Consider the following 288,358-nt stretch of genomic DNA (forward strand, 5'->3'; position numbering starts at 1 on the left):
TTATCATCGAAAAAAAAGTCTGATATTCTCTGGTATCTCTTATAAAATGAAAACAGTATCCACTTACACTACAACTGGTTTATTCTTGCACAATTAAGACTGACAATTGCTCAATGAACTTTAAAATGGTCGAATTTTACTTTGCGATGCATTTGTCAGGATCCATTTATGTTCCGGTCTCTTCACCATTGCCATTTGCTTGTGACGCGGATGTGTCTTACAAATGATGTAGCCTCTGCTTTGGCGAACAACGTAGAAACAGTCCTTGCAACGACGCTTGAGTAGACCCTTTACTTTGAAGCCACAAGACAGCTGCAGAAGCGGTGAAGTGGACTGAAGGATTGCAACACTTTGTGGATTGGTGAGAGGTGAAGCCAATGTTGTTGGTGCAATACTATGATTGACTGATCTCATGATACAGTGAAATGATCGTTGAATGTTTGCCGAAGAATAGGTCGGTAATTTTGTAGCTATTGTTGTTAAGATCGGAGTGAAACTCTGCATGAGTTGACGTGTTGGAAACCACATTTTCTGTAAAGGCATTGAAATGGGGAAATAGTTTAGCGACGACAGAAATGTTTGAGATGTTAAAAAAAATAATTGCAATTGAAGTTCGACAGTTTTGAGCACATGACAACAATGAAAACGAACTACAGGAAACGTAAATAAAGGGCAGACAATTTCTCTTTCGGATCCTAGAAATGTAATCATATTCTGTCTATTCCCAGTCACTTTTTCGTAAGATACGAGTTGAAGTCGATTTTAAAGTTCTTAAATTTTAGAACGTTATTCCGTAGAATGTACAGTACAAGTTATATACCTATAATATCGTGTCACTCCACAGATTTTGTTGATTTAAATTATTAGGCTGATTTGTATCCTTTTTGGCATTTACAGTCGTCTCGGTATAACCTCACTCTTTCATACGGTCTACTTTTGACATAAAATATTCGAGGTGAATAAAAAATAGTCCAGTCAACTTGAACTTATATAAAACTGCTTCTTAGGCTGAAACGATAAGACAAGAGGAAGCATAATTTTCTTTTGTTACACTGGTTGTTACTAGGGGTTCGCATTATAGTTCATACAGCAATTTCGAGAACTTTTGACATATCTCCCATATAAAAGTCTATTTGTCAAAATTTGTGTGTCAGCCGTCGTGAGTGTCTTAACCTGTCCTTTCAGAACCTTGAAGCAAACAAGGCTGAAAATTTTGGGAGGTCACGCAGATAGGGAGGTCACGCAGATACAGATACGCGGGTGACACACCACACTTGATAATAAAATGACGGATTTCATTTAAAAATTTTCCTACTGTCATGATTGTCATCGCCGTGATGATGTGGTGAATTTTTTTTTGTATGTAAAATCATCAGACGTGGTGTGGTCCCGCGTATCTAATAAAATGGCGGTCTGCGTGACCAATGAAAGTATAAACCAGGTATGGTCTATTCATACAAACCGAAGGACATAGCGATTTCACATAAAAAAAACTCACTTCTTATGAGACGCTCCATACAAAGTTTGACATTTCACCATACCTTGTGTTGACGTTCATTGTGCGTGACCTCCCTAAAGTTTACAGCCTTGGAAGGAAATGGCGATTTCATATAAAAAACTCTGCTTTTAATGATTTTTATTGAGAGGTGAGTTTGTTTATGTGGAACAGCTATTTCCTCCACTCCATACAAATTTTGATATTAGACCATACCTATGAGTATACTTTCACTGAATAAATGTATTTAGGTTGCTACAAAGAGAGTATTGGTTTGTTCCAAAACTATATGAAACGTCAACTTTCTGTTAAATACGTAGAGACATAACCTCATCAATAATTATATGTAGATCGATCTCTATAGGTTTGTTCCAAGTAACTGTAAACGCGAACTTTGACAACCCAAACAACGACAATTTCATCCACAGCAACGTCGCTTACGTGATATTTCATACAAATCGAGCAACGTCGCCTACGTGATTTACACAGAGATACATATTATTGGGGTTATGGTTCTATGGATGAAATTTGACAATTCATATGGCCTTGGAACAAACCTATAGGTCTGTTCCAAGACCATACGAATTGTCAAATTACTGTCAATTTACTGTATGAAAACCGATCTCTGTGGATGAAATCGTGTTCGGTCGGCTAGTCAAAATTCATGTGTACATGTACAGTTACAGTTACTGCAGTTACTTGGAACAAAATTATGGATGAAATCCTGTTCGTTCGGCTAGTGAAAATTCAGCACAAATTTGCTTTTGTAAATCTCTTCAATTCTGCATGTGGTACTGGACTAATGTGAAATCTACCAAAATCACCGGAGACTGGTAGGGGGTGACATTTGTATTTTGGTAAACTATAAATGATAATATTGCCGCATAAATGTGTATTTTTATAAAAACATCGTCAGTTTATCGTTAGTTTATTTCATATTTTTGATTGTAGATGGTGAGTATTTGACAACAAGAACTAAATTTTAAACTAAGTTAAATGTGGCGTGTAGGCAGTGATTGCTTTACCATAAATACCATAAATTTTGATTCCGATACAATCTAAGATGTAAAAAAGCTTTGTCAATTGGTTTACGCAGACTATCAGCCTTTTGTTAACGGCAAGTGTTGTAATCTGTTAGTTCTTTTGTTCAGAATGTTTGGATAAATCGAAGATTTTGCTATATAACTGAATCGCTACATTTATTATTGTTATAACAGATGACTAGTTACCAGTTTTTAACAGGTTGTTTTTTTCAGGATTACGAAAATGACTGAATTGTCCGATTATTATCTGGAGCGGTTGGGTTCACACAATCCAGCCGCTGTATCAATCCCTTTGAGAGTTGGCGCTAATACAATTGGTCGCCTTCCAACAAATAACATTGTTTTGAGCTCAAAATATGCCTCCCGGAGACATTGCACGATATATGTGATTGATACAAATAAACTTACGGCGAAGAATGATGCGGTAAGAATTTGACCATTTAATTAACTCGAATGCATTTGAATCTATGAACGAATTGCAGTCAACAAACGGAATCTTTGTCAATGGCATGCAGAGAACAGATCGGGACGTCGAAATATGTTTGAATGTGAATGACATCGTGGGAATCGGATGTGATACATCGAAAGACGAGATCGTCGATACAGAATGTTTCATTTTCAAAATCAAACGAAACGAAGTCGAAATCAAAATGGATGAGATCATTACGTTGGATGACTCAGACGAGGAGGAGGAATACAAAATCCTAGAGGAATACTCACAAATGAACTTATCGGAAATGAAGCAAGAGTACATGGAATGTGAAGACCTGGTGGAAGAAATGAATTTGAGTAAAAATGACCCAGACGTTGAATTCGTTCCAATCGAAAATCCAGCCATTGCAGGGGATAATTTTGGAGAAATTGATGCCGATGATGTGTTCGAAGAAATTATTGCAAATTCGAATAAAAGTTGTGCTGAAAAAACGGAGATGATAAAAAGTGTTGTTCCCAATGTGAGCTCCTTTCTGATGAAGGACTGTGCAGTCGCTGAAAATGACAGGCCCGGTGTAAGTTCTATTCTGAAGAAGGAATGTGCTGTGGATGAACGTGATAAATTGCCATCAAAGCGAATAAAAGAAACCAAAGAGAAAAAGAAATCGAAAACTCGAGATAAAAGAGAATCGTCGGAAAGAAGAAAGGAACGGCGAGCAGTTAAAAAATCTCCAAAAGCAGCGTCTGAGCATCACAGAGACGGAATCAAGGTTGAAAGATCTCCGTCTCCACGGATCAAAGAACTTACTGTCACGATTCCGTTAACCCGTGTATCAAGTCCTAATAACAACATTCGTGAATCTTCATCAGCACGGGAAAAGGGGTCAAAAGACGGTTCAAATAAGCGGATAGACGCACGCCACTCGACTGTCGATCGTCGAAAATCATCATCCACTTCATCAGCTCAGAAAGAGTGCCGAAACGATTCCAAACGACGGACTTCACATTCGAGAAGTCGAAATTCATCCGCGTCATCCATTTCACCAGCTCAGGAAGATTGCCGAAACGATTCCAAACGACGGACTAAACATTCGAGAACTCGAAATTCATCCGCGTCATCCACTTCACCAGCTCAGGAAGAGTGCCGAAACGATTCCAAAAGACATTCAAACTCGAGAAATCAAAATTCATCCGTGTCATCCACATCGCCGGTTCAAAAAGTGTGTCAAAACGAATCCACGAAGACGCCGGAAGCTACACCTTCAAGAGTCTTGAAACGTCGGCACACATATGTTCCTACATCCATTTCATCAGCTGAGAAAAGGAGCCGAAACGATTCCAAGACACTGCCTGAGGCTACACATTCGAGAAGTCGAAATTCACACGTTCCGCCATCCGCATCTCCGCCTGAAAAGGTATGTCAAAACGATTCCACGAAGCCGCCGGAATCAACATATTCGAGAATCATGCAACGTCGGAAGACATTCGTTCCATCGTCAACTTTATCCAGCGGTTCAATCAAACGACAAGTGGAAGTAATTGACGCTCCACGTATGATGAAACGTCGAAAGAGTATATCTGCAATGCCTGAGATGAAGATTCCCCCATTGAAAGCACTGAATGCGGATGCCAAATGGTTGTCGAAAAATGTGCAACACAAAAACCAACGAAGAAGTTTGGAGGAGAAAAACGAAATCAAATCGAAACTTGCTGCCCTAGTTCCCAAAGATAAAGCGCCTGAGGCGAAAGTCGTTCGAACGAACACAAAGATACCGGTTAAGAACACCCATAGAACGCGCAGTGATCAATTGACTGATACAATTGTAAAGACTATCGCCGTAACACACAAACCCAAACTGAATGGCACCAATCTTCCCTCCGAAACGTTGAAACAGTTACGCACAACCGAACATGAAATTGCCAACGAAGAGCCGAATAAAATTCAACTGAGACGGCCATCTTTTGTTCAGAAGGATACAATTATAAAGACGATCGCCGTAACACACAAACCCAAACTGAATGGCACCACGCTTCCCACCGAAACGTGTAAACGCACAATCGAACATGAAATTGTCAACGAACAGCCAAATCAAATTCAATTGAGACGACCATCGTTTGTTCAGAAGGAAGTGGTAAAATCTACAGAAGTGAAACCAAATGGTGACGGATCCAGTGACCATCCCATTGCCGATCGGACTGCTAATACATCAGAGACTGCAACCACAACGGCAACGTCTCCCGTTGTGAAATCAATTTTGAAAAAATCAAATTCAATTCAAAAGCGACGAGCTACTGTAACATTTGCTGAGGAATCGCGTAACAAAATCAAAATTATTACTAACGTCGCACCAGCTGCACCAGTTGCACCGGCCGTTCGAAGTGAGGAAGATAATGTTGATGATGTTATCCACAACATTATGGCGTTGGGAATGTCGGCGTTGAAACAGTCCTCCAGTGCGCTAATAAATGGCAAAAACTTTTCGTACAAAACTGTAGCTCATGAGTACAGTTCACTTGGCCATCTGCAAAAGTAAGTTTTAACAACTGGCAGATTCAAATGTTGTGCTGCATTTCTGTTGGTAGATTCTGATTCTGATTTTAACGTATTTCAGTGTCTTCATACCGCTCATGAAAGCCGAACTGTGGAAGGAGATCGAGGACGGCTACGCTCACTCAAAGAACACAACAGCAACTAATGTTCAAATGAACTATTGTTCGCGGGACGAAAATTATCCGAACCGGTTTAAGTGCCACTGTGAAGGTGAGTATTTTTTGGCAACCGATGACACAGTGATATGCTAACTGCAAGAACATTTCCAGCCCAATCGCCAGCAGCAATTCAAAACGGGGCATTGGTATTGATGTTAGGTGTTCATTCCGGTAAAGAATTCCTCGGATATATTACCAACCGACAGATGACAAGTAAGTTTGTCGTCGTTTTCTTGAGACGAAAATAGAAATTAATTCTGTTCATTTTGTCATCCAGACAAAGTTTGTTACTTTCAATTCGTAACCTCCTGCTACATTGAAACAAACGCCAGTTCGGGGACACCACTAAAATTAAAGCAAATTATGTACGTCCGGCCAAATTTGAAAGTGTTTGAGGCGTTATTCAAACTGAAGAATTCTCCACTGCTCCAGCATGTATTGCATCCGAGACAAAATTGTATCAGCCCGCAAAAGCAACATTTTCAGTACAAGGGATATGTTAGTTCGGAACAAGTGACACCCACTTACCACCGAAAGTCTAATCAAATTATTCGCTTCACAGAACAGCCTTAATCAGGATCAAATGATTACACTGAGTTCGATCTATCGCAAGTGTATCGCAGGGAATCCATTCATTTCCCTTATCGAGGGACCACCAGGAACAGGTATGCGCAACGAATAAAATTGAAAATCGTCAGGAAAGCGAAAATTTAATATTCGAACTCGGTCGATTAGGCAAGACAAGACTGATCACCAATTTTGTTCTGCAACTCTTGTATGGAAAGGAGATCACACAACCCCTGAAAATTCTCGTCTGTGCTCCAAGCAATGCGGCTGTCGATATACTAACAAAAAACCTGATGGAAGCTCGGAAAAACTATGTGATCGAAAGTAAATTCTTGCTGTGATCCAGTGATCTTGTGGGATCTGTACTAACCCGATTGAAATAAATCAAATTTCATTCACAGAAGGCCAAAAGAAAATGAAACTCGTGCGTTTCGGTGTTTTGGAGAAGATGGACGTGTCGGTGAGAGGTGTGTCAATTCAGGGTTTAACGAATCAAAACGAGAAGACGAAATTGATCGAGCAGAGCAAATTGATGGAGTGTAAAAAGAAGGTAATTTTAAAGGGGATTCAGCTCTCGGAAAAATTAGGACTGGCTAACAGGTTCAGTTTAATGGTTTTCCAATTAATTTTTCATTTGTAGAAAGAAGCTGATCTGGCCGTATGCACAGCGAAGCATGAAAGAGAGAAGATTAGTGCCATACGAAAGGAAATCGGTGTGATCGAGGTAAAAATGCAGAATGTCACGTACGACGAAAAGTGTTTACTCGAAGGAGCCAATGTCATCTGCACTACACTAAATAGTTGTTGTGCATTGTCCAGGTATGGTAGTCGATTTTGAATTCGTTTTTGAGCAGTTCGTTTTTCAGTTGGAAAATCTCTTTCAGTAAAATCTCAACGATCGATGTTTGCATTATAGACGAAGCTACGCAGTGCAATGAGCCGTAAGTGTACCATATGTTGCTCTATCTGTGTCGATTGCTAATTCCAAATATTTTGTCCAGTACCTCACTCATACCGTTGCAATTTGGGGTAAAATCTTTGATTCTTGTTGGTGATACTAAGCAATTACCCTCAACTGTGTTGTCCGAAATCGCCAAACAATACAATTATGACCAGTCGCTGTTCCAACGATTGCAGAAATCATTTGAATCGGAAAACAAATTCGAAAATCCGATCTTACAATTGGCCACTCAATATCGCATGCATCCAGACATCTTACACTGGCCCAACCAATACTTCTACAAAAATCAGCTGACGTCGGCCGATCAAACCGATAAATTTCCGTTGAAACTGAAACCGTACACCGTTTTCAATTTAAATTATGTCCAGTCGCTGCACACCGGACAAAAGCACATTTCGAATGTGGACGAAGCGAAATTCGTGCGCAATTTGTTGGACTTCCTGCTGACCAAGGCTGATCCGAAAACGTATACGTACGGAATTATTTCGGCGTATTCTCAACAGAAGAACGATCTGGCGAAAGTGTTGAGGTTTGTGCCGGCTTGTTTTTGGCAAATTTCGGAAGATTAAAATGTTTTCGTTTTGTAGCTCAACGCATCCGTACGTTACGGTGAATACAATCGATTCATGCCAAGGACAAGAACGTGATATTGTGATTATTTCCATTGCCCGAACCCGTGGAATTGGTTTTTTGGCGATTCGACAGCGACTTAATGTGGCCTTAACTCGTGCGAAGAAAATGTTGATTTTGTGCGGTAATTTCAATTCGTTGCAGGTCGGTCGATATCAGACTTCGGGATCTTTTTTTGTAGGTTTTTCATGTATTTCTTCTCTCTCCAAATTTTAGAGTCATCCAATGTGGACCAGCCTGCTGGATGATGCACGGAATCGTAAACTGTACATTCATTTACCACCGACAATAGAAGACAGCTCATTGTGTTCCTACTTTCAAAATACACTAATTACCTGATTATTATTATTTTCGTATAATACTCGCATTCACAGTTTTGTCGAATGGGTGAATACTTATTTTTTAGTTTAATGATGCTTATGTTTTGCAAACATAGTTACCATGTTGCTAAAAGATTTGATTAAAGCGTCATTGCGCTGACATTTGTTTTTCATCTGTACCGGCAGCAGGGGTCGTAGTTGTCCTTATTTCCTTATTTGTCCTACTTTTTCAAATTTGCCCTTATTTTGTCCTTATTTCCTTATTGTCCTGATTTTGCATCGTGTTTCGAACTTTTACCCAACAGAAATTCCAGTTTCTCAGTGTGTAATTTAAAAATAGCGAAATTATTAGAATTAGGTAACAATTTTGTATTATAAAAGGCTTTTCTCGTCATTTGATCACTATTAAGAGAATCACTATCAACTACAGAAGTTTATCAGTTCTTCCGTATAAATAAATAAGGAGTTTCGTAAACCAATTGAGTGGGTAGTACCCATCAAGACAAAATGTGAAAAATGAAATGAAAAACTGATAAGCAAAGTTCAATAAGAAGCATTAAAATTATCTGGGGTTTGTGTAATATTCCGCTAGCCCGTTCTTGGCTAGTTTATAATTGATACTAAAAAACAACATGAAGTTAACCTGCTGGGAAGAAATTCCATAGGAAATGTAAAAAGAATAGTTTTCCTTAACAAAATCCTGAGTAAATCCACTGCAACCAACATTATTAATTCGTAATATTACGTCAAAATATTGTAGCGTCAAGTTCCTCTTAGTGTCATTTAGCGGTTCGAGGGTTGTTTCTAAATTTTCTCTGCTCGGCCGAGCCTTTAAAGATCCGCGAGGTATAGCCGCAAGTTCTTAGCAGATGGAAGTAAGAAGAAATATTGAGGGTCCGAATTTAGTCGGGAAAAACTACAGTAAGTCATATTTTAAAACAGAATCAATATTTTTTGGAAAGCAGACACGCCAACTTCGAAAGGTAACTGTATTGAATGTTCCCAACCAGAAATCAAATACTAACAAAGTTTCTTTATTCGAATCTGAAAAATATTGATGTTACTAATATTTTGAACGAACGTATGATAGTAAAAATTTCGCCTCCGGCGTATTTCGCCTAATAAAAATTAAATTAGCAAAATAACGTTCCGCATATATAGTAATCTAGCACATATGACACTTTCAAATCTTTACAGTTCAAGTTTAAAAAAGAAATGTAATAAATTCACTTCCCCTAATTTTACGAAAGCCTTTGTAGACCTTCCTTTCTTGGGGTCACACACGCTGGACTCCACTGTCTTTTCTCTTAGAGTACCACTGATTCACCTCGTGACCAACGGTGCTACTTTAAAGCTCTTCAAGACATCAAAATTAGTGTTTTAAAAAGATCCTGCCACTGTGCGACTGTGTAGATAGAGTAGAGCAGTATCTATAGATTTAAACCATTTAAACAGTATGTAAAAGCGTTTTTCAAACAATAAGATTCTGCACTGCACTCAACGAGAAAACGAAAATCGGCGTGTCTGTTGGAATATCAACAAAATGTACCAATTAAAATCGCATCAATTGAAAATTTTCTTACTACCAAATTCGTCCTTATATGTCCTTACTTTCTCAATGAATTTTGTCCTTATGTCCTTATAAGGATCACTCAATTTTGGCTACGACCCCTGCGGCAGCGATGACAAAAATGAAGCGATGATGTCTGTTGAAACCAATGAAGTAAAAAATTCCGCATCTAACGCCAGACAATACTTTAAACAAATGACGTAGCAGAGTCGATGATTAATATCAACTAACTCCAAAACAGGCCCCAACATAAAATAAGAGATCTACTCGACGCAGTGTTCAGATAATAAGAGGCTTTTTGACTGTTAAAAAAATCTGTTCTTGGAGTGCGTTGCTAATATCAATTAAGAATTAAGTTCGATTTTAACAACTGAAGAGTCAATTCGCCAAGACTTCTAACACGTCTAGATTCCAGCTGACGGTGATACAGACGAGCTTGTACACAATTTGATGTTAATGTCTGTCACAGCCCAACAAATAAAATTTCGCTACAAATAAAAAGTTTTTCCACGAAATTTTCAGAATTGAACAACGATTCATTTGAACCATAGCTCGTTTGGATCACCGTCAGTTTGAATCCCAACTGTTCGAAGTATTGGCAAATTAAATCTTCGAGTCCGACTACTTTTGAGTACTACGCAGCTGGTAAAATGATTTTTAGGGTACCATGAACTCGAAAAGGTGCTACTGCTCCGGAAAAACCATCTCAAGTATTGAAATGAATGTGTTAGATGGAGATAAGGCCAACACACACTAGCATCTAGTGTCAGTTGGGAATATGATATTTCTATTGTTAAAACCGGTTTTAACCGATTTTAGCTGATTTAAACAATAGAAATATCGTATTACCGATGACACTAGATGCTAGTGTGTGTTGGCCTTTAAGCTCACCTCTCCGATGATACCCCAACCTTTCTAATGAAATGCGTCCGATTTCGGTCTGCTGTTATTCAGAAGAATCCCTCCATACGTTTACCCAGTTTAGGTAAAAAATCTGATTCAAAAATTGAATGTTGCATTGATAGCAGTTGTTTTGCATTTTTGGAAACAGACACGGCTGTCCTCAACGAAGATAAAGTTTTTCGAAAATGTACCCACAAAATGACTTTAGATCTGAGTTCTGGGACCTAAATAGAGATCTAAACCACTTTACTTAGTCTTCACCAAGATCCTTCCCCATAGTCGAATTCGAAGAAAACGACTTTCTCCATACATTTTCCCGATTATTCTGAAAACGACGAAAAAAAGTTGCTTAATGACGTTTTTAAATATTTTTATTGATAAAGACCGTTATTCTGAGCAAAAAATTGTTCTACGGCAAGTCTGTAAAATTTTTCGCTTTTTTTATAATGTTAGCTTAGGGACCGGATTAACTGGTACATTTGTCAGACAAAGATTGTAGCGTAGTGGTAGGACGCGAGCGAGAAAATTTTTATATTTCCCGATTCAGTTTATGAACGCACATTGTCTCCATTAGTTATTCGAGATTTTGATGACTAGGCTGCGATGACAACGTCTAGGCTACGTGGCGATTGTTGAGGTAGAAAGGAACATTTCCATTAATTCACTAACTTCTCTTGCCAGGTTCTCGCAACTTCTAGATTACGTTGATTGCATGTGTAAAGCATTTCTTTGAGTTTGGGCAGTGGACATTACAATAATCGTAAAGTTGTTGTAACGGGAAAGTTGTATGAATTACGTAATAAAACCAACTTCTGTACGATTCCCACCCTCCTCATCTGCATCCATAGATATTTTTTGTTCGTCAACACGAAAACAAAAAGTTTTAGGTTTCGTACAACATTTTATTAACATTAACTCAAACATTTCAAATAATTTTCTTACTCTCACATCTGATCATCTGTTTTTGGGGTTGCAATGAATGATTACCCGTTTTATGTTAGATGGTAAATTTGCAATGATTTTATAATTTCATGAAAATAATCGGATACTTTAAATACAAATAACTAAATTAATTAAATAAAAAAAAGAAGAAAAATGAACAGATTTCGAACACAGGCCCCAAAAAATCGTATATTGATAACTCTACGCTCTAACCCACTCGGCCATAGGAGCTACAACGTCAAAGTCCAGACGATTGTTATACAACACATTTGTATGACCTTACAAGTCAAACATGTGTACATAAGGTACATAATGAAAGGATCTATTGAGTGACGCAATAGAATTCCCAAATACGTACAGTGCGAGTGTGAAGTTGATCATTGCTCGCACATGCAAAATTACGCCGTAACAATGACTCATCAATACAATCAAACTGATTATATTAGGTTACAGGGCCATCTACATCACTTTGCACACGTTTATGCACAAGTCGTTCAGGCCATTGTTTCTCCAGAGTAATTTAATGTGACATGAATAAAATCAGAGATCTTCGTAAGCAAGTTTGGTGTAGGCGGCTAGCGCATGGCGTTTGTAATTATTATTTTGTCGTACGAGCACAGGTTCGAAATCGAGTAACATTTTTTTCTATTTTTTTTTTTAATTTGAAACAATTTAATTAAATGTAAAATATTCGCAATAATTTATCATTAACCTGTAACCATATCTATCGCAATTTAATGTAACCCAACTTCAAATGAGATAGTTTTCAAATGTAAAAGTTTTAAAATTTGTCAAGCACCTCTCTCTTTGGCGCACTGGCAAACTGCTTGCCTCATGCGCAGAGGTACCAAGGTTCGAATCTCATCTGCGGCATCAGATGAGACTTGAGCGCTGGGGAAATTGTCGAGGGCTTTGTGGTGGGTAACGTTAAATAATGCTGTACGATTGTACACAAGGGGTTCTTAGTTGGGTTCTACAAATTGCGAAAAATGCTGCTGTGTACGCACAATAATTTACACAAACAGTCTCACTTGTTATCGTGCACATTAGATTAAGTCGAAGATGTCGTAAGTTTCAATTTGATACTATCTGTCCTCTCTTCTTCTCATTTCATCTAATAGAATAACAAATCTGAGCGCAATTTCGAATCCACCGGAACGCGTAGACAATTTTTTGTATTTTTTCCATTTTTTATTTATTTCTGGGAGTTGCGGGAAATGTTAACTACTATCTAAAGGCAAGAATGTATTCGTAGCTTGCAACAAATTCGATCAAATTAACTTTTATTTTGTTTACTTTAATATTTTACCCAGAACATTTATTCAACAAATCTAGCATTAACAACAATAGAACATTGAAAAAATTCCTCGTTGATTGATTTTTTATTCTTCAAAAATCTGATCTCAGGAACCATGAAAATATGAGTGAACATAAACTAGAGTCACAATGAATCTCGTTTTTCGACATACAAACAAAATAAGAATAAAAATTTAGTTTTCATAATTGCTGCTTAAAAAAATCATTTTATTCGAACGAATAAGTCGCCGTTGGTAAACGATCAATAAAATTTCAAATTTCACTAAAAATGCAGAAAGAAAGCTTTTTATAAAAGTGTTCAAAAATTCTGTGCCAATTACATCAGTGTAGACGTTCATATCGACTTGTCACTAAACACTCTCCTCTTTGAACGCACTCAAAACATGTTCGTTTAATATGGCATACAATGTAAATCACATGTACATCACATGTACATCAAATGTACATCAAATGTACATCTCCTGTGAATCAAATGTGACGACAAAAAATGTTTGATTAGCACGTACAGCAAATCTACGCAATATTTTGACACATCTACACCACATTTAAATAGTTTAAGGAACATAGAATCAGGTTGCAATTGAGTTTTGACAAAAATAATTTTTAATTTAGGTGAATGTGAGCATGCAAAATGGCCAAATTTGCCTGATATGACACATTTGCCCATATGTGATCCGCACATTTGGCCTTATAATAACACAATGTATTCAATTTTATTGCACATATCGGTGCATTTGGGTCCAAAGTATTAGGATGTGACAAAAGTTTGATGAAATTCATCGCTAATTGTGCAAATGTGACGATTAAACGAAATGTGATGTACATTTAATTCACATTTGAATGCCGAATGTGAAACAAATGCGGAATACATGTGAAACACATGCGAAACACATGTGAAGTGAATGTGTTTGTGAGAGCGTTTGGAGGATTCGTGTACAAATCTTACAAAAATACAACACTTTTGTTTGAAAGGATAGACTATTCGAATTTGAAATTATTTTTTGACGAACGAACAATGATTGCGCAGATAAGTAACTAAATGGAATTTTTATTTATTGGTTTTGAATTTATTCTTGCAACGTTCGAAAGAAACAGATTACTTTTTGAAAATTATTTACGAAATGCATTTTTTAATTGAATCACTTCTCGTAATGTCTAAAAGTCAGATTCAAATCGAATTTTTTCAAAATTCATGTTTGCTCATTACGGATCATGGGTCATCGTCATGGTAAACAGGAGAAAGAATTTAGAGTATTCTTCCAAGTATTTGATTAAAATTAGCGAAATATCACGAAATTTGAAGTGGACGTTGTAAAAGTACATAATAGAATCAGGTAAATTTTATCCTATTCGGGCTCGCACGAATATATCATTCTTGTTTTTAGTTGAGTTTTAACATTTCCCGCAACTCCCTGAAACGAAACACAAGTTACAGACATTGTAGTGCAAACAAACATTGATAAAAAAAAATTTGGACCTTTCAAGGACATCTAGGGTAAGAAACTAAGATAAACAAAACTTGGAGCGAACTAAAGAAATTCAAGAACAATTTCATAGCATATCGGTTGGCAAAACAGATTTAAATATTGATTTGCAGACAGCCGTTTGGTTAAAGAATATTCAAATGAAAAAGAAACAAAATTGAATGTAGTTGTAGACCGTGTTCCCGAATGCACACAAGTTCGAGTGGATACTCAAATTCAATTTTCGTTTGGTGTCAGGTCTGAAAATTGTACTTTCGACAAATCGATTATTGAATGTTTACAAACTCAACAGTGCTTCGAATACATTACAGGGAATTTTCTCCACAAAATCGAATGAAAAAAAAAGAAAAAAAATCATCTTCCGTTTACCTATTGAGAGTGCAACTGGTCTGTTATTAACTCGGAATTATATCTTTTCCAAGCGAACTGTGGCGGTGTTCTTTTGTCGCCAGTAGTATTCTGAAAAATCAAAAATTCTCATCTCCGTTATCCATTTACCTGTTATTGAAAACAATGTCGATATAATAACTGATAAACTTTCTACGCTTTCTGAACTCTCTACATTATATAGCAAGATATACATATGGGGGCGATAGAACATGAAGTAGAATTCGTATCAAATTCAAACGAAAGAAATAAAAAAATTGGATTGACTTGTACAATAAACTGCAAAGTAATGATTCTCTGGAACAATTTCAATTCATTTTCCTTCAGTCTATCAATTGATATTGAATATTGTGTTTCACGATAATCACATTCAAATGTCGTACCAGTACACACAAAAAATCAGAGAAGTTTTTTCCCGAAAATTTTCACCTCGTCTTTGGTTAGTTACATGCGAGAGGTCTTACTTCATCAATGGTTGAAATTTGTGGTATTGTGAAGTTTCTATTTTCTCAATTTTCAATCTAAACTCTATTCTATGTGATTATGAATTATTTCGTAGTTTCATATTTCTTTCATCTGAACGATGTACAACTGAATGGGATATGTTAACCAATGACAATATATATCGCAGAGAGGCAGAAATTCACTTCATTTCACTACGACTACATTCTATTACTCTTACCGATTTAGTGAAGAATTCAATCTAATGGTTGGCTAAATGAAGCCAGCCATCAGAGGTTGCTTTCCAGCCAGCAAAATACGTTCGAATTGTTTCGCTGCCAATAACACTCTGAAAATTCAATGATTTCCAGCACCCTTATTCAAACAATTTCTCCCTACTCTCTAAAAATGAAATAATCTGCGCAGGTATCGTATATAAAAGACTCTTTTTACCTGAGGGTAGACATTTTACCTGAGTGATGTTCAATTTTTTTTTTTTTTGGAAAAATGGACATATTATCTGGGCACACGGAAATATTTTTTTTTATGATGTTAGCTGTGCACAATTTTACGAGACAACTGAATATTACGTTCAACATATATGTACATTTTACATACTGACCACACTAAGCGCAGCTAATATGCACATCGTATTGCTATGTTAACAATTGTACTTGCCCCGAATTTGTAAAGTACATTTTTCGTGGTAGTTCTGTCAATTGAGCCATACTATGTACAATAATATAGAAGGGAATGAATTTTTTTGGGTGTAAAGTACCTCTATGTGGACTCTGTAGTCGTTGATTGCCGTTAAATGGAGTTTAGCTAAATCTTCTTTTCGAGAAACTACTTTTCTATTGCTGAATTCCTTGGAAATCCACAGAAAAATGTACGGTCGTTGAACATGCATACGATCAATGTGTCTGCATTCTCCGAAACACCAAAATGCTCTTTTTGGTGTTCAAATTATACTTATATGATGTTTCGTACGATACGTGCTCTATTGCAATTGAAAATCTTAGACAGAAATGGTGTCTTCGTGAAGTGTTTTACTAGCAGTGCTATGTAAGATTTCTGACCCATGGATTAGATAAGTCGAATTTCACTTATTACTGGATGTCCAGAAAATTAATGGTGTGACTTATGACCGTTCTTATCTGGTTCAGTATAGGACCATATTGTTATAGTACTCCATAGGACTAGGAAAAAACGAGTGAAACTGTTAACCTGTCACAGACGGCAGTTTTACTATTTGATCTATTACTTCTTCTCTAAGATTTTAAGAGATTGATTTCGGAAATCTTTTACTTCATTTGTTTTGAACATGATTTTCGCTATATAAAACCTCATTGGTCAGAGCTTGTCGTTTATTATTGCAGTCGTGGTCGATAACAGATGACAGGCTAACCATGAAGAGCTCTCACTCGACATACGTATCGCCAATCGCAAACCAAACAATTGTCATTTTCGTGAAAATTTATTTCGAATAACAAAGAAATTTATTCAATAAAAAAAAGCAAAACGAAAAATGCAACGATCCCATTAAATTGTGAAGTTTTTGTTAAATCATAGAAAACGTTCGATAAATTGAACCCAAGGAATGAATGAATTGTTAAAGAAAATTCTTGGCCTTTTTATAAATTTGCCGAGTTCTTCAAATTCAATTTCTCGGCCAATTTAGCACCGAATTCGGTGCTCACTTGCGCGAAATTTTTCACAGCACGTTCCTGGATAAATGGCGAAGCGTTCTTCATGTGCCCAGCAATGTTATCGATTAAGCGTTGTCGAGCGGCCGAGTCGAGTACTTTGTTGTAGAAAATAGCTGGCTGGGTGAAGTTGTCTTCGTTGGTCTGAAAAGAAATGGGATATGAACAGTTAGACAATTCATATTTCAGGAAACAGGCGAAAGAAGTTACAGAAAGTTAAGACGAAAAAGTTGTTTTACCTGATAACGATGAACATCTCCGCTAACTTTGAATGGTGGCACCAATCTTCTAACTCGTTCATCTTCAGTTGGTCCACTGAATGAGTTGGGGAAGTAGTTGGGAGCTAAAATTTAACAGATTCAATGCCAGTTTCACAGGATCGTCACAATAAATCCTTACCTCCGCCTTGATTGTCAGTGAAATTCATTGGACCGTCACGTTGATAGTTCTTTGCTTGTACACGGTAAGGACAATTGACCGGCAATTGAAGATGATTAGCGCCCAGACGATGACGGTGGGTATCAGCATAAGAAAACAAACGTCCCTGCAACATCTTATCCGGTGATGGTTCAATGCCAGGCACAAGGTTCGATGGTGCAAATGCGATTTGTTCTACTTCGGCGAAATAATTGTTTGGATTGCGGTCCAAAACAAGTTTGCCGTATTTAATCAAGGGGTACTGGGATTGTGGCCAGATTTTTGTCAAATCGAATGGATTGAATTCGAACTTCTCGGCTTGCTCGAAAGTCATAATTTGAACGTATGCCGTCCAGCTGGGGAAATTACCCTTGGCAATAGCGTTGTACAAGTCCCGGATGCTGTAATCTGGATCAGAACCAGCTAATTCGTCGGCTTTCGAAGCGTCCAAGTTCTTAATCTTTTGATCCGTTTTGAAATGGAATTTACAGTAGACCGGCTCGCCATTATCGTTGATCAATTTAAAGGTATGAGAACCGTAACCGTTCATGAAACGATATCCGTCAGGAGTACCACGATCACCGAACAGGAACATAACCTGATGTGTTGTTTCCGGTCGCAATGAAATGAAATCCCAGAACATATCGGCGTCTTTCAAGTGAGTTGCTGGATTACGTTTTTGGGTATGAATGAAACTTGGGAACAAAATTGGATCGCGAATGAAGAAAATCGGCGTATTGTTGCCCACACAATCCCAGATACCATCGTCGGTGTAGAACTTGATGGCGAATCCACGAGGATCACGAGCGGTATCAGCTGAGCCACTTTCACCACCAACAGTCGAGAAACGAATTGCAATTGGGGTTTTCTGATCAACGTACAAAGAATCAGTGATTTTTAGTCAGACACAATGAATGCGTTACAGCTTACCTTTCCGACTGATTCGAACACTTTCGCGGCGGAATATTTCTTAATTTCGGAGCTTGTCACTTCGAAATAGCCGAAAGCACCAGCACCTTTGGCATGGACAACACGTTCCGGTATGCGTTCACGATCGAAATGGGCTAATTCATCGATATAGTTGACATCTTGAAGTAGCATTGGTCCACGTTCACCAACAGTCAAAGATGTATCACGAATGCCGATTGGAGCACCAGTACCAGTCGTCACTGGGCCAGCCGGAGCCTAAGAAAAAAACAAAAAGTATTACGTTAGAAAGAGCTGAACATTTGTTATCGGTAACCATAATTATGACAAAAATAAGAGGTGAGAATGAGCTTAAGCCTGAAGTCTCTTAGAATGATATCAATTATCAATTTTGCTTGTTCTTGTTCTGTTATGAAGAAAAAGGACCTTCAAAGATGAGTCCATGATAAGTAGGGAATGCAATCCCGGTACCAATCCCGGTACCAGTACCGGAAAATCCCAGTCCCGAATCCCGGTATTGATTAAAAAATCCCGAGATTAGTACCGAAATTTAAAATCCAGTTTTCACTGACAAAAAAGTTTCGAAAAACTCACCTGTTGGAGGTAACTTTGTCTACAGGTAATCTACATTATCTGCCGCAGCTGTATTTTTTGCATGGGGCGCTACAGTTGTGGCAGCTATTGTATATTACCTGGAGACAAAGTTACCTGCAACAGGTGAGTTCGAATCTTTTTTGTCAGTGTTTTTTTTATAAAATTTTGAAATCGATCAACTTGTATGATTCAAACTACTATAATGGCAATATAAGATAAACATTGAAACATAGGATTAATTAACGTTTTTCTCTTATGTCGTATTATTTGCAAACACAGAAAAAGACGTTTTTAAAACTACGATGGCTAGCAACGTATTTCAAGCATGCATGATCATAGTGGTCGGCTGCAGAAAGTACTCTATTTTACATGGAAATATTTTTATAGTGTTCTACGTTTGAATAATACACTGTCCAGTTTCAGTACTCTATTTAGAGTATCATCCATGCTTGAAGTGTTTAAAATCTTTCTGGTGAGTGTCTGCTGCTCATCAAACCAACAAGCGTTGAATCTGAACGTGCATTTCCGGCTTGCCGTTACTTGCGTAGTAAAATATATTGTGGATTTAGGCGATATTTCACAAAACTGCCACTAATTGACGCTGTCGGAAAGTCGGTCTTCTGTCACTTCACACGATTTATATTTTCAAAGGCAGCGTGCTTGAAAATTTACATTACCTAACAAATCAATTAATTTTTAAATCACAAAGCACAAAAATTTGCGATTGTGACGACAACAAGTCCCACAACTTATACGTTCAAGATTGAACGATGATACGTTAAGTGCATTGTGAGCATTTTTCCAAAGAGAAAATTGAATTTACAATGTGACATCTACGCTGTTGCAAACATAAGTTAAAGTTACCCGGCCTTCACACAGCGACGTAAGTATCGAATTTCTTTTGTCGTAGTGTCAAATTTGATATTTAGAACAAAATAAATTCGATACATGTTTCACTGTGAGTAAGCACACTTAACTGTACCATTAAAAAACTTAAAAAAATGAGAATAAAATGAAAATAATTTCTTTTACTGATAATTAATCCATATCTTTTCAGTACCGGAAATCCCGGTACTGGTACCGGTACTGAGTTTCTCAATCCCGAATCCCGGGATTCAAAAATCGGTACGGGATTGCATTCCCTAATGATAAGCCAGCATCACTATTTATTCATATTTATTAGCACATCGGAAAGTTTCGGTCCAAAACTTATTCAGTTTTCTACACAGTTTTCTAAAACACTTTGGGTAGCTTACTTGAAGAATTACAACATCTTGGTCAATATCGAACTCTAGGCGATACTGAAAACTAAATAAGGAACAGATGTAATCGATACGCTAATTGAATAACATTGTTAATTAGGATAGGACTAAACAGGACTAATTAACAAATTTATCAAGGATTTATGCGTATAATTTGCATAAGTTTATTCGACCTACTATCAACAATTCACATGCAGAAATGCAATAGTTTGCCCATAACGTAACATACTTTTGTTTTCACACAGAGAAATATTAAAATAGAAATCAATAAAATAGCGTGGCAGTCAATGGTTGGGGTTTCCATTAAAAACATTTTTTGTTGCCAAGGTCATTATACCAACAACACTGAGGATAAATGATTAATGACTGTGAAAAAAAAAACACATAAAAAAAACTTATTTAATAAGCAATGGCATAACTAATTGGCAAATGAATAAGTTTTATTCACATTTTCGTCTCGTACAAAATATCGAAACTTGTGGATCTAACATAAATTCCGGAATATTTGAATTTGAGGGTTAACGATGGCATAAAAATGGAGCTGATAAAAATAATCGCATTCGTTTTGTGTGTTAATCGATACTTATAATATAGACCCTTCATATTATAAGTATCGATTAACAAACAATTACACCTTCGACTATCATACATTTTGTTCAGGATAACTACTAGAACTATGTCTAGACTGCAGAAAATAGCACGACACGACGCCAGTATAAACGATCGAAAAATGTATGTTAAAACGAATGAAGTACAAGATTTTGTAGAACAAACAGTTCAAGCAAAGGTTTGATGTTTATAATTGCAATACGCTAGCCGTTTGTAAAATAACGAAAAATTGATCATGACTTTATCAGACACTGAAATCAATCAATAATCGCGTTCCAGTCGGATTAACCGAATAGATTAAACATCAATTCATCCATTACATTCGATAAATTTTTTATAATTTCGATAACAATTCTGTGCCTCAGTGCATGTGAATTGTTTCACAATATCAGTAAAGGCTTATTTTCGTTGGCTTATACTTCCATATAGCTAAAAAGCTAAAGCTTACGTGACATATCGGCATATCAATCATTTCTGTGGCTAGCTAGTTTTTTTCTTCTAGTAATCCCTCTAATAAAACCCTAAAAATAAATAGTTCTTAGACTTGACAAATCAATGACCATCATATCCATACGCTCTCATATATCATTCCACCGCGACCACACAACGATGGTGTTAGTATATCTTACTTCTTTCATGAAGATAAGTAACTTTCTTATACAAACTCAACATCACCTTGCGTGACCTTAAAATTATTTTTGCCGGTTGAATTTTTTAACAACAAAACAAACTTATGCAATCAAAATGACAACACAAAAATTGTGTGTGTATTTTGATACTCGCTCATGTCTACGAAGATTTTATTTGCGTGGAATAATTCCAAATTCAATCGTGCAAAAAGAAGATAAATAAATTAAGGTATGATGCAAGAGAGAAAAAAAAATGTGGAGCCTAGGTAGATACTTCCATAATGGAAGCTTCTAGAGGACGAGTCAATTTCATAATTTTACTTATCGTTTACTGATAACATTTATCAATGTATCTTTATGAACTGCTATTTATTTTAAAGGTGAAATGAACTTATCACACGGCGATTAAAGTATTGCAATGTCTAGGTCTAAATGACTGGGAGTGTACTAGTATATTATCGCCCAGAAATGATCGAGTTTCAAATCACAAGAGAATGTCTAAAAAGGAATAACAACAATGTAATGATTGAGACACATTGTTCAAATCGTAGGCTAGGCAGATTATTGAATTATTGTTTTATTTATTAGAAATTTTATTTGTTAGTTTTCAAAGCAATGAGATCAGCCAAAAATTTATTCAGTGAATTTGCAACATAAATTGAACATCTGAATAGATGTCCACACCAGCAAAACCATAAAGTCTGTGTGAGGTCGGCGCAGAGATAAGCGATTGTTTATTTAGAGTCAGTACAACGTTTGTGCAAACTACTGGTTGGAATTGAATCTACATGAAGAGTAACAAAATGCTGACTTCGTGTAAAGTCTTTTGAAAATAGCGGGTCGTTTGCCCAATCTTAATTTAACTAAGAAAAATAGGCAAAATAAACACGCATTCTATATTAGCCGCACCATCGTCGGATTTTACTTCAGTTCGGTTTCACACCTTGTGCTCGAATTGTCAATTGTTCATACCGAGGAATAAAAGTCCAAAGTTTTGTGTGACAATGAGTAACTATCCCTACGGCAACATGCGCGATGAGAACAACAACATCGATAGCGATATTCAAAACGCTCGATTACTTGCAATTCAAGAAGAAGCGAGACGAAAAGTCAAAAAAATCAATGAAGACCGTAAAAATTTCAGGGAAACCATGGAATACATCAATAAACGCAGGGATCAAATAAGAGACACAATCAGCCACAATAAGAAAAAGTGATGAAACTTGGTTACAGCTGGCAATGATTTCGATCCAATTGAAAGAGTATTAAAGTGAAGTGATGAGATAAACGTATTCATTAGTTGAGTTAAGCCAGCTGAATAAAGTTACTCGATCGAAAAGATACTTTCAGAGTTTTAAATGATAAATCAGACCCAAAAGTTACAAATATTCGTACAAAAATTCGTCTGAATCACGTCTTCATTCATGTGTTTTCAACACATGTCGTTAAAGTATTATAATGCGAGCATCACATAGAAAATCAAAATCAATTTTCACTTAGTCCAATCGTTCGGCAAAGGTTTATAATTAGATTACTTTTATCGTTTTTAAACAATAGTTTATCGACAATAAAGTGCAATAAAGGTGAAATGAACTCATCACACGGCGATTGAAGTATTGCAATGTCTAGGTCAATATGACTTCTGAAAATTAACAAACTTTGAACTGGCGAGAACAAGTGAGATTGGTGACATGCATACACAAAGGACGTCCGCACTTCAGTGATGCAATACACGTTAAAATTGTTCATAACTTTATAAGTATGCATTTCTGAAGTGTGAAATGTGTGACCGACCCCTTCCCCAAATACATCCTCTAAATGGGCGGTAGAGAATAAACCAAACTTCCCAAAAGGCATATTTTTTGAGTTTTGAGCTCTTAGGGTTAGGGTCTAAACGAAGCCGGTGTAGATCATAAATGCGTAACGTTCTATCGTTTCATATTTAATGCACTTCTGACTCTTTAGCATTATTCTATTATTCAGCAGCAATTCCTAATATGATCTGGCTGCTTTTTTGGGAAATTGAGGTTTTTTCATGAAATTGCTTGAAAAAGGAATTCGAAAAAAAATTGGAAATCAAATATATTTAAGATATTGCAAAACCTGTCAGCTTTACTCGCATATTTTATCGTTTCAGCCAATCATTAATCAAAGCAAGACCCACACAAATTAAGAAAAAGGTAAAAGTGTATCTCTACGTAAAACGACTTTACTCGAATCAATCATAATTTTCTTGCATAGCAATTAATTCTCTTCTTCGTTGAATAGCTGCAATCAAAAAGGTGTTAAGTGAAGTGAAAGCAACGAAGAGTGCAAAATGTAACACTTATAAAATTGTCATTACCAGCCATTGAACAGTATTCAATCGGTGTCTTATCTATGTTTCTTATCGCTTGCTTATCGTATAGTCAGCACATTATCACAAAGTCTTTTATCATTCACAGTCGTCGGCTTAAAGACATTGCTAAGACCAAAAAAGGAGGAGTAATAAAATGATCGAAGCTCGGCATTTGTTATAGACAACGTTCAGATTAAGCCCCTATTATCGTATACACAGCAATAGTTGTTAGTTAACCAAGGGGAGAAATTAGGAAATTTCACCAAGAGCGAAAGTTTGTGACCAAGGTGAAGCGAGGGCCGCAATTTGCGCAAGCCTATTTTCATGCTTGCGTTTTGCGAAAATCCGCATCTTTGTCCACTTTGAAAAAAATAAAATAAATAGCGTGTTTAGGTATTCAGCAGCTTTAGGTGAGAAAATGATCATTTTCTCACCCAATATGGCTGGACCCATCATTTTAGAGGAGAAAATGGTAATTTTCTCACTTACAAGGCGCAACAAACGACAACAAAACGCCATTTTCACAACTCTTCATAGTGGAAAAAATAAAGATTATCGCATCGCATCGCTAGCATGAAAAATGTATTGCTATTTTTTAAAGGAGAGGAACAGGCTTTCGAATAGACCTTGACTTAATTTGGTAACATTGATTCTAAAATTAAGTAGCGATGAATCTACAACTGCTATTTTGATGCGTGTGTGAAAAATCAAACAAATCCTTATTTATTGTATGGTAAAATTGAGTTTAAATCAATAAAATTTATTGATAATATCACATTCACGATATGTTTCATTTTAAAACAGCTATAATTGCCTGCCCCTATTCCGATCTATGAATAAGTTATTGCGCAGGACTTGTGAATGGTTCGCTTGTAGAAAGCTGATAACATTTTTAGTATTCATTATATGGATCACCTTTTTGCTCTTTTATACTGTACAAAATTTTGATTGTGTGAAAACGAACAACAAAGTTGTGTATTCCATGCTTGCTTGGGCTATAATCATACAAAGTAAACAAAATTGTTGTTTTTTAGCAACCAATAAATAACGCAATTAAATTGTAATTGTTTAGGATGTGTAGTTGTGCTTGAATGGAACATTGCCGTTCGTTCCAACCAAGCAAATTATTTTTTTTCGCCTTTTTATGTCACACGTGAATCCGGATTATTTTTATACAGAATGCAATGATCCGTGAACGATCTGCATGCATTTCAATTGCATTAAAATACAAATCATATAGAAACAAAAACGTAGAAGCCACAATAGCACGACTGTGTGCGGCTCGTTGTCGCAAAAAAGGAAAAATAAAACTTTCTCCTCGTCTCGCAAAACAAAACAATTCCCACTTGAAATTTTAACCTGTTACATACGGCAAGCATATGACCAGTATCATTATCGGGTTTATTACTTCCATCGATCAAAGTATTTTTAATCGGTTGATTTCAAATCTTGTACTTCAATTTTTTTAACATGCATTTTACTATAATAAAAGACTATATTACCCAGAGCTTGTCATTATTTTTGTCGTCGTTATCGATAACAGATGAATAGCCGTATGTGACAGGCTAATGAATGAGTTTGGATTTAACTGCTCATAAAAACAATTTCATAAGAGAAAAACAGAGATGTCGAATCATGTGGTTATAGCTTTTACGTTTTCCTTCTTTGCTTTTTTACGGAGCTTTTTACGGATATTAAAACTAAAGATCGGAACAGATCACTTTTATCTGATCTGAATCTGAAAAAAGACAATCTGAAATTTTCAGATTCAGTTCAGATTGATTTCAATTTGATCTGATCTGATCTGAAAATTTCAGATTGTCTTTTTTCAGATTCAGATCAGATCAGATTTTTTTTCAGATTGATTTCAGATTTGATCATTAAAACGTGTTCTGAGTTAATTTTACTGATTGAATATCACCGGATGCTGAGTTAAGAAATTCGAAGTAACTTTATTTCTTGACTGTACACTTTATTTGTATTTCGCAATGTTTAGACAAAAAGTTATAAAATGTTCCTAGCTAAATAAAAGCGAATTCAGGAGTATGATTTTAAGGGAATTTCCTGAATTATTTTCGTCAATCTACATGGGCTCTCTCAGTTCTCACGAAATGTTTCGACTGATAATTGTTTGTGAGTTCATAAGAAAACTTTTTTGTTCTAGTACTTCATAATTTTAACGGTAAAATATTTCGCAAAAATAAGTTTTATCCATACATTTTCAAAGAGCGCTAGAAAATAAAAAAAAAATTGTTGCGCACCGTTTGGTTTTTATTTTTCATCGACGAGGAAACATTATTTTAAAAAATTGTTCCACGGTATGCCTCAAAACATTTTTTTTGGTCGTTAGTATCAAACACCAAATTGCTTAAAAAATGGTATCGGATAATCTGGCACACGAAGCAATCTCACAATCTCGCACACGCTAATTTAATGCTATAAATGTTTGTTAGCTCTGTCATCAGTCATCAGTTAATTATCCCTTTTACGAAATTTAAGTGAATTAAAATTGTGTGCCAGTTCACCTTTTACGCAGTTGAAAATTGCGTTTTTTTTGCACCGTGTGCCAAATTACCCCACGCCTAAAAAATGTGCACTAAGTCAGGAATATAAAAAAAAACCAAAAAGTTTTAAGGCATACAGTGCAACAAGTTTTTGATTAGAACATTAGTTCCTCGTCATTTTCATTTTCTGACGCTCCTTGAAAATGTATGGAGGAAACTTATGTTTGTCCAGTATTTTAAAAATTTGCCGTTAAATTTATGAAGTGAAAGAACAAAATCATTTTCTTATGAACTCACAAACAATATCCGTCGAAACATTTCGTGTGCATCAACTTTTTATTTAAATCTCATTCAAGCTCACCGTGTGAGCACACATGTCGTACGGACGAGAATCATCATATGAGTTAACTTTTTAAATAATAGTGATTTTAGAGGGATTTGGTTTGAAATAATTGTAATACTCGTAGTTAGCGGAAGTGGGAAAATAAATATAATTCTTAATGCAAACCCGACTAGGAATTTCAATAATATTTTGTGATATTAGTGTCTTGTTTCGATGAAGTTTTTGAGGATTTTTATTTGTAGAAAAAGTATCAACACAATTCAGATGGCTTTCAGTTATCTGAAAAAAAGTTTCAGATTTCAGATCACTCCGATTCAGATCGAACCTGATCTGAAATTTTCAGATTAGTGATTTTCAGATTCAGATCAGATTTGATCTGAAAATTTTCAGATCAATCTGAAAATAATTCAGATCAATCTGATCTGTTCCGAGCTCTAATTAAAACATATCGACTGACTTCGAAGTCAGGTCAACAGTCTAATATTTTCATTTTTTTTTGGATATCGGTGAGATCATATTAACAGGACGTCCACTTTGGACACTTCTGTTATATGTATGTGTTATATGTATTGGAAAAATGCGTATTTAAAAAATTTCCAATTTTTGTGTGGGTACTTTGCACTTTTAGGACGCTCACATACTCATAGACCTATGTCGGTATCACTTCAAAATCTTAATACTTTCATACATAATAATTGGACCTAATTCACTGACAATGTTTGAATCAATTCATTATAGAAGCAATAGACTGTTATCGTCACCACCGCAAAAATCAGCGATGACACTGCCTTCGAGAAGGTCTTTTGAGTTACGAAATTTAAAAATCAAAATCATTTCTTAGGAAATTAAATTTTCTCGAAAGTTTATGTGGTGAAGGCACATTTCTGCCGTGTGTCAGCCTCTGGGCGTAATTATTGCCCAGAAATGATCGAATCACCCTTTTCACTCCCTGTTTAAAAAAAGAAAATCACAAAAGAATGTCTAAAAGTAGAAGAAATGACGCAGGTACACGTTAGAAACATCTGATATAGCTAGAGGTGATACCTTTACCTTTGGCTCTAAATACAGGGTGATCGTTTCGTAATAAACAGTTACGTAATAAACTATGTGGTCATCAAATCGTAAGCTAGGCAGCTGGTCGAATTATCGTTTTATTTATTGGAAATTTTATTTGTTAGTTTTCAAAATAATGAGATCAGCCAAAATTTGCAACATAAATTGAACGATACCTACATCAGCAAAACCATGAAGTCTGTGTGAGGTCGACGCAGAGATAAGCGGTTGTTTTTACTGGTTGGGATTGAATCTACATGAAGAGTAACAAAACGCTGACTTGGTGTTAAGTCTTTTGTAAATAGCGGGTCGTTTACCCAATCTCCATTTAGCTAAGAAAAATAAACACGCGCTCTATATTAGCCACACCATCATCGGATTTTACTTCAGTTTAGTTTCACATCTTGTGTTCGAATTGTCAATTGTTCATACCGAGGAATAAAAGTCCAAAGTTTTGTGTGAAAATGAATAATAATAATAATAATAATCATCACAACAACCCGCCCAAAGATTCCAATCTCGAGAAGCTTAAGTATCTCATGGAGGAGCAAAAAAAATTAACTGAACAGTCCAGAAATCTAGGGGCTCGATTAAAAGACCAATCTGAACAAGTGATGAAACTTCGTGACAGCTGGCAGCGATTTCGAACCAATTAATAAAGTTACTCGATCGAAAAGATATTTTAAGAGTTTTAAAGCAAACCCAAAAGCTACAAATATTCGCACAAAAATTCAACCGAATTACGGCTTCATTCATGTGTTTTCAACGCATGTCGTTAAAGTAATAAAATACGAGTCTCATAACTATAGAAAATCAAAATCTATTTTCACTCAGTCCAATCGTTCGGCAAAGGTTTATAATTAAATTACTTTTATCATTTTAAACAATAATTTATCGACAATAAAGTGCAGATTCATTTACATTGTTATCATGTTTTCAACACAACATTGATGTTCGTTCGATTTTCTTCGTCGGCATTGTACGTGACTGATAAAAACAACAGCATAGTAAACTAATTCCTCCCTACTTAACTCACAGATAACAAGCAGAATGTGTTTTTTTTTAGATAAGTAGACCTAGAGTACATTCGATTCGTTTTATTTTGAGGTTTTTCTTATATGTAGAGATTACGCAGTACGAGCTCATTTTTCTAAAAAAAACTTTACTTCTGTAGGAATTGTAGATTAGGAGAGAAATCAGTGTTGAACGACATGCAAAACACAGTGGACATTTGTTATCGTATTTAATGAATGAACGTATATCCCGCCTGGTGAGATGTTGTGAAGTGTTAGAAATGAGTGAATCTCTCCACACTATACCACCACTTTCCTTCATATATTTTTTTAAAAGATTCATTGATTAATCCGCTGATAAAAATGTAGATTTGCATTTTATGACAAGTATACGCCAATTGATAAAGTGCAAATAAAAACTCGACTTTATCAAATCGACTGTTGTTTGCACGTACATATATCTTATCTTAGTGCTTATATAAGAAAGTTCGAGTAATGTCCAACAAACTCCATTCAAATTCCATTTTTAGATTAAACTTTCAATGAAGGTTACTAGGTCTTTAAACTCGATTTATTTTCAATAAAATTAGAATCAATTTCCATCGGAATAATTAAAAACTAAATGCAATGCAAATGATTGAATTGTAAAAGTAAAGAAAAACGATGAGCTACAGTAGGTATAATGGCAATTAAAACACTGCATCGTTAATTAAAACTACTGTTAATCAAACTGCGTACTTGTGCATATCGAAAGTTTAAAATTCCAAGTCGAGGTTTGAATCGAGAATTTTCTGTTATGCATTTTTACGTTCACCGGCTACCGGTTTTTAAAGCACCTTTAAGATTGCACACGATTTTTCAGCAGAGAACGTAAATAACAAAAAAATAAAAACTGTTCCAGAAACCGGTTGAACGATGAAAATTTATATTACTCGGCAGCTGTGTAGTACATGAGACAGTGAATCAGCAAATTGATAATTTTTATAAGATTTCCAATCGAAATACTTAATAGGTGGCTAACTTCTTCTATTCGTGAGACAATGTACATGCTTAGGCCAATTTTCGTATAAGCAGAAGTCATATTACAAAGAAAGACATTTTTTGCTCAAAACAACAATTAAGAAAAACAAAACAGGTCTTTAAGATCGTATCAACAAATTCTTGTACCACCTACCTTAAGCCCTGCCTTGTACTGGTTAAGATAGTCTTCTGCTGGTCCACGATTTGCTGACATTTTTGATGCCGAGCTTTTTGCAATAAGACACAAAGTGAAACGAAAAAGTTAACAACAAGAAAACTGCACAGAGCACTTCGTATTTGGCACGCTACGTTCTTTATCTTCTAAACTTGACTTGTTGTTGCTCGCTGGACGAACTGCACTGGAAAAATTTGATAAAAACAGACTGACACGACTTTTATATACACACTCAATAGCAACTAAACTGACACTTAGGTGAGTTGCGCTCTGATATTTTTGCACACGTATTCGTCTTCGTTTGTTTAGATGGAAGTCTGGTAGATTCCTTCGCTAATTTCTCATTTGTAATATATCATAACAAAGTCACTGGTATTTATCGAAATTATTAACGCGACCACACTCTCGAAACACACCGCCCACATCAAAAATTTATTATTGCCATTAAGAACAAAACAAGACAAAACTTGAGTGCTCGCACAGCCTAACACCATGAATAGAAATGAACGAAATGAAGAAGTTCTGCGACAGAGTCATCTATTTATAAAAAATTAAAATCTTTCTTGAGAATTTCAGTAAAAAGAAAATTTAAAAAAATTGAAGATTTGAAATCATACGATTTTATATAGTTGCGACATCGGCGGATATATCAAATAAGAGTCAATTCGCCAAAACTTCACTATGGCTCAAATGAATCGTCGTTCAATTCTGATAATATCGTGGAAAAACTTTTTCCCGAAAAATTTTTGTTGAATCAAATTTTGTTCCAAATTGAATCAAAATTCCAAAATTTTACCTCATCAATTTTTTGAAAATAGTAAATCGAGCTCAAAGTTGTTTTTCTGATTAGTTCCTATCTCACCCATTCACATATGTTTTGAAAAATTGCATTTCTCAATATATGTGGATATAGTACCTGGATGCAATGTATCGAGAAATGCCAATTTTTATAATTCACGTATTTTGTTTAGACAGAATTGATAAAATAGGAAGATACTTTATCGTGCAGATCAGAAAAACAATTTTGAGTTCGATTTACTATTTTCAAAAAATTGATGAGGTAAAATTTTGAAATTTTGGTTCATTTTGGCAGTTTGGCCTCTACAAAAAAGATCTATGACTCATCTTCTGGCTGTATCACGTTAGTTTTACTGACTATTATCTCGTAAAACTATAATTAATAAAATTCGCTCGAAAAAACGTTATTTGGGGAACTTTAAAGTTCGAAGAGTTTCCAAAATTTGATGGGTTGAGATACATTGTGAAAAATCAACTCCATTTCTATCTGGGACGGTGAGTGTGGTCGAGTGGGGTGTCAATGGATGGATAGGGCGAGAAGTAAGCTACAAAACTCCGGGTTAGAGCTTAATGCTGCAACTAACTTTCCCAAACGCCCAGAGCCCTTCAAAAATTTTGGTTTTTTCGAGGTTTTCCACTTGTTGTGGCGGCTGGGTGGATCGAACTTCGGCGTTTGTTGGTCAATAATATCCAGCTCATCGACCTTCATAAACGTACACAATTTGACATTATTCACATCTCGCATGTTGGAGTAATTGATAAAAAACGATTTTCGCGACCACTTCGGAGAAAATTTTTCTAAGGGCCATGATAAGTTGTTCCACGATATTATCAGAATTGAACGACGATTCATTTGAGCCATAGCTCGTTTGGATCGCCGTCGGCTTGAATCTTGATTCCATATAAGCTGTTCGAAGTTTTGGCGAATTGACTCATAAGAATTGGATCATGTAAAGATTTGGCTAAGACATTCAAAACAAATGTGAAATTGATGAGACCGCGTAAACTTTCAAAAAGTTTTCCGAAATTTACCACTTTTTCTGACATTTAGTCAAACCAAAATTGAGCCAACTTCACAACAGTTTCTCGTAAAAGTCAACTTGAAAATATATTAGAAATACAAATTGATAAAATTGTGATATATAAAGGAAATATTGGAAAAATCGAACTCTGAAAGGTTAATTTTACACAATTCAAACAATGAATTCAATCGTGGATCCACTGGAAGCCAATGGCAGACTGAAATCAGCCACAATCTATCGAAACAGTGAATACAATTACATTTACGTTTGTTATCACTGCGAGTGTTCATTTACAAACATTCTGGACACATTGACCCATGTCGAAAGCCATTTCGATGCGAAATTCGAGGCTAAAGTGAACATGACCCATGACAATTTGAGATTCACTGATAGTCGAAGCGAATGCATTACGGACAACAAAACGGAAACTGTCCCGATGACGGAGAACGTGAATGGAGTAATGTTTAGTGATTGCAATGATCCGGGTAATTTGGGCTACGAATTTACAATCGTTGAACAAAAGTACCAGCACCACAAGCAAAATGAGGATCATGCTCATTTCAGTGAAACCACCAATGAAGTACTTTTAATCCAATGTGAACACTGTGACCAGAAATTCTACTCCTCACCACTGTTGATCATTCATATGATACAACATCACTCTAACATGACATCATTGACATGCCCACAATGTTTCGAAAGCTGGACGGACGAAAGCGAATTTTCTAGCCACCTTCAGCAGCACATCGACGTCAGTGATACAACCTACGAGAGATTGATAGAGAAGATGAAATCGAAAGCGGAAGTAACGGTTAAAATCGAAATTGAGCAATGTCCACGGAAATACAAGAAAAAATGTCTCAAAAGATGTGACATTTGTTCATCAACGTTTGCCACCAAAGAGCAGATAATTGCGCACATGAGACAACAACATATCAAACAGCCGGATGTAAAGAAAATGTCTCTCGATTGTGAAAAATGCAATCGGAAAATCGAAGGAAAATTCGCGTTCTACGCACACCAATACGGTCATTTGATCAACGACACCCAGATGAATGATGACATCCTGCAGATAAATCTAAAAAAATACCTTAACGCCAGTGTCTTCTGTGATGAAACGAATCCCGATGAGCCGAAGTACGGCTGTAGTATCTGTAACCAAATATCCGTTAAGAAACGATTCGGTGCTTTGCGTCACATTATGCAGCAACACATCTACTTAATGAAGGCCAACAAACAGAAACGATTCGCGTGCGAATATTGCGGCCGAAAATTTGCGCTGTCCAACAACTTGAAGGTCCATGAAAGGACACACACCGGCTCGAGACCGTTTAAATGCTTGGTATGCAACAAATCGTTCACCCACTCCAGCTACATGCGATATCATGAAAAAATTCACACAGGACTCCAGGACTTCCAATGTTCCATATGCGGTCGCACGTTCAGAACGAACAACAAATTGAACTTTCACATTAAGTGCCACGCTAATATTATGAAGAAATGCCCGATTTGTGATAAGGAATTGAAGGCGCATCGTTTGAGCCTACACATTCGAAATGTACATGAAAACGAGCACCGACCATATAAGTGCGAAATTTGTACTCAGGCGTTCAAAACTGCTAAAACATTAAGAACCCATTCATATCGGCATAGTGACGAGAAAAAATTCGAATGTCGACACCACTGTAAGGAGAAGTTTACATCGTCTTCAAGTCGACGTGCACATGAACGGTCGAAACATGAGGCTCACTAAACGTTTACGATTTCGAAATGTAACTGCAATTCAGTTGGTTCATTAAATGATCTTTTTCTGTTATACCAAAATTTCGTCTTTTGTCCTCCTCCTCCTGTTTAGCCTGCTGATATCCACTGCTGGATGTAGGCCTCCCCTCTTTTCCTACAATCTGAACGAACCTCCTATCTACTTCCCACAAATATTTTCAAAAATTAAAATTCCTTTTCTCCCTGTCTCACTGTTCAACTATATTCAGAAATTTAATTGATTGGGAACATCTGTTACTTCAGATACTAATTGTTCATGGAAGAACATTATCGCAGTAAAAGTTTACGTCTTAAGGTAAGAATGAGTGAGATTTAAGTTGTATTTGAAGTGGACACAGAGACTTATCCTACTTTTCGCCTTTCTTGGAGCTTAACATTGTTATTGGCAGTCACTTCTTATTTCTTTCGATTACCCGACTCCTTGTTTCCGATTAATTCCAGGACTATTATTCCCTCTTAGAAGTACAGAAGTTTCAGCATTCTTTCGGGTGGGAGCAGAAGCATCTTCTATAGAATGACAACGCATCGCTCATTTGTGTCAACATGAACAATAACTTTATTACTAAATGATCTCCACATGTTTTACTCATTCCGTTTACCGGTCTCTTTCGTATCGCCATCGTTGATCTTCATATGAAAATCGATGGGCTTGTCATAGCCCATCATTTTAACGTAATGGCTGGGATCAGTGAACAGTTCGACATCAACGAAAAGTGGCCTATTTTTGGCAAAAAACGTTGTAAACATTCCAGCTACCTCAGGCACTCGAACATCCTTGATTTGAAACTTGGTCTGAGAAAGTAAATAAATCAAAGAATTTAGTGTTGAGTCGAATGAACTATCCGGCATTGTATGGCATACCTCTTTTCGTGTCAGAAACAGAGTCAATGTCGTCGCGGTGTATTCCTCTTTTGATGGATCATAGTTGATTTCTGTCACATACTTTTTGGTGATGAAATGCAAAACGAGTGGCGTTACAAATGTGAAGAAGCCCACGAAGCTACAAACTAGAATCACAATTGATGTTCCGCCGAGCTCCGACGATCTCTCAATTAACATTGGCTGGGCAGCCAGACCAACAATGCTTGTAGTCAGTGAGAACACTTTTACGGCTCGGATTTTCGGCGTTAATGTGCCAAAATAAATCTGATTTGTACCTTCCGGCTGAGCAGATGATGTTGAATTCTGTCGCCAAATATAGTTTTGGAAAACTGGAGAGCTGGTGATGGGATTTTGCCGTTGAAATAGTGTTGTCATAAAACGCTGATCCGGTTTAATTCCTTTCGAGGCGGACAAATGCAAATGTCTTAAACTTCTCAACACAAACATTATGCTTAGAATATTTGATCCTGAGTGATTATTTATAAGAAATTAAATTAAATGACACAACCAAACTACACTTCATTCACCAATTTGCCGTAGCCTGTCAAAAAGTTCACCGCAACCAACAATCAGAATTGTAGAAGATTTAGCTGTGATGTGGTAAGAATTATTCACCATATTTCAAAAAAAAAAATCTAGTGTCGTGCGAGGTGGCATATTCTTTGAATCATGTTTAATGCTTCGAATTTCCTTAAGGCCAGTTCATACTCGCATACATTTTTGCGATATATGCGACCATGAACTGGCCTTAAGTTGATGTTTTGCTGGATTGATCGTATTTTTCTCTGAATACATTGAAAGTATTACTATCCCATTTTCTATGCCTGTAGCACAAAACGTTAAATCACCTTCAAAATAAGGATAAGGACATAATCTCACCCAAAGTCAGTCGCTCTAAAAATGTAAATCTCCGACCTGTTATCCAAAAGCCTGTTTTATCTAAGATGAGCTGACCAAATAAACCTCAGCTACAACCAGACCAGTGACGACGTGTTGGGAAGACCAAGGCTGTAAACTTTGGGGAGGTCACGCAGATACAGATACGCGGGTTACACACCACACTTGATGATATCCAAAGTATATAAACAGTGTTTATATACTTTGATGATATCATGGCGGATTTCATACAAAAATTCACCTACTGTGATGATTGTCATCGCTGTGACGATGTGGTGAATTTTTTTTTGTATGTAAAAATCATCAGACGTGGTGTGTTCCCGCGTATCTAATAAAATGGCGGTCTGCGTGACCTCCCCAAAGTTTACAGCCTTGGAGACATCCTCGTGGTCGTGAAAGTGTAAAGTCTGTCGACTTTAACCCTAACCAAATTCTTGACGCAATTTGCTTGTGTTTCAACTGGTCCACTGATACAATCTTACTGTCTTATACGGTTTTATCTCGAGCGCGTATGACTATAAAAATCTATTAAACTCGTATAAGACAGTGTTGCAGCATCCATATCGTCCTCGATGATGATCAGGCCTTTCACACCTCCTTATTTCCTTATTTTTATAAAAACCTACTTGTTCCTCCTTATTTTATTAAAAAATTCTTATTTTCCTTATTTTTCGCAAATTTCATCAACGGAAATCAAAATTAAGAAAAAAAAATCGTTGCGCGGCAAAACTAACAATTTTAATTATTTAACACATAGAACTCTAATGAAAAGGTGGTGTCGTAGCTCATGAGCTACAACATGACCGGTTTAACATATATTTTTGTGGTTCCAAGCCGCCTCTCGGCTCGAGAGTCCCGAGTAGAACTATTTGATTTAACATGAAAAATCACCCTTAACATTCTCTCAGACATGCGTCCTTATTACAAACAATTCAAGGTTTTAACCTGAGAACGGAACTCGGAGACATTTTTGAATAGCTTCTCAAACTTATTTTCATTTTATTTATTGTCGAGGAAGGATTTAATTTATTTATTTTTAAGTTGATATATAAATTCAGCATTTACTGTTACTTCAAATAATAGTTATTTACGCAACCGAGTAATAAACGCTACTTTAAGCACTAGTTGTATAGATTCAAGGACATAGGCCGAGTGTAACAACACACATAGCGTGCCAGAAAAGCATTTATAACCAGGTTACGTCCATACAACGAAAGTTTCACTGAGAAAAACTGGCAGTTACTTGTAAAGTAGTACATCAAACATTTGTGTATGTTGTATACTCATCATCTTCTTGTAAAGTGTGTTGACTTAAAATATAATCGAAATATTCACGAAGCTCCCTAAATGCTGGTCGCAAAGCTGGATCCACTTGCCAGCACCTAGTCATCACTGAATATCTGAAAATTTTCAAGAGTAAACGTTACATTCTTTTCAATTACAAAGACTATATTTTCTAACAAGGATTTTAGTGCCTTTTTTTACTAGTTTGCTAGCTTCTGGTCGGTAAATGCAATTTTTTTAAGTACATTTACCGACCAGAAGCACATAGAGCACTGTACGTACGAGGTTCAAAATTTTTAAAGTCCCCACTCGCCAAAATAAAAATTTTGAACCTCGGACGTAATGTACTATTACTTGCTTATGTAATGTAAACACGTCATTACTACCCACCATGGCAGCTGTTTTATTATATAGATCTAACAAGACACAAACACGTAAACGTACAATCTTGTGTATTGACTAGTGAGACTTCAGGCTTTCGACTGTGGCTCGGGCTAGAAAAAACTACGCACTTGTCAAAACAACTAAACAACAGACTTACACAAAGCAAGCAAACAAGAAATTTTTACCCTCACCCTTTGTACAAGCCAACTCTCGCCATTTACAGTAGAATATACTATGAGACTATTTAAAGTTTAAATGTTAATTACATGTCTTTAGTACAATATGTGGGCTGCTCTAATCTCATCCCGTTCTGCAGTTGCTGTACGAAGTCGTTTGACCAAACATGTGATGGATATGGAGTGGTTGATAGTGAAAAAAATTCCCAAATTGTGACTCCATAACTCCAAACATCAGACTTGGTGCTAAATTGCATGTCCAACAAGCTTTCGACTGGAAGCCATTTATACGGTAAAAGTTGTTCTTCAATCTTGACATATGTTTTAGAATTGTACAGCTGTCTGCTCAGACCGAAATCAGCAATTTTAACGGTCTTGTCATGGGTCAATAGGACATTTCTAGCAGCCAAATCCCCTTTTTTGAATGAGACAATAAACTAATGCATATAACCATAGTCACACTCAATCTAGGGTCTACTATTCTCACCATGAACAACTTTTTTCAATGCCAAATATTCCATTCCTCTGGCAGTTTGTGCCGACCATTTGACGAGATCTAAAGTTGTGATAGCGTTGTTAACACCAGCTAAAGAATATCCATCATTGATCACATATTTGCTTTGAACAATTTGACCCTTTCTGATGAAGTTAAAGAACAGGCCACGATTGACCTTTAAATAATTCTGTAGACACCCATATAGGCAAAACTCCACGATGATGTAAACCTGTCTGTCCTGAATGTTTGAAGTGCATGCACCAATTAAATTTACAATATTCTCATGCTGCCCAACATGAGTCAATATTTTAAGTTCCATCAGTAAAGCTTTGAAAAATCCTACGCCTTGATTTTTCGAAATGGTTTTCACTGCCACTGTCTGAACCTCTAGATCTGACTCGGATTTCAGTGTTGTCTTTAGGACAGTTCCAAATTGTCCTTCTCCAATTAACATAGATGAATCTACAGGGATTGTTTAATTATGAGCTGAATTGTTAATCAAAAGCGTACAGGTCTTGGAAGAAAAGTGGCTAGACCGACCGTATGTCGATGCATATCGTATATCGTACCCATATTTAGTCTGTCCAAGGAAATCTCAAAATTCACTTTGTAAGGTTTATGTTCATAGGTCTCTCCTTCCACTTGAGCTTCAGCAACATTAATGTCAGTCCTCTTGCAGTGCTCATGGCCCTTCAAAAATTCTTGAACCTCATCATCACTCAAACGACCCAACAACCCATTGAAATCGCTGCAAGTCTTAAGTTCTCTAACAAACTCAAATACAACCCATAGGTAGTACAATTTGTAGGCACTGAAAAACGAGTACGCAATCAAAATGAGTTCATTGATGAAAGTTATGTAGAATGTGTGCACGATAAACAAAATGAACCATGCCAAATACGTTGTTGCAGATACGATCAGTTGAATTTGACATAACTTAACATTTCTCTGCATTAAATAGAAAAAATAAACTTACCGATAGCGTTACGAATCAAAGTTCGGACAAATACCAAATCGAACTTACTTTGCTAGCCGCCTTGTAAAGTAAAACAGAGAGGCCGATATTTGTACCAAAGTAAAAGTATCTAAATGTCCAAAGAATCGGACGAACACTCGTGAAGTTAACATGGTCAAATTGAGGCAGAACGAAAACGATTCCAAAAGTGTGAATGGACATCATGTAAATGTTCATAATCACATCACAAATCGATATTGCTTTCACCGAACCCTGAAGAAAAAATCCGAGACAAGGTGACAGGAACTTCCGATTGGGTAAAAATCCCCTAGATCTTTGAAACACAAAACAACTTTTCGCTTTCTTCAAAACCGATGACATTTTCTTTGAACACCGAAATAAGAATTGGTTGCGTTTGCAAATTAATAACAACACAGAATGAGAACGTATGCTCAATTACAATTATAAAAAGAAAGGGCAAACGTTAGTGCGAATGATATCGAATTATTTGCGAAAGATTAAAAAGGTGACGTCCATTAATTACGTTGCATTATAAGTGTGAAGGTGAAGCAAGAGATGCAAATTTGTGTTAGGTGCGAAACGATAGTTGCAAAGAGTGAATTCCAAATAAATATTTCAATAACATCCATGGGTTAACTTCTTATGTGGCATTAAAGTTTGTCTTCCTATTTGTGAGTGACTACAATCAACACAAATCGTAATACCATCAGAACTGTCCTGAGTTTCTGCAGAACACATCCTCCCTCTAATGAATGAATATGCAATTTTTTTCAATAATAACTTATTATCATTGCAATAAATCCCTGTGGGTGGAATACAATGTATTGATATTGGCTATATCAGTTTTGTCAACAACTGGTAGTCAATGGAGTTAAGTGTAGTTATGCATTTGTAGATAGCACCACCAAAGCTACCTTAATCCCACTCATAATGATTTGTTTTGTTAATTTTCGCTTTAAACCAAAAGTAATAGTTAGATTAACGATTAAAATTAGGAAAAGCACGGCAGAGCAAAATAAACCAGGCAGGAGCGGTTCATTTTCGAAACGTCAAATAAGGGACCTAAATACACTGGATGAAAATGAACTCAAATGAATAGGGCTACTAGATTATTCGGGTCCCTAGTCAAATCAGCGCTCCTGCGTGGTTATCTTTACTCTGTCGTGGGAAAAGTGTTAGGGAAAGATGTCGTTATCAGTGGATGGACTATTGATTGAAGCCATCAGTTAGGTATAAGTGGAGGGGTGAAAAAAGGTCATCCATCTTTACAAAAGAAACGCAAAAGCTCATTTACTATGATTTGATCAGCCTACGGACGTTTTCCATGTTAGTGCTAGGAGCAGTGCTATGGTAGAAGTTTATATTAGATTGTGCACATCTGTCCAAATAGTAGATTATGTACCTCTTTCCAAAATATTTATTTTGACGATTTGGATTGCTGTAACTTCCAAATTGTCAAAATAAACATTATGGAAAGGGGTGCATAATCTACCTAATAGGTGCATATGCTTATGCTATTTTTCGGCCGAGAACAGATAATATCGAGATAAACAGTTTTTAACTAGAGCGATAAACGCAAGATTATCTTTCTAGGCAGATTAAAAAAAAATCTGTCTGAGTAAATATTCGGAAATCAAATCAAATTCTTCGCTAATCTGTTTGATAAGTAAATTGAATTGCATATGGGTCACTGGATCATAGTCGGGTGCGTGTTGTCCAAAGAAGTCGTTTCGCTCATATTGAATGTGAAAAGCGATTTTATGGTTGATTATCGTAGATGGATCAGTAACTCGAATCGCGATGTTGCCAAGCTGAGATCGGGTCTGGTTTGGTCTAGGGAGCCGACGTTGCCTAACACTTCTTTTCGCTGTATGAAATTTTGATTTTTGAACGAAAAAAAATTTTGCCGAAAAAAAATCGCCATGCCATGGTTCAAATTTTCGATGAAAACTGAAACTATTTACCACTGCTGCGGAACATCCAAAAACTTTTTCATCGTTAAAAGTTTGGAAACTGAACGTGCAACGATAATAGCGAAGAAAAAAAAACTTTTTTGAATCAATTTTAAAAATTACTTAACTTTCACCTCGTTTTTAAAATATCATTTTTAAGAAAATTCGGAAAAAACTGCGGGAAAATCGGAAAATTCGTGAATTTTTTTTGCACTAAAAAAACTTTGAACCCTCAGCTTCCGTTTGAGACCAATATCACCTGCGTAGCTTCGATTCCCGCTACACAGAAATTCATCAAAGTTACCTCTGCATCGAAAACTTCAACCGGATGAAGATGGCGCTAGAGGTCACTTTTTCAAAGTCTCCTAATCATTTTGGAATCCCCAAATGCATATGGTAAAAAATTCACGCTTTTATACCAAAATGTACCAAAATGCAGCTAGTGAGCCCTACTATGTGTGCTTAAATGGATTTGCATTCAGTGTCTACATATTTATGTACTGTGGATGCTTATGCTTACGTAACGATGCATTTGGGTAGTAAAGGCCGCAGTTATGGAAGACCAGTAGAAAAAAATAAAAGCTTTTCACATAGGAGGGGATAATATTATGAGTCCTGTTATTCACTTATAGATAGTATAAGAAAGATTCACCACGCTCCGCTTAATCCTTAAAAAAGGTCAATGAAAAAGGTTCTGAAAGAACAGTTTAAAACAGCCACGAAGCCCAGGTGAAACTGAAATTGATAAACGCACAAACAAATTGTGTGTGAAATCAACTTGAAAGATTTTTTTAGGAAAATTCGGATTTTTTTTGTTAAGTCACCATATTCATTTAAACTTCGTAGTAGCAGCTGACACAATTTGTGTGTCACCGTCACCGTCTTCCTGATCAACTCAATGTAGAGTTGTCTTAACCTGTTCTTTCAGAACCTTGATTATGTTAATGAATGACCTCAATGACCTCCGTTATCTAAAACTTCTTTATAAAATTTAATTTTAAGTAAAATAAACCAGGCAGGAGCGGTTCATTTTCGAAATGTCAAATAAGGGACCTAATACACTGTACTGAAATGAACTCAAATGAACACTAACACTGACATAAATTGAAAAATTTTATTCGCAAAAAATATAGGGCTATTAGATTATTCAGGTCCCTAGTCAAATCAGCGCTCCTGCCTGGTTAACTTTACTCTGTCGTGCTCCGCTCCATACAAATTTTGACATAAGACCATACCAAAAGAGTATATTTTCATTGGTTAAAACACCTTCTCCATAGATTTCAAAGATAATGTTTCGTGTACTAAAAATGTACATATTTATTATATCAACGAACTTCAAGCAAAAGTGCTATTATTACAGCTGCCAAATATAGTACTATTTTCTATGAAAAAAATGCCCGAATTTTTTTACAGTGCCAAAATTTTTCGATACACTGTCCAGTTTCAGTACCCTATTTAAAGTACAACTTACGCTTGAAGTGCGTTGATTATATGAAAACATCTGTTGAACCGTTTGTTGAGTGTCTTAATCTGCTATGTTTCAGAACCAAGGAAAAAATCTACGAAAATTAACGTTTGTTTGTTACATATTTTTGTCCCAAAAGTCCCAACACTTCTTCGCAGTGATCTATTACATTCCATTTTGCCAAAAAATATGCATGTGTGTGTGGCGATGATGAACCGATGGAACTGTCATTTTAGCGATCAGTATGTGTGCCTTTATGGGTCGGAATAGTTTATAGTTGTTGCGCAAAAAGATGGAAAAGTTTTGTTTTTCTACAAATAAAAGGAATCCAAAGTAAAGACAAAATAGTGTAAATTAAAAAGAAATTTTGGTTTGTACATCGTAAGTAAATTACATCAGTGCATTTCAGCTTTATTTAGTATTGTTTAGGATATATAAACATTCAGAAAATAATTCTGATTAAATATTCAGTGTCAACTCTGTGATGTCAAATCGGGCTGATTATATGCTCTGTGTGAATATTTATTTGTCCTACAAGTCTTATATTACACAACGTCGATGTGATTACTGCATCGAAAGGTAGAATATTGTCATTAATTATGAATGTGGTTTTCGATTGAATTGCAACGACAACTGTAAATTAATGACGAGGTCTTCGAATAAGTATTGAGGTTATGTTTAGTTTTAGAACATTTCTGAATTTGTGAGTAATTTTTCCTTGAATGCAGTGAATCCAGTGCAAAGGAATTAAACTTAAACTCCAATCGATAACGATTCACATCAAAGCACTTATCAATTTCATTCACCTTTTTTGTTCGTTCTTTTTTTTTGACAACAAAAGACCAAGGTATCTCCAATTTCGGTAATCTTTTATCAATGGACATCACTAACAAAGTATATTCGCCTTTGCCATGTACTTTGCCCTTATGAACGATTTCTGATTTCAATCCAACGTATGTGTTCATCAATTAAAAACACTTCGGTTTTTCGATGTGACAACACAGAACATTAACTGATAACGTTGTGCTCGGCTGATAGGATAAGCCGTTTAAGTTGTCGGTTTAAATTTAGCAGAACAGAAAGTATTACTATCGCGTAATGTGGAAAGTCACTGTCTTTTTGTATCTCGATCGGTTGAAATAAAGTTGGTGAGATAGAGCCGTCCGTATATATATGTACGTTTCTGTGTGAAAATTCATACATTCACTGAATGATTGATAAAGTCGTTGTTAATAGTAAACGTTCAACGACAGTCAGCATCGCATGTTTCAGTAGTTAAACGATTCTCGGCTGATCGAAGTGTTTTTTTTTTTATTATTTAAAGACAAAAGCTATTTATTTTTGTAACGTAATGAAACGAACGACCGTCTACTATATACACTAGAAGACTGCAATCTGTTCAAACATATACATTCCACGACATAAATGTAGGTATATATGTTCTAGTGCACAAACAGTTCAATTTTAATTAACAGTTTGATTACTAACGTTCGTTCATTCGGTGCTAAATTACTACAATTTGCAATGTTGTGATTTTTTCCATCATTTGCGTTTCTGTGCTATACTTTTGTATGTATCCGTTCATCGCCCTGATAAATCGAAAATTAAAATAATTCGTGAAAGAACTTACCGTAGCGATAGTGTTAGATTATGTAATGATGAAGTTCATCTGATAAGAAAGTAGACTGTTCTGAATAATTGCTCAGCTACAATTTGAGGTCGTCAATAATGTAGATGTGTCATAGTCTCGACTTCATTGTTGAGTTCGATATTTCTTGAATCAGTTCCGATCAGTCAGAGTCGCGTGGTCACGAATATATAAAACTTAATTGGCTGTCTCGCTAGACTGTAACTGTATTGATAGTCTTCTATTTTCACAGATTTAACTCTACAACTACCATGGTCTCGAATATAAAAGAATCGAAATTTGTGCATTTATGCTTCGCTATTTCATTTTTCACATCCGGACTGATTATAAATGCCATTCAATGCATATTATACTATGGACTGAAACCATTCAATAAAAGGCTCTACCGATCAATAGGATATTATTTGTGCTATTCCTTCTACAGCCGTAAGTATTATCTCGTTAATGAGTGAGTGCGACTGACGTCTCTACAAATTTCAAATTTCCTTCTTCCACAGAAATAGTTTTCATCGCCGACTGGTGGTCCAGTTCAAAGTTGTATATTTACATCGACGATGAAATCATGCAGAAATACGTCGGAAAAGAGCACGTTCTGTTAATGATGAATCATTCCTATGAAATTGATTGGCTAATCGGTTGGATGTTCTGTGAGAAGTCCGGAGTGCTTGGAAACTGCAAAGCTTATGCCAAGAAGGTTATTCAATATATTCCGGCTGTGGGATGGTCGTGGAAATTTGCTGAATTTGTTTTTCTGGAACGATCGTACGACAAAGACAAGGAAATTATTGGTCGCCAAATCAATGAGATATTTGACTATCCCGATCCGGTGTGGGTAAGTTCTGTTTTTCTTTTCATTTGTCATCTTGCACAGTGTCAGAGTGAACCAATTATTTAAAACCCCAACTTAAGCAATTTTATCTCATTCAATTTCTTGGATTTCTCTCAGTCAACTGAACTCTAAAAATAGGAATTCGATTGAGTTGATTAGGATAGAAATAGAAAATCGTGACTTTTTGATGACTTTACCATCCTGTCACCAGTTATACCATTCGATATTTCGAGTAATAATACATTCGAATCATTTTAGAAACTAGTTGAAACGATGACCTTGACCATAATAGGATATCGTGTCCATAATGTTGTTCGTATTTAAGTCTATTTCCATATCAATTACCAACAATATCATTGAAATGATTTTCCAACACATACGAACTGAATGCTGTGTGTGTAATACACACTTTGTATCACATTTCAATACCTCAATCTTTTGCTAATTGTATAACACAGATCGACAAGTACTTCGGGTCAAAGTCAGATATCGAAATGAATAGAGTGTTATGATTAGAGAGAAGGAAAGTATAACTTCCAAGGCTAGTTATAATTAACTGGTCTTCGCAGTGTATACTCGCATGAGTCGGCGGACTCACACTGGTCTTTGCTCAAATGTCTTCTTGAATGTCACTATCAAACGTGCAGCATTTATTGCAATACAGTCACTGTATTACAGTGTTAAAAGAGCAAAAAACAGGATGAAAAACCAGTTAATTTAACTGAGCTCGGTGGGTGATATGTCAAAATTTCTACTCTCTTTTAACACTTTTAACACAGGACCAGTTATGACGCATTCAAGTTTATCCATCTTGCTGGAAGAAATTTTTCAGCGTAAAATCGAAGTTTCTCAATTACAAAGAGAACTTTGTTTAGCTAAAATATAATTTCACTGATGAACAACACACTCCTTGAAATAAGTGTACTTAGAAAAGGGTGGGTCACCTCAGGTGTCGCCTCTTCATGTTATACATTGTGCTAGAATTGGGTGTATCAAAAACACGAAACTTCGAAAATTGTCCTGTAGCCATAAAAACCATAACGTTTTTACAGGCAAAAACTTCACATATTACTGCTGATAATGCCATCGATAATTTAAAAGATTGTCTTGCTATCGAATCACATTCATTAGTCATGTTTTTCCAATTGATAATGGCGAAAGTCCAGATAAGTTTTGAGAGTCAAAATTGCAAACCTCCGAGGGGTGTGTCACTTCTTGGACTAAATCACTAAAAGTGTTGAAAAAACTAAATCCTATGGGATTAGAGGGACTGAATTCGAGGAGTGCTTTCAACGTTTCCAGCAATGAAAGTATAAACCAGGTATGGTCTATTCATACAAACCGGAGGACATAGCGATTTCATATAAACAAACTCACCTCTCATGGGAGGTGAGTTTCTTTATATGAAATCGCTTTGTCCTCCGCTTCATACAAAGTTTGACATTCGACCATACCTTGTGTTGACGTTCATTGGTTTCCAGTGCTTTACAACACAGATTCAAAAATTCAAAAACAAATTTCACTTTCAGCTACTTTTAAATGCCGAAGGTACTCGATTCACCCAAAGCAAGCATGAAGCATCCATCAAATTCGCCAGAGACCGTGGCATGCCCGAATTGAAACATCATCTCATACCACGATCGAAAGGATTCACGGCCAGCCTGCCGTATTTGAAAAACAAATGCCCCGGTTTGTATGACATCCAATTGGCATTCAAGGCCGACGATAAATATGAACCGACCGTTGCTAATTTATTGCACGGACGTCCGGTGAATGGTTACATGCATGTTCGTCGCATCGACATGAAAACGATACCGGACGGTGAAGAGGAAGCGTCCGAATGGCTACAGAATCTGTTCAGAGAAAAGGATGAGCTACAGGAGAGTTTCCACAAGCATGGTGACTTCTTTACGGGCAGTCGATTCAAGAAAGTTGAACCGGTGTTGCAGAAGCCCAGTTTAGCTACACTTTTAAATACAGTCATTTGGAGCATAGTCACACTAACGCCAATGTTATATTACTTGGTACGATTACTATTTAGCGGTGAATTGCTGTACTTTAGCATTGGTGTGGCAATTATTACCATTTGTAAGTTAATTTGGATGGATTTAAAATTCTCTCTGATCGTTGTTCAATCCAATTTAATTTCCGTTTTCAGTTTATCTACTTATGTCAAAAACGATTGGTATGTCAAAGATTGCCAAAGGATCGTCGTATGGTGCTGTACAAAATGGAAAATCAAAGTCCGAATAAACGAGCTTATTGTAAACGAACAAATTTATGAAAAACAAAGAAACTAATACACAACAACATCTACAAAAAAACAACTACAAAGAAATGAAAATGAAATGAAATACTCCTTCCTCACCCACAACATACGACCACTCGATATTTACCTCAAAAAAAATACAATTTTATTGTAACCAATATGTCGACATAGCACAAAGAAAAACTTTTAGTTTCGAAGGTTTCTATTTTTTGAAGAAAAAGAAAGCAACAAAAAAAACAAACAAAAAACAAGAAGAAGAAGAAGAACTTTGATTTTTAAAAGTAAGTTGAAAAATTTCTATAAAAAAATATGAAAAGAAAATGAAGAAGAAAAACTCTAACTCTGTTTAGCGATATATCTAAATAATTCCGGTGTGTGTAATGTATGTGTAGTAGTCGAAAGCATTTTTTCCCTTTCCTTTTCTTTATTTTTCGTTGTATTTCTATCGTTTAACCAGAGCTTCCCGTGCACCAGTTTTCTCAAGCAAAAATGTACACCAAAAAATCTATATAAATGTAAACTTTACGCGCAAAACGTAGCCGGTAAGTTAATTGAACTAAGTTACAATTTACTAAAGACAACAAAAAAAAATCGTTTCCGTCATTGATGGGCTAAACAGAAACGCCTCTTAGACGATAAGTTTTTGTTATAAAATTTTCTCTTTTTTTCTATCGTTTCCTTAGTTAAATTGAATTATGGAATTTGTTAAATTTAATAAAAATTGGATTCACATCAGGCGATATTGTTTATTTATTGATAACGCAGTGTATAGTTGCTAGACTGGAAGAAATCTGGCGCCGACTGGCTGAAACCACCACTCCTGCCTGGTTTATTTTACTCTGCTGTGCGTCTAATTTTCAAGTTTTACGTCAACTTATCGCAACTTATGTAGATTGATGACAGGGTTGTTTTAATGGACAAATGAACCGGATAAATAATTGAATATCTCCTGATGTACGGCTAACCAAAATGATATCATGGCTTCATGGTCTCGGCCAAAAATATATCTCTCAGCTCTTTGATCTTTATACAATGTCGTACACCGACCAAAGTAAAACATAGAGCGGAACTGAGCGAATTCTCTCTTTTAATCGATCTACAGTGGCATATATGTGTTTCTTCCTATATTTCATCGCTTCAAATGAAATCACTTAGCCATGTTTGACTCAGGCCCTGAAGAGAATCCTAACTGGATATGCATAGAAACGAAAATGAGAAACGACTTATTAAATAACCATTTGAAGAATGCCATTGATAGAAAAAGTTTATTCGAATAATTACTTGCAACGGGTAAGAAGAATATTTCAGACACATCATGAACAGATTCACCATATTAAGGTTGATAGCATAAATTTTGCAAACATCCGTGACTCTGACATATGCGAAGTGCTTTTTAACGTTACAATTGCGTAACGGACTATTTTCAACATTAGCACTATCCCACAGGAGCTGAAGTTGAGATGAAAGAAAATGAAGAGAACAAGAAGATGCATTTTTCTCATAAATACGAAGGCAGTGAACTCCCTAACCGTTTCTTGATTTTGATTTATTTCCTTTAACAGTCACTCTGTTACCATTCTTTCCATTCAAAGACAATAACTTCAGTATTTCATTTCAAATGCCTTCAAGTTTATATCACCAAAGATTTCATTCTACTTTTCTCTATATGCCTGTGGGTAACACTCAGTCATATCCTGTAGTACGGAGAAAATGGACCTACATTCAAACTTTGAATATTTTCAAAGTTCGGCGGGTTAGATAATTTGCTGTGGTGGTTAGTACAGTACTGTAAAGGTGTCGCCACTGTCGGTATTCAGCTAACAATATATCTGCGGAATGAATAGTTCATTATGCTGAAGCACCGGTTACATTCATGTAGAAATTATACACACAATACACACTGTACTAATAGACAAATTATGCCTCAGACCAAGAACAACCATTTTTGTCATTAAATGTACATACTTATGCGCCGAATGGACTATGTAGTAGACAATTTTGTACTGTATTTCTTCGTAATCGGCGCACATTAGACAAACTTGTCAAAAAACTTTTCGCTCAGTATGCAAAAATCAGCATGAAAATACAAACATCCGACCGATTCTGTTTGTATTCTCATTTGAAACTCGCTAATGAATCAATTCCAAATTATTCCGATCGACGAAACAATGCCCGACGATGGAAAATATTTATCTACGCTACGAGTCACATGATCCAAACTTTCCGATTCGTGATTGGTTCAATCGGTATTCAGACAGTGTATGTGGCAATGCAGTGTGTACGACAGCAAATATTTTTATAAATATGCTGGTGGCACGGGCATATGAGATGTACGTTCATTTTTATTTGTTGAAACTGATGACAGTCTGATTATTCATAGCACCATATAAATAACACATACAAGGAAAAGAAGTATTCAAGTAAAAATGCAAAGACTAGAGTCAAAAGAAAACTTTTCGAGAATGGTTCTTGAACTCTAAAATGTGATGATTTTTACCGTAAAACGAAAAGGTATTTAACTTGCAACGAAAAGTCTTTATCAAATTCAAATCCAAAGTCGAAAAATTATGTGAAATTGTGTGGTACGTGGTAATGTTATATAGAAATGAAGGAATCCTAGAGAGTTGGACGATAATATTTTTTTTTTTTTGTTACGAAATTAGAGTGTGTGTGATGATAAAGTGAAAAAAAAAGTTGGTTTACGAAATGGGAAGGAGAGCCACGACATAATATGATGTCTCGTTGGCACTTTCAACTTCCTCAAAATGTTGCAGTCATTTCTCAAATTTCTATCAACATTCTTATTATTCGCCTTTCCATTTACGGTTGCGTTTTTTTTGTTCTATGTTTTTCACATCAGATACGTAATATGCTCAACCATTGTTCACACAGGCTTAACAGACTGTTGAATTTCACCATATAAATCGAATGAGCTGATGTTGGAACTTCTTTTCTTATATTTTGATTTGTTTTGTTCTTCTGTTGAATTTTTTTTTTTTTGTTCGCATAATTTGCTCCGTCCTATCTTTTCGTATTTTATACATATACAGATCCGGACACAAATTCCTAAAACATGTAAAAAAGCGAGTCCTTGACATTAAATTTAACTTGATGATTCAAATGAGCGATCCGTGGTGTATTTTATGTGATGTCATAATACACACTGGCTTATAATAATGATAGTGCGATTATACTAAAGGCAGATGAAGCACGCGAGGGCAATAAACTATGTTTTTATTTCCTTGTTTCGTTTTTGTTTTAAACTCGCTCCGCATTGTTCTAATGTAAAACCTGTGCGACTATGACTTAATGACGAATTATTAGTGTGTAAAAATCACATTTTCTTTCCGATTAAAAAGCCATAATAAAATTGACGATGATGACTAAATAACATTGGTGAGCTGGCGAATTTTTTTTTCTCCTCTTTGGGATTTTTTTCTATTTCGTTTATTTTCCGTATGATCCAGTGGGGGTTGGAAATTTATTTGCAATTTATTATATGCAAGAGACAATGGATATATGAACTTTTTATTAGAAAATGAAATCAGCTAATAGCAAAACGACCTACACAAGATTATTATGGTTGTGTTTTTCTCAATTTGTTCATTTCATATTGACTTCATGTATGTATGGAACGTTCGCTGCTCGAAAACGATGGATGGGAAAGATGGATGAGTCATGGTATTTTATAAAAAAATATTGTGCATAACTTGTCCAGACATGATTTCATAAAAAAAGCTTTGTCCTTTACTCTGCGTGAATGATTTAGATATATTATACGTGTGTGTTGTCTATAATGATGCAAAAGAAAATTTTGTTACGTTTCGACTGCGATATAAACACCACCTGTGCCGTGCATGTCTCCGTAAATTGAATTTAAAAATTGTAAAATATTCTGGAGTGTAATTGAACTTATAGTTAAAGTGAGATCAGGAATCACTGTCTCACAGTTGATTTTTGTTTAAACCAAATAAAAGTCTCGGTCAGAGCTATATTGAAGTGATGACGAAACAAGTGAATGGAATAAATTCAATTATAACTCCTCGAACGTTTCAAATCATTTTCGTTGATGCAATGAAAATCTTTTTCAGAATGCCGATTCAGGCGCCCAATTGGACAGAATATCTGTCTTGTCCAGTTTGCTGCCATGAGTTTGCAGCAAATCTACGTCCTCCTATAAGTTTGGGATGTGGTCATACCATATGTCGAACATGTTTAGCCACGTTACATAGAAAGCAATGTCCATTCGATCAAGTAAGTAACAAACCAAAAAAAGAAATAATTTTTTTTAACAACAAACTACGTCCCTTAGCAACGAACACCATTTGAGCATGCCACTTGCGTTACCATTTTTTTCCCTCACTCACTAGCTTGTGTGCAGTTTAATGTACGACAGGTTAATGTCGTCAATATAATCAATGTCATCGATAACAATTTTATGATCCCCCTATCAAGTATATTGCTAGTGTTTCGATTAGTTAGTGTCGAGTGTTATCATGAAAGAAACCCTCAATAGAATTAGATTTGTCAATCAGAAAATGTACAAACAAAGAGAAGATGAAGTCATAATCATTGGGGCGAAAAAGTGATTCAACATCACTTCCAGTATTTAAAACTGATGACCCTTTCGTACTAAATTCGATTTCGTTTCAATTTATCAACTCGACTTTTGTCAATCGTCTCTTTAGAGTTGTTTCTGTTTATAAATTCACAGAACATAAGGGATGTCCTCCATTACTTATCATATTCAGTTTAGCCTCTTGTTCTTTACCAATGAAAGTGGACAAAAAGTGCTTCAAAGTTCCGTTGCTTATTCATATCCAACCGTCCAACGAACTCCAGTCTAATCACCTAATCACTACTCTTATTGCAGACTTTAATAACAACCGATTTGGACAATTTACCCGTCAACTACGCTCTACTGCAGTTGGTTAGTAATCCATCACCAACCGCCAAACATCATCATGATCATGAAAATTCGTCGCCTAGTGTCCAGAAACTCAATCCAAGTGATCTGACCTGTTACAATGTGGCCAAAGAATGCATCGAACAACTGGCTCTGTATTTAAAGCCATTCACCAATGGCAATTTGGCCAGTGTGCTGTCACGACCAATGCAACGTAAGTTGGTTACATTGGTCAATTGTCAACTGGTTGAAGATGAGGGCCGATCACGAGCATTGCGAGCTGCTCGGTCATTGGGCGAACGCACCGTTACTGAACTCATACTACAACATCAAAATCCTCAACAATTGAGTGCCAATCTATGGGCGGCAGTTCGAGCCAGAGGTTGTCAATTTTTGGGGCCAGCCATGCAGGAAGAAGTACTTAAATTGGTTTTATTAGCATTGGAAGATGGATCGGCTTTGTCTCGAAAGGTACTCGTTATGTTCGTTGTGCAGCGTTTGGAACCGCACTTTCCACAAGCGTCTAAGACAAGTATTGGTCATGTTGTTCAATTGTTGTACAGAGCCAGCTGTTTCAAGGTTTCAAAACGCGAGGGAGATTCTTCATTGATGCAACTAAAAGAGGAATTTCGAACCTACGAAGCACTTCGAAGAGAGCATGATGCACAAATAGTACAAATTGCGACTGAAGCTGGCCTTCGAATTGCGCCCGATCAATGGTCAGCTTTGCTGTATGGTGATACTGGACACAAATCCCACATGCAAAGTATTATCGACAAACTGCAGACCCCACAATCGTTTGCTCAATCTGTGCAAGAGTTAGTTATAGCACTGCAGCGCACTGGAGATCCAGCTAATTTGGATGGGCTTCGATCAAACTTGAAACATTTAGCAAATATCGATCCCAGTACCGAAGGCTCTGTTCCAACGTGGGAAGAAGTAGCCGTCAGTTTAGACGCTGTGAAGGAAGTTGTGGTCGGTCTCGTTGAATTTGTACAACATCATGGAAACCGCAAATTACAAGAGACGTGTCATTCAAACCATAATGCCAAATATAAAATTAGCATGTGCCGCGACTTAGTAATGCGATCCACTTGTCCGCGGGGAACGAATTGTACGTTCGCTCATTCCAAGGAAGAATTGGAAAAATATCAAGCAAAAAGTCGAAAGATCAATTCAAGAACACCGACCGTACCTGGCAAAGATGCCGTCATGGACTATATGAGCGAACACAATTTAAGCAACGCTTCCAGTTCGTTTACCGATGAGTCTTCACCACGGAGATTTTCCAAGACCCAACTACCTCCCGCATTAATACAACCACAATTTATAGACAAACATAATGGTCCGATGCAGCCCTCGCAAATATCGAATGCAAACTTACATGTTCCATCGATGGCTCATCGTCTACAGTTCGATATGTACAGTGGCGGTCCCATCAACTATCCACCACCGACAGCACCAACTTCGATGCAGAACGGTGCAATTAATCGTGGCATGAATATACGAAGTCCTCGGCCAGTACCAACACAAAACATCCAGACGCTTACGTCTCAACCGCCACCACCACCGCAACAATATCAACATAGTCAAGCGCCAATGTATTCTCCGATGCAAATGAACAACTATCCACCGCCAGACGTCTTTAATACCTCATATCCCCCACCTAGTGCACATCCGTTGCATTATCAACATGTGTCGCCAGTGACGGTTCCTACTGATTTTAACAATAGCGGCACATATTCACTAAATCCTCGCCAAGCTGACATGCAACAGAGAAATACGTTGTGGGATCAGAAACAACATCAGCACCAACAGCAGCAGCAACAACAACAGCAGCAGCAGCAACGTCTTATGGTTCCAATGCCACCACAACAACAGAGTCAGATGAAACCTTCAATTTCGACGAGCAATTACCATCCTAATGCCATAAATATGAACAATCCGTCTGCATCGGAAGCTATACGAAACTTGCATTCACTCGAGCTGCGTCGCCAAGAAATTTTAAAGCAACTCGAAAATATGCAAAAGCCCGCAATAACATCCATCAATGGAAATAATGTTTACAAACCAATGACGAGTAATAACAACAACAACAATAAAGACGATCTTTTGTCAAACTATTGGCCAACGGTTTCAACGACTGCTTCTTTGCCATCAACGGCAACAGCAATAGGCAACAATTTTAATGTGGACCAATCGGCAGCGAATCGAAACACTTATGACCGATCAATTTCCATACTAACTGAGGACGATGTAACGATTCCATTCGATTCCATGCAAACAACCAGCAATATCTACGGACCAATTTCAAGAATGCCAAAAATTAACAATTCTTCCTCATATCCAGAAGCTACAAACTCGTTGTTTGGCGAATCGTCTCGTTCACCCATATCACCGCAGTCGAGCACACCATCGACCACACATTGGTTACAGCAATTGCACCAACAAAAGCCGATCGCATCCCGTGAATTAAATTCATTTCTCACATCGGGAGGAGCATCCGTTTCGTCGCCCATCGGCTGCAGTAACGGCGTGAATACGTCGTACGGCAATGACTATTCAAAATTCGGGCCAGATGCGCTCTATTATGCAGAGTCGTCTGGCGATTTGAAGATTAACGATCTGGCGATTGAACGTATGGCAAAGTCGGTGGGTGGAAACAGTTTCAAATTTCCTGGCGACAAAGCAATGAACAATGAAAATCATAATCAACTGACCATGGAATTGAAATTGATTGAAAAGACGTTGCTGGAAAATGGAAACGAAGACAAGGTGAGTTTATTTTGAATGATTTAGCGAGTTTTCCAACTACTAAAAAAAAATTGTTACAAATCTGAACGAACAATAATCCGTGTGACACAAAGACATGTCCCTTCTTCAGTGTTTATCATTCCACTGGCTCTGATTTTTCAGTCAATTTTATTTCCACGTCTCAGACCAGCTCAGGAACTATTTCTTTTAAAAATTGAGGTTTCGGATTTTGATAAATAGATTTTGTTCGTCCGGTTTTTCGACCATATATACAAGAGAACGCTCTAATTTGTACCGAAACTTTGGAATGATTTCCCAAACGGACATTGCCTTGACTAACACAATTTTCTTTTCTCTCTCTCTCGCTTGCAACAGGTCAATCAATCATCTCCAAATCTTATTGCCTCATCAATATGGAACAATAACGATATGAAAACACCGGTTACAACCACCACCACCACCAACAACAATCTACCGAAAGCAAACGCTGCTCAACGGTATTGGAGCGATCAAAAAGACAACCGAAAAGACATTACCGCCGAAGACAATGAGGTACTTGTGAAAGATATGCGCGAATTAGAGCTTCGCCTCGAGGAGCAACTTGAAGAGCAAGAAGATCCTTTCGGTCTCATGTAAGACTGATTAATATTTATTGTTCCTCCTGCTGAAGAAAAAAATGAGAAATGAATTAGATGAAAAAAATGATGTGCTACGGACAAAGAAGATGAAGAAGAAGAAGGGATTACAATGAAAATGTTCGTAGAGTCAACATCAAAAAATATAATACCGAAACTTTTAGGTAATTTATTTAATATAATTTTCTATATTGCTTACGTGGGACTAGAGTAATTATTGATTCAATTTAGTGAAGAAGATGAAGAAGAAGTTTAAACAGAAGATGAAGAAGTAGAAACAATTTAGTTTTCTAATGTAATGATATTTTTTTCCAACGAAAAGAAGAAGCGAAAAAAAGTGAGGAAGAACTTATTATCGTTGCCATGATTCAGATTTTGCTACATTTTGGCTAGCAATTTAACTGTGTGGTTTCATGGTTTGATAGTGAAAGGGAAAAACAAGAATAACCAACACAAAAATGTTTAACTTTTGTGTCTTAACCAACTCTATATATTATATACACAAACATATATTATGTTCTAATACGTTTTAAGTGGAAAAATGATGAAGATAGAAGGAAAGAAGACGAAAAACAATTGAGTAGAAACAAAACCTATATTTTTTTTGTTGCTTTTGTTAAAAGGGGGGGTTGACAACAACAACTATATTGTTACGTTTGGTGATAAAATAGTCAAAAAATAATATGGATAGTTTTATATTCTATTAATTTTTATTGCGTGTATTGTTAAAGTTTTTTTTTTTATTAATTATTATTTTATCGATATACCGTTTTTTGTGTATGTTTGTAAAAGATACGGCGAAAAGACGATATTTTCTATATTATTTTTTTTTATTGTGTCTTTAGTTAAATTGTTAGAGCTGACTATTGTGCTTCACAGCACAGTCTTTTTAGACAATACGAAAATAACAATTTTTTTGTTCGTTTTTTTTAGAGAGAGAAAAAGATACCATGTATCAAAATATTATCCTGCTCTTGTTTCGGCACAAAGTTTTGTTTACGATTTATGATTTTAAGTTAATTTTTAACGCTTTTTTTGATGTACTTTTGAATTTTTCCAAATCGTTGCAATAGAAATCAAACTATTTAATTGTGTCGGATTAACATTTTAACTAAAAAAAAACATATTGTATTGTTGAAGACGTTCAATAAGGTTAAACAAAGATGAATTACCACTCATTATCACGTGTCGCTAAGAATAAAATGTTTTCCTCCTCATCAATTTCCATGTTGTCAATTATTTCTGAAAATTGATCAGCTCTGTTTCGTCTGTGATCATTAAGAATTTCCATAAAAATTGTAAGAAACACTGTCGTAGCGTTAAGCTAATATGATACCACATCTCTTGGGTTACTAGCACGAAAGTAGATTATTGCAAGCTGGATTAACTTTGTGCATTCGGTCAAGAATCGATCTATCCATTTCCACTAAGCTGACGATCGTGCTAGTTACTCAACAGCTGTGCTGCTGTCAAGGCGATTGATATAGAGTTACTGAATGTCGAGACCATTCAACGTCCGACTTCCTAATTTTTACACATAATTCCAAATATAAATCGCTTATTAACCTGAGTAAGAAATTACTGAGTATTGGGTTTCTGTAATCTTTTCGGTAAAATTTTTCAACTGATTTCACTTAAGTCCATGGATACCACTGAGTGAACTGGAAATTCGAGCAGGTCGTTGTTCGAACTATCGAGAAATGTAACTTTCCTGAAAGGTATCAGTGGTAAATGTGCTAAAGATATCCGTTGTAAATGGTATAATGACAGTGCAACTTTTGACTGGTTGTCCCTTTTCGTTTTTTATTAGTCTGTGTCAGCAATTCCTATTAAAATGTGGGATATTAGTCTCGTGTTGAATTTTCTAGCAGTTTTAAACCTGCGAATGATAAGAAATCGGTCCGTAAAATCTCAAGAAGACAGAGACATCGAGTATTTTGGTTTCTTATTAAGTTATCGCTAAAACTTTGTAAAATTACAAAGGTCACAAAGTCTCTGAAACAATCTATCGACACCAAGTTAACCTTTTAACGTCTCCCAGCAATAAATATTGGAACAAAACGAGTGAACGAGCATGCAACAAGAACTACACCATTTTAATTTAACTGCTAGATTGCTTCATTTTAAAAACGCAATTTAATTGATACTGTGGTATTATTGATTACATTTTTAATTTAAATATTATTTTTTTAGTTGACTTAAACGATTGTTTGTAACTTATTTTACAATTAAATTAAATTATGTAGTCGAATTCAGTTATACAATATGCTGTGTGTAAAGTCCTTGGATTTTTATTTTTTATTTTATAAAAACAAAAGAGAATTTTTGCTTTTATTATTTAATTAGTTGATTGATGGCAAAAGATTAATTGGGCTGTAAAAAATCACAGTATGCCCTCGACAAAAACAAACAAACCAATATTATTTCAAATTTATTACCGTTTTAAAGTTAAATCAATTTTATAAATCAACCAAAAAAAATCACTCAAAAGTATGTGCATCTGTGTCTTCATCCGATGCAACGTTTTACACGAAGTTCTTGCGTGATCTTTTTTATTTACCGTTACCACTCCCACATTTCTACTAAACATTCTTCAATGTACTATTCGATTGAAAAATATTTGTGCAACCATGTGATTTTGTGTTTTTTCTCGTCACTAGATTTGAAGTTTAATAACCGGATCCCTTACTTTAGTTTACTTTTCGTCACTAGTGGTGACAAGTTGTTTACTTTTCGTAACTAGTGACGAAAAGTATAGCCACCATTGAACTAGTGAAAAAAGACCCTTCATTCGTCACCCAAATGCGGCATGAGAAATTCACTTTTCTCAGTGCCGTTGCAGAAATGCTGTTGTATAGACACGTGATGTACGTGTGAAAATACCTAACACACATCGTTCGCCTAATGTTTTCTTTAGCATGGCTTGTTATTGGGATTTTTTGGAGTTTTTTAGAATAAAATCCTAATAACAAGCCATGCGAAAAACCATTCGGTCTGTGACCCGTTTTATTGCATTCTTGTGCAACTCTTCTTACAACATTTCTTGCAATAAACGCAGCGCAAGTTTTAATTTTATTCTACATAATGAAACATCTTTTCAATAAAATCACGTCATATTGAGTGTGAAAAATTGTCCGCCCATGGTGCTCCTGACTTTCATTCAAAGTAATAATATCCTTTTTCAAATGCGACTTGACTAGAAAACAAGTCCCCGGGTAACATTATCCTCAAATTTTAAATAGAGACTCATTTCAAAAAAGAAACAATTGAATGTATCGTAGTAGAAGGATGCGTTCAATTTACTTGAACTTTGGAAGGACACAGATTTGCGTCACACTTTCGAGGTGTTTTTTTTAAATAATTAATTTCAATAGAGAACAAAAACTTAACTTAATTTTTTTGTTTAAAATATTGCGAGGGTATTGAAGTGGTGCAGTTTTATTTTTAAACCCAATGGGTTCAGAGAAAAAGAAATTTTTTTAAATTAAATAAAAATGAGAAATATAAAAGTATAGTTATATTTAATTATATTAAAACAAAAGTATGAATTTAAATTTAAAAAAAAAAACAAGATGATGAAAATGATAAAATATTGAAAAGTTAACATTAAAATAAAATAATAAAAAAAAAACAGAGAAACAAGAAAATATGTATGACTAAAGTAAAAAAATTATATATTTATTAATATTTGAACAAAAACACAAAGGATGAGAGATAAAAAAGAAGTTAAAGTTAAAATAAAAAGAAAAGATAAATTGAATCAAGTATAAATAGCAAATGCTTCAAGTGTATTTAAACAAAAAACCCTATATAAAATAAATAAATATCACAACTTTAAATAAAAAAAAATAAATGAAAATAAACAAAAAAAATTGATTTAAAAAAAATTTAAATTAAAAAAATCTAATTAATGACAAAAAAAATAACAATATATATTCTATAATCTATATATTTAATATATATTGAGTAGAACATTTATATACACAACAAACGATTTAAAACAAAAAATTTAGAAAAAAAATGAATTTGACCGCCTTTATTACAATTTATAATTGCAAATTTTCTTTTGCCCGAAATTCGAGTATATGTTTGTTGAATGGAATGTTTTCTTTTCTTTAATTAAATCAAAAAAAATTATTTGTTTTAAAAAATATTTTTTTGTGTTTTTATTTTTTGTATGATTTTGATGGAAGTAGCGAGTTTACGACTCAGCTTATATCAACACGATTAAAGCTCGGATCAGGTCGCATTTGGTCACGGGCCTGACACTATTCATGCTATTCCTCATTTTTTAAATGCTTCTATTCACAGAGTGTCCAGCCCGTGCATTAGATTAGATTAGATTAGATTAGATGGGAGGGTGTAAGCCCAGCACCTAAGCCTCAGATGGGCCTGTTGTGCTATTGTACAAGTCTCTTGATCATATGGACTGTGATTTTACATCATATCTCTCCCGACTTAGATTGTTCACAAATCGACCGTGTGTTAACGTCCCATACGTTGTGAATTCTCCAAGCCGTGGGTGGTATGCGAATACCACAACCATCACTAATTGACCTGTACATTTTCCCAAAGATGGCGCTATCAACATTGTCATGTTGTAGCTCTTTCTACTATTGACATTATGTCGATATGGTTTCTTTTATGGAGAAAGCGAATGTTGGGTTTTTTGATATTTCCGACTTTGTTACGGTCACGGCTATTAGTTTTAGGTAATAGCAAGTGTCTAATCACCATAGGCCATGAGTTGCCTCTTCGTATAAATCGCCATGCCACCATGTGACTGAACTCGTTCTGGCGTTGCAGGTTGTAGCGTTTGAATGATTCGTATTTCGTCATATCCCTTGACATCCATACAACGTATCAATCAATAGATCTGTTAAACCTCGCGGTCATTTTGGAGTACAAGATAGTTTCTGTATCTTGGGATTGTACCACAGCAAATTTGTAAAAATTTGCTATGTGGTTTTGGGGTGTCAAATGAGAACCCGAGGCGTTTGTACCTTACCTGCACTAAAATTGACTGCCAGATGCCATACGGCAATGTGTCATTTTCGTACATTAATCGAGCACGTAATTTAGCATTAGCTTCTGGTAGAGTCGATTGTTAATCCGTACACCGACGCCACGAAGCACATGTTAAATAACAAAGGAAATAACACAATTGTTGATATCGCACAATGAGGCGAGAACAACTTTATTGATCAAAGAGAAAATGACCTACGAGAACAACACTTTGACTTCGTTAATAAAACCTTTAAAATAATTTCACCATTTAACCATTACAGCAAAATAAAAACACCAAAGCCGTAAAAGTTGGCACAGAAATTAGACAAAATCGAAAATGAATTCACACACAGCCACACAAAAGAAACACTTTTAGAGAGCAACGCATAAACACGTCCGTTCTCTGTGACTGTGACTGTGCTACGTGCATTAGGTCTGACCTTAAATGATAAAACTTGGTTTTGAGCTGAAAACTAGAAATAATCTGAACGTGAAACGTCGGATAAAATTGTCGAATTGCAGAATCTAAGCTAAACCTGAACCTGAATTCTTCAAACCTAAGTTCATATATGTCAGGTTACGGGTTCCATTTTACGTCGATCTCATCCTGATTCAAGCACGAAAAGGTTTCGGTTCTTTCAGTCAATAAAAAGGACGTGACGAGAGAGTTTGGTTCAGTACTTGAGTACTTGAGTTCAGTACTCAGAATTTGAAATTATAATATTTAGCGCTTGTTATTCTGAAATGTCCGAACCATTTAATTTGAATGGATAAAAGTCCAGAATTGTCAAAGGAGAAGTCAAAGTATTCTGTTGTTGCTTTTTTTAAAACCACAAAATTCAAGCATATGTGGTACTCTAAATAATAGAGTGCTGAAGCTGGACTGCATCACACAAATGTTGACACTGTAAAAAATGTCACCACAATTACTAATTCTTGCAGTGCTTGTTTTTTTTTTGTCGAAAAGCCGAGGTCCAGTTCGGTACAATGTTTACCAGGGAAAATAGGCTTTATTTCTACATGAGATGTTTCCTGTGAAATTAATTATCAAAGAACATCTGAACTAGTTCCCAAATTTTCCGGTTTTTTTCCATATTTTCCCATAATACTTTTTATAAATTCTTTTTTGATAAATTCTAGTAAAATACGGGAAAATTGAAGAAAATATGTCAAAAATTTGTCTTAATAGAATCTGCATTTGTCTGCACATTTCAGCTTGAATGGTTCGAGTGTTTTCTTTTCCTCAAAAAAAAATCTTCTTTTGTTTTGTAAATTAATTTTTTACTATTATATCGTCGACCTGGTATAAAATACTGAATTGAGAAAACCAATGAACAAAATAGTGCTGATTTAAAGGAAAGGCTGAAAACTGGTGATTATTGCATTGGTACGAGAAGAAAGAAAGCCAATGAAGCCGAAGTGTAAATCTGTCTATTCATTTGACTAAATTTAAGGCCTACAAATTTTCAATAAGTAAAAAAGAAAAGAAAAACTTTTATGGTTCAATTCACCGCTGAGCTACATTTTTAAACAATAACCCGTTTTTTGATGAATATAATGTGGCTTATGAATTACAATTTGACATCACGTTATTCTTACCCTATTTTCAGGAGATGTTAAAAATGATTGTTATTATTGAATTCATCAATTGCCAATGCACAGATGGTCTGCGTGAAATTTTAAACTTTTACTTTTTAATTTGATCATGGGATTTTTTCTTATTAATTCTTAATAAAAGGAAACAAATTTTGATAGGAAAAAGTAAAAGTTTTGTAAATGAAACAGTTAAGAAAATGAAAAAAAAATTAACAAAAGTGGCAAAAATTCAACCAACAAAATTTAATTATTATTGTTAACACACAAAAAATCAATAAATAAAAAGGATGCAAATGAATAACATTCAATAAAAAGAAAAAGTTTTATTATTAAAAAAATGGAAACAACAAATAAAATTTTTGTTCAACTTGTGATGTGGAATTTAGAGTTAACATGTCTCCAGTTTCATGGAGTCTACATTAAAATATATATATACATATTTATGAACACATATATTGAAAAATATATATAAAAATGATGGAAAGGAGAAGAAGAAAAAAGCCGAAAAAAATAATAAAAGGAAAAGAAAATAAAATCTTAAAAATAAAAAAATATATAAAATGAGTTAACATTTTTAGAGTTTCTCTGGCTGTTTGTACCATTATACATGTAAATTAAATTTAAAAAAATAAAGCAAACGAAAAGTTGATGAGTAAAAAGAAAACTATAATCAGTTACAAAACGCTACAATATTCAATAATGGCAAATTTAAATCTTTAATGAAAATCTAAAATTATTCAACTAAATTAAAACAAAACATCATAACTTAAAATGCGTTGCGCATACCTACTGTACTTCGATAAATATAACCATCCATAATTTCATTATCAATCTATTATCACATTCGGGGTGTAAAGGATCATGCCAAGACACTGGAATGAGTATTTCAGATATAGTCCACACGCAATAATTTACTAACATTATTTAATGTTGACGTGTTTGTTCCCATTAAATTTGATCGAGACTGATAATACGTTCAAAAGTACTACTATCAAATTCTAACGGCTCTACTTTCAATACTCTCTAAATACAAAGAAGTCACGGAAGCAAGTAAAAGTCCCTCGATCGATTAAACACATATTTTATTGTGAAATCGAAGACAAGGTTAATCGTACACTTAGGGACTGTCCACAAATGGCGTTAGGAGAAGGGGTGAAATGGCGTTAGTAGAAGGGGTGTAAATGGCGTTAGAAGAAGGGGGTTTAAGAAAACGTGACAGTACTAACAAATTTGGGTCAATTTTGACTCTTGGTCCGTAACGCAAATTTTGTACATTCTGTCATTTGTAAATGACCCCTTATCTGCGATTTTTACGTTTCCTAACGACATGTTGCCTCATCAAAGTTAAGCTTTTACAGCACTGTTGTCTGTCACAATTGATACTCACTATATTCAACTAAATTATTATGGCAAATTTTGTACATGAAATAAATAATTTTGGTGTGCCGATCTAGCAACAGCTGATTTTGTATCTGCTGCGGTCTATTTCATTGTTAGTTCGACAGCTGATGCAAAACCAGATCGGCACACCGGAGTTATTTATTTTCTGTACTCACATTACAACTGAAAGGATAGTGTCATAGGTGCTTTCTAGCATTTTACAGGAGAGGTTACTCACAACATGTTTGAATTAGTGTCACTCTAGCAGTGGATGTTATGTGAATGTTATGAATCTGTTACGAAAATGTGCTATTCCAGCAAGGTCGGCATCCATTTGAATTAGTTCATCTGGTAGATTTTCCGTTCATTTCATGTTTCAGTATAAATAATATTTGGATGCAAGTCACTAGAACAAAAATGAATAACTAGCCTCTGTCTTTAATATAATAAAATTAGCATAAGTCCTTCAACCATAACCCCGTTGTCTAACTTCAAATAATTTTTCCAAGTGCTTTAAAAATATTTATATATTTACGACTGTCACAATAGTTAAAAGAAAATTGTAATGAAAAGATACGAAGAAAAATAAATAAACTAAAAAATAAAAACTAAAATCACAATTATGCTTTAGATGGTGTAATTGCATTAGAAAAATGTCAAAGTTTAATCTAAAAACTTTTAAAATATAAAAGACAATCAATACAAAAATGGAATGAAATGTTAACAAAGAAAAACACAAAAACAAATTTTAAAAAAGCTGAAGCATCCAAATATTATTCATTTAACAAGGTGAACAATATTACGTTTAGATTCTGTCGAATTTAATTCCTCTGTTTATCCAGATATGGTACTATTGTCAAAACAAATGAGTGCAATAAATAATTGGTTCTACGTTCATCTGTGATTGTTCACTATTGTTAACTGAAGAATGGTGACAATAATATAGAAGATTAGTGTTACAATCCAGAAAGTTAATCTTCTATCAATTTTGTGAACACTTCCGCAAACGTATCTTGACGAAATTTTCTATCTGTAAAATCGAAAAGATCAAAGTTTTTATCGGACGGCTTAGCCTGACCACATTGGCATTTATTTGAATGATGAATAAGACAATAATAGTAATTGATGATCTGTGGCACGTACTCACTTAGTGACATATTTTGAGTCGTTCTGCTAAAAAAGACTCAAACAAAAATAGACTCATTGTCGTCTGTTAAACGTTCAAAATTCTATCCTAACATTCTGACTAAATTAGGACAATTTCGGAAAGTTTTCAGCGAGATATTAGGTATTTTCACTAGTGTCTAATGAGTGTAGCGGAAGTGATATTTGGAAAAGCATTGAATTATAAAATGGGCTTGGATGGATGGATGATCAATTTATTTTTAAATTGTACGCTTATTAAAAGAACAACTTTTTGGGCACTCGAAGTGAATCTCAATAGGGATAATAAGCTGTTCTGTCTGAATAAACAGTTGGAATTAAGTTCGGCACGGTTTAATTGGATCAAAGAACTTTAATTTAAGAAAACATTGAAAGTTACAAGTTGAGTAAAATGTTTCTATTCAAAAAAGATCATTTCACGAGGATAATGGTAGGTAAATGCGCAACTCTTTCACATATTTTAGTCTAAATAATACTTCAAAAAAAAGACATAAAAACACAAATTAAATTAAAGATAAAAAAAATGTTTAAATTCCAATGTATAAAATAAATAAATGTTAGAATCATTGCAATATTAGCGGTATAGTCTTTAAATGCAAAATCGTGTATTTTTGGTAAAACTAAAACTAATTAAAAAAACAAAACAAAAACAAAGATATTTAAATGTTTAGACTATAAACAACATAATAATATTGTAGAGTATAGAGTGTCACTTTTCTCAGTTCGTTTTTATCAATTATGATTTGTAACTCCAAAAAAAAAAAAAAAAAACGAAAAATTAAAATTTTAAAAATTGAAACATTTTTTGATGCTTTCCGCGTATTTTACATATTTTTCTAAAGGACTATAACAATGTACCTTCATTTCAGCAGTTGTTTGTAGAGTTATGATTGTTGAACATGTTTGAGAAAAAGTTTAAAAATTATTTATTTTCTGGACGAAAGCAAAACGTTTATTAATACTATTTGGAACACACATGTAACTTTTTAATTATGTAATATATGACTTATAAAATGATTACATTAATCGCAATGTGTATTTGGTGGAAGTATATAATAAAATATACGTACAAAAACAATAAAAAAAACATGTCGACCTTTCAATATACACAGCACACCATCTTCCCTGATTCTAATAATAAATTTAATTTAATTTATCATTGGCTAAGAGAATTTACACCTCAAGTGAGTCACTTGTCCACTCGGAAGTTATTTATAGTTGCAAGTCCTCAAGTGTTACAACAGATTTTTCAAATGGTGGCAGCGAAAAATGGAAATAGAACCGCACGACCACAAAAATTCATTTATTTCCGAGAAATTATTTCATTGGCCTCCAATGTTCAGCCTGGAATACTTCAGGAGACAAATTCTAAGAAGTATGTGAAAATAGCAATGGTCTTGTTAACGATAAAATTTTACAGTTACTGTAAGTGGTCAATCTACCTGTCTATGTCGATTTTTTTGAATTTTTTTAGAATAAATAGAAAATTGATCTCTATTTACCCTATGAATTCCTTGAAAATATTTGGATCGGAAGATGTAGCAGAGTCCTTAAGCGTATTCGTTTCTTACCTAAAAAGATTCTCCGCCTGATATACTTCTCCACTATCCATTGCCATTTGATGTATAATGTTGGAGTGTGGGTTTCTGCCAAAAAGTCATTAATTGAGCGGCTTCTAGCCTTGCACAAGAGAGCACTAAAAGCCACCTAACGATTGTCATTGAGATACCCGATCAAGCGTCTTTTTTGTGAGCAATTCCCTAATTTATTAACGGTAGAAGCCTAAGATTTCATCAAACTATGGCAAACGATGCCTGCTTTATTCTGGTCCGACGTTGGTTGATTCCGCCAACGATCAGAAATTGTCTTACCTTTAATCGAGACCTTTAATCAATTTTGTCGAATAAATCGAATAAAAGAGCTAGTCTCATTTCTATCTGTTTATTGAATTTAATATGGAGATTTAAGCTTGCTCTACCACTACCTCATGGTATTTTTTAACTTGCTAGCTGTCTATGTTATCCAATTCGCTTGTACTAATTTTATCAATTTAACCGTGAAATGAAAATGAAAGAGTTAAGAAACCACTTTCAAGAAAATTTAAAGAAGAAAGTCTTTCATCTCGTATTTGTTTCAAATTTTGGAAGTAAAAAACTAGGATTTTGATACATTTGTCTCACTTGAACTTTCTAGCCCTTCACAAGGACTCCTATCGTGTTTTAATAAAGGCCCAAAATTGAAGTCGATATAATTCAGGTGTTATTGACCTCGGAAAATATTTCTTCTTTTTAAGTTTCGGTCCTCAGTGAAAGACAAGTTCGAATCTTACTTCACTCCATTTCGATATTCATTAAACTCCACAGCATCCACATATCTTGAATACGCTTCACGCTTCCTTTCATTACCAACCAGTAAAAGAAAATTTATGATAGGGTATATTAATGGCAGTGTCATTACTATTGGAGAATCAAAGTAACACGAACAATAGTAGAGCAACTTAGTAATCTCGCATGTACTTTTAAAAAAATCCAAATTTCATATTCAATGATAAACTCTTCTTTCTTAAGTCCATATCAAATTGTTTCCAACCTTTAACAGGGCTCAGATTTCGGGGATTGTGGGATATTGGGCTAAAATGATGTTTTTCTGGGCAGGAAGGTTAAAATAGACGGTCCATATTTTTTACAATTTTAAGAAATAGTTTAGGCACGGAGAGCGAGGAACAGTAAAGAAGATACATACGATAATTCTCATGATGACGTCCCGACCAGCATGATCACAGTCCGCAAATATTTTTAGATTGCCGTGGGTGACTAAAAATTGCAAGCAAACCTCTTTTTTCCCTGGTGAAAATTCAATGTCAAATTTTGGAGTGTCGATTTGTCTAAATGAAACGCTACTTTGAATGTTATTTTAAATAAGATTTTTCCTCTTTATTTTAACTCTTCCATAAATACCTAAATAAATATTATTAAAGGTTTTTCTGTTTTTCAGCTTTCAACTGGTTTCTTTATATACAATTTTTTGTTTTTGTTTTAAATATGAATTTTCTAAATTTTTATTAATTATTTCCTTCTCTTTTTCATCTTCATTTTTAGTCGATATCTTTTTTTAATAGTTTTGTTCAGCAAATATTATATGAACAAAAGAAAAAGTGGAAATGATTTTTTAAAAAAAAGTTTAAATTTTCTCTAAGGCCATAAAATACACACACTTTTCATAATTTTTTTTTTTCATTTTTATTTTATTTTTATTGTTCATCTATATAAATGAATAAAGTTTGTGTTTCGAAATGTTCTCAATTTTTTATGTTTAATTTTGTTTTCATTTTACTTTCTTTTTTCTTATTCGAGATTAATACATTAGTTTCATATCTCTCTATCGTATAATATAGTCTATATAAATATTGAATTATCAGTTTGAGAGGATAAATTGGTTATTACGTGCTCTTCGTTTTTTTATTTTTATTTTTTTCTTCTTTTATTTGTTTTAGTATTGTAATTACAATAATTATAATTACAGCTAAAAATTCTGTTGTTTTTTCATAACATGTTGTAGAACAGTGGACAGATGAACAGTTGGCTAACATTACATTCAATTTACACTTTCTCTATATATTCATACAATAACTAGGAGTTGTTCATCGATAATATTAATTTTATTCACTAATTGCCATGTTACAATACGCTAGAGGCTACAAAATTGTATCTGATCTTTATCAAGTCAACTAATTTAGATTACGGTTAGAACAGACCAGTGGCTAACATTGATCTATTTTGACTCTAAAAAGATCTACCATAGGAAAAGATAAAATTAAAATAAGTATCAGGGTCGATTGGAGAAAACTCAATTTTCAAGATTTCCTAATTTGTCATACACCTTTATATTAGATCAATTTATCAGAAAGAGAAAAACTGGAAAATTCTTAAAGTATTTCGATAGGAGTAGGATAAATATTTTCAGAATTGGCAATTTAAAATAATCAATCAAAAACACTCAAAATAGTAAGAGTGACGCAGGTCCCTGTGCATACTTACAAAACATGTGATATCGCTGTAGATGACGCATTCTGCGCTATTACGCAAAAATTGTAAAAGCAAAAATTTGACCGAAAAAATTGTACCAATTTTTTTTAACCAGATTTAAGGTCAAGGACAAGGTATCAGATTTAATAAAACTGTGCACTTTCTCGTAAATGTCAAATCAAGCACTTCAAGGCCTAAAAGATGCAAGTAAATGTGCTTTGAACTCGGTGAAATTTGTTAAAAATTGGCAACGTTGTTTTTCTAGGTATATCTTGCATTTTAGGACGAATTGTTAGATGTTTTAGATGTTTTAGAACCGGCAAGGTTATTACGGTATAATCAATAAATCTGCTACTTCTTATGTTTAAAGTCTCATTTGATTTACCATTAATTTTACTGTAGAAGACGTCATTAGCAGTTTGATAAATGTATGCCTGTACTACTTTCGAACTAAAAATACTTTCCAGTGATTTTTTTTTTTGGTTTACAAATGATGATTCTACAACAATTATGAAAGAACAACACAACTAATATATCCGTTGGTAATCTACTATAATATGTTTATCAGATCGAGCAAACCCTACAATTGTCAATCATAGTTTTTGAATTAATTTTAATTTTTCATTTTAATTTTTCTGATAAAAAAATCTTATTTGAATAATTCCTAATAATATTTTTAATTCTGTCGCAAGAGTAATTTCATTTAATTTTATTTACAATTTTTTTAAATTTAAATTTTTTGTGTAAACTTTTAAGATTTTCTTAGAAATTTTCATTTTATTTTTCATTTCTCTTTTGTTTCAAAACTTAACGAATTTATTTACAATTTTTCATTTAATTTAATGTTTCTCTCTTTTTTTAAGTAAAGCGTTCACAGTATACCAAAGCTTTATTCGACATGCTCGACATGTTGATATTATTATTATTATTTTTGATATAATTATAAATGTCTCGTGTCGACCGTCAATAAAAATTTAAATTGAACAAAGTTCGTAAAATAATCAAATTTTTCTATTTAAACAAAAATTATCAACAATGACAACGTAATGGCGCACCTCACTACATCGAACTAATGACATTAAAAATTAAAAACAAAAATTATGACACGCACAACGGGAAATGTACAGTGGAAAGAAGTTGTAAAAATAATGGAAAAAAAAACAAACATCACGAAGTTGGTTGGTTGATTTAGTGATATGAATCGCAAATTGATTTATTGAATTTTCGAACGAGTTCAGTTTTAAGGGTGGTGGTTGTAATTACTTAAGTGATTTTGTTTGGTAACTAATTTTTATTGATTGAAACAAATAATTTTCGAGCTTCTACAGCATCTACTGATTGGAAGAGAAAATCGTACCATGATTCTGAGTTTAAATCTGAGGAATATTGCAATCTCTGTTGAGCCGAGTTTACAGATCAAAATGTGCAAAATCTTACACCAAGTTCGTGCTACCTACTTGATATTTATAGAGGACAACATTACTAAAGGGTAATCACTACCATATCTTTAGAACTACTCAACCGATTTTCATAAACTTTTTTCGCCTAGAATTATTTGTAATTTGAGTTGAGACCCATATTGAGACCATCCGACCTACAGTTCGGAATATAGAGTGGAAAACCCAAAAAAATGGACAAATGTTAAGGACATACCATCGCCGCAACTTGAGTTATATCAATGTTTTCTTAGTAGATCATAAATGGAGAAAAATCATGAGGTAGGTCCATAGCAATCACCATGACGATATTTTTTCAAAAACAATAAAAAGCGGGACGACATTAAATAAAATGTTTCGCTGATGATTTCGACTCATGAAACATTCTAAAATATTTTTTATTTCGCTGCACCCTCCAGCACAGTAGTGGTAGTTATTGACAGTAGTTTTTTTTTAACCATAACTTTCAAACTTTGAGTCGGATATAGCTTATATGGAGCTCAAAAAATCAGAAATAATTATTTCAGTGAAAAAAAGTAATGAAAATCGGTGGAGTAGTTTGAGAGCTAATAGCCATAATGGTAGTTACGACCTTCAGTAATTTTGCCCCCGATGTTACTTATTACTACAGGCAAGAGTTTTATTGCAAGTTGTCCCTTCTTAGATGCTACTAGTTAAAAAAGTTTCGTCATCTTACGATGCATCCGCATAGTCTCGGAGTCTCGCATCATTTGAGATTTGCATCACTGAGATGTAAGCTTTTGATTCTCTCTTTTCTAAGGTGATCGGTAATGACACTGAAATGTGAATCACAGAATGTTCTAATGACGAGTTGAACGTTAGACACGCCGAAAATGTTGTTGCGATTTTTTAAATCAATAATTTACTGAAATTGATCATTGAAACTGCCATATTATTGGTATATACAAAGAATGGATTCCACTGTGGAATTTATGTTTATTGGATACTGCCCAAAGTGTAGTAATTGTTCTCTTTTTTCTCTAACCCCCTCAGTAGATCGCTCTATATAACAGCAATTTTTAATTTAATACGACAAAACCCCTACTTTTCTAAATTTTCTTTTTATTTTGAATAAGAAAATTTCAGCTAAGGCGACTAGAATAATTGAAGAAAACGATTTTGTTTGAACGAAAATGAAATAAAATTCCATTTCTATCTTCGACTAAATGAAATATCAAGTGAAAATTGTCCTAAAATTAAATATGATTTTGATTTTACAGAGTCATCGTTCATACACATTGTTAAGCTAGTCAGTCAATAATTAATATAAATGAAACAATAAAATTGTTTTGATGAGCATCATTTTGTTGCTAATTAGAAAATTTATTAAATTTTATTTTTCAATTTAACTTTTTACTTGAAAATAATTTTTGGTTTTCATTCATTTACGACTTAGGAAATATATAGTCGAATCAATACAGGATTTTCATTTTTAAATTTTGTTTAAATATTACGTTGATCTACGGGCTAAAGTATTGATTTCAATGTAAACAGGATGCAACGAGAACCGCAAAACTCAAAATATTTGAATGTCGAGTTTTTCTTCACTGTTGGTTCCATCGGTCACTTTTACAAAGAAGTTAATGAAATTTGAAAGATTTCCAAAATCTGCCTGCCCTGACAAATGAATTACCGCCATGAGAATAGTCGAAAAGTACCAAAAGAAAAGAAAATTTGTGGAACATTTGTTGATCTGAGGCATACCGTCACTAAATTCACAAAAACTGGAATTTTCAACTTTTGAATCTCAATGAATTTTATATGCTTGCAGACATAGAAACACGAGAAGAACTGAAAATGAAGGCTTGCACAGGAATAAATTGAGATTGAAAGCATTAACCAAAAACGCAAATTTGATGGTTCAGAGCTTTCCGGATAATTGTTTTTATTGGCTTACAGCGCAAACCCTCTTTTGAAGTCTACAAAAATTGTCAAAATAATTGAATGAGATTTTTTTGTCGGAATAGCTCAGTTGTCTTTATTGATTACCAAATATTTCGACCATACCGATAAGGTATAAGTTAATGTACGTGTAAGTTTGTGAGAACATTTGTTCTAGAATGTTATTTGGTTTTCAGATCAAACCACTGACGATGACGATGAACCGTGGTCGAAATATTTGGTAATCCGACAAAAAAAAACTCATTTATTTAGCAAGGCTCAAAAACGACGTAAATTTATCAAAATAATTGATTCATGGCTGGTGCAACAATTTAAATTCATCTTCCCCCAGAGTAGTTTGCGGTTGTGTCGAGTGAAAATTACCTCGAAAAACGATGTATACTTTGTCTTTGTGACATTGTATGGAGCAGAGAGTCAAGCTGAGCCAATAACTTTTACTTTATGTGTATAGTGGCATGGGCTCTGCGTGAAGACTTTCTGGAGCGTTTTCACCCTCGGGTTGTATATAGTGTTAAAAGAGAATGTCAAAAAGGGTGTTCACCCATCGAGCTCAGTTAAATTAACTGGTTTGTTCGTAGTTAACTGGAATTTTACATACGATTTTTGACGTATCACCCATCGAAACCAGTTAAGCAACTGGTCATTTTTCTCTCTTTTACGCTCTTTTAAGACTGTATAAGCTAGACATCAAATTTTGTTAAACAGATTTATTGGTGGTGCCGATTTAACCTGTCACACACGTCATGCATATGACCAGTATTATTATCGGGTCTATTACTTCCATTGATCCAAGTATTTTCAGTCGGTTGATTTAAAATCTTGTACTTCATACCATACTACCCAGAGCTTGTCATTATTTTTATCGTCGTTATCGATAACAGATGAATGTGACAGGTTAAGGATAATCACTCAGGATTTGTCGTGAAAATATTTTTTTTTTATGTTTTGACCGGTCTGAATAGATTTAGGGAATTGGCGATAAGTTCGTAATTTTATTTTTTTTGTTATGGTGTGGTGGGGTATACAGTCCGTTCGTTACATCCTGTTTGAATTAGAGTGACTTTAGAAAGTAAAATTTGTTTTGTTTGAAAAAAATATGTACAATATTTCTATTTGAGTAGATGTTTGTGGATTTCAAACATTACAACATTCGTTCCAAATGTTCAAACGAATTCGTTTTTCTTTTTACATAATTTGATCCCAAAACACGTTCATTTGATAAAATGTTGGCAAATAAAACAGCTAATAATCCAAATAATATTTTCCTTTTTTACAATTTTTTTTTTCTTTAATATTTCCGATAATTTCAATTTTCACTTATTGAACTACCTGTCACCTGTCACCGTTTTACATTTTACCATTATTAATGGTACAAAAATACTTATCACTCCCTTAAATTGTCTCATCAATTTTCCATTCTCCAGCATCAACATTTTAGCGTAATTTTAGTCGAGACTCAATGTTCACACACCCACACAAATTTATTACCGTTGTTGGTATGATCGATACGAATTCATTTGGTTTCACTAAATCCACTTATTTTTACCGACTGCTGAACGGAGCCTACGGCCCCACATTAGGTTATATCATACTATCGTACCTTGTAGATGCTGTGGCGATGGTGCTTGTTGCGGTCGCTGTTCGTCAGACGATGGTATTTGAATCGAAGACATGCTGTCCATTGAACTTAAGCCCAAATTTGAACCACCGAAACCTGACGGAATTATTCCGCTACTCATGCAGGGTACACCCAACACCGGCAACGGTTCTTCCGGAGGTGTTACCTGTAGATTAAACTTAAAATCAAATGAATATTCGGGTGTGTTTGTGCAGTTTATTTACCTCCAGTCCGATGCTGCCATTCAATGCAATTTTTATTGGATTCGAATGATTGCTGGCCTGCATCAGTGTGGTGAAATGACTGATGCCAATTTCTTCGAGAGACGATTTTCGTCGTCCCGAAACGCCGACATTCGGCAAACCTTGCCTCAACGAATTTGATCGTCGGAGCAAGATATCGTTGTCAATCTAAAATGTAAAAAAGAAAAAATTGCTAACATCTGTGATCGGTTGATAAAATGGATTTGCTTAACCCTTAATGAATTGCTGCGTCCTCTGGTTTGTCCAACAAGCGTAGGGCTATCGGGTAAGGAAAGAGAATTGGATTTAGTGGTAACTAATGGTGCACGTGGCGTTCCATACCCAGATACTCCTTGCAACGAATTTAACTGAAAACCGGATCCACGACGTGATCCAGCTGCACCAGCAGCTGCCATATTCAAATTCGAACAGAACGATATGTTTGATTTACGTCGTGAATTATGTCGCTCGAATGTTTTTTGTGCTGAAAATGGTGATGGACGAACAAGGTATCTGTGCGAAAGTGTGCAAAATGTTGAGGATGAGTTGGAAGTATATATATAATTCTGTATGATCAAATCGGAATTAAGACTCACATAATATCACCTTCTTCCAACTTTAAATCACAACTGGGATTTATGATCACGTAAGACAAACTGTTACGTTTCTCACTAACGTCATCATAGTCTACGCCCGGCAAATTCAGAGATTCCATACGACTACGAACTAGATTAGCTATTTCGGCTCGTTCGATTTGTTGAGCATGATTATCACGAGCCTCGTCTGTCATATTGATTGAATACTACAAAAGATAGTGGAGATACGACAGTTAGAAACGGTGGATGAGCATTTTTCTTGGTAAAATTCGAGAACTGAAATTATTGCATTTGAATCAATGAAAATTTGTTAGCACCTCGTGAGGTTCGATAAGGTTTTGGCAATTTGAAATTTTAATTAATGATTTGAAATTCGATAAATATGGACAGACAATCAATGTATCAACCAGACTAGATAATCATTTGAAGAATTTTTTAGAAATTTGAATGATTTTCATTTCATCAAATGCCTTCCAATTTAAAGTCAATTGAAGAGCTTTCTTCATCGAAATGAAGGGAATGAAGCTTCCCATGTTTGTCTACTTCAACAAAAATTTAGTTTAAATTGTCTGTCGGCTTCATTTTCTAGTATATAATGGTTACGGTTATATGTCTAATATTGGTACTATCTACGGAACTAAATCAGAAAAATGCATTTTCAATAAACGGTAACATTTCAACATGAACTCTCAATTCAATAATCGCTATGGTGTCTCTTTTACATCATATCAGGGCCTCTAGAAATTGTTTTGCTAAATTTCTGAAAAAAATTTCATTGAATTTTTTAGTTTCTAGCAACACCAGTCTCCAGTCATGTACTATTAATCGGACACTGGTTGTGTCCGATTACTGATACGTGCCTGGAGACTGTTGTGCTTCCCCTAGATCTAATCTCAAATTTCTCGACAAAAAAAATCAGAAAAGATCGAGGAAACTTCAAAGAAATGTAGAAAAATTCAAGAAATTAACGAAAATAATTTCTTCAAAATATGCCCCGCTTTGATAGAGTCTAGTGTATATTATGTTCAATGGACTAATATCTAATTCATAATGTTATTCCAAAATGCAGCTGAACTAAGATCATTATTATGTTCAATTTTACAGATTAATCTAATAAAATAACAAAATCATTCAGAGCTATAGATATACCAACATTATACGTTACTTACCGGCGGAAATGAACAAAACTTTTGTATGAATATTGTGTGGTGTTTTTGAATATAAGTTAATCGAATGGATGAATCAATGTCAAACTAAAACATTTATGTTATTCACAAGAACTACGAATAAGTTTTCCACAAAATTTATTATATCGTTTTACAAGAACGACAGAATTGTCGGAAAAGTCCAACGAATTTTCTTTTTACCGTAGTTGTTGCAGTAGAGGTACATTAAGATATAGTAAGGAATTAGGTTCTTTTTTTTTGTACTAACCAATTTATACCAAACCTTTCAAATTTTTGATTAAAAAAAAATCAAAAAAAAATATCAAGAAGACTTACTGATGATCCTCTTCTCTCAGTACAGCTACCTAAACAAGTTGTTGATTTTGAATGTCCAGGCGGTCTATATGTGACACCGCGTAGACCGCCTTCACTTGATGCCTGTTTGCCTGACGCAGGTTGGCCAGATTCCTCATCGTACTAATTTTTGGTATTTTTGATAGCATGCGTCAAGCGGTTTAAAAAAAATGAATAAAAAAATTTCAAATCATTTTGTGGTATCGAATTAGGTGAATTTTGTTTTCTTTCTTTTAAATTGCTTGATTGTTCATTTTAGTTCAATATTTTTTTTGGTTTTTTGAAGACATTTAAACATAATTATTTACATTCGAATAGATAAAATTTTGAAAAATAAAAATAAAAGAATTCATGCTGTCAAGTCAGACCAAAAAGAGTGTTCGTTACAACATTTAGATCTTAGTTAAACGAGGGTTTCTTTTACCGTATCTAAAGTGCAACACAAGGACAATGAACAAGTTTTGACTTTTTATTGCTAAAACAGTGAAATTGGTCCCTGATATTCAATCGAAGCTCTTGTCCCGTTCCTCTCGCTTAAAAGTTTTTTTTTAATTAATTTTTCGTTAGATTAAATTAGACTTTGAAACCGAATCTGTTAGATAAAAAATGGTAAGCTAACAAATACATCTGACACAAGAGCCCGACCAATTTTTGTGACCATACCTTGACGACATTTTGGTGATACTTTCTATAGTTTGAATGTCAAAGCAATTGCGTACAATCGATACTCTAACTGAAAGATTTTGTGCTGATCACTTAAATGTGTTCGGTACAAGCGAAAACCAGCACTTTAAACATATATGTTCCATTGAAGTGGAGAAGCAGTCAATATATTACAAGTGTGCTTCCGGGGAAATTCACTTTACACTTTGTAGAAGTGCTGAAGCAATGACTGTACAGTGCTTCGGGGAAAAATCAGTTTGTGCATATCCCATTTCAAAATTATGCAAAATTTCCACCAGACAGAATTCTTTAGATGGTCAATATTAATGGACGTGTCACTGACATTATTAACGAGCCAAGGAACTGTGTCATTAATCGTGAAATTTGGCACAATTTTCAATTCGAAGGAGTGGATAGATGTTGAATGTAATTCTTTTCCGAAAATCAGTTTCCTTAAGAAAAATGTTTCGTTGCAAAACCTAAGGTAAAACACGCCACAAACGAATGAGGAAAAGCTTTCAGGCTACAACAATTTGCATTCATCTAAAATTAGGTAACGTTTTTTAGTTAGGCTACAGCAGCACTGCCATTTAACAACACACTTATCAGCAAGCTTTTACAAGTGCATGCGTTATTTCAATGAACATATCCTCACACACACATGCAAAGCACAGAAAACTTTCATTTGAATTTTGTGCAATTTTAGAATTTACAGTTTTCTTTTAGAAACGGTAGGTGCATGAAACGAGAACCTAATATGCACACCACATAGCCAATTCTTCAACTTATTTTTTTTTCTTTTCTTTACTACCATCAAACTAACCAGATTTATTGCTAATGGAACCAATAACATTGTCGACATTTATTACACAAATATTCGTAATGCTAATTTTCGTTATTTTAAATTTGTCACATTTAGTTACACAACAATTTGTTTTGGCTTCGTTTTGAAACACATAATTGATTTGACTCACTGCGTGCGTGTGCGACGACCAAGAGGGCCCAAATTTTATTTTTATTTTTTTTTTAAATTTGCTTTTCATCAAATATAGGAATGATACCTCACCATACGTTCATTCTGTATTGTTCTTATTAATAATTGTTCAACAAATCCATAATTGTAAAGTTACTCTTGTTTGAATTGCAAGGTGCATTTACAAAGCAATTTAAATTTTAAACTAAAACATGAGTGAACTAAATTAAGATCATGGGGGGATGACTTTAATCATAAAGCTGAGTGAATTACATAAAAACAAAAATAATTTACAAAAAGTTAATGTTCAACAAAACGGATATAACCTAAACGTGTTTGCGTTGGGACTCTTGCACATTTACACACCCCGACTGGAGTTTAACTTAAATGGTGTTTGCTATGGGAAGTTGCTCTCGCGTACCGATTCCCTTGTCAACAATAAGTTTTTTTTTTTAAATAAATTACAAACAAGTTAAAACAAGTCAAAAACTTGTACCGAAACCCCCGTCGAAAACGGGTACATAATTTTCAAGGAAAATATTTCAATATTTGAGCGGAACGACAAACGTCTACATCCCTTCGGTTCTAATGTAAATTGTGGATTTAGAAACAAATGTTTCTGGAACTTTGACCCGCATTCCGGTAATTTGGCATATTAAGTATTATGTACATCAAAGTGGCAACCTTCCACGGTGATTACCCAATGTGATACAACAAACACAGAGGCAGTGGCTATAATTTAGTGAAACTTTTGCAGGTGGCTATGTAATCTGTTGTGGTAAATGTGGTCGATATGCCTGTCGTATGTGAAATGTTAAATACAGTGCGCCAGATTCATTTTACATTTTATAGAATTTAAGATCCGACAATTATGTGAGTACGTCGGTCTATACATCTGAATATGATGATTATTCAAATAGATTGATTCCAAGGCGGGCAGCCCATAAGTTATTCCGGAGAATTCGATTGGATTAAGGGAAAACATAGTTTTGTAATAACGTCCCATTGACTCACAAAGTGTCTAGTGTCTAGATGTTGATATGGTTTCTCGTTTACTAGTCACTCTGTCAAGTGATCTATAACTCAAAATAGCAAAATATATGATGAAAATATTGAAGTGATAGATATCCTATCAAACACTATGAAGTATCAAACTAAACTAAAGAAGTAATAGATTTAAGGCTAACTTTGGTACCAAAAAGTGTATTATACTGCTCTGTCAAAGACTTTGACTCAAAGTCAGGAGTTTTAGGTGTATGTATCAGTTTCCAACGCAATAGTTTGTAAATGGCTTTGATATCCTCCCATGTCATCCTGAAACCTGGTTGAGCTGAACCCGATTTGATAAATTTTGATATGGCCTGAAATAACCTTAGACCTGAAATATAGGCTTTAGGTTGACCTGAAAATTTCTAAAAATTTCAGGTGACCTGGCAGGCTTCTCTTTGATTTATGTGTTCCTACACAGCGCTGCTCTTCCTGGCAATTGTTTGATCGATATTCTAGACTCTGAACTTGCGTCGACCAATTATTATTATGGTTATTGTAAGCTGAACATTCATTTTTTTGGGAGGACTGAATGTTTAATGAACATCGGAATTTCCAATATACAGCTTCTAACGATTCTGGCTTTATTTGGTCAATCAAAGCTAGAAGCTGACCTAGTATATAACACAAGAGGATGACAATAGTTGCCATTGAAATTTAAACTGGTGATTTGAGTCCCTGACTGTTGCTTTGGAGGATCATAAGAACCAGTTCTAGTCCTTAGAAATCAGAAATATTTAGAGCTACAAAAAACTGTTCAGTTCAATGATGTTTTTACAGTGCAAGATGATACAAGATGATTAGAGAAAATAAAATGAAAGGCGAACCACATACCAAAATGTTGGAATTGTTAATTTTGAACCAATGAAAGGAAAACGAATAAACTGACCAAAAAAAGAAGATTTAATCGAACAGAACGGAAAAGGAAACGTAAAATGCAATAATGTTTACTGCTCTTTTCTTTTTAGTATTTTAATAATAGAAATGGAAGAATAAAATTGAATTGCTAAAAATATACGCAAAGTATAAGCTTGAAGTAAAATCAAGTGAAAAAGTTTCGTTGTTTTGTTAATTTTGATGGAATAAAAAGTTTTGTGGATATTTCGTGACACAGCTTTCAATTACTGTGAATTTTTTTTGTTTTGTTTTGCTTGATTTTTGTAATTTGAACTCACCGATGGTCGCAATCGCACACAATGCCTGCCAAACGCTGAAAATGGTCCCCATCTATCAACAGGCGAATTACTCACATGTGATGCATCTGCACTCGATGTGTCCTGTGTACGATAAATGCCAATCGGTACTTCACACGTTGTTGAACACAATTTTTGATATAGACGACCATACGTTCGGATCCACATGTCGTCCTTAGTAATTTTCATCTGCAATCGAAACAACAGCAGTTGGTTAGCTGATCGAACTGTTATCAATCGATGGCACTTGATATACCGAAGTCAAAAATCCACTTCCTGGCGCCTGATCGATTCCTAACAATAGTCTTACGAATGTTATCACATAATCTTTGACAAAGGCCTGATATAGTAGTGTATCCAACATTGATGCACTGAAAACACAACCAGCGGCAAATGGAAGTCGAAACATATAGGATATGTGTGATCCTCGTTCTTTCTCTCTCTGTGGATGAAACCATTTTCGAGTAAATCATTTACCGTACGCCGCCATCAAACCCTTGAATTACCTTCTCCATTTTCGATAAATGCAGGGCGTATTTATCATGTGCACGGAATTGTGTAAATCTCATATTTGAGCTCTGCGACAGCTCAGTTATGCTTTTAATACTGGGGAAAAATCTAAACGGAAAGCAGAGTTGTAAACTCACATACCGGGACTGGTCAAAAAGCTTCAATTACTTGAACATCGTCTGCACCGCAACAATGGTATTACAGTCCGATAAGCTATCTTCTTCGGCTGAATTTGATAATTCTTTATTTACAACGACAACGTTTTCGGCTAACGTAATTCCTGCTCGCAACAAATCGTCCAAACAATCGATCGAGCCTAACATCCAATAGACTAGCGGGAAAAATGAAATTGCATCTAAGAAGGCTACATCCGGTCGTCGTTCGAGTAATAAAATGATTGGATTTAGCGATGTCTTCGATTTAAAATGAGCGCGAAGTGGAATGATAAAATTGTAGATTCCATTTGATGCATAGTCGGCCGCCAGAATTATCGTCTTATTCTGCCATTGATATTCCTTTGCATTTCGATAGCTACAGTGCTCGCATACCTGTAATTAATTGGGCGTTGGTGTTAGTGGTCCATTCATAGCATGCAAAATAAATAGAATATTTGACGAAAGTGCTCAGCACGTTGTCATAGAAATACCACAACGTATAGCAGCACCACTTTAGCAATTAATAAGTTTTACGCAAATGCTTTTTGTGCCCTGACGAATTTTGTATCAATGAATCCTTATTAAATATTCAATCCACGATTTGAATGGAACACATTTCCGTTTTAATTTCTTAATCATATTTTAGATTACTCCACTCGTTGTTGTTTCCCGCATACCTATACAATACAGTCTTTCCATAGAACAATTAAAAACCGAGGTCAGATTTAAAATCATTTGAATTTAATATTTCTCTAGATGCAAATAAGGATCAATACATCCAGCGGTATGTTGCGCTATATATAGTACTATAGCGGCTAAAAAGGTCTATTATTTCAGTAAATTATATTAATTTGAGAGGGTTTGCGAAAATATGATATTTGTCATAAAACATTTAACATCTTAGACTTAAGGGGTGGTGGTGGACGTCGATACAAATGTAACACACGATATTGAAGGCAAACGTTTCCATTTACGTTTTAAACTTTACCAAAAGCTTTTGTTCCGTAATTTTAGATAATGTGCCCTAAGTTACGCTTGATTTTGTGTACTTCTGACGCTACAACCTTTCTCCTAGGTAAATATTCAACTCACCTGAGCCAATTGCAGACAGCACAGTGGTTTCTTTTCTTTCAACAAATAGCATAACGTCGGACTGACGCCGATGAACGGAGACACTGGCGGAAATCCTTTGATGATTCTGTTGTGGAAAAGGTAACAAACTTAATTAAGGCAATTGCGTTCGCCGAAGACCGCACCGAACTGAGTTCGTGTACAACAATTAAACGACTTTCTTCTTTCATCATTTCCGCTACAACATCAATCTAAAACCTACAAAGTCTTCTAAGTACTAAGATGTGCATCTAACGATCACTAAGTGTTTTCAGGTGCATTAATTTGTTTGAGGGACTAAACTAATATTATTTTTCGTAACGATTACTTTCTACAAAGAAAACGCAAAGTTGTCAACGGAAACCATTAAAAAAAGATTTTTTTCTTCTTAGTATAAATAACAAAGCGTCACCAAGACCAAACTTCTTCATAACTTTCCATAATTTTCTGATGGTTACACAAAAACACTTACCGAGAACAATCAGCATGCCATGCAGGAGGTGAACACTCAGGTGAATCATCAGTTGTTGTACTATATGGATTTGTTTCCGCGGATGAGCTCATAACGAGCGAATAAGTTCTTAATTGGGAAAAGTTACCGGTGAAGTAGCTAGAGGGTACAGGATAGACAAAAATTCACACGAACACAAAACATTTAACAAAAAATAAAAAGTGTGATGGGGGGAAGGGTTTAGAGTTTGATTGGAGTTGAACTGAGTGAAATTGAAACCATAAATAATATGCGATACAGTTGTGATCACTATAATCATACTCAATCAATTATGATCGTCTTATATAGAAGCTCAGAAACGGTGATAAGGCATTAGCATTTAGTAGGTTAAGCAGTAAAGAGTGGTGAGTGTATTTAGTCATTTAACGTTTCTCTAGATAAATTATAACAATTCACTGGAGAACTGGTGAAGTTGAGAAATATTCTGAAGCTACGCTCTCCAAGAAGTACTTACCTTGAACATATAAGGTCAAAATGTTTCGGTATATTACAGGTCCGCAAAGACCTGGCTTTAGGCTATACACTTTGACGAATGTCGACTGAAAGCCTTTTTAGAAACGGCTAATCATCGATAGCAACAACAAATAAGCGATGAGCTTTGGTTAATGTGCTCTTCTATCATAGAATGCACGTAAAAACGAATGAAGTAAAAGCCTTGTATTAAGCATTAGGGGATAGAAGTACTAGATTTAATGATTATACGGCGATACGCTAGACGTTTCTGAAAGGTTAAATGAAAGTAGAGGTTCTGTTTAGTTTGAGAGCAATTAAATAAACCTTTAATGTTGCATCTGTGCAGTCTGTAGTGTGGTGTATAGAACTTTAAGAATCTACACTTAAAGAAGAGAAGTAAATGACTTTCACAATGCAGTTTTGACCTATTATTTTGGGGTGGTATTTGATGAGGCTGGTCATATATTTGACACCTCAAAAAGTCATGTTTTTGGAGAGGAGGAGGAGTCATCAATGATTTTACACCTTTATGGCAACACTGAACTGTGGATGTCACCTAATACAGAATTAAAAATCTGTCTTGCAAAAACTGCTTTATTGCGCAACAGTAGAAAACTTGATAAAGTAATCAACAGTTTGCTCTCAGAGTCTATTTTAAGGAACTAAATTCTAAAATTTCAAAACAACAAAAACAACTGGAAACTTCATAAAACCAACCGATTCGATAAGCTGTGCTTGGAGCGAATATTACAGACATCGTTTCAAAAACTTAAGAATTTAATTTCCTTAAAATAGACACTCGCACCCTGTCACAATACGCACATTATAACGATCCCCAAAAATCCTTGCATATGTTTAGAGAGGAAGCGTATCGTTTCAATGGCAAAAAATAAACATAATTTTCAAGTAAGCATTCAGTTGTGTGAAAGTTGAAATTCCAGATATAAACAAATGGCATGTACGATAACAACACAAAGATCAAAAGAAAAGTTTCCCTTAAATCGTTTGAGCTTCCGAGATCTTTAAGGTTTAAGGAAACTCAATGTTTTCACGTTAAATTACAATCAAACCCATTTCTCTTATAACAAAGCCAGACACGATTCATCATTTACATATCGCCATATATGCACCACAATACATAATACAAAACACAGAGAGTTTAACCTTCTCATCTCGATTCTATTTTAGGCAAACGAAAACTTCTATTCTCGTACAATCAATTTATCATTGTTTGGATATTTGTAAAAAAAAGGACGCAGACACACATCAAAAATGGGTCAATACGAAATTTGATTAAAGCTTCATTTTAGGTTTGATAATTTGAGCTTTATATTACGATGTTCGACGTAATTGTTTTGGTTTTCATTGAGTGGGTATGATTATACTACATTATATGGTACTAATGGTGGTTTAAGTTAAACATTAATGCTCATCAAAGGTATGATAACTCATTAATATAGTTTTATTGCTTTTCTATTATTCAGTTCAACAATTTTTTTTTATTAATATTGTATCTGATGCATGGTGGTGTTGCTACAACTAATATTATGTACAGTACAATATTATTGGACGTGTCATTATAACTCTAATGTGTTTCGCTATGACAAATGACAAAGTTTTTATTGTTTGTATAACATCGACAACGAGAACATAAAAATGTTTTTGAAATAAAGAAAATTTTCATATTTTTTTACAAAGCCAATCGAAAGTGTAATGAGCTGATGATTTCGCGGACATTTATGAGAAGGGAATCAGTTATTTCATAAAATAAGCAAGTAGGTACGAATCTGATCAGTTGATTCAGTAGAAAAACTAATTGGAAAGGACATGAGCAAGTCAAAGCTTAATTGAGTATTAGAAACATTAGAGTTTGCGTAAAAGTCCCAAGGCTTTTGCTTGTAAGTTCTACCTGATTTTATATTTCAAAATGATAATTTAAACAAAGTAAGGACTTTTCGATAACAGTTTTTAAATGAATCTCAAATGCTGATGTGTTCCCTTCAGCTGGTCTCTTTTGTTTGTTGTTGTAGTTATTGATTCTTCGTTGCATTATGTATTATGCATTATGTTGGATTATGCCTTCGGCTTGGACAGTGGTGCGTACATTATTTTATCTGCCGAGTATCGACATAGACAGCTTTGCCTAATATGTCAATAATCTACTATTATCGTTGAGTTCTTGTCACATTCACGTTGTGCGTGAGGATAGTTGAACACAACGAACTAGATGCGATAAATATTTTTTTTTGACTAATGAGAGAGATAAGCACAACAGGCCCACTGGGCACTGGCGGATTGCCCCGCACATTAATACTAATGAGTGAGTGAAAAAACTAAACTGACAAGGATGCATTAGTGTCCATACAAATTACCAATTTTGTTCCACTCTTCCCTGAATTGTTTCACAAAGAACAGGGGAGAAAACCTAATTTTCAAAATTTTCATCGAAATATGTCGATAATTCTAATGTTTCAAATTCTTTGCAACGAAATATGCAACCTTTAATTTTGGGATCACATTTGGCTGTGATGGAGATTAACTGAAGAAAAACACCTGACTGTATTGACTGTACTTCGAAGCGTAATCGAGATTTCAGCTGTTTGTTTGGAACTTAAAGTATAATAAATTTGCGATTAAACTTACAATTCGGTTGATCTGTTCAAACATTTTTGTTTGATGAGTAGCCCAAGAAGGAAAAGTTTACTGAATGGAATCAATTCACATTACGCAAAAAGTAAAATAGAAAAGTTGTTGCAATTCCAAGACAAAATTTGCTTCAAGACTTGAAATTTCAGTCAGAAATATTTTTTTTTAATAAATAACTTATCTGGAGAATAAATTCGTTGCAAGGATAGAGATATATAGCTCATATCTTTCTAAACAATTTACATGAGTTAAATGTGCAATTTACACTATTCAAATATAAGCATTCAAGTTTTATGTGACTTTCATGATATTTACTCATAAAATGAAAAGATAAAAATGTGAAAGAGATTGAAATAGAGGAATTAAAGACGAGATCACAAATAAACTTACGCAATTTTTTCCGACGGTGATCGCCATGGCACATCGTCATCCAATTCATCTTCACTCTCATCACCCTCCTCGCCATCTTCATTGCCCGATATGCTAAACGATGACGACGTGAACATATCCGGAACGGGTAGAATTGACGGTCGTCGACTCCCTAAAAAAGAAACGTTCAAATTGCTGAATTTGAAATCGAAGCCATTGTACCTCTTCGTTGATTTAGAATGTCGGGACTCAAGAGATTTGGATTGTTATTTGATGGTAATTCTAAATGATTTCCTGTTGAATGAGATGTTATTGTTGCAGCTGGTGTGGCAGCGTTTGTTGTTTCAGTGGTGTCTTTTAAATTTTGTTTCGATTCGCTGGTGGTTATTGAATGCAAAGCGTCGGTGGCTGTGTTGGAAGATAGAATAAATTATTTGTGCGGGAAATCGAATACAATTCCTTGTAAATTACAGTCAATATGTTCTGAACGATTAAGTCTATTATTGTATACGAAGCTACGAGTGTGTTAAAGAAAGTGCAGATTTGGTTTTTTTTATTGATTTTGTGAAAGAGCTCTATAAATCGTCAAACTCTATAAAATATGCAAACCCTGGAATAATTTGAGTTAAGTGTAAGAGATGAAGAAAAATAAGGTGTCGATTTGCCAATTTTAATGAATGTTCAATCTATTATCATCTCCTATCGGTGAAGGCTAAAAAATTAAAGAGCTGGGGCTAACAGCGTCTTATATAGGAAAATGAATGTCTTACCACTACCACGCGCGTGTGTGTACCTATTTCATTCGTATAAAGACTTAAAAACAAATTTGTTTGTATGAGTGGCTGAGTGGGCCAGCTGAAAAACATATGAAGGAAATTCATGTCCTAATTTCGCTGACGTCGACTGCAACTTCTATTAAGAATAATTAATTCGGACTAACAATGTGCATTCGTTTGTTGAGATTGAATTTTTAAAAAATTAGGAAAATTTGTATGCGCTTATGATGGGTGATGGGTATGCAGTTCATTAACAGGCAGGCTCGCCCACATTTGAAGCTACATAGTTTTTTCTTCTTATTATCCAAGGATTAACACTTTCATTGATAGAATACGTAAACGAATTATAAGCAAAGTCACACACGCCTGAGAAGAAAAATGATTTGAGACTAAGTATTTAAACTTTCAATTTACTAGGAGATCATGAAAGTTTTTAAAGTGAAATATTTATATGCTTTGTCGTCTGAAAAGGTTTTGTTTAATTATTGCCACGACAGAGTAAATCCAGTCAGGATGTCAAATAAAAAAAGACAGCACACCGTCAACGGGTGGCATTACCCGACATTACCAACAAACAATTACATATAACACAAAGAGACGTTGTCGGTACTAAATCCAAGACATTAGGTTGCCAATTCAAGCAGATGTTTTTATTGTGGACAACAACCTGATAAAATGAATTATTTATGTTGCAGTTGAGTTTCGAACCCACAACTGGCAGTTCAATAATTCAATGTGAAGTCTCGACTTTGACACTGCGCCAGAACACTGACATAATTGATTTAATTTCACTTCGCAAAATATAAGGCTATTAGATAATTCAGGTCCCTAGTCAAATCAAGTGCACCTGCCTGTATGTACTATGTCGTGTTCATGTTTATTGTGGCAGTTTGTGGTGGAACAAGTTTTAGACTAGACATACGACGATTTTGGCTTTACTTTCAGTTGTTAAAAAATGATGAAGATTAATTTAAAAAAATTAGAAAAATTTCGTAAAACAATTTTTTTGCTTCATACAATGCAAATGTGAAGGCGAAGAATGTCGTCTAATCTAATTTCTACACTGGCCACAATATAACGTTTATCATTACTTAACATAAGCAACGAAATTTCGATCATCTCGATTTGCTTTTGCCGTCTCAAAACTCACACATTTTTAGCATTTTAGCATAGGCAGTGCCTAGTAGGTATGCAATGTATGAATGATGATGCAGAATGAATGAGATAAAAACGCCATAAATTAATTTAATTGATGAAAGTTATTTTGTGGCCACTATTAAGCTACGCAGCTAGATTGTCTTATTACAATATGCAGTAAGCAGTTTCCTATTTCAAAAATTGTTTTTCGTGTGTCGCCTTTTTTTCGTGCAATAATATTGATTGCACGATGGTCAAACGCTTTACACTTGAATTTCCAAAGCATTTCTTCATTTCATGCCAATATGTTTCACTGCTTGATGTGCATGTGAGTTCACAATAAAAACACGATCCCAAGCTTTAATTATTCATTAAATTATTATAAAAAAATGAAGTCAACATAATAATGTTAATTGAAAGTCTAATGCGAACATGTTCAACTTAATTCGTATAACGGTGTTGTGTCACCCACAGTAGCGCTAAAAAACGCAATTTTCATGGTGTTCTCGGAATTGTTATAGAGTTTCGACGAAATGTATAAATTTCCAGAACTTTTGTTTTGTACTTACAGTCAGAGGCAGTGAAATTTCAGCATGAATTTGTTTTAGCTGTTTTTCAACTGAACCACACATACAATAAAAGCCGTTGATACTAGTCTATACGGTTAAAGCTGCAACACGCAGTTTTAATTGTTTGTGTGGATCAACTGAAAAGCAGCTGCGGCAAATTCATGCTGAAATTCCACTTCCTCTAACTGTAGCTTCATGACCTTCGGTACGCTATAAAACGTAAATCACCCATTCCAAATTGACTAGGCATTAGTCACCAATAACCCCACTAATTATAATTGCTATATTTCCATTTTATCAATTAATAATACAGCAAATGGTAAGGTAATCAACGTATCATCAAAATCAGCTCAAAATATATGATTAGAAAAGTTATTCGTACACTGATCAACAAGAGCCGAACAAAATCTGGTCTGACTATACTTATCAGTTAGCAGCCAGAAGGTTCGTTTTTCAGACATTAATATTGTTTATGACAACTTTGAACTTCCGCACATTACTTTTTATTGTAATCGCTGTCTGATTACCTGGAATAATTCCATTTCTTATGTAAGTGAACACTGCATACAGACACGCACACATAAAAGCAATTAAAGGTGATTGTGGTTTTCAACACGGCTAATTAATATTTCCATTTAAATAAAAAAAGTTCGTAATGTTGATTAGTTAATAATTCGTTTTGTTGGCTAACTTAGTATTTTATACTATAGTCAATTGGAAATAAAGAAAATTGTTGTTGGACATCGTTAGGCACAGGTGAAATAACTTAATTGATATGCTTGTACGAAATAATGTGTAGCTTACAGTTCAGTTTCGGGTCGAAATTTGTTTCTACCTTCTACGAAGCACAACTATAAACCAATTGATTTGGTTGTGAATAGTAATTTGATCAATTGGCAATAGATATTTATCCACCAAGTGGCATATGAAAATATTTTCTCGCAACAGATGTCGATTGCCAACCTCCGAGGCGAGGACAAGATTATTCCAGAAAAACAGAGTTAACTCACGAATCGAATCGAGTGTAGAAAAGAGCCTAAGAATATTGCTTCATTTGTTTGAACATTCGTTTTAATATATAAGACCAAATATTAGCCGTAAGTCATCGATTTTTTTTGTCGTTGCTGTCGATAACAAGTTATAAGCCACTTTTGAAGCGGTGTGATTTTCTTGACACGAACGTTATCGTCATGTCTCACAGTGGTACATACCGAAAAAAACGGCGTGCGAAAAATCAACCGATTATCGTGACACTGAAAGCCACAGAAATTACGTTTCGTCTAACACTAGTCATGCTAGGCATGTTAGTGCTTAAAAATCTGATTGACAAATGGAAACGTTTTTCGTATTTTTGAAATATTTTTTGACTTTGGGCCAGTGCCGTGACGTGAGGGGTATCGAACATCTTTGTACTTTATCTTATACTCTCATCTACTCCTACACAACAAAAGTATCACGAAAATCGGTTGATTTCTCCCGGAGATTCTTCTCACGCCGTTTTTTCGGATTTTTGAAACCCTGTGTCATTTTTTTTGAATATTTCGCGTAGTTCCTGCTAATTTTACGTTTGATATAGGGTGGTGAATTGAATACTGTAGAGTTACTTCCGATGCAAGACATCCCTTTGGCACTTTTAGCAAAATATAGCTTTTACTTTACTAGTGAAGTAGTAGGGTGAAAACCCTTTAGTAATGGGCCTTTACCTCCCTCGTAAAGTAATATAGGATAATTTAACAGTCTTGATACCTCGCATCAAGATGAGTAGAAGTGTCCGAGGGATTCAACGAGATATCTTATCACTTCACATTTATAGAGTTAGTTGTAAAATTAGTACGTACAAAGAAATTGAGTACTTATGATCTTTTCCTAGTGCTGATTTGAAACACCTGCTTAAAAACGACTCACACATGCCACACATTTTAGCAAATAAAATCGATAACTTTTTTCGCTCTTTCGTTCGAAATAGCTCGACTCGATAATACAAAATTAATTTAATTTTTTAGGCCAACTACATTTACGTAAGAAAAGAATTTTTAAGAAATTCATTTTGCAGCGATTCGTACCAGAGCCAAGACTACAATTTGTATTTGATCAGATTGACACAAAAAATGCGAGTTCTTTTTTCATTGTGCAGATAATTAAGACGCGTGTATTTATTTCTCATTTATATTTTTGTGTATGTTTTAGTTCTCAAAAAACACATACCAATCGATTTTACCAGTTAATGCAATACATTTTTGGTATAAAGAGACCAAACAAATTTGGAACGCCGCTCACTATCAGTTCGATTTGATCGATTAAAGTGACACTGAATGAGGTTGTCACTTTAATCGATCAGATCAAACTGGCAATGAGCTTCATCAAAATTTATTTGATATTTTTTTTACCAAAAATTCATTGCATTAACCGGCATTAACTGGAAAATCTTTTTTTTTTGCTTTATTGGTTTTTGTGACCTTGCACGGTCATACATACAGTGAAGTTCTTTGTTGTCTTCGGTCTTTCGCTACTTGCTGCTACCATCCAAAGGAGCATCCAAAGGTGCATTCATAAACGTATTTTAAAGGTATCTAACAATTCTGTTATTTTCAGCTTTGTGTTTGATTTACTCCACGTCATGTCAGTGTGTCCTGGTACACAGTTTAATAATAACACTTGCAGGCAAAAAAGATCGATTGAATTTGTGAAATCCATTTTTTGCAATTATTTGTCAGATTTCATTTAAAAAAAAACTCTTACAAGAGCAAAGTGTGACGTAAGTCCTAGTATTATAGTAGATTGTGGATTTAAGCACTATTTCACCGAAATCTCAATGATTGACGCTGTCGGCAAGTCGGTCACTTCCGTCACTGCACCGAACAATATTCATGGACAATGTAATAACGATAACAACTTCCACAATTTGTTTCTGTTCCATTTTTTATCCATTTTTAAGATTTTTAATTTTCCTCGCTTAAATAACAGACTTTTAAGCACAGCTTATCTTTGAGAAAAGCTTGCTTGATTTTCTCGATAAAGCAAAATAAAATGAAATTCAATAAGGAAGGGACGGATCGATTTTATTCGTGATTTTTTGTCACATATCAGCAGAAACACGAGAAATGAGAAACTCGTATATCGGGCATTCACAAAATATTGTCTCATTTAAAAGATTTTACAAAAAGAAAATCTATAGTGCTATTTTCCCACTCAATTTCACACTCAAATCACATCCTCATTTGATGTGAGGCTCAAAAATGATGACCCAGTAGAAAGAAAATGTCGGCGGTAATCTTAAAAATTACGTTTTACAGGAAACGCTTTAGCTTAAATGTGTGTATGTTTCCGGTGAAATAAATTAGTTTGAAACCATCCACTTTTGAGGATCTTTACGATAACACATTTAGTAAGAGGGGTGTCACATTCCTTATTGTCAAAAACCAGATTCGATCATTTTATTTTGCTTTTACCTTATTTTCGATTTTCTCGAGTTTACTTGATGCTTCCGAATTTCGGGAATTTTTCTTGGTTTTTTTGCTCGAAAAATATTACCAGCCAGTGGTGCGATTCTAACTTTTGGATTTTTTGTAGCAAAAAAATATTCTCTCTGTCAAACAAGACAAAAGTGAATTCAAACTTGACATTCAATTAGGTCCCCAATTAATTTAATGGAACCAAATATTTATTTTCTTCTGATTTAAAATTGCGAATGATTCTTCATCAAGCACAACGAAACCTTTTCTGCCTTTTTTGTTGATTAAATTTTTTTTTTGTATTTACCTGAAACTCGATATAAAGATTTCGGGGTTTTCTTTCCGTTGCGAACTTATTTTTTTTTTCTTGTATTCCTCAAAATATGATTGGAAAATTAATTGCAAATTTGGAAAATCTATGCGCTTTTTCTCGATATTTAAATCGTAACTTTCGGTTTAAAAAAAAATCAAAGTTACGCAAAACAAACATCAACGAATGGAACATGTAAATATGTAAATCGGTAAACTTTTGCCATCAAATAGACATAAAAGGGAAACCGGTAAAGGAATATATTCTTTGAAGTGAAACGTTTGAATCGTTTACCATCCCATCAGGACCAAAAAAAAAGGAATTCTCTGTTTTACATTTTCGATAAACATGTTAAAATTTAACTCAATTTGATAAATTTACCGCATTAAGTGTTATTTGCAAAGCAAAAGGTTTTAACGTTCATTTGTTACAAGGTTATTGGATTTAGCTAGCTCTGTACATATACCTACACGTAAACGTTTCTTTTTTTTTTGTTGATAAACAAAACATTGTAATGCATCCTAACCAGATCCAAAGCTTCGGCTAATAATCCTCTTTTGGGGAGGTAACGATAATCCGAAAAAGGTTTCCTACTGCTTTGACAGATTTGGGCACTTAAATAATCAATTCGACTGATCGTATTGTTTGAAATGCTTTTTTATGAAGTCTAGACCTGTTTGTGTGTCTATTTTTTTCTATCGCGATGAAGGAATAATGTCGTACATTAACCGGTAAATTGTTTTTGTCTTCGTTTGAATTTAGAGAAATGTTTCGATTTAGCAATTTTGACTTTGTGGATTAGACATTGTCTTTTTTAACACATTTATGAATTGTTGGTGGTTGTAGGTAGCCTATCTGGTAACTATAAAATGAATAGCACTCTCCTTATTATCAAGCGTAACGTCGCGCAATGAATTATTTATTGAGAATTATTTCCGCAGTGTACCAGAAAAATGTTTTCTAAATTTTTATTTTTTGAATGTTGTATTGCTTCGGTGGTGTTCCGAACATTGAAATAATTTTTTATGCATGAAGATTGCAAGTTACTTGACAATGAAATTGAAATTTGGAAATAAAATTTTTTGTTTTACGCGCCCTGACGAGATTTGGACCCCAGACCTCTTGCGTATGAAGCAAGCGTTCTACGTATCAAACCACAGGACTGAACAAAATTTTTTTCTAAACTTTCGAGTACTTTCTCTTTGACGATACTGTTCAAACCTATCCGGTAGAAAAAACAACCTTACTCTCCTCAACTGGCCAAGTTATCGCCTTTCCTTTTTCAATGCGAAAATTGGAAAACGATATCCACCACACACACAGAGAGAGAGAGAGGAGAGAAAGAAAAAAAAAACTTGAAATGGGTATGACATGACATTTGGAGTAAAGAAAGAATTTGATGGCAATTCCATGTGTTGTTTTAAATGTCAATTTGTTACTATCTTGTCGGATATTATTTGTAAATTGTAAGTACACATGTTCGTATATAATTGAAATGTCGTGAAAAATAAAGATGTAAAGATGTTAAACGACGTGAAGCCGATAAAAATGTGTATGGAGCATATAGCCTTTGCGTGATAGGTCAGAAGACTTTTCTTTAAAAGGATAATTTAACCGTTTGTGGCTTACATGGTGCATAGGTAAACAAGCTCTTACAGAACCGCGTTCTCCATCATCACAGTGCAACTTAACGATATCATTTTTACAGCCTCTGAATTACATATTTTGGGAGATAGAGGTCCCGTGAGCCATAAAGGATATGGTTGATTTCTATGGAAACACGTTTTAAGAATTCTTTTAGCACCTACAAGGAGATCATGCGGTTCATATCTCCATAAGAAAATTTATGACTTTCCTTGCCTAAACCTTTTATTGAATCGATATAAATGACAAATTTTCATGTTTTTTAAACGATTTAACAAAAAACTTTGCAGCTTTTAGGTGTTTCAAGTTGAAATTGTTAGGTGTACTTCAGTTCACTTAGCTAAGAAACGATATTCAACTGAGGCGACAATCTGTTGCACAGATGTTACTTCATATTTAAATATCGGCTTTAAAAAAAAAATTCTGTTTCAAATCAAACATTTTCTACCTCTATACCAGAGGCTATTTTTGAGATTTTTTTTTTGAATTTTCTCGATTTTCTTGAAATTTTCTCGATTTTCTTGAATTTTCGTGAATTTTTTTCTCGAATAAATCGCGAAAATTCAAGAAAGTATTTTCTCAAAAATAGGCCCTGCCCTACACATAATTTAGCAGAAAATGATTAAGCTGAACAAACAGAAAATATTTTTTGGAAATGAAAAAAAAAATAGGCAAACGAGAAACGACTCGTGTAAGAGCACTGCTAGAAAATTTAATTTTGTCATAATAATGCACGGCGTACGTTACGAACACATCACTCGTGTTTCATAAAAGATTTCTCACTTAAACTCAATGAAGTAATTTAATTTGAAAATTGCAAATTCCATTAGTGCAAGTTCACCCGTGATCCGACACCTTCTTCGCAGAAATCTAATAAAGCGACTGCATACTACGCAGACAACACATGCATATTGCACCAATGTTTAGATATTATTCAGTTTCACATACTTCAAAAATACGATAATGCTAAAACGACATGCATACTGTGCAACAAAAACATCATCCATATCAATGACGTAAAGCTTTTATACAAATTTCATTGATGATGGTCACATAATATGCCTGATATGGAAAATGATACAGTGACTAAGGTCACTGTTACAATTGACGCGAAAATATTACTCACCAATGAATGTAACGATTCATTCAGTAATGACTTATTATGCACTTTGTGTGAGTGTAAGAACGGATGACCTAAAGCTCTCTTTAAGCGTTTCATCTATTTCCATTCTCGCATGCGTTTTTTTCATTGCTAAATGATCGTCAATCGTATAGTAAAAAGTAAGGAAAAATGTATATAATAAATGCTCGTCACATGCAGCATAGATCAGGTAAAACAAAAATAGGATAGAAAATCTAAGAGTGGTTACACTCACGCACAGCCAGTGCTGTAAAATGACTGTCATTTTGTTGTTTCTTCAATGGGGAAGTCGGTAGTGATCCTAAACTTGGACTATGGGGTACACGAACACAAACAGTTGGCACTGGTGCCATATTTTGAGGATTCATAGACTTAATGTTGTTATTGCTGGTCGAAACTAAATTAGTTGTTGGAATTAATAATATTTAATGAAAAAGAAAAGTTTTTTTTTGGTAAGAAATAAAAAGAAATCTTTTTGCTATCAAAGAGAATTTTGTTGTCTTTTTCTATTTCATAAATAAATTTGGATTTGGGATAACAACGAATGTTTGGAATTTAGCAAGAAATTTAACATTTATTAAATGTTCGGTATAAAATCACGCCTTAATTGTATATTATCATTATGTACCTATCTACAGTACCGGTGTCATGCAGGAATATTTTTATAATTAAAAGAAAATAAAGTCGCTGACGAGAGACCAAAATGTTGTACATGGTAAGGGTAAATCATGCAACTATAATTTATGTATTAAAAAAATGGAACTCACTCAATTTATTATTTTCTTTTTTAATTTCGAAACTTTTTCAAACTTACTAATTGAAAAAGTCTGTCGATTTTATCTATTTTTAACCAATTTTATCGAACTACGTGGTAGTGGTGCATTTGAACATGACCACTATAATAATGAGATATCGAATAATGTTATTTTTGTCAACTGTTTAACTCTTGTCCTACACCTCTATTTGTACACGCAGAAAGAATTGGTTGTGATTTATATTTTCACCAACACAGGTGTGAAAATAAACATTTTCTCACCTTAGCTGAACTTCGGATTAACCTCAGGGAAAAGAGGAGGTGATTTCATGGTAAATTGTGGCCCTCGCTACGCTCGGGTCACGAACAACACCATCGAAAATGAAATTTCAATTTATGTCCCTTCGTTACAAAATAGCTATTTATTTAGGAATCGTTATATGCATAAAGTATATCACGCGTAGAGGGTCGAATTTATTATATAGCTATGTCACGCCGATACGCATCCATCAGCTCATCCAAAGAATTTTCGGGTACTAAAGTCATAGAATTTTACTCACTGCTTCCACGGAAAATGAGTCATTACTTCATTGACATGAACGTTAAAACTTATTTCTCGGGGGCTTGGTGAATACAACTTACGTAACAGTTTGAAACTTTGTAAAATTCGTGTATGATTGCATCCCTCGAGCATCACTTGGCAAAATAAAAAGTACCGCACAAAGAAATAATCTACTATTATTTTGTTACGTCCTGGGTACAGACTTCTGCAACGAGACTGTGATAGAGGTGGAAGGGCTGTTACTTATGCATGACTTAAACTTTACGAATGGACACAAAAAGGAAGATGTAAAATTGTGAGAAAATAGATTTTAATTTCACTGGAAAGGAAAGTTAAAAATACACCGAAAGAATGAGGGCTTAGAACATTCTCAAAAAATGAATTTCTAAGAAGACATTTTAATGCAAAAATTACATCGAATATTTAGTGACTAAGATTGAACTCAACTATGACGGTCACAGTTCGAAAGCCATTGAGATCTGCTTCTGTCATTAAGACCAACAATTTCTTTAGCTTGAATTGAAACCTAAACGCTAAATAGAAATTCGTGACAGCCTTTTGAAGAAATATGTGAAAATCAACGAAATATCATATATGAATTCCTCTTTAAACAGCGATTAAATTCAAAGTAGTTAGAAACGATAATTGGCATACGCCAAGCTTTAAGAAAATATCAACTGTAGTTCAATAAAAAATCATCCCTCAGCAAGAATTCCATATAGAATCCTTTCGGTCACGTTGTAGAGTGTGCGAGTGTTAGTTGGCAGCATACATTAGGGAGATTTCGATTTTAACTTATCATTATAAATTGATGTAAGACTTCGAATTAATAAGTAACTTCTCCAAACCAAGAACAGTGCAGTCAAAAAGTTGCTGAGCAATAGAACAATAGATGTACGAACAATTGAGTTAATTTCGATTGTTCGCATGTTCGGCTACTTTATGAAGAGTTCACTTATAATTTCCAATTTTTACATCAACTCATAAGTGAAAATCGCAATCTCCCTATTATTCCCTTTTTTCAAATACTCATTTCGTCTAGATGTAGATTGTAGAACCATACCACTTGCGATGAGTCGAAAGGATGTTGTAAAATTACTTACAAAGACGGTTAAATACAACGTTGAAATTTCAGTTGTGATTTCAGCGGAATTATGCTTGACAGAAAAATTAAAATTGTTGTAAAAAAAACAGTGGAAAACTGCGCTTCAAAGTCCTTCAAATCGATGTAAAAAAATGGAAGAGAAAAATGTCTGCAAGCGATACCTATCACCTTAGAAAAACATAAGAAAACTGAAAGTCAAATGGGTGTAAAGTCCATGTTATAGTTAAAACCGAGGATGATAAAAAGAAAATAATGTTGTACTATGTCGGAAACACAAAAGCTTTTTTTTACTTTCACATGTACAGAAGAAATTTTACGACAACTAAGTTTGCATGAAAGAAAATGAATTGTCTAGAATGTAATGAGCAAATTGCAAAATGAAATGCTGTGCTTCCATAAATGAGAAAATGATAAAATATTTTGCATCCTCTACAACACAGTTAATACAATGGCCCATTAATAGAGTCGACTTCGACTGGTTTCAGGCGGTTTTATATTATTCCCGCCAAATTCACATACATTATAAAGAACATTGCTAAGGAAGAAGAAGAAAGAAAGAAAAATGATAAAACAAAACACAAAATGTATACATCGAATAAAGCACACAACAGAGCACGACAAACATCTTAACGTAATAATAAACACGAAATGAATTGTCTAAATAAAATATCAGAAGCGTTTCTCAGGCGTTTTGTCTTTTGCGTAGTAAAATATAAACCAACCAAAAGCGCGTGATATACACATCTTCTATATAGAATAATGATAAGTACTCTTTATTAAGAGCGTGGTTCTACACCAATTTCGTGGTCTTAATAAAATGTAAAAGGCTTTGTTAATGACTTTGATTGAGCCTATGCCTATTTTAAACATTAAACTTTTATGTATATAGAGCCAAGTACATGAATAAAACGTAAATAAAGTGATTTAAAACAGATATATGTATGCCAAAATCAATTATGAAATACAAACGATTGTAATTTTGATTGAGAATTAACAAAGTTAATCAAATTGACGCTAGAGATTTATGTAAATTTCAATGTATATACACACACAACACTCACCCTCTTTCGGTGGATCCGATGTGGTTGGAGTTTGATTTTGATTTACAACGAAAGCCGAATTCTCTTCTTTTGTTATGCTCATGTAGTAGCAGGTATCATCCTTTTTCATTATATGTCGGGGACCGGGATTTAGCAGTATGGTTTCTTCGTAGAATTCGGGTAATTCTGCTGGTCGAACGCCCACCAATGCAACGCCATACCTAAGTGGAAATGGTAATTTTTGCGATAAGAATTTTTGTGATATGTGATCGCCCAAAACCATTACAGTGGAGGGTGACGCAAGTCCAGTTATCTACTTTCAAAAGAACTGATGTCGGTGTAGGTGACGCTTACAGATTCAAAACGCAAAAAGATATGCGTCACAAATGGCAGCTCATGAGGAAAGCACGCGAAAGTTTAATCAACAAAAATTTTACCCGAAAAACTTTAGAAAAAAAATATTTAAAAAAATTGTGTCATAAGTGGCAGGCGTTGAGGAAGGAAAATTTTGAAAATTGTGAAATATATTGCTTTAAAGAATGAAATTGAAACGGAAGAAAGCCGAATCATCTGTCACTTTTTGACACAATTTTTTATAATTTTCTTTCTAAAATTTTTCGAGTAAAATTTTTGTTGATTAAACTTTCGCGGACTTTTCTCATCAGCTGCCATTTGTGAAGCATATCTTTTTGCGTGTCGAATCTGTAAGCGTCACCTACACCGATATCAGATCTTTTGTAAGTGGATAACAGGACTTGCGTCACACCTCCACTGTAAGTGGTTTTGTAAGTTGTGATTTTTTAGAATTTGGTCGCGGATAATAGTCAATCATATTGTAACGAAAATATTATTCTTACAAATCTGTATAACTTTCTCTTTGATCTGAACCTTCCAGCTTTCATTTGACGAAAGTCGAAAATTTGACGAAATTCAAAAATTTGACGAAAGTCGAAAATTTGCCGAAAGTCGAAAATTTGACGAAATTCAAAAATTTGACAAAAAATCGAAAATTTGACGAAAATCATAAATTTGATGAAAATCAAAAAGTTGATGAAAATCGAAAAATTGACGAAAATCGAAAATCTTACGAAAATCGAAAATTTGTCGAAATTCAAAAATTTAACGCACTTAAAACGCTCATAGCTTCAAAATAAGCGACTCTTTAGCCTAACTTAGGGAAACCATGAAACACGCATAGACTAGAATCTAAAACTCTATAAATTTGTCTTTTAAACGAGGTTTCTATTCAGTTATGGCTGACATAGCTCGCCTTAGGCCTTTTATTCCATGCACTTTTGGCACAATTTCCGAGATAAAACTTTTAAATTAGTATAATATGAACGCATCAGTAAATCTGTATTTATTTAAGGAAAAAGTGGAAAAAAACCATGAGAATCAGTTAAGTCTGGTCGAACCCATTGTACATACTTTATTGATACATCGATAATATCCAATTCACCAACTCTGGGCGGAATAAAATTCGAAATGTTAAATACTTCGTACCAGTCCAGAAAATTTTATTGTTGACTTTTCATGTGTACCCTGTACCCAGGTTGTTGTTTATCAATTGCTAGCGATTTTTAGAACTCCCTAAGTCCCTTATACAAGATGCTGAACAAACATTATGGTTTTGGTAATTATGAGAATTAGAACCGTCAACAATAACAAATGGCTGATATCTTGTACGTCGGTTTATAAATCTACATCAACATGAAAAAAGGATTTCAAGATAAAATTCCCTTCATTCGAATCGCTAAAACTTTCTCCGCTTTGCTTCACAATGTGAATCAATGGTACACGGCCATGTTACACATTATATTTTGATGAAAATAAGTCTGAATAACCCAAGACATCTATCCCCAAAAACATGACATTAATATAAAATGAACCAATCGATTCCGATATTTCCATACAAAAATCCGTAATGAAACATTGAAAAACAACCTCGAACGTAACTTACTTTCTATGCGAGTGAAAACTTGCGTATGTAAAACTTTTGCCTTCGTATTCTCCAAAGAATCGACTGTCGCCCAAAATTATGTGATAGATTTCGTTGCCGGAACATTTTCCGTAGAGACGATGCCATTCTTCAGGCGATTGTTGGCCTTCCCTATATCACAAAATGAAACAAATATTCAGGTTGATGTTTCGACAATGGTTGGGATTGAATTCAGTGCGGTAAAAACGAGGGTCTACATGAATAAACCAGCAGCTGTATGATACTCACTGTCCCCGTGATGTGTGCAAAATCAATGTGACTAACGTACTGGCACCGGGACACGTACAATTGTTCGCCAACAACGCATACTTAAACTCATCTTCACAAACGACGTGCTCAGCAAACTTTACGTGCAATTTATGTTCAGGCCTAGGAATAATCAAAATGTCATTTTAATTGACTGTTGATCGAACGACCGCAGTGACAAACCTAAAAATTTGTACATATTGTGGCACATTCGGAGCGAAATCCTTTACCGCCCATGATCTTAATATTGTATGTTCATCAGCAGCCGTTTTATCCGCATAATTTCTTGCTGCCAAAATGAAGCACGCCTCGGCTTCATTCATTCTAGCCCTAGCTAAATCACCATCTTTAAGGCATGATCCCTGGTGGTAAATTCAATTTTGCTAAATTTATGCGATTCATTAAAAAAATATCTAAACACTCACCTGAATGTAAATAACTCGTTGCGCCCAAATTGGAACTTGAAGGATCATTCGCATTGTTGTATCTAGTTCCATAGGACTTAACAACACAACATAAAAATCCTGTAACAATGGATGTGCATAGAATTCATTTAAGAAGTCCATTATTGTATCTGCGTGCAGTGTTGTTGAACAGACAACTACGTGTTTTTCGCTTTGAGCACGATGCGATGAATAACTACCGCCCAGCTTTTGTCGTTCCATCCATGTAAAGGCTAATTGTTCAAACTAAAAAAAAAAAGTGTTTAGAACTTCAGAAACAGGGTGTGATGCTCATATATATAATTTAAATAATTTAATTTCAGGTTTCTCGGAAACCTGAAAATTTCACTATCGGGAAATTCATTCATTTGCACATAAGGGCGGACCACATGTGTGTACAATAATGTTTCAAATTAAATTCAGTGACAATTCAGCTTGAATCAGAATTAATACTATACCCCAATTGGCGACATTTTCTGTTTCTGTTAATTATAACCTAAGTTAATTATCGTCACCAGTAGTACATGTCTGTTAACAGACAGTCTGTTGGTAAGTATACCTTTCACATTTATTAAATATTAAGTGATTCAATTACTCATCATGACGCCACGGTAGTAAGGCGCCGTGACGCTAGTCCTGACACCCTAAAAAATGTGTAAACAATTTCCGTAGGGCAAAGGCACTTTTTGACTTCCTTTTTGTATTTCAAGTATTTTGTGACATAAAAAAACTCATGAGTTTCAGGATATCCAGGACTAATGGACTTTCCTTAGTTTTCCAGAAATTTTCATGGATTTTCTTAGGATGTTTTTGGTTAAAAGAAAATTTTTTGGTCCCGCCGTGCCCTCGTGGAATGTCAAAAGAATACCCTAATTAATGACGTTTTTATCTTTAAACTTGATTGGTTTTCCTAATTTATCAATTTACAGTTATCCTAAATGAAAACATCCGGCTCCTAAGCTTTCTTCAGGTTCAAAAAAATGTCTTCCTAAACGATTCCACCATTTCTTAATTACATATTGAATGTCGGTATTTTCTCGTCTTAACCCCCCGTATATCGATTGAAATTAAAATTGAAACGAACGTCGCAATCCCCAGTATTGTATATCTTACACAATCTCAGTGATGTATGCGGATAACCAAGAATCAATATTCGTTCAAAATGTTATCTTTTCAGTTGAAGAAAATGACGATATAATTGAGTTTGAGTTCATTTACTCGATATTCTTCGAACGTTGCATGTGGTAAATGTAGCACCATCACAGCTATATACACAAATGTAGACACGGAATACACGCTAGGAGTTAAACCACATTTTTTCGTAGAATCATGACATCCATCATTTCTTTGGATTTACTGAGAGTGTCGGTACTTTAGAAAATCTTAAGCAAAACAAGTCTTATTGTGATATGCATGAATTTCCACTCTTGTTACCCTAAACAAATTCAAAATGTTCGCATCCATATTATACCCCATACGAGTGGTATAGTCTATCAATATTCGCTTGAAATATATATAAATAACTCAATAGCAATTCAATTTACCTGTGTCGGCAGAACGATCAGAGCCACACAAATCATGATGACCATGTATAGTTGAGATGGCCAAATATCGGGCACAAAATCACCATAACCGACTGTTGAGAACGTAACAACAACATAATAGGTACTTTGGAATAAGTTCAAGTGTCTGTGTCCAGCTCTTTGAAAATGTTGTATGCCACAAACACTGTGAAATGATATTTTTTTTAGTTGGCGAATAATGGGTGACATTTTCAAAGGTAAATTGTGTTATCAAAGCAGTTTCATATATGAAATGATATGGTTAAAATTAGGTTATATTGTGGTGATTTGATTTAAAGTAAACGTGGAAATGTATATTATACATGTGGAAGTGTGTTTAGAGCATGTGGGAGACTGATAGCCTCTTATAAAGGAATGACATTTTAATTGAATATTCCGGTTCAACGAAATTTCATATTATACGGCAAACTTTAATACATTTCGTTGTGTGCACAGCCATTCTAATTTCATTGTGTCCATTTTCTTTACCACCTGCTGATTTATGTCTATGTTACGATGTAACATTGTTTTGTTTTCATACGTATATCTACTAATAGACAACACGTCACACGAACGCACGAGTGCACCACCTTATAAATACTTGACACAAAAACAACAAGAAAACCAGACTGCGGAAAACCTTTTTTTAATTTTTTCTGCAAAACTTTGATAAATGGTTCTAATCAAGGAATAGGATTCAGAATTAAGTTACACAATTTCCTGATATTTGCTGAAAACTATATACCATCGAAATGACAAAAAAATAATTAAAAAGGTTTTTTTGAAAGCGGTACAGGGAGAGAAAAGTGTAATTCGATATGTTTTAGGAGTTCGAGTTGTTGTGGTTTGTAAATGATCCCATACAAAGTTTGTTGAACAAATAAAAATGTAGATTTCATTCTTGTTTCGAACGAGTGCCTAACCAAAATTTAGAACATAAAAATCTAGATTTTCATTTGTTCAATGAATTTCTTGTAAAATCTGTTACAAACAAGAACAACTTCCAAATTAGAAGAAAATGTAGAATTGCACTTTTTTTCCTGTAAAACATGAGGCTCAGTTCTGGAAATTATGATTGATGAGAAAAGTAAATTTGTGGGACCATTCAGGAAAACTGGGTCGATCTTAGTGCTTAATGTATGTATGAGTTATTTTCATGTCTACGAATAAAAAATCAACTTTTGTGTAAAGTTTGTTGATTCAAGGCGAAGTCTGGCTCGAAAAACACACGAAAACGTGACATTCGACCTGAGTTATATAATGGATTGCACGTGGTGACGTCATAGAAATAAGTCCTTGAACTGCAAAAAGGACGAATTTTATATAGTACATTACATACTGGCTTGGAGATTTTTTTTGACAAGTGTGGTGTAGTGTTGACTGAAGTCGAAATAAATCTTTAAACCATTACCGGCGAAGCGGGTACATCGAGTAATATTTCTATAATTTTGCAATTAGGACTTTCGCCACATTACAATTTTTATTAATTTCTTTGTCTTTCGACCGTAGTCAAAATACGTAACCCAAGTACGGATGAGAAGTGAAACCGTACGGATGAGAAGTGAAACCGTAGTTGTAGAATTCGATAAAAAAGAATCTGATTGAAATAAGTAGAACCTTTTTCGTTCACAAAATCAATTACCATTTCTGACCTGTTTCGCGGACTAAAAAACAAACAAAAAAAAATCTTCGAAAAACTCTGTGTTTGCTTTTGTGGCTCATCTCCTGTTATTTGTCTATCGGAACAATTTCAACGTTCGAAATGCTTAAAACTAATACTGTCAACCATTCTTATACATACCTGGTAAAGACAAGACACAGCAGCGTCGCTGATAAAATAGTCAACTGTTGCGACAATGCTGATTGAGACTTTTGCATCGCTCTGTGCAAATCATTCTGTCAATGAAGAAAATGTTTTCTCTAAATTAAATCAAATATTTAACAAGGCTTCAACTTCATCTTCCGCAAGAAGTTTTTTTTCTGAATTGAGGTCAATACGCGTGGAAGTAATTATTTTTTCTTCGTTTATTAAGAAAAAAGTAACGAAGAAAGGGCAAAGAAAAGTTCTACTTAACTTAGAAAATAATAATTTAATGGAACAAAAGCACTTACAAACATATTTTCCAACGATCGTTTCGCTAGCCAACAATTTAAAAATACGGGAATAAATAAATTTCTCATTGGAGGCCATAGTATCTGAATGAAATGAATAAAAAAAAATTAAAATTTGTTTAAATTGGAATATTAAATTTGAATTACTGTCAATGCAAACGGTATTGTCGTCACCAATTCTAGTATAAAATGAAATGATAGGATTTGCTGCCAAATATTTCCCTGAAAATATTAAAATCTGAGTGCTTACGGAAAGATTTAAATAAATTGTGTTAGACTAAGCTACTAACTACAAAGGCAGTGACGCATGTGAGTTGCAATTATTTACAATTTAACAATTCACAAATTACAAAATACGCGACAAGTATGTATGGAAATTTTTTGAAAATATAATGTTTTTATGTAGCGTATGTTTCTGTGTGACACATCCTTCCCCAAAATTGCTGGGGAGAGGGTCTCCTATTTAAAAAAATCATTGAAGTGATTAATGTGTTTCGATGGTATACTAAAAATGATTATTATAAACAAGAACAGATTATCATGTCGATGATGTCTGCAGTTTGAAAACGATAAGTGTTCTTTCAAAATGTAAAAAAATGAAGACGAGTTATTTTGATGAAGAGATCAAATGGTTGTCTATTCTTGAACTTGAAGTGACATGATAGCTTTAAAATAAACGAAATGACGGCTCCCAACGCATAACAGCAGTAACGGCGAGTCATCTGTTATTGACAGTGAAGATGAAAGTATGATCAATGATCTCTGGCTGATGTTCACTTATATTATATAGCTAAATATATGTTACAACTAATGAAGTAAAAGATTTTGTGTTTAACATTTTCATATCGCGAAGTAACAGATTTTTTGTTTGTGACGTGATATATTTGAACACTATTTAAAAATTCAATAAATTTTAGTCATCAGATCTACAACTCAAAACTAACCAATTAATCCATCGAATTGGTATTACAATTTAAAGTTTAGTGATTTGAAGTGCTTACAAATATATATAGAATTTCAACTACTTAACAATGACTTAATCGGGTTTCACGTATATTTACATACTTATGCACGGTATAGTGCACTTTACATCACTGTTTGTGACAGGGAAAATACACTTACCGTTCACAAACATGTATAATGTGTTACGTCACTGCTTGTAAATGCTTGTTTAGGCACGTGTGATTACTCCACTCACCTTCGGCTCGTTCCGCAAACCTGACACTAGCCTAAACAAATATTTACAAACAGTGACGTAACATACTAAAAAATATGATTGTTAGTTAGACGAGGACCGTTAGTTCGTTCCAAAGGGAAATGAAAATAAAACGTACCAATGACGTACCAATAGTGATATTTTATCGACCTAAAGTGCCCCTTTCATCACAAAATTCATATTTTCATCAAATTCTCCAACATTTTTCAATCTGAATTTTTGAACAAGGTTTTCATTGTTATTAAGATATATGACCGGGAAGCATATATTTGTTCCACAAAAGTGAGGCGTTATGCGGTTCGCATTTTAACAATTTATTTTTAGTCTTAAGATTTTCTGTCATTTACGAATTCTTCGATTCAATGACTGCGAATCTCCGCATTTTTCGGTATACAAAATGACACACGAGTGTATAACATAATGTACGTATACTTCAGCACTAAAGCTGTTAATTTTTCATTTTAACTACATCAGTATACGTCGAGGAATTCTTCTCCGGGCATAAATTTATGCTTCTGAAATTTATTTATTTTGCGCGCGTGACTGGTGCACAGGGAAATAATTTTGTTTTTGTTAAACTAATACATTTTGCGTATATAACTGCCAGTACAAATATTAGGGAAAAAAAAGAAACATTTCACGTTTATTCCGTCTGTTCCGTCTCATGTACGCTGCTGATAAAAAACGTCTATACCACGGAACCATGATGCATGTTTGCAATAGGTAACAATCGAGAATGTGCTGCTTTGTGCGTCACATCTTGTCGGAATGTCAATACGTGGAATCAAGACGACACATCCCTATCAGGGTTTTTTGCATGCAGAATCGGTTGATTTTTCTATACAATCAGAGCTTCGGAACATTGTACTGTTGTACTATAATATAATTGATAAAAGGTTATCCGACTTTATTGCAGCACGTACTACACACCGCGTGACAGCAAAACATTGATCGCGCCACAAAAATAAAAGTTATAACCTCGGTTATAACAAACCTCAAACGGTTTTCCAAATCTATGATTCCATCGACGGGAAACACTATTGTTGTCTCGCTGTATAATGTACGTATACATGTAGCAGTAAGGTCGGTTACCTGTTTTAATAATTAATTAGGCTGCACAATGCTCGACCATTGATGTTTTTTATTTTTATTTTTTAATTGAGCACCTGAGGCCATTAATATTGTATTGGACTGGTATAATTTCTCCAATAATGTCGATGATACCTCTTTTGATTCAAATGGAATATTCCAATCGCTACACCTATTCTGACTAGCATAATTGTCACCAAAACCGCAACTACAGTAACGAAAATGTCCAGCACTAAAGCTAGAAATACAATGACGAGTTGCTGACAAAGTCGAGGGGTTAATATCTTCAAAATAATTCCAAGAGTGATTTGCCACTCGGACGAAGTTTCAAAACAATAAAATTAATTTCTGCTCAGATTGATTATATAGCTCGATTGAGAGATGATGTTTTTCTTTTCATAATTTCTTTTCGTTTACTAAACAACATGAAACAAAACAAAATTTGGCAGGTCAATCATAAATATATTGTCGATGAGGAGCAACAAATGTTATTTCTATTCACCTCAACACTCAACATTCGCATGCCACTTACAGCTCGTGAATATGTTTATTATATCGAAATGCTGTGTCTTAATATACACGATGACCCTGACCAAATAATTTATTAATTTATGGTGAAAGCTTTGCACAAAGCTCCCACGAGGACACATTATGGTGATATAATCTGTAAATATTGGTAATTCGTTCCATATTGACTTAGACTTCGGACAGCTCTATATTCTGTGGATGTGACTATATATAAAATACATTGTTCATCCACCCATCCGTACAATGAAACATATTTATTTGTCCCCAGTCAGATATTAACGCTCAGAAGCTTATTTGCTGATAATAGTATATATTGCCGTGAACGGGAACATATGGTTATGGACTTTTGTAATGTGTAAATTGAGATTCCGTGAATGTTTTACCAAATTTTACATACGAACAACTGTATCTTTGCCTAATCTAAACACGAACGTTAAATAATCAATTATTTGTTTTCTACACATTTTCGGTGAACTGGATGTGTGTCAACATGTTGGCAAAATATTTTATTTCCGAGTATTTATCAAGCTTAAACTTTGTGTTTTTGTTGGATATGACTTTCGCTATCCAATATTGTACAACAGTGTAATGTATCGTTGTCAGGCGACGATATTGGCAAATCTTCAACCAATTAGCTGTGTGTGGGTTGTAAATGTATTGGTACTAGAGTTGAAGCTGTGAAGTTTTACTTAATCTTGTTACTTCGCGTTCGCACAAAAGCTTTTAAACTAAAATATGTGTGTGTAATCTTTGACGATATCGAAATGGACCTCTTTTTCGTACTAGAGCAGTGAAGAATTTTTATTTCATTCCATTTTCAAAAAAAAAATCAATGAAAAAAGCTGATCATCTGTGACTGACAATGACGAGCAAAATAAACGACAGGCAGAGGTTAGTTGTCTCTTATTATATCGAACCGTAATGTTAAATCTAATGAAGTAAAAGATTTTGAAACAAACAGTAAACAAAAGAAGTAAATGAATTTATGATATTCTGAGCTTGACGTTTGTCGAAGCTTAAAATTGCACTAGCAACATAATCTATTCATTGAATAGGTAATTGAACAATACTGAACACCCGCATTTTGCGAAACATGTTTGATAATACGAAATTCTGAAACCACAGAAACTTGAACAGGTTAGATTTTCCATCGAATGAACAACCATTTCTCTGATAACTCCTTCGAACTACATCTTTCGTATGCATTCCAATTTACTGGTTTGAAATGCACTTGTTTACCATTTGTAAGTATATTTATGTATCCAGTTATTCTGGTCCACAGTGGCGTGGCTTTTAAGCGTAATTAAGTTAAAAGTTGGAATTTCCACACAGAAGAGCTAATTTATGAGTGTTTCTGCGCATGGCCTATTTTTAGGAAACATTTTCACATTTTGCAAAATACAACTTCTTAAATAATTCCAACGAAATACTTCTTGCTTGGATTGATATGATTAAAAAGTTAGATTCTGTAAAACTAGCAAAAGAGTTGGCAGGATTCGAAAACTTTCAAAAAATTGATTATCCAAAAAATAAATGCCTTGGCTCTATGTGTTCACTAAATGAAAATGTTAAACAAGAGATACAAAGTTATTTGGATATCAGCCTAATTTACCTAAACTCACTGTTGTGTAAATTGTGTAATATTTCTGGACGACAAAGCAAAGTTATTCAATTTGTAAATTTGATTAAAGTTAGTTTATATGTTTTAACATCGTCTACATTCTATACACATTCATCAAATTATATTAAAATGTTATCAAATAAACAATAAAACTACGAACGTAATACGAACAAAGAAAAGCCAGCATTTTCTATTTAATTTCCGGTTATTAGATTTAAAATTGATTACCTTGTATCCGAGATATGTTAACAGAAGTGCTTCTGTCAGTGATATAAGTGCTAAGACTAACTGTACAGCCCACAATTCAACCGGTCGATTTACCCACAATATCGCATCCCAATTGATGATTGGATTTTCTTGAAATTCTTCTTCCGTTAGCGTGGCTGATTCGAAGAATTCCGTTTTATTTCCTACTGTACAACCGAAACTGAAAAAAAGGAAAATACATTAAGTAGCACAAAGTGTTTATATCTAATTTTACAATGCCACAGAACGAGCTTTTGACCATGACATGGACATGTATGCGTATGATATAGCCGTAGGTACGCTTTTTTAAATAGTTCGAATTGAGGTTCAAAAAGAAAATCGGTCAGACTGACCTAATTATTCGTAATAGATATGGTCGTTTATATCAATCCGAATATACTATAATTTTCCCGAAAATACCCTCTTTATTGTCTGAAATATCATCATTTCATAAGACAGCTGAGACGAGAGGAGAAATAGCACTGTTTCCAACCGAAACTTTATGAAAATAAGTTTCTGTATCTGCTGTATTACCATCCTGATATAAAAGCAGATTGTATTCAAATTGACATTTTATTCTTGGAACGGTACTAATGGGACATTGTACTTAAAAACATGTTGCATGCATACCGATTCTATATCTAGCGTGAACATGAAATTCCATTTCAGACAACCTCACTTTTTCTTCCCTTTTTCCATCTTTTAAATTATTTTGTGAACCGACTGGGAATTCTCTTATTAGGAAGTCGAAATAAAATTTTCAAATATTTGAATATTTAATCGAAAATAATATACAGGCTGGGGACTTGGTCACTGGGTGAATATATAGATTAAATTTAGTCGTTCAGCTGTTGGTCAGAAATATTTATTGAAAGTTACGAAAAGTGTGTGCGCTTTAATTAAAATTGAAACCACTCCAGTAAATGCTTTTAGTCTTTGTGGTTTTTATTTTCTATCTAATTAACATAAAAGGAAACGAACGAATGGTTCATGTCAAGCCAATTAATATTAAAAACGAATTCAAAAGCAGTTTTCGTACAATTGACTAAATACGCCTGTGGCGGTAATAATAGACAAATTCCCACAAAAAATGGATCGCAACCCACAGAAAAAGTCCGTATACAGTGAAGGAGGAACAAACAATTATACGTATACGCACCGAAAAGAATTGAATTTCGGTATACGGACTAGGACTATACATTAATACAGCAATGTTTTCACACCCGTCGGAATATAAATAATGTTTTCAAATTTGTTAATTATATTGCCAAATCACTTACCAAGTCGCAAATGTTGGATCTAGGTCAGCTATCACACGAAATATGTATAGAAAACAGGTTAACAGCTTAAAAAATAAATTTGCTATTCGTATTCGTAGGCCTGAAATTAAATTAGAAAGAGAAAATAAAATTATGCCGTTGATTACCGTGTAATGTGAATGTGTTCACACAGAAGAAAAAAAAAACTCCACAAAATTTAAGCTTAAATTTTATTAAATGTTTCGGGGCGATGCTTCAATTAAAAATCACAAGATAAATGTTTGCAAATGGCAATGTACTTGAAGGTGTAGCGTCAACGATTTTATTTAAATAATTTGCTTCATTAAGAGCGAATTTAATAAACGCTTTCGAGTACGGACGCTGTGTGCGTACAAAACACTGTTGTTATACATAAGTTTTTCAATGTTCACACCTTTCTACGTTTCCGAATGAAATTCATTAAATTACTACTCACAACATCGTTGTATGTTCATTAGACCCCATTTTTGGAAAATATAATCTCTTAAATTTCCTTAAATATTTTAAGTTTAAGGCAACAGAAATCTAAGGAAATTGAAGAAATTATTTACAAGAAATAGTTTCCGTTGTACAGTGAACGACATCTCAAATGTCTCACTGTCAAATTTTTCTGAGAATTTTATTGTGTCATTGAAAATTCACAATGACATTCTCTGAAAAAAATGACAGTGAGACATTTGAGATGTCGTTCACTGTATGAAACTGTATTGATTGCTATCATTATGTACGGGTAAATCGTGCTCGAAGTCTAAAATTCTTGTAAAATATCGCCAAAAACCGAATCGCTAAAAATATTTTCCTTTACAAAGTGAGATGTTCCTCATACGAAATGCGACAGGAAGTCGAAGGAAGATTTACATAAAAAAGTGTTTCATCTACTTATAGAACCCTTTTCCGCAAGAAAGTTGGTAAATGAAAATTTTTTGACGATACTTCACGGCTTTAGATCAAGAATGTCTAAGGAGGTGGTTGAGAGGTACGTCTATTGTTACGAAATAGAGAGTCGACAAATGTACACAATCTATCGCGTCGACATGTTGAAAGTTGTTATCGAATGACACTAAATACAGAGTTCGTTGTCTCGGTTCAATCATTCTTTCCAGGATTCATAAATCTTTAAGAGTAGACACTATCTCTTGGAAATAAAAAAAAATCCTCGGAAAATTACAGCCAGAGGCTGTGAAATTTCAACATGAATTTGCTTCAGCTGTTTTTGAGCTGATCCCCACATATAATCAAAACTATTTACACTAATTTATACGGTTGAGGATGCTACCTACACGCACACCCTTGGTAGTGGTAAAACCGTATAAAGACGTATAAACAGTTTTGATTATTAGTGTGGATCAGCTGAAAAACACCTGAAGCAAATTCATGCTGAAATTTTACTGCCTCTAACAGTTCTGTAAAAATGAAAATTTCTTAAAGAAAATCCTCCGAAAATTTACGATTATCCCTCGTCGTCACTTAACTTTCCAATTTTTTTTTTCACGAAATATCTGGTTGTAGTGATTTGAGAAATTTTGTGGAGCTGTGTATCAGGAAAGATTGCTACATTTCAAAGAGAAAAATTGAACCTCTGAGCCCTGTCATTTGGCAATCACACGATTCTCCTCAAATTTAATTTTAACATCGGAATCTACCAGAACGAACAACGGCAAAGATTCACCCACCTAAATATTTCAATAGGCAGATCTACATTGGAATACTAAAATGATATTTTCATCAATATTTATTTTTGAATTTGAAATATACTTATAAAAAAAAATCCATTTGCTGTTTCATCCTAATGCAAACAACCAGAACATATACCCACAGCTATGTCGATTCGAATTCGAGAGGAGAATGTCACATACATTTGGTTACGATTTCCAAAAATATAACTAATGCTAATACACTTGAGTCTTTATCGGTTTGGAAAACAATTCGTTCTGGGAAGGTATATGAATATATAACCGAACAAATTGTTGTTGTCTGCGTTTTTCAACGTTTTTGTAATTTTTTTTGTTAAATGTGAAAATTATTCCAATGATCTTCAATATTTGTTTTTGAAAATGATATATAAATTCTTGGTATAGCAAATGCTTATCCATTCAGGTCATATTCCAGGTCATAGCTACTGAAATTTGTTTTAAAAAAAATGTTTTTGTCGTTTATATTGAAATGTTGAAATTGAAGAACTAAAAATTGAGGACTTGATATCGAACTGTATACTATCACTGCATGCGACAGTTTGTTTTCATAATAGCTGTTCGGGAATTAGCCTTTCAGAGCGGGTAATCATCTGCTATCATAGACAACGGCAAGAATGGGGATCTAGAGACTAATTTAGTAAAGAGAATAATACAACTAAAGAAGTAAAAGATTTTGTATCAAACACTAGGCGATACTTTAAACAAAAGAAGTAGATTTATAAATCATATACCGATTTACGAAAGAAATATGCAATGACCAATGATAAGTGTGCTTTTATATTGAAAAATAAGAGCTAAAACAAACGAAATACAAGATTTAAGATTTTGTATCAAATATATTCATACTTTGAACAACAGAAGTAAGAGATTGAATGGATGTATCGTAATATATTTGCCATTCCTAGCTTACGGAAGAAGGTATTCCATTAATCGGTTTTATTATAGTCGATAAAAAGCAAAATTGCAGGTAAAATTTGAATTTCGTTTCTTCCTTCCGATGTAATATGACTTTTATTTCATTGTGTATAATTGCCTATAGCGTCATTTCGTCTTCCTGGAATCGCAATTATGACGGCTTTTTAGACAAATTTAGTATTCGTCCCTGTTGCGATATTCAAATGAAAACGAAATAATACGCTGTGTAACGTGGCACACTTTAAATAAACAAGAACCTAAGAAATATTTTCAGTGCACGAAATTCGTCACCGAGAAAATATTGAAGAACTTCAACATTGTTGAATCAACAGTCGATTTCATTTTTTAGTGCTCAAACAAGTATAATCCGGAAATTGGTAGCTTCGAGTAACTTTAAGCTCGTAAGGGTCGCCTAATTTTTTCTCTTTTATTGCAAAACATACATTCGTTGTGTTCGTAAAAAAAATTGTTTGAAGAAACACTTTTAACTGTGAAAATGTGCGAAAATATTCATAATCTCATATATTATTCACGCTGTGTATACTGTGTATGCATAAAAGTCCATTAAAAAAAATTCAATTTCAACATCAAATGAATATTTCATAAAAACAACAAGTTAGCTGCTGCTAAAGAAAATTTCACTTACTTGATCTCTGATTTTTTATAAAATATAGTTGCAGTCTTTCCTTAAATGTATTTTCATTTACATAATACTCCACTCGGACTCTGAAACATAGACAAAGAAAAACAATGTACATTAATTAAAAATGATATAATTTGTTCACACGAGTGCAAGTTAATTAATCTGGGGAATATTTGCATAAGACTATAAGGTAAAACCGTATACAGTACATGTGCGGAATGTGTACGGAATTCTCTCAATTTTTATTTTATTTTCCACCAAATGCTTCGGAGAACTATTTTATTGTACATTCGACTTTATTATATCTGCTTCTATACGAGAGTAGAAAAGAGGCACCCTTAAAATAGTCATACCACTTGTTATACAGGAAATGTTCAAGTGGATAATAAATAAATAACCGCAAACAACCGCTACTTATGTAAACGGTTTAAATTTGCATACAGAATTGCTTGGAAAATATTGTGAAAATGTCTTTGTGAGTCGATGGTGAATATTGGTACAAAAATTTATTCGAAATAGATATAAACAAGTCGCTGATGTGGTGCGGAGACAGATATAAAAATATCCGTGTTCTGTGTTATCCTCAGGTTTAAATTTTCATTTTTATTTTGAATAATTTTATTCATTCGTTCGTGAATTTATTTACTGTTTGCTCGACTGTTTGTTGCACATACCATAATTAAATTAATTATCAACATTTCTCTTACAGAAGCAAGATGAACTAAAATGCCAGCAGTTTGTAGGGAAACAATTTTTTTTTAATTTCTCTGAGGATTTGATCTCAGCACATTTTTATCTCAATTCATAGCAATTTTTGTTTGTTAAGCTAAAAATAGTATATGTCATCATAAGTACCCCAATATCCGGGCGAAGCACAAGCGAAAACACTCTCACGTATACAGAAACAGTTTTTACTCGAAAGAAGTGAGGTAAAGTTAACTTTATTTAACGCGACGAAACTTTATCTCAAATTCGTGAGTACAAAATTATGGAAATGGCGTCTTGTGCTCGGCTTCGCCTCGCACCCGCATCGACAAATTTCAGACAATAAATACCATTTCCAACATTTTGTTCCATTGGTAAGTAATGCACTACGGATTTCAGCTCATAATTCAGCCAGTTTATTTTTTTTTTTATTTTATTTTTTTTTTTTATTTTATTCGTTTATTGACCAAACTAACAGGCCTAAGCCCAATAACAAGCCAGTCACTTATCAATATAATAACAAGATTCAATACAGTATCTTAGAATTACAATCGTAAAAAAAAAATTAGAACTAAGATAAAAACTAAAAAGTGTATCAGAACATCATCAAAACGGAATCAAGCAGTACAGTCTTCACCAATCAAACGTTTCCTTTATTGCCTTCTTAAACGCCGACATTCCCGACCCAAGCACATCTAAATCTTTAAACAGTTGCATGTGATTACGTTGAATACGATTTATCGGGGAGTTTAGTTGAATATTCGTGACCATGTGTGGAAGATAAAAAGTCGGGTTTTGTCTGGTACTTCTTGACGGTTGATAATAATTGATTTGATTGCTAAGTGACGAATCAACATGATTATGCACCAGTTTGAACAACATCATTTCATCCAGTTCCAGACGACGAGTTTCTAACGAATGCAGTTTCATATGTTTTAAGCGTTCATGATATGGCGGTCTCGGGTGAGCAATTCCAAATTTAAAATAGAACATCCGGGTGAATTTACGTTGAACTCGCTCCAATTGATCACTGGCGTTCTCGTAAAATGGATTCCAGACCGTAGAACAGTACTCCAAACGACTTCTAACCAGGGACGTATACAACAGCTTCATACTACTTTGACTCGAGAAATACCGACCACATCGAAATATGAAACCAAGCATCTGATATGACTTACGAGTGATGAAATCAACATGTTCTTTGAATGATAATTTGTCATCCATAATCACTCCAAGGTCTTTTTTTTTCGACACCCTTTTCAACGCTTCGTCTCCAATTGCGTAGTGGAACATCACCTATTTCTACTATGCGTAGTCGACATGATCGCACATTTTTTAACGTTCAGCACCATCTTGTTCGCCTCGCACCATTCAACGACCTTCATTAAGTCTTCCTGTAGTAAGTCACAGTCATAAGTTGATTTAATCTCTCTAAATAGCTTCAAATCGTCCGCAAAACCGGAACATGACGAAAGCGACGATAGCAGGTCGTTAATAAAAACAACGAATAACAATGGACCAAGAATAGATCCTTGCGGGACTCCAGAAGAAGGTACAATGCTATCAGACTTTGCGCCACCTATGACAACATATTGGGTCCTGTTGCATAAGTAACTCGAAAACCATCTTACCATATTCGCAGACACTCCAAATGAACTGAGCTTGGTCAAAAGAATTTTATGGTCTACTTTGTCAAAGGCCTTAGCAAAGTCCGTATAAATCGTGTCTACCTGACCGCCACCCACTATGGCATCGGCTACCAACGAAACATATTCCATGAGATTGGTTTGCGACGATCTCTTTTCAACAAAGCCGTGCTGGGTGACGTGAATGTTCAACTTCACACTATCAAAAAGCTTATTGAAAACGAGCCTCTCAAATATCTTTGACATCGCGCAAATAATGCTAACCGGTCTGTAGTTTTCAACGTCACTCTTTCCACCATCTTTATATATCGGCGAGACAAAACTAACCTTCCACTTTGTCGGAAATTTCATCTCAGACAGCGACTTATTGAATAAAATACACAATGGTAGACTTAGAGACATTGACAATTGCATGAAAAACATCATTGGAATATCGTCCGGACTCGCGACCTTATTTTTGTCGAAACCTTTCAGCGCTGCCTCTACTTGAGGCGGAGTAAGGTCCGCAGCCATCATCAAATCACCAGATGATGACAGGTCTTGAGAAGCAAACGGATCATAGACCACTTCAGACGGAGCCTCCACAGTAGGATTATACACGGAGTTAAAATACTTAGCAAAAAGATTGCACACCGACAACCTGTCCGAGGCTAACTCATCACCACATTTCATAGCACTTGGTAATGAGTTCGTCTTTCTCAGCGACTTAGTGAAAGCAAAAAAGCACTTAGTGTTAGATTCCATCTTCATCTCACAGTCCTTCACATAAACATCAAAGCACTCCTTCATTCCTGCCTTGACCGCTTTTCTCATCTCCGAGAAACTCTCCTTTAATCGCATCTTCACAGCCGGCGACTTCTCCTTCTTCATCATCAGCCTCAAAGACTCTTTCCTTCTTATCAGAGCGATCAGTTCATGGGAAAAATATATCGGATATTCTCTGGTGGAGAAGAACACCTTTGGAATCTCATCAATGAACGGTCTCAGAATTTCATAAAACTTATCAACAGCACGATCAACGTCCAGATTGGACAACTCATCAGACCAGTTCACCTTCAATAGTTCCTCATTCAGATGAGCATAATCCGCTCTGAAAAAGTTAGTCTTCGGTGGTCTATTTTCCGACAGGTACTTGAAACGAGACAGATCTAACTCAACATAAAGTGGGGGATGATGAGCGTCAATCGGGACTAAAGAGTCGTTTGAAAAACAGATACTCACACGTTCAGCTTGAACATTAGACATGAACAAATCTAGCGTTCTATTATTCACATTCTTAACACCATTAAACTGGTTTAAATTACATAACGAAAGAGTATCCAACAACTCGCCGGCAATATTGCCAACACTTTCCACTGCTGTGCACTTACCCACAGTCACATTACATTCCCATGTCACACTGTTTCCCAGGTTGTAATCGCCAGCCAACACAAAGTTGTCGTTAGTACCAGATGACATGATATTATCCACAATTTTAACGAAATGTTCATTATAGACATCGAACGTACTACGAAGCTCAATGTACTTTATGTTAAAGTAAGTCTTAGCACCGTCAACATGGTCAATCGAGACCCAAACATCTTTCTCCAACTCAAATTCCAAAACACGTTTCGAGAATAGGTGCTTCTTGACTGCTATTAAGCATCCACCACCATCATCTTTGCCTATCGCAGCATTGTCTCTGTCTTTTCTATACACTATATACCTGTCATCAAATAATTCAGACGAAAAGATATCTGGACGAAGCCACGTCTCACATAACAGGATGACATCATAAGAACAGAGCAACAGTTTCGTGCGGAAAGCTTTCGTTTTCATCTTCAAACCACGCACATTCTGGTAATAGACCTTCAGCTTACTATTCATGTCGGAAAACTTCAAAAGTTACCAGATCACGCAGCTACCAATACGGTGAATAACAAATGATAATAATCAAATAAAATCATTAACAAAAAGACTTGAACCAATCACCAAATTCGACCGCAAATAAGATTCACTGATTTAATTATCGAAATACGGTTTTACGTTCGGTCTTAAGTTGAAATCAGTTTCTCTTCGCGGGACTACTATTTGGATAATTTATTTTCAAAAGGAATTACCAAAAGGAAAAAGCACTTATATCAGCCTGAAAGTACACTGACTTAAGCTGATTACAAGCAAGAAACGAAAATCAAAGTTCGGTCTTACGTTTATATAAAATGAAAAAATAAAAACTCAAATTTCAAATAACAAAAGAAAAGTAATGTATTCAAAAAATCTACGTCCAAAATCTCTCTTTACCACTCAATTTATCAATACGAATGGGAAACTCGACTCAATGATAAGAAGGAGCGAGGAAAGAAAATTATATTTATATAAAAAGAAAGAAAATAAAGAAAGATCGATACTAAATCTCAATCGATAAATAAAGAAATTTATCTGTCTAGAACGATAATCTCGAGCTTATCCCTCTAGGGAGTTTTTGTTTATCTCGATATATCTGTTCTCGACAGATAAAATATGATATGCACCTATTGCCAGACTGTTATTTTGACGTATAGGCATTATGGCCCACGCCTTCGGCTATGGCAATAATGTCCTACGCGTCAAAATACCAATCGTGGCAACAGGTGCATAATATATATAAAAGAAAATTAAAAATTAAAAAAATCAAAAAAAAAAAAAAAATCATCAAAGAAAAGGAAGAGAGAAAAAAAAGAGAGAAAAAGAAAACAAAAGAAATTAGAAAACTTAGAAAAAATAGAAGAAAAAAACAGTAAATTTAAAGTAAATTAATTAAATTAAAGGAAATTAATTAACTGAAATCAAAGTAATAAATCAAAACAACTCAAATAAATTTTCCACTGCATCCGTACTTGTGTCACAAAAATTTGTCTATTTTTTCGCTCTCTGCACACTACTCGGAGAAACATGGTCCTCCTCAAAATCATCTTGCCTGTTCCTCTTTTTCGCATTCGTCACCTTCGAATCATCACCGGCCCGACTGCTTGAAATCAGCGAGTTGAGTTCGTTCACATTACGATAGGTAAATTCTTTTCCACCTTCTTCAAAACGCAAACGACAACCGTCTCTATTCAACCACACCGAATGGACTTTTCTCTCTTTGATGGCTTTACGGCCTACAGCTAACAAATGCCCGAAGAACGGAGTGACGTGGTTATTCACAAAAACCATATGATCAGTTTCGGAGCTTCCTACAACATCGGAGAGCCTCACGACCTTATTTGCCTTCAACCTTAGAATATGATGCTTTACCGAAAAGTCATTCAGCTTGACAATAAATATGTCCGTAGGCGAGCCGCTTTTCATCACCCGATAGCAGCCAAAAATGTCCGTACGCAGTAGGTCTCGTCCAATAATTGAACATATTTTCATTGTCAATGCTATTAGATTCTCATTCGCCAACGGCGGTACGCCTATAATGCTCAGATTTTTCGATATGGTGCTCTGTTTCATCAGCTCACTGTCGTGACGGTTTTTTTCCATAGCTGCTTCAATCTTTCTAACTTTGGATGACAGCGCACTCAACGATGACGAATTAGAAGATACTCGATTTTCCATTACATTAAACTTTTCCGCAATGGCTTGACTGTGGCATTGAAGATCACTCTTCGTGCATAACGATGACTGAGAATCACGTATCTCCTTAAGTAGCGACATCATTTCGTCCTTCGCCAATTGAACACTAGGCACAGCTGATGTAACATTGTTCGATGAGGAACTATCGTTGTCAGATAAAAGTTGATCTTTTTCAGCATCCAGACCGATCACCAGGACGTCAGCATCGTGGGAGTGCACTGACGACATACTCGTTACTGGTTTGTTCAGATTTATCCGGCCACCAAAAGGATTGAAACGTTGATTCTTTTTTTCCTTATTCACACGAGTCGACCTGGCCGAAGACATTTCACAAAATTGACGTCAGCAAAATTGAAAATGACAGTCTGAACAAAAGAGAAATAAATTCGGACCGACATCGATAAAGTAGACAAATTTACGACAACAAAGACGGAGCAGTGAAAAATTTAACGAAATTTAGTTAATCCGATGCATACTTTCACTAACCTCGAGCACTAAAATGATGACGGAAAACCTTCACAGATTATAGCATACACCACTCGAGAATAAAAAGCACTTATATTCTTAAAAAATACAAAAATACTTCAGACCGAAACGAGTATTGACCGTGTTGCCAGTGTTGCCAGTCTCCTCTAACAAATACAATTCATTGAACAAATAGCTCCCCAATCAATTCCTATTACAGTTTACTTATGAATTACTGATGGCATGAAAAGTGCCTGCACTGTAGAAAGACCATTTGCTCACGTTTAGCGTTAACTATTGTTGGAATAACATAGTAAAGAGCTAACATGATTATCACACAACTTTCTTTTTTATTGAAAACATTGATTACATTAAACTACAAAGTCAAATAATGTTTCGTGAATTTCGAAACTTCATAGAGCTAGAAATTCCTAAATTATATAAAAAAAACCTTAAAAATCGATTGATATCAGTGTTGGAAGAAAGCGTTGCTCATTCGAAGACAATGTGTAAGAGAATGTGTACTTAGTACTTACACTAAAAATCAATTTGTGTTGAATTTTTAAAATTCATCACATTGTGTATACGTAATGTATCTTAATATCATTTTTTATATTTATATTTACGATGCTGAGTAATTGCATTTTAAACCTTTTAAGTGCAAATTATTTATCATGACAGCAAGCATGTATATGTGTGAGTAAAAAGTGTAAAAAGCTTCTGAAAGACTGGAAGTAATAAAAAAGTAGTACATTAAACAGAAAATAAACTTACACTTCGTACGAAAACAATGCCATGCAATGTGGCTTTAAATAAGAAAACGTTTAACGTTACACAGCAAACGTAAAAACTTAATTTGACTCGGAAAGAGATGCATGTAAAATTCGTGGAAAACTGGCGTGATTTGAAAATTTTCTTTATGTTTCGTTGAATTCGTCCATATATATGAAGTATTTAACGGTGGGTTTACGGTTATAAATATGGGCGTATACGTCGTTCTTTATAGGATTTTTACTGTAATCATTTCAGAGTCAGAGTAAGATCGGATAGAAGTTTTATTGACTAAGAAATTTACGACGAAACATATTTTATGTCTTCAGATTACTTGATAGCAGAGCTGTAAAATATATATTTTCAGAATTGAGACATCCTCCTGTCATGCATTCTTGAAATGTATTTAAAACCAACGACATCGGGGAAATAAACAAAGGTCAGAATTTATGTGTGGTATTTTCGAAATAAATTTCGTTGAATTCCCTTGGAAATAGGCGAAGCAAATACGAAAAAATAGAGAGGAAAACGGCCATTGCATACTGATTAAAAGATACGACTTTTAATCTGCAGTGGTATGAATAAATAAATTTTTTTTTAGTTGATTAAACACCTTTTTTTCACATTCGACATTTATTCATTCAAAAACAATGCATTAGGGGATTTTCCGGCTATATTTAGCGCGTTTGTGACTGACTGAAAATGCTATAATATAAACATAGAAAGATAATTCGCTTTGATGTGTTCAATTCACTGAATGGATAAAACGTACACGGCACTTTATTTATATTTTTGTTTTTCATACATTGTGTTCGTTTCACACAAACAAACAAAAATTTGTCATTCGAACGTTTCATATTTTATTTACCCCTCTTTTAAATTCCAAAGAACAAAATAGCGCAAAACAAATGGAAAATTGAATAGAAAATCCACACAAAAGGGATTATTGAATAAACATTTTACACCTAAATCGATATCGTACGCCTTTTCCGTATAAAATTCTTGCTTGAACGTTAAGTTGACTCTTTCAAACTCTGTCAAGAAATCAGATTTTCTATTATAGTGAATCCACAAAAGCATCTCATCTTTGTGGCAGTTGTGGGTAAATAATGTTTGAACACTCAGTCGATCTAGGTACTCTATTCATTAATGTTTTATTCGTCTTTGAGTTAAAAATAAGAATCAAACTCACCGGAATGAACATTTCCATCGAAAGCGAATAAATTATCGAATCTACGTTGTGACATCATTTCTCGATATCTCGGTTCGATTCCGTTAAAATGCAAGAATATATTTGATGTGTCAGAGAAACGTTAACATTTTGATGGTATGATAACAGTTTGACGTGGATTCCACGTTCATTTGAATATTATTATATTTCCAAAAGCTTGGATTCAGTCTTAAGTGTCCATTCAAGTATGTTATCCTTTCGATATTTTGATTCGATTTTCGATACGAAAATTTCGCTTATTCATCAGAAAAGAAAAATGTTACCACATAATCAAAACAACATTTATCATGTAAATTCGATCTTAAAAAAACGTATAATTCTCTTTATCTCATTTTTCCGATTTCTGTAAATTGTGACGCTCGGGTACTTTTTGGATTTGCATATTTTCAATATAAATACAAAAAAAAGATTCTCACTAAATAATTTGATTCGTCGGAACGAATATCCAAGAGAACATGAATAATGAATTACGATTACATTTCTTATTCAAGAGAAGTTTAAAAGAGTTTTGGAAAATGAACTCCTTAATCTTTGCAACAGTATTACCCTTATAGTTTTCAATTCAATAAATCTATTTTCATAAAACTTTCAGGAGGGAAAATAACAGCGAAAGAATTTCGTTTTTTTTTACAAAATCGAGTTAAATCACATTAAATGAAAAAACTTTCAAACGAAAACAATGAAATTCATTTAAAACTTATCACAAATATTGTCTGGGTAATGTTGTTGAATGCCGTGCAGTCATTTATAAATAATACAAATAAAATCATAATTGAAATGGTAAATTCACACACTGCACAAAACTGTAATCCGTTTTTATTGTTACTGCCATGCAGTTAGACGAAATTTCAGAAGCAAAGTTCTATATTTGTTCATTGTTAGCAGGAAATTTGTAAAAATATTTTTAATTGAGAATAACAGTGCCGTTACGATATGATCGTCATTCGGATGGTGGTTCAGGGCAATAGAAATGAAAGCACTGTTATACGTTTATTTATTATCTGTCGTTGCAATTATGATGAATCCAGAGGTTTTCCTGGGAAACTTCTTAGTGCTCAAGATGAAGTTTGTGTAGTTCTGACCAGTGTGAGGAATTGAAGTTTGAGTGAAGGTAGTTAAAATAGTTATTTATGCAACACATGTTACATATACAATGTTTTATGCAATACCAAAGGGCGAGAAATCAATGGTGTTTTTAAATTTGTTGCAAAAATATTAAGATCTTAACCGTTTTTGACTATTGATTTCTCGATTACTACAAGTAAGGACTCATCAGATGGCTTTCTATTTGGGCCAAATAATCGGTATAAAGTTAATAAAAATTGGCATCAAATGGAAAGACATATTCGAGAAGGAATAACGTCAAAATTGGCCATTTTGAACGCTTTCCAGAATTGTTTCCATCTTCCACAAGATCTCCCATCACGTTTTGTGGTAGATAGAAACTTTATTAATATAACGGTAATTATGTGAGATTATCGTCCATCGTCCATGTCCATCGTTTCCCGCAGCTCATTATGTTAATCTAGCACTTCAATTTCCCAAACGAAATTCTTCTTTTCTAAACTTTAAAGAGTGTGTATCAACGAAGTGTAATGATGCCTCTTTTAACATGCTTAAATGACTGTTCATGGTTCATAGTTGCTTAATTCAACAAAAGGATTACATCTCATAAATCAACCTTTACTACAGTCTATATAGTAAAAGTGCCTCCTTGAGGTGTTGCTTTTACTTTCAATTTTCAAATCTCAGAGTTAAAACACTTTCATAAGCTTCATGCAAAAAAGTTCACAAACTTTATTTCAAGCAGTTCAGTACGTAGATACGGCTCTGTAAGAAAACTGGCACGAGTAATATTTATATTTGTAACGAAGGTGAAGTGTCTGTAACAGTAACCGCTTTGCATTGTGGTTATTTTGTTATTTTAATTGTACCATTTTCACTGTTAATCCTCCAAATTAATTGATTTAAATTTTGTTTTAGGTGTCCTGTCTAACATTTACTTAAACCAAACTCTCGGACAAAATTGTTCAACCAGACAAACGAATTACCGTAATTTATTAAACAATTACCATATCTGCACGATCAGACGAACGTAAATAAAACATCAATAAATTCACATATTCAGTGAAGGAAAAAATCCCTAACCATTAGTTTCAACGATGTTGTTCAAACTCAAACCCATAAAACAAACCGATACGATCAGGACAAAACGATAAAAGTAAAACTGTTCTCGTATATAAAACACATGCGTATAATCGCATCAAAACCATCGCGGCTCATAAAAAACTTATTCTCTTTTTTCCAAAATAATTTGTAATTCGGTTTCATTTTCGTCTATTTGCAGACGGTTGATGGCCTTATATGAACTTAACACTTAAATGGTGGTACTTGTTATTCTTCAAACATTAGCACATTTCGTTTATGTATAAGCGACAATAATCCATCGTTTTCATTTCAAGTTGGGTTCATATAGACGACTTCAATTAGTAAAATTTATTCGTTCGATGTCGAAGATAAAATTTTAGATAAAATTATCTGTTATTGTATCGCATTGGAATCGTAATTCAAATGAGATAATTTGATTTTGGGTAGATAAACTTTCCATAAAGCTTCAAATTCTCAATGAAAAATCCATTGAAATTGTGAAAAGAAAAGTGGTGGAAAATGGTGTTTTCCATAGTGCACAACAATGACCTTCGTCAATTGTTGGTTGTGCCGGCAAACAAAGAAAAGCGCAAATCTGTTAAATAAGTTGATAAAGTCCTTCAAATATCCTTCAGCGAAATGCTTTCAAGTTATTTGTCGCTTGAAGTGTCTGCAGTCTTAAGCTTAAGCAGAGAATTTATCTTTGATGATATCGTTGCACCGTTCAAAGGGATAAAAAAAAATTGTACAAATTGATTTTATTTTCAATTGTCAGAACCGTATAAGACATAAACGAAAGGTATCTAATAAATTCTACTTATTATCACGTTGACGTTAAGTTCAAAATCCCTATTCTTGACCAATACGTGGTTGGCATGAGTCTTATATCTCAATACAGTGTTCAAAGATATGACGCATTCTACTGTTACCATAACATTCTAATTCATCGTTGATTCGTATAAACAGGGAGAGATAAAGGCCAGAAGTAATTTACTCGTCTTCCCGATGTAGACACAAGCTAAATGGTCGAGTTCTAGTGTGAATTTTGTTAATCCGAGGCGAAGCCGAAGCAATAGAAACAAGAAAACGTGACTCGTTTTCTGAGTTATTTAATGGATTTTTCTTGGCTGGTGTTAAAATATCGCGATGTTGTCGCATATTTCCAACAAAAAACTTATGCTGAAAGGTTTTTTTTAGCGAATTCCATTCCATTCTCTTACTCTTTGGTACAAAACGAAAATACTGCCGTTAAAGAGCTCATCCGAAAACTTGTTTCCCGAAGAATTTCAGGCTTCTGCGTCTGCATGATTCAGAATCCACAATCAAGATTACAACCAGCACCAACTGCAAAGACGAGAAAGCTCTAAAAAAAACAAGGGAGGTAATGAGGCCTTTCTCTCACTAGAGATAACTCTTTACCTCGCTCGTAAAGTAAAATAGCATACTGCACACGGAAAGTAATTTGATAGATCGTATTATGATGAGTAAAAGGATCTCAGGCTGAAACCCTCGGATACTATTACTCACCTGGATACGATCTATCAAATTTTTTCCCTGGTAATCTACTATACTGTCTATACGAGAAGCGTTCAGCCTACAAATCTCTCTGTAAACTTCATTTCATTGCATCATATAGGTGGTCAAAATCGAACAAAATATAATTAAAGCAAAAAGTTGATGACAGTAATAGTGCTATAAATGGATTATATTAATGAATTTACGAAGTTTCGATGCTCATTATGTCATTCCATTTCTTAGAACATATAGAAATCTTACGCTAAGAAAGCCAATTTACAAAGATTTTATCAATACGTTCGTTAATTCGCTAGAAAAGCCACCACCATATGTGTTTAATTAAGTATTGAATTGATTATAGGTCTTCATTGCCTTTATCTTTTTGTTTGAAAAGAAAAGGAAAAACGCAAACAGAACCTTGAATATTCTCCCTGTATCAAATCATTAGGATCAGATAGTAGTTTAGCTGTTGATGCTGCTTTTTTCTGAAATATATTCAATCGGTTATCATACGGGATGTGGAGATTATACGATGTTTGTCGGAATTTGCATAGATTGCATTTTTTTTCTTTAATTTGGTTACGATTAGAGTGCTTTTTGTGTCATGGAAATGGGATACGTATCGACAGTACGGGAGTAAAAATGAAATGTTCATTTTAACTCTAGCGCTGAAATGAAGTGTAAAAGCTGCATTGATGCATGATCCCCAAGCATTTTCTTTTATGACTAAACTCAACAATTTTTGGAAGGAATCGAAAATATGGAAATGCAGTATTGCCGCTTGACTGATTTAAAATATTTCAAAAGTTCAATTCTAATTCTGAGAAAATTCAGAAATATTTATGCAACCACAAATACATTCGTGAATACATGAACAGAAACCGAATGAAAACCAAAATACCATGAACGATAAGAGTTTCTCAGCAAACACACAACTTTGCACAACAATGAAGAAGCAGTAAATAGGAACTGAATAAATTTGTCAATGATTTATAACGTTCCATGGGAACAGTCGAGATTTCAAAACGTTTCCAATTCACAGGAATGATACCCAGATGGCGTTGCTCTGGACGCAGCAACGACATCTATAGATGTTGGTTACATGTTCTAATTGTACCGCGATATTGCGTATATCACTTCATTTAAATGGAAATTTCTTTGTTTCAAATTTATTTATCAATCTTTCATGAATTGATTTGAAAGGTAGTTTTCAAACTTTTAAAATTTATCTTTTCAACCCTTGTAGCTGAAGCGCCTGAGTTTCTATTTACCTTCCGCGGATGATCCATCTGTTATCGATAAATCGACAAAAATGAACAATGATCTCTGGTTTAAATCGCCTTAAATAATAAGATAAATGTTAAAACAAATGAAGTAAAAGATTTTGCATCAGTTTGTCGAAAACACTTAGATAGATAGATTCCTCTCAAATCATAACAATTCAACCTGCGACATTTTGAACTAATCGAGTTTCATTTGGGATTTGGAACGATTTGGGATTTCTTGATCTAGTTGTCGAGAACAAATATCGAGCTCACAGTTCTCGAAAAATAAAAATCTTCATACAAGACGACGTCTGTGAACCATTAGACAGACCACTGAAAAACTTAATTTAGAAACAAAATTTTTAATTTTTAGACTTAGACGTATCTCACAAACTGAGTACTTTAAAATTACTTCGGTTGATGAAAGCACTATTTAAAAATTCGTCTGTTTTCTCGAGAACATCAGAAATGATAACGGTGGCGGTGTGTTAATTTTGATTGAGTTAAAAATAGAATCAAAGGAAACCATTGTCATCAAATGTTGTAACCTAAAAGCTTAATGGAAAACGAAATGAATTAACTTCAAGATGTCCTTTCATTCATTAGCAACATCCTACACACCAAATCAATTAATTTTAAAATGTCTTAATAGCAAGCCGAACAAAGGCAATTTAATATCTAAGAAATGCATTTCCTCTTCAGTGAAAATGATACGAAAATATTGTTAGAAACAAAATCGATACTTTCTCGAACGAACAATATTTCTTTAACAAATATAACCGGTAACGCGTCCAATCATTAACAATGCCACAAGTGAAATTGAAAAGTTGAAAGTTTTGTAAACGTACAATTTAAAATTGAAATTGTTTTATGCCAGAAGTGGTTCGGTTATTATGTTTTCTGTGTTGCAAAGGGAAGAATATTTTGAGCAGTCTCGTTTTGCTATGTAAATGGATTCGTTTATGCTTCGTTAAGGGACAAGTTTAACTTTGATTACTTCGAAATTAATTCAATTACGAGTTTTACATTTGAAGAACATGGAAGAGGAACTGCACGCGAAATGGAGTTGTTAGATTGGTAGAAGCAGATAAATTTGTCACTGGCACAGATATCGAATATTTATTTCCATGTAGACCCGATTTTATTGGATTTTTTTTTTTTGGAAGAATAATGTTCAATGATTGAAATTGTTTTTTTTTATTCGAATGTGACGAAACACTAATGCTTGAGCTCTGGTTTGTTTTCAATAATTAATTGGAAAAATGATGCGCCGATGATTTGACATTATGAATATTGAAAGTTAATGCAGATTGTTGGGTAGCATATAAAAGCCGTTCTAATAGCTTTATACCTCCTACAAAGAAATTTACATGTTTGCGGCTTGCGGCAGTTGAGGAAATGATAAATAGAATTGAAGGCAGAATGTTCGAACTGGTTACATTGGTTAAGCTGTGGTATTTAGGATCGAAAAGAATTAAAATGTGTCCAATGGGATGTGCAAAGCGCAAAAGAACTTAATGCAAGGAAATAAATGGTTGAATAAATCATTGTTTGCCATTGGTAACAGAATGTAGCAGAATGTAACAGTAATGCCTCCCGAGTTTAATTTTCCCCTGTATTGTAGTTTGAGTGTCAGATAAATAACAACGCGAAAATTTGGAAGATTGTCATCCCCAAAAATAGTCGCTGATGGAAGCAGTGCCTACGAAATATCATACCAAAAAGTATTTCAGACATCATCAATGAAGATAACATATTTGAGGTTGTGAACTTGATTACTCGAACTTAACATCAGTCAGGATTAGTCATCTGCTATAGTCAAAGACTACCAAAATAAACGACGATTTCTGGGTCGATTTCTGGGTGTGCTTGTCTTATAGTAAAATGTATGTCAAAACAAATGAAGTAATAGACTTTGCTTCAAACACTAGAAACTATTTATAACAAAAGATGTAACAGATTCATTGATTTCGACATTGATCTTCTAATTATGTGAGGAAGGGTTTTTTTATGTAAAAAATGCAATTGTTTTTAGTGCATGACCATCTAATTGCTGCGATTGTTAGAACAAAAAGTCGTTAATAAATAAAATTTCTCGTAGAAATTGCAATCAAAAGCGATGACTGCCCGTTATTTTAAATAATTGTAGAAATGACAATATTTTGTATAAAGTTGTCATTTTTGTCAACCCTAAGATTATGTTTTAGTAGTAGACTTGTAAATGAAGAGTAAATGCTGTCACTGTCACAGTGGGCGGATAATTGTTGTCACACTACTTTTTAAAGTTGCTTCCTACCCGCTGTACCAATATAAAATAATTCTTGTTCATATCGGTTCGACCACTCTTAATAAAACCAATGAAAATTCACAATTTTTAACCACAAAAAATAGTACCTCGGGATTTTGTCATATGAATCCCACGACGTCAAACAATTGTACGATGAGTAGCGACTCGTACTTGCCATATTACAAAGTAAATTGTCCATTGGACTGCAGTTGCTTTTGTTTTCGACGTACCTTCCGTATCCAATGTAAAAACTTTTCCATTATTCCTAACGTTACAAAATGGAACCGTAAATTTTGTGTCGCCGATGTTGCACCGATACGGGATACGGTAAAAAGTTCCGAAATGTCCAGAAAATGAACTCGATCTTATTTCAAACTTTCGTTTTTTTTCCTCTCTTTAACAATTTAAAATCATATTTCTGTTTCGCTTAAAAACTATATCGACTGTATGTACACCAAAAAAAATGTTTGAATAACTCATTTCGTATGCTATTCGCGAATAATATAGCCGGAAAAGGGTCCCGCTATTGTTGAAGCCTGAATAAACATAAGTAAATGCCCATGACCATAATAATAAAAGTGGAAAGTGTGTTATTCCCTTCTTTCGGTTTATGTTGATTGCCTCTTATTTTTTATACGAAATTGATAACATTGTCACAAGGAAAAAACTTTTAAAACTTTTATTGATACAATATTGTTCTTATTTTTTATGACCAAGTCCCTTTCTTTATTATTTGCGAAAGTCTTTGCACAACGGATTTATATTTGCGAATAATGTTCGCAGTAAATTGATGGCTTCAATGCCATTTACAAGATATGCTGAAAATCTGGTAAAAATCAACTTTACCAAAGCAATTGTCATTGTGGGCAGGGATTGTAGGGATATACATTAAAATTAATAGAAAAAAGCTCGTTAATGCTTGTAATGCTACTGCTAAGATGATACATAAAAGGGAAAAAATTAAAAAGTTGTACGCACATTTTCCATAAATATAGGAAGTTTTGAGTCCTGTACAAAGTACAGGGGGATATTAGATTTATTCTGACGTATGTGACATTGTGAAATCACATTTCGGAATGAGGAGAAAGAGTTTGAAGTTGTTATGCCAAATTATTAAAAACGTTGATCGTTCGACAATTCAATAACTTGAGTAAACAGAAGGGTTCATGTGTCCTTGAAGTTTCCCATATTTGCATTAATTTTACGTGAAATGGCAATGTAAATGGCGCTTCGCTGGGTCCAAATTTTTATTTTGACGAATAGGAATGTGAGAAAAATTCAGAGAAAATTTAGGAAAATGCTGATTTGTTTGAAAATTTCTGAAAAATGTGTGAAAATTGAGAAAATGTGGGAAAAAGTTTTCACAAAGTTGTTGATGGTAAACAGTACTGAAACATGGCCAAGGTCCGAAAAAGCGTCTACTTGTGGTTGAAAAAATTTATAGAAATAGTCGAGGGAAGATATTTGTAAATTTCGTTGACAAGGGATTTGCAAAAAGACATTCTTTTGAGGATTTTCTTTCCCATTTTTGGTGGATTTCCTTTGATTTTAGGGATTTTCTTAGATTTCCAAGGATTTTCTTTAGTTTTCTGAGGATTTGCAGGTGAAATAATTCTCAATTACTACAGTCTCGGAATTATAAGAAGTAACAATTACAATCCAATCGACGCTATTCATTCCACATGCATTACCAACGTTACGACATTTACGTATGTATATGTATTACACAGTGTAAATCTCATGTGGAATGAAGAACGTCGATTGGATTGTAATTGTTGAACATGTAACTTCTTATAATTCTCCCACTGTAAGCTGTTGTAATTTTCTAGTTTTCAAAGGATTTTCTTTTGACTGACAAAGTTTTTTCTATGTCTTAATATTTACCGCTCAGAATTTTTTATCGATTTTCTTTTTGAGTGTCGAGGATTTTTTTGGATTTCCAAAAAATGGTTTTCTGAAGATTTTCGTCGATTTTGAGGATTTTCTGATGAAAAGGTTTTTCAGTTAATAGTGTAATAAACTACCGATATTTGTAAGTAAAGTCAAACTGAAGGCGTATTTTGTCAAAATTACATCGTTATCAGTAGACTGTCTGGTCTAAATATAATTTTCATAAGAATCTAGATATCTTCGCGAGGGTCTTTGCGTAGCCAGTCTGTTTTCATTATCGATGTTTCATCAGACATGGTTCGTATATTGAGAGATAATACTTTTAATACTTCGAGTAAAGTATAGTAACATAATAATAACGTCTCATCTCGTATATATATATTGAATAAAAAAAAATCTAAGAAGAATGAAAATAAGCTGGAAACGTCTTAATCGAATACAAAGTATAATAAAACACGCAGGTTGAGCGAAAGAAAAGTTGGAAATCTCGTTATATTAGGTTCTAATAGAAATCATTTATTATCTATCGGTTTTCGCTGGAAAGCATTCGTATTTGTTGCACCATTATAAGCAGCGTAAGTAATTCAGCCACTTACTATTTTGAGCAATTTTATTATTATTTCCAAACTTATTCGATTTGAACCAGAGGTAGACTATGAATTGAGAAAGTAATTACTCCTCTTTCAGCAATGTTGCAATCGAGAAAATTAAATGAAAAAAAGTAGATGAAGTATACTGAACGAAACGTCGATTCAAAAAAGATAATCTCGTGAAACATCGTTTGTATACCTTTGTTACTTCAATTTATTGTAAAATTTTTTCCATCAAATTGAAAATGCTAAACAACTGACAAAGGAAAACTGAGTTTTCAATTATTATATGTCTCGATGGGTTCGTAGCGTGGTTCGGCGAGAAAAATTTAATTTCTTAAGTGCCATTTTTATTGGAAATTGACAATCTTCCAGTTAAACAAAAACAAAACTTATCCGAGTGGAAAAAACTCATTTTTAGTTTTTGTTTTTCTTTATTCCGTGTAACTTTAGACGTATATTCCGTACGAACAACAAACAAATCAAAACACATTTTTTCTCCAACCCATGACGAAAAGAAAACCACCCACCATAAACGAAATAAAATTCAATTTTCCGGATATTCGGAAAAAAACCGTTTTGTATTTTTAACGTGCGTATGTTAGTTAAAAGTTTCCAGAAATCGTACCTCACAGTGAGTTACAACAAACCGATAAACGTCTTCATTCACCATCGGTCACTTTTCCGTCGCAATTCACATCTTTTTATTGCATCTTCGAAAAGATTACGATAAAAATTGTGTTCCATTTTATCGCCAAATTCGTAAATACAATCGACATTCGAATTTGCCCTTTGAGAGTATCAAATCAGAAGAATGGCCAGCAGTTTATACAAGAGAACGTTGATGGGAAAATGTGTATAATGCTGAAGTTTATTACACTGGAACGTACAATATATATAAATGAGAAATTGCTATGATTTTACAGCATCAACTCAAGATATAACCAACGGTACCCAGTCACACGTAATAAAGATTGCTGTTCATTTTAGAAAATATTAACATTGTTTCACATTTAAGTTTAACGTTAAGTTTTTTTTTACTAAAGAAAAAAGGTTTCGAGTATTTTTGTCAACTACTCGACTGGAAACCTTAGGTAATACTAAAAAAAAGATCACCGTAGAGTACGACATACTCGACGCTCGACACTATTTTTTCGTACTTTTATTATTATATTTGAAGCCATGGAGTTATATATATGAAGTAGCACAAGATGTGTCTATTAGGGACGTACATTCACTTAAAGTGAGAAAATTTACTGAAGCGAATGATAAAACGAACCACACAAAAAAAATTATGGTTGAAATGGGAAAACAATAAAGAAAGATTATCAAATTAAGTTACGTGAGTAATTTTGGTGACAAAGAAAACATACACGGACAAATAGCCGTAGAATACATGAAACAGAGTGTGTTGTTGGGTTGAATAAATTTCACCTTTAGCCTTATCAAGTAATTGTTTGTTACGAAAAGGGATTTGTTCAACATATTCTCGACTAAAATGCATTCACTGAAACGAGAAAAACATCTTGAAGATAATTTGAACAGCTTAATGAAATTTCCATCTATTAGCTACAATTTATGTCGATATAGACAGGACGCCATTCCCTCCAGTCCGATTCCCGTTCTACATTTCTGAATGTTATTATTCCATTCTAATCGTTACCGGATTTATTCAGCGTAAACGAAAACACGTTCCACGCTAGGCTAATTTGGTCCGTAATCAATAAATTTGTTCAAACCATAATATCATCGTGTCATTCGGTTATGAAGTTCGAGACAGATAACAAAAAATAACACATGACCGACAATGCTAATTAATTACGAATGACTAAGCCCGCTCCACTCATCGTGTATGCAGTAGCAAAACAACCTTAAATTTGGTCAAAGGAATTGATTTTTTTTTGTGGTTGCACTACATGGTCTAGTCTATGAAGGTCAGTTGGGGACGTGAGAAGAAAACAGCAGTAATTTAACATCTCATTGCGTTCAAATTGGATTCAATTTGTAAAGACACACACACACTTCAAAACATAAGCGTTGTCTGGACGTTCTTTCGTGGGGTCATATGGTATTTAGTACGTGAGAGTGTTTCAATAGAAAAAAGATTTGAACCTTCTGTGACCGGTTGATAGAACGTTCACAAAAAAGAGAGGTGATTAACAATTGTGTGACAAGACTCACCTATCACCTATGGATAGTTATTATGAACATCAGGGTTTTGACGTGAAACATCTTTCGAACGGTTTCTTTTCAGGAATTTGATAATCATCCTATTTTACACAATTTAGGTAGACTTCTCAATCTCATTCTCATTATTATGACATAACTGAAATGCGACTTTCATTGAAAAAGCGACCTAAATGGATTCGTTATGCTAATTAATGTCTTCAGTATTTATTGAATCTTAATTACTATGCAACGGCAAAAAAAAAGTTATGATACGCTGATGAATGATTGAAATATAAATAACTTTGTCAAAATTAATGTTCGTAAAGTTCCACAAGGAAATTGTTTTCAACAGGGGCTGACGAGCTTTTGTCAATTTTGACAAGACTAATGTATAGACGGGAAATTTCTTTTCGTCTTTTATTACGTTTTTTTTTAAATTAATTGCTGGAAACTTTGAGCAATCCTTCAAGGGAGTCAATGTTACTTCGGTTAATTTAGATATATAATATATATATATATATATATATAAAAACCGCGTACGAGTTAGTCAATTGAATTAAATTCTGTGGGTTTTCCTTTGGGGCATTTTTAAATGATTTCAAAAATAAAAAACGACAACCCACGAAGTATACAAAAAAATTATTTGTCTGTGGAAAGGAATTTTATTTTTGCGGTAAATTATTCCAGCGACCTTTTTTGTTGGGATTTTTTTTTATTATTTCACACAACCAAGCGGAATGTTCAAATTTAAATAAAACAAACAAAAATATCGGTTAAAATTTCGGTTGAGCTTTTAATCTGTCAATACAAATTACGAAATTAATTTTAATTCGTTGATTGGTTTTTATTCAACTTGCTTTAACCTACTTATTTCACCTCAATGTTTCGAATGTAAAAATTTGTATTTAATATTACTGGGTTTGACTCATCAACAATTATTGCTTCTCGACACAGCGTAGGCATAAATTATGTTTATTAAAAACAGCAATAATTTTACCCATTTAATGACTTAAGCCCCTCCCTTGTTTTCAAAAAAAAAGTGAAAAAATAAAACGAACTTGAATAAGTGCACACATATCTTTCCGTTGACTCAAGAAACACCATCTCGTACGTTTTTTTTTCTTCAAATTTTCTTTTCTTTTTCATTTTATGATCCTTTTTAATGGGCAATCAAAATAAACCCTACGGGGAAGACACCAACATTACTTAGGCACGAAATTTGTGTAACTTGTGACACATAACAAGTGTCGACAATTTCCGCCTTTTTAAACAAGAATTAGAGCAGTTCCATTAAATTTAGAAAAAAAGGGCAATGCCAGTTAGATATATTCTAATTCGTTCCACTTCGTAAAATACGACTTTATTGATTTGATATACTTTTCCAAATGGGTCGAATTAATAATTCACTAACATGATATAGGTAATAGGTAAGTTAATAAGATGGATACAAAAAAAAATTACGACGAAACTTTATTTCATTGTGATTACATTTATACGAAATCACTCTCGGAATTCGGTTGTTTCATACACCTTCGGTTATTATTATAATCGAATATAAACACATGAATTGTTCGATACATTTTTCTTTTCGTTCTATTAATGTTGCACAAAAAAAGCACAGCATACACAATATTTCACAGCGAACAAAACCAGCAAAAACATAAACCTAACCGGCAATCATAGATTTCAAAAAAATAATGTTCTAACGGCAAATTTGTTTCTATTGTTCAAATTCTCTCGACATAGCAACGGTCTAAAACAGACTAAATCACCCTTGAAAGTGTTTTAACGTAAAAGTTCCCTTTTGTATGAATTGAGAACGCTATATTAGATCGGTGTATATATTTTCCAAACTGACGAAGAGCGAGAGTGCTCGTGTTTTTCATTTCCATCACGTGTATTATTGTGTATAACGTGGTAGCGCGCACATTTACCATTTTATTCATTAAAGGAGCTTTTTATGGAGAGAAAAGCTTACACAGAATTTAATATCGATGTAGCTTTTACACCGAATATATTTTTTTCTTCTTTTCGTTACTTATTATAAAGTTAGAAATATTAAATCCACAAAAAAGAAAGACTTAAATGCGATTTTGCGGATAAGTTACGATTTACGATGACTTAACCGCTTAAGCATTCTACGAATAAATTGCATCCTCTTCTCTTATTAAATATATTTTCTAAAATATAATACGTTACGTTCAACGTGTATTATATATATATTACGAGCAATACCTGTACAGAACAGACGTTCGCATGACATCTGATGATGCTCTTCCAACATCAAGAACACAGAAACAGTTGTATATAGAGCATTTAGAACATGCCAGATAAATGAAACAATAATGCTGTGGGCTTCCGACACTGACACGAAATTCACAATTTTAATAACCTGGAAAATCACTCAGACTTGATGAATTTTTGATGGGAACCGGATTAGCAAAGTTTAATGTAAATTAAATTCATGAAACCAAAGTTGTTTGTTCTCTCTTCCTGTAAATCCAAGGTCAACTGTTGAAAGTCGGTCCGTAGAAATGTTTCGCCACCTTTTTCGTTGCAAAACAGTTCGTAGTGACTTCTGTGTAGTCATATAAGACTAACGAGAACGAATAGTGTTAGAACGTTGCTGATGTCTTTCCAGTGTATTCATTGTCTTTTAATTAAATCACAACCGAATAACCGGATTTAAGGAAAATCGAGAACGGTAACTGCATGGTAAATCACAATTAGAAGAGTTTAACAAAAATACATTTAACGGAGCAAGAGAAGAGAATCACAAACGGCAATTATTTAGTATAAGAATGAAATCAATTACATTCTTTCTGCTTGCTTTTCGAATTTTTGCTGTGGAAAATAAAATCATGTCAATATCCTTGATTATTACAAGAGCAGTTGTTGTCCTTATTCATTTATTTACTTGATCGAATTATTTGACTTTAATAAAAAGAAATTTATGAATAAACTGATGAATTAACAATGTCTAGAGGGACCATAAAAGTACGAATCAGGAGTTGGTGTGACATTTTGTAGCTGGATTTACGAGTAGTCCCAAGGTAGTGGAAGTGAAGGTATTTAAGGTCTCATAAATAAAAGGATTTTACTTCTTAGGATCAGTGGGTTTTATATAATATAATTCGGAGGCAGCTCGTACAATTTGAGTCGAGACCGATATTCAAAGCAGAAGTTACCTGGAAGCGGCGACTCAGTGGCGTAATGGTTAGCACGTCTGATTTCCAATATTCGATTGAGTTATCAGTGTCGGTGGTTCGAGCCTCAACCAGGCCAGAAAAAAAGTCGGTTGTCAGATGTGTACACAAATACACATCTGGTTGAATCGATTCATAAAAAAAATCTGGTATGATTGTGTGGTTGCTAGGAATTTCGCGCCGCGTCATTCACAATAATTGATAAAATGACACATTTTGTATAAGGAAAATGTCACTTTGTGGGTTATTGTGAATGACACGGCGCGAAATTCCTCAACACCGATTGTGTGTGTAGAGCTGTCACACTGCTTACCAGTCAAGACATTGTTGGGAGCTGCCGGTATTCTACTACTACTGCGCTTGAGTGGGCTTAGCAATGGTACTAAGGCACAATATTCAAAAATCCTTCATAGTTTACAATACTTAGAAGGCGTGTTTCGGAATTCACGTTAAGCATGTGGTCTCTAGTGTTAGGTCATTACAATACCATATAAAAGTACCTTCACTATCTATAGCAGTAAATCGTAGCCGAATATGTCACTCAAAAATGTGTCCTTCCGGCTGAAGAATAACCATACGCTATTAATATTATTATTATTATTACCTGGAAGCAGCAGAACAATGATGCGAAGCCAAACTGTCAGAAAATTAATTGGAATTTTGACTCAATTCCAATTAATTTCCTAGCATGTACAAGAGTGAGCATTCGAAGTTCTCGAACTAAATTTGTTCATGCGCAGCACTTGCAGATTCGAATTGGGTTAAAGGTTCAAAGGTAGTGGTGAAATGATATGCAAAAATTATATTCCATTTCGCTTATGATTCGCCAGAGATGCACATGCGAAAAGATACGACCTACTATGGCCTGATGAAATGTGGTATTTTGAAATTTACACTGTCGAAACCAAGACATCGAAAGATGCAAAAAAAACATTCCACAGATCGAAACAGGAGTTACGCCATTCCCACCCAACATTTTTGCTTTGGTGAAGTATATTTCCAAAGGAAAAGAAACGACCACGCAGCTGTAACTCATACTCTCTCTAAAAAAGATTCATCACAAGTTGCAGATAGTTTCTCAAATAATTTCTATTGCTGTTCCTCTAAATGTAATTGAAATGTTATATGTCGCAAGACATATGAGATGTACCATACGTTAAATGAAAGTTGAAATTGAAAACAAATGCAATTCAACTGTTTAGTTTTCTCAGTCTTAAATCAAGTTGAAATGATATATAGCATCGAAGCTGGAAAATCAACTTCCATAAATGTCGACTCCAATGAAGACTATTATAGAGATTACCTTTCAAATTCACAGTGTATATTTTCGGCGAATGATATTTCATTGTCTAACATTATTGTATATGAATTTTCGTTACAAACTAGGCCATGTAGCACATGTGGCTTAATTAAATAACTAATGCATGCATTTCAATCGAATGAACATCTTTTGTTGTACTAGGTTTGATTGAATCACTTAATTTCGGTCATTACCAGAAGTCTATAATCGCTTCGCATACATTCATTACCATATTATTCGATATGGGATTAACAATGAACTGTGAACGGGGTTACTTCAATGTGTTTAGATCAATGTTATGAGCATGGCTTGAATGACATCGGAAATTTTTTTTTATTTTACATGAACAGAGATAATATTCGTGGATATGGCATAGGATATCATGGGAATTTGAAAATATGTTTTTCAGAATATGTGCATTGTTTGGAACAATAGCACGGAATATGTGTGTGTTAAAATGTATCTCTATTATATTCACGCGTAAATGGAAAACGAGAAAAAGCTTTTAATGTGTGGTTGAAGAAACACAAACAAAACAAGCTTTATATTTGGGCATGTTAAACGCCACATATAGTGTGTTGTGTATTGTAGCTGTTGTTCCAATCGATACAATTCACATGAAATTGATGCCATTTGAATATTCAACAAATTCTAAACAATTTGACTTTGTCGTTAAATATGTACATTTTAACAACAAAGTGTGTACAACTTCCTCTTTTTTCCATCAAGCAAGGGATGTGGCACAGTATTTTATGCGACTCTGTAAGTAAAAAGGTTGAATTCAATTTTCGAATGCTTTTATTTTTACCTGATGCGATATGAAGATGAACATAAGCTGATATATACCTACTCAATAGGAATATTTTATATATTTTCATTTTTTTTTCAATTATTATACGAAAAGCGAAATAGGGAAGTACAGATGCGATGATATTGTGAAAACATAATTGAATTTTTATATTTAATTTAATATTTATTTTACTGGTTCGGTTGAGCAATTTGAATGGAAGAGTTTTGATTCATAGATATCATAAAATACGGTACCAAATTGTACAAAGAGAGATATTTCATGTTCATTTACGTTCATTCCCCATATTTTCTATTCTATTATCTATCGACTCGGCTCACAGAAGTAATTCCATGAGAAGTTTTGTATGGTATCTATACCGAAACAATTATATTTTACACCTTTCTTATTCGACGTATTTCGATGTCTATAAGGTAAGATATCTAATTTATCTAATTTCAATGCATTTGGAACAGTGGGTCTGATATTATATGATATTCGCAATGTACCGAAATACACCGTTGCCCAGAAAATGTTGCGCATGAGATTAACTTTAGACTTGTAAAACACGTCAGGGATTTGCACGAGGGGGTAAAAACTAAAAAAAAACCCAAGAAAAGCAAAAGAAGTATAAAAAATCAGAAGAAAAAGTTACCCCCTTGGATTGATATAAATGGTTTTCACATGCTACACGAGTCGAAAACCGTAATTTTCACGTTTCAAGCACTACTATCGACGCCCTCAGCATGTAAAATCCATTACATAACCTGGGATAAAAATGAAAAAACTCGTTTTCGTGTGCTTGTTAACAAAACTCTATTGAAAGTTTCCCATTTTATGACAATGCGAAAAGAGCTGAAAACAATAGTAGATCCCAGGGCGGCAAGTGATTTTTTTTTAAAGAAAATAGTAACAAAGTGATCAATTTCGCCAAATATAGTTGGAATTTAACTATAAATTGATTAGAAAAGTGACCGAATAGTGAAAAAAACCAACTCTAAATCGTCAATTTGAAGCACATAGTTTCACTTTCTAGTAAGAAAAAGAAACGTAAACTTTAGCCCTTGTTGGAAACGTGAGGGAGGATTAAAAATCTTGAAAAAGGAACACGAAATTCATGTATGATTTAATAATTGATCATAATAATTAATCATTGATTTATTGATTACTTAGAGACAAAGCCATGACAAAGTGTTATTACGTAACGTCGGTATTTTTACTCATGAATACTCCTGGAAACTGTTACTGGCGTAAAACGAGTGTTTGGGGGATGTGGCAAGTAAAGATTCTTTTCCTCTTTCTTTTTTGAACATGATTCCTCGCACGATTGCTTTTTAAATTGTGATTCTTAGTAGGGAACATCATTTTACACTTTGATGTTGCTCATCCTATGGGCATTTGAAATCCGTAGAGATTTTTTTTTGGTAGAATATAAGCTTGCGATGGCAAATATTATTCTAGGACTGTATTCTAGGACGAGTTGAAAAAATCCTGCAAATACTTCTGCAAAGGTTTTATTCTGCACGCACTCTAGAGGTCGCCATTATACTTATAAGTCATTCGAACAATAAAATATTGAAAAAATGTTAAGATGTGGTTTTGGTGGGACGTCAAGTTTCGCCAAGGTCCGATTTTCCAGGTTGTTTGAATCGAAAAAATCTTTTCTATGAGCCTAATTAGTTCCAAAGAGTGATTTCAAAAAATAAGACGAAATTACGAGAATTATTGAACTCTGGGGAAGAATTGAGTAAAATAAATGTTTTGTTAACTTTACAGCAAAGACAGTCGTTGCACTCACACGTACGTATAGACGAAATGTGAAGAAATTCGATATACGAATGGAACGAATAGAACGAATGAAGAATTGAAGAGTATTGTTCCACAATTCTAAATAAATTTAAATATTTAAAAGGCGTACGGGTCTATTAGAACTCCATTACACGGCTCTTTTTGGAAATTATTTCCATAAAATTCTTCAAAATTCATAATAAAATCTTAAAAATCCTTCAAATGAATTTTACGGAATTAAATTACCAAAAATAGGTCCTGCTCCATTAAAATTGCTGTAACGAATTTAATGGCAAGTTGCACTTTAATGTCGCTAAAAATAAATCAACACATGCGATTTTCACTTATCGTTATAACTTGACGTAAGGAAGGAAAGTCAACCTAAAATTTCCAATTTTTTCGTCGACTTAAACTAACTTTAAGTGAAAATCGCATTCTCCCTATTAATCAGAAACTTATAGAAAATTTATAGGAACTAAAACTGTATCAGGCGAAACGTTTGACTGATGGTAAGCCAACTACTGAAATAATTTCATGTCATACTAATTTTACGAAAATATTATCATCATTGAAGCTTCCATCAGTGGAAGATGTCGCATCATGTAAAGCGACTTTAACATCTTTAAAAAAAATAGAAGAAAATTTCACAATGATAATCATGCGGATTGCAACCACGTAAAAAATTCTAAGACCAAAGTTTTTGAATTATTAAACTTCATATTACAAAAATTGTAGTCATTTCTTGCACAACAATGTTTATGTACATAAACAACTTTGAAAGAACCGAATTGGTTTACTTTCAATATATATTTGAATATCAAATCCTTTATGTTACAGTTTAAAATCAACTTTTATGGGGAAAATATCTCGAAAGTTTTTCACTTACATGACATGCAAGTGTGTACGAGTGTAAGATATGAACTATGAACTGAACATTGTTCTGGTTATATTAAATATCATCAATCTAAAATAAAACAATCCGCTGCCACTATAAAATATATTTGTGGAGTTCGGAGCGAATAACAACGTAACAGATGCCCATCTTACTATTTGTTCGATCCGTTCACGAGTTTAATATTTACTCAAAAACTTTATTTGATTTGAATTGATTTTTAATTAAAATCAGTATAAACTAGAGTGATTCTTGCTTGTACCCTTTATACCCTCATGAAATACGTCGATATATGGGCGCGGAATCAGAGAGGTCTTCCATTGACTATATAACATCGTTTCAACATACTTATGTTGTTTACGAAACTCGTCGCTACAGTGATAACACACTTCAATGTGCAATCTATCATGTATGGAGGACATATGAAAAGTAACTTACGAGCAACATGAGATTCACATTTTTAAAAAATTACATGGAAAATACATCACATACAATCATACTCAAAAAATGTTTTTCTGTCCTTCTGATCCTCGATAAAATGTCTGTATTAACCTGTATCATGTAGCCATGGTAATACATAGCACAAAAATGTTTTAGTCTGACCGCATTGCATTTTTTTATTTAATAAAATCACAAAATCACACTGTGCATCACCACCAGTAAAACTGTTCCACCTAGTTACACCTGAAAAAGAAATGGAATTTTCAAAATCGAAATACCTCGGTATTTGGAGTGCAATTTCATCCAAACTATCCGATGGGCTCATCGGTGTCCTTTCGAATAGCCGTGATGGTGCTAAAGTCAAATGACCAGTTGAATCGCTAACGCATCGAAACACCTTGCCACCGCGTCGTTGTCGTTGACGTTCGGCTGACTTTTTTCGCTTATTTTCTTGTTCACGTTGCAAGTTGTGCAGTCGAAAGAAGAACATGGACATTCTGTATGATGTTTCGTACATTTTATATGGTTATAGTTAACTATCAGATGATTCTTCTAATGCAAACAATAACAACAAATCGACATATTTACTGTGAAACACTGAACACCCTTACAATAAAACAAGCAGAAAGCAAACCAGAAACAAAAATGAAAGAAACAATAAAACATTGTTCAAATGTACGTACGTGATTCATGCGGTGATTCATGTAATATTTACGATTGTGAGGAAGTGTCTTTTAGTTGTCGTGTGTAAAAATCCTCATTGTAAACTCATAACACATTCAATTCAATGTCATCTCGTTATAAAACAAAGAAATAAAAATAGCAAATCTATGCGAGGAAGTAAGTTAAATGTGTTGATACCGGAATGAAAACCATCCAACTATATTGTGTTTGTAGTAATCACAATATTAGAAAGTTGGTGTTTATAAATAAACGGCAAAAGCTTTTAGTTTTTCCTTTTTATGTTACAAAAGCGTCGTATAACTGTTATATGCCTTAGTTTGAGCGATGTGCTGTGAATGGTTTGTGTTGTGTGCTTGAGTTAATTTCAGAATTTTCGTTTGAGATGAGATTAAAGTTAAATTTAAAACAAATATTTTTTGTTGGAAAGAGAAACTGAAAAAGTCTCTTCAGTTGCATTTGTTTGCGGAAACCATACCACTTTCCTTTTCAGAAAATGCAACGATGGAAGGTTTTTTTTTAGATTCGTACAGTTCAGAATTGTATTTTATCATTGAAATACCGTATGTTTACTTTAAACACTAGAACTACTTCTATGACAAAGACAAATACTTTGATGCTATGAAGATTTATAGTGCATTAAAAACAATCTCATTAGCTGATACTAAAAGATTGAAATAGGCCTGCCTCTAATACGGGTACAGTTTGAAAGTTGTATCAGTTTTTATGACTTTGTAACTTCTATGAATACCGTCGTCAAAAATAAAAGTCGTAAAAAAAATCCGTTTCAGGAACTGAAATAATCTGAAAGTCTGTACTACTTCAAACCGTGGTCTTATGAGAGGGAGGACGGACATTTGGGGTTTAGGAAAATGACAGGATTCAGTCCATTGCAAGATAATGCGTTAATAACAAAAATAATTCTTAAAGAATCCAGAGAAAATAGTGAAAAGTTCCACTTAGACCAATTATGCTGCGTTTTCCATTGTTATCGATATTCAGCACAACAATTAAAAACGCAGCATAATTGTCGATCTCATCAACTCAAAATTGCTCGTGTGATTTCGGCCTTAAGTCTCAGTTCATTAGACATCAACTTGGTGTCCATTTTATTTTTAATATTATCTGTAGAATTCTACCACATCGTAATTCTATTCAAATCGAAAATGAATCGTCTCCATCGACTTGAAAGTTCAAATTGATCCAAATAAATTTCCTAATGATTGACGTGGCATTGTTTTATCTATATATACCGCCATGTAAACAAGAGACTCAACATTACATGAAATAATTCTCAACCATAGTTGCTTTTGAAAAGCACCCATCCAAAATGATTGTTGTGCTGCCACCTAACCGCCACTAGTTGCATCAGATAGAAACTACCTCTGGTATACAATTCACCATAAAATTCGTCAAGTTCGGAAAAGCGTTTGGGGTATTTCCATCGCCAAGCTTAAACAGTATAGCATGTATTATGCGTTACAATTCGGTTCGCTTTGTGAAACATCAAAGCTGATAGAAAATGTTAAAAATAGAATTTGATGTGTCGAATCGATATACGCGTTCAAAGCGTTTCGAAAATACGATTTGCTGAAAGAAAATGCGTTTTTAACATTGATTGGCAACATAAATACAATTGCTATATTACTGCCTCATGATTTTATACGCGGAATATGGAGATGACAACCGAAAATTGGAAATAAATTCATTCGTAACAGGAAATATTGATGCCTAATGGAAATGGATCTAGCATATTGTGAATATACAATCTGATTACTTATTCAAAAATAGACAAATAACAAATAATGTAAATTGGATTTTCGTAATATATCGAGGGGCACTTAAATGAAGATAATATATGTCAATTACCATAATTTTCGGGACTAACCGGCCGTAAATGTTTTTTTAAACTGTTTGAATAGCCATAGAGTAGATTATAGGTGACATTCAAAATGTGCTACCGTTATTTCTCTTGTTTTTCAGATTTCATACCCCATACCCCATATGTCCGTTTTCTTCCCTACATCCATTATGACACACTTTTACTACTCTTACCTCTGTTCTTAAAATAGTATATTTCGTACCTCGGACTAAAAGTCTTTTTTAGCGTATGAGAGGACTTTTAGTCCGTGGTACGAATAATATTTTTCATATCCGACTTTTCGGGTCCTAGTTGAAAAAGGACCTTTTTGCGCTTAAGACTGAAATTCGACGGATTTCGACACGCAAACTATGATCGAAAAGTTTGATTTTTCTGTACTTCTCAGAGAGATGTATTTGCGTCCAAGAAAGTACTTTCTCGGCCGAAAATGGATTTTCATTAGTTATTTACGTATCGATTAAGGAGGCCGTCACTTTCGGCCCGTGGACTTACATTTTTTTCTTTCGTCCCGCAGTAGGAAGCATATAATAGTTATTTTCATGTGTCGGGGTCGAAAATGAGGGAGTTTCGAGATTTTTCTCGGGTTTTCGACCCCTTACATGAAAATTTTTTTGAGTATCTGTTTTGGACGTTTGATTTTAGGCACTTTCACAACTCGCGAAATTGCCTAAAATCAAACGTCCAAAACAGATACACAAATAACTATTTTATGCCAAATACTGCGAAAGTTTGTATTTTCGGTCCTCAAATGGTGACCGAAAGTAAAAAAATTCAGGCCTTGGGCCGAAAGTAAATGTCACTGTCATCATTTTACTTTCGCCCCGTGGGCTTGCGTATTTGCGGGCCGAAAGTAAATGTCACTGTCATCATTTTACTTTCGGTCCTCATATGTCTCGAAAACACATGTTCACTTGATTGAAAGTACGCATTGAGTGTAGTGTTGTGTTGACGATAGCCAAATGTTTTGTGAGCAAGTGAATGTATGTTTACAGTAATTTCATTTGTTAAATTGTTTTTATTTTTATGCCAGGGGGCTGCCGCCCCCTGGACCCCCGCGCTTTTCGGCATTTTGGTGTTTCTACAGCAAATTTTGTTGATAACTCAACAGTTTAATTAAAATTATGTTTTGTTTCGGACCGAAAATACAAATCTTCCGCAGTATTTGGCATAAAAAATAGTATGCATCACTCGGGGCAAAAGTAAAAAAATTCAAATCGTGTGATTGCCGCCCTTGCCTGCGGCGCGGGCTGCAAACTTCACACGTTTGAATTTTTTTACTTTCGCCCGTGTTATGCAAAATACTATTGTGTATCTGTTTTGGACGATTGTTTTTAGGCAATTTCTCACTTCGTTCGGGCTACAACTCGCGATATTGCCTAAAAACAATCGTCGAAAACAGATACACAAATAACTATTTCCGGCCGCCGATCAAGTGTGCATGCTTTGTTGTTGAAATAACTCGTAGAGTGATTTATTTATTAATGTTGTTGTAGTCTCGTCTCATTTCCGTTACAAAAATCGTCGTTGACTGAAAAATTCAACTTTTCATCACTCGTAACAAAATGTACTATTTTGTGATCATAGCACAGTTTACATTCACATTTGATTTGAACGTTCAGGTTAACTAGATCTAAAGATCTTAGTAGCAAATGGGTAAGCAAATTCATAATATTCAGATCTTTTTATGATTATCGAATAAGAAAATATCTGAATATATCAGAACGAATACAGAGCTTCTAAAGAATACCTCCAGTAACCCTCTTTAATGAACGGAATGGTGTAGTGGTTATACACTGACCATCCACGAAAATGAAACAGGTTTGATTCTCGTGTCAGGCAGTTTTTCTAGCACATTTAGCGCATTGGTAACGTCCTAAAGTTCACTCAAGTTTCATAATTTGTGTAATTGTGATGTAGCTGCAACGATATAAACAATGAAAGACTCGTAGCCCAAATACGATGAATGTATGTACACATATCTAGCCTTTGGGCGAAATATCAATTATACGTTTAACTTTCCTCAGAGAGTACATTGTCGAATGTAATTTGCCGTACATGTATCACAGAAACTACATAATTTGGCTAGTTGCGGTGTCTTTGGTTGTTGATCACACTTAATGATTCATAGCACAAATGCAAAGAATTTGTTTTCATAATTAACCTACTTGGGCTTGTTATATCAATTATAAGCCTAACTTTCCTGATAGAATATTTGCATACTTCGAGGCGTGGTTCGGAAGTCACGTCAGCCTGAAGTTATTGGCCATAAAAGGCTGTTTGTGTAGGTCTTATAACAAACAATATTGCAGTTTTAACCGAAACGTAGACTTAATATCACATGATTGTAGGCTCTTGACAAATACAATACTACAGAAAAAGTGTGACCATATGATTGACTATTTACTTTATGACGCAAGTGGAAAGAGTATCGATTAGCACTTAAAACGACTGGTAGTAGCAATAAAAGGTTAATCACACTTTACTACACCAATCAAAATCAATTTTTATCTTAATCATCTTTTCAGTTCGCTTAATTAGTTTTCATTGACTTTTCGGTTAGGTTAGGATGTTAGGATTAACCACCATTTGTCAAACACTAGTCAATAGCATGAATACAAATGGCCCTCTAATAATAATGTAATGTCACGTGAAACGTAAACATGTGTTCTGTATATATAGACCATAAATCATAAGAAGTCAGAATATCGATATTGTCCTCATAATGTTTCTATAATGTAGGTGTAGGTACATTGAGTGTATAAGCCCAGGAAAAAAAACTTGAAATTTTCTTCCTAAGTTCAACGCAGACAGCACATCCATAACAAAATGTCGAATATAATATGAGACTATCCGTTAAAGATACACGTCATATCAACACAAACTTCTAATAATAAAATTAATCATTAAAGTAATATGGTTTTTCGGTTATATCGATTTTATTGTGTTTTGGGTAAGGAAACTTGCTACTATTATTATGTGTGTTGAGGGATGGAAATTGGAAATACATGGCTTATACACGGCCGCTTTTTTTTGGTAATGAACGTTGGTAAATGTGTTACATTATTATTATGATTGTGGCAGTTCGTGTATAAGTATATAATTCTATGTGCTTTCTCAATAATAATTTCCAGTGTGGCGTTGTTCAACTCATTTTTTTCCACAGACACTCTTCACCGCTATTCAAGTGCACTTCTGGAAAATTTATCAAGAGCATTTCAGTCAATATGTGAATATAATGGAAATGGGATCGATAATATCTTCCACTTCCTGTAAACCAATCAAACTTTGGTTTCTTGTTCATTCACCGGTCTTATTCTTCTTTTGAGTTCCTTGAACTGAATGGAAAAAAAAATCGAAACAAAACTTAATATGCAACGAGAATTCCTCTCAATTGTTATTAGAAATTCATATGAAATTTGTAGACCATTTTGTTAACGGTTGAGAAATTTTACCTTATGAACTTGGAACCTGCCCACGTATTGAACAAACCAATTTAATATACGATCAATATTTTCTGGCTGCGGTACTGCGTATGACTGTGAATATTCATTTTGTCGAAGTCGAAGCCAATGACAATATTGGTAGACAAGCGAACATAGAATGCTGTGCTGGCAGATTTTTTTAACAGTTCATCTTAGCTGTGAACCAATTTTGATTTATCACACATTTTAAGTATAAATCAGTCAACAGTGCCCAAAAGACATATTCGAGACTTACTAGAAGTGCGCGCTCTGTCGCACGTCTATATTTTTCATTCTGGCAATATTATCTGGACCTATGTTCCCTCGACGATTTCTAAGGAAGACGAGGATGATTGATTTGAAAATGTTGAAAAAATGTGTTATAAAACCTGTCATTGAATTCTGCGAAATCGTAATGGACAACAAAGTTGTTGTTTTAACTCTGTTAAACTGGAAACGTGAGAAGTAACAACTTATACAATAAACACGAAACTATTTAAAGTTTTCTTGCTATTATCGAAGAAAGTTGGAATGATTTTCAGTAGTTCTTAATGCTATAAATCTATACCAATAAAATTGTACAAAACTGAAGGCTATATTGTTTTACAACTTTCTTCACTCGTAATGTTAAATCATTACGTCTTTTACGGTTATAATACCTGCTCTATCAGTGCAGTTGCCATAAATTGAAGAACTATTATCAAAGTAATTTTAATTTATGTTTCTTTTGACGATGAATCCATAGAAAAACTTTAAGATTAAATCTTTTCAAAGTTGTCCATTCATAGACTTTGTGATAGACACACTGAAGTTTTCCGAGCGTAAATTCAATCACTCTACTAACTACGTAATGGTCGATGAATAAAAAGAGAAAACTTAGCTGCACAGTTGATTGTGGGACACAAGGGTGGCCTTTCGATATATTTCGATCTAGTCAGATATCATTCGATAAAAATATAGAATTAACGGTTAGCTTGAGCCAACGTTGAGGGGGAAACTACGCGAGCAAATACTGTGCCAGGTGCTATTTGCTATCGGTAACCAATAGAAGGAAATGGAGCGCCAAGACACGCTAATGGAGGCAGGTGGGATAGAGTTTGCTCGCGTAATTTCTCCTCGACCAACCTACAGCATTTTTTATAGCTTTTTAAAGCGTTTCTTGAGTGAGCTTAGAGTTTCTTTAAGAGATTCCATTACAAAAGCAGTGATTTCATGGGAATCGAAAAGAAAAACTGAAAGCTCTCCAAACCAGAACTAGCTTAACACGGCAGTATAACGTTTTATAAATGTCGACGCTGCTGACCATCTCCTGTCTATGTTATTGTATATTTTCAGCGTGATGTATCACGCTTAGCTGGCTTCCCCCTCTATTAGAATATCCCACATCTGGCTTTCAAAATTACCGAAAGCTAATAAGAGCTTTTAAGTCCACATATAATTAGGTTGGGTGAAATTATTGTCTCATGTTTCGGTTTTGCAATTTAGTCACAACAATGCATTTTCAGGCTAATAAAACATTTTATAAACCACACACGTGTCATATGAATCCGACAATCTAAAGTTTTGCAGAGCATTCCATAAAATATATAATTCACTGGACAACTGGTTACATAACATTTGTATAGAAATATGGTTCAGTTATTGAATCGATAATATCGATCCATTATTGAAGAAAGAAAAGTGGATGATAATAAATTCGGCTATTTAGAACCTAATTAATTGGTATGGCATCTATTTTAATTAACTTACAAAACCCCTCATCTCCCAAGTTAGAATGTTTACGATTTCCCTAATGAAGGCAAATTAGGCAAGTAATAAATTAATTCGAAGCATAACATTCCAACCGTCGTCGATCAACTCAATGATAGCTTCTAATGGTTTATCGATTGTTTATCCAATAAATTGGCAAACAACAAATTGAGCGGGAGTAGCCGGAAAGTCTTACAAAGTTGCCAAGTGAAAAACTGTGAATTGTTGGAAATATTTTTCATTACATTATCCCATGGCGATTGTAATTTCGATAGGTTTTTGGTATAAACAATGTATACGAGTCGAGTATTGTGTAATGAATTTCGGTACTTCTAACCCTGTCCTGATTAAATTAAATCACAAATTAAAAACATCACATTTTACCTAATTGGAATTCCATTAAACCGACATCAACTGTATATAATTGTTGCCAACAGAAACCGCTTCACGTGCAAGCATCAATGGTTGCAATTTCATATTCATCAGAATGAAATTAGTTACATAATACTAACAATAACAATGTACATTGTTTTCAATGGAAATTTGTAACCATTAGATACGCGAATACATCAGAATTTCTTTGTTATGGTTCATGTAAATGGTTCAACAATTCCATTGGATTTCTGTTATACAAAATTGATCCCTCCGGATATATCGGCTCTGTTCTGTATCGGATGACACAGCCACGATTATTCGATGAGTGTCAATTCCTGAGCAGATGTCGCATCGCAAACCTCAATCGAATTTACCGAAATGCATCAGGCATTGTGCGAGTAAAGCAAATTGATTGAGTCAACAGCATTTTCCACTAGCTGTGACTGTGGTAACTAGTTGCGTTCTAATTAAAATCTCAATTTTCTGCCGCAAGTAAAGGTTTTGTTTGTTTGAAACAGCCTTTTTTTAACCAACAAATGTTCATCATTTGGAAATTGTAAAATTAATCAGATAAAGTTGTTTTTGTTCGCATGTACGCTAATGGTTACTATTAACAAAAATAGCGAAAAATTGGAATGAGTAAAACAAATGGAAAATATTTAATTTTAGATTGCATTTGCCATCGTTAGCATTCGTTAAAATATGTGATCAGCTATCACTAATTTACACTTGTATGCAAATTTTACTAATTTATTTGTATGCAATATTACACCTTGTTCATCTAAGAAATAACCTGAAACCAAAGAGCATTATCACATCAGTAATTTGATTTGATTAGAGACCTTACTAACAACCTTTTTTAATTAAAAATAGTTGCTAATCTACAAGTGGATGAACGCGCACGGAGGCCACCGTTGGGCCCATTTTGCTCCTTTTTATCATGCCTCCTCGAAGTATGCAAATACTGTATGAGTGAAACTAATTGATATCTCGCCTAAATGTACACGAATTCATCGTATTTGGGTTACTATTCTATGTGGATTGTCTGACAATTAGTGATGCTAATTGATTTCTCGCCTAAATGTACACAAATTCATCGTATTTGGGTTACTATTCTATGTGAATTGTCTGACACGGGACTCGAACCCGGATCATTTTGGTGGAAGGCTACTACTTAGCCACTGATCTATCCCGTCCTCTTGATCATATTATACATTAGTGATAGTATCCACTTCTAGTTGAGGTGAACACACGAAAGCGCAACAAACAATTAAACATATTTCAGTAATTTCAGAATTGTTATTCTTAGCCGAAAAACCTATTACGTAAAAAAGAACAATGAAGGATAGGGCGCGACAGTCAGTGACCAGCGTTACAATAGTACCACTCTTTTAGTTCCACCTTTTTTGTAAAAGGAAAAAGTGTAACTATCTTCACGTCACATATATGCAACGTTACAATAGTTCCACTTTCCTTCTACGAGTGGAACTATTGTAACGTTGCATATATGCAGCGTTACAATAGTTCCACTTTTTCCCTTTTACGAGAGAAAGTGGAACTAAAAGAGTGGTACTATTGTAACGCTGGTCTGAATTTACCGAAGGAAATAAACTGTGTCAGATATTGTATGAAAACTGGACGCACTATATGTATTAGGATTATCGTCAGTTTAAGATTTGTCTTTAGGTAGAGTAACTGCTGTAAGTTATTCTATCCTATAGGTTCATGTGCTTTTGTCAAAAATGCTGAAAAATTAACCGAATATTTACCGACACATTGTGTTGATTTACAATAATTACAACCGTAAGACAATCCTCAACTGATGACTATCGGAATAAATACAACAATCTGCACAAACTTATTGACCGAAAATTTACCGAAAGCGGTAAATAGCTTTCGTTTCTTCAGTTTTTTTCCCCACGAAATGCACGAGATGAGGAAGTTTGGTTAGAAGCACAATTGAACATCAACATCTATTTAAATTTTCACATAAATTATGTTTCTAACCGCACAACTAAGTTTCTTAAATTTCGTTTTGTCGCATTTACATTATTTAGAAGCTTTTTTACCGTTGTATCAAATCAACCTGACTAAACACGAAGTTTAAAAAAAAAATTAATCCCCGAGGGAAAACAAAATGCACCAACATACATATTAGTAAACGCTATCATCCATCATACGAGACATGCTCTACCATCAATATTGTATGTATGTAAAGTTAATTCAGTTACAAAATATCGTAAAACTTGAAATGTTTGAACAAGTTTAACAATATTCATATCATTAGTGTTGTTCACCACACTGAGTCTACCAGCGTGTCCTCCACAACTGAGTTACAAGCCGTTTTTTTTATTTAAATAGAAAAACATGCAGACGAAACCGCAAGAGAGTTTAATCATAAAAGAAAATCTAATAATTTGCTGGAGAAACACAATACGAGTTTTTTTTTGCGATGAGAATTTTTATGCTTCTGCTGTGAGGACGAGACATGTTAAGAAGATAGTTTCGTTGAAATAATAGCTTCTTTACTTGAGAGCTTATTGCCTTGCATTTCAAGTGGTGTGTATGCACATCGTCAACGGTAAAGTAAACTGGTGTGTAAATAAATCTATCCTGCAGTTTGAAAGCAGAATGTATAAAAGTAGAAAATAAAATTGTTCGAGATGGAAACATTGAAACCGTAAATTGCAACATTTGCTTTTAATGTGAATAAAAAAATAAGCTTTTCGCATAAAATTGCGAAAATTAAGTGATAAAATCTCGAATATATAAATGCAAATCCTGTTGCAATCTTCATTGGATTCTTTATATCAGTAGAGAGTCTCTATTTCATGTTTACGAGTATTTTTACCCTCGAACAATGGGCGGATCTTATCATAGAAGTGTTTAGAAATTACTATTAAACCGTTTATATTACCTTACGCTTGCAGTGTCTATATCAGCTGGATTGTATGGCATTTTCAATGTAAAGGAAAGCCAAAGGAAATTCGACGCAAAGTTATTTCATTTTGCAGTAAAAGTGAATAATGTTCTCAGTGTGTACATATAGCATTTTCGTACAGAAACCAGAAACGATTCACTCGGTGAAGATTAATCGAAACGTTAAATGTTTCTGACATGATTCTGAAGTTTATCGTTCAAGAACAACACAATGTTTTACAGATAGCACTCTTCACTGAAACTTAAATTGATAAATGCAATTTCATCGGAGAACACAACTAACTGAGAATACTAACATGTAGCACCGACAATTCAAACACGTAACGTTTTCCACTATTCGCGATCTCTCGTACATTGTGAAAAGTATAACTTCACAGTTAATTTTGACACTGTGAATCAGAGCTTGTTATTGGGAATTCAGAGTTTTTTCTGAACTTTTTAGTTATTTATATGCAATTGAGGTTCTTTATTAGGCTCTAGATGTTTAATTATGACACGAGGCCGCAAGCCGTGTGTCATTACACACATTGTGACCCTAATAAAGTACTTTGCATCGAGTTGCATACAACGTTTTATCTCACAGAGGATCTAAAGTTTGCAAATTTTGCATATTATGATGCTGAATGGCATAAAGAAATGTTATGAATGGTTTGGAATTTCTCGGAATTAAAATTTGAATCAATAGCGGCTTGGTCTCGGAACAAGAGACGTATATAATACAAATAAACGTTAAACGTCCGTATCACACGATTTATTTTGCCTTCAGCGTTTTGACTGCGTAAATCATCCAGTCTAGCTACTTCTACCATTGGAACATCTAACTTCCCACTTGAACTTGACTTTTTCTATCTAGTTTTGTAAAAAACTATTTTTAATAACTATTTCTAACTGTTAGTGTAAAATAGCCGGCTAAACTCGATCAAATCAATTAGAAAGGTTGTTATTTGTTGGTTTCTTTAACTCTCTATAGGAGTCCAGACGAACAAACTACTGAGAAAAAGTGAGGAATCACTTTTATGCGTTACTTGACGCGTGAATTTTTTGTTTGCACGTTGACTTGTTTAATGCATTTGTTATACGAACATTTTTAAAGCTAATCTTGGAACGTTTCTCGGAGAATCAGGTGATATACGTGCCAAAAAGTTTCTATACGAAACAATTTCTTTGGCCATTCAACTAGGGAATGCGCGTAGCATTCTTGGAACACAACCGAAAAAAGAAAAGCTTAACGAAATTTATAACTTATAATTACCATGTAAAATGATGTACTTTTCGATTGTTTGTAATAAAATCCTTTAATTTTCTCGGATTTAAAATTGGTTTGGACTACGAACTCTCCATTCCGAACATACATTTAAGCCACAACGTCATCTTCAACTGATTGCGAACTTTTGTTCTTCATTGTCACATTGTCCCTGACGAAATTGAGTGCAACGAAGTCTTCAGTAAATTGAAAGAGAATATAAGCAATTCAGAGGTAAACTTTGAGAATAAGTTTCGCAAAACATTGAATTTGTTGTTGAACTGTATAGTCTCATAATACATCAAATTCAATGTTTTTCAAAACTTGTTCTCAAAGTTTACCTCTGAATTGCTTATATTCTCTTTCAATTTACTGAAGAATTCGTTGCATACAAGCACGGAATTTTGAAAACCGACACATTTTCTGTTCATGTGTTTTACTTGAGTTTCTGATTTCTCCATAGAAAAATACATGCAAAATTCACAAAAAACCAATAATAATAATAATAAAATGTGTCGGTTTTCAAAATTCCGCTAGTGTACATAGAATAATTTTGTTATTATTTTGTTACAAATGGGTAGGTACGCCCATGGGCAAAATGGTTCTAGCACAGAGCGCTGGAAGAATGAGATCGCTGAGAAAGAAAGACATGATACTGAAACTGGGCAGTGTATCGAACAAATTTTTGCACTGTAAAAAATCTGGAATCATTTTTCATACAAAATAGTACTCTATTTGGCAGCTGTCATTAAAAGCATCTTTGCTTGAAGTGCGTTGTTTCAAATAAAGTATCGTAGAGATTCGCGAGAGCGTAAGCACTAATAAATCACAGAACTAACAACAGCAGTGCATAATATGGTATCATTTACTAGGAAATGCTGTTGTAGTTTGTATTTACGTCCTGCAATCACGAATACGGAATCCGGAATGTAACTTTCAAATGTTTCAAATGTAAGACAAAGTTGACTAACATGTCATCGTACGGTTCATACTATTAATTGAATTAAAATCAATTTCCCTTTGTTTCCGAGCACACCTCATAAATTATTATTAAAACTCTGAAGCTAAAATTGAAAATAAATATTTCAGCAGTAGAAACGAATTCCTTTAATTTGAACACGTATAAGATCCTTTCGGTATAGTTGGAACATATTTAGGAGAATACAAAATATGTTGAAAACTTAAATATTCCGTATGCAATGTCTGATTACATGTAGTAATATCAAATAGGTCCGAGGCATATGTCCTAATGAAACATATTTCCATTTCTATAGCACACAAGCAAACGAATTCGGGTGTAACTTTCAATACGAATGTGGACGAAAGAGTCCAGTAAGATCTGTAACGGTGATATGTTTTATCGATATGGTAGCAATGCATTTAAAGTTTCCTTTTCATTTGATTTTGATGGCATTTTTATTCGACACGTACTTTACAATTCGAATTATATGAATGAGTTATGTGCTTTGAAAAATGTGCAACAAAAATTGAAATAAAGTAAATAATCAATACGAAAATCAGGATACTCTACAATAATAGTTTATCAAGCGAAGCGTGTGTAACAATGTAGCATTCATGCAAGATTTAATGAAACTATCCAAAAATGTTCAACAAACTTTTTCATCATCATTAATCAGTCATTATCACTTAGGCCAAGACATACGAAAAGCAAAGTTTTTGTCACTTTTAAAAGTAATATCGCCTTAAAGAACTCTTAACTAGAAGTTACGGATTTAATGGTTCTTTAGTAAGTAATAATGTCTATCTTTGACGGAACAGGTTAAACCCATAGTACATCTGCACATCACTTCTCATAATACAGGTAGAGGCCTATGTCGTATTGTCATAAATCCTAGTATAACTCAGACGACATACATGAACCAAATTGGTTTCAAGATGATGAACGAAATGTAAAAATTAATTTTTTATTGGAAGGTCAATATTCGAATTTTGTAATTGTGAAGCAATGAGAACGTTTCAACAAAGAATTCTAGAATTATTTCCCTAAAGTTTAGCCAAATTCTTAGAAACTTAACTTTTGTCTTAGGCCGTGACATGATTAGGGACTGATATACATTATTGCCTTGAGTTCTAGAAATTTTGAGAATTTTTTATAAGAAGATATGGAAGATACATTGACCTAGAATTAATTGTACCGGAATGGGTTTCGTCATTCTACTACAATTAATTTTAGAAATATTTAGTGTCTTAGCCCTTAACTAATTTATAACCGAAATTGCAAAGATTTTTTAATCTTTACAATTAGAGTTAATTTTGGGTTGTCTCAGCAATATCGGCTTTTAAAAGATGGTTTCATTAAAGAAATGTTCAAAATTCTCGCAACTAATTACTAAAAACTACGATCATTGAAAAAAGAAGTGCAAAAAAGTAAACTTCAATTCTTGATAAGACTTACAATAGTGTAGCAATAGGTTGAAGATTTATACATTTACTACAATGTAGCGTGTGTAACCAAGGTTGTGTGTAAAATAACAGACTAACACATTAGCCAATCAGTTTTTGGTCTATATAGTTATACGATACATGAATACAGGTGAAAAAGTTTCGTTCATTTGGTATAACATCTATTTTTTTCTTTTTATATATTTCATTGGTAACATCAACACATCATGACACTCAACACACAATGGACTTATAGTTGAAAGGATAATAGTTAGCCATAAAATACATACCTGAATGTTTTTAATTTAATTGAATTTTCACAGTTAAAATTTAATAAAATTGAATGAAATTTTGATGAGCTAGCTTTCTTCTCTCTCTTTTTTTTCTTCCACTTTGTTTTATGTTTATAACTGAATTGTTTGATTTTATAATTTAATTTAAATAAATTATTGGTTTAAAATTTTAATTGACCTTTCATTTATTACAATATAATAAGCTCTACGTTTTTAATATGGTTTCAATTATGTTTACTATTAATTTTTAATCACATCAAAGCATAGACATCTCTCTGCCTTTTGACTAATTTTCTTTTGGAGATTTGGAGATTACAATTTTCTACATCTAATTTATATAAAGTTGGTCCATTGGTTTGCACTTAGGTAAAAAGTTAGGTAGTGTAGATTTTTGTTGTCATAAGATATGGTTGGTACGGTTGGTTCATAACTGTTAAAATAAGAAAATAGACTGAGAAAATATTATTTGTTACATTTCCTTCACGATTTTTCGGTTCTACGAATCACGGTCATGTGGTATATTACGTTTCATTCGGAGTATTATTTCGCGTTGATATTTATAGCTTTTAATTAAGATATTTTGTGTTTAGATTTCAATCAGATGTCGACAAGTTAAAGGGGAAAAATATTCGAGAAACAAACTGTCTATATTCAGGCCCGGACTAGCCACACTGGGCGATCGGGGACTCAATGCGTCCCTCAGAATAAAAATAATTAATCTCGGCGGTTACAATTATTAAAAGTTTCCTATGTGCAGAATAAGCAGAAGCTGAATATCACCAGCTGGTGTACAAACAAAAACACTTTGTATTGTAAACAATTCAAAGACAACCTACACACAGTGCACACGTTAACGTCATCTATTCGCGCACATAAGACATATGATTGAAGTAATTAAATTGTTCAGAATGTGTTTTGATTGCTCATCATACGGTAAGTGTGTGTTAGTAGATCAGCTGGTGTTATTCAGCTCGTGCTTATTCTGCACATAGGAAACTTTTAACAATTGAGTTACAAACATTTTTTTTTATTTTTTATCGATGGAGAACCTAATTATAAGACACTTTGTCTCGTATCATATGCCAAAAAAAGTGTTTTTAGTGACTTTCAAAATGATTTATAAAAAAAGTTTTAACTTTTTTTGGCATATGATACGAGACAAAGTGTCTTATAATTAGGTTCTCCATCGATAAAAAATAAAAAAACAAATTGTTTGTAACTCAATTGTATAAAAACACAATTTATGATTTATCATAGCTTTAAATGTCATCGACGTATCCGGTATCCGGCATTTCAAGTGAATGCGTTAAGTGCTTCCCAGTTAATTATATTTTGGCGCAAAATTTGAATTTAATAAGGCGAATTTAAATTTTGCACCAAACTGTCATAGACTGGTTTTTTTATAGAATGAACTAACTGTAAGTAAAGTTTTAGTCTGTCAGGATGAAAGAGATGAAAATACATTTTAGTACGTCAGAATCAAGACAAGAGCCATTCAATATGAGCTATTTGAAGTGAAATGGGACCATTGGTGCGACGAAACTATGTACGTGTCTCCCTCGAACCAATGTAATTCCCATTTAACTTTAAACATGAATAGTTCATGATTCTGATGTGCTAGAATTTTTTTTCTGAGTTTTATCGAATAGAATATTTATTCACGACCATCTTGCGATTAGTATTTTGCTAATAATTCAAACTACACTCGCGGAATTTTGAAAACCGACACATTTTCTGTTTTGTGGTTTACTGGTTTTTTTGTGAATTTTGCATGTATTTTTCTATGGAGAAATCAGAAACTCAAATAAAACACTGTGACAGGAAATGTGTCGGTTTTCAAAATTCCGTGCGTGTATTTGACTCAATTTTTCAAAAATATTCAAATTATGTTACCATTCAGCAAAACGAGTAACAAAGTTTCCAAAAGCTTGTTAGAGAGATTCGATGAAATCGAATTAAACTTGTTAAATAAAACGAAGATATTGTGGAAGAATATCCTCTATAGACACTGTTACAAAATGAACTTCAGAACACCAGGCCTGTTCCATGATATATGTTAAAGCATAAGGAAACGATTTAAATTGCAATTTCCGTCTTCCTTTTAGTTCGTAAACAAAATTAATTTATTTGTTGCCAATGAAAATTCAGCTACAATTTAACACAGCAGTTAAAATGTTCTGTCCCTTTAAATTGAAAAAGGCACCGTTTGACTTTCAACTATCCAAACATGTAGATTGTTATCGACAACACTAATGGGCTCAAGCTAACGAATATGTTGTTAATGAATTGTGTCCATTAATTATAACTCTATGGCATACAATTAGATATTTATATGTGTGTGTGATTTGTTGACAATAGCATTATACGGATGGAAACTTAATATTATCTTGTATGTAAATATACCTTTTGTTCTGCTGCTCTAAATAATTGTAATTAAATTTTCCATTAAATACGTAAGGATCCATGGTCTACAATACATTATCAACAGTGTAATTAATTCCATTTATTGTGCATCACGGTTTGATAACTCGTTGTTTTATCGAAAAATTTGTCACAAATCCACTTTGTTTCATTTATTTTCCGATATATTCAATTCGCAACCGAATAACTGACAACGAACTAAATTGAACTTTATTGGCATTTATTTTATCTGAATTTATATCACGGTATTTAGTGTGCCCATCAACAAATTAGCCAAGCAATACAGCTTTTATTTCACAGATACCGGCATGTTCAATCACTGATTTAAACAAACAACAAAAACAATAAACGTTTTTGAAGTGAATGTCATGCATGTCATGTCGGTCACATGTGTCATTGAAAGTGAGGATGAGTCGCAGATTTGGTTCAATTACGGTAGTAGATGCAATTGCAAATTCTCATTTTCATTACACAACCGTTGACGGAGTACCATTTGCTACGGTAAGTTCATCACTCCACATTTCCTTCTCGATACATTACAGCGGACGTCAGTGCTTGGCTATAAATGTGCTTCAGCCGATCAAATTACCATCAAATTTATCATTTATGATGTCCCATTTGCATGCTCCGGCCATACCCTCCTAATATAAGTTCACTGGTCTGAAACTCCATTTTGATTGTAGCAAACAAAGACTACGCCCTTTGCGAAGCTAAAACTGTGCTCTATCCTCTCATTATGAGGTATCTTGGGGGGATGATGTAACATAGTTTTTTCTTTGCACGCCGCGTATTTCTCGAGTTACTTAAGGTTTAATTTTGATGACAGCACTGAAAAAGCTTTACGTAATTTATGAATGATCCCTAACCACCCGATTTAGCACTTAACCGGCAAATGTGTGTGTCGATACAAAATTCACCTCGTGCTCCGCTTGATTCGGTTTAACTTCGGAGCTTCTGCTATACTTCTGAAGTAAAATAACTGGAAACAGACATGTAAGTGATTATCACCTTGTCTTGTCATTTATTTTGGATGATAAGTGATACTCGCGTTATTTGTCACTTTGTTTTATGCTGTAAGTCTTACAAAGCAAGAGGACGGAATGGTGAATGTAATTTAATCATGTCCGGAGCGATAGCGGAGGACTTGACGCAGTCTAACTTCCAAAAAAAGAACGAAGAAAATTTTTTGAGACGCGGCAACTATATATAGGCGAGAATTTAAGTTTCTTTCCTTTGGCCTGTATCACCACAAATCCTATTCTATCTTATTCGCGCTTCAAATACGAGCAAAACGAGCTATCACTCGACTATGTAACTTTAAAATTGCCGGAGATACATCGTTTTGAAGTTGGTCATTTTGATAGAAAATGCACCAAATTAACGTTTTCCAAACAATCAAAATCTTTCAACTTACTCTGTATGTTTCTATCTGTCTATCTGTCTATCTGTCTATCTGTCTATCTGTCTATCTATCGACGGTCGATCTCGGAAACTAGTCAGCCAATCTCCATGAAATTTTGCAGGAACCTCAGGGTGGGCATAAAAATGAAAATGTGATACGCCACTACCCCAGGAAAAACCAGAATTTTGTTTTATTGGCCTCGAAGTGGTTTCTGAGTGTGGTTTTCGAGGGTCGGGAACGCGTTTTCAGCTGTAGCTCAGCTGTATTGAAACCTGCAGGGGCGTGTGACCCATCAAATGAAAGGTATTCGCCACACGAATCGAACAAAAAAATAATTAGAAAAATTGGTGCAGATTTGGTTGAGCTAGAGTGGTCAGAGTGACCAAATTTTGAGCTACTCGAGCGTAGGATGAAAGGACTAATATTTTTTGGCTTATGAGAGATAGAGATTTACTTTCTTCGGCAAAGTCTCAGAGTTTTACGAGTAGAACACATTGGCATATGTGAAAAATGTCGAATGTTGGAAATGGGTGGGTCAATTATGTTTTTAGAGGTATTTCTTGAATGGTGGCAGATAGAGAGTTACTTTCTTCGGCAAAGTCTCAGAGTTTTACGAGTAGAAAAGAAGGGCATTTGCGAAAAATGTCGAAAGTTGGAAATGGGTGGGTCAATTGGGGTTTTGGGGTCTTGAATGGTGGCAGATAGAGAATTTCTTCGTCAAATTTTCGAATTTCGTCAAATTTTCGATTTTCGTTAAATTTCGTCAAATTTTCGAATTTCGTCAAATTTTCGAATTTCGTCAAATTTTTTAATTTTCGTCAAATTTTCGATTTTCGTCAAATTTTCGATTTTCGTCAAATTTTCGAATTTCGTCAAATTTTTGATTTTCGTCAAATTTTCGAATTTCGTCAAATTTTCAAATTTCGTCAAATTTTCAAATTTCGTCAAATTTCCAAATTTCGTCAAATTTTCAAATTTCGTCAAATTTTCAAATTTCGTCAAATTTCCAAATTTCGTCAAATTTTCGATTTTCGTCAAATTTTCGATTTTCGTCAAATTTTCGATTTTCGTCAAATTTTAGAATTTCGTCAAATTTTAGAATTTCGTCAAATTTCGTCAAATTTTAGAATTTCGTCAAATTTCGTCAAATTTTCAAATTTCGTCAAATTTTCAAATTTCGTCAAATTTTCGAATTTCGTCAAATTTTCGAATTTCGTCAAATTTTCAAATTTCGTCAAATTTTTAAATTTCGTCAAATTTTCGAATTTCGTCAAATTTTCGAATTTCGTCAAATTTTCGAATTTCGTCAAATTTATAAAAAAAATATGGTTTCATTGAGCGGCGTCTTACAACTAATATTGGTATCCTATGGATATAGATCGTAAGTGCGCTAGGTTAGAATGGTCCGGAGCACTGAGTATGAGTATACTAGATGCGGCACTGCACATTACGCATTTTATGCAAAGATTACTGTGTAGAGGTAGACTTTACTATTGCGAATTTTGACAACATGCACATACTTGAAACATTTCAAATCAAAGATGTGCAAAATTAGCGTAACAAAAAGACTTTTGAAATTTTTGCATATCCAAAAGTGTATAAAAAGAGACAAAATGTGGAGCCTTGATTATCAACACTATTTTTGTTCACAATTATGGACCATTTCATCATTGGTACGTATTAGCGTGTTACTAAAACAACTTTATGCAACTCAGCATCACAATGTTATCAGCTGAGTTCTTTCGAAGTTTGACACTAAGTCAATGTGCCGTTCTGAAATAATTTAGCCGCCGTCGATCCCTTACCAGTCGGCGCATCGCCGCCGACTATTTTAAAACCGGCACACACCTCTAATTTTCGTCAACTTCCGACTTAACTTCTAAAACGACTGATATCCCGGCAAAAACTCTTTCAGAGCAAAGTTGGACGCAGTCTACAGTCTATATGTGTGATAACTTCTAAAACAAGTGATATCGCTAGAGGTGACGCTGTCAGCGTCGTTACGCTGCAAAGTGGCAGATGCTCACGGACAAACCTACGAGAACATTTAATCTGCCACATGCGACGCAGAATTTTTTGTTGAAAATTTTTCAGTCAAAATTCTGTTGGTTAAAATTTTTTCTGAAAAAAAATAATTGGCGAATGGTTTGGAAAACTAGATCAGCTAATTTCAATTAATTGGCTGTGAAATTCAATTTTGCGTAACGACGCTGACAGCGTCACCTCTAGCGATATCACTTGTTTTAGAAGTTATCACACATATAGACTGTAGACTGCGTCCAACTTTGCTCTGAAAGAGTTTTTGCCGGGATCTTAATATAGCCTCGAACTTAAAAAAGTCAACAACTAACAGGAAAGTCTGTTTTTTGTTGGCTTATTGGATGAAAATCTCTCTGAAGATTTAAGTTGCAGATTAAAGTTTGCGTTTTACTTTCCTTCTTCAGTTAAAACGAAGAGTAAATACACATGAACCAACTACATAATTTTTTTATTTTAAATCTTCTGTAAACAACCTTCGAGTCACTTAAGTTTTCCATGTGCCAGTGTATACCAACTAAATTGTAAAGTTTCACTTCAGTGGCTGACCCAAAATCCTACATAATTAAACTGAATGCATGAAAACTTGATGCATAATTCATTCAATCTTGCTTGGATTATCAACTTGAACTTTAACATTCCATTAACCACTTTTTTGCCATCGAGTACAGTTTCGATTGCCTTTTTTATTACCATCATTTTATTTGCACACTTGAGCTGAGCTAATAACTTCGTATTAATTTTTTAATGTTCGAAAGGATCTCTATTGCCACGAAGTGTATAGAAAAAAAAACAACTTTTGTTGCGAATAAAAAAACGGTTTTAATACTTTGATGGGGAGGAGTGTTAGAAGACGGATGTAATTGTTATTGGTTAGCTTGTCATGTTGATTTCATAGAAATTGATTTTTTATTTCTAATTTCGTCAGTTTTTTTTTTGGTGAAAATTTAATAACCCAAAGTGTTGAGAGTTTTATCACCCGCTTTCCTTTAATATTACAAATATTTGTAGACGAGTTTTCTTTTAATTAAAAGGGATGGGTCGTTTTTACGGATTTAAAAATGTTTTATTAATATGCCTAATGGACTGTTTTGAAGTCTTAATTTTTTGTGTGCGAATTTTTTGTTGAAATTTCGCTTTTATTTCTCAGATTCTTTTCTATTAGGAAAAGTGTGCCGCCCGCAAGGTATGTGTGTCTGGTGGCGATTTAATTTGGTCTCCAGAATATGTGACACCAGATGAGTATACATAAGAACTGTGTACTCGAGTACATTACCTATTCTAACGTTGAAGGTGATAAAAATAATGTTTTGAAGTGGACGCTGTTGGTTCACACGCAGCTACATCTTTTAAATATTATTAATCAGCTCAGAGTCGTGAAAATTTTCGATTTTACCCCCCCACTTTTCGGAACACTTGAAGTCATAGCACCTAGGCTACTCCGCGGAGTGAGTACTGGAGAATATATTGGGTTGTAATTGGTAGAGATTGTAATACTATTAATAATGGTACAAATAATTGGTTGCATGGGTGTAAGGGAAACTGGTGAAGAGTTATACCAGTTTAAAAAAGAAGATTTTTAAAAGATCGTTTTTCTGAAGATTCACAGGTGGTATAGTTGGTAATAAGTCATACCGATAGATAAAGGTGCCTGTAAATAAATAAAAAAAATTGTGAAAACGGTCTGTACGAGCCCTCAGCATCAAAGTTGCAACTTAGGCGACATAAATGGCAATACCATCTGTTATTAACAACGCACGACAAAACAAGCGATGACCTCTGTTCTTGCTGTGTTTTATAGTAAAATCTAAGAAAACAAATGACGTATAAGATTTTGTTATAAAAACTTCAATAAGAAGAAGTAGAACGCATCTAAACATTAGAGTAAAACGAAATTGGCATAAAAACTTCGTAAATCGTGCAATCAAAATGTGTAAATTATTGTTTAAGAAATTTATTTTTTTCGTAATTAATTTGAATTATATAGTGAATAATGGCGCATAAAATTCATAAGATCGGTCTCATTTTGCATTAGACCGTCAGTTCATACTAAATTGTCCAGTCCCGTCCTTGTCGATGGTCTTTTCGATTTACATCTAAAATGTTTTTTGTTAAAATTGAAAATAATCAAAGCAATTCATTTCCCTCGCAACTCACATATCGGCTCCTTTTCGTTGCTCGATGATTTTGTCCTTGTCAAAGTTGTTGGCCGCAATAACTTCATCAATTTTCGTCGCTACCTTGGCATTAATTTCTGCATTACGTGTCATAATCCATAACGTTTCACGTTCCTCTTCATCGCTGACGTAATCACATCCATGAATGATCATGTAATTGTCGTAGTCGATGTCGACGATCCAACCACGTGACTCAACAGTTACTTTTTAGAATAACAGTCAATAAATACATTTTATTGCTAAAGAATGAAAACCATTTAGACTCCAGACAATTTTACCTCCTGTCCTAATATACATAAAATTTGCTTCCTTTTTCTCTGGATTCGTAAGCCTTGAGTGATTGACGCTGAGATTGCACCTTTGGGTAGCATTGCTTACTTTTGTCATTTGACAACAATTCGTAGTTCGGAATGAAGTGACGGTGGCATCAAGAGCGACCACCTCTGATGTATAACAGTCGCAACCATCTTCAAAGTCATGATGATAACTAGAATGCAGGTACCAACGGCCCAGAAAGCCTGTTGCATTGAAATTTTGGAAAATCGGCGATTCGCGGCACGTTGAAGTTTTCTCTTCTTTATGTAGTGCATTGGCTGAGAGAACTATTGTGAATGCGGCAAAGCAAACGTAGATTAGATACGAAGACAACATTTTTACAGAAAACTTTTCAGAAATTTTGTGAACAAGTGCTACGGACGACAATTCTCAGACGACTAAGCACATGAATTCGCGTTTTCTTAATTAATATTAATTTGTTGCAAAATTACAGTAATCGCAGTCTTCATAAAATTAATTGCCTTAGGCACCTTTTGAACTGACCTCAATGATTAGTATACTTGCTATCTAAAAGAAGTTCTTAGAGTTGTTGTGCAAGAATAGTAGAGACTTTCAAACCAATTTGCAAATTGTTTGAATAATAGTAGATTTCGTACAAGCTGCCGAACTTTCGTTTTGACGAATTTGGAAGGTAAGTCGTGAGTCGAAGGAAAGGAATGTGTTCAAACTCGTCAAAATGCTTAACGTGCTTCTGGCAATGTTTGAAAAGACAAAAATAATTTAAACATCCATTTAACGAAAGTCAAAGTCGGAAGTGCAGAAGAATTCGGAGCGAAAATAAAGCACAACCATTACAAATCAATCAAAGAAAGAAACTATATCTTTTCACCATTCGCAGTGGAAACGTTTGGTCCAAGGTGTAAAAAAGCCATCGGTTTCACAGATAAATTAGGGAATATGTTGAATACCGCCACCGGATAAATTAGGAGAAATGAAAACTTAGACTAAGTAGATATAGACTGGTAGTACATACATAGACGTATTAATGATGCGAAAGTAAACCAGAATTACTTATGCATAATATACATACGAACACCAACAGCTTCAATACCTATTTTCGAATAAAACACTAATCTTCTTAGCTAGATAGGTTGAATTGTATATGGTTGACATACGTTAGTGTTGATAAGCAAATTGATATTTTGTATTCGACGAAAAAAAAGCGACTTGATAAGTCTACGAATGTGCTGATCAAACACAAACAGATATCGACAGTGAATTGGGGGATAGGTATAAAAGGATACAACTTTTTTTTGTCTTAATATTCAATTTTACTAGTTGGTACATTCTAATAAAAAATTGTACTCGTTTCTAAAAATTTATTGTGGCTGGTGTGGTGTACTGAACAACTGTTGAGACATAATTTCTAAAAAAATTTGCCTTCTTATGTGTACTACGTATTTTATTGTCCTTCACTATTATGCAATCTTCATAATATGTCTGCCGTCTACGTCTTTAAATTAAAATAAATTATTGCTATTTCCATTCCAATCTAATGGAAATGAAAATGCCAACAATTCCTGTCATCTTACACGTTAAAGAACCGGATATATCACATAAATTTATCCACACACATACACCGTTACATATATGTCGCTTTATGTCTTCGCATTACAGACAGCACATCATTTCGGAAATAAATTTGTTTTCTTTATACTTTTTCCATCTCTAAGCTGCGATCCGTTATTATCTTGCTTGCCCTCTAAAGTACTATTATGCGGCGTGTTATGTGTCTTCCGTTAGGTAAATCTTGTTTTCGTTTCACTATACGTTTCTACTAAGATACATCGATACGATGATGAACAATTGCATGGTTAGATGAATATTATTCTTTGCTCTTATCTGCTGTTTATCTGTTAGTACGTGCTTGATCTCATTACATGACATAATTTATGGATCTCAAGACGTTCTCGTTGAGTAAACACCACATATACAATATTTTCTCACAGTGGCTTTTTAAGTTGCACCGATAAAAGTCTTGTAATATTTCTCCCTGTAAAATAAAATGGTAGGTAAAACGTTGTAGCAATCTATACCGAAGTGCTTTGTACGTTTTTGTTTAAATCCTCGAGTGATATAACATTATTATTCAGCACAGTAGCAGCAACATTTACGTGACCTTGGAATTTATTTAAATTTTGCTTCCATCACTTTACGAATAAATGTAGCAAAATTGGGTAACGAACACATGCTGCGTTGTATCCGTAAATAATTCATGATTAAAAATATAGATAGATGCTGCTGTTATTTATTTGGAGTACTAGTGGTAGTACCAGGACATATGGTTAGACCAATATTAAACATATGTACTTTCCGGGTACATATGAACTTAGATCACTTAAGGTTAAGGACGCAATTATAGAGTTTCTCTTCTTTCGTTGGAAAATGCATAAAAATTAATGTTGTTATAAAGTTGACAAAACTGAATCAGCAAACCATCGGCTTGTATGTGCTTATAACGAAATCTTGAAAAAAATTTGAATTTCCATTCTTGTCATTATGTTAAATATCCTACGTACTATCCGCAATGACTTTGCAAACTTATGGAAATTTCGTACCGGTATCTAAGGGGAATTTGCATTTTTCCGCCTTCCTTACTTCCATCGAGAAAAAAATGATCACCTTGAAAAAGTCACGTTGTTATGTTGCCCCCTCCATTATTTAATGAAAAACAATCGTATTAAAAATCTGAACGTTCTCTCACTCACTCTTTCTTGCCAACTTGGCGGAAACATCATTTTTTCACATCAAACACTTTTTATGTAAATCTAAAGGTTTCCTGATATTTTTCAGACATAAAATGGTTTTTTAATTATGTCACAACAGCGGCACACATAATAACGAACGAACAAACGGTTTTAGCTTGGAGCTTGAAGCCTTGTTTTTATATGAATGACAACAACAATGGCTACATATATGATTTGATGTGTAAGCATCAACATACCAAGACTTTTCCAATTAAAGCTAGAAGACAATAACAGTTAAAATGGCGGGAAATAAAAATAGAAATTACATTGTTTTCTATTTTTTTCGATATGTTGTTCCTTGACCTCATACACTGTACGGTAAGAAAATACATTACAGTCACGGAATAACAAGAAGTAACAATCCAATCAACGCTATTCATTCCTCATGCGTTACCAACGCTATTACATTTACGTATGTATACGTTACGTATTATAACGTGTAAACCGCATGTGGAATGAATAACGTCGATTGGATTGTCATTGTTGAAAATGTAACTTCTCATAATAATTCTTCCACCGTATCAGAATAGTCATATAGTCATCTATATACAGGGAATAAGCGATGAACTCCGGATATGTTTCCTTATATAGCAGATGCATAAAACAAACGAAGAACTAGATTTTGTTTGTGCCACTAGGAGTTACTTCAAACAATAGAGCTCTGATGGAGCTGCCTGGGATCCATAGGTATCACAGTTGGAAAATAATGTAACGTGTGGATAGCAAGCCGTGGAAATTGCCATATAGCTTACAGTTTGTAAAAGGTTAATGGACGTTCATGATGTAAAAGAAAGCAAAACAGCCATCAAGAACTAGTAATTTAGCAAACAATATGAATCCATCAGCAACGTTTCATGTTTGATGTTACCGGTATTCGACAGTTTATGGGACTGGGCTGTTACCTTTGATATATAATACACAAATAGACTATGAAACGTAATTTTATGTAATAATTTGTTCATTAGGAATATGAATTATTTATTTCTAACATGACTATTGTGGATTCGCAGTTATATATATTGTACAGGTTCTATTTAAAATGCACGACATGCCCACAATAAAACGACAATAAAAATATTTATTTTTTTTATTACGAAAACGGAAACACTTGATGTCAATAAAGTTTTCTGCTTCAAATTTAACGTGTTGGATTTTCATTTTTACATATTTTTTTCTCGGCAAATTTATGAGTTTTCCTTTTATTGCGTAGCATATATACACACCGGATTAGAAACCGTGAATTTTGTTGATTCATTTTTTACTTCTCGCTTATTTTGTGTCAGAAATTTCATTTCAGTTCCATAACAATTTTTTATAAGTCCTGAATTAGTCACAAAGTTTGTTTCTCTAATACCCATACTTAAAAAACACTTTTTCTTCAATTTTATAACCACATGTCGTCGTACATTAAATTCTGTATTACAAAGGTGTATGTACTCAGTACATAAAAGTTTGTTTCTTCAAATTATAGTTAATCTTTTCATAGTATGGTAGAGGGTGTAATAATCACAGACATCCTTTATCATTAACGCTCTCACATTAAACTAATAAAGAAATATTAGTGTCAGTAGGTTAGTTTCAACGTTATTCCTTATCATTTCGTAAAGGTGATATCTTCTGAAGCAGTCGTGACCTCTGTGAGAAAAATATAGCACAGACGAGTCGCATAACCTCTTAAAAATGGATATTGTCGCTTGTTATGTTATGAGCAATACGTTGACAAAAATATGAGGTCGACTTTTTTTCAAACCTCACCCGAACCCAAATTATTTTCAAACCCGAATCGACCCCGATTGAAACCCGCCCCAACCCCGAAAATAAAACAAATGGGAAAAAATTGCGCAATGTATGAAGGAAATTTGTGGAGCACCATACGGTGCAACATAATATGGGTGGACATCGGACATTCTGAGTGAATGTGTATGTAGAATCTAATGCTGCTTTAGAATCAAAACGAAACGATCACTTCGACTTGTTCAATAAATCCAATTTTAAATTGATTTTTATTTTTCTTCACCAGAAATACAAAAAAAGCGCTACTAAACAGACGAAATATTTATTACAACTCTGTGTATACGCTGGCATGCAGTAATGTAATGCCACTGCAGTAAGTTTATCTTTTAAATAAAAATATATACGACCATCGACCCTTGGAAACTATTTCCCATTTTCTTATCAAACAAATTGAATAAGATTTTTCCTTTAAAAAAAAGGTACATAGCCCCGTATGAACGCAGGCAGAGGTAAATTGGCTGAGAAATAATGTTTAAGTAGGAAATGAATTGGTTGTCGTTTCTGACATGTTCTTATATACTAAAAGGTTCGTTCACCAACGATTTTAAATTACCTCTGCTGGTTACATTAGTAAACTATGAATTGAGTTTTAAAGTTTCAGAGTTTGTAATATCGAAAAACGTTTACATTTTGTCAACAAAAAGTTTAGAATATCTGATGCTGCAACAAAAAGTTTTCCATTAGCAATGTTTAAACGACGAACTAAGTGTAACATAAACGACAATTTCTGTCATGTAATGAGAGCAAATAATTATGCCTAAACATATTTATAGCCACCAGCACATTAAACAGGAAATTGGCAAATTTTTATAGAGAATAATTTTCCTACATGTCTGGGCCGTAGCAGTTAAATAGTTTGTTTTTTGAAGTTAAAAAAATTGTAATAAAGTTTTTATTTCCGTTTTTATGCCGGAAACATCAATTACCAGTTTGTTGCCGCTAAAGAGAAACGTTGAAAGTTACAGCCATTATCATGTAAATATCATTATCATCAATTACCATGACATGGCTGACGATACTTTAAATGTTATTTTACTCGAAATAAAATCTGTTACTTCTTTTGTTTAAAGTGACAATTGAAATCCGTTATTACATTTGCTTTAACATACATTTTGCTATGTGGTGACACAATCTGAACTTAAGTCCTCTTTATTTTCGTCGTTACTGTCACTAACAGATGATTAACCGTTTTTTATAGGTGCTGAAACAAATTCCCGAATTGCTTTCATAAATCTGACTTCACTGTGTGTTGTGTGTATTTGATTGTGTATTTGATCAATTGTTCCATCTTTGTAATGTGAGTTCAATCCAATTATGTTCATTGATTCGTTCCACATGCGATAAAAGCTTTTCCATACGTGTGATCAATATACACTCCAGTGAACGTTAACATTTACCTCTTGTGGAATGAAATGGATTCAAAGAGCATAAATCGATGCAAGAATTCCACAATTGTAGGCGATTTAATATGAGCTGTAGGACGAGCTTTTGCCGGACTGTGCATTCTGTTGAACTTTAATGACATGTCGAAAATATCAATATGATTCTGACGATAATCACAAAAGGTGTTCGACGTATTTTGTTGATATGTAGATTGCTCTACTGTTTTGGATTAGATTTTTGAAGAATCTATAGAATGATTGCTCTACAAATACAGTTAGTTCTATAATTTTGCTTGAAAAGTAAAATTTTCCAACCCTATAGTATAAAGAACTTCCATCAACGTAGGTAATTCAACTTGAACTCTTTTATTTGTTAAGATCTTGATTTCAAAACTAAATAAACTTGACGCAATCCAGATTTATGAATAGTCTTTGTCTTTCGCAACAGAGACCGGCTCTTACAGAGCACAATAAATCCATCTCTGTTGAATTCAACAATTTTCATTTTGTACATTTCCTTACTACACCGTTTTCCATGCTCGTACCAATAACATTAATCATTAAAATTCAGAATGAAAACACTCAAAACAGAATGTTAACTTCATAATTCCAAAGTAAATATAAATTAATTTTCTTCTTTATCAAAATACATAAAAGTGAAGCTCCCAATGTGAGATCAAATATTGTCTGTTTGAGCGCAGACAAAGTTTTCGAAAATTTTTGTTTACTAATTTCTTAAATTAAAACCACAAAAAATCGTTTTTACGGTTTTATGACCGCTAACATTTCGGTGTAGGACTTTATTTTTCACCAGTAAAATGATTAATCACCAGAACGAATATTCTTTATTTTTTGTATTTATATAGGAAAGGATCGTTAAAATCTAACCAATTTCTGATGAATTTCTGAGCGGTAAAATTTCGTTAACCTGTTACAGACGGCAAGCTTATGACCAGTATTATTATCTGGTCTATTACTTCCATCGATCAAAGTACTTTTAATCTGTTGATTTCAAATCTTGTACTTCAATATTTTTTAACATGAATTTTACCATAAAGAAAACTGTATTACCCAAAGCTTGTCATTAGGTTTGTCGTCGTTCTCGATAGCAGATGAATAGCTGTATGTGATAGGTTAGATTGGGTAGATTATTCGTTATGTGGACCTATTCCTGCAGCACCCACGTAGATTGTTTGATATACTGATGGATACACTTATCGATAGTGGCTGTCTACATATCCACTCAGCTATAAAGCTTAGGATAACCCGGTCAAAATGAACGGGCTAGTTGAATAGGCACCCATTGTATTAAAAAATGTAAATTAAGAATATGAATTAAATCCACCATCCACCAAACGGTAAATATATTTTGGATTATAGCCAACTGCTGTCGTCGGTAATCTAATATGGCACTTCAGTGAATATTCATATCAATGGACAATGTAAAACTCCGCAGCGATATACTACGAACTTTTGCAACGATATAACACTTAGAGGTGCCGATGGAAATTTGCCTTACGGGTCTTGTATTTACTCCCTCTATCATTGAACATAAAACCTCTTTTTGTCCTTATTGTAACGCAAAACAAAAGCAGTCGTTTCAGGGAAAATTCGAAATTCCTTTATTTTTAGGCTGATTAAAGTACAATGCATTGAATATTATTCGACCTACCCTACTTTACATCAGCATAATTTAGGCATAGAAAAATGGGTTCATTTGAGAGTCATTACATAGAATTAGGTTTTTATTTTTGGATCATATACATAGGAGATGAGGTGTGGCTGACGGTCGATTTAATTGTTTCATGTGTGGTGAATGATATACGGAATGATATAAAAAGAATATTCGCGCACATTTAGAGCACTTAGCTGGTGAAAAAGATTTTTTGTTGCTTTCAAGGGATTTGGTGAGTGGAATCCCAGAAATGATATGCCTTGTAAGTGGATGACCTCTTAGGAAAATTTGCCATTTATCTTTTTATGGCGGACATTTTTAATGGATATTGTGTGATTCTCTTCAATGATTTTGGTAGCGGCTGACATTTGGTTATACATTTGGTTAAACATTGCTTGCACATTGATTTTGTTAATTCAATCATAAACGTGGAAGAGGCATATGCATTGATTTAGTTATTTTCGTTAATTAACCAGATTAAAATAAAATAAATTTTCCATTTACTTTTCCTATTTGCTGTATTTATCACTTGATTGACTGTTTTTATAATTGGAAAAAATTAAATCCAATTACCGAGGCAATTTTGTTTCAATTTTCAATTAGACTAAATAATCTCAATACTCTGCCTGCCATCCGACACCCTCCACTCGTGTATTGAATGTACACTTTTTTGTTTAAAATATTAAACACAGCTGGGAACGTTCGTCAAATATCCTCGAAAATAACACAAATGACACTCATTTCCATTATTTTAGTGGAGTACGCAGAGATCACTGACTTTAAATACAATTAAATACAAAAGCCTTTACAAACAACAAACTTACTATTTGAAATTCACTTATGAAACACGATTTTCCCATTCAAAATTCATAGTTCCATCATCCACATACAATAGCAAATACATTTAAATAAAGGTTGTTCCAATTAACATGTGAAGTAGTTGGTTATTTTAATCACTTCAGCATCTTCAGTTATTTGGTGTATGTCTTGAAGTCAGAGCTAATTATTACGAATTTTAATTCAGAAATATTCCTGAATATTTCGAGAAATTGTTTCAAAATTCTCAAATGGTCGACGTCAGTGAAATTTGGACATGAATTTGCTTCAGCTGGTCTTGCAGCTGGTCCACTCATACAAACAAAATTGCTCATTCGTCTTTATGCGAACGAAATAGTTACGCAAACACGCGCCTTTTAAAGACGTATGAGCAGTTTTGTTAGTATGAATGAACCAGCAGAAAAACAGCTGAAGCAAATTTAGGCTTAAATTTCACTGACGTTTATTGTAGGATTTTTCTTCAGAACTTTTCGGAAGATTTCTGAATTTTCAGAAATAAAATTCCCCATAATAAGCCCTGCTTAAATGCAACATTTAAATTCGAAATGTAACTTGACACGATCATTATCTACGTTATGTTCCAAATTCAACCAAAATATTACGATGTCTGGGATACTGATTGAATAATTTATTGACAATGTCTAAATGTTAATTTTCAGAGGAATGTGAATTGGCAATGTTACAATCAATGTAATGTATCTAAGATTAAAAATGTGACTTTTAGACTTTTTCGAGATGTTTTTTAAGTGCTTGAAACTTAAACCACTTGATATCATCAGTAATTCGCCGTGAGCTGGTAAGTGCTCTTACTTCCAATCATATTTTCACATACTACATAGGAAAGTTATTTCACATTAAAAAATATGAAAAGTTGGCGTGAATGGCATTTATGGTTTTGCTGATTTCATTACAGATCATCACGGATGTACTTCTTATCGTTTCAATCGTAACGGTAGAACACTCCAATCATATATCGATTTTTGTTCTTTAATATTCCAAAAAAAAAGTTATTCAATTCAACGTTTTAATATCCTTTCGAGAATGATTTACGGTATTTGAAATGGTACTCCTATTGTAATTGCAGCATAAACGAGCATTAAACTTTAATTTGCTATATCAAAATCCAGATTAATTTTTCCTTTTCATACTGGAAATATTTATATATACGCGAACATTTGCAGCGGAAATTGATTTATCCGTTTAACTGTGAAGGCGACCGAAGAAATTATTAATGTGGAATTTAAATATTTTATAGCCCATTTTGTGTGGCATAAAATTCCATCAAAATATATGCATAATGAAGAGTTGCGGTGAATCATTTGATGCTCTTTTGAATCTATGAACTTATATGAATATCATAAAATGTCATGATGGGATTAACGTAAATCAATAGTCTGCACTTTCATCTCACACAGCAAGCACGATGCCCCTTAACAAAAATAAAGTTTTTCTGAAGGTTACCCAAAAAATGACTTCTGATCCGAGTGCCAGGACCTAAAAGGAGTTCAAAAACGCTTTGCTTAGTCTTCGGCTAGATCCTTCCCCATAGTCGACATGTGAAAATAGCGCCATTCAAGATTCTTCAGAAAGTGATGAAACAGAACTGTTGCCTACCGGCGTTGTTTTATTTTTTAACGATAAACGACGTTATTCTCTGCAAAAAATTGTTCTCTAAATTTTTTTTTTTACAAAGCTAATTCGATGTATCAAACTGCACCAAAAATACACTTAAAGCAGCTTTTTAAAAAAAATTAAAATTTTTAGAAAAACTTTATTTTTGTTAAGGGACATCGTGAAAGCTAATCGGTTAGGTATGTGGCAGTCGCAGTGAAAATTACCTTTCGACGGTGTCAAAACAGTTGGTTGCCTTTAAGGCTTGGACTAGGTCGACCGTGGCCGCAAATGCTTGAAGAAAGCTGACTTGACCAGAATCTAAATTCCTGAAACTTGTCAGGTCAGTTTCAGGCAGACCTAAAATTTTCATACAGATTTTCAGTTAGAACTGTCAGATTTCATGTGAGGGCTGACCAGATCACTATATTCAGGTTTCAGGTAAATTCAGGTCAGGTCAAAATTGATTCAGCTATGTTCAGATCAAAACAGGTTCGATAGTAAAAGATCAAATTTTGTTTTTGTAAAACTTTTTAACTTATAGATTGATTAGTATAGGGAAACGTTTTCTGAAAGTGTTGGCATCGCTTTTCAAAAAAAGTGTTTGCAGCCAGACCATCAGGACTGAAAATAGTATATTTCGTACCTAGGACTAAAAGTCTTTTTTAGCGTGTGAGAAGTTTCCAGACAGCCGAAGGCGAGGCCTGGAATCGAATACGCTAAAAAAGACTTTTAGTCCGTGGTACGAATAGTATTTTTCATATTGGACGGAGAAAAAGTGCGACGCTTTTTTCGGGTCCTAGGTATGAAAAGTTATATTATTTTCAATTCTCGTCATAAATTTGGTTTCAAAACTTATCATATATAGTCATTTGTTATCGACAACATTGAGCAATGAGCAAAGGTTACTGCTCTCTTATTATATCCAAATGGTTGTTAATTCTAATGAAGTAACAGATTTTGTATCAAACACTAAACAATACTTTAAACAAAATAAGTAACAGATTCAACGATACAATAAAGGTGATTCTTCGCGTTGAATACAAATGTTGTGTAACTTCTAATGGTTTTCATCAACTAAAATATTATGCTCTTTGTGCTTTAAATATACACTCAAATATAAGATCCAACAAATAAACAACTGAATGGGAAAAGTTCTAAGCCGCTTATGTGACCGTTGAATGTATACACATTATGATATACATAAAATACCCTTCATAATACCCACAAACGATCGACTTTATTTCCTATTGCTCTTCGTTTTATTTGCACAAAACTGGCCAGCAATTGCAACATTTATATGGCATTGCATTCATTGAAATTGCTTTGACAAATGAAACCTATGTTGTTTTTGCACTGTTTTGCTTATCGAACCCTTTGCATGCCTGCGAGGCAAAAAAATGAGCAGGAGCATAGAGCAACACTACTTTCGGAAAGTTTTTAGAAATTAATTTTGACGCCAGAATTTTTTTTTTCGATTGGTAAAATTGTAGCCCCTGCCTTCGGCTCTAGCAACAAATTCGGTAAGCGATAAATTTTTCTTAAATTCGATCCGATTTTCGCAGATATTTTTTTTGGCATTATGTGACTGTTGGTCGATTTCAGATATTACGACCTTGAGGGGTTTGAGTATGTAACAAATACAGAGCCATTAATTACGAGTATACGAGTCATTGGTTATGTTAATGGGTTACCACAAGATTATTTCCCTTTTTTTATTGTTTTAGTCTGCAAATAAAATGAGATATGGGACATTTTATTGCTGTGTAGAGTTTGTACAAATATGCTGAAGAGTCATTATATCATAATCAACTGACACCACACGAGTAAACATATCACCATAAGATAAATAAAATAAGCTTTCGTCATCCGTTTGGATAGGCAATTGGAATTTATGGGGATATTGTGTTATATATTATACACCAGGCTTAACGGTTACAATACCGATTGATTGGTAATTTTCATTCATAATTAAAGTGGATGTTTTCTCGGATGTTGGATGTGTCATAAAAAGTTTATTTCATTAGAATTATTAATTGCGGAAACTTGTGTGTCGATTCATTTCCCTATTTCCATCAACAAACACTTCGGAATGAATGACGAAGAACAACCGATTGAATGCTGACAATATTAATGAGACCTTCAAGTGATGCGACGAACAGCATTTCATTCACAAGAATGATTGACAGATGGAAATCAATTTCCATTTGAAAAGTTTTGTTGTGATGGAAAGTATACACATCAAATGGCAATAACGACAGACTTCTTTAGAAACTCCTGCTCGTCTAGCTATAATCTGAATTTTATAGTATCGATCAATAGAGGACAGGTAAGCGACACAAATTCTTGGCAACACTCTGTGAATTATCACATATGGATGAATGCACTGACGGTAGTCCGAGAAGTTAGTGAGGTTGTAGTATGGACACCTTTTCACACTTCTCGTGTACCGTTTGATAAAATGATTGAAAGTGAATTTGTTGTGTTTCCTCTGGAAAATGAACTACCAATTTGATTTAAATACGGAATGTCGTTTACATCAAGTAAATAACTAGAATTTAAAGTTTAATCGCTAGACGTACCGCACGTATTCAAATGCATGCAACAAACATTTTACGTAACAAATTAATTTTAAGATCTGGGAGACATTATGTGTATATAGCATCCATCTAGTATACCAAATGATGAAATTGAAGTGCGGCATGAACAGAACTTTTCTTTCTAAAACATGAAAACTTTTCGCCGAACTCCTAATTAAACCGAAAGATACACATTGCTTTGAACAAGCTAACGGAGAAAGTCTTTTACCTGTATCCCAAATAGAAATTCCTTCATCATTAATATTATCTCGTAGATTTGAGCCATAAATGTAACGCAAGTATAGTGTCGACTCGACATACAATAAATTTAATCTGAAGGAAAGTGTATACTTTATAAGATAAATTTTCTAAAATTTCGTTTGTTGCTTGTTCGAACGAACAAATGGTTTTGTTTCGTTAACATGTACCAACATATTTGCCTCAATTTGTTTAAAAGAAAAAAAAATTATTTTAACCAAATTATTTATGAGAACAACCACACAAAGACTTATTCAAACACACAATTTTCGCTTATACTGCCTGCAGCATTTTGATATGGTATTGTCAGACGGTTGGGATAGATCGTAATAATTGACCTAACCCAACGTTATGAAGAGGAGAAAATTAAAACCTTTTATAATAATGGTAATCGTATCGCCGTTAAATCAGTTGCTTCTGTTGATTAAAGTAGTGCCTAATATTTGATGAAAAGTGGTGAAATTCATTAGTTTAACATATGTTGTGCTAAATGGAACAACACTAGCTGAAAGGTTGGCTGATCAAAAGGTTAAAAGGTTTTTCTTTGACGAATTCGGGTGATTGATATGGTTACCTGTTATATTGTGAAGAAGCTTCCCAAGAATTTATTCGAAGGCATTTGTGATGTTTCGCGAAAGACACAAGAAGGAATATGACACTAAGTATGCATGTTTCATGTCAGATCAATTATTATCTACAGTAACAAAGAGAGGAGGCGGACCGAACAACAGACTTGTCTACACCACAAAACTTTCCACCACAAACTTCACTGGATTCGCACAAATATTTCCGAAGAATTATACTTTCATTTGACATGTCAATCACTCAGCGATGACAAAACAACGTGTTTGTGAATTCAAACAGTAATAAGTAAGTCAACAACCGGCTTCATTTATGCATAAAATTAAATGAACGCAATTCGTTCGTTTATATTTATAGAATGTGCCGATGTAGCAATGCTGTGTAATGCGGAATGCTTATCTGACACAACTAATCGTTTATGCGACATAATCATCTGCTAAGCATTATTTGAACACCGAAACACATTTTATGTAAATTTATGTATTACAGTCTCTATTCGCTCTCTGAGCTCAATGTGTATATGTTAGAACAATTGTGGCAAGCAAATTCGGTTTACTTGCGGTACAATAGAACACCTCTAGTGTTTGTTCACACATTATGTGTTATATAATGGTACGTTCGTTCAGCATTAAACGAGTTAAAATGATTAAAGCGTACGATAAATTTATATGATAATTTATCTGTGATTCCAATTAAATGATATTGTTTCATTGTGAATCGGTTTATCGTGATGGATTATGGTTTTATTACACCCAATTCTCGTTCGAAACAGCGAAATATAATTTGTGCCACCAAAGGAAATCCAATTTAGTAGAGAAAAGTCGAAGGGAGTGTGCAGCATTTCGGAAAAAATATCTTAGGATCAAAATCTCATTAAGTTGGAAAAATAAAGGAAATAAATAAATTAATTGAATAAGACTTTAAGCTGTGACGTCGTCGTAAAAAAGAATGGTGAAGGCTAGCAACATAAAAGTTAGTAAGCGTACCAGCTCATTGTTGATTTTGTATTATATGTGACATTAAACTGTAAACTTAAAAGCTCATTTTAAGCTTTTTCCAATGTTACTCTAGAAGGTCATCCATCAGGGACGCACACAAAGATAATTTTTCAATACGTAACGAATAGAATATATCACACTTGACTAGACTCCCTCCTCCGCTTGGTTTGAATGATCCCCAGGAAACAGATAATATTAGATTTTCTTTGATATTAAGTGCGGAACTTTCTAACTAAGTTGAAAAAACGGCAGAATAATGTCAGATTCAGGAATACCTGCAGTCAGAACCTCATATTTTGTTCAGGATTGAATCCTGTCTCATGTTGGGTACACTGGAAAGAATTACTATTAAGAATGTTGAAAGCGTTTTGTGGAGTGTTCTCTTTAATATCAAAGAGCATGTAAGAACAACAGAATGAAGTAATAGATTTATTAGTAACTTTATGTAACATTTTTCACTATGAAGTAACAGATTTATGATTATAAAGCGAAAAACGTAAATGTCAAAATTCTAGAATAATTCTTACAGGTGCTTCGAAAGCAAAACAGTGGTGAGTTTCCTCTAGTAGCATAGACACAAGGAACGTTTTGATGATTTTTTCTTTTGTTAAACCTCAGTCGGTAAAATAACATATTCATCTAAAAATTGAGTGTCTTGCGAGCCTTCCATAGTAAATACAATTATTTCTTCAGGTGTTACACTGATGCTACCTTGCATTTAACTGACACTTCTAGCACTTCTACGACACATAAATTTATCAGATCGAATTATGGAAGTTTCAAAGTTTATGCATCGTCTTTAGAGTTTACATACAAAAGAGTTTGAAAATTGTTTTGCTTTAGCTTTCGTTTCTTTGCGTCTATGCACTGAAAGACATATTTTATGGCGTCACATAAGGAAGGAAATGCTATCAGTTTTTTTTTATCAAATTTGAATGAAAAGTTTGTATTATGAATAAGCAGCAACTGCAACTTGTCATACTAAAGAACATTCTAATGCAAAATGCTGATTGAGTTGGAAATACAAAAACGTGAACACTATATATCCTCATTATGCTCATTGCTCACATGTGAAGTGAATGCATGCATGACAAACGTGAGTTTTTGTTTACTCATATTTCGACGTCTATCGACGGATATTTTGTGAAAATTTTCAATAAAATATCTCTGTTACAAAACTCAATATTATATCTGAACCATCAGACGTTTCTACGTTTGTCAATCAAAATGTCAAAAGGCAGTCGAACTCGTTAGGATCAATAAAATTTCAAACATGCATTTCATGTACGATAGCTGAAGCTAATATATGCAAAAGTTTCCGTATCAACACGAGGGACATTAATTACTTGCAACGGATGTGAGGTGAAGCATATTTCATTCCGATAGCATAATGCTTTTAGGTATGGGATTAACATGAATAAAACAGACGAATATGAAATGCAATGGGAATACATTTTTCAACAATTCCGGAGAGAGCATACATATTATAAATGATTTAGCTGTAAATGTATGCACCGAAGCGACATTTCGTACTAACTTTTAAGATGACATCGATTTGAAATGGTTGACGGAGGTAGAATATAATTGGAAAATTTTGTTTTAAGAGGAACTTTTTTACGTTAAATTTATGCCATATGACTCCTGTTGGGCTCTTTTGCATTTCACCAACTATTCACACACAACTTGTCGAATTTTCAAAGTGAATTAGTTTTTAAAGGGCCGTCCTATGAATTATTAAATTATAATCTGCCTTAGCAGCACATTACGACTTAAGAATTTTGAGGGTAATGATAAACAGAAATTTTGACCTTTGTCCAGTTTTTTTGATTAGCTGGCTTGGTTTCGGCAAGACATGTCCAACTCTGGAAGGGGCTTACAAATTCGACGTAAGATTTTTTCATTGCATCCAGAAAACCGCTCTCATTATTCATACTCATTGCCACAGCCAGCTGTATTATTCTACACAAAACTCTTTCTCATATTCCGTACAAAGCACGTATTGACTCGTGTAAAATTTGTCACTAAACGCTTAAATATGTGGAGAACATATATATATATATGAAGAGGATGAATAAAAAATTATAAAAGAAAGTGCTGACTCAACACAGCCAGTCCTATCCATATCAATGGCATTATTAAAGGAAGCACTTTGCACCATATACTTTCAATGTGCCATTTCCCTAATGGTATGGTATTATATTCAAAGATAAAATAAAATTTGTGTTATTACATTGATTAATTTGAATGGATCCTGATAATCAACAGCCTAGCTGTAAAAAGAAATAAAATGCCGCCTAATTATGTACCTACTGTTGTTGTTTGTATACAAGAAAAAAAAACGAAAGAAGAAGAAATATTTGCATTCAAAAAATACAGCAAATGGTTATTTTTTCTTCACTCAATCATCCCTATAATATTTATACTTTGCTGGCTGTTCTGCGCTGTTATTACTCTGGTTTGAACAGTGATATTTTCTTTATATTATTCCTATCCCTCGTACATACTTCATTTGATGAAGCAATTTGAAACTATATAATAAAAAGTAATTGAATGCAATTAAATGAAATATTCATAATTTAATCAACTTTGTCGTGATGTTGTTATTTACTTGTCGATATAATTTATTCAAAATAATTTCTCATGTTTTCTCATATTTGGAGGGAATAAGAAACTAAGAAAATTTGCCAAATTATATCCTGTACGGTTAGGTGGGCCGTAACTGAATGGAATATAGCACGAACAATAAAGGATACTTGTGACACGATTTTCTAATAAGTTACTACACTGAGCCATCCGACGTAGTAATTTCAAACTACTCCTCCACGAATTGTTTTAGTTTAGTTTTTTAGTAAAGCGAAATTATAAACCACCTGAGCGAACCGTAATTGTCATACAAATTTTTTATAATCTAGTACGTTGAAGCGAAAAAGTCACAGAAAGCGCATACATTTTCTATCATGGGATTCCACTGCAAGCTCCACAGAATAGATCGGTTCATCAACACTATAATGTTCTTGTGGCTTGACACCTGAGACTGGTGGTCGCACCTTCGGGTATCATGAACTCCAAGATGGCAAGTGCCTTAACGACTTCATATCGAAAACGGGGAAATATCTCCAATAGAAGCAGTAAGGTTATGTAGTAGGGAACAAAGTCGGAACAAAGGATCTTTGATCTGGGTTTCTGATTCTCAATGGAAGAAGCCTCCCAAAAACTCTTTAATCTAATCATGGGATTGCAAGGAATCTAGTACATTTCTTAGTACATATAAAGCATGCACAACCAAAGCAATTGTATGAGTGGATCAGCTGGTGAAACAGCTGAAACAAACTTAGACACAGACTCGGTTAACATCAACTGTATTTAGATGGAAATTGATAGCAAAAACGATTGAATTGGTCCCGTTACAGTGAAAATACGACACAAGAGATGACGTGCGTTCGGACAAGCAAAAGTGATCAAAGTCGACAACTGCCAAATAGAAATGGTTTTTTACAGTGTTTTACAGTTGTGTAACACACTGTCAAGGTCAGTACTCAGTACCACTCATGCTTGAAGTGCGTTTTGGGTCGGGTACATACATTTATTCTACTATACAAAATCTATTACTTCATTAGGTTCAACATTTCCTTTTTTGCTATGTAAAACAATAATAGCTACATTTTCATTGCCTACGGATGAACAATCATTTCTACCGTTCACAAAATATACAAAATTCATGAACATCAAATGATTAAAGCGATGGTGTTGCACCAGTACTTTAATCCAATTGAATTGTTGCCAAGAGTGCTAAATGATATTTGCAAAGCTCTAAAGTACACAATTAATTTATTTATGTTGAGCACAGATTATAACAGCTCTATTTTCCCTTCCATTTTAATTTTTGTCTATTAATAGAAAAAGCAAACTGTTAAATTCAAACGATGATAAACAAGACAATAATTAGAAGCAAGTTACTTGTGAAACAAAAAACCATTATCCAGTGGGTTTATGTTCAAGGATACGTAAAATACGTTTGTATAAACGAACAAATCGTAATAACTGTAACTTAAACTGAAATGAGTGCATTTGGAATTCGAATACGCATTCTACTTCATTTGATTTGGGCGAGTAATGAGAGAATGGATTTGTGTTCTGTATCGAACCGAAACGTTACCGGTTACGATTCGCAGTGTATTCTTTCGAGTTCAGTTTACAGTTATGTACCACCTAGCCTAAACCTACACCGACAAAGTGACAAGCAAATTAACCATTAACGGTATTTAATATCCCCAAAGCCACTAACTTTTTACACTCTTCCAACTTCTGTACCGAAACTTATTAATATAATTGCCTTTATTTATTGATTTAGGTTCCCCAAGCGTGTTAAATTAAATATAAATAGAAGTGATGTTTCTTACTTTATACGAATAGCCTACCTCTTGCACGGCTGTACGTTTGTTCAGACATTTATTGTCAATGTAATCTAACACAGCTGTCATTGGGTTACGATATATCTACATTCGATGTATTCTATACAACATCCGGAAAAGGAAGTTCAACAAATTTTTTGCTTAAATGAGAATAAATTGGGAACAAATCACCAAACAGTGAAGTGTTAAGACGAGGTTTACTTGAATTACCAACAATGACCTATTGTATTGTAAGAAACCTATTACGAAAATTAGATTTTCTTACGTATATTAGGGACACGTGCTGGATAGTTTCATGAATAAATTATAGAAAAGTTTTCAGTCAAATTTTTGTTACAGCATAAGTTTAGTAGTTCGGATTATGCGAGTGGTTTCCGTGTTTTAATAATTTTCCGATATTGGTATGTACCGTATGTACGGTACAGTCACTCAAATTAACATTAAAGCATTTTTGAGAAATTTCAATCGGAATTATGACAATTTCTCTCTTGAATTTTTTTCGGAGAAAATTTCAAGAAAATATTTTTTTCACGAAAATAGTCCCTGGCATTAAAGAGGCTATATGTAAAGCTTCATTAATAAAATAAATATTAGACAAAAGTATTAATGTATTCCAATTCAACTTCAACCAACGGTCCCGTGCGATCCTTATTTACGGTAATTACAAACAATAAACTCTGAAAGGTCGTATGGTCATTAAATTTTTACGTAATCTGAATGGTAGGTAACATTTCAATAATTTTGTCAAGAATTTCCTCATAAATAATGTACTTGTCATGCTTTAAAAATCCGAGGCAAAGACGTCCTCCAAACCTCTGTCTCTGACAATTTTTGCTTAATGAACATTTTGCTCTTGTAATTAACTGCAGATGCTCTTTAAATGAATAAATGGAAAATTTAATCGTAACAGAAACAACAATTCAGAATTGAAACAAAAAAAGAGGGAAATCCTTTTGATTCTACCTGCGACGCAATAAATATTTAATGACTTGTATGGACGATAAAAATGGAAAAATTATTCGAATAAAAATGTTTGCTGGAAAAACAGAAGTTCGTATAAAGGACATACAACAATTGAATCCGTCTGACGATGTGAACATCTCCATTAAAATTTAGTAAAAAATTTCTTAAACGATCAATATTTTCAACCAACAAAACACTGAACAATGTCTGAAGATGAAAATATGATTTTGCGGGACACATTCAACAAAATTAAACTTTTTCTTCTTTTTCTCTCTCAATCAAAACATTTCTTTCCGAACAACAATACAATCTGCTGGACCAGCCAATCATAATAAATATTTTTTTTGAAAACGATTGACCATCTCAATGATTATAAGAAAATAAAAAATTTTGCCACAAAAAATGTTAAATCGGAATTCATCTATAGAGCTGTAACTGAACACACAATTCGTTTTGCAACTTATAGATAGTACACATAATGCTTCAAACCGTATATATAAAGGTTTGATAGCCTCTCTGCCAATTGTAAAAAGTTATCGATTGTAAAATTGGCGATTTATAGCCATCATAATGCCAGTTTAATTGTTTTGCAATATTGTTCACTCGAAGAAGATCATAACAAAAGAAATCGGTACAAATATTGCTGCCGTATAAGCTGGAAAATGTTCTTCGAACATTTTATGTGTTTTATTTTGTTCCGGCACCTAATAAAGGCGAACAAATGCTGAACGTTCAAGAAAATTTATGAATGTACTAAAGAAAATAATAAGAAAATGTAGGTTAGTGTGAATATGGTGAAAATGACACCAAGATAATGAAGACAAAGCATAGGTGGAAAAGCTCGGTATACTTAATTGAAGTTCGTAACTAGACTCGACATAAATTTTCTTCAGAATGTGGTACGGTAATAAGAGAAAAACTTGATCGCAACATTATTAAACCTTTAACATCGACTTGAACCCGACGAAAAGAGAGAAAAATAATTTATCCAGAACCAAATTTACAAATTGATTTTTTTTTAAAATAATTTCCCACTTAAAGTGAAATAAAATACCACATGACCATTACATCGCCTTTAAATGTAATATGATGGGCGACAAACATACAAACACTGTTAATACAAAAAATGAACGTTGAATATATTCCAGCTTGATTATAATAAATATCCTCTTTGGTGTGGTTTTCAATTTCATATATCCATTTTACAATAAAAAAAATTCTGTTTTTGTATGTGGTACGCAGGCAAGTCCATTGAAAATACCCGACTTATTTACATAGTATAGAAAACACAAGTCTCTCTGTAAATTATTTATAGTTCTCTAGCCACATAAATGTAAGTTACTATTGAATTAAATTCAATGTATTGTATACTACAACGATTACTAAACATTATCAGATCATTTATTTTTCTACTTTAATTTATAAAAAATCAATATATCAAAAGCGTTTTATTAAATTTATGCTTGCTGGTATAACTGGTTTACGTATAAGGAAAATGTAACAAATAATATCCGTGTTTCAATTTAAATTCATTTTCTGTTAATTTTCAATTATTTCAAAATCTGTTTTTTCCCAACGAAAAGAAAAAACGAAATGCCGGCAACAAAAAAGCTTCCGAATTTATATATATACTGTGTTCGTCCCGACGTTCCGAGGTTTGAAGCAGAACTGCTTTCCACAATCCCCCTGAAAGAGTTGAAAACGGTCACGTCCTCTCTGCGATGCTTAAAAGCATTTTTGTATTTCCGATGCCGTGCGGTATTTTCATTTCGAAAGCAACGTGTACAATTGAGACACCAAACATACCGTTTTTGTTTATGTTTACGTGATGAATATGCTCAAAAATGAACCATGGGGAAAAAAGCGAAAATGAAGCTTTAGCTGTGAGAGAAAGTTAGAGCAGGTTTCGCTTTCGAAAGTTGTTAACATGGAACTAAAAATCTTCCTCTCTTCTTTTGGTTGTATAGGAGATAGAGAGGATTTGTTTTGTCGGTGAAATGGGTATTATAAAGGTTCGTCGGATGGAGGGACAAAAATACACTAAAAAACATACACACTTCGAATGGGATTTTATAATAGGAAGGCAAAAGCGTTCAAAAAAGGTAAACAAAAAGTTTCCAGTTTTAGGATAATTTAATTTAATTTGGTTAAATGAGTTGTGAATTGGAGTTCATCAAAAAGATTTTTTTTTAAATAATCCATGCGAACTATTTATTGGTTGGAAAACGTTTCTATCTGTTCGTTGATATGTTCTATCGATCGCCATTATTTTTATCAACATAAAGCTGTACGTTTTGTATAATAATGCTTTAGAAACCTAATTCAATTGGATTTTGAATTTGCTAATTTAGAGGCTTAATTGTATCGAAGTGCCTATAAATTCTTTGTAGAAACTTTTTAATGAGTCCAGTAAATCTGACAAAAACAAGTTAAATTTATGGATTCGATAAAATTTGCTCACATTGTATTTTATCTTGAACAGCTTTTTCAATTGTTTTGGAACACGAAATACGTTATCAACCGACAAATGTAAACCAATCTTGGACCGCCTGCTTCCGTTCAAATTTATTAAAGATGTAAGCTTGATTCAGTTGGTCTAACTTAAAGTCGAAACTTTCCATATTCCCAAAGTAATTCTTGATGGGAATAGTTGTTTATTTACCGATGGAAGAGAATATGCAATTCCAACAATAACGAAGTTTCGTGTCCAAAGCGGAGCGAGGGCCACGGATCGCTCGAGTAGGAATTTCCTTGGGTTCTTCCAGAGGTGAACACAACGTTCTTCATATATGTCCGAGGTGTGATTAACCGTTTTTATCGAGAAAACAAAAACATAAATTTGGTTCACAATTACAATTTTTCAAAACAAAAGCAAAAGTGACCAATCGAAAGAGAAAATGTCTATATTTCCACTATCAAAACAAGAGTGGAGAAAATAGACATTTCCTCCACCGAACTTTCATCAGACGACGCGGCAACTGGAACCAGACATTATTTTGTCATGGCCCTCTAAGTGGAGAAAATAAATTTAACACTACACACCGCCTGTATTAAAAAATTTTTTATCAATAGTTTTAACATAGTAAATGGTCTTCATAATTCAAGGATTATTTCTCATAGTTTTCTTAAAAATTAACCCTCGAAAACTACCGCACTACACACACCCCACCTTACATCATTTGTTTCACTACAACCGTCTAAAAATAAACTGTTTCTTTCTCACTTCTGAATAACTAATGAGTGCCACTTCCACAAATGCTTTCCACCTTCGATAATAATTTAGTTGTTGTCATGGGTCACGTTCAATGCCAAAGCTTCTATTTGTGTAACGTTTTATTGGATTGTCGTCCACAAAAAAGTTGTGTGTACATTCAGACACACAAAAACAAATACAAAGATTTGAATGTCGAAACGAACCGCCATTCGTATCATTCTATTTTCAGGACCAAAAGAAATTAAATTAGATAAATAATGAACACGTTGTCCAATAAATACTGAGCTTATCAAAACATTCACACCTTAAATAAATCGACTTCATTTCATACTTCGGGCATAACGCCGAACTCCATAATAAATTAAGAAACAAAACCATCAATGAAACGCTCTAACGATTTTCCAATTTAAATGGTTAACCTCCGCCGGTGCCGTTATTTATAGCAACCCTTGCACAATTACGACACCCATAAACGAAGATTACTTGTTCAATATAAAAAGCGGTATATCAACTTTCCAATCAAATTTATGTCAAATTACTCCAGACGAAAAATATAAATTAAATCTCCTTTGCACAGGATATAGACACAGTGTGCATAGCATACACCGAGACAGATAGGAATATTGGTTTATATGTGTATAATGAACAACGGTTAATAATGTATCATCCCACATAATACACAATTTTTCGTGTCACGTAATAAACCTGTTGATTGCATTAAGTATTATAAATGTAAACCTTGTACCCCTCTATACACATCGCACCTTTCTATTCTATTGTATTTATGGCAAAATGTTATAGTATACATACACCACAAATACTGTTCAACGGATATGGATGTCGCATTGTGGCGGAAAAAAAAAGAGTGAAATATACCTAATAAAAGGCTCACCAAAGAAAATCATGCACGTCATGTATTCAGCGAGATCGAAAATGCTTTTCATATTCAACCTCCCTCTTTATACTTAAAATCGAATCATGATTGTTGGGGTTTATTTGCGGATCAAAGTTAATAAATTTTTATCGATTGACGGAAGTGACAGATAACCTTTAAAGTAATAATGAACGGTAAATTGTGTAAGACAAAATGATTTTTTTCTTGCAAAATCTCATGTTATATGGAATTTCATTAACCTTAAAGGGCAAGGTATCAGTAAATCTGAGACCTTTGTTATTCTATAGATTTTGAGACGAAATCTTTTACTTCATCAGTCTTAACATCATTTATTTTGAGTAAGAGCCTGGAAAACGATTCCTACAATTTTGAAGAATTTTCTAGGTTTCTACAATTTTTACAACATTTTAGAAACTAAATAATTTTCTCAAATTTCTTCAAATTTTTAAATTTTGTAGAAAATATAAATATTTTTTACAAAGTCTATAAAATAGGCCCTGACATAAGTTTTAGTTGGATCTCGTTGCTTACTTCTAACATTGTTGTCGACAACACATAACTAGACGATTCTAAAGACATCCTAACGAGGTCTGCCGCGTCGAATATATTGATTAATTGGAAAATAATAGAATATCGATTACAAACCCTTGATATGTTTAAAAATAAATCGATTTTCGTTCGATGAAGGTATGAATTTTAGAAGAAATATGTCCATCAGTTAGAACAACCCCGATTCGAACTTGAACAAACTATTATCAATGAAAATTTTATGCAAGTGGAAATGTGGCCGGATATTAATAATTCAACAACCTTCTTGTTGTCTTTTTATGAAATATGTTGGACGTTGTATTGTATTGCGTACAATGTAAATTTTGACAAAGCGAAATTTTCGATTTTTTTTCGACTCAATGAAAGCACTGGCTATGTAGCTATGTAGCTAGTTGAAATGTTTCTCTTCCGGCTGTTTGCACTGGCGATTGTGTATTGAGCGTATAAAGGCTCACTGCTGTGCTATTTGGTCTGTTCTTATTAAATTTTGATTTTTAGTTGAACCAAATTTAATTTAGATAAGTTTGGAACTCCATTCACGTCATACTTTTGTTTCGACATTGTAGCAGTTTAGTCAAACAATCAGATGAATTGAATCGGTCACTTTTGATTTGAGTTTGGGTAAATTAACACCATGTTTGCCTGTTTCAAGATATTACAAAATTTTCATTGTATGAGAGAACCCATGTAGAATCCGTCTTCATTCACACAATCGATGAAGCAAACCTAGGGATTTTGATCGCTTGTTACCGGTAAGAGGATGAAGATATAATTATACTACTACTTCTTTTGTTTTATTATCGTCAAATGTTTGATTTTCAAACTCTTGTACTTCGTTTGTTTCGCTATAAAAGAGAACATCAGTTACTCTTTTTTTTGTCGAAAAGAAATAGTGGGGTGTTAGCTGTATGTTATAACATTTGCACGCACCCCAATTGACTAAACTTACCTGAGAGGCACTGATTTTAACAATTCGTGTTTTTGCATTCCCTTCACATCTGAGAAATATTGTTAAATAGGCTGATTAAGTTCTCTATCAATAACAAAGTAAACACAACCAATTTTCAAAACATATTGCATCTTCTCCTCAATCTCATTACGTTCACCGTTCAAACCGTTCGAAAGCTTTGCAGCTTAGCGACATCTGTCCTCATTTCAGTCAAATAGACCCGTCGATGTGGTGAACATTTTATTGAAGAAAATGGTCATACTGATTTTCATGTTACTTTTGAATCGAATGTTATTATTCGGTGTGGTGGATCGGATAAACTTTAACCGTCGCTGATTCAATATATACATTTTATATTATCAGATATTCATTGAACACGCACGTGAGTTCACGAAGCTTTTTTCTTTATAAATTCTATAGACACTCAAGGAAAAGCTGTATATTTGAAGATATATTCACATTCGCACGAGAAGGGCAAATACATAATTGATTAACGGGAAAATTGTCATGCAGCAATTTGAATTTCTTTTCACATATTTAAAGATTTTATCGATGATTCTCATGAACGTTGACACACGCAATATATGTATGTGAGAGCGCAACGTTTGAATCAATTATAAAGTCAGAGTAAATAAGAAAGTTGGAAATGGAATAAGTGAAATAAATTCATTTTAAATTCTACCTCTTCTGGTTCATTGTTATCACTAAACCTTACGTTGTGTAATTGTTCGTTGACATACACATTTGTCGAATATATTCCAGTTGGATGAAAGTTTCGCACTTACCTGAAATTTAAAAAAAGAATTCAATTTGTATTGATTTTGTAAAGTTTTTTGAAAGAAAGTTTTTCTAATTACATTTGTTGAACGAAAAAATCGATTAAAGAATTTCAAAAGGAACCACGTTAACTTTACGGATGTTCTGTATACATACATCTTTATTCAACGTAGAATAGAATTGAAATTAAATTTTCAATTCTCTCTTTTCATTCCACATGAGTTACCACTTACCACATGATTACAACATTACAGCACGTACGGAATATGGAATGAATAATATGAATTAAAGTAGCCTGACGTTCCGCCCACAGTCAATCCGGAAGTGCCGCCAAGGGGTAAAAAATTGATGAATCAGATGTAAACATTATTGATAGAGACTGAGAAGATGAGAGACGGACCCTATGTATATATTTCGTATAATTCTTTTCAGTAAGCTTAACTCAAACTTTTATGGGCTTTAAGTTCTACAGATTTGTTGTGGCCCATCAACGCCCTTCAAGCAAAAGTGATCATAGTCGACAGCTGCCAAATATAGTACTATTTTGTATGAATTGGTTTTTTACAGTGTTGTACAGTTGTATGACACACCACCTATTTATAGTGATGCTTGAAGTGCGTTGGGCCCATAGATGGAAACACTACTGAATGTCAGGATTCATTCGTTGCTCAGACGGCATACAGTGATACAGTAAAGTAAGGACAAACATTTGACGAGCTCAATAAATTAAAACATTTAACAAAGCTACGGAGTGTCATTTAATGAACGACATAGAGTTCCAAGAGTACCAAGAGTTCCACAGATTCATTCGTTTTACAACGTATTTGATGCTTTTGACAGGAGAAACATAGAAGACGTTGCATTTACTCATATGTTCATGGAATCGAAGCAGTGTAAAAATAGAGTCACAACTCTTAACTAAAGAACTGTATGTGGAACGAATGAAAAAAAAACGAAACCCAGGAAACAATAAAAAATTATTTTGAGTTCAATTTAATCAAATGATTTTAAAATTAAAAGAAAATCGCAAGACAAAGGAATAAAATCGTCTGTTCATTTTATTCTCTCCTGTTCAAAAAAGGGAAAATAATTTTCAATTATTTCCGTCTTATCTCAATTATTATCACAATTCCATGCGATAACTGAGAACAAAAACAACCGATTATCGTCACATAATTATTTCTGTGGGATAATTTGTTACCAAGCTAAAACATTTAAATTATTAAAAGCATAAACAATCATCAATATCTTTCAAACCCTTTTCAAAATTAAAAATTTTTATCATTCCACGTAAATCGGAATAACTGCGGCATTAGTAGCGTCATCTTTTACGATGTAAATTTATTCTGTTTTAATTTGGTTCGTTTTTTTTACTTGCTGTTGCTTGTTCGTAATTAATTATAACATTTAAGCGAGCGATCCTTCTTTATTTAGGAATATATAGCAAAACAAAAATGTTAGCAGTGAGTTGATTTTAATTAATGACTGTTTACTCACTAGTTAACAGATTGCCGGATGAAATGAACATATGTATGAGAGAATAGCACACATAATTGTCATTTATTAGCTTTCGATAGGCAATGCCATGTAATTTTATCGGCGACTGGTAAAAAAAAAGTTTTTTGAAGCAAGGTAATTCTGAATAAAGTCGTTCATATGGGGGTGACGAAGCTAATTTGGTCAACATATTTAGCTTTACGTATGTCAACGAGTCCGCTTATGTACTTGTTTGGAAATACATTAGTGGTACGCGAAACTATACATTTTACATTCTACATGCATCGAAAGCCGTACTTTTCATGTTTCAAGTACTTCTTTCGACGCCCTCAGCATGTAAAATCCATTACATAGGTCGGGATAAAAATGAAAAGTCTCGTTTTCACGTGTTTATTGACCTCGGCTTCACCTCGGATCAACAAAACTCACACGAAAAATATAATTTTTATCGTTTTATCCCTTGTTATGTAAAGGTGAAATTTTTTTTGAATCGGACATTTTTATTTCCGGACGTTTATGGTGCTATCGATAGGGAATTTCAAGATGATTATTTCGTAGAAGAAGTTTTTTTTTAACGACCTCTCCGGCTCGGGGCGACTCCAAGAAAATTTAAAATTTCAAAATTTCAAAATCATGCCTTTTTCCGAAAATTTTTCAAAGAAATGAAACGACCCGACCAATTTTGATCTAATTGTAGTTTGTAGAAAATTGACAAATAAAAGTATCGTCGGGTCGAAAGGTTATAGCTGTGAGTGAGGGTAAGGCATCAAAGTCCAATTTTATGGTTTTGTCAATGAGCACCCCAACCGATTTTACATTTTATTAGCATAAAATGAAGCCTAGCACATCCCATTTAACATATCAAAAAGTTGGGAACGGGTTTTTCAATTTTTTCAAAAATCTTAAAGAACTTTCTGATGGGTGCCCACATTTCTGAGGTTTTTTAATAGAAATGTATGGAACGTACGACTATAAATGAAATTAATTGCTATATACTGGTCGACTCCGAACAGTTATATGCACTAACAAGAAATTTAACATTTTTACTTTGTGAATGTGGACAACTTTCACTGATTTTTTCTCCATCGAGAAGCTTTCTGGTCATGACAAGCTCATCCACTGATGGGTATAGCTTCAGTTGCTACTATATCTCATAGCCTGAGCCCGTACCTTTCCGAAAATACCATACTTGCACTATTCGCTATCTGGCTTGTATTCTTCACGATATCAAATATGTGGGTAAGTCGACCTACTCGAAAGATTTTTGAGACAGTTTTTCATTTCCAATTTTATCCGAAATAAAGTCAAAATTTTCACCTAAAATACTATTACTCAACGCAGTGTTTCCCTAGGGATTAGATAATTTAATCACATTAATTTCTCTCATTAAGCACTAGATGCACAGATTGTCACTCGTGCCATGCCGTAAGCTAAAAAGAAGCATGTATCACCGAATTGGATACAAGGTTTTTCACAATAAAGGCTTCGGAACTTTTACTTTTCGTCACTGATTTGAGAAAACAGTACTTTTGACGTGGGGGAAACCACTCTTTTTTATTGATGTGATTAACATGATTAACCAGTGATTAACATGATGATGAATTGGTGATTTACCAGCATTTGACCGTAGGAATCGTCGCAAAACTACAAATTAACGTGAAATATAGCGGTTAATCAATGTTAATCACCGATTAACCGTTTGAATTCACAAAACTTATGTTTCTGATTAACCTCACAAAATCACAAAATAGTGGTTTCCCCCTCGACCTTTGACATACCACAATTGACAAACATTGACACAACAAGTGGGAAGCCACATTATTATCAAATCTGTTACTTCTTTTGTTTACATTCCTATATTCTTCTTCTCTAGCGAACACTGGCCAGAGAATATCTTCTATTTTGTTGTCATTATCCATAATAAATGATTAGCCCTTTCTAAAAGGTTAATTACTCATTACTGTTCTGTCCATTAAACAATTTAAAATTACACAAAACATCTCCATTGACAATTAAAACCATTATAAAACACTCGTAATTGTATAATCTACCTGACAGAGGCATCAGCTTCAATTTATTTTTAAACGATGGCATCGTTACGATACTGTGCGAAAACGTTCCAACTTTAATTTATAATAAAAAAAATCTTACCGACCTTTCATCGACAAGAGTCTTTCGCATTCTATTTCATTTTTATTTTTCCAGTAAATACAACACTATGTATGTCTGATTCCCATGGAAAGTGGTGGTAAATGGAATAAATCGCTTAACAGTTTTATAAAGCAATCACTTTGACAAGGGGTTGACACTATACCAGTACTTTATGAAATTGTATGTCTGACTAGAAAAGGGGGAATTAGGTCATTAAAGTAATGTGTGACATGAGTAAAATGTGCAATGTACGTGTTATCCGTGCAAACGACCTTCTAGACACGTGTACTACAACACCACAGGTTTTCTGTGCTACACAAAAAACCAGTCGACTTATTAATTTTTTTTTGTGGTAAAAGGTTCGGTTTCTTCAAAAAAAGTGACCCATCGAAACTACACGACAAAAAATGCTCATACGAGCAAAGTCTGTGCTATCCTTCTTTGGCGCCATTCACAAATGACGAATTTCAAACCCATGTGCATCGAAAAACGTATGTAGAAAATAACGAAATCAAGAATATAGAATTTCCCTCCCTTTAGATATATGTTTGGTGAATTGATGCTTTGTGAATTTATCCTCGAGCTTATCCCACTTAATTGGTCCACTTAATTACAGACGGCTACACAATAGCAGAACTGAGTAAAAGTAAAAAATTATGAGAACAGCAAAAGATCAAATAATTGGTTTAGGTATCATGATGTCCTAAATGTACTTGAACTTTCATTCATTAATCTATCACGTCGTACAGCACAACGACCTAAACAATTCTCTGCACTCCTTCTACCACCCACCACTATTTAATAGTAAGTGAAGGAAAAACAATATTTTCTAACTGAAATTCATGTTTGTAATTTTTGATTGCACAAAATGAAGTTAAGACGTCAAAGCCATCGAAAACAAAAACAACATTCCTCCAACTCACAACCCCATCCTCCCCAAGTAATTTTCCATCCCAAAAAAAGTTTCTTTGTTCATATTTACCGTTCATCCAGTTTGACACTGTTTCTGCTTATGTCACTCCACACTGACAGTGATCGAGGTCGTTGAAAAATTTTTGATCCTCTCCTCGATCCACTGCCAGCTGCAACAAGATCTTCGTACGTGGTTGGTGGAAAGTTGACATTTCGTAAAACTTTTGTGCCATTCGTTGACGTTGGCGTTTCATCAGACATTCCTAATGCACTGTAAGTTACACGAAATTTGCCTCCGAATTTGCTCATACTATAGTACTAACACTGTTCCTCCTATGTCACCATGGTCACAATTCAGGTCATTATCCAACATTACACACACAAAATATTCTTCACGGCGACACTACAAATATTTTTATTAGTTTTTCATCATTATGCTTTCCGTGATATCGTTATACAGTTTACGTTTAGTTCTCATTGTGCAATCACTCTACAAGATATCAACGTTCGATTATAATTGGGATTGAATGTCAGTTGTGTTCAACAGATGAATGAAAAATGATGCAATCAAAATTTAATTTGAAGTCTTGGCTACGTAACAATATAAAATGTAGAGATGAGTGAACATTACTTTTTTGCTACCAGAGTCCCGTAGTTCCATGTCATATACTATTACTAATCCAAATAATTGCCATTAATTATCAAACCTTAATTCTTATCTGCCTCAGCCAGATATATGGGGCGCGGATTAAAAAAGCTCCCGCCCACAAACTTCTATATCACGTATCATTATTTAAGTTAGTAAATACGATCGGAATGAACGATACCGTAATTGAATTGTTTTTTGCATGATTGTCGCATCGATAACCTCTACTGTCGTGAAATCTTTGTCAAGAATTCCGAAAAGAGACGATGATAGACATGCATTGCATCTGTCAATTAAATTTCTGATGAAACACTTGAGAATCGTTGCTACAGTGGGCAATAAATTCAAACTTATTTCATTGACATCGGTCGATCAGTCATTCGTTTCAATTCAAATAGAAGTTGAAATTTAGCTTTCCAGTTCGTGCAACGATAGGAATGTCCTTTTAATATCCTTTTACAATTCGTACAAAAATCTGGTACTTCATTTGTTTCACCTTTTGACCGTTTTAACCTGTCACATACGGATATTATCGTTATCGTTATTGTCGTTATCGATAACGACGACAAAAATAATAACATTGCCTCTGTAACAGGTTAAAGCAAAACTTTTAAACGCATTAGTTAGCATACATATAAAAAACGCTAACTGGCTCATACTTTTTTGTCTTCATTGTCATTACAAAATTGCAACAAATTGTTTTACAGAAAGTTCCACTCACATTTCCCGTTCGCATGCTGGGGGCTCTTTCAGTAGTTTTACTCATTACCATCATTAAAGTCAAAACAATGGAATTCATAATGTGGAAAATTGTTATCATGTGGGAGTTAGGTAAAAGGTTTTTCTGGATTCATGTATACCCATTGCACAAACAATCATTTCGCTTTTTTCACTATAAAAACAAACTCCAAAGATGTTCTTAAAATTTCGGAATGTTCAGAAATGAAATTTGAAAATTTACCTAACGCTAACGCCTTCAAATGTTAATTTATTATAATTTTTCCACACACCGCTCTCTGCATTATGAATTCAATTGTTTCGAGTTTAATGCTGGTAATGATAAAAACATTTATGTAACAGCCCCCAGCATGCGGGCGAGAATGTGTAGCATTCAGCAAAATAATTCGTTACTTTTCGTTGAGGCTGACAAAATATCTGAAACAAAACTTTTCTTCATTTCCCCATTGTTGCCATCGAAAATACAATTTGTGTTCTACATGTATATATATGTGCAGCCAGTAGCATAGCAAAATCTAAAATGGAATTTTACCATTGTATGAAATATATGTGGTACTAGTGTGGTATTAGTAATATAAAGTTCTACTTCCACTCGATTACTTATGTTTCTTCAAATTCTTTTGTCTTTGTTGTTCTTAAAGTACGAATGATAAAATATCAATTTCATTTGGTGAAAAGGAGTAAGTAAAGTCTCAAGAAATTGATATTTCCATTTGAAATGAACTAGGCCAAATTTATGAAAACGGAATAATATGACTGCATGAGCATTCAATTAAAACTTTAGTAGCTGTAATTCAAGCTAGTGAAATTTTGATGATGAGATAGACAAAAAATGTATTATTCCAGCGAAATAGCAATCTATAAAACAGAGAATAGAAAATAGCACATCCTGGAACAAACACCTACGGAGCTGAAAGTATTATTCCCTGAAAACAGTACTATTTTTGGGGAAACACCTAAAATATTCTTATGTTTTGCAAGATCTTACAATAAACTTTGGAAAAACTTTGGTGAAACTTAAGAAACAGTTTGTTAAATTCTAAGGTAACACGGATACAAAATTGATTTTCCGTGTAGTAACAAGAGGTATCGATTTTTACCTTCAAAGCTTAACCTTAAGTGAATGGGGGTCGACAAATATTACATTTGTCTAGAGTGTAACATTTCAGTTAAATGTTCACAGTCACACAATACTCTCTGCAAACTTTATTGACACTTGTCTACTGAAATTGGACTCTGTGTACACAGAGTGCACACTATTAAATAGCTTACATATTGATGTAGGCAGCAATTGGATCATTGAAGTATTTGCACAGTTCCAATTTATAATGCATTCATTTAGCAAAATGTTCATTGAACGTTGAACTTGGTTAAAAAAATAAACGAAAGATAAATTGAATTGAGCTAATAGTACACTGCATGGTCATGTAGTTCATGTGAAGTTCTTGCATTGTAGAAAACAAATGGCACAATGAATATGGCCTCATTTGGCAGTGACGACTACTTTTATATGATATATGCACCGAAAACGGTACTTTTCATGTTTACACTCCATTCGGCGGATTCAGTATGTAAAATTCATAACATAACTCGGGGTAAAGATTGAAGTAAATTTTCTGTGTCCTAAGTTAGGCTCACTATCGGGTCAAGTCAACCTGAAAATTTCTGGTCAGGTCAAAACTGACCTGACAACCTGAAATGACCTGATAACCAAATCTGATCATTTTCAGGTTGACCTGATGACCTGAAATCGTGTCGAAACTCGACTACACATAAATATGCCTCTGTTGATTTGAATATGTTGATAGCAAACACTCTAACTACTCAATTGTGAAGAAATTTGGGTACGTTTAAGAACGTTACTTTCTCTCAGCAGTATCCTGGGTTTTTTTGGTGGAAGGCCAGTACGTTCCCAATGAGCCAACCCGATTCTAACTCATCTTAGCTAGCAATTAAAATCTCTCTTTTGTTAAGAACACTTCCTACACGTTCTTATGATCTTACACGAGGTATTAGCAATGATTCACGACCCACAGTCAACAAAAATAATTTAAAACCTAAGCAAAATAGACTAATTTCACGAAAAATTGCATCAAAATTTTCTGGGCTCTTCCAGAGATATATTACATTCAAAAATGTGTGCAGCAACTCGATTTCAAGTACTTTCAAAATTCAATTTCAGGTCGTATCGGGTCATTTCAGGTCATGACCTGAAAATGTCGGGTCAGGTCAGGTCAACGTCGATTTTATTATCAGGTCAATCTGACATGACCTGTCGTAAGTCTTAGTCCTAACTGACCTCAGACGAAAAATCTGTTCATCCACTATGACCAAAAACGTCACATTCTCCAGATAGAGAGTCAAAACAACTATTTTTACTTTCAACTTTTCTTTCACTTTTCGTCGCCACTCACGTCTTTTTTTGCGTATTGCTAAGGATTTTATGGAATTGTAATGAATAACATGCGTCGAAAAACGTGAAATCCATTGTATAACTAGGGATAAAAATGATAAATCTCGTTCCCATGTGTTTATTGATCTCGGCTACGCCTTGGATCAACAAAATTCACCCGAAAACTCTCCTTTTCATCTTTTTATCCCTAGTCATATAAAATACTATTGATATTAAAGTATTAACGCTTCGACTGCTCACGCGCAAATATGTTAATAGTGGAAGAACACAATACCAAAATAACATCCGAATCAGGCTCAACTTCCCAAGAATTCCAAGTATCAGAACCAGGGCCTATTATATAGAATTTTCTGGTGAATTTTGTAAATTTTGTGAATTAATTCACAAAATTCGCAAACTTTAAACCGAAATTTCTGAACAGGATTTAATTTTCCCCAGTCAGATATGACTCTTTGTGAATGGAAAACGAAAGAAATTTACATTTATATTTCGATATCAGTTAATATTTGAAGTATTTGAGTTGTTATATGAATCTCAATTCTCGGTACAAAAATTGAACAATTATGCACCCGATATCAAGTTTATAAAAGACTTTCAGCATGTGCTGTATAACCTTTTTATGATCAGAATAATATTCTACGTTGAAATTAAATTTTTCTTGAGGGTCCTAACTCCGTAAATTTTTGCGAATTTCGGTGAATTTTGTGAATTAATTCTACATAATAGGCCCTGATCAGAACGTAACAACAAATACAGAATAAATAGACACGGTAATACGTCTCGATAAATGTCTGTAGTCGGCTCACACCTACTCACTCACTCAGTTGTTGTAACCATTTTCGAGCATCATTAGGAAGTGAGCTTATTAAAGATGTGAAAGAAGTCTAACCTAAGTGTTCTTTGAACATAATGGAAAATTCTGTTTATATTGGCGTATGACAACTACTGATTCTTTAACAAAAGCTGTTTTGAAGAGAAGCTATTCTAAATAATTAGGATGGAGTGATTGAATGAATTTTCGAAATGTTTACATGGAAACTCATCAGAACCAATAGTAAATTTCGAAAAGGAATAAAAATCCGTCCATATTCAGAAAGCTCGCTGAATCTTCCATTCAAATGTCACACCATTTTCCTATTCATCAAAAAATCACTCCGTCCTATATTATACAAATCATAATAGCTCTTGTAGGCATTATGTGTATTTTATCGTAATGTTTCCACCTCGGAAACTTTGACAAAATATTTTTTTTCTGCTTGAATTTTTAGTCTGCGGAAAATATAAATCTCTTTTCCACATATACACTACATGCGATTGATATATGAGCGAACAAACATGAAGGGGACATATATTATAACAAGTATGATTGAGCAAATAGAAATATCTGGAGTGACGCTTCGTAATACGTTCCAAATAAATGTTTTTCTGTCACAATAAATTCGTTGTTTTATTGTTGTTATTAGTGCTGTCTAAATGAAACGATCGATTTGTTTGGAAATGAGTGAGTGCGTTTCACTGATTTTCAGTTTTGCTTTTTATTTCTCTCTTTTCGCAATATGATGGGCAAATAAACCATGAAGGCAGACAATATTGTCTGTGAGCAGGAAGGGAAATTTTGTCGGTATCTTTTTACACGCGAAAGAATTATCAAATCTTTTACTTCTTTTGATCGAAATATTTTGAACATTTGACTTGACACAAATTCTTTTACTTTAATTGAACAAATTCAACACAAGTTTGAGCGTATGGTTTTTTGTCATCGCGGTCAATAACATATGAAACTCTGATATGAGAGAAATAGCTCATTTGGTTACATTGCCATCATCAACGATAAAGCACGAAACTCAGTCCATCCGTTTTGTTCTCCATTTACATTTTAACAATGAAAAGTATGAAGAAACACAATAGCGAAATAGAAAGCGCGTTTTAAAGCTTTTCCGAATAGATCGCTAAAAAGTTGTCCGTACTTCCGTTGATAAAAGTTCAAAACTCAATAGCTTCTAAACATAATCTGCATATTTGTTAGCTTGCATCGTCAGGACTCATAGTAATAATGTAAGTGGTCGAAAAATAATCCAATGAATAAATGAATAAATATTTTAGCACACCAGAAGCATTGTGTGCATAGTGCATACACGATATGTTAAGGGAAAATACATACACCAAACATTTAACTGTGTATACTACAAGCGTTACATAGAGAAACAGAGAAGAAGCTTATAAGCTTATGCAATCAAATTACAATCTGAAAGTTTAAGCTATCATTTTCTCCACTTCGGGGACGCTTCCCCGAATTCACCGAGCAATATTGCATAAATGTTGGCGATTTTAAGAATATCATTTCACTGTGGAATTATCATTTTATGATTGCTGCTGGCCAACAAAGCTACTTAACGATAAACATGGTATTGATATTTGAATACGTAAAATCATGAAAGTCAAGATACACATTGCTACTGATCGATGTAAATGATTTCCTTTTTAAAAATAGAATTTCTTGTTCGTACAACTACTTCACCTCATATACACAATACATAAGTGTTATATAAGGGTGGAATGTTCATTCCACCTTTTATATCTGTTTTTCCCATTTACCTGTCTGACGAACATCACTGAACCACTTGTTAACTAAATGTTGTGTATATAATCGTACAGCGTAAACAATGGCATGCACATAAGGTGAACTCGTCTTTGGAGAAAATGTTAATGACAAATCACTTATCATCACGACATTCGTAGCTGGACTGTGGTACTATTCACGCAAATGCGTTGTTTAAATGTGCATTAAATTGTCAAATTAATATCGACAAGTGTTCGTACTTAATCATTCAAACGGCGCATATTTATATATATCGCAATGCACACAGATGTTTGTGACATTCTGTCAGCCTTATTCAATTTCAATCAAATCAACTCGAGGTATGAGGTATGAGTTATGATGAGAGTGGGTGCTGCTGGTATATATTTTGATATTAATTTTCCGATGAAAGAAACAAAACGAAAAGATTTATTGATATGTATGGGGCATTCCCTCTGTCGTCGACATTTTCATGGAAATTTCCTCTTTACAAATTGAACATGTTTTAATTAGAAAGTTGGATTTTGATATCCCATGATCGTTTTATTTGCACCAAATGTTTTATTTTAGAATTCAAATTTTATTCCGAATTAAAGTTTAAAAGCTTTTAGGTGTTAACACTAAAAGCTAAATCTGGAGTTCCAATTTTTATTTAAAAATAATATGCTAACAATCCGATAATCTCGTAATCTCCTTACCATTAATTTGTTAGACGATGGAAATAAATTTAAATAAAATGTATGTGGTTGAAGAGAAACTTTCATGTTTCCGGTCAAAGTAAATCAGACACCAAATGTAACCCGAAAAAGTTTCTATTTATTTTTCGGTGGTAGATGGAAGTAGGAAAGGAAGTTTGAGACATTCATTGTTGTTTGTTGTTGATTTTATGGATGACAACCAATGGAAAAAATATATAGAAAGAAATCGTAATATCATCAGCTTGATGTACTCGAAGTGTACTCAAATTTTTCGATATTTCTGAAACTCATTTTATTAGCACACAGTGGTATATCGTAAAATCGTTTCTGACAGAAATGTTCTGTCCCAACGTCCATGGTACCCAAAAGGGCTTTTTCTTGTCATTAGCCCCGTACGAAGTACGAAGGGGCTCATAGGATTACGATGCCGTGTGTAATTGATGGAATTCGAAGCAGACGGTTAGGGCAAAGTGTTTGCCTATGTTCATGTCTGTCCGTCTGTCCGTCTGTCCGTCACGTCGATATCTTGAGTAAATCAAATCCGATTTCGAAAAAAAAAAATTTCCCTGAAAGATAGTCAAAATAGTGAGGCTAAGTTCGAAGATGGGCATATTCGGGTCGGCCCTTCGTGAGTTAGGGCCACCTAAGTGATTTAAAAAAAATTAAATTTGGGTCCTCGGACTATGCGTATTTTACATACAACTCGAGTAAATTTCATCCGTTTTTCGTAATTTTTGTTTCATTTGAAAGATAATCGAACACCGAATAGAATGTTGTTGAAAAAAAAATTAAAATTTGGGTCCTTGGACTAAGGCCGTTACTAGGGCCCTATGTGTATTTTACATATAACTCGAGCAAATTTCATCCGTTTTTCGTAATTTGTGTTTCATTTGGAAGGTAATCAAAGGCCGAATAGAATGTTGTTGAAAAAAAATTAAATTTGGGTACTCGGACTAAGGCCGCTACCAGGGCCCTATGTGTATTTTGAATATAACTCGAGAAAATTTCATCCGTTTTTAGTATTTTTTGTTTCATTTGGAAGGTAATCAAAGGCCGAATAGAATGTAGTTGAAAAAAAAAATTAAATTTGGATCCTCGGACTGAGGCCGATACTAGGCCCTATGTGTATTTATACTAAATAAATTTAAATTTTAGGGCTATTTGAAATTTTTGTTTTATTTGAAAGGAACGTCGTACGGGGCTTCGTAATTGCGCTATGCGCAATTTCTAAGATGTACACATTTCATAATAATTTGACTTCAACTACGTTTACGGGTGCAATAGGTCTACGGTCAAAGTAGGGTGACAGACGCACTAGGATCACGTACGCAATAGATATACGGGTTTGTACGGGGCTCAGTCGCAGCAGACGCTCCGACTGTTCTGATGGCTCGTTTTTTTCCCTACTTTGTGTTGGTAAAATCGAAAAAAAAAATGAAATCGAATAGAGCGAAAATCAATGGAATGAAAAGTGGAAAAATTTTATCTCAATTCTCAGAAGTAAATGCAAATGCTCGTGGCATTGCTTTTATTTTCCTACCTTATGCACTACCGTTGTCACAATTTATTCACATCAACGTATTTTTTAAACTCCATAATCGCTTTGGCATTACATTTCTTTACAGTTGCAAAAAAACAATCATCATTTCGAAATGGCTTCGACAAGCATCTTTTGTTTTACGAGGCTGATACAATTTGTGTCAAATAATGCTGCACTGAAAAACGTTATACATAAATCGACATACGAATATAACATTTTGTCATAAATATCGATTGAGATTGAATATGAATACAGTAACCCACCTGTGACCCAAATATCCTGATGGCTCATTAATTGAGTGCATACTACCACTAAAAAGCTTACGGAAAATTGTGTACACACCGCAAAGGAAATGCCAGGGAGGGGGTATATATGCATAAATATTGTTTACAGAGACGGAAATTCTAATATATTTTTGAGCCGACGAAAAAGGAAACAAACGACTTCCGAAAATCCGATAGTTACATGTTACATTACAGAAGTTAGTTTTCTGTGTAAATAGTTTATACTGGGTGCGATTTACGTGCGAACATTGGAAAAGTGTCACGGAATTATTCAATTAAACTTTTTTATAACATTAAATGACAGAGCGACGGAATTTTTTCGTTATGTTAAAAGGTTTACGTTTTCTCTATTGTACAGGACAAGGTATGTTTCACAATATTTCCAGCAAATTCAACAAACTGAGAAATTTTCACTTATGTGCGTATTCAATCGATTAAGATGGCTCGGTCATGTACAAAGGATGATCGAGGAACGTGTACCACTGAAACTGCTAAATACAGATCCCGATGGAAGGCGCAGACCAGGAATACCAAGAGCGAGATGGAAAGATGCAATTGAGTCTGATCTAAAAGTAAGAAGAGTGAGCGACTGGAGAACGTTGGCGCGGAATAGGTCCGATTGGAGAAGAGTGCTGGAAGAGGCCAAAACCAATAGTAGGTTGTAGTGCCCGCCTAAGTAAGTAAGTAAGCGTATGCCAACGTAGTACTTTGTTAGACTGCAAGTGTATTTGGGAAGTAAGATGTTTTTCCGAACTATTCAAACATTAGACAGATAAAGTAGCTAAGAATTTGAATGTAAATCGCACATAAAAAACTGAAGCTTCAAAGAGCATCGCGAAATACATCCCATTCATCTTATGTACAATAAAACAGAAAAATGCATTATTTCTCTTTCGCGTCACTCTGTGGAAGTAGTATCGTATACAGTATACATTAACGATGCAAGTATAGTTCAACATTGAACACAGGAATTTGTCACGTTATACCACGTTTTGCACACCAATTTACCTCAATATGTTCATGAAACACCTGATAATAAATAAATTCATTTCACATCGCTACAGGTATTTTACACCGAATGTTTCCACCTTGATAGCATCATTCGGACACACCGAAACTATATTTTCCTTTTCGTACAGAAAATTAGATGAATCGATAACGTTTGATGAAGTTAATTAAAAGGTTATAAAAAGTAATTTTTTTTTTCGTTTACCTGTATCGTTAGTGTACAGCAAATACTTATGTATCGTTCGTATCTATATCGTGTAAAAAAATAATAATAATTTGTGACACGAACCGAGGGTATTCTGTTGGTTTATATTCAACGAGTGACGTAATTTATTATTTATTACACCCCAATGTGTTCATAAAACACACAATTTAAAACTGAAACTGAACAGTAAAACCTTCTTCTGGGGTTCTTATAGTTTGTCCCATAAAAATCAAAATTAATTTGTTCACCAGCCAACTTTACAACTTTTCTATCTTCCTATTAATCATGGGTATTAATGTACTCGACTATAAGCGATTCCTTTGAATTGTTACTTTTTCAAGAAAGAAAGTGACTCTACACTCGCCGACGATAATATTGGTGAGTCAAGACAAACAGAATTTTCTCAAATATGATGTTAAAGCAGAAAATTTCTTAAACCAAACGAGAAGCATAATTTCCTTTTAATTCTTTCTAATTAAAAATTCATAACATGCACCTTGACGCTCCATTTTATTGAGGTTGTTAGATGTATGTTACATTAAATTACTTTTAACTTCAAAAGGGTACTCGGATCGTCGGAAATTAATGTTGAAATATGCTATACAAAGCTCGTGCAGATTAAAATTCCGCTTCTTGACGAATGTTAGAGAGTTTGAAACAAAGGGATTAAATTTTCGCTTTATAACAAAGCTGTGAGTTTATATTCATGTGCATTATTATAATTTCTTCACTAGAACTAGATCTTATACCCGTTGCTAAAGAACTATGGAATTAATTCTTTCTATTTCTAAACTAGCCCTTCTCTCGATTTTGTTTTGCTTTAAAAAGCTCCTATTTTTGTAAAACGGACCGTTTAAAGAAATAAAAAATATTTTCCCAACGCTAATGACACAAATATTTGTCTTTTTTTTAGTTTTGCCTGGTATCATCAACTCTAACTAAAGTGCTCTTATACAGCGAAAAGCACGTTTAAAAAAATGAAGTAAAAGATGTGAAATCCATCACTCTAAAATATTTAGATCAAATGAAGTAATAGATCCGACATTATAGCTGCGACAAGTATATCGCCGTCTCTGAATGGTGAATGTAGACAATTTGTTGCGAAATTAAACAATTCTAAGAGTGAACGACATCAGATATTTTCGAAGTTAAAGCGCACAACAATTGCGTCACCTCTGTGGGGTGATTTTTGTGGGATTTAATGTTGTGACGGCCCAGGTTTAGTGCTGTAGTTCCAGTCAATTTTAGATCAATTTCGGCTTTAGTTATTTCATAAATTTCGATTGGTCACAGACAACAATCACATCTGCAGCATAAATATCAAGTCTAACATTGGTGCAAAAGCCAGTCGGTATTTTACCGCTCTGTCGATAATTTACAGATTTTGTGGCGACATAAAAATTCTTTAATGCTCCAAAAAATGTTACCCAACAACAATCTTTGACGACTCAAATGAATCCAATCAATCAAGCGTGGTACATGATGCCCAACATACACAAAACAATATTAACGCCGTTATGGATATACACAACAGAAACGCTCGCAACGGCAAAATATTTACCATATAAAGCTATAAGAGACCTTTTAACGATGGTCTATTTATTATTCCTTCAATGTACACTTTATACGTTTTTTTCTTCTTTTTCTCATGCTATGAACAATAACCATATCGGGTAGTAATATTAAAAAGCCAACCGTTTTTATGAGCTTTCTTTTTTGCCTCATCAAGCTGTGTGTAAAAACCTCGGACTGATAAAAATGTTTTTATGGAAACGTGACATGCACTTTTTCCATATTTATTTTTAACTTCTTTTTTTACTGCTGCTGTAAATGAAGGTTATGCTATGGATTTTTACTGTCAAATATTTTCATATAATAATGATAGTATAGATGGACTTTGCTACCGAAATTGGATTTTTCAAAATTAGATTTATCTATACATGGGAACAATGCAAGCAATGTATCAGACAATAACAATATCTCAACTTCAATTACATTTTAGTACAACTAAAAACACGCAATGGAGGACAAATTGTCACATAATGATTGAAGCTCTTTAGTTTGATGGCAAAATAGTGTATACGATAAATTTCAGCACGAACAATTTGTTGTTTAAGTGCACGACAACGGAATAATGTAAAGTGTGTTCCTTTCGGTGGGTTTCGAAGAGTAAATTGATGTGGATAAAGAGATGTTTCACAGTAGAGGTAACAACAGTAAAAAAGCATTAATGTTGCGCAAACTTAAGCTTGAGTGATGAGGTTAACATTTCCATTTGATTTATTTTGGATTATGTCACAACCTTACACAGCTATCTGGGAGACTAATGCTTTCACAAAAGACTATTAGTTGCTTGTCGTAAACTTAATCAAACTTGGAAATTGAATGGTAAAAGCACATTCAGAGTTAAGAGTTTGGTTTCTTGTGCTTTTTGACGAGTGTAGAGTGCTTTCGGCTACAATTACATCAATAATATTTTTCTGGAATTTTCTTATGGACTGTGGATGTATGTTGAAAGTTGCTTATTCTCGCTTCTTCCCCTCAAGATATATCATACGACAGAATGATTAAAAAAATTTGTCGAATTATCTTGAACTTTCGCTTTTCTATTTAACTGGTATCTTCTCCAATCAAAATTTTTGTTTTTGAGGAAGTGTTTGCGATGGAAAAGCCGAATAAATCTGAGATTGCTTATTCATGATGCAGCTTGTTAATATGTTGATTAATTCTTAAAAAGTATTGAATAATATATCGAAAAACAAATGACGTAAAAGATTTTGCATCAAAAAATATGCTGGCCAAAGGTCTTCGATTGACAGGTGACAAATAGTAGTTTTTGTAGAGGTTCGCCATTTAATATTTTTAAAATCCCATAAAAATTTTGATTAAAATGAACGACTCAGTAGCCATATTTATGTTTCTAACAGTGCAGTGAAATATACACTGTCCTGTTTCAGTACTTTATTTAGGGTACCACTCATGCAAACAAAAGAAGTAACATATTTAAGTATCGTATTGGCGATACGTTTTCCGTTTGTAAAATGTTATTGAACAATTGTAGTTGGGGAGAGTCTGCACCACTTGGAACAGTTCAGGCATCCCTTGGTCTAAATCTGATTTTCTGGTCGAACATGAAATTTTTTTTGAATCTGAACTAACCCAACCTCAAATTGTCTGAAATCTGAAATTCGTTGAAATTCAGATGAGCCAGGATCTATTTCAGGTGTTGCTGAAATAATCCCAGACCAGATTTACCTTAAATTTGAGTTTATTTACTAAATTCATTCAGGTATAAAATTTCAATTTAGGTTTAGTTCTAAAGAGACAAAGATAATCCGAGCTTCAGGTTTCAGGTCGGCCTAGCCTGTTGCGAGCCTCTGGAGTAGTACTTGCGAAGATCAAAAAAGTAAAATTTTGACTTGAACTGACACTAAAATCTGTCTTTCACGTATACGATTTTTTTTTAGAAATTACTAAGCTTCGTTGATTAGTAGAAGAGAGTCTATAACTTGCGACAGAATGTTTGTATCGTTTTTTTAAAACTTCATCTAAGTTGATAGCACAAAGACCTTCCGTTCGTACAGGCGGGAAGGCGTAACAGAAGTTGCAAAACATCTCTTAAAGAGACGGCTTTATTCCATTATAAACTTCAACTCTTATCTCAATATAACAAATAAAAATAATTTACCAAATGTATCAACGCCCTTGCTCCCTTTGAACAAAAAACCAACTTTTCTTTCGTTCATCATATTTTTCTGTAATGATAATGCAAACTCTTGTCTTAAATTTTCGTCTTTCATGTCTGTTTCTATTGTGAGATAATAATGCTCGCACAAGTATCAAAAAAGGACGTAATTTCAGCATAATAAAAAGAAACTCCTGAAAGCTTCTTCAACAGATAATCTGTCTCAGATGATATTTAAGGGATTCCATTTTTTCTTCCTTCCAGCAAATTATTTAAGAAAATTATTTTCAAACTTGAATGCCATTTAAATTCATTTTTTTTATACTTTATGCAAAGCTTCGTAACATTTATTTAGTTGGTTCATTGGTATAGATGTCGTCGCTGCTTTTTGGAATTTCATTTCATTTATCTTCACCGTAAAAAGAGTAAAATATTCCGAAAATTTATTCATGAACTCTTTAAGTCAACTTCTTACTCACGATGCGGTATCATGTGCTCCACCAATGCGAAATAAGAAATTGAGAATTCACTTTGTGTAAATGTGTGGTGTGTGTATTTGCGGTACTCATTTATAGATAGATAGATGTACACTATATATCGTATATGTAATCTCCTAACAAAATGCGATTCAAGGAGATAAACGAATCAGGCCAAAAATCCACCACATATTAGTTTTTGTTCAACTATATAACGAATAAACGATCCTTATGAGGGATTACGAAGGGATTCACGCTTACTATAAGACTTTTATATTTATAAGTGAATGATGTAACGTTTTCTTTTTCAGATTAACTGAAACGAGTGACATATAAGACAAAATGTATTAGATTTCACGGTGATTCCAGAGATTGAAGCTGTAATTGGTTTCGTAATTGGTAATACTGCATGTGGGCTTATTTCAGAAAAAAAAAGTTTAGTTAAGAAACTAGCCAACAAGTTTCAATCAAATTGTGAAAAGGATATGTTTGAATCAAAAATGAAAAGTTCATTTCTTTAAAAAAAAAACTTTTGGGACTTAGGGTTAAAAGTTCATTGTGAAATAAGAAATCAACAGGGGAGTACAATTTTTTTAAGAAATATTTTTTCACAAGACGGTGAAAACTTATACCTTTCGGGCTGGGAGCTCAATAGGAGAGAAACGAATATGCTTTTAAGAAATCGCGGGACTAACTCGATATTTGTCCCTGTAGAAATTCCAAGAATTTTTTTAAACTTTAATTCGTATTTAATTGCTTCATGCCCTTGTCTACCAGTTGTTGTTTTGCAAAACGCTTCTTGGAATTCCTTAATAAATTTCATGGAATCAAATCAGATGAGTATCTGTTTGCTGCATCAAATAAATTTTTGGTGTTGCTGTTATATTCGTTTCTATGTACAACTCAAGCACTGAAGCTACAGCACCAAACTCCCTTTTTATCTTAACATGTCTATAAAGAGACTCTAATAATGAAATTCATTTTTTTTTTATCAATAGCAGAAACTTACAGAAAACATATTGTGCTGAATTTGAATTTTATTATCATTATTTTAGAGCGATGCTACACGCTTTTAGCAGCAGGGGTTCATGAAATGGGATCGTCACCACTTCCGTGATGCGTGCGTCAGATAGTACACAGCGACATACAAAATATGTAAATAATGTTGTTTAATACAATTTCTACATATAATCGAATGTTTTCAGCTAGAACCTACAGACACGGGTAGTAAAAACACTTTTTAGGTTGCTGGCAATATAATCGAAAATAGAAAAATATTTTTTTTATTAAACAGAGTGTTTCTATTGATTAAACGCTTGCGTATTTTTCCGCTTTTCCTTATGTTTCCAGTTTCAGCATAATAAATTATGATGCTGGTATACGTAACTTTATCTATCGTTTCGTACGAATTTCCGTACCGATTTTCCGGTCGTTCTATAGTTCACATGGTTCAAGTTTTTAATCGCGCAATGGCACCCCAATTTTGCACACAATAATTAATGGTCGTACAAGATTAAGAGTTTTGTCCATATAAGCGAACGCAAGTCATTGGAAAATTCGATACAAAGGCAATCCGAATTAAAATTGCTGAAGACTGCTAAAATGTAATCATTGTTCCGGTAAAAATTATTTTAATTGAAAAAAAGCTCGTGTATCTAGTCTGAAGTAGTCTTTAAAACACGATAAGTGACGAGACCTCAACAGTTTCAACTGGGTCTGACAAAATTTGTGAATTGAGATCCGGATTTAGTCTTCCAGCAATTTCTATAGAAAATTGATGGAAACGAATTGAACGTTCAGTTCAACTCAGTTCTATTGAAAATAGATTGCTGAGCTCTAAAACTGTCTAAAACAATTATAGTCCACTATTTCAACTTTCAGTAAGTGTTGTATCTGTAAGACAAAAATTGCGAATGAAATTTGAAATTAAAATTTATCATTCAAATGTATCGTCTGACAAGGTGAAAAATAGAAAATTTGATCTTAACACATTTCACATTTATATAAGTTTTCGCCGTTCATATTTATCCAGAACGCTCTACAAATACCTGTTATCATCTGTTATCGACAACGACAGCAAGAATAAACGACAAGCTCTGGCTAATGTGGTCTTATATAGCAAAAAGCATGTTCGAAACAAATGAAGTAAAAGATTTCTGAAATCAATCTCTGAAAATCTGGCAAAGGCTGATAAACTCGGGAATACGAATACGAGGTAGTCTTGAGTTTTGTGTGATATGCGAGCATTACGGGAAAATGTTGAGATGTTGGAAAATCTAGAGTTCTGTTACCTTCACGCACATCTTTTGCCATCTATTTCCACCGAAGACAAAGGCTGTACTTTTTTAACGTTGTTTTGCCCTCTTTGTTATCGGCAAATCGCATTGCAATTCAATCGAAAAGTCCTGACGTAAAAAAGTCATCATTCATTCAACTGTAATGTACAATGGCAATTCATTGTTTCAATTAATTTGAACTTTTCATTAAAAATCCATATGAAAACCAAAAAATTTTTGATTCATTTCCACGTCCATTGTTTCCGGAGAAAACATATATTCTGCTTATTTAAAAATTTGCAATGGAAAAAATACGAGAACCGAATTTCATGTGTACATAGACAAAATACCTCATACCTCCATATAAAAAGTAATAAACAATTTATACAGCGAACAATTTTACCACACAACCGAATTATGAATTGATAATGCAAACAACAACGGTATGGAAATTATATTTTCTGGATAATTTTGATTTATGGATTTTCGCTGGATGTAGGAGCAGGATGCAGGATGTAGGTATATGTTAGACGTCTTCATAATAAATTTATATTGAAAAGAAAAAAATGTGTTCCCAGCCAAAATAAATTGTTATTTATGAGTAGCAAAGTAAAAGTACATGGAAACATTTACTTCACCAATCACAACTGCATTTATATACGTAGTATATGTGCATTTTCTGTAAAAATCCATTTTCTTTCAGAACTTATCAAAATAAATATTTTTAAACTTCAAATTCAACTTCGTAGTTTCGTAAAAACTTAAAGTCGCTCGCTCTCACTAACGTAATTTTCTATTATTTTTTACGAAAAGACAACATCGCGGAAAAAGGTAGGTACCCTTGGCAGAGTAAATAATATGGGAAAATGATATAAATTTAAAGTGAATTTTGTGTATCTTTCGGTTATACTTTGTGGAACAATTCAATTTACTGAGTGGAAAGAAAAACATATTTCAGCGACATTGATGAAATTTCTAGCGCACAAACATTGAAGGATGTTGAAATGTACCGAAAGCAATCAAAGTTCCAAAGTGCCGCTAGTGTTTGATGCCAAAGCGGCTAATTTAAAGAGAATTCGAATTGTAGAAAGAAAATTCGAAAACATTTTTTGATCACTTGGGACTTCCACCCGCATAAGCGTTGAACAAATTTGAGAAGAGAAAAATCTCGCAGATTATCAGACTTGTGAAGACTTGCGTCACATAAAAGTTACTAGACTGACTTCTGATGTTGTATTACATTTTCAGAAATTGATATACAAAAGCAAATGCAATAAGTTTGCGAACTGCTTTTTGGTAATACGTAAGGCATGTCCCATCTTGAAATCATTTTGAATAAAGTTGTTGAAACTTTATACGAAAAGATAAATGTAAAGATTTGTATAGTCCCGTACGGAGTAGTCGGACTTGTGTGTTTCCTCTTCAATTGGGACAGTGTACCAAAAACTTTATTTGATATTTTAAGAAATTATTCAAGGAAGCGGTTAGATGTGATAAAGGTGAAGACGACAAATGGTTAGTTATCTGTTGTGGATAGTCATTCCCTTAAATGCGAGAATGTCTGTTAAAATCAACGAAGTAAAAGATTTGTAAGCACAGGCCAGTACTTGCAACAGAAGAAGTGACAGATTTGAAGATAACAGCTTGATACGCTAGCTGTTTCTGAAAGGTTGTTGAGTAGAGTAGAATCATTTAAAATTAAACGAAACTTTTGATATGTATCTACCTGTGGATGTGCATTCATTGCAAAGAGGATTGGAAATATGTACTGTATTTATAACAAGTCGCCTGCAGTCAAAGCTTACATTAAATTTTTTTGTATGCACAAAGCGTGTATCATAGAGAAAGCGTATGTTTTTAAACATATATATATATGAAATGAATGAACTTAAATGTGCAATTCAGTTCTTTTTCGAGCTAAAACTTTCAGAACTACAAACAAGTAAACATCATTTGCCAACCATATAACACTTTATGTTTCATTAAAACTTTTTACCATTCAGATAAACAAATCATCATAGCGTATGCAAAGAGATTTGACTGTACAATTCAAGGTCAAAGTCTGGCTTTCTAAACTCGAAAAAAACTTTTGCACTCACTTTGTAAAGTAGAGGTTTTTTTTTGTATGTCTTTTAGTCGCTCATTAGTGTAATATCGTCGGAATATTTTTTCTAATGCTCGCTTTTCAACTATTAGCCACAGGATGGTTAACCGTTTCTAATCGTAAACTTCGACAATATTTTATGGTATAGGTACTCATCAAAATAAAAATTTTAAACCAGTACTATAGGTAAACTACTATTGTTGTACTTTGGCAACGCACTTCAAGCAAAAGTGATCATAGTCGACAGCTGCCAAACAGAGTACTTAGTGAATACAACTGGTAATCAAAGACCGGTAATGGCTATTACCGTTTTACCAGTAAATAAAATTTTGACCACTGGTTTTACCGTAGGACATTATCACTTTTTACGTGTTACGGCATGTTTCATTTTCATTTACATTGCCTAATCACGTAAAGCATTACTTACGAGGTTCCAAGTTGTTATTTGACAAGTGGGGAATACAGCCCTCCCCTTCGGGTCGGGCTGTAACACCCCACTTATCAAATACACAACTTGGAACCTCGGAAGTAATATACTATTAACGTGTACCACTCGGTACGTTGAATTTACATCACTGATTCATCGCTGTGTAAATAATCGCTGCGCTCCGCCCGCAAACTTTTGCGCTTAATGTAAATGGCCATTTACATGGTCTATGATTTTGAATTTGAATTTGAATTTGAATATGATGTAATCTACTAATAAATGATTTCACTTACAAAATTACTCGAGATTACTTTTTCAGCATATTAATAGTATGTTACGTCACTGTATGTAAATATTTGTTTAGGCAAGTGTGAGGTTTGCGGAACGAGCCGAAGGTGAGTGGAGTAATCACACATGCCTAAACAAGCATTTACAAGCAGTGACGTAACACATTTTACATGTTTGTGGACGGTAAGTGCATTTTCCCTGTCACAAACAGTGATGTAAAGTGCACTTTAACGTGCATAAGCATGTAAATGAAATTTACTATGCTGGTGCATGTAATAAGGCTGTTACATGTATAGGCAATAACCTCTACATCACTCGCATAGTAAAACGTCGTACTACACACGGAAAATAAAGTTATATCTCGTATCACGATGAGTAAAAGTACCTCGGGCTGCCGCCCTCGGATACTTTTTCTCATCTGGATACGAGATATCACTTTACTTCCCTTGCATAGTAATGTACTATTACATGTTAGGTGTTTCGATGATTTACATGCTATGCGCTATCATTTACATGCGCTGGTCGGAAATTTTTCGATAATTTTGTTTATGATTTCACTTCACACAAACCACGATATAAATTAGAATTTACACAGGCGGAACTATTTTTTTTGGTGCACATGCCATCGATACAATTAAGAAAACACTAAAATCACCACTGAATTTATAATTTGAAACAAAAAAATCAAAAAATTTTCACTGAAACTGAGAATGACAACAACAAAGAAGTCAAATAAATATCGCCGAAATGGCAGGCACGATAGGGATGGGAGGCGTTCAAAATTATCGATAATATCAATCGAAAGAAATTATCGATAATCGATTAATCATATCGTTATCGATAATTTAATAATTATCGATAATTATCAAAATATCAAAATGCGATAATTATCAAAATATCGATATTTTGATATTTATCTGAAAATTCATGATAATATACCGATATATCGGAATATATCGATAAATATCGGATTTTCGGACCGAAATATCGATATATCGAATTATCGATATCTTGATAATTATCAAAATATCAATAATTATCGATTATCGATATTTTTTTGATAATTTTCGATAAAAAAAGTCGATAATTATCGATTATCGATAATTGATAATTATCGATAATCATTTTCATTATCGCCCATGCCTAGGCACGACCGATGCCTACTAAATGAAAATGAAATTTTAGTGCAAAATGTTTAGAAGTAGAAATGTCACGAAATGCTATTTTTATGAAATTTTTTTTCGTAGTTTTCATCTTAGACAATGTAAATACAACACTCACGATGGCTACACATTAAAGAACAGTACAGAAGAGCCTATGTGAATGAATAATACATGTGTACGAAATTAGGCGGTTTGCCGACGGCTTTCACGTCACAAACATCGCACACATGTATTACTCATTTACATAGGCTCTGCTGTAATCTACTATTGCTGAAAACTATTGAAAGCTCACATAGTCTACGAAATGGATATCAAGCCCACCCAGAGTCTTCAAGGAAGGCAAATTGAAACATAAGGGATAAACCATTATGCTTCGTAAAGTTCGTAACTACAGCAATTTCGTTGACTTTTGACATTTCTCCCATATATTATGTCAAAAGTTTACGATTTACGAAATCACCATACTCACGAGTTTTACGAACCATAATGGTTTACCCACTTGCATTTTGTATGTCATTTTTGTTGTGACACGAGATTTCGTGAAGAAACTCGTAAATTCAGTCCCTATCTTTTCGATAAAAAAATCTTCATCGTTAAATTGGAGTGAAAAAACGTGAGCTGTATTTTTTAAACTGATCAACATTTTCAAGTAAAATTTTGTAAACAAAATCATTTTTTAGGTTTGAATATTAAGTAGGTTGGCAACGCACTCCAAGCAAAAGTGCTTCGAGTGACAACTGCCAAATAGAGTACTATTTTGTATGAAATTTTATCCCCACTCTTTTTACAGTGTACAATTTAGTATGGAGCACTGTCAAGTTTCAGTGTACGTTGTGCGTTTCAGAAGTGTGTGAGGTTGGTCATAAAGCTGATTAAGCTTAAGAAAAAAAAATTCTTGGGTTTTGTCATTATAAAATGAGAGCAAAATAAAATGATCGGGTCTGGTTTTGACAATAGGAAATTCAATTGTCAAAAACCAGACTCGATCATTTTATTTTGCTTTTACCTTAAAATTGGACTTATTGGGAGATTTGTATGCAATATAGATTACCGGTAATTTACTGCTAAATTTAATCAAATATTTCGGTAATACCGTCTACCGTTTTTTGAAAAAGAAATGGTAATTGCATTCACTGCGTACTATTCATTATGAAATGGTTTTTCAAAGTGTTTTACAGTTATATGACACACTGTCAATCTTTAGTACTCTATTTAGAGTGCCACTGCTGATGACTTTCTGTACGCACTTTCTTTGAAATTATATGTTCTGACTTGTGTGACTATAACCCCTGTTTCGGCTCCTCCACAAGTCAAAACGCGAACCCCCGCGAACAAAAGAAATTTCCGATCATGCACAATACACATAATGTACTATTACATCTAGCAATCCAAAGCAAATTCATGTAAATAGCCAAATGCTGACACACGATTTCCTCGAGTAAATACCCCCTCTATAGAGACTTGGCTGCCGTTTTGTAAACAAAAGATATTTTTGGAGCATTTTGTCAAAGACCATTTGAACTTCTCAAGTAGACGGTGAATAATTATCATAATTGCACGGTTTACATTCCAATTCGATGGTTCCAAAAATAAACTAAATACTTCGATGTAATTGAAACTGAAAAAGTCTCCTCAGGCGAGTTCTTGAATAGATCAAATTTTCCCATTGAAAAATTGACAAAAATCTGAAACTAAACAGCAAAATCTGACTCCGAATTACTGTACATTCATCAGAAAGGAAGTTGTCGTGGGTTGAATACAATAAAAACAGAATACAGTCTGCGACAGAGAAAAAAAGGAAGATTTGGACAAGCAAGTCACGTCCTATAATATTTACACCCACACTTGTAATATGTACATCTTGCGCCAGTTTATATGAGTAGTGTTTTTTCTTGGATGGTTTAGCCTGTGTAGTATATCCATTACTAAGATGAATTTATTTTTATTAAATATGGAATGCTGCACATACATATACACTGCTAAACGTACCTTTTCTTTCTCTTTGATATGTTTGTGATTTAAAAATAAACACAAAGCCAGCAAAAGTCTTTGTCGGTCTTTTGCTCCTTTGTTGTCCGAAATAGGAAAAGTCTTGATATAATACGGTATAGGTAAAATGGCTAGGACAAAGGACATGCTCCGGATGTATAACGCAGGCTTATGCTGCTCGTTTAAACTTCTTTTTTCTTTCTTTAAAGGGTCTATATGTTGACAGCATAATTACGCTGTTGATAGACAAAGAATAGATTTATCTTATTAGCGCCCAAAACTAGGGCGTTCTGGTGCTACAATTGACCTGAAAGCCAGTCCCGAACTTTTATCGTTCATTTTTACATACCATAACCATACGTAACTTTATAACTCCGAAGTAATAAGGTTCTAGAGAAGGTTTTATGGAGCATAAAGAAATGAACGGTTTAACTACCGTCTATCAAATGCCCTTAAGTTGTCTGAATAATGGTTCAACGGCTGAGTACATAAGAAGGCAGAGATAGTGAAGTTTGTTCTATTTAAGCATATACACTACAATACAACGTAAGTGCACCAGACAAAATTAATTCTTATCTGAGCACAACAACACTTTCCTCTCGACTTTTCCATAAATTCAATGCATTATTGTGTTTGGCATTTTGACTCTATTTTTTACGTGTGTGATGTGTAGTCAAGCTAAAGCAATACAAATAGAGAATGGAAAATTGCTTCGCTCAGTCGGTAAATATTTGCAGCACGTAGTTAAGTACATTTGATTGGGTGTTACACATGTCAGGGGTAAAATCCTTAGAAATATATTTTAGTTCTAAGCACAGACGGAGGAAAACGAAATTGTGTTTTTTTTTTTTTGAGAAAAACAGCTTAGACCGCAAGTCTTAATGAACGAAAGACCAAAAGATTCTGTGTATCCTTTCCGCCTTACACATCGAGCACATCCAGTTGATAGTGTCTTTTGCGGAATGCCATAAAAAGCGATAAATAAATTACAGCGAAACTGAAAGCACATGAAATATGTTCGAAAATTGGTAATACATTATTTTACGAGCGAATGGTCGTTTATTATCTTACTGAAACTGTCAAGAGCTCATTGGATAAAATATCATCTAAATGTTTATGATAAAAGCGGATGGATATTTGGGTAATGACGGGTAATTTATTAGTTCTCACGTGATATTCTAGTGATTATGCCAAAGATAAAATCGGATGGATAATGATTATAAATGTAAATGAGAAAAAGGTTCACTTAGCGCAGAGTATTTTTTGATTAAAATTTTGAGTATACCGACGTTACTTCAGAAGATAATAATTGTATATAGTCGGCTCTTTTGGAAGCATTTTGTGTGTTCAATGAACACTTTTAGTACAGTGTCATCCTGTACATTTTTCACCACCTGTCACTACAATTCTAAGAAGATCTCACTCCCCCCATGATCTTGCAGACGCATACCAACAAATTATGGTCATAAATTTCCTCTCTTTCTATCTTTAATTTCATATTGCAACGAAAAATTGTTGTTGAATAAAAAGCCAATTCTTCGTTCCACGCAATTTCCCTAACTTCCTGTTACTCCTGTTACACCTTGGAAAAGATCTGAAGCACAAACTACAAATTAATTTAATTTTACCGATCTACGAAACACTTTCAACAGAACGTTTCTGTTAATTACGCTTCCAACAAATGCCGTCTGACTCGAATATAACTTACATCCGTTCACCACCAAATCCACTAAACTAGCGAAAACAACCATTCATAGAATATTTGAATGGTACATACCAACTTAAATATGTGTGCATCAACATCATAAATTTGCCCTATAATTTTCCACACATGAGAACCAATGAAGCAAGTTTGTACATAACAATATGTTGTGAATATGTGTAAAGTAGGAGCGGTTGGTAGAACTAAGATTACACGTTGAATCATAATGGATGAATCATTATAGTTGAATACTTTTGGCTGTAAATGTCCAATGTCCGAGCTTTGGTGTTCGTTTCGAAAAACGTGAAATATGTACAAAGTTTTGAGGTGTGTGCAACGATAGTGTAATGTATGGTGCCCCTACCAAAATTATATATTGTATACATGGGCAAAAAGCAAAGTTAACACAATTTGGATACCGTGGGGAATCTAATTTAAATTTTATCGTAGCATCGGTGAATATACTTTCGAGTAAATTCAAGTGACCCAATTCACAATACACACCACAACAAGCGTATTCCTCAAGCTTTCCATTTCGTTGAAGAAAAAAAAAATGCAACTCAAGGCGTCGTACAAGAAAAACTGGTAGACAAGAAAAACGAATTTATCGTTGCGAGACCAATGTAGAATTCGCATTGCAGTGAATTTTTCGTTTTCATCAAAGCAAATTTTTTAATGTCAAAGTTTATTCGTATTCCTGAGTGTACTGGATAGTCCTTCAATTGTCTCTCTTCCTTACGAAGGATTTAACCTTTTATTTAATCATTGAAAATGTCTATCCGTAGAATAACTCAAAGTGAAAAAAAAACTGTAAATTGAATGATCCAAACATTCCTCTATTTGTAAGAAGAAAAAGGATGATGAAACATCCTACAGATAAATAATTGATGATGACATCATTCCGTTTTAAATTTTCATGTTTTTGTTCTTATCCATTAAATGTGCAAATGAAACGGAATGGTTTGTTAGAAAATAAATTATTATCCGTCGAACACATTACGATGAAAACAATCCTTTCTGAATAACACTCAACCCCTTTTGTTAACAATTCTTGCACTTTTCCCATTCAATTTACAAATGAAAAAGCTTTGCTTACACAAAACTGAAAAAAGAAACTAGCACAACACTAACCCGAATACTATTTAGGTGGTGTGAACGGACACGAGGATGTTGGTACATCCTGTACACCGATTATTTTCACATTTTCCGAATCAATTATTATCACCGATTAATTAACACACGTAAAATTCGTTATTTGATTGACAAATGACGTGACTTTCAAGGTTTTCGACTTTAGGTCTAGGTCATCATAACGACGATGAGTGTGTTTTCTTTTGATATAACTTGAAAACTGGCAGTACTAACTGGTTAAAGCTTTTGACAGTCGCATTATATGGTATCAAGTTTATGCGGCTTACGGTTGTGTTGGTTAGAATTTTGCGAAAAGCTTTTTTCGCATTTAAGCTTGTGTGTCGGATGCTTTAATGTGTTTGAAAATTGTGAGGGTGTGTTTGTGTGTTACTTGAAGCGCTTGTATTTGTTTGAACGATAAAAAAGCGTTTTGTGATCACACGTAAGCCACACTTTGAATTCAATATCCTAATGGGAAACTCGTATTATAAGCCTTTGGGTTTTGTAGTAAAGTGAAAGTTCGGATTTACAGAACTATACCTCTTGTTATACAGGAATTTTTATTGGTGTTGTCATAGAAATCATGTTTTCAATTGTGAAACATGCTCTAACATGGTATAATGCGATGTTCGACTCGATTGGGAATCGTTTGCACGTGTCATTTTCTTATGTAAGAGGAGCACATTTACTTGAAACGTATACTTACTGAAAACAGTGTTTTGGAACCATCATTTTCATTAAAAAATGCAACATGAGACAGGTTTAGCATCATAAAATGACAAGTTAAATCCAACTGTCGGCATTTCATCGAAAGCTTATTAACAAGTTCATGTTACTTTGCGACAAAGACAACTCGGTAACCATAACACCATCGATATATTCAAAAATATAAACATTCGAAAAAGCCTATTTTCTGTATGACAAGTGACAAGTTATATTCGAAAAGCTCACCCAAACGCTTTTTGTTTCGCTAATAATATAATTGTCCTTTAAATTTTGTAGCGAAATTTAGAAAATTTTTACAGAGCACTCTCTGTACTTGACTAGACGAACGAAAATGTTATATTATTGCCGCTGCTATTAGAACATTTTTGAGCGGGATTAATTGAGAGAGAGGTTCTTTGGGTGTAATTCACTTTTTTTTTTGCTGTAAAATTTATTGGCATTAACAAGCATATAAGTACTTGTTGCTTAAAAGTGTGGGTATAGTAATGAATTGGGATTTATGTAGCGTGTTTTCCATCCAACGAAAAACTTTCGCATTAAGCGCATTCATAAAACTTAATGTAGCCATCAGGTTTTCTTTCGGATTATTTTGCTGCGGGCTAATTTTACCGAAATTACAAAAAGTTAATTCTTTCTTAAATTTTATGAAGCCTTTATGCTTGCCGTGTGTGTGTTTATGCTAGAAGGTAAATTTTACCCAATAAGATTTTATTTATTGGCGAGTGATGGCATGGTATTCTCTTCATGCGTTTTATGTCGTAAATTGTACTTATAAAATGTATTTTAACTAAAATCTTCATTGTATACATTAGCATAAACCTCACATAATTTGTAATAAGTGCTGCCCATGCTGCATTTGATTAGAGTAATAATTCTTTCCAGATACAGTCGGAGAAATATAGATTTCAGGCTTTTTAGAGATGTCATCATTTCTCTTATTCTCTCAATTGCCATTCGAAATAACATGCGAAATGAGAGAATACAGAAAAACGATGAAAACAATGATGTGTCTCTTAAAATCGCGAAATCTATCTTTCTTCGACTGCAGATTTTACTGCAGACACTTTTTAAATCTTTCATTATGTGACACAAATGGGCATACCAAAGCACCTAGCAGAGTGGTAGAGTATTTCCTATGTCAAATAGAGTAGTTTTTACTTTAACCGCATTATCTCTTTTCTATTATTATGCTTGGTGGTTGGTGTTATGGTACATCTGTCTCCATCGAGTACAATTAAATGCTTCATGCATCACAGTGTACAAACATAATAATTATTTAATTACGCATACCTTTACGAGTGCTTTTGATTCCTAGAAAGCGTATAATTTTAACCTACTTTATAATCAATTTATTTCAGATATCATCAATGACAATATAAAACAAACAGACTGAAAGGGTGAAGTTAACTCGGCATAAATTTTTAAATTATCGACAAATTCAACGTGATTAGTGCTTCTGGTTCGAGTATGTTTAATTGAAAATATAGTGACTAATCAAGGCAGCTCTATCTGCCTCGGATTGATGCAATAACCTTTAATTGAATGTTAGAATGGGAATGGTCTCATCAATGTATGTGTCGTCAATGAGCGTACATTAGATGGGTAATACAATTTTTTTTAATTGCATTCCTTTTTTAGTACACTTTATGGATATTCACCAGAGTGAATGTATTTCAGCAGAAAATAGAGCACAAAGAATGAAGTAGATGTGGCCACATTTTTTTGTAGTATTTCATTCTCTGTAGCTTATTTTCATGTGAAGCAACTTCACTTTTGTCATTAAAGCGGAAACATCATAAAAGTTAAGTTGGATCACTTTTGTGACAAAATGTACTAAAAGATAATAGATTACGGGAAAACGATATTATAATTTTCCCTTTATTTCTAAACATTGTTTTATACTCAGAACACTCAGAACTACTTGACAACAACGTTTTCCTTGTATCAGAAATTGTGGCACTACCTTGCATTTAAGTTTAGCCACAAATTAAATGCACATTTTTTATATGAAAATTCGACCATACATTCCAAAACCAGCTACAAATATTTTGTATACAATTTAAATTTTTCAATGTTTTAGATGTTGCTAAAAATGTCTATTGGTTCGTGGTAAATCACGAAAAATCGTCTTTTTGACCTTGTCATATACGGCTATTCGCCTGTTATCGATAACGATGACAAAAATAATGACTTGGCTCTGAGTAAAATGTATGTTAAAAAAATTTAAGTACAAGATTTAAAATCAACAAATTAATAGTATTTTACATGACTAGGGATAAAAAGATGAAAAGTAGAGTTTTCGTGTGAATTTTGTTGATCCGAGGCGAAGCCGAGGTCAACAAACACACGAAAACGAGATTTTTCATTTTTATCTTGAGTTATGTAATGGATTTTATCACATACTCGTGGTATTCGGATGTCAAAATACTTAACTAGAAGAATAATTCAAAAATTACACTTCACGACTATGTAGTTGTCTCGTTTTCGCTTATGTAATAAAATAGAGTACACACCTGTCACTATCAGTCTCGGCAAGCCTCGACTTCTTCGTGATGTTTAATATATATTACATGCTGGGAGAGTCGAAAGAAGTGCTTGAAACATTAAAAGTACGATTTTCGACTCATGTAGCATTTAAAACTACGTTATACAATTCAGTGATGATATTTGTAACTTACACAGCCTGTGTGCAATGTCGTATGAACGCATGTGCGATGCAGTATTTGCAATGGGTTTTATCGCACTAGTGCGATAAAAGCCACGAGTTACTGAAGTCACACTAAGATTATCTTCTGTATTTATGTGATTTTCACGATCTGACATCTCGTGCGATAATATACCTTCATACGATTCTTGTTGCATAAATAACATGTAATATGTTGCATTGACTATTATTTAAAACACTGAATGATACTTTGAACAAAAGGAGTAGCAGATTACAGATTTAATAATTGTAATAATTTAAGAATTTTTATATACCTGCCGTTCGCAAAATTTTAATATTTATTAAAAATATGATATATTTACCCAAAAAAATCATCCTAACAAAACGATTTGAAATCATAAATATCGAATTTTCCTTTGGTAACATCTCTGTTTGGTTTGACTAATGGTTAGATAGCGGTAAAATCCACAGAATCTCTACCCACATCAACTGTGTTGTTGCGAGAAAATTGATATAAATTCGACTTCTGACTTTGAATTTCAAATGTGCTCGTCATCTGGTGGTTGTGCTAAACCGATTGCAAAATTTGTGTCAGAACGAAAAGGTTACTTTTGTCAAGCGGGGCATACTTTGCGAATAAAACTGAATATTGTTTGCATATAGAGCCAATTATGTATATAAGTGAAATTATAATGGTCTACCTACGTCGTTTATTAAAATGATAACAGCAGAATCATTTTACTTTTCCCTCCAATTTGTTGAATTTGCTTTCAGATAATATTAAATTTTATAAATCTTTATCGATAGTTTTTGTAACCATAATAAGGCATTAAATTCTGTATCCTACGTGCATTATCATATCGCTGTGTATATGGCATATTAATCATTCCTTTCTAAAATCAATTTTGTTGTTGTGTTCAGCAGATGAAATTGATTTTTTTTTATTCAAAAACATGAGGTAAAGTTAACTTTACTGCGCGGATCCAAAACTTTTGAATAAAATACCTTACCCTGGCAATTGTGTAAATGATGGAAATGATACTTCTTGTGTGTTTACCAGTCTCGGCTACGCCTCGATTGGCAAATTTCACACAAAAAGTACCATTTAAGTAATGTACTATTAATTAATGAAAACAAATTTTATTGAAAAATAATGTTATTTTTTACATTGAAAAAGCGATACGAGCTAAATATAATAAGGTCAATTAAGCGTCAAGTATAAAGTGACTTTTTCACTCCAATGTGTTCCAAATAATTTAAACTCTCAAAATTCTTTTAAATTCGACTTAATTGTATCGAAGTTATCGTTTGGGTTGTAATCAATCAAATTTAAACCAATCTTCAAAATATTTAGTTCGTAAGGAAATCGAAAGTTGTTTTACTTCTGAAAGTGTGACAGCTGGGGGGATAGCTAGAAATGGTATTATATAAAGTTTTTCCAATGAAAAACTTAAACTTTTTCGAACTAGGATTGTGGATTCTTAGGAAATTGGTTCCCTTTTAGAGATCGATGTGCGTGCAGCCCAAAAAAAGGAATAAAAATAAACCGTTCGAAATGTCAAGAAGCTTTATTAGAAGTACCAGAATGCTTTTTTACTTGCAGCACCCTGCGAAATTTTTCGCAAGAGGCACACCGCTTGTACTTGCAATAGTTTTGATTTTCGTAGGGCTTCGCAAGTAATTGTTTGGAGATTGTTATTTTGCCACGAGTGATTATTGATTAAAGCCCTTGTCTTCGGCTTCCTCTTGACAAAATAAAAATCTCCAAACAAAGGACGTAATGTACTATTACTAACTTGTTATAGACTTTCCAGCACCAGCTATTTTATGTACCTAAATGGAAATTTTGAGAAATATATGGGAGCTGCCATATGGACAATTCGTGAAGGAAATGGATAATTTATGCCTAATTTCATCATATTTCCTAGTGTTAATCGAGTACTAGGAAACTGAAGGAGTTGAAAATTTGACGTATAAGTTAAAACTAAAAAAAAGGTGCGAACGGAATTCATGTTTATCCACCGGTCGATTGCGATTTTTTTACAACACTTTCCGGAAGAACGTAACACTTTCCTTTTTCTATAATAAATTCAATTTTTCCGAAACTCGAGCAATTTAGGTGATTTTACTCAACAAAAAATTGAAATGCGACTGACTGACGGTGAATTAAGTTTTATTTATGCAAGTGATATTTTCATGAGTTTATACTTACAGCGGTATTGCAACTACAACATGACTTTTTGAATTCGAATACATAATTTAGACGGGTGTACATGTAATTTGGTGCTTTTTTCGCTATACATTTTCATTTCTAGACTTATATGAGAATTGATTTGAAATTTATTGAACAAATTTACAGTTACATTGGCCCCATTTTGAGTATTTACATTTCCATGTGCTTACATTTAGTTTCATTCCTTCTATTTACGATAATTTCATGGTACGAGAGAAGTATAGTTGAACCGATGACTAATAAAATAATAGTGGAACATCGAAAACATAAAAGGTTATATTCATCTTTCTGTAATTTTTTGTAAAAAGTTTGGTCTGGAATTTCAACTCGACAAAAGCTATTGAAAATTAAACTACCGTTACGGTTATCAAATATTTATGTATCTCTCAACATTTTTTTTTTTCGTTTACATAAAGTGAAAATACATACCTATAATGCTGGAAAATGAAAAAAACCATTCATTGAATCAACCTGAATATTGGTGTTACATGTTAAAGACGCGTAAATAACATTTTTCTCACCGACCGAATAAGAACAAAATGTATTACCATCACTCTTTGAACGGGAAATGTAGCACGCATTTTCGAATGAATGATTTCTGCTGATAGAGTGTGACTACCTGCTGTGACCTAGGATCCACACACGTCGCTCAAATAAAAAACAAATTTGTTCTTTTGAATTAGGTAAAAATCTATTGAAAGGTTTTTGTGTCAAATTTCCACATTTTTAAAATTGAATGCAACGTGCTTGATGCTTTTAAATTAAAAACTTTTCATTGCATATGCAAATTCATCTAAAAATATATTTTTAATTCTCATTCACATCCAATGATTAACTTTTCCATTTTATTTATTGTTTCAATGTACGCTGTAGCTAAATGTACAAAAAAAAACTCGGGCCCGAACTAGTAAAGGTTAATGCATTTGGGAAAATTCAGATTCATTACAATAATGTTTTTAAAGGCTACCTAAGCTATACCTGTAAACTAATTTGAAATTATTTCGAACAAGTTTGTGCAGCCCGAGAAAATTTTAATATGAGAAACAGGCATCCCGCTGTTTTTCCGGCAGGTAAAAAGGAAAAGCAAGAAGTATTTTAAACCCTTCTGTGACCTTTACAAAGCTGTTTACTTCTAGATTGGATGCTTACACAGCAAAGCACAAAAAATTGTTTTGTTTAGCGTGTTTTTCACATTTTTTTCGCTTCGATCGCTGAAAGTACCAGCTTAAAATTGCGGATTGATATGATGAATGAAAATTTAATTTCGTCATTAATCGGAAATGAATTTGAAAATTACGTTCATGGATCAGTAGATATTCCCTTCGGAGTCAGAAAAATAGCATTCTCCTTTTTTAAAAGTTTCCCATCTGTTTCTAACAAACAGTTATGCAGAAACAAACTGTTATTCTATTTTCCCGCACCTTGCTATGTAAAACAGAGACAAGAGCCTCCTCCGCATATGTTTCATGATTCGAAATAGACGTTAACACTGTGTTAATGAAAATGATGTTGAAAACCACACCAGTCACTTTATTTGAAAATGACAAGATTTTTTTTTATCACCCAGACAATCTATTATTTTTGTGTTCACAATTTGTATGCACACTGAGGAAAAAGATTTGAAAACTACAGCTGCAGTAGGTAATAGATCAGCTGTTATTGGTAATGCTTGGAAAAATTACCCACAGCAAGTAACGTATTACCTGTGGTGAGTAATTTTGGAAAAAGTTACTCAATGACGGTAATTTTTTAAGAAATTACCTATAACAGCCGCTCTCAATGATTACCTGCTACGGCTAATGTTGGGTTTTTCGAGCAGCTCTGCATATTCAGGAAACGTTTTAAAATTAAAAAACGAAATCTTTCGAGAAAATGGGACAACAAAAATTAAGATAAAACTTTAACACGACTTACTTATTGTCCGCTCATCGAAATTTTTAATAAAAAAAAGGCAATTGGCGGGAACTAGTTATTGTAATAGACTACACGCTGCAGAAATATGGAAGTCATTCGATCTGATTTTTCAGTTCAATTTTATTTCGAGGGATTCATTTGATTTTGACTGACCGAAATCAGTGCTATTTTTTCCTCTACTTTTTTATATATGGATAGTTAGTTGATTTTCCACAACTGGCTGGTGGTAAGCGGCTAAAAGTCGAAAAATGAAGTTTCGTAGTCCGGATTTCTTTTCCGTGAGGTCGATTACTCTCGAAGCAAATATTAACTTCAAAACATTTGGTGATAAACGGCCGAAAATATGACATCCGAAAAATTTCTCAGAATCGATGGAACCTCGGTGAACTTTGACGAGGGCTGTGGTCTCACTAATGCAATTATTTGATTAAATTATTATTTATTATGAATCTGGAGGACGTCAGCCTTATAGCAATACCAACATGTAGTAGTTTGGCACGTGACTAAAAAAAGTATTAATGACAAATTACGTGTTGTATACACCGTTTTCATATGTGTATCTCATGTCAGTAATGTTACACCCACAATACAGCTACTACAGGGATGTATATTACCTATCAACGGGAATATAAAAGTTGTGTAGCTTACATTAACATAAGGCATTTGTAGCATACATGTTCCGTAGCTCAGGTGGATTATTCTGGACTGGAGATCAAGAGGTCCCGGGTTCGCGCCCCAACAAGGCAAGTTTTTATTTCAAATAATTATTAATAAAAAATCAATTTCGTTTCATTTCAGCTAAAATTCAGTTTAAAATTAACTCGTCGGATGTAATACAACAGAATATCAAAATACTCCCCAGTAATGTGAAATATAACTCCAAAAGGCCAGAAATATTTTCTTTTTAAATTATTGAGTTAATTTTGAACTGAATTTTATCAGAAATGAAACCAAAATTATTTTTATTAATTTTATATAAAAAAAAACAGGATCTGACATGATTCGAACCCGTGCCTATCGATCACAACATTTTGATTGTAGGCAATCACACAGCTATTGTAGGTAATCACAACTACAGCTCTGATAGCAAGTAGAAAAGTACAGCTGTGACAGCTACGGGCCGAAATATTTTCTGTGGCAGCTGTATTTTCTCAAAAACTACAGCTGGAGACAGATCGCAGCTGTAGCAGGTAACTACTTTTTCCTCAGTGCAGAAAATATCCTTAGGCGACTTGCGAACAATCGTTAAATGAAGTTCCCTGAAAAAGGTATTACACAATGCAAGTATTTCATTCGAACACATTCTTTGAACAGATAAACAGTGTAACTCAGTCGAATAACAGCCAGATGATAGCAACTTAAAAGCTGCAATAGTATTTTACATGACTAGGGATAAAAAGATGAAAAGTATTACGTGTGAATTTTGTTGATCCGAGGCGAAGTCGAGGTCAATAAACACACGAAAACGAGACTTTTTACTTTTATCCCGAGTTATGTAATGGATTTTACATGCAAACATGAAAAGCACAGTTTTCATCGCATGTAGCATGTAAAAACCATATAATCTTTGATTTGATATGAAAGCTATAATATAAACCCAGTTTTTTTCGGGAAAACCTCCGCAACAATACAATACTTCATACAATAAAAAAAGTTGCGGTTTTCTTTAAAAGTAAATCAAAATAAACAAAGATAGAAGATCTGCGTTCTACGCTTAATACCTTTGTTGAAATTTATAAAAAGAAAATTTAATGAAAATCGAAGCATTGGAATGTTAAAATTGCTACTTCCTTTTGGAAAATTTATTAAAACATGAACCTATTTATACATTAGTCGTATCCCGGATCTAAAGAATGTACACGTACAACCGTTGTAGGTTTGTTATACACACAATTTACAATTCACAAGCTGGGATTTGTTGTATAGACCAATCCATTCACTATACTGTAGAACAATCACGTAAAGTGTAGCTAAACAAAATTAACTACACGGCAGTAAATTGCATGGAAAAACGACAATAAAAATTTAAATCAGTTATAGTGGAACAACGAAGTAGGGCTGTTGGGAGACTACTTGAAATTCATTCCATTCGAGTGATTGTAGTTTCTGTGATGCGAACGAACACGTATGACGATTAATAGTATAATTACGACACGAGACATGCAAGTTGATTATCAGTGCCTCAGACCAATAGTAGTTTACGTAACTATGGGATAAATAGCTCGCCCAAGGACTCGATAACACCCTCGCATCAACTTTACAGTATGAAGAACAATATTGTCCTATTTACCTCCTTAGGGCAGCACTGTGTTGAGTAAGTCTTTTAATGACTGCAACCTTCGGAAACTCATTATACTTAATGGACACGCGAGTAAAATATACCACGTAATGATCTGGAGATTGTTATTTTGATTTGTGTGGATGCAATCCTCGTCTTCGACTCCAGCTTCAGACGCAAACTCGTCAAAATAAATGTACTAGTACGTACTAGCAATGTACTTCTACTCGCCGACCCTTCCGGAATGTTGTCTTTACATAAGTAAATAAGCTTTCTATTGCTGGACGTTGAATATTTGACTAAACTAAAAAGGATGGTAATATTCGAGTGTCATTTAGCTTTTGGTGAGCGTTATAAATTACTCGATTTACCAATATTTTCATCGTTTTGGTACCAATTTGATGAAATTATTGGTCTGATGCGAGTTCATGCATTAATTACTGTCGGCCAAATTGGTATCGTTTTGTTCGATTTACCCAACCAATTACTTTCATAAACCTTTTTGTCCGTATTACGGAATCAACTGATAAAATTATTATTTGAATTTATGTTTGTCCAAAGTTTCACAAGTGCACAAGTCGTGAGGGACGAACAAGATTCAAATTTCCATGGAGTGCAATATATATAGAAAACACTAATAAATCTAAAATGTGTCAACACAACTAGGCCCCACCTCTTGGGTGGATCAGGTCCCTTGACTGACTAAATTTTTCAATAATTCCAGTCTTTGTTTTCTCACTAGTTTTAAATGAGCTGGTGGTTTTAAGATCACAAATAAACAAAAACGTATCCTCCGTACAAAAATGCAATGTTATCTTTATAAATGCAGGGAAAAAAGAGAGAATTTTGATAAACAGAACTTCCTTCGAATTTTGTTAACAAATGACTCCAACATAATAACCGTGGTTCATATATGATCTGATACTGATGGACAGCACGATACGCTGTATTATGTACGCGGTTTTACTGGGAAAGCATGTTTAGAAAGCACCAGCCGTTTCATGCTTTATTTTACTCAAATTCAATTTAATTTTCTGACCAAACAAAGAGTTGAAGGTTTAGCGAGCGATGTTTTACGCTTCAAATTTAGGAGTCCTAATATGAGTATCATATATTGTCTACTAAAAACCGCTTGAAAGGTAGCGTATTTCGTTATTTCTTGCCTACCTCTTAAATAAATGAAACTCGTGCGAGAATTCGTGTGAAAGCTCACACTCGTTCAAATATTCTATTTCATAAGCAAGGGAAAAATTCTATTAGGAATACAATTTACTGCAAAAATTATCTTAGATCTTAGATTCATAGTCCAATCTTCAAAGTTAACCAGATGAATTAAGCTACTGGTCGAAACCATCAGAAAACAGTTATATCTTATGTAAATCCATGCGTACACTTACTTTCAACCTGTTACAGACGGCAAGCATATGACCAGTATTATTATCGGTCTATCACTTCCATCGATCAAAGTATTTTTGATCTGTTGATTTCAAATCTTGTACTTCAATTTTTTAACATGCGTTTTACTATATAAATGACCATATTTACACGGAGCATGTCATTATTTTTGTCGTCGTTATAGATAACAGATGAATAGCCGTGTTAAAACTCATTTTGGAAGCCTCGTATAATACTCGAGTTATCAAAAAAGCAAACAAAAACAATTTGTTACAGTACTTCTAGATTGTTGGACCAGAAAACCAAAATTTCATTACAGAAATAATTTTTTTTTTCTAGAAATCCGTTCGGCAATTACTCAAGTTATCGTGTTACCAAGGAATTTACAACCAAATAAATCAAAAATTTCATGGTAACAAAGAAAAAAATTCCGTTTACAATTGCTCTCATCTCACTACTTCAATATTGCCCATCTACGAACTTAACCTCATGAATATCATTCTCTGTCAATTAAAGCAAAAATTTTGAAAATCGGGTAAAAGTTACTTAAGTTATCGCGTTAACTAGGAAAAACGTCTGTGTATAATTTCTCCCATCTCGTTGTTCTAACATTATCCATCTACGAACTCAACTTCAAGAATTTCAGTATTCGTCGAGTAAAACAAAAAAATTGAAAATCAAATAAGAATTAGGGATCTTATCGCGGTTACAAGGAATAAAATTCTATTGAGAATTACTCAAAATCTCATTACCCCAATATTGCCCATCTACAAACTTAGCCTCATGATTTTCATTCTCCGTCGATTAAAACCATTTTGCAAATCGGTTAAGAATTACTCGAGTTATCGCGTTAACAAGTGTACGAATGTTTATTGCCTATCCACCCGGAATATTGTTGTTACATGTACATTTCCCACCCGCGGAAAGCGGTCGTTACATATGGGAACTTTTTCATTACATCACAAGTGAAGGAATATTCATATGAAAATTCATTACATATCAGGAGATTTTCATTACATACCAGCAGATTTTCATTACTTATCAGGAAAAATGTATCACATGAAATATTCTTTAACACTGAAATCGAAACAAAACTCGCGATGTTATTTTAGTTTTGATATCACAAACTTTGTCACTTGAATTAAGTGCACACCAATCTAAGCAACGACGAACACCAATGGCCGCACAATTTTATTTTTGCATTTTTCACTTATTTTCAAAAACAATCAACACTTTTGTCTTTATTATCAGGTACTCACTTCACTTCACAGCAAAATTTATTGAAACACCACCAAAATCGACAAATATTACGCAAAATATGAATCTAGCACTTCACAAAAACAAAACAGTCGAAGTAGTTTGTCAACATGTCACCAAAACAGTAGTGTTGCCAGTGATGCTTTCGGGATTAATATAATGAAGAAGTGTGAGCCGATTTCATCAGCAGACTAGATTCGTTTTTAAACGTTTCAATGCAACAACAGATATTTTTGTTGGTTTTGTTGTATCGGTAGTTTTTATGTTTAGTATTAGTCTGGCAGTGAATGAAACAGCGCGACATAAATGTTGTGAAATTGTGCATGAATTTAGAATCTTTTGATATTCAAGAGTCTGCCAGTTGTCTACTGGAACAGTGTTTCAGGAACACTTTTGGTTTTGAGCTCTCAGGTCCTTGGGTGGGAAAATGTACTCGTAACAACAATATTCCGGGTGGATAGGCAATAAACAGCATACATTGGATGCTGCTTGGTAGTTCATTACACTCGGAATCAATTTTGTGAACTCGCGAACTCACTCGTGTGGTATTAAGCAACTCGCTTTGGAAACGGTTATTTTGACTCGTGTAGTTGCATACCTCGCCTTCGGCTCGGATATGCAAACTCTACACTTGTCAAAATAACCGTTTCTAAAGCTTGTTGCTTATAACCACACTTGTGAGTTCGACTCGTATCACAAAATTGATCCCAAATGTAATGAACTACCTCTGCAGCATCCAATGTAATTAACTATTTATGTATTTAACATTTTTTGCTAATGTAAAAGATTTTCACAATATCATAGTGAACTTAGCGTTACGGACATTTAAGGGTATTATCTTTCATAAGACCCTGACTTTCATTCAAGGGAACTAGTAGAAATCTATATGTAATGAAACGAAATTAGGACCGAGTCAGAGAGTCATACGAGATTGTAAGTAGAAATTTGCCATAAATAAATTTAATTTCTTAAAATTTATGTTTGTTTGGCGATGAAAATTTTACATCTGCGATTGACTTTCGCGAGGAGCTGAAAAATTCCATTACCCTCTTTCTGTAGGGTTAAAAGTCAACATACACAGAAATTCGATAAATTGGTAGCTTTTACCGTTTATTCGTTATTTTTTATACATAACAAAAATGCAATATTTTACAACACTTGTTTGACGTTGTTTACGTTGTTTGACTTCAGTATTTTGTTACCTGGAAACTGTTTGAAATGCTCATGTACACCAGGTGAAATTGTGTCGTAATATATTATTGTTGGGAAATAGGAAGTAGATTTGTTGACACGTAAATGTCAGGCAATAAAAGTTAAATGTGAAAATAAATGTAAATAATACTCGACGAAGAAAAGAAAAATATTGCAAAAAGTTTAAACAGATGAAGTGGCACATGTATTAAAGTAATAGGAAAGAAGGGTTTGCGAGGGTTATTCGTAACAAGCAATCCTTCTAAGAGATGACATTGAGCGACATTTTATTTCAGCAAAGTGGTTTTTTATCTATTGATTTTGTAACAAAAATTTAATGTGAAGTCGTCAATTCAAATTATTACCGTTTCCACACTCATCAGTTTCGCCAATTATGATTTATTGAAATTTGTTTCTTATCTGATTAAGGATGGGACAAAAGTGGAATAATATTGAAAATAAAGTTTCTTTTAGCGTATAACAATAGATTCAGAACATTCGATTATTTATACAGCTGAATGTATTTATATCAACCTACAATTTATTTTTGTTTACATTTTATATATATTACAGGCCAAATATTTTTTCTTCTTCCAAATTTGTTGTACATAACAAGTACAAGAGATCAAGAGAGTATTTTATATTTTTTATCGGTAAAAATGAATTTTTCTATCGGTCGAATATAATATCCCTCTTTATGCATGATTTAGACTTCTTAGTGATTTTCCCAACGCGTTATCACCACTTTCTATATGCAATATGTACTTCTTAGAGACAATATATTCTTATCTGCATTGTTGAATTTATTATCTGCTTCTCTCATTTTTTATCTGCCTTTTATATCTGACGTTTATTAGCATCCAACTTATATACATGAAAAATTAATCTTCCACATGAGACAAGAATTAGACATATCACTTTTTTCGGCCGAACAGCTCGACAGTATCAGTTGGATAATGAACTTGAAAATTAAACAATTCCTCCGAACGTTGATATTACTGTGGTTATTTAAGTGAAGTGGTTTAAGTAGATGCGGTTAAAATTTAGTATTTTAAATTAAATAGTCCGATAGTTACGTCTATTTCTTTAAAATCCACAATGTGGAAAACGGCTATTTTAGTTGCTGCTTTTGTATCCTTCTTAACGTTTGGACCGCCTAATCAATATCTAATTGATATTGAACCGATAGCTTACAGGTTTGTGTTTGATCTATTCGTGCTGTGTGTAAATATATTTTTTAATCGGGTTGAAACTGTTCATTTCTGACCAACCATCAATTTTGCTCTGATACATATTGCTTAACCTAAACAATGATATAATAGTACAATGGTAGAATCTCTGTTACTAGCAATCATCGAATATTTTCAAGAGATTTATTCAAAATCTTCTACATCATTTGATCAAACATAAGTTTTTCTATATAATACTGCACTTAGGTATAGCTTATCATTTACTGTTGTCGTCGTTGTAGATAACAGATGAATAGGCGGCTGTGACAGGTTAAATCATCTCCTTTTATTAAATCTAAAAGTACACTACGCAGATAGACTCCGGATCCGAACGTTGTGCTATGGTATTGAGTGATTTGTCAGCTACGTTACAATTATCCATTGATATCATGTAATCTTTTGCACAGTGTGTTTGCACAATACTAAGGTTCGGCTTTTCTGTGATACGATACATTAGTGTACGATTGATATCGTACAAGAATTAACAGTGCTTTTTCACTGCCTTGTGCTTTCCTCTGGCTACGCCATCTATGATTTGTTACTTAGAACCAACGAATGACGATTTATTAGCTTGTTGATTTAATAACACCGTCGTACGATGATTTTTTACTGCTAACCCAGTCCAAAAATAGTCCCTGATTACTGGAGAAGTATAGCAAGGGGTTTGCACATACGAACTTATGAAAGTGTTTTCCAACCTTCATAAGTCACATACCGATGCGACTTTTTCATTCTTCTATCGATACGAAGTGCAATGTATCATCTACATTTGTTGAATTGACAACCACAGATGACTCTTACACTCAACATTTTACTTAAACGGAAAGAAGCTAGCGGCTACATTAGACTCATCATGACAATATTGTGTTAATTTCAATCACTTCCTGTTATCGGGAATTATTACAGCTGATATATGAATCTACGATTTCTAGGCCGTTACGAACTCTCGTTATATCTGGGAGGAATCATCCCTTTGCCTTCAAGAATGCTATTTGCTGACCAGAGTCTACTAATTTTGCATTTCCAGCGCCAACCTGTTTACATCGTTTGATGGTCCACTCGAACACAACACAATACTTTCCGATGCTGAGCATCTGCCAGTCAAAATTCATGGTCCCGAATCTCTTGCCGTCTGGGACAGTGGGTATCTGTGCTATCCGTCGGACTAAATAATATTTCAATTTGTTCAATTGACATTCAGATAAAATATACACCGGCACATTTGGTGGCCTCGTAGTTCGCGTTGACGAAGACAAGGTCGTACCAATTGCAAAAATCGGCAATGGTAAATGTGATGCAGATTCGACACTTCAGGAATGCGGTCGTCCATTAGGCGTACGTTTCAATTCCAAAGGAATACTATATGTGGTCGATGCATTCCATGGGCTACATATGATAGATTCTGTAACTGTACCGAATCCGAAAGTGACTCAGCTCCTTGCTACCTCGGCTACTAACAATTTATCTGGGGGTGTATCGCTTTTCTTCGACGATATTACTGTTGATGAAGGTACGGGCACCGATGGCGGCGATGTGATTTATATTAGCGATGTCAGTACGAAATGGGATCCGGTACATAGTACCTACGCTCTCATAGAGCATGATAAGTCGGGACGTCTATTGAAGTATGACATCAACGCCCTCAAAGTGACTGTTGCTGGTACCGATTTTGCTTTTCCCAATGGTGTGCAAATCACTGATAGCAAGGACGCTGTGATTGTCTGTGAATTTGGACTTCGAAGACTCACGCGAACTTTTATCAAAGGTCCGAAGACTGGTAAAACCGAGTTCTTCGCCGCACTTCCAGGCGAATGTGACAACATAAGGCGAAGTGCGAATAGTGAGGAGGAAACGTATTGGGTGGCATACACATCAGTCCGAAACGCTTCGACTCCCTTGATGGTGGATCGTTTAGCTGACGTACCGTTGTTGAGAAAATTTTTGGTTCGTCTTTCGCATTTTAGTGGTACGGTCATCGAAAATATTGGCAATCTTTATAACATCAAGCAGCTACAATCTTTGGGACATTCAATCAAACCGACAATAGAAAATCTATTTTTACTCTATGCGTCGAACTACGGAATGATTACCGAAGTGAATGCCAACGGTAAAATAATTACCGCGTATTCTAGTCCCGATGGCCAAACTACACATTTATCGGAAGTGTTGGAACTGAAAGGTGATAAGGGTGAACGAATTTTATATATTGGATCGTATTTGAATTCCTATTTGGCACGTCTTGTTGTACGAAAATAATTTGTAATTCTTTAAATGGAGTGAGCTGTCCTAAGTCTCTGAACTACACTAAGATATAATGTAATTGCTTTTCAATTCCATTTGAGTAATACGTATCATACCATGATACGCAAATACTATTCTTGTCAGAAACTCGTTTAAGCTTCCTTTGTAAGATCACACCTACCTATGCAACCATAAATCAATCATAGTTTTGACGTCTCAAAGGTGAACAGATTTAGACTTTTGAGACTTCCTTTTTCAATAGCAATTTGAAAACAAAGTTTGTTCGTAATTAAGGTAAGAGATTGTAAATTGTTTGAAACATAAATGATTTGTTCTTGGATTTCCCACCTACTTCCATTGGCGCGTCGATCGTACTATTTTCCTCGCTATAGAAATTAAAAACTTGGCTCGTAGCCAGCAAGAGTCGTACTAACCCACGAATCAGCAATCGGAATCGACGACATTGACAATTTAAGATCCAGGCTGTTTGAAAATCTTTTATTTGAGACTCGTGAGACTTTCGATATATCGCTTAAAATTCGGTTGCATTTTTTAAAAATATTTGTGCATCCCACAACTGAAATACGACCTATTTTGCCATGATTTTTCATTAAGAAATGTCAGTTTTTCCCGAACTATATATCGTGCGGAAAAAAACTTCATTTCTTTATGATTTATAGTGCGGGAAAAGAATTACATGAATTTTTCTATGACTATACGATTGATTAAATTTAATATGGTGAATGTGAAGTGTGTATGTTTTCAAGTAAATTTATGTGTTTTGTCTATTTCAGTTGTCCGATGCACAAAACGTTGCTCGTACCTCGACAGGAAATGGATTTTTTCAGCACACGTCCTAATTTTACTTTTACTTTTTTAAAACTTAAGACTGGTGCTGAAAAAATCGTCATTTCCTGACTAGGTACGAAATAGTATGTTGTGTTACAAGTATTGTAATGTTGATTTTTTCAGCACTAGACCCAAGTTTTCCAAATTGGGTCGTGTGCTGAAAAAATCTCATCGTATGAGTATGAGTTATTACAGCATTCGTTTAAAAAAATGCAAAGCAACGTGATCGATCCAATTCGAAGAGTGATTGTTTACAATGAAAATTCTGAATTTTTGTGCATTTGTCTATTTCAATTCTCGGTTGGCACAAAGCATGATGTGTTACACTTATTGTAATGAGATTTTTTCAGCACACGACCCAATTTTCCTTACTCGCTCCGCTCGTAAGGAAAACTTGGGTCTAGTGCTGAAAAAATCAACATTACAATACTTGTAACACAACATACTATTTCAGTAGTTGAGCGCCAAACACCGTTTACAGACTCAGGCTTGATTTTCACTCACCAAAAAAGTACTCTGTAATCTCTTACGGCTCTCACACGGAGTACTTTGTGTTGAGTAGAAACCATGTACGTGTAAAATCTGGTATTGAGTAATGATTGGCCATAATTACACATTGTGAGCCTAATAAAGTACCTTGCACCGAGAAATTTTGCACATTATGCTGAGTCGCATAAATAATGTCTTTAAGTGCTGTATAATAGGAACGCCGCGAGTTTGACATATAATTCATTTCCTTTACTAGGGAGGGAAAGTGGACTTTCCGTCCCTAGGAAAAAGTCTTCCCCTCCTTCGTAAAGGAATAAATATTATGCACCTGTGTCTAAATGTTTATTTTGAAGAGTTGTGATCCTTAGCCGATGAAGGCCCGGATCATAATCCAACTCGTCAAAATAAACATTTGGCCATAAGTGCATATCCTTTTTAAACCCGAACTTCTTGTCCGAGCTGATGCATAATGTTAGTCTTACCACACTGAGCCATATAAAACGTCATACTACACTCGGGAAATAATTTGATATTTCGTATCCAGATGAGTAAAAGTGTCCGAGTGCTAGACTTGTATAGTAATATACTTTCAGGACTTTTACAGTTGTCTTGAAATATCAAATTTGTGAAAGCTACCCAATTTGGTCGATTGATTCATTTCATTTCAAAATTGCGTAGCTTTCAAACAATTGGAAAAGTCCTGAAAACAAAAGAATTTAATGTTGCTATGTAGAAGTACAGTAAGTTGACTTACAAACGTGATTTACTCCAATATTATCCATCTACGAATACGAACCTAACCTCGTGAATTTCATCCTCCTTCAATTAAAACAAAAGTTTTGAAAATCGGTTAGAAATTACTCAAGTTATCGTAGTAACAAGCGTTACGAACGTTTTCTGTATTTAACTTTTTTACGAATTTAAATAGAACATTTTCAAAAATCACTTTCAGTTAAGAGAATCATGGTTGAAACAAAAGTTTTGGTATCACTCGTATAAATCGTCGGCCGAACAATTCAGGTCAATTTCTCCCGATAGTTCCACCAAAGCTCTTGTTCTGTTTTCGGTCTTAGCAAACTGCATGTCGATGCAAACGTTTCCGGTCAAATCGATTAGTTTAGCTTTCCGTAGGAACCGGATAGTTCTTGTCTCGATGAATTCAAGTTGGTTGTTGTCCGCGCGGAATGTCTCGATCACATTTCTTCGTGGCAATAAATCGGCCATAAATCTGACGATCTGATTGTGTGACAGGATGAGTGTGTGCAAACGAGTTAATTTTACAAAGATATGCTTCGGTAATATCGTGATGCCATTCGACGATAAATCCAATAGTTCTAGTTGAGGAACTGTATCAAAAGTACCTTCGCTGATCGATGAGAGGTTATTATTGTTGATGACGATTTCAGACAATTCCAGGAATCCATCGAAGTCCATTAAATGTAGAGTTGTTAGATTTGATTTTAGGATTTCAATTCGTTCAAGATTCGGGAAATGCTGTGATAGTTGAAACGGTAAAAATTTGATTGACTGGCTGTCGACGACGAAGATTTTAACGTGTAAGCTCGGTTCACTATTGTTCATTTCCTGTTTATTATTTCGTAGCATTGAAATTTTCGTTTTTGGGTACTCGATCAACAGGCTGTCAACACTACAGTAACTGGTATTTTCAACGTTTTCGCTCGTTTCAATGCGGTAAGACTTGCAGCTTAATTCAACCGGTTCAATGCAATTGTCGATAATTGTTGCCTCGATGTCCACCAAAGACGATGTCGGGTGATTCATATTTATGCATGCATTACCTGTGAGATCAACTGATTTCAAGTAAGTTAATGGTGTCAGTAGAGTTGCACTGATAAATTTTAATCGGTTGCCTTGCAAATACAGGCCTCTAAGACTTTCCAGATTTCTCACTACTTCAATTTGAATGGAAGTTAGGTAATTGTGGTTCAGATAAAGTTGCTGAAGACTCTTTAGACTCGCAAAGACATCGTCGAAAAGTGAATGGATTTTGTTAAATGACAGATCGAGTACTTGCAGGTTGTTCAGGTCTGCGAAAGTATCGACTGGAATTTCGGGTATTTTATTGTTGGTCAAGTTCAATAAGGACAAGTTTAGTCCTACAAAAACATTGAATTCTATTTCATACAGTCCACTTTCGGTCACCGACAATTCGTTTAGTTGCGAAAAATGTTCATCTAAGTTTTGCGGCAAAAACAAGGTCTGCTGTTGGTAAATTTTGAGAGACTTGATTGTTTGCTCCTTATAAAGTTCGCTATCAATTGACGTGTTCGCGAAAGAAACTTTAAAGTCGACAGCGACACAGGACTCATTCTCACAGCTCAGGTTGATTACTGGTAAATCGTTGGGCATAGTCATGGAGACTATGGACGAGCCCATTATTTTTTGTTGGTGATAATTAGTCAGCGCTGCGTCCAAATTTCCGTCGCAGGTTTTTAATTGGTGTGTTAATCCCTCTATCACTTTTTCGTTTTCCGATTTTAAACGATTGATCCAACTTTTAGACAGTGTCATGTAAATGTTGTATGCGGTTTCCCAAGATTGGCAATGAGATTGCAGAAAGTTTAACACTGAGTCCCTGTGAGCGTAGGGGTCCTGCTTAAAATATGTCGTCCTGTGTCTTCGATTGTAATTGTAATGATAATCATAATCATTATTACCACTATTCATCGATGTTGTACATAAATTCTGTTCTAAATCAATTGATTGCAATTTACTTAGTTTGTAGAAGATTTCCTGATGCACAAAGTTCAAATTATTTTCTCGAACGCTTATAATTTCCAATTTGGTGTTGAAGTCGAACAGACCTTCTTCAAAAAGTCTGAGGTTGTTGTTGTTCAAATTCAGTGTCCTAAGGCTTGTGAGTTCTTTGATATTCGCTTGTTCAATCCATTCCAAACTTGAATTCGAAATCTCCAATTTTTCAAGTTTGGGAAAAAATTTAGCAATGTTCGTCGGCATAAACTTAACATTTTGACTGTTGATTGTCAATTCGGTGTACACTAGGTCTGGATCAGTGTTTCCATTAATAGAAGTTATTAGATTATTAGGACTGGTGATTATTACATCAGAAACAACGCATCGTACAGTCGAGGGATCAACACATTTTAAATCAAAACAAAGTGAATGAGACGAAAATGAAGAAAGAATCAGCAATGCTGCGCTGAGAATCCTAAAACATAAAACATTAACATTAAAAACATTAAAAAAATCTTTTCACTAAACACACAATATGCACACGCACCTCATTGTGATTTAATTGATAGAATTTTAACGACTTATACAGTAGTTCACACTAACAGAGGCTGAAGATGACTGAATCCAGAAAAATAACGCACAATTGGAATGCTTATCATGGCAAGAAAGACCGATTCAGCAGTCTTATCTACTAATGGTTCAAAGGTCAGTTAATATGAATTTCATGAATGGTGAGTTGAAATCAAAAGTTTTAAAATGCATAATTCTTTAGTCATTTCTTGTGAAGGGAGATAGTGGTTTTCACTTTATAAATTGATTTCACACTTGTGATTATAAGTTAACTCTTTATTAGGGGTGTGCAATGGTTCGGGAAACAGAAGGGGCCCACCAAAAATTATTTCCGTCCCTAGGTGTCAAAAATCGATTTACATTTTTTTTAAAATTCATTAACAACTGGTGCATAATTAAAGAAGTGAAATTTTCTAGTAGTTTTTTTCTCTACCATAAAATTGAAATATTTATCCATTTAACAAGAAAATATTGAAAGAAAACATTGGCCAAACATGAAACATTGTGTGAATCTTAAACTTAAAAATGCTGTAATCCATAAAACTCTTCGATTATTGCTCAATGAAATTAATTCTTGGGAATGTAGAAGGCAATAAAAAAACGAATATGCTATCGGCACCGGGTGCCAATAGTCACTTTATAATACTTTGGCTAATGGCACCGGGTGCCAATAGTCTCTTTATTAATACTGTGGCTAATGGCACCAGGTGCCAATCGTCTCGTTATTATACTAATGCTAATCGCACCCGGTGCCATTAGCCACAGAATAATAAAGAGACTATTGGCACCCGGAAAAATTAAAATTTGAATAAAAAACTGGATATTTTGAAAATTATTTGTAGAAAAGGTTTCTTTTGCAAATTATTTATTTGCATTTTCGATCAAGTAGTTTCTTATGAAATTAAAAATTGATAAACAATAAATAGTAAGGTACCGTTAAGTGTTTCTTATGTAAATTACCGCAGAATACTAGGGAATCCATCTATTTTACGAAATGTAACGTAAAGGTAGTTTGTTCGATCTTAGGGAATTCGTCCCTTTACGAAATTTAACGCAATTTAAAACTAATGAAAGCGATGACCAATTTGTACAGTATACTGTATCTAACGGCAAACATTGTTGTAATGTCAGTGTTTATTGAATGAATATATATATAAAGGCAGTTTGATCGATGCTAGGGAATTCGTCCTTTTACGAAATTTAACGTAAAGGCGGTTTGTTCGATCCTAAGGAATTATTTTACGAAATGTAACGTAAAGATAGTTTGTTCGATGTTAGGGAATTCGTCTTTTCACGAAATGTAACGTAAGGACGGGTTGTTCGATATTAGGGAATTAATCCTTTTACGAAATCTAACGCAAATGCGTTTTGTAGAATACTGGGGAATTCATCTTTCTACGAAATGTAACGTAAAGACGGATTGCTCGATCCGAAGAAATTATTCCTTTTACGAAATGTACCGTAAAGGAAGTTTGTTCGATCTTAGGGAATTCATCCTATTGAGATATGTAACGTAAAGGCGGATTACATTTCGTAAAACGATGAATTCCTCAGGATCGAACCATCCGCCTTTACGTTACATTTCGAAAAGTTTTATTTTCAAAATATCTGGATTTTTTATTCAAATTTTAATTTTTCCGGGTGCCAATAGTCTTTTTGTAATACTGTGGCTGATGTCACCGGGTGCCAATAGTCTCTATATAATACTCTGGCTAATGGCACCGGGTGCGATTAGCATTAGTATAATAAAGAGACTATTGGCACCTGGTGCCATTAGCCGCAGTATAATAAAGAGACTATTGGCACCCGGTGCCATTAGCCACAGTATTATAGAGAGACTATTGGCACCCGGTGCCAATAATCTCTTCCATAAAAAAAAGAAAAGTTCTGAAAATCATTTCTGAAGTGTTTGTGGTGTTGTAAAATTGTGGCAAAATGTCTCAATTAGGATAATCCTTTCAGGATAGAAAAACTCGCTTTCGGCTCACACGCCGCAAACATTGTCATTTCATGTATTACTCATTTACATAGGCTCTGCTGTGATCTACTATTAATGTTTGTTTGTTTTTTTCTCTATACGAATTTTATTCAGCTAATTACCTAAATCAATCACCACAGACTCTTCTTTCGTATCGCATGTAAAGTCAAAAGAAAAAAATGTGGTTTTAAACCGAGATGCATTAGCTAATAGCTTTCGGAACTCATTCAGTCAGCATCCCGGCAACAAACATTAAATTCAATATAAACATTTCCAAATCACAAGATTCTTTTCGTACTTGTTTGTCTATTCATTCAACACACGCAACTTTCTCATTATACAGACATTTCCATAAGGCAAATTTTCTTTTATTGTCTGAATTTATGATGCCAAGAATTTACAGCGAAAATTTTCCGAATGAACTTTACCGAAATGCCAAAAAAAGTATTATATCTTACTTCCCTCGTCTAATGATCATATTGCTGATGGCGAGGTGGAATAATATACTGTCATGATATTGTATTCAATATAATTATTTTGTTACAACATTTTAGCTCATTAACCTCTTTAGCCTCCTAATCAGTGAATTAATTGCTATTATTACCGGATGCAATTATCATGCGAAATGTTGTCTGTCCTGTTATTATTGTGCCATTCAACTGAAATTATATCCCTCTTAAAACTTTCATTTGTGTCGTAGAATTTATGTGAATTTTGAGCAAATTGAATGTGTCAGTGTGGAATAAATTTGCAATTTTTTTTTATTTGCCAGTGGTGTTACCTTCCGATATTGAGACTCCAGAGTAGAATACTATCCACAACACACTGTACATTATTTACTTTCTTTTACCCGAGATGTAAATTTCTTTCGCTGTATCCACATAGCGGGATTTTATTGTTATGTAATTCAACTTGTCAAAAGAACAAGTTGCCAATGACAACGAATAATACCCAAACAAAATATGTCACTCCATTTTTATGATTACAGAAGCATTTTCTGAATCTAATGAACCTCCAAAATTAGTAATAATTTTCAGTAATTTTGTTGAGTTTTATGTTCAGATATGAATTCACCGGTTCCAGTTCACCAGTCCCAGTCGGGGTCACCCATCAAAAAATAACAGAAAATAGTTGAACGAACGGACAAACGAATTGTAGACATTGAATTTCATTCATTTCATTACACGTTTCGACAATATGCTTTCCCAAATGAGTGTTAGAAACGCAAGAGCTCGATGAGTTCTAAATTTGTACGAGTCTAAATTTATGCCTTTTTTAACATTCGTGGAGGCTAGGTTGAATGAGTGGAGTTTTATATCGTAGTCAAGTATCATCTCAAACCACATAAAACTTAGTCGCTTCCGTTGTCGCGATAATTTTCACGACATTCGTTTTGCATACAATTAAAGTTGGAATTTCTTTTTATTTCTAAAATTTTTTTTTTCACTTTGTATTCTTTAACAATCGTTATGAGTTTAGACTTTCCTTGACGGTTTCATGTTGTGATATTATCACAAAAATACTTAAAATGAGGATGTTTTGAGAGGCACATTATATTACATTGTGCATTGTGATTTATTCAAGGAATTATGATGAGACAAATGAGACATTTATATGTATAAGCTTGTGAGTAAAGGTAGACAAATGAGAAATGGAATGGCTGGCTGGTTGACTGACTTCAATTCAACATTTGCAGCATAGCTCAGGAAACTGAATATTTAGATGAAAGTAATTCAGAGAAAATAAAGGAAGAATTGATTAATGCTCATTAAGTATGCGTGTAACTGTGAATGGAGACACAGACTCGAAAGTTGCATCTAAAAACTGCGCCATTGTTATTGCGTACTCGTAATTATCGTCGTCATTACCGAGTGATTCATTAGCTTGAACAATCTCGATTGACAAATGTAATGTAATATCTTCCGTTACGAGACAAAACTCATCATCAAAAACTTGTATCCAATCCTAACCACCGATGTTCTTTGTGTCGACACATAACTAAGTAAATTAACAAGTAATGATTTCGTTTGTGGTACGTTGTTCAGTATAAATGCGTAAAACCCATGCAACCACATTTTCTGTGCTATACGTTAGCCGAGCTTATGGATGGAAGGGAGTACTTAAATTACATAATTTCCACTTCTTAACAAACTATGTTCAAGTGCTCGTTAGTGTAAACATTTCGAAAATGTTTCAATATCAACGAGACCGTACTTTCACGAATACACTCAGCGATGCTAACATCTAAATTGGGACATGAAAACGAATATATAAAATTAACCTCAAATGACCTGTTACAGCAAGAAAATGGCAAATATTTTAGCTTTCTAAGTAAATATTAACATTTCACTTTCAATGAAGCCACATGACAATGTGTAGGCATTCACAGACAAAAGCATGAGATAATTATTCTTAATATTTCATGAGCGTTGACGCACCTGTAACAAATTCTCTTATATAACTGAGTGTTCGTATATTTTCCATTGGCAGTAGTGGTAGGGACGATATATATAATGACGAAAAAAAAATTATTCATTCCGGAGAACAATGTGTTTGTATGTATATAGAATGTCCGCTCAATTTATATAAACACAGCCCACAACAACAATATCCTTTTATCGATCTTTTACACTCGAAAACAATACCAATCAATTATCAAGTGCTTTTTCCATAAGCTCTCTTGGCTCTTTATGTTTAATCAGTGTGCCGTCGAAATTAATATTTCAGTCATTTGAACTAGAATAGCCAGCAGACAATCGACCAAAAGTATTTTTGCTCTTTATAATTCACCATCGACTGGGATTCGGTTTTATCGACACTCACTTATAACTGAATCACGTACTCCATACAAATAATCTGGTTTTTTGACCCAGACAGAATACAAAAAAAGATTGCGAAAGTGCTGTATTGTTGTCCATTTTATTGGAAACTGTATTTTGTTATCTATAGAAGATTAGAAGATGTAAAAAGTAGCATTTTGATGATACATCTTAATTAGATGTGAGTGAGTTGAACCAAAAAAAAAAATACTGACCCCTGACCCAACACAAACTTGAGTCATTCTTCTCGGGGAATCAATTATCGAATTTTCGATCAATGAATTTTTCCATATTTTTCCGAAAATACACCTGTTTACGATCATAGCAACGACGTACATAGTCAATGAGTACTAGGTAAAGTCGCCTTATTATAGGAAAATGTACGCCAGACCGATATTGTATCTATGTTGAAAAGTCTTACAAGAAAAGTGAACCGATACCATACAAAGTCGTAGTACCAGAACATAGATTCATCAAAATTCGAATTAAAATTTCAAAAGCTATTTCTCATCTTAACTTTTAAACGTTAAACGTTTACAAACGGCAGAAGTTTCTCTGTATAACCCTTGAACCTGTTTCTTCAACTTTTTTACAGTATCGCAGTAATGTTTGATGCAAAATCTTTTACTTCGTTTATTTTAACATACATTTTCCTACAATAAGACCAGGTCGTCGATTATTTCCGTCGATGAAGTCGACAACAGATTACTAGCCGTTGCTGAAAGAAATTCAAGTCAATACCACTAATACCATTATTGAACCATTATTACCATAATACCATTATTGAAAATATCTTCACAGGCGAGGAAAAATAGGAAGTTACAATTTCAATCGAATCCACATACATTGCCAATGTGCCCTTATTTACGAATGTATTGTATATCGCATGTGGATTGGATCACATCAATTGGATTGTATCCGTTGAAAATGTGATTTGTTTATTTTCTCACACTGTTGATACAAAACGACTTCACAATAATTTTTGCTGAATTTCACAAAAATCATTCAGATTCCTCGAGAAAGATAATTGCTTACCGCGGGGAAGGAAGAGAAAATTTTTTATTTTAAACTTGATCCAACAATCCCAGCTTAGCTAAATGGTATCATGCATTCAACGATATTGGTTGAAGTGATTCAAAACGGTTTTTATTACGAACATATTTTTAATTTATATTTTCCTAACGACATTGACGAAAGTAATTAGCAATAAAGATTGTTTTTCATTTGATTTAATTTATTCGAATGGATACTGTCGGATAATCTCTGCTGGATAGTTATGTCTTTTTGTTTATATATAACGTTTGTTATATTTCACCGTACCGATTTCTTTCACTTTATTAATCTGGATAGAATTATCTTGTTGGTCGTAAAGTAGTATAATGAAAACAATCAGGGTAGATCGTATTTTATTTTCTATTTACTCTTCTTTATAGTCAAGTCTTAACTGAAAGTTTTTATGGGTCATTCTCTCATGAAATCCATATAAACATAACAACGAGTGTCATAAGAGATGATATTGTTATAGAACATCAATCAAGTATGTCACACTAAAGATTATCTTACTTCAACTTATTTTTCACATGTCGCATCAATATCCAACTTTTTTGTCGAAGAAGAAACGCTTACAAGTCAATAAGTCAATTCGAAAGATTGAACGGAAATCAACCCGTAATTTATGAAATACTACTACGAGTTCCGCTATTTATTATCACACCATTGATATCTTATTATCGGATTTCAAAGGACATACTACTTTTATTCATAGCTTTTATCTTTTCCACTACTGGATGTTGTCCTCCCCAGGGCCTATTTTACGGAAACATGTTTCTCAAGTTTTTGAAAGTTTCCAAAATGTTTCTTAAAGTTTCTTAAGGAAACTTTTCTAGAAACTTTAAGAAACTTTTCAGAAACATTTTGGAAACTTTCAAAAACTTGAGAAACATGTTTCCGTAAAATAGGCCCTGGTCCTCCCACACTAGATAGTATTTTCTACCGATACCGAAAAATTGTCAATCGCAGCTATGTGTCGTTCCTCCCATTCGTTTGAAGTCTTTGGTCCACTTTTCAGATTAGTCGTTATATTCGCATTTGCTCGATTAGCCCAAATATGATAAGTGTGTGCCTGCACAGCATAGTGCCTGACTTGGCTTTAAATATAAGCCGGAAACATTATATGGTCGAACATATCAATTTTAAAGCGCAATTGAAACTTTTGCATCTAAGGTAAAGTTGTTGGAAAGTTGTTTTCGTTCATATCAAATTGTTGGTGTTGTTTCCTGGTTAAATCTTAATCCAATTTACAGAACTTACGTTAAGTATAGGAATTCCATTTACTGTGGAAAGTCTTCTATTGATTGTATAATTACAAATAAATTATGGAGAAGAAGTTCTATTACACAATTCACAATATCCTTTACACCGACAATTATTTACTAATAGAACTTGTCAAGTGTATTAAAGTTTCATAGCACCATTCATAATTTATAATAATTTACACGATGGTTCAATGGTATATAAATGGATTTTTCGAATTCGATCACTGTGAACATTGCAATCCTCCGCCATGGTGTGATAAAAGTAATTCAATTATGGAATTTAAATTATAATTTCAAAATGGTCGACGAAATACATTTACGGTGTAGTCGATATGTGGATGTACAAAGTGTCATTGATATCATTAAATTATTAATATCGCCAGCACTAATTTTAGTGGAAACAATAAATTCATCGTTCAATATTGTGGTTGTGAGGCATTTTCAATTAAAAGTGTGCATGTCGTTTGCAACATTTTGAATACGTAAGCCATACCTAAAGTCAATATATACCCTTATTCTGTCTTTGTTCGCTTTGTACTGTTCTGGCTTTAGCCGATTTTCATTTTTTTCGCGTAAAGAATCGAATGTGGTAGATAGAGTTAGGAATTTGTTCTCGCATTATTCGTTCGTTAAACAAGTCTCTACCGGTTATGTTTACATGCTTCCCCTCATATACTAAACATATATACTAAGCGAGCTAACCTTAATCTATTGAAGTTCGAAACGATGAAAGTCTCGCAAACACCTGACCCCATCAAAAATTAATATTTTCGGACGTTAAACTAATTGACGAAAGCTCAGAGAGGGGGACAGATATTTGTAGACAATAATTTGGGAATAATAATAATTTTGGAAAGGGCAAACACTCGCGAAATCATGGAAAATCCCACACATAAAAGACAATCCTTTGTCAACGAAAATTACAAATATCTACCCCTCAGTTCAGACTCTTCAACAATGGTAATAAGGTCTTAATCGGCAATTTCCTATCTCTAACTGAATAGTTCCAAATCCTAAAACAGTATCGCAAGGAAAACTTATTTGACGGATTATCCAGATTGCACCACTGTATTTTTGCATGACTCGTTGTAGAAAACAACAAAAATATTGTCACAAAAACATGGAAATTTCGGCGTGGGGTAATCTGGCACACGTTGCTAAAACAACGTATTTTTCAACTACGTAAAATGTGAACTCGCACACGATTTTTCGATACCAAAATTTTGTAAAAGGAGTCATTAGGTTTATGACAGGGCTAAAAAGTATTTGCATTAAACTTGCGCGTGTGAGTTCACATTTTACGTAGTTCAAGAGTGCGTTCTTTTATCACTGATTCCCCAATGCCGAAATTTCATTTCGAGGGGATTGTTTGAGGCCACAAGTCACTCGAGAAAATGAAATTTCCAACCTTTTTCCTGAGGTCAAAAAACATTTTTCACAACAAAGACTTCCGTAGTGAGAACATGACTATTTTCTCACCTGTGTGTTGGGAAAAAAATTAAACTGATCATTCTAGGCACACGTTTCTATTGAGAGTTCACCCTGTCTGCACACTCGTTAATTATTTCCGAAACGGTTCAATATTTTTGTATTATAAAGGAAACTACGTTCGCAAACTGTAACTTACTTTACGTGTTACGGCATGTTTCATTTTCATTTACATTGCCTAATCACGTAAAGCATTGTACTTACGAGGTTCCAAGTTGTTATTTGACAAGTGGGGAATACAGCCCTCCCCTTCGGGTCGGGCTGTAACACCCCACTTATCAAATACACAACTTGGAACCTCGTAAGTACAATGAACCTCGGAAGTAATATACTATTATTGATTTCGATTTTTATTGTGCATGGGAAAGAATAAATGAAAAATTAATAATTCGTTTCAATTACTCTCTCTAATCTCCGGATTAATTCTGTAGATTTTATTGCTGAAACAAAGAACTATTGCGATATTGGGCATTAATGGGGTCACATTTTTTTTTTAAGTTTTAGTCTTATATTGTTCATGTTACTGATTCGCTTCCTTCTAAACCTACCATTCCGTATTATGCAAATAAATGAATTTGGATCCGAAATATCAAATTCCTTCCCTAGTATATTAATATACTATTAATGTGTAGGCATCCTGTACGTTGTATTCACATTGTCTGCGATGAAAATGTAAAATCTTTTACTTCAAATATTTCCATCAAAATTCTTATTCGTCTGCATAATTCTAGGACAAGTGTTTTACGTAAAGCACAATTTAATAGTCTGAATAGAACATATCGAATTCGATATATATACACATTTTAGACTAAAACTACTGCGGTAACACAAAATGATTTGATAGCTATGATAGCACTATATCACATAATGGGTTCGTAACAATATCCTTGGCTCTAGTCTGTGGTTCATTGAAACCCATTTTAATCTGAAACTTAATGCGATCCCGAAAAACGTATCATAATGGAAGTTTCGTGTAGAAAGACGACACACACGAACTAACTTCACATAGTGGAACTGCCACTGATGCACTTCTTCTATGACAGAAAATGTTTGTTCAATTTATATCTACAACTTTCAGACTCAGGCGTTCGAACGGGTTTTAGTTTCGAATAAAAATGATTCGGCAACATGACATGTCCAAATTAGATTTAATTGATAAATTGACATGAATTAAATGAACATCTTTACTCTGCTTCCTCTGCTTTCAAGTAACAAAATGCTCAGACCGAATGCTTTTACCTCAAACAGATGTACATTGAATTTATTTACTCGCAAATCATACCACCATCGTTGAATGATTCAAGAAGATTGGTTGTCTCCGATCGGATAAGTTGATAGAGGCAACGTAACGGTGTGTAAGATGACAATATATCCATTCGGTTTTGTGTACTCTTTGTCAAGTCAAGTTTGCAGCAAGTGGTAATATGTCTCCGGTAGGAACTGTATTCTAACTCTACATATAATACACTCCATCGTTTTCCATGTGAGTTGTACGAGTAATCTCATCTATGTTCTATCAACTTACGATTTCAGAGTAATGCTTTTGAAGTAGGTCGGTTTAGGGTACATTCATAATTCAGTTGTACTTTAATAGCAACGTGCAAAATTGAATTATGGAAGACCATTGCTGTCTCGAGACGAATGTTCCGTTTACCATTTTCAGTTATACGTTTGTTATTTCGGACAGGTAATTTTATGTGGAGAGACATCTACTTGAAATTGATGGTTGGTAAAACAAAGTAAAAATTTAAAGCTGCAGGAAAAAAAACTTTTTATCGTTGTCTATCACACTGTCTGTGTACACAATTTAATATTATCGACTTTACAGTCAATGAGTCCCTGTCATCGTGTCAGTCTATTGTAATATTTTGAATGCTTGTATACTGTAAATGTCAATAAGAACGCCGAAAAGTTCAGTTCAATGATCCATCTACATTAATAAATATGGATCATTGAACCTATCTACTCTACATATTCAAACATGAGAAGGAACACAAACACGTTTCGTTCATATCAAATAAATTTAAAAATCAATATCGTTCTATGTGATGACTATCTTGAAAAACTACCCGTTCAGTCTTTATTGAATCTAATCGAATCAGTCTAGCTGTTAAACAATCACATTAGTTTCGGTCCTTTTCTGAACGTACTGTAAACTAGAATATTAGCCAATATGTGTTCTCCACTTCAATACAATATGCCACTTTCATTGGAAGCTTTTGTTCAATGTCGAAATAAAAGACTGGAACGAGACCAACATAACTTAATTGAAATTAATTTACCAGCAATCATGAAAGTAAAAAATAGATTTATCGATAAAAATGTAATGGTTCTGGCTGTAGACGTAATGATAGGACGCAATTGACTGTGACGTTGCCGCTGATTCTTCATAAAAGTTTGAATGGAAGTGAAAAAAAATTATTAATGAGAGTTCTATATTTGGCTACATGATACCATTCTTCTTCCTGTATGCGTCACCGAAAGTATTTTTAGAGTAATTTCAGTCATTATTTTAGTGACGAATTTTAGTTTAGAATTCATATTTAAAAATGACACACGTACGATTTTAACACGCAGAGGACACGGTTGGAATCAATAAATAATTCATATGGAAAAAAATTGTAAGACAGTCCACCCTCCTACATTTCAACTACCTGTTTCGAGCACAGAAAACTTTCATTATCAAGGCTTCATATTTAAACTACAAACATTTGAAACGTAACAATCATGCGGTCAATGTGATGCGTTCCTAGTAACCCTAGTAAGGTTAATGACACCATCATCGCCGCCCCGGTTTTCGTGGTAGTGTCGTGGTAGCACACAATATGTTGACATGGTGGTGATCTGCATTTATCAAACTCACGTAGGAGTTCTTCTGTTACGAATGTTTTCACAGAATTGTTGTGTGGAACCGATTTCTGGCATTCCATAAATTTTACAAAAAATCTGTCTCAATAAAAATAGGCTCCTCATAGATTCATGAAGGTTACGTTTCAAATTTACAATTTCAATTTCAAAATTACAAATTGTCAGAGTGAAATAGGTGTAGCTTTCATCAGTCATCTGTTGGCGACTGCATCGACTCAGACTTCACACTCCGAGCTGGGGACCAGACTCTGATCCCAGCCTGTCAGGCTCTCTTAGGGAAAAGCATTTCGCGTTGTCCTGTTACCTTTCGGCCTGTCGCCTGTTTCTCTCTTTCCAACGCGCGTGGCTTTTGATTACTTTCTTTTTGCATTTTCGTTTGTCCTGTTTCAGCTCTGATCCGGAAAATTTTCTTCATTTTTCGTTCTCCCCTTATAGTCGAAAGTCCTACCCGAATTTATAATTGCGTTTTCTTGCTTCATCACTCCATCGGTACTCTTCCCGAATTGCATCCAACTACTATCCTGGGCAGGCATATTATCCAAATTGGATTCCAATAGCAACAGAGTGACAAAACGCGAACACTGACACTGAATGTAGATTTTCATAACGCACCGGTCTAACAATTTTTGCGTCTCCTAAGAGCAATCGTCGGCCTAAAGCAGAAACCTCTACTCTGGAACACTTCACGACACTTTTCAAATTAGAGCAACAAAACGAAACACATCCGAAAAAATTAAATACAAAACCTATCACGGAAAAAACAACGTCCGTCTGAACACGTCCATCCATCTGTTGGCGACTGCACCGACAGAAATATAAGCAATGGTTTCCGGTTAAAGTTGTCTTATATTATACCAAATTCATGTTACACAAATGAAGTAAAAGATTTTTGATCAAACGAAGGAAGGAGGTACAAGATTTACAAGATTTTATCGCGATACGCTGTTCGGTTGTGCTGTTTTTATTCCATTTCAGTTTTGATATTAGAAATTCATTTAACACATTTTCCTTCTATAAATCGATGTTATATGTAATTCTTCATATCTTGTACCCATCATCCACCCCATTCTTTCCCAAAATTTTTCTTCAGTCGTCGGTAGATTTGTCACGAAATCGCGTGCTACACCAATTATAAAACTAATGAAAAACAAATCATCCTGAAAACATGCGAATTCGGCAACGAAAAGTTCACTCTTGTTGGCTACAACGGGAAGTTCTGTGATGCGAAGACAGCCGACATATGACCTTTCATTGTGATTGTTGATCAAAGATTCGAACAGAAGGGAACGAGCAATATTCTACTGTGCATAAACGAAATAAATCCCCTGTGAAATTAGACAGGTGAGAGTTTAACGAAGCGATAATTCATCGGGCTGTTACGATTATACTCGTAAGACCTCCATCATGCCAACAATATTGCCGTAAATTAACGATGCCTAAAAAATATTATTTATTACTACCTGCACTCCGGCCGTAATAATTTTACCTTCCATAATCATTTCAGACAACGATATAAATACGTGGGTGAAATGCTGACGGACTACTAAATATGATAGTCACACGTGTACATAACATTTTTACAGACATTAAAGGTTTGTAAATGTTATTCGGGCGACCCGACTTTGCCTTTGGTAATTGATTATTCAAAACTCTGTGGGCTTAGAATGATTTTCGAACGTTCAGCTAGGGTTGAGCATTCGATTAAATTCGTAATCCCTTTTGCTTTCGATGTTGTCGAGACAAATTTATTCTCCGATGATCGGAGTCGTTCTAATTGGCCATAGAGTCAAAAGTTAAGAATAGTTAGGCTGTTGTCTTCGGTGCTCCGCACAAAACAAAATTCCCGAATACCCTCACCGGTCGTAAAAGTTCTCAGGTAAAAAATGGATTCACATTAACTTGTCAATTATTTTCACATCGTTGAAAGAATCACTTTCCATTATAGTGTATGTGTATAGTAGATATAACGAAGGGGCCATAAGCTTACGGACTGAACATGATCGTAAAAAGTGGCAAAAATACCCATATCATATTCATTCAACATATATAGCGCGGCAGTAAAATAGTGGGATAGCATTATATAATCAAACCATAATTATTTATGATGGATAAATAAATGGGTTATAAATTCATTTTATTTCTCTATTAATTGTGCCGGCGACCCTCCAGAGTATACATTGTTTTTTATTCGCCTCTATCGATTTTCAAGGTATTTATTTCGTCCTCTCTTCATTTGGTTGCACGTGACAATTTTCGAAAAAAAAAGAAAATAATCGAAAATAAGAAACAAAAAATAGTACTCACCGTTCACCGTCATCGTTAAAAGCAAAATCTCCGAGCAATAAATCTCGAAACCGATATCGTGATGTCATTTTCACCGAACCCGGATAGATCGGCTCCACGGTGTCATCCAATATATCTTCTACTATATCTCTATCGGCTTGGGCTAAAAAGTAGCCACCCGCGGTCCTAGTCGACCGCGGGGACCAAAACCTGGCCCACACTTTGCTGAATATTCTCGGCCAAAATGATTTATGGAACACACCAGCTAATCTAAATCAATTTTTATTGCCACCTCTTTTTATTACATAATTCACTCTCGGCTTTTCCTTCTTTTTTTTGTTATTATTAACAAACGAACATTCTTTTCACCAATTTTTCCAAACACCGCATAAACTAGAACACAATATACAAGAGGTATAGGGGTGAGAAGAAAAAAAAACTGTATCACATTATAAGCAAATGGATTACAATCACGTCACTACTATATTGAACCATCGTGATTATATCACAAAAATTGTTTATTTTTAATCCTTTGTCATTCAATAATACTGCTCTTCATAATTATTATTGGTTATAGGACATTGCTAGCGAGAAAAAAAATAAAAATTCAACATTTTCCATCTATCAGTTTGAATGCATAACAACGAGAACGTCATTCGTCTGCACAAACAATAACCGATAGCAAATAGTCGATAAATAACCGTCTCTGCTTTTACATTATTATTACAGAAACGAAATGAAGATTTAAAATTCTATTAAAGTGAAAAAACAGAACGTAATCCATTCTTTTCATTTCTTCTCTGGATATTATTAAATTTGCGCACACGATACCACTTCCGTGATGGATTTGAATAAAATATAAACCGAATTTATGAGGAAGGTGGACTATACTCTGTTGATTCGCATGTGTAATTTCCACGGCAAAGGAAAAGCAACTGAGTTGAAGTTTCCCTTTCATTTGAAACAATTTTACGGCTGTTGTGGAAAGCTTCAGAGAGGATATTTTCGTATACAGTTAAGGAGAATAAATGGTAAAAGAGAGACATCTACATTGGAATAGGCGTTTTACTGAATGTTATGTAATTAAATTTTCTTTTTTCAATTTTTTGTTGTTTAACTATAACTTTCTAAGAATTTATCAAAATTTGCCAATAGAAACTGTCCCTTTGAATGGGATATCTAGTTTGTTTAAGACATGTGTAGTCTAACTTCAAAAGAAAGCAACATATATCAGGTAACATTTTCTACGGATATTAAAAGCTAGACAAGGCACTATACCGTCAAGTAACGAACAAGAAAAAACAACTTAGCGCAAACAAATTCTCTACAATTTGGTAGCAGGAGTTATGAGAAATTCATATTCATTCAACTTGTTTGTGATATGCACTATAATGCTTCATGTAAATATATGTAATCAGATTTAAGTGGATACGGGCTAATTCAAATGACACAGAGGGATTCTTTTGAATTTCGACTGACCGAAATCGGCGCTATTTTTTCCGGGACTTTTTTATATATGCCTAGTTAGGCCTTGGTGCCTAGGCCCCAAAACCAGTCTCAGATATTTTTGATCTTCCATACCTGGCTGGTTGTAAGTGGCCAAAAGTCGAAAAATGAGGTTTCGTAGTTCGGATTTCATTTCAGTAAGGTGGCGAGGACACGGGCGTGTATGGGTTCGTTGGAAAGCTGAGGTCAAGTACTCCTGGGGCAAATATTAACTTCATAAAATTTGATGATAATCGGCCGAAAATATGACTTCTGGAAAATTTCTCAGAATCGATGGAACCTCCGTGAACTTTGATGAGAGCTGTGACCTCACTAATGCAATTATTTGATTAAATTATTACTTATTATGAATGTGGAAGGCCTCAGCTTTACAGCGATACGCATATTTACTAGTTTGGCGGAGTGTAACACACATTTTTATCTGTTACGTAGTCACGTACCAAACTACTAAATATGGATATCGGTGTAAAGCTGAGGTCCTCCACATTCATAATAAGTAATAATTTAATAAAATAATTGCATTAGTGAGGTCACAGCTCTCATCAAAGTTCACGGAGGTTCCATCGATTCTGATAAATTTTCCGGAAGTCATATTTTCGGCCGATTATCATCAAATTTTATGAAGTTAATATTTGCCCCAGGAGTACTTGACCTCAGCTTTCCAACGAACCCATACACGCCCGTGTCCTCGCCACCTTACGGAAATGAAATCCGAACTACGAAACCTCATTTTTCGACTTTTGGCCACTTACAACCAGCCAGGTATGGAAGATCAAAAATGTCTGAGACTGGTTTTGGGGCCTAGGCACCAAGGCCTAACTAGACATATATAAAAAAGTCCCGGAAAAAATAGCGCTGATTTCGGTCAGTCGAAATTCAAAAGAATCCCTCACATATAGCACTCATGAATAATATATATTTTGGAAAAAGTTTTCCATGCAAAATTATGCATTTCCGTTGAACCTAAACATATTATATATTTGGAAGTTATATACGACATTGCGGATATGTACGAAAATTTATCTGTTTAATGAATTAATTTAATTATGTTTTACGATTATCGTAATGACTTCTATACAGACGACAAGCGCACTACGTCTCAATTACTAAATCTGTTGCTCTTTGTGTTATTTCAACTGTTTTTTATGTTGTTCTTCAATGTTAACATTGAATTAATAGATTTTGTACCCAACATCACTAAAAAAACTGTTGAAATAACACAAAATTGAATAGATAGGAATTTCTCATATCTCCTGCTATCCAAGCTGCTATAGTATAGAATTTGTTTGTGCCTATCAATCTCGAAAGTTCACCAAGATTCTTCGAATATCAGTTATCACTTTGAAAGGGTATCTTCTGCAAAGGTAGTCACTACAGAAATTCTGTAATCAACATATTTTTCCAAAAATTGCTTGAAATGCCGTCAATTTGGTTAAAGTCTTATTGATGGAACTTCCAATGAAAGTAAAATTTTATTTTCATTGGGAAATTCGTGGAATATTTTTTTCTAAAAAAAAACATTTTCATGACGTTGTTTTAAACAACGAATCAGTGTCTGGTAATTCTTAGAAGAAAAGTGGATTTCCATCACAAACTGAGTTGACATGTGTGTCATGACGTGAAAAGCTGCTTTTTTCACCTAGTGGAAAGTCGCTTTTATCTTTTGTCCAATCAAAAATCACAGGAGAAAAACAACTTTTCCACTTTCCACCGGAGATGATAAATTTTTGTGGTTTTTCTTCTGTCTCTTTGCATGAAATTTTGTTGATTTTTGGCACGTTCACCTGTAACCAGTAACTGGTGAAGTTGCATAAAATCAATCGTGCACAACAGATACGTAAATGACTATTTCAAAACAAAGAAACTCAAAGTTTCATAAGCGGTTAGAAAATAGCTATTTTATCACGTCAAATTTACTGCCTTGTAGAAAAAAGTCTTTTCGTTGTTCACGCACGGCCATGCGCGTTTGTCCTCTGACTGGACTCGTAAAGAAACAAATATTTGCGCACCTTCCTTGGTTTTTATTAACTTTTTTTTAAATAAAAGGACATAAAAATAGGCAATGATTTTTTATGTAGTATTACATGATGAGAAGCAATACTTGAATGCTAGGCCCCCTGTATGGCACTCATTGTCGCTGCTGCAAGGATATCTCGATCCTACCAATTGTTTTGTGGAAAAGCACCAACCGTCTTCGTTACCCCAAAATGTTTTGCAATGTGAAAAGCAAAATCCATCCTTGCAACCATATTCAGCAAAGGCATTTGTCGTCACCACCACCATTGATATTAGCATCAGGATGCACGAAATTCGTTTGAGTGTTGACATTTTCTCGATCTTCTTTAAAGAAATAAAGGGAGTTAGTTGTGAGTAGGCTGAACGTCACAATCGTTCTGATGATGCTGAGTTGATCATAACCAGCTTTTATATGAAAATTGAACAGCCAACAGATCACCTATCCAAGTTCAGTAGATTAACCCAGAATGGTTTTGAGAGCAAGGCGTGTCTTTGTCTTTCAATTAAGATTGTTATTAATATTTTACAATAACTTGTTTGAGGTTGAATGAGGCCGTTGAGTGTCCTCATTTTGCAAAAAGAAAAGTTAACTTTGTGGGGTGTTTAGTAGAGATGAGCGGGCCGCCCGAAATACATCGGCCCGACCCGACCCGACCCGACCCGGCCCGATCGGGTTCGGGTCCGGGTTTTGAAAATTCATTCGGGCCGGGTCGGGTCGGGCTTTGAAAACAAAAATTCGGGCCGGCCCGACTTAGAAATACAAATTTAAAGTAAGCCAATAAAAGCCTATAAAGCATGAAACACTAACTTATTTTATTATTTTACTTCGCGTATAAGATTATTGCAAAGCTTTTATGCGTAGAAAATGATTTTTCATTAAATTTCTTATAGTAAAAAAAAGTCGGGCCACGTCGGGCCGATGATTTTTTCGGGTCGGGTTGGGTCGGGCCGCGAAGAGAAAAGTCTCGGGTCGGGTCGGGCTCGGGTTCAAAAAATTGGATCGGGCCGGGTCGGGTCGGGTATTGAAAAAACGTTGGCCCGCTCATCTCTAGTGTTTAGCGAGATGCTTTTTTTAAGCTGAATTAGCGCCGGTGCTCATTTTTTAATTTTAATTCGATAGACTTATTTTTACCCCTGGAACTATCTGAAATTGTTTAACTTGTTAACTTAAATCCGGAATTGCTCGACATGCAAATAGTAGTTAACACTAGTACAACTAGTACAACGCTACAGTTGTACTAGTGTTAACTACTCAAATTACCAAAAGACAAACGAAAAAGACTTTTTCTTTGAGAAAAAAAAGCAAGTCTAGTCTAGTCAAATCAAATCAACATCTCATGTTCATATATTACATAAACTAGCAAGTTTTGAATTAGAATATTTGCAATCGAATTTAGTTCTAATTTGTGCTATTAATGAGCGGAATATAAGTTTTCAATTTTTTTTAACGATTTTGAAATGAATAAAATTACGATTAGAGGAGCGAAGATATGTTCTAGCACAAAAATCAGTAGGAAACCTGCGAACTTATCGGATTGTAACACAATATTTTTTTTACAATTTTAATTGTTGATTCGATTCAGATACTAAAATTTTTTGATAAAGACCTCTTAAAGAGCGTCATTTTTCCACTGATATAACTTCTTTTGTGAAACATACAAGCCTTTAAAATTTTAATGTTTTCTACCCCAGTCGAAAAAAAATGATCCAGTTTGTATATTGTTGACCCAGCCCCGACGATCAATAGCAAATAATTTGTAAAATTTTAATTATTCCTTATGGTGTCTTTAAAAGATTAAATGCAAAAATAACTTATTTTTAGAGCGAGTTTTGTTTGTTCTGCGCTTTTGTTTGCGGTTACTGTTCCGACAGAAGTCTGTATTTAAGGGAAAAATTTATTCGAATTTAATCAGTGATTATAATACAATTTTAAAGAAAAACCTATAAATGTTTTGTAATTTTGTTTGTGCTTGTGACTCTAGATTATTCCATTGCGAATACGAAGGATTGTCCACCATTTACATTCCCTGATTATCATGTTTGTCGGAAGTATGACAAAAAAAAAGGAAAGGTATGTTCAAAGATTCCAACTTCTAACTAGCTATAAAAATATACAGATATCTTCGCTTAGTCTCTTTATTACTTTATGTCATATGTCTTTTAAACATAAACCATAAATAGTATTTTACATAACTAAGGATAAAAAAAGATGAGTTTTCTTGTGAATTTTGATCGTCCGAGGCGAAGCCGAGGGCAATAAACACACGAAGTACTGCTTATACATCGACATATGTACGCCAACAATGGAATTTCATATATATATTTTCGGTCCTGAAAAATTCTGCTTTCATTACGAGTTACGAAAAATACTATTTGCGATCTAGGCCTGGGCATCTTAGGAGATTGGGATCTACTTTCATGCAGATCTACTTTTCGCCCAAAATTCACTGAAAGCGTGCACCGATCTTCTTTTAAGAAATCTCAAATTTGTTGGGGTTTCTATATGACACGCAACAAATTTCGCTCACTGCGCTCGAGTCTTCGTACTCATTTCAATACCTAGTTCACAATGTCAAATTCACGTAGTTCAAATTGGAAGAAAAATGATTTGTTTCCGTCATCGATATATATATTTTAAAGGCTATAAGGGATAACAGGTGATTGCCATTAATACTCGCAAAGAGACACACCAAACCAGTTCAATGCATTATAAATTTAGTACGTAAGGAAACGTATAAATAAAGTCGTTTCTGTTTAGATTTAACCCTCAGGTTAACCACTTTCAAGTTAATCCAGCTTCCACCAACGTGATATCCAAGATTCGTGTTTTGTACCGTTCGGCTGCAAATTTTAATTAACATTAAGAGAACACCTTGTACTTATGTTGAATTTATCGAACCACTTGCGGATTTATTTATTATAAAACCGAAACGTGTGCTTAGCCGTAATAAAATATTGAAGATAAGCTATGTAATTTGGTATCTCGTATCCAGCTGACCGAATTAAGGTATTTGAGGGCATACCTTTCACAGACGATAATCTTCATTGCGATTATAAAATCTAGGTATTCTTTTCAACTTTTCAATGATACAATATAAGATTATGTGACTCTTTGCCTTCGGTTCGACCAGCAATGCCCACACGTCTAGATAACAATTTTGGCAAGAGGTGCATACACTTTTTTATCTGCCGAGAACATTATATACCGAGATAAACAAAAATGCTTTAGAGGGATAAGTGTGAAATTATTGTTCTAGGCAGAAAAATTATTTTACTTAAATAATGAAGTACTTCATTAGTTTTAATATCCATTTTTCCATTAAAGACGAGATTAGACGGAATTTGTTGCTTACTTCTACAGTAACTACAGCGATAACAGATGACAATTAACTTGATGTAGAACATAAGTCTGAGTCTGAGAACATAAATTAACCAACTCAATTTTCGGCTGAAACCTTTTGAACTGCAGTTCGTCTTCTCCTCCATAAAATTCATGAATATGGTTAGGGAATATGGTGTAAACTTTGCTAATTATATTAAATTTGAGTGAATTATTAAAATGGCAATTACCCAAATCTCATGCATTTATTTAAATTATTCTTTTCTATCACTACTTTACCTAGGATCTGAGACCTAAAATTAATTTCGTCGAATTTTTTAATTATAGAAATCGATATTCGCTTCTGCCAAGAAAAACTGAAACGAAGGGAAATCTCTGTAATTATCTTCTTCTTCGTCTACACAAAAAAAAACTTATTTTCTATTGAATATTTCTTTAAGTAGAGTTTCTTATCGAAAAACAAAAACATAAATTTGGTAATTTTCTTCGATCGATTCTCATCCAAAATTCATTGAATGGAATGCTAAAAGCTAATTCTAATAATACATTACTATGTTACACAGTTTTTATACACAAATGTGGTGTGTCCTGTACGGTTACATTGTGTAGAATGCCGTGAATGTGTTTATAAGACATATAGGTATAATAATAGTCGTGTCTGGACGTTGGTTGACGATATTGATGAGAATAGAGAAAGAGATACCAAAGTTACTGCTGTATCTTCCTGGAGAACAAATATTGCCAAAGAAAATATTAAATTACAAAAATAGATGGAGAGGGAAGAACTTGTTAATGGGAAAGTAACGATGTTATTGAGATTGCAGGATTCATAACTTGTTATTTCTCTCATATTATTTATGAGCATAGACACATGTTGTAGGGACTCACGTTTAACTTAATTTATTTTGTAATTACTTTATGTAGTGGAGTTACTCAATCTGAGCACTTCAAGCAAGTTACTGGATGTAAGTTCAACATTTGCATAATATTAGATCCCATTCACAAAGTAGATACATTCTTCAGAAAGAAGGATTCGAACGAAAGACAATACTTCATACGCTTTAAAGTTTTTTTAAATGCATGTTTGCTCTCCGTCAGGATAGGAGGATGTGTAATTTGTATTTTAGTATGTAGCTTTTAACCTGTTACAGACGACAAGCATATGACCAGTATCATTATCGGGTCTATTACTTCCATTGTTGATTTCAAATCTTGTACTTCAATTGTTTTAACATGCATTTTACTGTATAAAAGCCTATATTACCCAGATCTTGTAATTATTTTTGTCGTCGTTTTCGATATCAGATGAGTAGCCGTATGTGACAGGCTTTGCGATAGGAATATTTCACAGTCTTCTATTTTTAGCATTTGTGTAGAAACCATTTGTTATTACTAATTACGCACAATCAAAAAGTCTGTTTTTTAAAATTCCAATAGAAAATACGTCCGATTTTGGTTTGCTGTTTTTCAGAAGAATCCCTCTTGACGTAGCGAACGAAAACGTAGCACTACACTAAATCTCTTACTTCATTTGTTCATCACATGGGATGATTCGAAATCCTTCACTTCGTTGGTCTTAATCCAAGTTAAAGTTAATTGTTTAGATAATTGACTAAATGCTTTAAAAACTCCAGCCTCAACTGCGCCTTATTTTGGCTTCTATGTCATTATTCTCACATTCTAAGAAACATGCGGCGGAGAATGGAAATGACAATCGATTCATGTTCCATCAAACAATCGAAAACGAATGAAAAACATATGTTCAGAATGAATATGTAGTACTTTTTCTAATATAAAACTTTTTCGCTTGATTGCTGTTGTGTGTATTGAGTGTCCTGAAGAAAATATCAATGAATTGCTTTTTGATTGCGATTCGTTTACAAGTCAAATATCCGAAAGAAATAAAGGAAAAACTTGGTTTTATCGGTAAAAATAATTGCTTTGTGCATTCTACTAAAAGTGGAAACGTAGGTGGATTCGCTAGGGTATTGTTGATAATGTTTCTGTGAAATTTACTCTTAGATCTTATTAGCCTGTGAGTACTTATTTTTATCTGCCTAAAACGACAATCTCGATAATTTATCCTTCCAGTGCAAAACTGTTTATACCTTCCAAATCGTCAAAATACACTTTTTGGACATAGGTACATTATCTAATATTACTTATTACATCCTACGTAACTTCTTCATTCAATACTCTTGTAACATGTCATTACGATACAATTCTAATATTGACTTCGGTAAATTTTGCTTTAAATCGTTTAACATGTGTTTTGATTGTTGGCACTTTTTTTAAAATGTCAAATCGGGCTTTTGGACTCAACTGGGTCATACTCAGCAAGTTTTCTAGAAAATTTTAAAGCTAAAATTGAGAAGACGACATAAACGACAGTCTTTGTTGGAACACCCCCAAACGGAACAGGCTCTGCAAATAGCATCGGCCAAACGAACGGAGTTTAGCACTCAATTTGTTGCATTGGCATTGAATAACCAATAAAAATCAATTTTGCAGATTGTTTTATTTAAAGGTTAAAACATTTCGAACTTATCGAGATGTATATCTAAAAGCAAAAATTGTTTAAATTCCAAGCACCTTCGTTCGTACATTTTTTATGACCCTTTACGGTTTTATCAAATGATGCGTAAGTGTTATTAAATGAAACGTTTTCCCTTACACTTAAAATATATATTTTACACCCGATTCAATGAACCTTTCGAAATTGATATAAGCAAATATAATAGCATTTACCTGTGAAACTTAAAGCTCTACGGTCCATCTAATTTCGCTGCTACTGTACAGAAATATAAGACGAAAGAAAATTCCATCTAATATTTATTGAACATTGAAAGCCAAAAGGTTGCCTATAAATCTGTTATACCCAAAGCATATTTCTATTGAACTTAGAAGAAGTGTTAGGTATCCTTTCACGTTGATAATAAAAACAAATATTTTTTCTTTTTCGTTTACTGTGATACTGTGATACCATGATATATGAATGAATGTATAAACCCAAACAGTGAATCGGAACGGTTTTCCAAGGAAAAAGATATTTTGCCAATTCCCGATAGAGTAATATCTTTGGAAGTCAATTTATACGCACAAATGGACATTTTACGAATGTTACAGAAGACATACCAACCATCACCTATACAACCAATACAGATGAATCATAAATGGAAAGGAAAAAAATGAAGCGGAAAGCGTTTTGATGTTTAAGTCTCAGCTTTATTGTTATAGAAAAAGTGAACACATTTTTTTATAGTACCATCGTGAGTTGACACCATAAATATCAATGGAAACAAAGACAATGTAAAGAAATGACACCGATAGATGAACGGTTTCAGTTGATAGCCAGAAAAAGATATCGAAAAATGCGACACCAACAATAAGAACAATACGAAAATAAACAGGGCGAAATATACTTGGCTTGATTACAGACGGCGAGCAGCTAAGTCAGATATTTTATTTTAACAGTGTACCTGGAACATAATACAAAATCTTTTACTTAAGTGACTTTAACTGAATCATCACAAAAATATTAATAGAAATTAGCATTCCAAAGAAACTTACCACTGATAAAAGGTGTTATAAATCTGTTATCGACAGACCCAGCGCCGGCCTGGCTTGGAAAAGCCCTTCGGGGGCTATATGCAACTTAATCTGAAAAGGCCCTTAAGTTAAAAAATTTCGTACAAAAATCCAAAAGGCTAATCGGGAATCGCCCGAATTCTAAGTATGGTCAGTCCGGTCCTGCGAGACGTCCAACATTAACGATGATTTCTGGGCTGGCTGTCTTATTATTCAGCAAAATGAGTGCTAAAACAAATGAAGTAAAAGATCTTGTTAATACCAAACATTAGTAAAACTATTAAAAACAACAACAGAAGTAACATATCCATTGACTTTTACTGTGGTAAAAGGATATGGGCTTCTCACATTTTTCGGTAGACTTTGAGAAATCTCACTAAAATTTGTTGCTCATCATTCCTGAACAGTTCAAATATACTTCGGTGACTAAAAATATCCGAAAATTTCCCGTTGAATTAATTATTGCAACCAATTTAGAGCACCGACAACATAATATCTAAAGCGTTAAATCTTTAAATGCTGTTTGACGTGGCTTCATTATGTTTTTGCACGGCACGTGAAACGTTTCGAAAATTTTATGTCATGTCCAGTTGTAATTAATAAGCGTTTCGCTTGAAAAGCGTAATTACAAAGTACTTTTTACTAACATAAAATTGAGATTTATGGTTTTTTAACGATGTACGAGTGAACGTTTTTTGTCGGGCATTTATCTCCGTATACAGGTACCACGATTATTTAATAAATAATTCAAATGGTACAAAATTCAAAAAAAAAGGAGAAATCCGGAATATTTTTTCCCATCTCGTCCGTATCGAATCGCCAAGTAAAAACTGAATGTAAAAGTTAATCTGTGTACATGTTTATCCGATTTTCTGTTATCAGTTGGATGAAATTGTAGTAAACGGTAGAGTAAAAGCGAGATGAGCATAACATCTGGTTCGGAGAGAATGTCGACTTTCTTCTAAAATAGGGGATGCTAATGAGAGATACTTCGGTGTTCTTTTTCCCCAACTGAGTAATCCGTAAAGCTTTCAATCGTCTGTGACACGAGAACGATACCGTATATATAGCAATGGTCTTGTGATTATATCACACCGTTAAGTTAATATATTGTGTTTTATATGGTACTTCGGAGTAAATATTTAAATTGAATTTACGTTGGGTAAATTAAATTTGCGGTGACCAAGATCCTTGTAATTAAATTCAAATCTTAATTGCCGTTCATTTTAGAATTATAAATGAAATTCAATTAATTGAGACTTGATTTTTATGTTGGCTACGGTGTACACTTCTAATTATATTTAGTTGATTTACTTTGCAACAATACAACGGAAACCATGCCAAACTTCTGGAAAACTAATTCCTTTTCATAATCGTCTTGTGTATTTATACAAAACGTAGTAGTGGAACATGAATAAATGATTCAGTTTGTTCAACATAAAACGCCTTTCATGTGTGAAAATGAAAATGTTATTTTCTCTTCCAGAGCAATTCATAGATTTTTCTGGTTATAATCTTGAGGCACACAAGCACACACAAAATCCCGAAAACAAATTACCCGTATTCGCTTCAATCTTTAATGCTTTGATTACATTGAAATGTAGCCACGTTATAAATATACAGACATCCTACCTTGTACAGCAATATGGTCGTTGATAATATAGTAATTCAAAAGATTTGTTTGCTATTCTACCGTAAATGTGGTAACTCTATTGAACCGAAACTTGCGGCTAATAAACTCAGTTAATGAAATCTTGACCTAAGACTATTATAAAGGAGAAAATTTTTCGCTTCATTGACTTCGTGCGGAGTTTTCTTCGAAAAATCGTAGAATGTACACAACCGGTTTCGGAAGGATTTGTTTTGGGAAGTGAAAATTTCATTTGCGGTTCCGGTCAAGGGTATGGAGAAAGGTTCACTTTTGTAATGCAAAGTAAGAAAATGTTTTGCATAATTTCAATTTGTTTTCTATTAAAAGTGTTTAGAACATCAAATCCAAATTTTTGTTGTTGTTCTACCAAACATTATCTTCAAATCCCAGTGCACCGAAGAACAAAGTGTAAACGAGCCGTCAGAACAGTCGGAGCGTTCGCTGCGACTGAGCCCCGTACGAACCCGTACATCTATTGCGTACGCGACCCTAGTTCGTCGGTCGCCCTACTCTTACCCTAAACCTACTGACTTAAAATTCTTATGAAATGTGCACGTCTTAAAAATTGCGCATAGCGCAATTACGAAGCCCCGTACGACGTTCCTTTCAACTGTAACCCAAACTTAAAAATTTTTGCAACAATTTATATTAACCTATATTTACCTATAAATAAACATTTTACTAATAAATATGCTAGTATATAGCTCAAAAGAACTATATACACCGTTATATAGCTCAATATAGCTGTATATATTTATAAATAGATATCCATATTTGGGATGCTTGAAACACCTCACACACATAACCAATCACTTCCCACTGATCAGTAACTTTGTAAGTATCATTTTCACCGATTTCTATTGTTTTTACAAAAATCCAAAATGGCGGCCGACGGCCATTTTGTTAGAAGGTGGAAATTAGTACAGCTGCTTTACATTCAATAATACCTTTCAAACAAAAAAAAATCATGAAATTCGGTCAAAGTTTACGCGATATATTAACAAAAAACACCACGTTCACTGTACGGCCGAGTAGCCACATATAAGCTCACTCCAAGAGACCTAGCTCACGCTTCTGTAAACCGAATTCCATGAACTTTTTCCCTGATTGGTACGGTCAATACCTATCTAATAAAGCAAAATCCATTGAAATCCGTTCAAATTTGGCCAACCTACAAGCAAAAACGGCTTGCCACCCTGTACCTAGTTCACTCCAAGGGGTCTAACTAACGAGTCGATCATCTGATTTCCATAAACTTTTTTTTTGTCGTTCGGTATTGTAAATACCTTTTATTCGACGTATCACTTACATGTTTAGCCTTTGAATGGTCGCAGATATCTTCGGAAAACGTTAAATCAGTTATGGGGGGGGTCGACCCAAAATTGCCCATCTTCGAACTTAGCCTCACTATTTCGACTATATTTCAGGGAAAATTTTTTTTTGAAATCGGATTTGATTTACTCAAGATATCGACGTGACAGACAGACGGACGGACGGACAGACAAAATTTTTATTGCGGATTCGTTATCTATGAACATAGGCAAACACTTTGCCCTTACCGTCTGCTTCGAATTCCATCAATTACACACGGCATCGTAATCCTATTAGCCCCTTGTACTTCGTACGGGGCTAAAAAAAATCCGAATTTCTTTAGTCTATTTAAATATTTGTTCTCTACACTTCGCAGAACAATATATTCAGCAACAATAATGCTATTCGCTTCACATTATTCCCAGTCAAAGAAAGTGCGAAAATATACTGCGTTTATAAACATAGACAACGTCTACAAATTTATGATAACGTAAGCTCTCCGAGTTAAGTGTACAGCCACTTCGTACATATATTTTTATATATGTAATGCAAGCCAGAATAATTTATTTTATTTCCGAAGGAAAACAGTTTTCCTTCTATTTATTCTTTTGCATATTTTATTGCGCATACGAATTTGATCTACTTATGCAAAGTGCACATTAATACTATGAGTTCGTTACTTATACTATTCCTTTGATTAATGTTTTGTGTCAGTCTGTTTTATGGAGCAATAAATTTGAGATTAAACGACAAAATGAGAAATTAATTTTACTCTTAACACTCAACTATTTTTTAGACTTTCGCAAATTGCTGGTCTAATAACTTAATCGTTTCGTATAGTTTGCAATACATGTATGGTGACACATTCGGGTCATCCTAGCCTTAGCATGATGTGGATCAGTGTAATAATTTAGTTTCACACCGTGGTCTTGTAAGAGACTGATACCATTCAGAGACTCGGTTGTATTTGCTGATGTCACTCTTAGCGCATGCACTTAGCTACATCGAGAGGGTGCTGCGAGAATCGACTAAAAAAGCCACTGTTTAGACCACTATTTCAATATTTCCACCAAATTTCATACTATTTCCTAGTACTCGATTAAAACCAACGAATTGTCTGGAAAATGGAGGAAATTTGCGAGACCACCATGCAACCTAGGTGTTGGAAGTTGTGGAGGAGAGTTGGCCGATTTTTATTTCTTTGAAAACATATCGAAATTTTTACCGATTTTAACATACAATAGCTGGTCGTGGAGGTCTCGATGAGTTCTGGGAAGTAGGATAAAATTTTATCACTTTAATTGAGCTGCAGCGATAAAGCGCTACAAAAATGATAAACTTGAGCGAAATATCCTCAAGTTTCATCTAAAAATGGTGTAATGAAGCTACTGATGCAAAACAGAGTCTATTACCCCATTTGTTTAAAAACAAATTTTGATATAATATAAGTTATTGTGAAGCTGGAGCTTGCCACTTATTTTTTTCGATTTTGTCTATAACAGATGAATAGATAGAAGTACGAATTGAACTAAATTGACATGATGTGATCATATATTCTAAATTCAATAAGCAGCATTTCATGTGCATGATAGATCGATTTTTTAAAACTCAATGTGGCGTTCAATGCGTGTATTTACAAATGAATTTTGGTAATAACAACTTCACCTTACCTATGCAACTACCTACATGTCTGAGAAACATGAATAAATGAATCATACCGACCAAAGTACCGAAGAACAAAAAAATTCACAAAATGTATCTAAACCATTTGGTAGATCGTATGTGAATTCCTAATGACACAACGGGTCACATGATTATTTTAAATCAAAATATACTTTTAAAATACATGATTTTTTAGCGTGCTAACGTCACCGAGTTGATGAGGAAAAACCTTAACTCGAATTATAAACTCGTATAAACAACCTACGTCACTAGTTGATTTCAATACCCAATTGATTCGTTATTTTGTTTTATTTTATCTCTTTCTGTTGATGTCTTACCGAATAAAATGCAAAAGTTGCAAAAGAAATCGATGGTGTTAAACAACTTGCCTATAGCGATACAAAATCATTTAATCTGTTGATACGACTCGCACGACGATCATTTTTATCTTGCAATAAATATTTCCTTCTATCAATTCGGATCATTCAATTTGCGAGTATCGATCATTACGCGACCTTCATTTATTGTATGTTATGTCTTTAGCTTCAAACAAACATACGTTTACGTTCAACAAATATATTATCCAACCAGTTACCAACTAACTTTCGTTAGACATTGCATCTTCGAGACTTAAATAAAAAAAAATCTGAAAAATTAATCACAAATTCGTCGTAGAGACACCTGGTATTAATCGGTCCGACGTTTTCACCGACTTAACATTAAAGTGTGAGATGTGATGTGATTTGATATTAAGTGCAGTGATATCTCAGGTGAAGTAAAATTTATGCATAAACATATCGACGAACGAGTCTGAATTGCAAGATTACAGATTTTTGGTTTTACATTTGAATTTCATTAACTACACTTTTATAACCCACGCACATATTCGTTTTTGAATTATTTCTTTTTTTGGCCAGGTTTATTCGTAAAGTGACTCTCAGTTTCAGTTGATGGTAAATATTACGAACAAACAGTAGAAACTTGCAAAGATGTTTAAGTGTTGTGTAGTCTTAATCGTCGTGAGTTTAATATTGAATTATTGCTCCGGTTTCGTTCAAACTTCAATTGCAATCATTGGAACTGGCCCGTCTGGTTTAGTCACGGCTAAATATGCAATTGAACAAGGTTTTAATGTGACCGTTTTTGAGCAAAACGACGTTATTGGTGGTGTGTGGTGGTACACCGATGAAATCGGCAAAAACAAATATGGATTACCTATTCACACATCGATGTATAAGGGATTACGGTAACGTTATATCGAAATTTTAAAAAAATGCAAAACAATTCTCTAACGGAAAAAAACCAACCCAATACATAGGACGAATGTACCAACTCAAATGATGCAATTTTCCGATCATGTGTATGGCAAAAATATAGTGTCGTTTCCATACCGCAACGACATATGGAATTATCTCAACTCATATGCGCTTCGATTTGATGTTAAGAAATCTACTCGATTCAATCATGTGGTAACCACCGTAACACCAATCGAAGACAACAAATGGAAAGTGGTGGTCAAAGATCTGCCGAACAATAAATTCGAATCGAGTATATTTGATGCGGTCATCGTTTGCAATGGACACAACTTTTTGCCGAAAATACCGATGATCGAGGGTGCCGACGATTTCGGTGGTAGGAAAATACACAGCCACGATTTTAGAAATGCAGAGAATTTTGTTGGTAAGGAGATTGAGGCGATTTTCCTTTTGTCGAAATCAAAGAACAATTTCAATAATTTGTCACAGGTGAAAAGGTTCTTGTGATAGGAAGCGGTTCCAGTGGGATTGATCTAGTGGCTCTATTATCCCAAACAGCAAACCATGTGACATGGAGTCGTCGTTCGGATAAATTGAAATTCCCGTATAAAAATGTGACCTATAAGCCAGATGTGAAACGGTTCACTAAAACCGGAGCTGAATTCGCTGATGATACCGCGGAAGATTTCACTGTAATTTTTTACGCAACTGGGTTCAATTTTGATTATCCATTCTTGGGCAACGAAAGTGGAATCACAGTGGACAATAATTTTGTGCAACCACTGTACAAAAACATCTTTAACATCGGTTCGAATATTTGCATGTAAATTAATTTGTCAATGTTGAACTAATGTTATAAATTACTAGAACATCCAACGTTACTATTCATTGGCGTCTTAAGTGGACTTCATCCGACCTTTCCCACTTATGAGTTGCAAGTAAATTTTAATTTTCTCTTCTTCTCATCTGTGTTTCGTTAACAATAATGATCAATTTTCAGGCTCAATTCGCTTTAAAATATTTATCCGGAGAGCTGACACTACCATCGAAAGACGAAATGTTGAATGACATAGAAAGTCATATGAGAATTCATATGGAACGCCATCAGAACAATCGTTCGTCGCAATTTTTCGCTTTGGAGCATCGCGACTATTTTCTGGAATTGAGTGCTCTGGCAAAAATCGAAAGTCCACCGGAAGTGATATCGACAATGTACTTGGATAATGATGCGATGAGAACGGGTGATCCGGTCACATTTCGCAATTATCGGTACATAGTTCTTGATGATATTAGATATATTAAGAAAAAGTATGAAAATTAACTTTGAAAGGAATTTGCATAGAAATACAGGTAGCTCATAAAAGTTTAAAAAAAAACAAATTTTGGTATCAATCCAGATCGACCTCAACTTTCATAGAGCATGCGCCGTGAATCACCATATTTTATCTTGACTCAAATGCGATGAAAAGGTGGCGTTTTGTTGAAGCTATCTAATGACAGTTCAGGTAAGAAAATTTTTATTTTTCTCCTCTGGTTTTTCTCAAGGGACGAACAAGAGTTTTGCTTTCTTGGATGGACGCTCGGATGAAAAATTATGTGCTCACTTCGGGACGAAATAGGAAATTCCAACTCGATGGAGTTTTTTTTTTGATATCCCCCCCCAAACGACTGAGCCAAACCTTAGACCCAAACATTTTATTTCCACAAAAAAAATTACTCAAAATTTTCTGTGGTATGAGCCCCAAACGACTGTGCCATTTGTCCAAACATCACTACTCCAAATAGTTGAATACAAATGTGGGAAATAACTAGGTCTTAAATTCATATAAAAGTCAACCATTTCTGCACAATTTGTTTAATAAGTCCAAACAATGATAATCAAAACATAAAAGTTACTCGTTCAACGTATCGAATCAGGCTGACTTTACTTACTCAAGTTACAATGTTCATTGTGATGCAATTAAACAAAGGATTCAACTGACTCTCGTAGCTTGATAACGACGAATAATAATGACAAGCTCTGGGTAATATGGTCATTTATATAAAAAAATGCATGTTAAAAAAATTGAATCAACAGATTAAAAATACTTTGATCGATGGAAGCAACGCACTGTGAAGTAATAGACCAGTTAATAAAAGTAAAAGGTTGAGGTATTTGAAGATTTATTGAAATGGCAGGCAGCATATAATGGTGCGAAAACTACGACTTTCGCCGCGTGCGTCTAAAACCGTACTTTTCATGTTTCAAGCCCTTCTTTCGACACCCTTAGAATGTAAAATCCATTTCATAGCTCGGGATAAAAAAAATGAAAAGTCTAGTTTTCGTGTTTTTATAGTTTATTGACCTCGGCTTCGCCTCGGATCAACGAAATTCACACGAAAACTCTACTTTTCATCGTTTTATACCTAGTCTTTTCTTATTATATCAAATCGTATGTTGAAACAATTCAATTAGAAGATTTTGCTTTAAATCAGTGCTGGAAATAAAATAAAGAACACTTGTAAGCGTGTAATTGTTTAATCTGTCGTTTAACGTATCCACTAATGGTTGATGCAAAGTCTACTACTTCGTTAGTTTTAAGATACATTTTACAATATAATAGGTATATTAACCGGATATGATTGCTTGTTTTTGATGTTGCTGTCGATCGATAACAGATGATTAGCCCTCATTACTTATTTCTCAATGAGCATTCAGACCGATATTGTCAACTGAACAAAATTTCAATAAAACTTTAAAATTATATCCTTTTGCTTGATAGAGAGTAAAACACACAATGGAATAGCCTCACATATAATAGTTCATCAAACCTTTTAAAACAATCGTGCAATCGATTTTTCCTATTTTTAGATTTGAAAATCCTCCCGACCATAACTTTCAGTGTTTCCATTGTTTGTGTAGGTATAGCCAGATCTCGCAATATGCAGAGTTGAAATGTTGGAAATGGAGTTGAATTTGTGACAAAATGACCTCAGTGTCGTCGTCGTCATGTATGTATAATGCATTAGAGAAACATAAAAATCTTGCATGCAGTGTACGTTCCTGATGACAATATTATGATCCAACATTTACTATTATTGTTTGTTCTTGTCATTGATGGTGACTGCCAAACGCTGCATTTGCTGCTACGAATTCGAGTATTATTTTCCATTTGAGAGCACGATACCATAATAATTAGAAAGAAGCCAGAAAACGACTTCAATTTATTATTTGAATGAGCCAGAGAACGGCGTAAATTTATATGAAGCTTTGAATTAATGACAATTACATTACTACGCTGAACCAATACGAGAGACTTAATTGACTTTTATATTGTGTGTTGGCATTGCATTTTCTGGTTTTTATCTTGATTATCGACATCGTTGAAACTATCAGCTAAAATCGTGTGCTATTTGCTATTTAGATGAAATGCATCGTGATGTGTTTGAAAGAAAAACCTCACGACAACAATTAATTGATTTTATCAAGTTTATATCCAATTAATGAAACGTATAGTAAGAGAGCGAAGGAGCAATCTAGCACTTTGCGAAACGTAATCTTACACGTAATCGGATTTTGGAATGCAATGTGTTTTCTAGTAATAGCTTTTCGTCTAGTTTGGGATTCAGAATTGCAACAATCATATCGGATCAATTTCAGTGACTACATCGAGTTAACAAAAAAGTCTTGCGATTAGGAAAACCGTGTTCGGCTCGTATCACTAAATTGATCCCTCATGTAATGAACTACCTCCGCAGCATCCAATGTAATCTACTATATTCTAACGAACTTGTACTCATAAGTCGCAAAATCGAATCGTTTTGATTTAGAAAAAAGTGAACCCGAACCCTCTTTGTGTCGGCGTGGCTTGTTAGAAAATAAGTTTATAAAATGCAATTTTCTCTGTATCAACACAGTACACAGTAGCAAAACACAAATCATCATGCCGCAAGCATGAATGAAAATAGGTAATTTTGTGCATGCATCGCTAGCTTCGCACTATGGTATTATAGAGTCTGCAACGACAGCAAAAGAGGTTAAATCTGAAAATATGCAGCACAGTTTACAATTTGCGATATTCGTTGTGTCAAATTATTAAACTCGACTCTATCACCACTTTGCAATATTTTCCTGACGAGGAAAATTATCCAACTTTTACACCTCCATTCACATTCAATTGGTTCGTTTTTTATCAACGAGAAGAAGTTTCTTTTTTTCTGCGGTTATGATGATTTAAAATTATTGTATAAAGGGAATTGGGTCGAATGCTATCGACTTTTTATTCATTTCATTTTTTTTGTGCTGACTTTACATAATTATATTCAATTATCCTGCGACAGCACCATTTCGTAATTGTGGCACACAGTGCTTCTACCCTTGGAGCGTAATTACGTTGAGATTTTGTGTTTATTTATTCACAATTTTGTTTAAATAAAAGAAGTACAGCAGACCCACTCAATGAGTAATGGGATGTAGTACAACAAAAAATGCAGAACGAATTTTACATTCAATTAAAAAGGTCTAACAATGAAAGTACCAAGGAATCCAAAGTCGTTATGTTGATGAATTACGGATCAAAAAATCAAAAAAAAAGCTTCAGTGTGATGAATCGCTTTAAAATGTTCTAAACTGTGGGTTCTCTTTGGTTTATTTTCCATTATTATCAATTTAAAAATCTTCCTGAAAAGAAATCCTTAACCACCATCAAACTATATATGCTAACACGTACGCAGTAGTGCCATTGATGTGCTATGATAATTAATTTTCGTTGAAAGAAATTTAATTAAAGTACACCACCAAGAACACTGACTTTCCATAAGGGAATGTTGAATGAGGTTGTGGCACATAGTGCACAAACGACTTATTTTATGGATATTGTCTATAGCTTTGTGTGTTTGACACGGGCAAACCTTTCCCATTGAGTAATTAAATTTGAAACAACTCCCTGCGTTGTACAAAATACTGCAAGACAAATCAATTATGGAATAACAAATTCCCATAACACAATTGCATTCTTAAATTCCATTATGTCGGCATTTGCATAGTTAATATTATTATAAAATTTCTTAAATAAATATTTCCGTGTTTAATAAGCAAATAATGCAGAATTATTATCTATCCTACTTGTATGCATAATGCATTATATAACGTGGGTGGGATGTGCGGTGAACAGCCACGTATACATATTTTCCAGTCACTCTCTTGAGAAAATAATACGGCGGTAGAATTGTGGGTTTCAAGTGAATGTGCCTTTAGCATTATATAATAATCTTGTAAGTTCAAGTCTATATTGTAAGAGGCTACTTTATTGGGCTCTTATATGCGTTTGTTCTTATTGTCATATAAATTTTTGTAGAAATATTTCCTGATTATGCTGACAATCAAAAGTATTCACATCACAGTAACTAATTCCGTACACAAACGGTCGGTAAGCTTATTATACATTTTATTGTAGAGTATGGTACTTCTTTTGTTATTCAGATTATGAATTATGAATTATTAATGCAAAATCTATTACTTCGTTTGATCTGTTTTCAATTTGATAGCATAAGTTCAATAAACTAGAACCGAGGGTTTTTTAGCGCTACAAGGTTGACCACCACCATATTCGGAGGTCGAAACAGCTTCTCATCTTCGTTGGCTCGTTCCATCAAAGCGACGTCGCAAGACGTGAATTTTGGTTCTCAGTCTCTTCCCTTTTCGTTCTTATTTTGTAGAAGACTTCTTGTACGTTTTGTGATATTGGTGGTTTGGTTCGATGCAAAATTGTGTAACGTTAAAACGGTTGCTAGGAATCTCGCGCCGCGTCATTCACAATAATTCACATTTTGACACATTTTGTATAAGGAAGATGTCACTTTGTGAGTTATTGTGAATGACGCGGCGCGAGATTCCCTAACACCGTTAAAACACACTCTAGGAATGGCCTAGTGGATATTGATAAGACTACAAAATGGACAGTTACTAGATTATTTTTGCCTTCTTAGTTTATTGCTGACTGTTGTACAAAGAAGGGGTATTTGATGCTTGTTGAAGAATAAATTTAATTAAGAGCAAAAGAATTATTCGATGCGCAAGTGAAAGTGTTGATGTGAGCGGGCGTACAAAATCTTTTTGAACTGTCGGAGTCTTGATTTAAAAAAAATGAAGAAAAGACCACACAACAAACCCTTAAATGGTGAAAGTGACACAAGTCCTTTATCTTACGTACAAAATAGCTGAGGGTGAAGCATTCTGCGCCTGTACGAAAAGTATAGGCAGCATAATATTGACACATAAAATTTTAGAAAGAAAATTTTAAAAAAATGCGTCACAAAGTGGCAGATGTTTTCTTCTATTTAAATTCCATTCTTTCAGGATGTATTTTATAATATTTTAACAATTTTCCTAACAGTAGTTTCCTCATCAACTGCCACTTGTGACACAACATTTTGTTGATTTAAAAAAAAGAAGAAGAAAAGATACCCGATACGTCTGAGGGCCGGATAAATTCCGTCCGTCTGATGTCTCCAGAAGAAATTTTCTGATGTTCACAAACCAAAAAATGTCAAAAATATGATTTGACCGATAAGCCTTATAATCATTGTACAGGTCTCCGAAAAATTAAATAGGCCGAGCTATGGAGCATGGGGTGATAATTTTGCATTAGCGTAGAACAATTTTTTGCTGAAAAAAGCATTTACAACAACAAATAACTTAATCGCCCCGCCTAATTGGTACAGGGCTTTTTTTTGGGACTTTTAATTTTGAAAATTCCGGAAAATGGAGGAATAAAACTTTCGGAATTTTTCGAACCTTTTTCAGAATTATAATTCCCAAAAATAAGACTTGACTGGTAGTTTAAAAAACTGTGTTTCAACCTGATGACAATGCTCATGTTAAAGTGAAAAATACAATTTCACTTTTTAAAGAAAAACAAAACCAATGTCCTGCAGATCAGTCTTGATGATTCACATTTTTTTTTAGCTCTAGATGACAAATTTGAACTATTTCTTCAATGAAAATGTTCCTAAATCTGTCTTATTTTTGTGACAGAAATTAGCCCCTCGATATGTGTGCTTTTTAGTATGCTTGAATTGTATACAACTTGTTGTTCATAAATCTCTCGTGATATGTGATTATTAAACCTATTACAAGAGTGTATTAATTACTTTCATCATCTAAATACATCCAAGAATAATGCTTTGCTCGGGCTGTAATACACTGAAATTTGCATAAATTTGTGATTGTGTAATTAAAACATTTTATTACAAAGCTTAAGCGACTAAATGGATGTGGATATATAAATACGTTATAATACAAGTGTGGTGTTTCCAATGAAATGTTTACGAAAAGGATTATTTAGTGAACAGTTATGTGTTGCGTAGTCGTCCGTGATAATTTTGCCTTGAGTAGTTCATTTTTAATACATTTACCCCTTAAGATTTGAATCTAAAGTGTTGTGACAAAATATGATGTGATCCGACATATATTGTGATGTAGGAAATATTACACTGAAATTGTGCTTACATTTTGAATAATAAATATCGTTTAAAAAAAAACGGGACGCCACAAAGACCATACGACTAGGAAAACCGCACATTATTACCTCACTTGCATTGAATGGCTCCAGAAAAGCACCACATGGGGTGGAATAAACTTTGATTCGTGTCAAATTATAGGCTTGATTGACGGCAAATCTTTGAATTTTCCGATTAGATTGGGAATTTCAAGTGGATGTATTGTAAATGTACACATCGATATTGGCAGCACACGTGTAACAGAAGTCATGTACATCGATTCATCTACAGCACAACGTTTTTATTAGAACTGTTTTACCAAAGGTCTTCATCAATACTCTCTCTAGCAAACAAACTACTTTTATAAAGGTGGTGAAAGAATCAAGTAGCCTTTGGAATTTAGATGTAGATTATGGCGTTGTCAGTCAAAATGTAGAGTAGTGTTTATAGAATACAAAGAAATAAGCTGTGAATTTGACACATAGAACTGAGAGTTTGTTTGCTAGAGAGAGTATTGTCTGTATCCATTTTCCGCGTCATTTTAAATAAAAGAAAATCGCGCTGTCTAAAAGATCTTTCAAGATTTTCGTTCACATCTAAGCAGAATATGGTCGATTCACTTCGCACGTATCGATGCTTAAACATTACATAATTCGCAGCATATTTGTTAGCACACCTGGGTGTACTAATCGTTTCCTATTACTATATGAAACAGAAAGGTGTGCGAATCTATTGAAAAGTCTTTGATAAAAGAAGTGAAAGTATTACACCGATGGATGATAATGCATGACGTCTGCGACAGGTGAACGAGATGATGTATGTTTGATACACCCATTTTTGGCGATACTCGATTTTTATGTTATTTTCTCTCGTTGGTTGATTTGATCTCGACATAACCATAAGTTTTTAATAAGGTTTTAGCTTCTAAAATTCATAAAATGACAAAAACACATTCATATAACAACTTGAACCGAGCCATTGTGAATCCAAACATTTTCAAACTTTTCTAATTTCATTTCAACAACCGTATTTTCTTCATCGGAATCAATTGCATCATGTTCTGGTAACTTTTCCATTATTTAAAAAAAAAATGTAAAAAGAAAACCGAATTTTTGTGTATGTAACAGAATGGGAAATAAAAGTTTTTAAGTGAAACTCTTGTATACTACCAACAATCGAAGATATGAGTAATTTGTCTCGTAATAAATAAGTTTGTTGCACACGTGGCAACATAAATTCCATGGACAAAAATTTTCCCTTTCCATTTCCTTTCAATTTCAAAGACTTTTTAGCTTCCAAAACGTTCTATTATGTAAAATTTGAAAGATATACTCATAACTGTAAGCATCCTATAAACCCCCTCTTTACAAGAACTTTGAGAGCGAAACCACTTGGGTATTAAGCTCGCTTAAAATAGTTTCTCCAACGGAGAGTTTGGATGAATGTGAGTTTGGTTTGGTTCTATCTCATTATGGTGTCGTTTATATAATTCCCCTTAAAAAGAGAATCCGTTAATATTCATAGTGAGACAGGAACAAGTACCATAAAAAGATTGATAGAGAAGCAACCATCTGTTAACGATGATAACAAAAACAAAAGTAAAAGTAAGCTTCAGATGGTATTGGTTTATAATAGCAATCTGTTTGCTGTTGCCGAAACAAACGAAGTACAAGATTTTAAATCAATCTTGAACGACAGAAGTAACACAAGGAGTATTGATCACACAGTGATACGGCCTGGCGTTTATAAAATGTTAAAATTGAAAAATGAAACTCATCTTTTAATACCATAATTTTCTCTGTTATGAAAACAAACGGTAACATATTTGGCAAATCTATACAGATTTATTGAAATAACATATTGACAATACACTTTGGTTTGTTTGGTTCGATAATATGAAAGCTTTTTCAGTCTCACTTATTTATCGATGAAGATTTGATACATAAACGAATTATATGGATACCGAGCCAGAAATGGTAAAAAAATTGAATTTGAAAATATTTATATTCCCAGAGCAAATCAAAAACAAACCACAAGAAATATGAACCGACCGAGCAGGAAAACCAAACCGAAAATGAAAACAAATAAAAAAGAAACAAGGAAAATTGTGAGAATGTAAACAATTGAATGGATTTTATCTTTTTATGTTTACAGATACAATATCCGACCGCATATGTATATCCCGATTATACATGACTGTACAAAATGTATGTATATTATACGACCAGAATGAATTATATTCCTTGTACGGTCTATGTTTGTAATAAAAAAAACCTTTTTCTTGACAAATAGTAAAAAAGAAACGATCTTTAAAGGTTATATTACCTTCAAATCTACACTCGGCATAAAAGATGTCTTTTTTATAGCTGCGGTTTATTTGTTGTAACAATCTGTCTTACAAATAATATTTTCTGTCATTCAAATTCTAGTAAGTCCATATAATAAAAGGTAACAATGAATCATTTTGATTGCATTTTCCTCGCCGTATACGAATGAATAAACCATTTTCGTTATTGTTATTGTTCGTAGAGTCTTTGTTCTCGTCTCGAGCCTTTAAATTTCAGAATTAAAGCATAAATTGTCTTTGAGATTTAATTGCAATTTCTATGGGAATTTAAATTAACTTTGTATCCTCTTTTTGAAATCATATAATCGCTTTAAAACTCATTATGTGGTTCCATATATAATAAAGGGATGAGTATCACGAAACCGTTTGCGAATTTTCATTCCAGAATCAACATACGTGTACTAACCAAATACAGACCTTAATCAACATTATCATTCCATCATTTCAATTATCCAATTGTGAAATTATCAATTTTTTTTAGATAAAAGTAAAACGTGCACAGAAGACCACTGTAAGTGGTGTGAGCTTTTAATTCAACAAAGAATTTTCCGGTGTTCAACTTTTTTTTAATTATAAACCGTCGGCACTTTCAGCAACGATAATTAATTTGCAAATCACAATTGATATAATGTTCAATTGCCAAATTATCAGCTTATTTTTAACTCATTAACTTGTCGATGTTATCGGGCGTAAATAAGTTTAAACATCGTTGGTCGGCTAGTTTACCGTACCGTGCGAATAGGTTCGAAGAGCTTTAAGTTTAGGTACACTTGAAGCAATGATTTTTGCTCGAACGAACGAATGTTTTTCTCTGAATGCAGACGATAAGTTTTTAAGCCCCGAGAACCCAAAATCTCATGAGACTGAAACCAGATCCGAATTAAATTTATGATTGTTTTAGTCAACGACTAGGGTACTATGTGACGTTAGACCACATTCCTAAAATACTTACTCATTCGTAGAAAAACCAATGAAAGTCTAGAACAGGTATGGTCGATCGGCGAATTCGTCTTAAACACACTCACATTTTATGTAAAAATAATATGAAAATGAGTGCGTTTAAGTACGAAAATCAAATTTTTATGTCCTCCGGGCGGACAATAGACCATACCTGTTTTACACTTTCATTGAGAAAAACTAGTTTCTGATCAATACTTCAACTTCATGTGTAAATGATGAAAATAGATAGCACAAAAGCCAGGTAAAATTAAGACGGGTCAGGCTCGGAACGGGCCGGGTTTTTATAAGATTTTTTCATCCACTTATGGATTCTCCTCTGGAACATGCATTGTATAGAGTGCTACAAATTTTAAACAGAAACTAATATGTTCCGTATAACAAACGCGATTAAAACTGAATTCGTTGGTGGTTAACAAGATAGCAAGGGCCAATCATTTTTGTTATTATTAAAATAGAAATGGAATAAATATAACTGAATTCTCGATTTCCATTCAATTGCTATTTAAATGCTGGTCAAAAGCAAGCTTGAAATGGCTAAATTCAACTTAATTGGACTTTCGTTAGTCAGTTGTTGGCTCGTCTGCCTTAGTTTTGGGTCTGTTGTTGCTGATGGCTACCAAATCGGTGTTGGTCGTGCAGATTGTACGGGACCACCGAATCAAATTATTTTCGTGAGTATTTGTTATCAATCGAAGAATAGTAGCAGTCAATCATTCGACTGGCTTAAAAAAATTTTATTTCATTTATGATTCGTTTTCTGTGTGTATTCAGATGGGATATGCTCATCCTCCTCAAAGGGGAAATGGATTACATTTGAGACAATTCTCTAGAGCTTACATTGTTGACGATGGCAATAGACGAGTTGTCTATGTGGCTTTTGGTAGGTACCACAAAGTTTTAATGACCAAACTGAAAAATCATTAAAAAAATCTGTAATTTCCAGACGGATCCATGGTCTCACATGCAGTGAAACGAGACGTATGAGCACTTTACCGTCACAAAAAAAATCTTATTTTTAAATCGACATCTTACTCAATAGGTGGTGAGCAAATTGCAAGAGCTTTATGGAAATATTTACTCAATGGACAACATTCTTTTGAGCGCCTCACACACTCATGGTGGACCAGGTGGATACATGATGTACTTCTTATATGATGTGTCCATATTTGGCTTTGTTCGTGAAACGTATCAATCGCTCGTAGACGGAATATTCAATGTATGAAACACTATACTGTTAGGGACTTTGTTGAAAACTCCAACAATTCACTTTGAAATTACAGAGTATAGTTCGAGCTCACGAGAATTTACAAAGTGGACGCATTTACGTTGGCGAAACCGAAGTGAAAGGGGCTAGCAGGAACAGAAGTCCAACATCCTATTTACTCAATCCAGAAGAAGAAAGAGCCCTGTTAGTACTTACAACATTTTGTCGCATTTTCTGGTAATGATTTACTCTTTCTTTACCACGAAAGGTATGCAGGTGATACTGACACAACTTTGATCCAAATGCGATTTGTCAATAATGATAACACCGTTATCGGAGCTATACACTGGTTCGCAACCCATTCCGTGTCGATGAATAATTCGAATCTTCTTATCAGTTCAGACAATGTTGGTTACGCTGCTATTCTCCTTGAGCAAGAAATGAATCCAAACTCCCGTCCAGGAAAGGTACACTTTCACGGCAATTATGTTATGCTTCCAGTGAACAAACAATTTTGTTTTAGGGACCTTTCGTTGCCAGCTTTGCATTGTCTAGCTTTGGTGACACATCACCGAATACCAACAGTCCAAAGTGTGAATTTACAGGTGCAGTTTGTGATCTCTTATCGGCACCATGTCCTTCAGAAGATGGACTCTGTTTTGCGTCAGGACCGGGTAGAGATCAATTTGAAAGTACCAAAATAATTGCGGAGAAAATGTACCAAGGTGCACGGGTAAATGAAATAGCAAAAGAGTCGAATTACTGTTGGTAATGGAAAGTTGAATTTATTTTAGAAAATTCTGACCGAGTCTATTGGCCGAGAAGTGCAAGGTAGTGTTAATTTCGTTCATCAATTTGTCGACTTTTCAACATACCGAGTATCGGAAGAGGTATGTTACGTCGAATTTCTTACTCGTCATTTCTATTTTTCCCAGAATATTTTTTAATAATTGAAATAATTCAGATTAGAGGTTGCGTGCCAGCTCTGGGAGTCAATTTCGCTAGTGGAACCACCGATGGACCTGGCATTCCCGTAACTGAAATAGATTTCGATGCATTCTTGGGCCCGGACTCTCCTGTTGCTGACTTAATAAGAGAACATGCTTCACCTACCGCTGATGATATTGTTTGCCATGCTCCCAAACCCATTCTTCTAGCTACTGGCAGAGTAAGTGCAACGAATTGCGATGAAAACATTGCCTGTCATTTCGAATTTAATGTTTATCGCCTTAGTTCACATTCCCATTCGATTGGCAACCGAGCATTGTCCCAACACAACTTTTAAAAATCGGTGGTGTTGTACTAGCTGCTGTTCCAGCTGAAACTACCACAATGGCTGGACGTCGTTTAAGACGCAGAGTTCAAGAAGCTATTCTTAAAGCTGGTGGCGGTGATGTTCAAGTCATTACATCAGATGTATCGAATATGTACTCCAGCTATGTCGTAACACCAGAAGAATATCAAGCCCAACGTTATGAAGCTGCATTCACTATCTTCGGACCCAACACTTTGTCAGTGTACATTGATCAGTTTGAAAATTTGAGTCGAGCTTTAGTCAATGGATTGACTCTTGAAGCCGGCCCAAGTCCACCATTCCTAGACGACCGAGTAGTATCAACTCAACCAGAAGTATTGTTTGATGGTACCCCGATCGGCCGTAGCTTTGGAAATCTGTTGAGGCAACCAAATCAAAATTACAACACAGGCGATTCAGTGGATGTTGTGTTTGTATCCGGAAACCCGAGAAATAATTTGCAGCATGACAACACCTACTTCAATGTCGAACGACAGAATTCCTACGGCGAATGGACTGTAGTTGCTTCTGACGCAGATTGGGAAACTAAGTAAATCTATTTAATTCTTCTGCTATACTTGCAAGTCTGAACTATTGTCCGCTTTCAGATTTGTATGGGAACGTACAAACCAAGTGTTAGCCCATAGCACAGTAACTGTAACATGGGACATTCCAGAAAACGCAGACAGTGGACTCTATCGAATTCGCCATTTCGGAACATCCAGAGACATTCTCGGCAGATTTACGTCGTATGTGGGAACGTCGAATACATTTACCGTGAATAATGGTGGACGAAGAAAGTTTCCCAATAAATTTTCACATAAAATAACGCAATAAATGATTGAAAAGTAAAGAAAACAAATTCACAGTACAACTACGGCTTTTTCTATTGAATGTAAGAATAATTGTTCCATTTTGCCACCCCTTCGTCTGTGGAAGACATGCGAAGAGTGTTCTAAGTGACACCCCTCAGGTGTACGTTTACAAGTTTTTACTATCTCACTACTCGCCAGGCCTTCAATTTGATTTATTTAGCAATCAATGACAAAACCATAACGGCGTGATGTAGTTCGAATGAAAAGTTCATTGCAAATGCTTTTGCTAAGCTTGTTTTTGACAGATAAGTTGTGGAATGCAAGTTTTTTTAAGGAAGGAAAACCGATCTACTATTTTTGATTTTGGGACAAGATATAAAATTGTGGAAAGAAAATAGTCTTGCCTGTCCCATAATTCTGTCGTTGCTAAAAATCATTTCTGTAGGTATGTACCCTTTTAGATTTAACACTGAAATTTCAACTGCTAAGTGCCATTAAACAACTTTTCAGATGCATATATCCACAGCAATTGAGACATCAATTCACTCAATGACATAAAACCACATATTCACAAAATAAATTTACCGCAAAAACTTTGGGCTAATAAATTTAAATCCCCATCTGAATGCTTCTACCACAATATTATCGATAAATACATCAGGTTAAGAAAAACCCTATTTGAAACGGTTGAATAATTTTTCCTTACGATAATGCTGTTGAGGGACAAAACCATTTACATATAATCGGATATCTTATGGGTTGTGTTTAGCGAGTGCTGGTGTATTGATTGTAGATTGTATTCTGATTTGATGGAATAGTTTTCTGTTGGTCGGTTACATGATGTTAATAATGTAATCGGTAAGAGATGGTTCACAAATTACGTTCCATTTTTCGCAGGTATTTCCTCAAGCCTTCTCTTGTCTTGCATCAACTCAATGGTGTAATGGTTAGCTCGTTTGCTTTCCATTATTCGACTGAGTTGCCAGTGTGAGGGTTCGAAACTCAACCGCAGCAGAAAAAAAAAATCGGTTGT

At 34.2% G+C, this 288,358-nt stretch overlaps 12 protein-coding genes and 7 long non-coding RNA genes across 34 annotated transcripts; 9 read left to right on the forward strand and 10 right to left on the reverse strand.

Moving 5' to 3' along the window:
- Positions 1 to 399: 399 nt before the first annotated feature.
- LOC119080289 lies at positions 400 to 931 on the reverse strand. Its single transcript, XR_005088304.1, has 2 exons — positions 821 to 931; positions 400 to 531 (listed from the first exon to the last, which is right to left on the reverse strand). It is a non-coding gene; the product is annotated as an uncharacterized LOC119080289 (long non-coding RNA).
- A 1,401-nt stretch (positions 932 to 2,332) lies between these two features.
- On the forward strand, positions 2,333 to 8,319 carry LOC119080290. Of its 3 annotated transcripts, none has more exons than XM_037188561.1 (15): positions 2,333 to 2,450; positions 2,750 to 2,962; positions 3,021 to 4,000; positions 4,166 to 5,500; positions 5,583 to 5,731; positions 5,791 to 5,892; positions 5,957 to 6,177; positions 6,242 to 6,344; positions 6,415 to 6,570; positions 6,648 to 6,796; positions 6,887 to 7,065; positions 7,131 to 7,187; positions 7,248 to 7,736; positions 7,795 to 7,981; positions 8,054 to 8,319. In XM_037188561.1, exons 2-15 carry the CDS (start codon positions 2,762 to 2,764, stop codon positions 8,174 to 8,176), a joined length of 4,431 nt encoding a protein of 1,476 aa, XP_037044456.1. In that variant the 5' UTR covers positions 2,333 to 2,450; positions 2,750 to 2,761; the 3' UTR covers positions 8,177 to 8,319. The 3 variants fall into 3 exon arrangements, with proteins under 3 accessions (XP_037044456.1, XP_037044454.1, XP_037044453.1); XM_037188559.1 differs by having other exon boundaries at positions 3,021 to 3,971; positions 4,050 to 5,500; XM_037188558.1 differs by having other exon boundaries at positions 3,021 to 5,500.
- Positions 8,320 to 12,301: 3,982 nt separating this feature from the next.
- Positions 12,302 to 15,596, reverse strand: LOC119080298. Its single transcript, XR_005088305.1, has 2 exons — positions 15,443 to 15,596; positions 12,302 to 14,832 (listed from the first exon to the last, which is right to left on the reverse strand). It is a non-coding gene; the product is annotated as an uncharacterized LOC119080298 (long non-coding RNA).
- Positions 15,597 to 16,757: 1,161 nt separating this feature from the next.
- Positions 16,758 to 30,293, reverse strand: LOC119080294 (catalase-like). Its single transcript, XM_037188566.1, has 5 exons — positions 29,771 to 30,293; positions 18,255 to 18,509; positions 17,307 to 18,192; positions 17,147 to 17,250; positions 16,758 to 17,051 (listed from the first exon to the last, which is right to left on the reverse strand). The coding sequence occupies exons 1-5, from the start codon at positions 29,828 to 29,830 to the stop codon at positions 16,836 to 16,838; spliced, it is 1,521 nt and encodes a 506-aa protein (XP_037044461.1). The 5' UTR covers positions 29,831 to 30,293; the 3' UTR covers positions 16,758 to 16,835.
- Positions 30,294 to 31,662: 1,369 nt separating this feature from the next.
- On the forward strand, positions 31,663 to 33,431 carry LOC119080292 (zinc finger protein 26-like). The gene has a single exon (XM_037188565.1). The coding sequence runs from the start codon at positions 31,790 to 31,792 to the stop codon at positions 33,362 to 33,364; it is 1,575 nt and encodes a 524-aa protein (XP_037044460.1). The 5' UTR covers positions 31,663 to 31,789; the 3' UTR covers positions 33,365 to 33,431.
- A 491-nt stretch (positions 33,432 to 33,922) lies between these two features.
- LOC119080297 (transmembrane protein 70 homolog, mitochondrial) lies at positions 33,923 to 34,830 on the reverse strand. Its single transcript, XM_037188571.1, has 2 exons — positions 34,255 to 34,830; positions 33,923 to 34,185 (listed from the first exon to the last, which is right to left on the reverse strand). Exons 1-2 carry the CDS (start codon positions 34,720 to 34,722, stop codon positions 33,976 to 33,978), a joined length of 678 nt encoding a protein of 225 aa, XP_037044466.1. The 5' UTR covers positions 34,723 to 34,830; the 3' UTR covers positions 33,923 to 33,975.
- Positions 34,831 to 42,106: 7,276 nt separating this feature from the next.
- Positions 42,107 to 47,386, forward strand: LOC119080295 (1-acyl-sn-glycerol-3-phosphate acyltransferase gamma-like). 4 transcript variants are annotated; one of them, XM_037188567.1, is made up of 5 exons: positions 42,107 to 42,286; positions 43,786 to 43,979; positions 44,051 to 44,385; positions 45,912 to 46,470; positions 46,541 to 47,386. In XM_037188567.1, the coding sequence occupies exons 2-5, from the start codon at positions 43,805 to 43,807 to the stop codon at positions 46,633 to 46,635; spliced, it is 1,164 nt and encodes a 387-aa protein (XP_037044462.1). In that variant the 5' UTR covers positions 42,107 to 42,286; positions 43,786 to 43,804; the 3' UTR covers positions 46,636 to 47,386. The 4 variants fall into 4 exon arrangements, with proteins under 4 accessions (XP_037044462.1, XP_037044463.1, XP_037044465.1 ...); XM_037188568.1 differs by lacking the exon at positions 42,107 to 42,286 and adding an exon at positions 43,164 to 43,332; XM_037188570.1 differs by lacking the exon at positions 42,107 to 42,286 and adding an exon at positions 43,173 to 43,336.
- Positions 47,387 to 48,990: 1,604 nt separating this feature from the next.
- Positions 48,991 to 57,416, forward strand: LOC119080291 (roquin-1-like). 3 transcript variants are annotated; one of them, XM_037188562.1, is made up of 4 exons: positions 48,991 to 49,162; positions 50,743 to 50,905; positions 51,525 to 54,332; positions 54,687 to 57,416. In XM_037188562.1, the coding sequence occupies exons 2-4, from the start codon at positions 50,744 to 50,746 to the stop codon at positions 54,945 to 54,947; spliced, it is 3,231 nt and encodes a 1,076-aa protein (XP_037044457.1). In that variant the 5' UTR covers positions 48,991 to 49,162; position 50,743; the 3' UTR covers positions 54,948 to 57,416. The 3 variants fall into 3 exon arrangements, with proteins under 3 accessions (XP_037044457.1, XP_037044458.1, XP_037044459.1); XM_037188563.1 differs by having other exon boundaries at positions 49,008 to 49,233; positions 54,687 to 55,475; XM_037188564.1 differs by lacking the exon at positions 48,991 to 49,162 and adding an exon at positions 50,559 to 50,665 and having other exon boundaries at positions 54,687 to 55,475.
- An 11,448-nt stretch (positions 57,417 to 68,864) lies between these two features.
- LOC119080299 (potassium channel subfamily T member 2) lies at positions 68,865 to 221,595 on the reverse strand. Of its 8 annotated transcripts, XM_037188579.1 has the most exons (29): positions 186,205 to 186,770; positions 156,608 to 157,317; positions 142,139 to 142,357; positions 113,189 to 113,268; positions 109,916 to 110,015; positions 108,618 to 108,816; positions 104,083 to 104,157; positions 103,936 to 104,019; positions 103,625 to 103,719; positions 101,806 to 101,989; positions 100,244 to 100,507; positions 100,002 to 100,180; positions 99,801 to 99,941; positions 99,534 to 99,683; positions 97,595 to 97,794; positions 94,348 to 94,509; positions 85,306 to 85,491; positions 85,105 to 85,255; positions 81,577 to 81,714; positions 81,087 to 81,192; positions 80,008 to 80,387; positions 79,836 to 79,947; positions 79,586 to 79,771; positions 79,312 to 79,518; positions 75,436 to 75,576; positions 73,934 to 74,139; positions 73,571 to 73,850; positions 73,320 to 73,505; positions 68,865 to 73,261 (listed from the first exon to the last, which is right to left on the reverse strand). In XM_037188579.1, the coding sequence occupies exons 3-29, from the start codon at positions 142,354 to 142,356 to the stop codon at positions 73,064 to 73,066; spliced, it is 4,608 nt and encodes a 1,535-aa protein (XP_037044474.1). In that variant the 5' UTR covers position 142,357; positions 156,608 to 157,317; positions 186,205 to 186,770; the 3' UTR covers positions 68,865 to 73,063. The 8 variants fall into 8 exon arrangements, with proteins under 8 accessions (XP_037044474.1, XP_037044472.1, XP_037044469.1 ...); XM_037188577.1 differs by lacking the exons at positions 81,577 to 81,714; positions 142,139 to 142,357; positions 156,608 to 157,317; positions 186,205 to 186,770 and adding exons at positions 196,113 to 196,532; positions 221,394 to 221,595 and having other exon boundaries at positions 68,865 to 73,273; positions 73,571 to 73,616; positions 73,680 to 73,850; positions 79,387 to 79,518; XM_037188574.1 differs by lacking the exons at positions 142,139 to 142,357; positions 156,608 to 157,317; positions 186,205 to 186,770 and adding exons at positions 196,113 to 196,532; positions 221,394 to 221,595 and having other exon boundaries at positions 68,865 to 73,273; positions 79,387 to 79,518.
- On the reverse strand, positions 85,842 to 86,481 carry LOC119080304. The gene is made up of 3 exons (XR_005088308.1): positions 86,451 to 86,481; positions 86,222 to 86,225; positions 85,842 to 85,855 (listed from the first exon to the last, which is right to left on the reverse strand). It is a non-coding gene; the product is annotated as an uncharacterized LOC119080304 (long non-coding RNA).
- LOC119080305 lies at positions 115,559 to 132,629 on the reverse strand. Its single transcript, XR_005088309.1, has 5 exons — positions 132,620 to 132,629; positions 130,421 to 130,609; positions 123,409 to 123,410; positions 122,060 to 122,063; positions 115,559 to 115,574 (listed from the first exon to the last, which is right to left on the reverse strand). It is a non-coding gene; the product is annotated as an uncharacterized LOC119080305 (long non-coding RNA).
- On the forward strand, positions 154,078 to 182,879 carry LOC119080308. The gene is made up of 3 exons (XR_005088311.1): positions 154,078 to 154,203; positions 164,604 to 164,608; positions 182,869 to 182,879. It is a non-coding gene; the product is annotated as an uncharacterized LOC119080308 (long non-coding RNA).
- Positions 164,626 to 165,656, reverse strand: LOC119080303 (apolipoprotein D-like). The gene is made up of 3 exons (XM_037188582.1): positions 165,203 to 165,656; positions 164,905 to 165,127; positions 164,626 to 164,843 (listed from the first exon to the last, which is right to left on the reverse strand). The coding sequence occupies exons 1-3, from the start codon at positions 165,573 to 165,575 to the stop codon at positions 164,792 to 164,794; spliced, it is 648 nt and encodes a 215-aa protein (XP_037044477.1). The 5' UTR covers positions 165,576 to 165,656; the 3' UTR covers positions 164,626 to 164,791.
- Positions 211,952 to 223,168, forward strand: LOC119080306. Its single transcript, XR_005088310.1, has 3 exons — positions 211,952 to 211,962; positions 213,150 to 213,157; positions 223,002 to 223,168. It is a non-coding gene; the product is annotated as an uncharacterized LOC119080306 (long non-coding RNA).
- A 12,827-nt stretch (positions 223,169 to 235,995) lies between these two features.
- On the forward strand, positions 235,996 to 238,768 carry LOC119080302 (adipocyte plasma membrane-associated protein-like). Its single transcript, XM_037188581.1, has 3 exons — positions 235,996 to 236,248; positions 237,309 to 237,421; positions 237,483 to 238,768. The coding sequence occupies exons 1-3, from the start codon at positions 236,151 to 236,153 to the stop codon at positions 238,535 to 238,537; spliced, it is 1,266 nt and encodes a 421-aa protein (XP_037044476.1). The 5' UTR covers positions 235,996 to 236,150; the 3' UTR covers positions 238,538 to 238,768.
- A 1,968-nt stretch (positions 238,769 to 240,736) lies between these two features.
- LOC119080301 (protein slit-like) lies at positions 240,737 to 243,246 on the reverse strand. The gene is made up of 2 exons (XM_037188580.1): positions 243,123 to 243,246; positions 240,737 to 243,050 (listed from the first exon to the last, which is right to left on the reverse strand). Exons 1-2 carry the CDS (start codon positions 243,125 to 243,127, stop codon positions 240,848 to 240,850), a joined length of 2,208 nt encoding a protein of 735 aa, XP_037044475.1. The 5' UTR covers positions 243,128 to 243,246; the 3' UTR covers positions 240,737 to 240,847.
- A 20,295-nt stretch (positions 243,247 to 263,541) lies between these two features.
- On the reverse strand, positions 263,542 to 271,100 carry LOC119080309. Its single transcript, XR_005088312.1, has 3 exons — positions 271,090 to 271,100; positions 269,370 to 269,374; positions 263,542 to 263,692 (listed from the first exon to the last, which is right to left on the reverse strand). It is a non-coding gene; the product is annotated as an uncharacterized LOC119080309 (long non-coding RNA).
- Positions 271,101 to 272,341: 1,241 nt separating this feature from the next.
- Positions 272,342 to 274,576, forward strand: LOC119080310 (senecionine N-oxygenase-like). Of its 2 annotated transcripts, XM_037188584.1 has the most exons (6): positions 272,376 to 272,740; positions 272,888 to 273,216; positions 273,289 to 273,650; positions 273,716 to 274,033; positions 274,094 to 274,164; positions 274,227 to 274,576. In XM_037188584.1, the coding sequence occupies exons 2-6, from the start codon at positions 272,960 to 272,962 to the stop codon at positions 274,545 to 274,547; spliced, it is 1,329 nt and encodes a 442-aa protein (XP_037044479.1). In that variant the 5' UTR covers positions 272,376 to 272,740; positions 272,888 to 272,959; the 3' UTR covers positions 274,548 to 274,576. The 2 variants fall into 2 exon arrangements, with proteins under 2 accessions (XP_037044478.1, XP_037044479.1); XM_037188583.1 differs by having other exon boundaries at positions 272,342 to 273,216.
- Positions 274,577 to 284,496: 9,920 nt separating this feature from the next.
- LOC119080311 (neutral ceramidase-like) lies at positions 284,497 to 287,378 on the forward strand. Its single transcript, XM_037188586.1, has 11 exons — positions 284,497 to 284,683; positions 284,784 to 284,892; positions 284,956 to 284,990; positions 285,052 to 285,228; positions 285,293 to 285,420; positions 285,485 to 285,683; positions 285,740 to 285,949; positions 286,011 to 286,106; positions 286,181 to 286,384; positions 286,450 to 287,060; positions 287,119 to 287,378. Exons 1-11 carry the CDS (start codon positions 284,519 to 284,521, stop codon positions 287,345 to 287,347), a joined length of 2,163 nt encoding a protein of 720 aa, XP_037044481.1. The 5' UTR covers positions 284,497 to 284,518; the 3' UTR covers positions 287,348 to 287,378.
- The last annotated feature ends 980 nt before the right edge of the window (positions 287,379 to 288,358 follow it).

The sequence above is a fragment of the Bradysia coprophila genome, unplaced genomic scaffold, assembly GCF_014529535.1.
Source record: "Bradysia coprophila strain Holo2 unplaced genomic scaffold, BU_Bcop_v1 contig_350, whole genome shotgun sequence".
Classification (NCBI taxonomy): Eukaryota; Metazoa; Arthropoda; class Insecta; order Diptera; family Sciaridae; genus Bradysia; species Bradysia coprophila.

What these genes read in the sequence shown, in the direction of transcription:
- LOC119080290 (XM_037188558.1), top strand. Translation starts at nt 2,762, where the DNA reads ATGACTGAATTGTCCGATTATTATCTGGAGCGGTTGGGTTCACACAAT. An exon ending in TACCAACCGACAGATGACAA is followed by an intron (nt 5,893 to 5,956) that starts GTAAGTTTGTCG and finishes TTTGTCATCCAG; the next exon opens with ACAAAGTTTGTTACTTTCAA. An exon ending in AGTTGTTGTGCATTGTCCAG is followed by an intron (nt 7,066 to 7,130) that starts GTATGGTAGTCG and finishes AATCTCTTTCAG; the next exon opens with TAAAATCTCAACGATCGATG.
- LOC119080294 (XM_037188566.1), bottom strand. Translation starts at nt 29,830, where the DNA reads ATGTCAGCAAATCGTGGACCAGCAGAAGACTATCTTAACCAGTACAAG. An exon ending in AGTACAAGGCAGGGCTTAAG is followed by an intron (nt 18,510 to 29,770) that starts GTAGGTGGTACA and finishes TTTTTTTCTTAG; the next exon opens with GCTCCGGCTGGCCCAGTGAC. An exon ending in CACTGACAATCAAGGCGGAG is followed by an intron (nt 17,251 to 17,306) that starts GTAAGGATTTAT and finishes GTTAAATTTTAG; the next exon opens with CTCCCAACTACTTCCCCAAC.
- LOC119080292 (XM_037188565.1), top strand. Translation starts at nt 31,790, where the DNA reads ATGAATTCAATCGTGGATCCACTGGAAGCCAATGGCAGACTGAAATCA.
- LOC119080297 (XM_037188571.1), bottom strand. Translation starts at nt 34,722, where the DNA reads ATGTTTGTGTTGAGAAGTTTAAGACATTTGCATTTGTCCGCCTCGAAA. An exon ending in TGTTTCTGACACGAAAAGAG is followed by an intron (nt 34,186 to 34,254) that starts GTATGCCATACA and finishes TTACTTTCTCAG; the next exon opens with ACCAAGTTTCAAATCAAGGA.
- LOC119080295 (XM_037188567.1), top strand. Translation starts at nt 43,805, where the DNA reads ATGGTCTCGAATATAAAAGAATCGAAATTTGTGCATTTATGCTTCGCT. An exon ending in ACTATCCCGATCCGGTGTGG is followed by an intron (nt 44,386 to 45,911) that starts GTAAGTTCTGTT and finishes TTTCACTTTCAG; the next exon opens with CTACTTTTAAATGCCGAAGG. An exon ending in TGTGGCAATTATTACCATTT is followed by an intron (nt 46,471 to 46,540) that starts GTAAGTTAATTT and finishes TTCCGTTTTCAG; the next exon opens with TTTATCTACTTATGTCAAAA.
- LOC119080291 (XM_037188562.1), top strand. Translation starts at nt 50,744, where the DNA reads ATGCCGATTCAGGCGCCCAATTGGACAGAATATCTGTCTTGTCCAGTT. An exon ending in AGCAATGTCCATTCGATCAA is followed by an intron (nt 50,906 to 51,524) that starts GTAAGTAACAAA and finishes CTCTTATTGCAG; the next exon opens with ACTTTAATAACAACCGATTT. An exon ending in AAAATGGAAACGAAGACAAG is followed by an intron (nt 54,333 to 54,686) that starts GTGAGTTTATTT and finishes CGCTTGCAACAG; the next exon opens with GTCAATCAATCATCTCCAAA.
- LOC119080303 (XM_037188582.1), bottom strand. Translation starts at nt 165,575, where the DNA reads ATGTTGTCTTCGTATCTAATCTACGTTTGCTTTGCCGCATTCACAATA. An exon ending in TATGTATATTAGGACAGGAG is followed by an intron (nt 165,128 to 165,202) that starts GTAAAATTGTCT and finishes TATTCTAAAAAG; the next exon opens with TAACTGTTGAGTCACGTGGT. An exon ending in CAACGAAAAGGAGCCGATAT is followed by an intron (nt 164,844 to 164,904) that starts GTGAGTTGCGAG and finishes AAAACATTTTAG; the next exon opens with ATGTAAATCGAAAAGACCAT.
- LOC119080299 (XM_037188572.1), bottom strand. Translation starts at nt 196,351, where the DNA reads ATGAGCAAATTCGGAGGCAAATTTCGTGTAACTTACAGTGCATTAGGA. An exon ending in TAACATATCTCGGATACAAG is followed by an intron (nt 104,158 to 108,617) that starts GTAATCAATTTT and finishes TAATATTTTCAG; the next exon opens with GGAAATATTTGGCAGCAAAT. An exon ending in GATCGTTGGAAAATATGTTT is followed by an intron (nt 103,720 to 103,935) that starts GTAAGTGCTTTT and finishes CTTCATTGACAG; the next exon opens with AATGATTTGCACAGAGCGAT.
- LOC119080302 (XM_037188581.1), top strand. Translation starts at nt 236,151, where the DNA reads ATGTGGAAAACGGCTATTTTAGTTGCTGCTTTTGTATCCTTCTTAACG. An exon ending in ATTGAACCGATAGCTTACAG is followed by an intron (nt 236,249 to 237,308) that starts GTTTGTGTTTGA and finishes TTGCATTTCCAG; the next exon opens with CGCCAACCTGTTTACATCGT. An exon ending in ATCTCTTGCCGTCTGGGACA is followed by an intron (nt 237,422 to 237,482) that starts GTGGGTATCTGT and finishes ATTGACATTCAG; the next exon opens with ATAAAATATACACCGGCACA.
- LOC119080310 (XM_037188583.1), top strand. Translation starts at nt 272,960, where the DNA reads ATGTTTAAGTGTTGTGTAGTCTTAATCGTCGTGAGTTTAATATTGAAT. An exon ending in AAATGCAGAGAATTTTGTTG is followed by an intron (nt 273,651 to 273,715) that starts GTAAGGAGATTG and finishes AATTTGTCACAG; the next exon opens with GTGAAAAGGTTCTTGTGATA. An exon ending in CAAAAACATCTTTAACATCG is followed by an intron (nt 274,034 to 274,093) that starts GTTCGAATATTT and finishes ATAAATTACTAG; the next exon opens with AACATCCAACGTTACTATTC.
- LOC119080311 (XM_037188586.1), top strand. Translation starts at nt 284,519, where the DNA reads ATGCTGGTCAAAAGCAAGCTTGAAATGGCTAAATTCAACTTAATTGGA. An exon ending in AAATGTACCAAGGTGCACGG is followed by an intron (nt 285,950 to 286,010) that starts GTAAATGAAATA and finishes AATTTATTTTAG; the next exon opens with AAAATTCTGACCGAGTCTAT. An exon ending in CATACCGAGTATCGGAAGAG is followed by an intron (nt 286,107 to 286,180) that starts GTATGTTACGTC and finishes GAAATAATTCAG; the next exon opens with ATTAGAGGTTGCGTGCCAGC.